Source organism: Epinephelus fuscoguttatus, linkage group LG14 (genome assembly GCF_011397635.1).
Source record: "Epinephelus fuscoguttatus linkage group LG14, E.fuscoguttatus.final_Chr_v1".
Lineage (NCBI taxonomy): Eukaryota > Metazoa > Chordata > Actinopteri > Perciformes > Serranidae > Epinephelus > Epinephelus fuscoguttatus.
In genome coordinates this window covers 11657633-11917424 of record NC_064765.1, presented here as the reverse complement: position 1 = coordinate 11917424, position 259792 = coordinate 11657633, and the positions used below count along the sequence as shown (strand labels likewise).

The 259792-nt window shown below is 40.6% G+C and overlaps 7 protein-coding genes across 14 annotated transcripts; 4 read left to right on the top strand and 3 right to left on the bottom strand.

Moving 5' to 3' along the window:
- The first annotated feature begins 438 nt into the window (after positions 1 to 438).
- Positions 439 to 16924, top strand: tmem62 (transmembrane protein 62). The gene is made up of 13 exons (XM_049597195.1): positions 439 to 1054; positions 1479 to 1590; positions 4248 to 4385; positions 4841 to 4886; positions 5358 to 5499; positions 7240 to 7364; positions 7700 to 7822; positions 8501 to 8656; positions 9258 to 9417; positions 9618 to 9816; positions 10272 to 10367; positions 10478 to 10596; positions 11379 to 16924. Exons 1-13 carry the CDS (start codon positions 854 to 856, stop codon positions 11697 to 11699), a joined length of 1938 nt encoding a protein of 645 aa, XP_049453152.1. The 5' UTR covers positions 439 to 853; the 3' UTR covers positions 11700 to 16924.
- Positions 16925 to 17276: 352 nt separating this feature from the next.
- LOC125901460 (prostaglandin reductase 2-like) lies at positions 17277 to 25814 on the bottom strand. 3 transcript variants are annotated; one of them, XM_049597203.1, is made up of 10 exons: positions 25727 to 25814; positions 25506 to 25638; positions 25278 to 25396; positions 24929 to 25120; positions 24646 to 24816; positions 24155 to 24335; positions 19410 to 19438; positions 19117 to 19326; positions 18949 to 18988; positions 17277 to 18853 (listed from the first exon to the last, which is right to left on the bottom strand). In XM_049597203.1, the coding sequence occupies exons 2-10, from the start codon at positions 25540 to 25542 to the stop codon at positions 18789 to 18791; spliced, it is 1044 nt and encodes a 347-aa protein (XP_049453160.1). In that variant the 5' UTR covers positions 25543 to 25638; positions 25727 to 25814; the 3' UTR covers positions 17277 to 18788. The 3 variants fall into 3 exon arrangements, with proteins under 3 accessions (XP_049453160.1, XP_049453159.1, XP_049453161.1); XM_049597202.1 differs by lacking the exons at positions 24155 to 24335; positions 24646 to 24816; positions 24929 to 25120; ... (1 more) ...; positions 25506 to 25638; positions 25727 to 25814 and adding exons at positions 20867 to 21037; positions 21121 to 21312; positions 21578 to 21696; positions 21806 to 22103 and having other exon boundaries at positions 19410 to 19619; XM_049597204.1 differs by lacking the exons at positions 17277 to 18853; positions 18949 to 18988; positions 19117 to 19326; positions 19410 to 19438 and adding exons at positions 23166 to 23479; positions 23575 to 23614; positions 23746 to 23955 and having other exon boundaries at positions 24126 to 24335; positions 25506 to 25804.
- Positions 25815 to 27885: 2071 nt separating this feature from the next.
- On the top strand, positions 27886 to 30015 carry ptgr2 (prostaglandin reductase 2). Its single transcript, XM_049597205.1, has 8 exons — positions 27886 to 27976; positions 28086 to 28204; positions 28362 to 28553; positions 28666 to 28836; positions 29139 to 29348; positions 29432 to 29641; positions 29767 to 29806; positions 29901 to 30015. The coding sequence occupies exons 1-8, from the start codon at positions 27940 to 27942 to the stop codon at positions 29963 to 29965; spliced, it is 1044 nt and encodes a 347-aa protein (XP_049453162.1). The 5' UTR covers positions 27886 to 27939; the 3' UTR covers positions 29966 to 30015.
- A 4753-nt stretch (positions 30016 to 34768) lies between these two features.
- Positions 34769 to 70968, top strand: mideasb (mitotic deacetylase associated SANT domain protein b). Of its 3 annotated transcripts, none has more exons than XM_049597185.1 (13): positions 34769 to 35125; positions 42355 to 44118; positions 45854 to 46126; positions 47485 to 47824; positions 48029 to 48095; positions 51627 to 51769; positions 52986 to 53089; positions 58226 to 58301; positions 60746 to 60834; positions 61634 to 61777; positions 62856 to 62975; positions 65556 to 65755; positions 68450 to 70968. In XM_049597185.1, the coding sequence occupies exons 2-13, from the start codon at positions 42595 to 42597 to the stop codon at positions 68685 to 68687; spliced, it is 3318 nt and encodes a 1105-aa protein (XP_049453142.1). In that variant the 5' UTR covers positions 34769 to 35125; positions 42355 to 42594; the 3' UTR covers positions 68688 to 70968. The 3 variants fall into 3 exon arrangements, with proteins under 3 accessions (XP_049453142.1, XP_049453143.1, XP_049453141.1); XM_049597186.1 differs by lacking the exon at positions 34769 to 35125 and adding an exon at positions 39960 to 40057; XM_049597184.1 differs by lacking the exon at positions 34769 to 35125 and adding an exon at positions 40087 to 40413.
- Positions 70969 to 85353: 14385 nt separating this feature from the next.
- crip1 (cysteine-rich protein 1) lies at positions 85354 to 92472 on the bottom strand. The gene is made up of 5 exons (XM_049596392.1): positions 92284 to 92472; positions 87641 to 87735; positions 86018 to 86075; positions 85711 to 85755; positions 85354 to 85539 (listed from the first exon to the last, which is right to left on the bottom strand). The coding sequence occupies exons 1-4, from the start codon at positions 92321 to 92323 to the stop codon at positions 85718 to 85720; spliced, it is 231 nt and encodes a 76-aa protein (XP_049452349.1). The 5' UTR covers positions 92324 to 92472; the 3' UTR covers positions 85354 to 85539; positions 85711 to 85717.
- Positions 92473 to 132949: 40477 nt separating this feature from the next.
- Positions 132950 to 164909, bottom strand: crip2 (cysteine-rich protein 2). The gene is made up of 8 exons (XM_049596531.1): positions 164736 to 164909; positions 144947 to 145041; positions 138651 to 138708; positions 137341 to 137472; positions 136362 to 136430; positions 136143 to 136237; positions 134598 to 134655; positions 132950 to 134336 (listed from the first exon to the last, which is right to left on the bottom strand). Exons 1-8 carry the CDS (start codon positions 164776 to 164778, stop codon positions 134269 to 134271), a joined length of 618 nt encoding a protein of 205 aa, XP_049452488.1. The 5' UTR covers positions 164779 to 164909; the 3' UTR covers positions 132950 to 134268.
- Positions 164910 to 182165: 17256 nt separating this feature from the next.
- On the top strand, positions 182166 to 259452 carry mta1 (metastasis associated 1). Of its 4 annotated transcripts, none has more exons than XM_049596520.1 (18): positions 182166 to 182284; positions 200589 to 200656; positions 208906 to 208999; positions 230893 to 231019; positions 233943 to 234006; positions 234361 to 234478; positions 237598 to 237700; positions 239779 to 239878; positions 240426 to 240614; positions 243746 to 243820; positions 244642 to 244700; positions 247945 to 248165; positions 250516 to 250667; positions 251948 to 252137; positions 252248 to 252337; positions 254104 to 254259; positions 258283 to 258427; positions 258599 to 259452. In XM_049596520.1, the coding sequence occupies exons 1-17, from the start codon at positions 182257 to 182259 to the stop codon at positions 258390 to 258392; spliced, it is 1944 nt and encodes a 647-aa protein (XP_049452477.1). In that variant the 5' UTR covers positions 182166 to 182256; the 3' UTR covers positions 258393 to 258427; positions 258599 to 259452. The 4 variants fall into 4 exon arrangements, with proteins under 4 accessions (XP_049452477.1, XP_049452476.1, XP_049452475.1 ...); XM_049596519.1 differs by having other exon boundaries at positions 258283 to 258432; XM_049596518.1 differs by having other exon boundaries at positions 258596 to 259451.
- Positions 259453 to 259792: the final 340 nt, after the last annotated feature.

Sequence of the window (259792 nt, the reverse complement as noted above, 5' to 3'; positions counted from 1 at the left end):
TGTATTGAAGTTGTGGGCTGCATCTCCATATTATACACAATGATAGTGCCACAATAATACACAAAATAAAATAAACCAACTCTACACGGAATATACATACATACATACATACATACATACATATATATATATATATATATATATATATATATATATAGGCTATGTGATGTTATGTTATGTTCTGCTGAACAACGAGATAAACAGTACACTACTTAAACATGTTTATAGATCTTTGTGAAAAAATGAATATCTAATAATATATTTTTAAAATAATGTTTCTTAAAAAATCTATAATATAATATATAATATATTTAAAAAACGTTTTCTAAAAAATATAACGATTAATTCAAAAATATAATTCCCCTTATTAAAAAAATTAAAATAATAAATTACTTTAAATTCCATGTCCTCCCTGTACTTCGTTATTCCCGTGCCTTCTCGCGATGACAGGTGCAGTAGTATTGCGGTCGATTGCGGTACCCGGAAAACGGTGTGAGAGTGGGAGCTCTTCCTGCACACACAATCCCGGTGACGTCCTCACATCCAACCGGTCTGTGTGCTGTGTTGGTAGCTGGTAGGTAGCTAGCTGCTAGCTAACCTGCCGAGCTACCTCCTCCTCCGCCTCCGAAGGCAGCTGAGCGGAGATCCGTGAATGAACCCAATGCATCTCCCGTGGCCGCGATGGCAGCGACAGAAACGGTCTGACATCTTAGCTATGTAGCCAAATGGTTGACAATATCTGTAGTTAATGTTAGTGTGATTCGTGCCCTTAGCTATTTCCACCAGTAGCTTAGCTATTTTCTGTCCGGGACAGACGGCGGCAGCTAGCCCCCTCTCTCGCCACTACAGGAGGATGCTGAGGCTGTTCGGTGCGCTGGTTATCCTCGGACTGGCCCTGGCGTGCATCACCTCCTGGGTGCTGGACAGCTATGACACGGCTTGGCACCCGAAACGGAGCGTCCAGCACCAGACTGTCGGTGATGGAGATGAAGCCAAGGGGAGCTCTCCACCATTTCCCGGCGGCGAGTTGAGCAATATATTCTGGTTTATACAGGTGGGCTTTATTCTCTCTTGCTAGCTAGCTGTGTTTGGTCTCGATACAAACGGAATGATGCTGCCTAAATTCAACCAATATCCCCACTTATAATATCCCAGTCATACATTTAACATGAATGTAGAGTAGACTATCCATCTTTGGTTTGCAGTGTTGTCGTATGAAGCTAGCTGTGGTAGTTCACCCACTGAACTCCCTCTCAATGATTGACAGAAAGAGGTCAGTGACCACAGAAGTGTGTCATTGTCAGGTAAAAATGACGTTCAGCAACACAGTAAGTTGTAGTCAGACTTTGTACCCTTTGTGTTTTACAACTCTCACACTAATGTGTTAAAAAGGCTACACTAAAGCCACATTTACAGCCCATTTAATATATATTTATGACTAATTAATCCCTGATTCACGCTTTTATGTTTGGTTCAAGGTGTCTGATATTCACATAAGCCGATTTCATGACCCAAGACGCATTCCTGATTTTGAGAAGTTCTGCACGGACACAATTGAAGTGATCAAGCCAGCTCTGGTGCTTGCAACAGGTACAGTATCCCCCATGTCTTGCTCTAGTTACTATCATGTACACTGTTATGATGACTGCAGGTGTGCAGTTGGTGCATGTACACCTAAGTGGTGTATGCTGCATTCACGTGCCCCTCGTTTGATCCCATTTCCTGAGTTGGACTGCAGTGGAAAAAACATGGACACTACAGAGGAGATGTTTTGTGTTATTGCTCAGAGCATTCAGAGTCCCAGTGAGGATTCATGTTGCTATCCAAGTCTGGTGAAACAGTTTGAAGCTGTAGAGAGAATATACTACAATACAGTATCTCTTTATTGTCCACCAGGGGTTGAAATGTGTCTTCGGCTCACCAGACACAGACGAAGACGCTGTCAATGCAATCAAATAGAAGTCAGTAAAACAAACAAAGTCATTACAAAATACTTCACACATTAAAACAGCAAAGTCATTTTGTCCCAGAGTTGTTCTGCACCAGTACATTCCCTAAAACCACTAAACATAGCTTTATCTTTGTTATCAGGGTTAATGCTAATAAATAACTTCTGGCTTATTGAGGTCACTCTACGTTTAGGATTACAAATACCATGTTACTTAAATTAATATGCAATATATGAATTAATAAAACATTTCTTAATGGAGCAATGTGTAAATTTAGTGCAGGGATGTCAAACTCATTTTAGTTCAAAGGTCAGATACAGCCCAATTTCAACAATATCTCTCAGTTTGAAGCTGCTGACAATATTTTGCACATTGTTCAATATCTTTAAACATGGTCACAGTAAGTATTCATTGTTATATCAGAGAGCTGTATTCTGGTCAGGGTGGAAAAGCCCCTGAAGCAGAATTTTACATGAAGTCGGCATTGTTTAACTAGCTCCTGAAACCTGGCACCTCTTAGCGCAGTCATCTAGTTGGCCAGATTGGACCCTTTTTTGGCTCACAGGCCATATGTTTGACACCCCTGATTTAGTGGCATCTAGCGGTGAAGACTGCAGATTGCATCCAGCTGAATTTTCTCCCATTTGCCAAGTGTAAACTCCTAGTTAGGATTCGTTCAGTGTCCATTGTTCAGGAGGTTTTAATGGTCAAATCAGTCAAATTTTATTTATATTATTTATAATCTCAATGCGCTTTTAGATACAACATGTGTGAATAAAAACAAATTAAATCCTGAGGGTAATTCATCCCTAGCCCACCCACCTGCACAGACATACCCAATCACACATCCCCAGAAGAAACACCAGAGAGGGGAAGAAGAGACAGAGAGACAGAGGCACTAACTATTCATAGGCCTGGGAAAACAGGTAGGTCTTAAGCTTGACTTTAAAGGATGACACAGTTGCAGAGAATCTCAGATCATCAAGCAGTTTGTTCCAGAGAGTCGGGCCATAATGACTAAATGCACCTCCAACGAATTTATTTTGCATCATGGGCACAGTTAGGAGACCAGTGTCTGATGATCTGAGGGTTCTGGGGGGTATGTAGGCTGTGAGCAGGTCAGAGATGTATTAAGGAGCCAGACCACGAAGTGCTTTGGAAACGGTGTGGAGTATTTTGAAATCAATTCTGTATTTTACTGGAAGCCAGTGAAGTGTTTTGTGTATGGGAGTAATACTTTCTGTTTTTCTAATTATGCAAAATTATGCACAGAGGTCTCCTTCTTTTCAAAACAAACAGACCCGGTGATTTAAACCTGAAAAAAAAAAAGCAGTTTCATGTCACAGTTCAGTGTTTTCTCCTCTCCAACACCTTTTGGCTCGTCAGAAATGGGCTGCGAGCCCAGCACCTGCTAACGTGTGCTCACCGTTTTTCTGATCCAGACTTTTAAGAGGTTTTTACTGGGAGCCAAATTTTTGTCTCTTCCATGGTCTCCTCCTCTCCAAATCCAAAACAAACAGACTTGCTGATTTAAATCACTAAAACCACCTAAAAAAAAGCAGTTAAACGTTAAAAAATCAGTGTTTCTCTAATGTTCCTTGCCGTGGAGTGGCTACTAAAAAAAAAGGTCCCTCTGGTGTCAGTGTTTGGTTTGTCTGTTTTGGGCAACTGTAGAAACATGGCAGTGCAATACGGCAATCTCCGTAGACGAGGACCTGCTCCCTATGTAGATATAAACGGCTTATTCTAAGGTAACAAGAACACAATGATTCTTATTTTCAGGTGATTATACACTTAAAAAAACATGCTTAAAATATTATATTCCATTTCTGCTAATATATCCCCTTAAATCCTACACACTGGACCTTTAATGTGAGCTAAAATGTATATGCAGTATGTAGACTAATAAGTGTCTTAACATCAACCAAACATTTACTTTCGCTCGCTATGTTTCCACGTAATACGATGTCAACTCAGCAAGTTGAGTACCAAAATTTTCACCTGTAGTTCTCACTTGAGGGGGGCGTTCATGACCTCTTATTTTCGATTATTCCGACAACACATGCATGCAGGGTGTGTTTGTGTGTGTGTGTGTGCATGTGGACTGGTGACAGTCTGTCGTTATGCTGCATGTATGCACAGTGTTAATTAGTATTTTCCTAACAGCTGATACTGTATTTGTATAAGTCACATTTCCTCCGGGACAATACAGCCTTATCGTACTTGTTAAGCTGTAACAAGCCTGACTGGGTGTGGCCATGTTGTGTCCTCAGATGTGTCTCCTCTCTCCCTCCACAGGGGATCTGACAGACGCCAAAACAGAGAGCAAGGTGGGCTCCCTCCAGCACGAGGTGGAGTGGCAGGCCTACCACAACATCCTGAAAAGGTCACGTGTGATGGAGCGCACGAGGTGGATAGACATCCGTGGAAATCATGGTGATTAACCGCAGCACTTTGTTATCTTAATGTCCTCTCCAAACTCTCTGGCTCGATGGAAACGGCCCAGAGAACAATTAAGATTTTCCGAAGAATCCATTAACCGAGGGTGCTCGTCCTGCCCCCTCCTTTTCACCGCTGCTCTTCCCTCTGTTATTGGATCGCAAGCTATTAGATGTGAAAGACGATATCCTTACTTTTTAACTGTCAAAAAAAAAGAGAAAGCTAGTTATTGGATCTGGAGTTTCTCTGACAGCTATTCTGCTCTTATTGATCGCAGTCATTGATGTGTGTCCAGTCAGTTTATGGGCCCTATGGTAACAACGGATTTTGTTCGATATCTTCCTGTAACATGAGGAAATCTGATTCTGATTAAATAGTGTTGTTCCATTGGAATTACTTCATCAAACATAATATTCTGCTATATCTCACCCTTGTTTCATTTCTTCCAACAGATGCCTTCAATATTATGTCACTGGACAGCATCAACAATTATTACCGGTCAGTATGAAATGGTTCAAGCCTCCTTTACACCCAGTCAGAGTCTACTCCTGCGTATCTTAAAGCAGCAAGCTGATCACGAGGCCGATCAGAGCTCATCGTAAATTCGATGCCTCTGAAACATGAGTAGTTGCAGACCTATTTATTGACAATAATCCAAGCTGTCTGTGCTTCCCGAGGACGAAAATAGAGGCAGAATCTGCATGAACAGCCTCTTGTCTTGTGACACAAATTATGTTTTATGTGACACTGCTGCTTCTGTTAATGCTGATTGATCTTTTATCTCCTTAATATTCTTAATGTTGTGGCCATCCTCTGCCAGACAAAGACTGTCTCCTATGCAAGCTTAATTTATTTATTTAAAATGCATCAAATTATCTCAGGACTGGAGCTGCTGGCTGGCTCCATCCCAGACCGTTGTATCTTGTTGCTCACGCTGACTCTTTTTTTTTTTTCTTCAATTTTCTGTAGGAAATACTCGGCTAATCAGAAAGTAGGCTCTTTCCATTATGTTCATAAAACTCCTTTTGGCAACTACTCCTTTGTCTGTGCCGATGCCACTCTGACTCCAGGACCCAAGAGGCCGTACAATTTCTTCGGTATTCTCAACCAGGTACAACTTTCTGCACCTTCTCTTGACAGAACATAAACAGACACTGAGTTTGTGACAAATTTCAGACAGTAGAGAAACGATGAATACTGCAATCACTTATGCTTTTGTTACACTTGAAGATGAGAAGATTAATTTGATTTAAAGGTATACTATGCAAAGCAGTGCACTGTGCCACACAGTTGTCATTTCGCAGTCAGCGTCCATGTTGTGTTTGTAGCAAATGTACTTGTGCCCATCTGTGCAGCCACAGGTATGTAGGTTTCCAATGACCAGCACATTTCTGGTTGAAAGTCAGAATAGCGCAGTATTTTCCCGCTATGTAGAGAGTAGAGCTGCCCCCGACTGAGAATTTTCCTAGTCGACCAATAGTCATCATTTAGGGCCATTAGTCGACTAGTCGCCCCCATGTTTCTGATATTAAATTAATTATTAAATGACATGTTTTGGGCGGGGCAACACAATGGTTTGAGTTGAAGGTGTGAGAAAGAATAGTATCAGTAACATTGTTAACACTGTGCTACATTACAGAGAAATACAAAAGCGTACTAATGAACCTTCATTAATATAGGCCTATATTTTATCTACAAGTGCATGTCACACACTGAGCGAGCCGCCTGTTAATGACGCTGTGGGCTAATGGGCATGTAGCTACTTCCATGTTTCAGATGATACGCAATGTTTGTAGTCGACCAATGAAGATGAGTTTACATATCACCTTGGGTTCGTCCTTCACCTTCTCAAAATGATCCCACACTTTGGATTTCCTGCCCGACATGTTATTAACTAGCCTGTGGAATAACCGCAGGTACCAGCCCTGGAAATTAACCTGACTCCTGTCTGACTGTATTACTCTCAGCAGAAAACCACTCGCCTTTTCAGTTTGCCGAATCCATCATGTAAATACCAGTGCGCAAGGTGCAGGTGTAACCTGGCTTTTAAAGGAAATGGGAGATGACTCTCTGATTGTTAATTAGGCACTAAATACACCCCATTGCTCCTTACACTTTATTTTGTACCCACATTATGTGCCCTTTAACTAGCAAAAGTGGAGTTGGACATGCCCTTAATGCACTTGTGCCATCCACTATCCACCATCTGCCATGTAGATGGTTTAATTAAGGCCCTATATGTCAATATTTTGTACTCATACAAAAGTAATTCCCTTTCAGTTATCACTTATGACCCATTAGAAATGTGAGGCGGTGTATGCATCTACAGAGACTCCTTTTTTTGGCTATGGTCGGGATGTTCGTGGGCACAGTGTTCAAGTAAGGTTAGGACTTCATGAAAAGGTAGCGACGAGGTGCCAGACTGTAAACAGCATGCATCTAGGAGGGAGCCACAAAAATCGTGGACACAGCACCAAAAAAACCCCACAAATACAGCAAGGCCAAATGCCAAGCGGAGTGAGTCTGGGGTTGGCTTTCATTTTCAACAGCGATACTGTTTACAAACAGTATCTGACAATTCCTGCAAAGTAAACCTTAAAGATCGTCCTCTTCTATAAGGAAATGTGGCCATTACGTAGTAAACAGAAGATGGAAAAATGTTTGTTTAAGAAACAGACAAATAGAAGGGAGCACTAACACATAACGGCACAAAGTGTACAGTATCCTCATACTTAAATGATACACAGTGCTGTAAATGTGACTGAATACAGCACTTACACAATGTAGATAATGACTTTAATGGGACATGTAGTTATTATAATGGTTTTTTTTTCTTCTCGATGTGTGTCAGACTCAAATGGACTTGCTGGACACGTTCAGAGTTGAGAGTCTGAAAAGCAACCAGTCGATCTGGTTTGGCCACTACACCACCTCCACCGTCGTCTCCCCGTCTCCTGGAGTTCGGGACATGATGAGGTGAGAAAATGCTGGAAGTCAGAAGCTGAACCAGTTTTTTCTTTAAAAGCAGGGTGTGGAAATATCTATTGTCCCAGTAAGTCACTCTGCAAACATTCAACAGCCCTCTCTTTTGACATGCATGCTAGATTTTATCACACATTCTTAGAATGACGATGTCCAAGGTCAGCAGTGTTTATTTTCATCCTGTTGATTATATTAAAACCAAAGTGACATTTCTTCTTTCAGAATCCTTTATTTTGCATTTTCAGGAATATTCATAATATTATCAAGCAGTCGTCGGCATATTATGAGAATGTTATTACAGCTCTCACATCTGGACTCCTTGTGTTTAGATCTGCTGTTGCATATCTGTGTGGCCACCTGCACACACTGGGCGGCCTGATGCCCGTCCTCCACAGCCGACACCCCCAAGGCACCCTAGAGCTGGAGCTAGGCGACTGGATGGATAACCGCAGGTATGAAAAACAACAGGAATGCAAAATATTTACACTTGAAACACTGACCAGTTGGGAGCCCACTCCTCCTACACACACACAGCTGTTCATCTCACCTGCAGAACTAAAGTCTTAAAAAGCAGTTCAGTAAATTCAGTTTCCTCAGAGAGAGCCTTTAATTTATTTAGGGTTATGGTGTTTAATTTAATTTAGTCTAAGATATTATCTCTTGACTATCTTAGGAAGTAGTAGTGAAATGTTTTTGTATCCCGCTGTGGGCGTTATACACCTGTAAATGACTACTGCTAGCTACAGTGGCTCTGGAGCTTCTGGCAAAACTTCAATTTAGGGTGTTTTCACACTTGGTCCTTTTCAGCAGAAGTTGACCAGAAAGAGAACTGAGTCCTCTTTCAAATGAACTGACAATGTGAAAACACACACACAAAAAAAACTCTAACTGTAAGTAGTATTTTTCTTTTTCAAACACAGCTGTTTGCAGTGTGCATAGTGATGAGGTCATGTATTCGTGGCTATCTAAGATTAATAACTGTACCATGATGATGGTGAAACACGTAAACTTTGCTTTAGCCACCAACTTAAATTCATACACTCATGTGTAACAGGTATTAAAATGCACTCTGTGGTATTAAAAAGTTTAACTTGAACCCTGCAGAAACCCTGTCTCACGTCTGTCTCCAGGTACAGAGTTCTGGCCTTCGACCACGACATGCTGAGTTTCACTGACCTGAGGTTTGAGCAGTGGCCCGCGGTGCTCATCACCAACCCCAAGGACGCACAGTACCTGCACCCCGGAGTGGAGCCACTGGGTCGAATACGGAGATCGACACACATCAGGTGTTTGTTCTGTGTGTGTGTTAAGTGTTTGTTGGACCAAAAACGCCTCACTGGCTCTAGCGCACACATTTTTACAGAGCACCTGTCCTTTCTATTCCCAGCTCACTATGTGGGTTATTACATCACTGCTAACTAAACTGTAGTTACCTCTGTCTAGGGGGATACGTTTTTGGTTTTGTTGTGTGTTTGATCGCTACTGGCAGTGCTGTATATCACAAACTTCGTAGGTTTTTGATGCCATTTGTTAGAAAGTTATGTCAAGGTCCAGAAGTTGTTCATTTTATTAAGGATTTTTAAATTTTATTTTCTGTCTTTTTGCCTTTATTTGATGGAGGACAGTGTAGAAATGGGGGAAAGAGCGAGAGGTATGACATGCAGCAAAGATCCCAAGGCTGGAATCAAACCCAGGACGCTGCGGTTATATGGCATACGCTGTAATGACTCGTTGTCATGAACTCGTACTCTCTTACTTTAATGAAAATAACAAGCATTTATACCCTTTAATTAAGGTTCGTCATAGCTTTTTTTTTAGTAGGCAACAATAACACAGTCTTTGTCTGATGTTCAATATGAAAACATCCATGTTCTTGGTTCTCAACAGAATCTTGGCCTTCTCCGAGGCCCCAATCACAGCGGTGCATGTGAGCGTAGACGGGGAACCTCTGGGGAAAGGCCACTCCGCCGGAGGTCCTCTGTACGTTCTACTGTGGGATCCGTCTCTCTACCTCACAGGACTGCACACCATCAGAGTTAAAGTGGAGGTCAGCGCAGCGTTCATTTATCTCCCACATAAAGTGTTCTGAGACTTTTAAATATTTCATAGCTCTTGATTGAATTTGTTTGCTTCGGTTCGATTAACATTCAGCTGATGTAGATCTGCCGTCTGGGGCACTGTAATGTGATTTTCTCATACTTACAGAATTACTGAGTTACTCCTTTCTGGTTTTTGTCTGTGAGTCAGGACTCGGCAGGCCGGTCGTCAGTGCGGGAGCAGCACTTTACTCTGGAGGATGACCTGACTCCCAGCTTTGGGTTCGTGCAGTCCTTCATCCTCCTCACAGACCACTACATCCTGGGCCGAGTGGCCTTCATATTTATGATGCTGCTGAATGTCGGGGTGCTGCTGGCCTTTAGGTTCCTGCGTGTTCCTGCTGGGAGAGGTGAGCTGTCACTGAACGCCCTTCAGATAAATACACGGTCATAATTTAGTTTTGACGCTAAATTAATGATTATCTAAATGGAGTCTGGTGAGTTTGGTGATAGCGATTTTAGGGCTGTTTCTGGTTAAAGAAAATGATCTTACTATATAATATAAAGGTCTATCTTTGTCAAAATCCTTTCCACAATGCTGTCAGACACTGAGAATAACAAATTGAGCCTGTCAGCAGCAAAAACAAGCACTCACAGTGGACCATAAATGATGGTGCAAATTGCCCCAAGCTGCTGCTGGCTGCAGCCCATTCACTCAAAACTGGACGAGTTTCAAAATTTGTTGTTCCTTTAGTCACTTGGACACAAAAATATATGAAAATAAAGTCCAAGTTACTCTTATAAGTATTTATTTAAATACTGATAATTGTTCTGTCTTTATACATTGCTGTTCTATCATCTGCAGGACTGACCTCTCAAGCGTGTATGTCGCTTCGTATGGTCAGCACAACGGACACCTTCTACTACGCTCTGCTGCTGTTCAACCTGTGCACAGCCTTAGGTGGGTCGAATGCTGTCAAAACTTAGGTTTGTTTTAGGAGATTTCATTGTAATCGTGCACCTGTGTCTGTCTCAATAAGTCCTGTGTTGTCTCTGCCTCTCATCCATCAGGCCCGTGGTTCATAGGAGAGCTGATAGATGGCCATAGTGGTGCCTGCTTCGCCTTCGGGGTGTTCATTGACGGACACTTCCTGGAGGGCAGTCTCACTTATGTTGTTGGAGTCGTTCAAGTAAGAAAGTCAATTTTATTCCATGCATAAACATCTCAGTGATGTCTGTACAGGAGCAAGATCCTCCTCCTCTGCAGATATGCTTTGTGTGTGTAAAAGATTGTGAATATGGGCTATGACTGATATACTAATAGATACTGAAGTGGTGACACGAATCTTGGGTGTCCACCTTAAAACTGTGGTGATTGTATAGATCTTCTGTGCTGGCGGGGGGCGATGTGTGAAGCGGCCAGGTTTCCACAGACATGGATGTAAATTGTATAAGTGCAACTTAACTGGTTCACAGAGGCATACAACTGCGAGGTAGTGATCCTAGTTTTGGCATATTGTCATATTAATCATAGTTGTAATTACATTTTTAGTTTAATAAGTTCCACTGACCTACTAGTGTGCCCTCAAGGGACCCCAACGGATCCCAAAATAAAATAAGGGGGTCGAAAGATAATTAAGGTAAGGAAAAATTTGTTAGAAAAGGGGTTTTTTCTCATTTTAGACCCTTTTTTTTGTTCTTGTGAGAGGCTGAAAACTTTAAACTTTATTAAAATACTTCAGATTTAAACTATATAACAAGGAAGCTGCTCATGAGTCATGTTCACTCTAACTTGTGACGAGAGGTACATATTTCTTTATTTTAAGGGGTCACAAGCCAACTGCCTAAAAACTCCAATCATTCCTTTTAACCACACGTTCATATGCTGTTGGCTGTGTTAGTATTTTCTTGTAAAAATTTGTGATAATCAAAGGCTAATCATTTTTATCTGGACCCATTTCCTCTCTGCCAGCTGCTGTTCTTCAACATGCCCCTCACCTGCTATCTCTGCTGGAGCCTCCACCACCGTTGCCGCGGCAACACCTTCCGTTCCCACTTCCTGCGGCCGGGCTGCCGCTGGCGGACTCTGGCGGTTCACTTCTTCATGCTGCTGCTGCTCACTTGGCAGGCCCACTCCTGCTACTTTCTGCTGGAGACCTACGGCCCCATGGCCTTTTTCCTGTCTCCGGTCCGCACGTGGGCACTAGGGCTCAGTCTGCTATTGGTCTACCGCGCCTGGACAGGCCCCGCCCCTCTCTTACGTGACAACAGCAAGAGCGTCTCTCCCTCTTGACAGTAATTGCACTGTGCCACCACGATTTCCCCCTTGAGCCTGACTCACAGATATATTTTGCTGTCTCTATCCACCCTGAAAGCCTCAATTTTCCCCACACAGCAGCAGCAGCCCTCCCTCCCCCTCCACCCTCCTTTCTTTCTCTCCTCCTTCCAAAAGCCACTTCACAGTACATCACTCACTATCCTGTTTATCAATAGTATTGTTTACTCAATATGCATGTTATTGTAAAGCACCGGTGAGCACATTCCTGGCCATATTCATAGCAATGTGTACAGTGTAAAAAAAAACAAAACACTTCGGATACATTGGGAGTAAAATAGCTTATTTAAGCTATTTATTTAAGCTGTATGAGGACTCGTCCAATGTATGCCGCAGTTAAAGGGATAATTCAGATTTTTTAAAATGAGGTTGTATAAGGAGATAATCCATAGTCAGTGTGTTATGTATAGTAGATGGTGGTCAGCATGCTCAAAGTTTGGAGAAGCCAGGAGTGCTGCAACTGAGGCTAAGCAATGTACTGCTGTGAACAGGGGCAGCAGCGAAACATATTTTAGCTACCTTAAAAAATCATTATCCGTTCAAATGTGTGCTATATTTAGAATATTTATATCAGACAGCCCTTTCTGACAGCAAACTGAAGCAGTTATCTGTTGCTGTCTTGAGCCCTGTTTCCACCATACACTTTCAGTATGGTACCTTTGGAACCAAAAGTAACCCTTCACACATGGTACCTAGACCCTAGCGTTTCCACCCCAAACAATACTCTTAGGTTGTTGTCACTCACTGCTCCGTCCAGCACTCACTGTATTTCCTCATTACTGGAAGTCTACACCTCGTTTATCGTCCAGAGAATGAGGCTGCACACCGACATTTACAGAACAAAATAAAGGCAGCAAAACATCCTTTCATTTTATAGTTACAGTTTACTAATAAAACTCTCCACGGTATGAACAGTGGTTACATGAGCCTCTAAACCAGCCACAACTCAGCCCTGAGCAGAGTGACTGTCCTCTATCGACCAATCAGCAGACTGCAGTGTTCACAGCTCCACCTTTTAGTACCAGATCTGTGTGATAGGTACCCCAACAGAGGGGGGGCCAAATATGGGGATGGTACGGAATGGTTCCATTGGTACCATCCACAACTTTTCACAGTGGAAACAGAAAAAAAGCGAACCGAACTGAACTGAACTGAACTCTGCTGCTCGGTGGAAATGGGACCATGAGAAGCAAGTAATTTTACCTCGCTGAACATGGGAGTTGTTGGACTACCGCTGCTTTAATCACTTAGTTTGTTTGTGTTATTCTGTGACTTTTCTGTGGTTCACAGTTTAGGCTCTTATTTACCAAAGTCACACAATAACACAAACTAACCAACTGAGGCAGAGGTTGACCAGCAACTCCGGTGTTCTGCGAGGTAAAATTACTGTTTTTATCAATGGAGTCTGGCTAAGAAGAGGGCGTAGCTTCAGCTTCCAGTCCCCTTTAGAAAAGGCTGTCTGACAGCATGTTAAATCAGTGACAGTATTATAAATATAGCTTACACCTAAACTGAGGTTGATTGTTTTTGGTGGTTAAATATGTTTTGCTGCCGACCCCGTCCACAGTATTCTGTTGCTTTGCTTCTGTTGTGGTTCTCCTGCCTGCCTCTCCAAACTGGGACAACCACCATCTGCTGTTGAAAAACACTGACTATAGATCAGTACCCCACACGACCCCACTTAAAAAGACTCAAACTGTCCCTCTCACAGTATATTCTGCTGTGGTTTAAGCTGACTCATTTACTTGAGCTTTAGCACTTTTTGGAAGTGTTGCCTTGGCCGAACGCCACTTCACCACTGCCAAAGGATGAATAAGAAAGATTTCACCTTTTATTCTTCCCTCTGAAAATCATTTTCATTCACTAATGAAGGCTGGACGTGCCAAACCGATCCTCGTGTTTACCTTCCGACACTCAAATTATGCGGATGAGAAAGCCTTGTTTGCTGTTCTGTGAGCTTTCCTGACTCCCCGTGGCTGACAGAGCGCGGCCGTTACAGTATCTCCGGTGAAGATGACACAGGTAATGCAACCCAGACGATCATATGTTCACGTTTATTCTCCAGGAAATCACAAGAAGGAGATTTCAAATCAGTCAAATACTGTAGTTGATCTGTGTACAAGTAGTTAACGATTGAAAGTGTTTTTAAATAAAATTCCATTGCACACGACTGCCACTTAAAAACGTCTCAATAGTCGCATTGAATAGTCATATCAGAAACTTCAATGTCGGTTCTCACCGAAACACAAAAACAAGCCGGCCTGACTCTTCGTGCTCCTACAAACGTGAATACAGAAAGCAGCTGTTTGTTTCTCAGGAATGTGAGCACTTGAACAATAGGCAGTAGTATTTCAGGACAATGTTTTATACTCCATAGTAGCTCAGTGAACTAAGACACCATGTTAAACAATCGAGATGTGTGGTGGCTAGAAAAAAACAAAAACAAAATGAATGTGTTATAGATGTGGTGAAATGAGATGAGCCAGTACTATGCTGTTATTTTCATTTATTCCTTCTGATTGTATTGAGTGATTTCTCTTTTTTTCCCCCCTTCATGTTATATATCTGCACTGGAAATGGGGCATTCCCTGCGTTGGAAGTTATTTTGATGGTTTTGTGTGTGAAAACGATGTTCGTCTGTATTGTTCCAAATTCCTTTTATGTGAAGGTGTGAGAGCAGTAAATTGTGTCCGTTGCACTCTAGTTCAATCTTTCCTCGTCAGTAGTAGAAGGTGCCTAAATTCCACAAGAGCAAACTGATCCAAGAGAAAAAGACAAATCGTATGGAAGCCCATTTATGTCACTATGATAAGTCATTTTAATTAGAAACTTTTTTGAGCATTGTGAGCATTTATACTTGTGCAGTGGTGTGTCTGTTTCACTCTGCAGTTACACCTCCAAAACACTTGTCAGTGACGGGGTTTCTGTGAAGTGCTGTAAAGTTTAGTTGATTCAAAACACACATTAAACACAGATTAAACATGGCTTAATAGTGACAATTTCAAACACAAATACACAAATCAGCTTCACTATAACTCACAGCATCCACAGACAAACACTTGTCTTTATCTGGACACATTTTCCCCACAAATACAACATGCTAATGTTTTTAGCACAAGCCTATGGCATTTTACATTGTAAAAACTAACTAAGCAGCTAGCAGACTTTTCCTCTTCTCATATAAAACCAGGGATAACAGCAACATTTAACAAAGGTAACGTTACAAAATTCAGCTCCATTACAACTCACAAGGTTCCCTGACAAAACAACTGTCTTATACTAAACATGTTTTCCAAACAAATACAACATGCTAATGTTATTAGCACAAGCCTATGGCATTTTACATTGTATAAATTAGCCCAGCAACAAGGGGAGATTTCGTCTGCCTGTCTAAAGCCAGGATAAATCACACACAGGATTTAAAATGCTATTTTTGTGGAGGCTTTATTGGCTTCACAATTTATTGTTTCTAATCTGTGAAATGAAAGTAAATAAAAGCTTTGTTTCCACTGAGGGAAATGGTTTCAGCTTACAAAATATAGGCTACTGGAGGTCTGCGTCACCGCAACGGGTAGTTACATTTCCGGGGAGCTGCAAGTCAGGCTTAGTACCTAAAAATAACGACTAAGTATCTCAAAAAAAAAGTGAAGCTTTCTCAAAATAATGACTTATTTTAAAAAATTGTGATGTAAAGTATCTCAGTATACTGACTTACTTAAAAAAGTGAGTTAGGGTCTCAAAATAATGGGAGATTTTCTCAAAATTACGTAGTATCTAAAAATAAAGACTTATTAAAAAAGTGACCCAGTATCCCAAAATAACACCTTAGTTTGCCAAAAGTACTAGATGTAGTATCTCAAAAAGATTTTGAAGCTTACTGAAAGTAATAACTTATTTTAAAATAATGACTTAGTATCTCAAAACACTGAGAAATTTTCTCAAAAGGAGTTAGTATCTCAAAAAATGGCTTAGTATCTCCAAAAAATATGAAGCTTTAGTATCTCAAAACTATTAGAAGCTCACACAAAAGATGACCTAGTATCTCAAAATAACGACTTAGAACGCCAAAAGTAGTATATATAGAATATAAAAAAAATAGAAGCTTACTGAAGATATTTTTATTTTAAAAAATGAGTTACTATCCTGAAATACTGACTCTCTAAAAAAATGAGTTAATATCTCAAAATAATGAAAACTCTTCTCTAAATGAGATAGTATCTAAAAAAAAAGACTTCATAATGCAAAAAAATGTGAAGCTTTTCTCTAAATAATGAGGCAGCATTTCAAAATAGTGATTTAGTGTCTAGAAATTTGGACTTAATAATGAGAAACGCTACTAAGTCACTTTTTTTTATTAAGTCATTATTTTTGAGATACCCATTTTAGAAGATTTTGAGTCATTATTTTGAAAAAGTATGTTATTATTTAGAGGTAAGTTATTATTTTGAGAAAGTTTCTCATCATAAGGACTTACACAATCTTTTTGTTTCATCACATTGGCACAAATGGGCTTCCATCGTATACTGTGTCTAATTTCGTCCTTTCCACTCAGTAACAGCAGGTACCTGGATTCCACAAGAACAAACTGATCTAAATAAAATAAAAATAGGGTGAAGACCACATTTATCAAGTCTTTTAATAGCAGCAATGTTCTAACAGAGATCCCAGTATGTTTTTAAACCATTCCCAGTGTGAGTGCAGATCAGTTCTCAGTGCTGTGATAAGACAGTTTAATATTAGAGCAGCTGCGAGACACTGAGGAAACTGAATTATGTGCTCTCCTGCTGACAGTGGTTTAATAAGCTCTTCTCTCCTCTCTGCATAGACAAGTCTTTTTGTACCACCAAATGTATAATTCCTGCATACAGACAGATATTAAACATTTATAGACTTTTGTTATTGGAGAGTTATTCTCCAATGATGCTCAGTACCTCTTATAAGATCTGTAATCTGTCCACAAGGAGGCGCTGTTGTGTTGCGTTTTACTTCCATCCTCCAAATTATGCATGGAGCTGTTTTTTATTACTTTTGCAGAAGAAGCACCAAAACCATACCATGATGAGACATTTTTGATAGGTTATTAATGCTCAATGATTATGTTCTATATGAATCTGGTTGTGATTGTTCTGTACTGTAACACTGATTTGACTGTTGACACGACAAACAGACCTGGACTCCACCACCATGACGTCTCTGAGAGGAAATATACTGTAAGTGATGTACTGCTGTTCACTTATTGACTTATTCTGCATCCCCTCCTGCGTTCAAACACTACGAGTATATGAATGAAAAGATGATGATTTTACACCTGCCACATATTTTTCTCGTGACAACTGAAATTAGAGCCAACCACAATTTTATTTTATTAATGGTTTATAGTGCTGTGGAATAAAATGTTCATTACAGTAAGTCATGGATTCTGTGTTTGTGTTCACATCATTGTCAAAGGAAGTTACAGAAGGGAGTGAACAAGAATATGGAGCACAAGAGAGGAAAAACTGCCCCGTTTTTCTGAATTAACAAAATTAGTATCCTAGAATTCTAAGAAAAGTTTATATGAAAAAAAGAACCTGCTCGTTTTTACGAATTAACAAGATTATTACCTCTGTATTATGAGAAAGTTTTTCATGGAAAAAATTTATTTCAGTTTTCTGAAAACTTTTCAGAAAGACTTCTTCATTTTTCTCAATAAATGACCATCTCAATTCTGAGAAAAATTTAAAATGGAAAAAAATTCTGCTTGTTTTTCTGAATTAACAAGATTGTTATCTCCGGATTATGAGAAAAGTTATAATGGAAAACAACACTGTCTACTGTTTTATTTCAGATTTCTGAAAAGTTTTCATGAAGACAGAATGCTCAGTTTTTCTAAATTAATGACAAAATGTCAGAATTCTGAGAATAAAGTAAAATTTGTCTTAAGACTGTTTTTGTGGAAAAATTATAATCTTTTTAATTCTGAAATAAATAATCTCTGAATTCTAAGATTTTTTTCAAGAAAAAAACCTACTTGTTTTTCTGACATAATGAGATTATCAAAGTATGAGAGCCATTTTTTATAGAGAAAATATAAATAGTTTTTCTGAATTAACAAGAATTTTGAAAGTTTTCATGAAAATGTCTGCTCTTGTTTTTCCTGAATTAAGGCGATCAGTAGCCTTTCTTAGAATAATGAGAACTGTTTTCAAAAAAAAAAATCAGCTGGTTTTCCTGAATTAACAAGATTATTATCTTTGAATTATGAGAAATTTCCATGAAAAAAAAGAATTTCAGCCTTTCTTAAAAGTTTTCAGAAACAATTCAGATAAAAATTTGAATGGAAAAAATTCTGCTCCTGTTTTTCTGAACTAAAAAGAGTATTAGCTCAGAGTTATGAGAAATACTATCATGGAAAAAAATCTACTGTTTTATTTCGTTGTTAGTTTCTGAAATGTTTTCATGACAAGAGATTGCTTTTCTGAATTATTAACATAATGTTAGAATTCTGAGAAAAAAATAAAAAATTCTGTCTAAACAAGATTGTTATGGAGGAATTGTGAGTTTTCATGAATCAAATTTTTCAGAATTAAAAAGCCTTATCTCAGAATTTTAAAAATTTTTTCCATGAAAAAATCTGCTTTTTTCCCTGAATCAAGTAGATAATAATCTTAATTCAGAAAAACAGAGCATTTTTTTTCTCTCAAGTGAATTCATTACACTGACACATGGTACTGGTATGGTACAAGGAGTTATAATTCTACACCTACTCACTTCCTCCATTACCCAGGGCCAGCTGGTGCATAAGGCAGCAACACAGTCCCTCCACTTCTTTCTGTCCTTGGCCAATTTCTCTTCAGTCCGACAGCTCTGTTAGTGGTGTTGATTTTACAATTTTAAAGAACACAATGTGATTTTTCACTCATGGTTCATAATTATAATCAACTGGCATCAGCTAATCGATGCAGTATTATTCTAGAGTTCATTAAGTTAGTGTTGATGACAGTGACACAAAAGGCAGCTGTAGGTAACAAGGCCTCTGTCTGGTGAGAGCAGCTCCAGTGATTCTCCTCACTCTGATATCTTTATAATTTGCTTGCCGACATTTCCGCCTTTCATCATAGAGCAAAATGCATCTGCAAGAAAATGAAAAGAATCACTCAACTTCCGCCAAGTTAATAGAAAAGTCACACAATAAAAGAACAAAATGGAGGAATTAACACCCACATACCTCCCATCTTTTCAATGCCGTTCACTACAGTTTCCAGCACCTGCAGAGTGAAAGCATAATTACAACTAAATGATGTTAAGAGACAGACGGAGGAGAGGCGTTCATTCTGCAAACAAACAAGGACACACACACACAGTCGACCACACGTCGTCACCATTTCCTCCTTACCTTGACGTGGCCTGATTTAACTCCCTGGCTGAGTTCATACAGGGAAGCGTCCGCTTTGTGCATGTAGTTAAGCACCGTGAATCGCTCCCGGGTGATGTTCTTCTTCTGCAGGGTTTCCTGTATCTCCTCGCTCAGGGGCGGAGGATAAGGCACGTCCTTGTTGTACTGTGAGATCTGCCCACACAGGATCACATGGCTGTCCTTGTTCATCTGGAGGTAAGAGGAAGGTCAGAAGTCAGTGTGTGAGAAAAGACTCATGACACTCACTGTTGAAAACACAACTCAGGCAGTACCTGTGTGATGACAGCATCGCTGATGTCACCTCCTACATTGTCAAAGTAAACATCTATCCCATCAGGGCAGCACTCCTTCAGCTTTGCAGAGACGTCCTCTGTGCGGTAGTTGATGGCTGCAGAGAAGCCCAGGTCGTCCACTAAAGCTTTGCACTTCTCATCAGAACCACAAATCCCAACCACTCTCACACAACCGTCCATCCGGCCAATCTGGAAACACAGAAGCAGTTTGACATGATATACTCAGGATGCTACTTTCTTCTCTTTGTAATCTGATCTCTGTTTATGTTAGCATCTGTGGTCGGCTAGATTAGATCTGATACTCTGAGTGTGGGTTTTGAAATGTGGCAGATATAGTTCCCACCAACCATCTTGCCTTTGTCTTGCTTAAATTTAAAGGTCCAGTGTGCAGGACTGAGGGGGATATATTGTCAGAAATGCAATATGATAAAATAAGTATGTTTTTTTTAGTGTATGATAACCTGAAAATAAGAATTTGTGTGTTTTTGTTACCTTAGAATGAGCTGTTTTAATCAACATAGGGAGCAGGTCCTCGTATACAAAGATTGCCATAATTTCTACAGTAGCCCAGAACAAACACACCAAACACTGGCTCTAGATAAGGCCATTCGTGTTTTTGCATCGACCACCATAGTTAGCAGCCCCTCTGCGACAAGCAGTGTCAGAAAAACACTAATTTTTAACCTTTCATCCTACCGGTCCAACTATGTCCCAAACCTCACCCATGGTCATGAGCTTTGGGTAGTGACTGAATGGTTGAGATCACGGATAAAAGCATCCGAAATGAGTTTCCTCTGGAGGGTGGTCGGGCTCAGCCTTAAAGATATGGTGAGGAGCTCGAGGTAGAGCCATTGTTCCTTCTCACTGAAAGGGGCCGGTTGAGGTGGTTTGGACATCGCATTAGGATGCCTCCTGGGCGCCTCATGTTGGAGGTTTTCTGGGCATGTCCAACTGGTAGGAGGTCCGGGGCAGACCCAGAACTTGTTAGAGGGCTTATATATCACATTTGGCCTGGGACGCTTTGGAGTCCCCCAGTAGGAGCTGGAAACCGCTGCTGGGCAGAGGGACGTCAGGAGTACCTTGCTCGAATGGATGGATAGATAGTTTATTTAGTGTTTTTACCGGTTTAAATCAAAAAGTTTGTTTTACAGAGGAGGAGGACCAATCAGCTCTCAGTAAAAACCTCCTGAACAATCAGCACTGAAGGAATTCTAACTGGGTGTTTGCGCTTGGCACATAGTTGGTTTCAGCTGGTTACAGTCAGCAGTCCTTACCACTAGATGCCACTAAAACCTACGCACTGCTCCTTTAAACCTAATAAAATCACAAATATTTTAACTCGCTCCAACTGCTTTTTGCCAGTATATCAGAAGCTACAGCTGTATATATGACATTGAAACCAAATTGGACTCAAATCTGAAATGTGCAGTATTTACCTGTCCAGCTATAGATCCACAGGCCCCAGCAGCGCCGCTCACCACCATGGTCTGATTGGCCCCTTTGGTCACATGACCCTTCTCCCTGATGCCCAACAGTGCAGTGAGACCTGTCAGACCAACTGCACCCAAAAAGTAGGACAAGTGTCCGTCAACCAACCGTGAATCAACCTGCAACAGACAGAAAGTAACATCACATTTAGTATTAACTGATGTCAAAGAAATTTTAGTGCATGCCCAACAATATACCTCACCTTCTGTAGGACACTTCCTTTCATAACAGCATGCGTCTGCCAAGGCCAGTTGAATGAAGTGACCACATCTCCCTCACTGTAAGTGCTGCAGCGACTGGACTGAACCACGCCGACACCTCCACCGTCCACACTCTCAGACAGCTGCCATGGGGCTGCATAATCAACACCAGTGTCTTCATTCATTCTGCACCGCTGAGAAGCAAAAACAGACAGATGAGTAGGAGGAATGGAGATGGGGAAGCTTGGCATGTAGTTTTATACCTGACTTTTGCCTATAGTAACATCTAGACTAGGTGAATGTGACATAACAGCACGAAGAGGAAGCTTGAGTCCTTGTTTCTTCACTGAAAAAACCTTTTCTTTTCTTACATTGAAATACACCAGACACTCTAGAATCTTAATATGCATATGTATATACAGTAACTTAACGTGGGTGTCCACTCTGACTGTATCCTACCATGTAAGGGTCGACTGAGAGGTAAAGTGTCCGAACAAGGACCTCTCCATCTTTCAGGTCAGGTGTCAAAGTTGTTTCTTCCACACGGAAATTTTCAGGAACTGGCACTCCGTTTGTACCTTTATGTACAAATACATAGTTTGAGTAACGTTAGCCACACAGGAACAGTGCTGTTGTAACACTGGACACAGGAATATACGTTATCATTTGTTGTTAAGAGTTTCGCACCTGGTCTTGAGTTGAGAACGACTCTCTGCACCTGCATCCTTGAAAAGTAACGTTCGCCTTGATATCTGAGCTAAGACGTACCTGAATAAATAACCAGACCTGGCAACGAGCGTCAGCTTTTAGGTCACAGTGCTAGAAGTCTTCAAAGGTGAGCGCAACACGAGAAAATGTCCGACTCACGACAAAACCTGCTCTAAATGTTGTCTTTACATTACCACAGATAGGTTACTTTTATTGACTGTAAGCTAGCAAAGAAAATCAACAGACCACAGTGCCACTTAGCGCAGCTCGAGAGGGTTATCTGTCACCAACTTCCGCCTTCGCTTAAATCCCGTCAGGCAGCTCTGAGTCACTTAGCATCTCATATTTAATTCCGTATCTAATTTTTAAAGACATATTTAATGAAAGAGGTAGATAGAGACAGCCTAGTGTAACACCTAAGGACGAATATGTCTTTAATTATTATGTTTTTAAACGTTTAGCAGGCAGCCGTTACATTTGGCGCATGCGCACTATGACATCTGTCAAACTAATGTTAGCTAACCGTTAGCCAATGATCTGACACTTGCTAATGAGATGTATTTATTCATTTATATTAGTTTATTTAATTTTTTTTATTTTCCAAGTATTTTTGTAAGTATTTATGTCTTGCTGTAAGACAAATATTATTGGTAATTATTTTAATATATTAGAATAGGTCTAAGAGAATTAATTATTGTACAGCTTTATAGCGATGTGGGGCTACATAATTGACTATTATTAATATATAGAGAAGAGGGGTGAGAATAAATAAGTTTGTACTTCCTCCCACTCCTTTCTGGACATGTAAATCAAATCATTATATGTTGTTTTCAGTATTCATGCTTCTTTTAGAATCCTGTTTTTTAATGTCTGTTTACCACTGTATGACTATATTATTTGCTACTTTCATGTTTGAAAAAACTGTGACTATTTTATTTTATTTTATTGTAAGAAACAAAGATACATTAACATTATGTACACAAGAACTGTTCATGCGAGGGGTAAAATTAAAGGGGAAAGGTGTCATTGAGTCCTTCAGGCAGCTACAGTAAGTCAGTTATGCAGTTTATTGATGTTGATGAGCATGACTTTGGTTTTACTGCTGCTAATCACCAGTCCTACTTGTTGTCCATAGAACTGGAGTGTGTTTGTCTTTCTTGCAGGTGAAAAAGTGAGAGGTCATCAGGAAGTCAAGGTGTCCAAAGGTGGAATAGAGGGTCCATCAAATTCCTCTTTTCTACACTGGAAGACTTTAAAACCACGACACTCTTTTACAATTAAGAAGTCAGTAAATATCATGAGGCAGAATTGCAATTTTCTACTTTTATTAAACTGCTGCACCAATTTCCAAAGTCTTTTAAAAAGTATGAAAATTTTACATTTCATTTTATTCTTCTAAAGAACACAGTTTCACAGGACATTGCGTGACTTTCCACTAATGGTTCATCAACAGGCATCAGCTAACTGATGCAATATTTTCCCCAGAGCTTAATAAGTTACATATAGTGACGGAGCTCGTATACAGCCAGGCAGCTGTAGGTTAATTCCCCGAGGCCTCTGTCTGGTGAGACAGCTCCAGTGATTCTCCTCACTCTGATATCTTTACAACTTGCTTGCCAACGTTGCCGCCTTTCATCATAGAGCAAAATGCATCTGCAAGAAAATGAAAAGAATCATTCAACTTCCGCCAAGTTAATAGAAAAGTCACACAATAAAAGAACAAAATGGAGGAATTAACACCCACATACCTCCCATCTTTTCAATGCCGTTCACTACAGTTTCCAGCACCTGCAGAGTGAAAGCAAAATCAACTATGTGAACAGACAGACGGAGGAGAGGCGTTCATTCTGCAAACAAACAAGGACACACACACACACACACACACAGTTGACCACACGTCGTCACCATTTCCTCCTTACCTTGACGTGGCCTGATCTAACTCCCTGGCTGAGCTCATACAGGGAAGGGTCTATTTTGTCCATGTAGGTAAGTGCTGTGAATTCCTCGCGGGTGATGTTCTTCTTCTGCAGGGTTTCCTGTGTCTTCTCGCTCAGGGGCGGAGGATACGTCACGTCCTTGTTGTACTGTGAGATCTGCCCACACAGGATCACATGGCTGTCCTTGTTCATCTGGAGGTAAGAAGAAGGTCAGAGGTCAGTGTGTGAGACAAGACGCAAAACACTCACTGATGAAGATCAGGAGGAAACACTTCAGAATCCACAGCCACCACTTCTACTTCTGTAAATGTCTGCGGTACAATTTGAGAACGAAAAACCACAAGACACAACTCAGGCAGTACCTGTGTGATGACAGCATCACTGATGTCACCTCCCACATTGTCAAAGTAAACATCTATCCCATCAGGGCAGCACTCCTTCAGCTTTGCAGAGACGTCCTCTGTGCGGTAGTTGATGGCTGCAGAGAAGCCCAGGTCGTCCACTAAAGCTTTGCACTTCTCATCAGAGCCACAAATCCCAACCACTCTCACACAACCTTCCAGCCGGGCAATCTGGAAACACAGAGGTGACATGATACAATCAGGATGCAATCTGATCTCTGTTTATGTTAGCATCTGTGGTCGGCTGGATTACATCTGCTACTCTGAGTGTGGTTTCTGAAATATAATTCCCATCAATCATCTTGCCTAAATCTTTCTTACATTTAAATCCACTAAAAATCACAAATATTCTAACTCAGGATACAAGAGAGTAAACATGTCGACAATTTTACAGCTGTTTCTGTGTTTTTCACCAGTATCTCAGACAGCTATATGACACTGAAGCCCAAGGGGACCTGAATCTGAACTGTGCTGTATTTACCTGTCCAGCCATGGATCCACAGGCCCCAGCTGCGCCGCTCACCACCATGGTCTGATTGGCCCCTTCGCTCACATGACCCTTCTCCCTGATGCCCAACAGTGCAGCGATGCCTGTCATACCAACTGCACCCAAATAGTAGGACAAGTGTCCGTCAACCAACTCTGCTTCAACCTGCAACAGACAGAAAATAACATCACATTTAGTATTAACCGATGCCAGAGAACTTTAAGTACATTTTAAAGGCATCAAATGAACTATGATGACACACAGAAATATAACTCACCTTCTGTAAGTCACTTTCTTTTAAAACAGCATAGGTCTGCCAAGGACAGTTGAATGCAACCACCACATCTCCCTCACTGTAAGTGCTGCAGCGGCTGGACTGAACCACACCGACGGCCCCACCATCCGCACACTCAGACAGCTGCCATGGGCTTATTTCCTTAAAACCAGTCTCTTCATTCATTCTGCACCGCTGAGAAGCAAAAACAGGGAGATGAATAGCTGACAGTAACAAGAAGAAGCTTGAGTCCTTGTTTCTTCCCTGAAAACCTTTTGTTTGTATCATTTAAATACACCAGACAGTCCTGAACTTTAATATGCATGCACAAATATAATAACTTGTTTCCTACCATGTAAGGGTCGACTGAGAGGTAAAGTGTCCGGACAAGGACCTCTCCATCCTTCAGGTCAGTTGCCAAAGTCGCTTCCTCCACACGGAAATTTTCAGGAACTGGCACCCCAGCTTTACCTTAATGTAAAAATAAGTGTTTGAGTAACGTTAGCCACATGGAGAGAATAATGCTGTAAAACACGACACAAGAAAATTAATATATTTTACATTATGAAAGGTTTCCTACCTGGTCTTGAGTTGAGGACGACTCTCTTCACCTGCATCCTTGAAAAATAACGTTAGCTCTGATAACTAAGCGAAGACGTACCTGAATGAATGACCACACCTGGCAACGAGCGTCAGCTACCTGTTAAATCAGGCTTTACAGTCACAGTGTTAAAAAGAGTCAGCAACAGGTGAAAACCTGCTCTAAATCAAACATAAGTTGATAACGGACAGGTTCCTTACGTTGTTTGTAGGCAGCAAAAAGCGAGAGGTGTACCTGTCTCTAACTCGGTCGATTAACATCTACTGTATCTTAACAGTTACCAGGCAGCCGTTACATTTAGCGCATGCGCGGTATGTCATCTGTCAAAATAATGTATAGCTAATCATTAGCTAATTATCTGCTAATGAGAGGGATTTATTTATTTATCTAGCTAGATTTTGATTACATTAATATTATGTGAATGTTTAACTGCCCATACCAGGGGTACAAGAGAGAAAACAGAATTATTAAAAAAAAACAACAAAACAAAACAACAACAGTAGCCTAATACAAATCTTGAGTAATAGCCTATATCATTAGTTCATGTTTTTTAAACACATATTTAGTTTTAATTGCCTTTTTTTATTCTTAATGCCTCTCATTGTGCCATATTGTTATAGTTCTTGATAGAAAAGTCCAAAATCCAATTTAAAGCATGCCCATCTTATTTTGTGAAAATGGATTTTTCCCATTTACTAAATAACTTGTTCAAAAAAATAATGATATATATGAAAATCTGATCAGGATGCCTCATGAGCATGGGCATGGCCCACTGGTAGGAGGCCCCAGGGCAGACCCAGAGCACACTGGAGGGATTACATATCTCATCTGGCCTGGGAAAGCCTCGGGGTCTTCCAGGAGGAGCTGAAGAGTGTTGCTGGGGAGAGGGGCGTCTGGGGTGCTTTGCTTAGCACCGGATAAGCGGATAAAAATGGATGGATGGATGGACAAAAATACATTTAAAAAAAAAGTTTTCCCACCTCATTACTTTCAAAACACAGGTGCCATTTAGCCCTCAAGGCAGCTACAGCAGACAGATCTTCTTTTTATTGATAACTGGCAACCTGTTTTTTTACTAAACAAAAATTTTGCCTCAATAATTGCATATTTAACATGTACTGGATTCACTTAGTAATGAAAGCCGTAAAAACAATGCACCACAATGGTAATAGCTCCATCAGATTGAAAAATGGTACATCCCTGAGGTTTGATTTAAAACAGGGCCTTCTCATATTTATTCATTCTTTGTACTCAACTTCTTACCAGTCATACTAAAAATAGCACATTGAAATAAGTATTCATTGCAAACAAAGGTTACTTATTTGGGGATTACAATCATGAGAAATTAAGAAGCAAGATTCTCCAAAAACTTGGGCCTTATTGATTAATCAAGAAAAAAGCATAACCAGTGGTAACAAAGAGACTCGTCCTAAAAAGACTGTGTCACTAAAGCGGGATTATGTGGACTCACATATGCAGCAGTTTCTCCGTTTGTCAATATGTAACAGAATTTACAGAATTTTCTCTAACAGAAAAACAAAACTCATTATGTGAAAAAGTCTGTTATAAATACTCATGACTCTGGTGGATTCAACTTTCTTAATTTTACCACTCTTGAAAAATTGTTTGAAAAGATATCTAGAGAGAGATATAGACTAACTGACTGCAGAAGCTGCTCTAAATCCAATATGCGTTGATAACAATCAGGTTCCTGTTGTTGTTTGCAGGCCAACAGAAAGTCAACAGACAACTGCTACATTCAGCCCCAACAAAACGTAGCTAAGCGTTTATTTAAACAGATAACAGGGGTGGGGTGAACACCCGCAGGCACACTTCCTTTTAACACGGTGGGGTTTGATTCAGTTCAGTTCAAAGGGGCTTTACTGGTATTGGAAACATACATTGACATTGCAATATTAATGCTGTAGCTGATTGGGTACACCTCTGACACACCCACCAAACAACAGAAAATGCACCCAATTTCAAGGAAACGTTGTTTGACCTTGAAATTGTAGCAAAGATTGAACTTGACCCACAGTCTTATTTTGCCCAAACTGAGAAGTTTCCCTGTTACCAACTCCTGTTTTAGCTTAAATCCTGTTAGATAGTTTGACCACAGGCTGCATAAATAAGTTGTACCAATCTTCTTAAGCTGGGGGTCTGTTATCATCTCATATCTGACGTTATCTGCTGACTTCTTGTTAGCCTACAAACAACATCAGCAACCTGTCAGTTATCAACACATATTTGATTTAGGGCTGGTTTTGTTGTCAGCTGGCCGTTTTCTCGTGGTGCTCGCATATTTTAACACTGTGACTGTAGCAGGTATAAAAGCGGATGCTCATTGCCAGGTGTGGTCATTCATTCAGGTACGTCTTCGCTCAGATATCAAGGCTAACACTACTTTACAAGGATGCAGGTGAAGAGAGTCGTTCTCAACTCAAGACCAGGTAGGAAACCTTTCATAATATATAATATATTAATTTTCTTGTGTCGTGTTTTACAGCATTATTCTCTCCATGTGGCAAACGTTACTCAAACACTTATTTGTACATTAAGGTAAAGCTGGGGTGCCAGTTCCTGAAAATTTCTGTGTGGAGGAGGTGACTTTGGCAACTGACCTGAAGGATGGAGAGGTCCTTGTCCGGACACTTTACCTCTCAGTCGACCCTTACATGGTAGGAAACAAGTTATTATATTTGTGCATGCATATTAAAGTTCAGGACTGTCTGGTGTATTTAAATGATACAAACAAAAGGTTTTCAGGGAAGAAACAAGGACTCAAGCTTCTTCTTGTTACTGTCAGCTATTCATCTCCCCATTTTCAATTCTCAGCGGTGCAGAATGAATGAAGAGACTGGTTTTGAGGAAATGACTCCATGGCAGCTGTCTGAGTGTGCGGATGGTGGAGGTGTCGGTGTGGTTCAGTCCAGCCGCTGCAGCACTTACAGTGAGGGAGATGTGGTGGTTGCATTCAACTGTCCTTGGCAGACCCATGCTGTTTTAAAAGAAAGTGACTTACAGAAGGTAAGATATATTTCTGTGTGTCATCATAGTTCATTTAATGATTTTAAAATGCACTAAAAGTTCTCTGGCATCAGTTAATACTAAATGTGATGTTATTTTCTGTCTGTTGCAGGTTGAAGCAGAGTTGGTTGACGGACACTTGTCCTACTATTTGGGTGCAGTTGGTATGACAGGGCTCGCTGCACTGTTGGGCATCAGGGAGAAGGGTCATGTGAGCGAAGGGGCCAATCAGACCATGGTGGTGAGCGGCGCAGCTGGGGCCTGTGGATCCATGGCTGGACAGGTAAATACAGCACAGTCCAGATTCAGGTCCCCTTGGGCTTCAGTGTCATATATACAGCTGTCACTGTCTGAGATCGTGGTGAAAAACACGGACACACCTGTAAAGTTTTCTTGATTGAGTTAGAATATTTGTGATTTTTAGTGGATTTAAATGTAAGAAAGATTTAGGTAAGATGATTGATGGGAATTATATTTCAGAAACCACACTCAGAGTAGCAGATGTAATCCAGCCGACCACAGATGCTAACATAAACAGAGATCAGATTGCATCCTGATTGTATCATGTCACCTCTGTGTTTCCAGATTGGCCGGCTGGAAGGTTGTGTGAGAGTGGTTGGGATTTGTGGCTCTGATGAGAAGTGCAAAGCTTTAGTGGACGACCTGGGCTTCTCTGCAGCCATCAACTACCGCACAGAGGACGTCTCTGCAAAGCTGAAGGAGTGCTGCCCTGATGGGATAGATGTTTACTTTGACAATGTGGGAGGTGACATCAGTGATGCTGTCATCACACAGGTACTGCCTGAGTTGTGTCTTCATCAGTGAGTGTTTTGTGTCTTGTCTCACACACTGACCTCTGACCTTCTTCTTACCTCCAGATGAACAAGGACAGCCATGTGATCCTGTGTGGGCAGATCTCACAGTACAACAAGGACGTGACGTATCCTCCGCCCCTGAGCGAGAAGACACAGGAAACCCTGCAGAAGAAGAACATCACCCGCGAGGAATTCATGGCACTTAGCTACATGGACAAAATAGACCCTTCCCTGTATGAGCTCAGCCAGGGAGTTAGATCAGGCCACGTCAAGGTAAGGAGGAAATAATGACGACGTGTGGTCGACTGTGTGTGTGTGTGTGTCCTTGTTTGTTTGCAGAATGAACGCCTCTCCTCCGTCTGTCTGTTCACATAGTTGATTTTGCTTTCACTCTGCAGGTGCTGGAAACTGTAGTGAACGGCATTGAAAAGATGGGAGGTATGTGGGTGTTAATTCCTCCATTTTGTTCGTTATTGTGTGACTTTTCTATTAACTTGGCAGAAGTTGAATGATTCTTTTCATTTTCTTGCAGATGCATTTTGCTCTATGATGAAAGGCGGCAACGTTGGCAAGCAAGTTGTAAAGATATCAGAGTGAGGAGAATCACTGGAGCTGCTCTCACCAGACAGAGGCCTCGGGGAATTAACCTACAGCTGCCTGCCTGTGTACGAGCTCCGTCACTGTTATGTACACTAACTTATTGAACTCTGGGGAAAATATTGCATCAGTTAGCTGATGCCTGTTGATGAACCATGAGTGGAAAGTCACACGATGTTCTGTGAAACTGTGTTCTTTAGAAGAATAAAATGAAATGTAAAATGTGTTTGAAAGTCCAATAAGTCTTGAATTTTAATTCTTTTGGAGATTTCTGAAAATTGGTGCAGCAGTTTAATAAACATAGAATATTACAGTTCTGCCTCATGATATTAACTGACTTATAAACTGTAACAGAGCGTCATGGTTTTAAAGTCTTTCAGTGTAGAAAAGAGGAATTTGATGGACCCTCTATTTCACTATTAAATGATAATGATTAATATTACCAATAAAATATCAAACACTTGGTAGTGCAACAATGGTTGAACCAGGTGAGAGAACTCAAACATGACTCTGGAGACAGTTTAGGTAAAGTAACAGCCTTTACTGGTCAAAAGGTAGGTTTGGTACACAGAAGCGCAATCAATAAGGGCAAACAAGTCCAATGGGGATGAAGCAGAGGTTGAGTCAATCAACAGGCTGACTTCAAAACACCAAGAAAAGGACACTGGGAAACAAAAGGCTGTAAGACTAGACACACAAGGAGCTGAGACAAACTGGCACTGAGAGAAAACAAGACACACTAAATACTGTGGTGAGGGGAAGGATAACGAGACACAGGTGAGGCTAATCAGGGCGGGACAGACAATCAGACACAGGTGAGGAGGGAAAACACGCAGGGGCAGGAAGTGAAGTGTGAGTTTCAAAGTAAATCAGAAAACAACATCAATTAATTAAATAAAAAACATAACCTACGAAACTTCTACTTCAGGTAGCCCATTAGAATAATACCATCAGTTGTCTTTCCAGTCCACTAGATACATACTGCTGCAGTAAAAATGACTGAGTGATGAACAGACGGAAACTTTATCTTATTAGACACAACAGATGCTGACATAGTTTTCCTTTGGGGGACATAATTTTGAAGTCCAAAAAAAAATGTTAATCAATCGCAGTATATATTGTAATATATACTACCGCAATACACAGCACATCACAACACCTTGAAAACCTCAATAATATTGTATAATGGCTGAGATAATCATCTCATTATGTACAAAAAACAAAAGAAAAAGCAGAATTTTTTAAATAAAAAAATTTCTTAGAATTCTGGGATAATGATCTTGTTGATTCTGAAAATCAAAAGCAGATTTTTTTTTTCCATTAAAACTTTTTTTCAGAATACTGAGATAATCTTGTCATTTTTAATTTTATTTAATTTTATTCAATTCAATTTAATCTAATTTGATTTAAGGGCGGCACGGTGGTGTGGTGGTTAGCACTCTCGCCTCACAGCAAGAGGGTTGCCGGTTCGATCCCGGGCGTGGGAGCACTTCTGTGCGGAGTTTGCATGTTCTCCCCGTGTCAGTGTGGGTTCTCTCCGGGCACTCCGGCTTCCTCCCACAGTCCAAAGACATGGTTAATTGGTAACTCTAAATTGTCCGTAGGTGTGAATGTGAGCGTGAATGGTTGTTTGTCTCTATGTGTCAGCCCTGCGATAGTCTGGCGACCTGTCCAGGGTGTACCCTGCCTCTCGCCCGATGTCAGCTGGGATAGGCTCCAGCCCCCCCGCGACCCTCAAGAGGATGAAGCGGTTAGAAGATGAATGAATGAATGAATTTGATTTAATTAATTTTTAACTTAATTTAATTTAGTCTAATTTAATTTAAATTTATTTTATTATTATTTATTTTTGCATAAAATCTTTTAGAGTTCTGAGATAATAATCTCGTTAATTCAGAAAAACAGTAGCGTCATTTTTTGTCATGAAAACTTCACAGAATTTTTATATCACAAGTTTTCCCATAATTTTTTAGAGATAATTTTTTTAATTCATAAAAACAGGGCCATTTTTTTCTGCTCTTGTGCTCCATATTCTTGTTCACTCCCTTCTGTAACCTCCTGTGACAATGATGTGAACACAAACTCAAACATACATGACTTACTGTAATGAACATTTTATTCCACAGCACTATAAACCATTAATAAAATAAAATTATGGTTGGCTCTAATTTCAGTTGTCACAAGAAAAATATGTGGCTGGTGTAAAATCATCATCTTTTCATTCATATACTCGCAGGGGGGGATGCAGAGACAGTGAGCATTAAAAACCTATTAAAACTATCTCATCAAAGTATGGTTTTGGTGCTTTTTCTGCAAATATAATAATAATAATTTAAAAAAAGAAACAGCTCCATGCATAATTTGGAGGATGGTTTAAAAACATACTGGGATCTCTGTTAGAACATTGCTGCTATTAAAAGACTTGATAAATGTGCTCTTCACCCTATTTTTATTTTATTTAGATCAGTTTGTTCTTGTGGAATCCAGGTACCTGCTGTTACTGAGTGGAAAGGACTGAATTAGACACAGTATACGATGGAAGGTTCTTGAAATCATAACTTAGTAATTGAAAATGATGAGAAATTTCTTAAAAATAATGACTCAGCATTTCCAGATGATGACTTAGTACCTCAGAATCAAGAAAATGACTTACAGTATAAAAAAAAGGCTTAGTAGACTATCTTTTCTTGTTATGAAGTCAATATTTCGAGAAAGCTTCTCATTATTTTGAGATATCAAGTCGGTTTTTTTATGTTGATGGATGAGCTGGATTAATAAAATAGGTTTCTGATTTGCTGTAGCTGCCCAGTGGATCAACAGACATGACAGTAAACCCCAGAACACTGGGAAGATACTGTTGAACTTTCAAACTTAAATTTAAAACTGGACAACCAGTTCACTTAAAGGATGGAAAAGATATATATATGTATTTTTTTTGTTTTGTTTTGTTTTGTTTTTTTTTACAATTAATCCTGTAATTGGAAAAAATCCATATTCACAAAAAGAGATGGGCACAATTCAAACCTGATTTTGGACTTTTCTATCAAGAACCACAACAACATAGCACCACAATAAGAGACATTTTTAAGACTGAATTTCATATGAACCATTTCATATGAACCATGTATGATGGCAATAACGATGTACCTTTGTTTTGTTTTTTTAATAAATGAAAAAATACCTGAAGTAACTGAGAGTAACTGAATAAATACCTCACATTAGCATTTAGGGCTTTTTTTTTTTTTAAAAGAGTCAGATTATTATCTAACGTTGAAGTATGTTGTCTCCAGCTGTTTCATTAGTGATGTTGTGTGTTCAGCGCAGAGCGAGAGGGTTCCCTGTCACCAACTTCCGTCTTCGCTTGAATCCCGTTAGACAGTTGGAACGATCTTCTTTAGCTCTGAGTCAGTTAGCGTCACATATTTGATTCTGTAACTATTTTATACACATATTTGATAAAACAGTTCGCAAGAGACAGTGCCGTGTAGCACTCACGGTCGACATATCTTTAAATTATTTTTTAACATTTAGCAGGGACCTGTTGCATTTAGCGCATGCGCAATATAACATCTGTCAAGTTAATGTGTTATTGTTAGCTAATAATCTGACACTTTCTAAAAACGGATGCGAGGTATTGATATATATTTATTTATTAGGCTGTTTGTATATTATTACAATTTTTTTTATTTTACTTTTTTCTTAATTTAAGAAAGAAAGGTACATTAACATATTGTACACACAAAACTGTCCATACAAGAGGTACTTATATATACATACAGGGAGAAAACTACATTAATGAATAAAAAATTGATTTATTTAAATAAATAAAAAACAAAAAAGCAGTTTGGAGTACACCCATCTCTTTTAGTGAATATGGAATTTGCCCAATAAAATAATTAATAGTACAAAAAATAGTAAGATTCTTTCCCCACCTCATCACTTACAAAACACATAGAAATGTCTTTATCAATCATTGCTAATTGTTTGCCCAAGTTTAGAATGAGGTATTTATATGACAGTGCGAAATTAGGGATTGTTCTTTTCTTATCAGAGGAGGGGAGGGGGTGGCTGGGATGTGACTTTTTTTGTTTATTTGTTTGTTTGTTTTTAAATTGAAATTAAAAGGCAGAAGTGCCCCAAAAAATATCTTTTAAAAAATAAAAATTTTGACCTGCTCTGGAGCTCCAAATATTTTTCCGTGAGCCTCAATGAGTGACTGGCAGAAAATGCATGACCCTCCCTCCACCATAAATGAATTATTAGATTTTTTTTAAACCTATCCTTTACCGTTTGAAAGTTGAAAGTTAAAGGTTTTATGCAAGGAATTTACTTTTGGCCAAATTTGAATTGAGACACAGAATAAAGTGATTTTGATGAGATGGATCAGATATATATATATTTTTTGATAGAGGCGTTCGTCATACACGATGTCCAGGGACCGATGGAAATTTGAAAATCCAACTATAATTTCTGTTTTCACAGTTTCTAACTATAATAAATGCTGTAATTTTGTCGCTTTTTTTTTTTTAAGGAAAATGCACACCTTTTTTAAAAAAATGCAGTAAAATGAATACAAAATGCAACTATTTAAATTTCTATGTTCTTCCCATAAAGCCAAAATTATAAAAACAAAAACATAAACAGTCCCTACCCAGTGCTTAAAAAGTTACTTGACATTCCTCTCCTAATAAGTAACCAACAGTCCCTTGTCTCTCCAGTGTTCCGGTGTAGCGGAGGATTAATATCTTGTCTGATAGTTGGTCTTTTCAGAGGTGCCGTTGAGCCGTTAAGGCAGCTACAACAAATCAGAAACGGTACGCGCCCTCCAAAGCTGCTTTATTAGTCCAGCTCATCAACACTGCAGCATTTAAACTACATTTATCAGTTAATTTAATACATTTGTATCGATGCTGTTAATGCAGTCCGCCCGTCTCTCCTCAGACTAACCGCGGGTAGGTCCCACAGACAGGCTGCTAGCTTAAAGTGCTGTCAAACTGGGAAGTGACGCTGTGTGGAGGAATCTGAAAAAATAAAAAGTTTGCGGTGTTTCCATAGTGAGTCGCTGCCGTTACATTAGCTCACCGTCAACTGTAGCTGCAGCAGGACATCGACAGGACAGGGACATGAAGGCGTGCGTGACATGGAGGGACAGAGTTTAATGTAAGTACTGAGAGGCTTTATGCATGTAGCGCTATGCTAGGTGTTTATGGTGGTTTACATTGATGTGTGGGCGGAGGACAGTTAGCTCCTGCTAGCTTCACCTGACCTGATGGACCTGATTCACCCCCATCCATCTCTCTCTCACACACACACACACACACACACACACACACACACACACACACACACACACACAGGGAGAAAGTTCCAGAGGACAGACATTATTTATATTTCATCACCTGAACTAAAGTTTGTGTTATGGGTCCCTGTTTTTTGCTGAGTCATCAACACCATCAGCACAGTTTACAGTGATATGCTAAGACTGATTATATCAGTTCTAAAAACCATTATCAGTGTAGGTCAAGGGTTATTTTACTGCTAGTCAATAGGAACTCAAACTTTTTGTGGGGGCATATTCAAAAACTGACAAAAACAATTGGGGAGATAAATCTGTGGCTGCAGCTATTGGCTCATCATCAGTTAATTTGCCAATTCATTTATTAATCAAAAGTTTGGATTAGAGCTGAAATGGAGAAAATCAAATATCACGATTTTTTGTTTTAACCAAAAACCTCGATATCTGACGATTTTGTTTACTAAAGGTGCTTTTTCAACATATTTAAACTGAATTTTTTTGATAAATCACCATATTGTGGACACAACGACAACCTGGGTGAAAACAGCTAGCTAAGTTTAAAAAAATTGCTAGGGCTGTTAAATAATAAATGTTTTCATTGCGATTAATCGCTGACTCCAGTTCAGTTCAGTTTATTTTCATTCACACGTTAAAAAATGAGGGAACAGAATTCGTTACCCAGGTCCAACAGCGTACAGAAATAACGTTTGAAATAGACTTATAATAAATATTTAAATAACCTAAAAATCTATAATAAATACAACACATGTTAAAAAAACAAGAAGCATGTTAAAGTGTGTAATAATGCATCAACTGCACACAGTTGCAGCAATATAAATAGTTAATAGCGATTAATCACAATTTAATCGCATATTAAAAATTCCATTATGTTGCATTTTAAAATAGTTTTAAGTCCATATTAACAAGGTTAAGAAATTCTTACCAATGTCCCCAACTGGTGGGTTGCAGCCCAAAACTGGGTCACGGGTCCATTCTGAATGGACCGCAGTTGGCGCTCAAATGTGTCAAGTTTGTAAAAAACACACTTTATTTTGAAGTACAGTGAATTTCCAGCACAGAGCTTTTATTATTTCTAAAGTGCAGTTTCCTGCTGTAGAGTGAGTGACTAATGGACAACTACTTAACAGAGACAGCAAACTAGCTCAATGACATGGCCAAACATATGCATGATGCTGAATATATTACACTGTGTGGACCTTGAATTAATGACTGAGGAGTAATCTGGACCCCGTGGCTGGACCAGTTGGGAACCACTGATCTAATGAATGCAAGGAAATTCACTTTGCACATTGCAGAAGTTCCAGTTTTCTCTGATTCATACAGGTCCCTCAATACGTCACACACTGTTTCCTGTGATGTAAGACGTATGACTGGTCACAACATGACAACCTGAAGATGTCCCTTTGACCTGAGTTTTCTGCAATGTTGACTGGTCTGCAGTCATTGCCGCCCCTTTAGCAAGCGCTGTAGTTAACTTCTTCGATTTAGTTTCATCCACAGGTCTGTGGCGATTCAAACACTGCAAAATAATTCTTTCCTTGCTTTGTTGATGTGATCGGCGCTAAAATCAGTCTGAGTAGATGCTTAGCTCACAGGTGCTAGCTTAAACTCAAAGTGCTTTGGTGACATTTAATTTTGTTTGACATAAGGTGCGTATTACTTTTGACTTGTCAGCTGAGCCTTATGGGATATTTTTAAAGTAAAATGGGCCATTCAAAAGTGCAGTGGTGTTGTTATTTTCTATCACTGCAACAACAGGAAGTAGGAAGCCACTGTGACAGATTGACTACAAGAAAGGGTGCGTTGAAGGCACATAACAGCAGCATGCAAATTAATGCAATTTTTTTTAAAAAGTGTTATGTTCAGACCTTAATCACGTTGCGATTAATGCGTTAACGCTGACAGCCTTAAAAATGACACCACTTAACTGTAATGCAGCTTTTAAAACCAGGACAAGACAACACTTAGGATATTACAAAATCCAAACACTAAGGCTGTATCTAGACACATATGACAATATCCGTATAATACAGATATATTACCCAGCCCCAGTTTGGACTGTAAAATGTCAGAAAATAAAGAAAAATATACCTCACATTATCCTGCAAATTGCTTGTTTGTGTGACCAACAGTTGAAAAGAAACAAATAAATCTACTTTACAATAAAATAAAAAAGAGGAAAGCAGCAAATCTTTGCTTTTGGAGCTTCACCCATCTAATATTTAGCATCTGTGCTTGAAAAATATGAATTAGTTGATTACTATCCATTGTTAAATAGACGTGTCAGTTGACTAAACGATCAATCAGTTTTAGCACAGCTGGTATCAGCTTCAAAAATACCATGCAGCCAAGACAAAAGGTTGTTTACAAACTCACACACACACACACTCACACACTCACTCACACCACAATTCCCAGTGCAATGACAGTGTCATCGGCGTCAGACATGTCAGTCTGACTCGACCGCTCGTCAGCTGCATCTGTGAATGTTTTCAGGCTTTGCACGTTATTTTAAGGGTCAGAGAGAGGAGAGAGCCAGACTGCAGCCGTGTACAGTCTGACTGCCACATGCCTGGTCATGTCCAGTCAGTGTAGTGATACTGCAACAACTCCCGACGTCTTCCACTGTAGTAGCTCTGTTTTCACAGCAGATATTTTGCCTCGTCATTGTAGGAAAGGCACAAGCATCACTGATTACAGTAACAATGGTCTGGTTTCAGTCAGGTGTCCCGGTAAGCCGTGGCAGAGTGACAATACCCTGACACTGAAACAGCTAAATGGAACTCAGCCATTGCTCATTAAATAAATTAACAATATTCATTATTTTTCGTTTGATTGACGACTTAATTAATCAGCACATTGTGTCAGAGCACGCTTCATACACATGGTTGTTTGCCTCGTGGTGATCTGGGTCACTTATTTTATTTGTTTGACATTACATCACTGAGTAGTCTACAGATCGCCTTGCAACATTCGGAGCCTGGTTAATATTCACCAGGTATTATTTCATCCTGAGACTCATATAAACTCAAGCCGAGGCCCGCTGAGCACTAAGATAGCTTGTAACTAGCATAAGTGAGACTTTACGAATTTGTAATTTAACTATATTTTGTATTTTGATAATCTAAACAGCATTTTTCAAGCAAAAATGTGAGATGGTACCTGGTTTAATGTGAGGATTTGTTGGTTTTCTCAGTTTTGATTATTTTAAGTTGAATATTGTTGAATTATAAGGGTATTGGTTGAAAAATTAGACATTTTGATGGACATTTTTTCCTGTTTTCTGAGACTTTAGAGACCAAATGAAAAATTGAGAAAATGATAAGGCAAGAAATTAACTGATAATGAAAATAAATGTTTGTTGCAGCCGCAGTTTATTATTTGTGTTTTCTTGCCCCACTTGCCTAGCATTTTTCAAACATATCAGATTCAAACTCTATTCATTCATTCATTCAATCATAACCGCTTATCCTGTTAGGGGTCACGGGGGGCTGGAGCCTATCCCAGCTGCCATTGTGTGAGAGGCGGGGTACACCCTGGACAGGTCACCAGACTATCACAGGGCTGACACATAGAGACAGACAACCATTCACACTCACATTCACACCTACGGACAATTTAGAGTCACCAATTAACCTGCATGTCTTTGGACTGTGGGAGGAAGCTGGAGTACCCAGCAGTTGCCAGTAGCAGCAATAGCAGCACAGTGGTACAGTGGTTGGCATTGTTCCTCACAGCAAGAGGGCCTGGTTTGGACCCGGGTGGGGGAGCCCTTCTGTGTGGAGTTTGCATGTTCTCCTCGTGTCAGCGTAGGTTTTCTCGGGGTACTCCAGCTTCCTCCCACAGTCCAAAGACATGCAGGTAAATTGGTGACTCTAAATTGTCTGTAGGTGTGAATGTGAGTGTGAATGGTTGTCTGTCTCTATGTGTCAGCCCTGTGATAGTCTGGTGACCTGTCCAGGGTGTACCCTGCCTCTAGCCCAGTGTCAGCTGGGATAGGCTCCAGCCCCCCAGCGACCCCCATTACATGCATTAGAGCCCGTCGTATCTATTGCAACATATTGCGTATCGTCGCAATATGTTACATTACTTGGAAAGTTATCCACTAAAGATTACGTCACAATTTTATTTTACAAAACATAATTCCACGACTTTTACAAAACTTTACATTACACATCACATTAATTTGAAATTCAGTGACTCCTATAGGTTTTCCATGACCGTGGGAACCCTAATACTTTCATATATTTTGGCTGCTAAGACTAAATAAGTAAACATTTCAGGATCTGCTAATGTGTGAAGAACATGTAGATATATTTCCTCTCTATATTTATTTGGAAAAACAGAAAAAAATCTCCAGCAGCTTTGGTATAAACAAACATGTGTTTTCATAGTTTGTCTCCCACACACTCTGGGGCCTTTCTGCAGCTTGCTGTGTCATGTGCACAAACCACACACACACATTTCCATTGAAATTTCATTAGCAGAAATAAGTGTTTGAGTTGGAAAGAAAAAGTGAATGTGTAACCGAGTGTCCTTTCCCCCCTCCATCCCCGCGGTCCTCCCATGTGCGTTGGAATTTCCCGCATGGACTGAGAAGGATCTTGCTCCGTAAATTACAGCGCCTTGCATGTCAGAGGAAAGCCTTATATGGGCATGGAAGTGGGTGTGGCCAGCGAGCTGGTGGTGGCGGTGGACGGTGGAGGGGGGGGATCACAAGACAAGCAGAGACACGGAGAGAGTCGATGTACAGCAAAAAAGGCCGCATTGCCACTGTGAGTTTTATTTGTGCAATCCTCGTGCAATAATGTGCAACAGACAGCGGCGGGAGTGCGCCCGCGTTTCTGCACAGTAGAGCTGCGCTTCCGACTCTGTTTACGCATCGACCCCCGTTTCCTCTTGACTTTAGGAGGAGGAGGAGGAGGAGGAAGGGGGGTTAGGGGAAAAAGTACCAGTGAGTGAGGTCAGCAGCATAGCATGAGTCAACCTTGGGGATGTATGCAGTCATCATCGCAGGTCTGTATTGTGCGGGCCCTGCTGCTGCCGCCGCCGCTGCTGGACGCACAGAGCTGCCAGTGTGCGATCCTGCGGGGCTGAGCTGCGTCTAGTAGCAGCTTTCATGACAAACACAGTAAGTATCGGGGACAGACAGGGCTGGAGCCGCGGTGTCGATGACTGTGGCGTTGTTGTTGTGGTCGCCTGTGCGTGTTGTTGTCGCCACAGCTCGCCTGACAAAGTTTTGTTTACGTCGACGGAGCGTCCGCGCGGGGCTCATGGAGGATGTTTTTCCATCATGTCTCAATCAAAGCGGATTGACTGCGCGGACATGTGACGTATCAACGTGGTTGACAAGTTCGATCCGCCGTGTTTGTTTGGCCGCCACACTTTTATCATGCAGGCTGCATTGTTGGCTCGGGTGGTTGCAGCGAGACACGGCATTAGTGACTGGATAATCCGTGTTCTGCAACAAAGGGTTTCTCGTAAATAGCGCTGAGCTGGCTGGCCACAGAAAGTGATGTGGAGAGGGAGGGGGGGGGGCATGAGGAAGAGTCATCTCGTGGAAGGACTCAGCATGTTTTTCCTCTTATATTCTGCTTTATTTGTCGTCTCTTGCACGCTTGCAGGCCCGGCCAGGCATGCTGCGAGCTGTGCCACACGATCTGATTTAAATTAGGCAACAGCGATGGATTAGGGCGGCTAACGGTGCTTGACATGTATTTTAAGCCAATTTAACGTGTTACTTTGTTTATTGGGCTCACGGGCTTGTGTAAGGTTGCACTTGGCCATGCGTCACGATGATCCCTCACCTCGGATGGTTTAACGCACAGCACGGTGGCTCAGTTTTTGCGCATCCTGCAAAAGGACATTTTTATTTATTTATGTGCAACCTTTTTTTCCACACAGGATGTTTCATAGAATTTGACAACATTGCAAAGCGCATGTGGCATTTGTTGGTGCACACACACACTAGCATTCAGCTTCCTCTGTCAGTGGTGCCCCAGAGCCAGTGCAAGATCTGAACAGCTGCAGCCGGCTATTTTAAGAAGCATGCGTTTTACTAGGCCACCAGAGTAAAGGGTGACAATTATCAGTCACTTCCTAGGTTGTCAGAGATGCATGGTGGGAAGATTCTGGTATTAATCTGTAATCAGCACTTGCAATTTGCAGATTGAAGATATTTTTTCCTGTTTATGTGTTGCACAAGAGTGACACCATTTTTTATCTCACCCAGATGGAGCAAGGATTGAATTTTTTTTAACAGAAACAGTCGGGATCTGTGTGCATCTCAAAACTTGGCAGGCTGCACCGTGTCAAAAATCTGCTCCAAAACCTTGCCATCAGATAATATTTTATTTGATTATCACCACGGGTTACCATGGCAATTGTCAAGATCCCCCCTACAAGCTATCGAAGCCTGCGAGGCCGTTTTGACTTTATCCCCTCACCCGGAGATGGTTTCGTTGTGACTCATGCATGCTCACTTTCAGTTGCCCTTCCTTTTTGAGTGTGCAGCCACGGTTCAAAGGGCACGGGTTCCCTTTTTTTTTCACCTCTGATGAGTCAGTCGGTTGTAAAAAGAGGTTTCTATCACATTCAACACGCCGGCTGTTCTGTAGTTTGGCGGGAAAGGGTGCCTCTGTTTCAGGTCACTTGAGCCAAGAGGGGTTTTTATGTCAAGTTGTGGGCTTAATTTTTTTTTTTGCATGTCCTCCTGCGGTGATGTCGTGGCTCGTTATTAAACATGGCGCAGTAATATCTTGTAATGACATTTCCAGGAACTATTGATTTAGAGAACCTTCCAATAATATATGCAGGTCTGGTATACGTGTCCGCCTGCATGCAGGACCTTATCCCTGTGTCATGTGAGCTTAGCGAATAATGACACAGTTTAGACCCATTCCTCCCCTCCTCTATTCTCACACCCGATACCTTTCAGTGGAGGGCTATTGTTGAAAAAGCAAACAGCAGGTTTTTACATCGCTGAGGCGGGGATGATAATGAGACCCCCCTGTGGGGACCCCTTTAGTCTGATGGCTCAATGCTTGACCTCTCTGTCATTTTCTCTATACAGGGTGTTGCCCATGAATGAAAAAACCACACAGACTTCTTCAGATCTGCTCACCCCAGGCTGGCGACCTCTGAGGGGGTCACGAAGGACTTCAGAGGAGAAGAGGAGATCATCTTGCTTGACCTTTCTGCAGCTCAGGCTGAAGTCAGTGTAGTTTTGCAGCTTTATTTCACTGATTATTGGATTCCAGTGGAGCATCGATAGCTTGTCTGGTTGAGAATACCCACCTGGCTCGGCTTATTCATGCCCGTCATGAGTGTACCAGCCCAGCAAAAAGCCAGCGCCAAAAGAACAGGCAAACGCATCACTTTTTTCAACGAACAAAGCATAGCAATGAAAGAGGGTTCTCAGCACCCTGAGGGGTCCTACTACGTCCCCGGTGGCAACGCCTCAGACCCCGGACAGAGCGAGGCTGCAAGTACCGTGACCTCCAATCCGGAGGCCCCTCACATGTACCTCAACTCTGTCATCTTCAGCCCAGATAAAGGTGACCAGAGCAGAGGTCACTATCAGCAGACTGTGCCTATGAAATGGGCTCACCAGGAGCCCAGTCAGCAGCAGCCATCTCTGTCCCAGCAGCAGAGAGCTGCCACGTGGAATACCATGGCTAACTGGGGACAAAACTTTGCTAATTACATTGGTGGAGTAACAGACTCAAGGACTCAGAATGCATTTGTGAAGATGCATGAGGCTGCAGGCTTACAGCCACATCAGCAGCCCCCTAACAGAGGTGCAGACAAGCAGCCAATGGGGCCTGCTGTGGAAGCGTACAGGGATGCTGTTAAGGCTCGGGGGCTGGATTGGGACCAGCAGCAGCAGTCCCAGTCCTTCCAGGAGACCTTGAAACCTGGGGCGTTGAACACCCAGCAGCACAGCACTTCCCACCCAGGAGGGAGCTCCGTCTTGCAGCCGTTCCAGTTGGCCTTTGGTCAGCCAAAGCAGCACCTGCCAGCGTACTACCAGGCCTTTCAAGGCAACAGAACAACCCTACCCAACCCGCCCAACTACTCGACACAAGCGAAACCCCCACACCAGTTGCAGCAGCTGCAGAAACAAGAGCAAATACAACGGCAGCAGCAACAGCAACATCACATAATCCAGCAGCAAATTCAGCAGCAGCACCATCAACAAATGCAGCAGCAACAAATCATTCAGCATCAACAGCACGTACAGCAACAGCTTCAGCAGCAGCAACAAATACAGCACGAGCAGCAGCAACAAAAGATACAGCAGCAGCAGCTCCAAATTCAGCAGCAAATGCAACATCAGCAGTTGCAACAACAAAACCCTCATGTGCTTGACTATTACCCCGGTGCACAAAATGCACACCCTCACCCACATCCACAGCCTGTGGTGGTACACTCCCAGGAGTCCTCTGCTCCAGCTCCCCCAAAGATCCAGGAACCAATTATCCAAGACATCACCCCAGAACCCCAGCAGCCTTCAGATCCGCTGCCACCCACTCTCCAGGCCGAGCCCCTGTCCCAGTCACAACCCCAGTCGCAATCCCAGACACAGCTCCGCAGATCACGACGGCTCTCGAAGGAAGGCGGGGCGCCGTCCGACAACCCGTTTCTCACCGTGTCTTCGGAGCAGGCTGCCCCGGGGCCGCAGGGCTCCCAGAACGGGGCCCGTGACATCCAGGCAGCCCCGACAGGCGTCATCCAGAGTACGCGGAGGAAACGCAGGGTGTCCCAGGAGGTCAACCTGGAGACTCTTGCTCAGAAGGCCTCGGAAATGGAGTCTCTGCCATCACATGTTGTAAAGGTAAGTGACCAGTTTGAATCTCAGACTGGTAAAATGTTCGATCATTCTTTCTTTGTACTATTTTGTATCCTCTTCTGCCTTCCTCGTTCTTTTGTTCACTCATGTGTTCCTCAGCTGTTTCCTCTCCAGCTAAATAACCTTTAGCAGAGAAGGACTGAGTGTTCCTCTGTATCAGTTTATATCTAAACTCGTTGCTGCAAGCTGAAAGCCTTAAATTGTGAATATCTCAGTGAGAGCTAAAAATCTATTTCTCCAGTGTTATCTCAGGGTATAATTGCAGTGGGACTGCAGCTCCCTGAACAAGAGCAGGAACTGGAACAAACGGCCTAAAGTAACTGCCAGGAAAACTGTGCCAAAACTTGTGTTGTTTGTGATTAACGTGTTGCTGGAAGAGATGCTGAGTGTAATCAACGCCCAGCGAAGTTTACACCACAGAACTGGGCTGCTCAGCTCTGCCTTGTGCGGAGAATCTGTAGCTAAAACAAAGACGTCGCATTGTGAATAGTGTCATAAGGTAAATATATACTTCACAAATATGTGCTTTTCAGCTCTGAGTGGTCGAATCAATGAACAGATCTGATGAAATACCTTGGCTGTACCATGTGAAGTCATACACTTATCTGTGTTTTTGCGCTGAAAGTCTCGATTGTGCAACAAGTTCTTGTTGCCAAACAGCACTGAGTCAGTATGTCTGTAGTTCAGCATGGCTGTGCCCTGGATTCGCCTCACGGCTCACTGATCATACAGACAGTGTGTTTGGTTACATGCCTGCACACCTCCCCCCATCCCATCAAAGGAGAGAAACTCCAGCCTGGCCTGGAGTGCCCTCCCCCCATCCATACAGGGAGGGGTGCAGGGTTGCCCTGCCTGCAATGCTCAGCAGAATATCTCTCCACCGCTCTGGTGTAGGGGCTGGAGTTTTCCACCAGCAACAACGAGCACAGATTCAGCGCAGCCACACTGCTGCATGCCTCCCTGCCCACGAGGATGCAGTGTGCAGTGACAGCATGCATCTGTCTTCGATGATGTGGTGGTTTAGAGGGCTTTGAAGTTGCTCCAGAAGTTGCTCTAAAGCACACAGGCTGCTCATGCCCACTCATTATGGTTTCTCAAAGAATAAAATGAGGAGAATGCTTCGAGGACGGTTCCTTTGACCTGTATCTATGGTCTGTCACTGAAGTGCTGCACCTAACAGTAGTACATCAAGGTGCTTGTTTCGTAAAGCTTTCACTGAAACATCCATTTAAATGCTTATTTGTATAGTGATTGTTTTACTTTGGAGTACACCTCATGCTTGTTTAATGCTGCATTGATCTGTGTGTTAACGCTCCATTTGAGTATTGATATAATTTTCTCTTAGATTTGTGTTTTTGTGTGAGGTGAGGAACAAGGTTTCAGGGCTCCCCATTTACTGTATCGATTATAATTTGGCAGCGTGCCCGGGTGAATTAACAGCCACCCAACCACCTGAGTAAAACTGGTTTAAGATTTAGCGATTTGTGGTGTGCTAAAATGAAGCTACAATTACTTTCTTAAAGGGACAGTTCACCCGAAAGTTTAAAATACATATTTTTCCTCTTACTTGTAGTTCCATTTGTCAATCTAAATTGTTTAGGAGTGAGTTGCCGAGTGTTGAGATGGCAGTGTCTCTTTCCAGAAGTCACGACCCACTTACTACGACCACAACTACTACCAAGTTTAAGTATTGTAACACCTTGTCTTCCGTCTTCGTCAGGAGCCCCACAGGCCATGGAGTCCCACTGATTCAGAGGGTCTAAATGCTAAGCGGCATCGAGACGACAGCCTCCTTCCACTCGTCATCCCCGTGTCTGTCCCCGTGCGAAGGCAGGAGCCCTCCTCTCCCGACAGAGATGATGCCGCCCTGGCTTCCACCTGGCCCCCCAGGCCCTCAAACCCCCAGGACCTCGGCAGGGCCGACCACAAGCCCTCGGTCATCGTCACCCGGAGACGCTCACTCAGGAACTCTTTGTCAGAGAGCTCAGAGCAAGTGAGTACTTTTTTTTTTTTTTTTTTTAAATTTCTTGCTGCTTTTGTTTTCTTGTTCTTGCAGGAAGTGTACTTTGATGCCATTTTTTGATTTGTAAATCTTTATATTTTTGCATTCATCATTTGTTTAACTGTCAGAATTGATTTGGGGAGGTAGTAGGGTGGTGCTTCACTGTCTTCCTCAATCTGTCAAAACTCCCTTCCCCCCACCGTGCTCCATGTGTCCCCCGACCCCATTTCAGTCCTCCACACTTTCCTCCCTTTCCCTGTTTCATTTGGGGGTGGATTTAGATTCAGTAAACTGTTTGCCCTGTCCCAGATCAGGCAGATTATCAGGGTTTAACACTGCCATACTGTACATTATGTACCATACAGCTGAGGGTCGGGGTGCCGTGTTCTCTGTTATTCTCAGGATAAATGCAGATGAAGCCAACTGTATGAACATGCATATCTATAAGGGGTGTCAACAGTTAACCATTAATCAGTTAACCACTGAGGATATTTTTGACTGGTTATGCATGTTGGTTGGTTAATTTTGCTACTCTTCAGTTCACTGAACTGCACAACAGTGGGGTAATCGATTTGTTGACCAAAGTATGTCAGGCTCTTTAGCTTGTTAGTGTTGGACCTTTTTCCAGTTGACCTGTTACGTCACAGACCAAACAAATGAGCGTTGTCCAGCTGTACCACCACTTTCTTGAACAGGTCGCGCCATTCCATGTTTTCCTCCTATCCGTGTATTTTAAAATAGTCAACTCTTTCAGCTGACACAGCATGAACTGTGTTTCCCCGTCTTTTCAAAAATACACGGCTCTGGATGTAGCTCTATTAACACTGTTAACAGTGTCAGCATGGCTTATGGTGCTAACATAGTTAACAGTGCTAAAGGGGTTTTGCTGCTTAACATGAAGCTGCTTACTCTAGTGGTGCACAGTGCAGAGAGGGTCCAGGCTAACCATAGCTAACCAGTGGAGACTTGAGGGTGGGCAGTGAGCTCTAGGTTTCCACGTTAATGCAGCAGCTGGCTGTCAGTCAGCAAAGCCAACAGAAAATAGAATAAAAGGCAGAACATTTGCATCACAAACATTAAAATTTCACCACCTTTAAATGGATGGTGCTCTGAAATGCAGCGCTGAAGCTCATTGAGTCAATGGAGCACCAGACTAAAAGCAAAATTAACCAGTTAGTTACCAGTTAATGGGTGTCTGCTATTGAAAGCAAAATTAACCAGACAGACATCCCTAATGTCTGATTTTGAGTATTTTATTGTGTGTGTGTCTTTCATAAAATTAAAAATGATGAATCATTGAGCTGCACACTGTAATAAATCCACCTCTTACAATTATTCTTCCTCACCAGAATGGAGGAACCGAAGGAGAGAAGGACGATGACGGCAAAAAGTCTAAACGACGTCCCCGGCCCGAGCCTCTTTTCATCCCGCCACCTAAACCTGGCTTATTCATTGCCCCTCCTGTCTACTCCAGCATCACGCCCTACCAGAGCCACCTACGCTCCCCTGTTCGCCTCGCCGAAAACCCCCTCACCATTCCCCCCTACACGCCTCCGCCAATCCTCAGCCCCGTCCGCGAGGGCTCCGGCCTGTACTTCTCCACTTTCCTGTCCTCGGCTGCGGCCAGTGGCCAGGGCCTGCCGCCTCCTGCGACACCCAAGTCTGCAACACGCAGCCTGTTGCGCTCCAGTAAGTAAAAAGACTCCCTGAATTATCCACAGGACGCCTAAGCTGCTCTGAACCCTCGGATAATTTCCTATAAACAATCTGATATCAGACTATATGTATGATTTTTACCCACTCTTGAACTGTGTATTAAATTATAACTCTTATAATGAAAGCAAGAACTTTTTTGATAACGTCACTGATTGGCTTTTGTCGCTGCTCTTTTAGACAGCTGCGACATCACACCTCCTGTTCTGTCTGCTATGAGCGAGGCCACTCCAGTCAGCATAGAGCCGTGAGTATTTCCCAAATCATCTTCTCTTCTTCCACTGTGGAAAGGTTTTGGGGTTTGGGGCGGGGTTGTGTATGTAGAGCAGGCATTGCCATAGCTGGAGTAGCAGCTCTGCAATCAATTATTCAAACCATAATAACATCGGGCTGAATCATGATTTGTCCTGAAAGAGAGCACACACTTCTTGAAATACTAAACCCCATCCTTTAAGGCAGATCTCCTCTCGGCCACTGTTACCACTGGAATCTTTTGCCCTGTCATCCAACGCTAGCATTATCACCAGCAATCGCCCTCTGATCTAACTTAGCAGGCTAATGTCTCTCTCTCTCAATTAAAGTGCATCCTGTCATAACAGCTCTGTAATAACTGTCAAATGAAAGCCTTTTGAGAACTAATGGCTCTGTGCTCTTCAAAGCACACGCACTGAGAATATAGTTTTGGTCATATATATATAAGTTTCAATAGTTTAAGAGTGTATATATTATGTGCAGCTTTAGTTGACATAAATGCTTCAGATTGAAGTCCTAGCTGATATAGGGACACCCGTGGTTACCATGGTAACAGCAAGTGGAGTTTAATACGACAGCAAATATTCAGTGAGCAGTTACTTTGTCAGAAATACAACAGAAGAGCGACTGTTTCTGTTTACAGCCGCACAGACTCCCATTGTGTCAATAAAGAAGTCAGCCAGTAATAACTGCAGCTCCAGTCTGATACCTCACTGAGGCGAAAATGAAGAATCATCCACTGTTTAAAAATGCCCAAAATGCTTGTTGTCTTTGTTTTGTAGATGCTTTTTTGATAATCCCAGGTTTCCTGTGGCTGCTTCATAATAATTAAATAACAAATTTAATGTGAAGCAGTGAATTAATCCATCTTATTATACTGTATAAAAAAAGTTAATAGTGAACTTGATAGCAGTGAGATAGAGTTAAATAAAATAAAAACGACTACACAGAAAGGTAATTACTGAAAATAAATTGATAAAATAGCTTTTGCATAAAATACTGACCAAAAATGTTGGGTTGGGGAAAAATCAATACAGCATGGTATTGCAATATTTTTGTGTGGCAATATCGTATCGTCACAAAGTGCCAAGTGTAGATTTTTTTAATTATAAAAAATTATTAATATTACAAATTCAAATTTAATTTAGTTAAGTAGCCTACTTTCAGGTGTGTTTTTGGATCTCAATTTTTAGAGAACCAAATAGTGTTGCCTGTCTGATGCCTGTTTGCTTCGTTTTTTTTTTTGTTTTTTTTTGGATTTGCACTTGTTTGAAGTTCCATCGTCATTGCTGTTTTCGCTGTTTTTTCAAATCGAGTCAGTTTGGCCTTAGTAACCGTTTACCCGCAATGCTAGCACAGACTGGTAAAAAAGGTATATCGCTTCACACAGAACTGAGTTGAAGTCTTAATGCCAATACACCCCTTGCCCCTACCACTAAACCCTACTCCATTTTGCACATTCACACTTATGGGTATGGCATCTTGATTCTTGTTGGGATAGAGGGGTAGGGTGAAGTGTACAGGCGACATGGCCCTTTTCAGAGGCACACTCCAAACCAAGTTTTAGGAGAAATCATCAGTAAGATGGCTGTAAGAGCAACAAAAGAAACCCACAAATGTATTTTCCTTGTTAAAAACGATTAAAAAATTAAAAAAATACAATAACCATTGCATGATGTTAGTTTAATGTCCTTTCTGTGTTTATGGTAACTTTCTTAACCTAACAAAAAAAATTGCTAAAATGCTGATGTCTCGATAGCTAACTAGCTAGCTTGCTTACGTTATATTGTTATTTCTGGTTTGTGCATGACAGTCCCGCATTTCCATGTGGCATCCCTCCATTTTGAGATGGCTTTTGATACCTGAAATTTACCACCAAGTCCAGCAGTGAAGTTGCTGCACTTGTTAGCACTCCTCCAATATCAGGGCAGACTGGCAGGGTAGGAACACAGGTTGCTAACGTTAGCTCTCAGTGCACCGCTAGCGGCCTGGTAATAAAGCAGTGTTCTTTTTATTTGATGGATTGATAGCTTGAAACTGAATGAATTGCAAGTGTCCATGCTTCTCTATCTCTATCAGATGAAGGGCAAATGTCAGTGTGATAATACCATTATTGGCATAGTCACGTCTGCTTACGTAAATGCCATCAATGACCACTGATGACATAAGGAAAGATTTTAACCACTACCCTTTGCAACTGTGATCTGAGGGGCAAATGGGCACTTGAAAATAAGGGGTAGGAGGCAAAATAAGAAATGGGATTGAGTCTGTTGCGTTAGCTCCCCGAAAACAGGTTTGCCACAGACACTGGGTTTGTTATACTGCAAATGCAAGGGTTTTGTCAGTGGACCATAGGTTCAGTCACCATTGTGTTACCTCATTCAGCGATACATAGTCACCTAACATTTATTAAAATCAGAATCTTCTAGATTATCACTTAAAGGATTAGAATTTAAACTTAACACAGGTCATCATGTAAACAACTGGAACCAAAGAAGACCTTCAGTAGAACATGGGCCACAGCCAAGTTGCTCCATAAATGTAAACACTGCTTCTGTTAGCTTGGATGTTTATGAAAATTAGCACAACAGAGAAAGAGGAGCTTGACAGCGAGACTCCATTTAGTGTAACCCTTCAGCTATTAGTCAAGGATTCTTTTTGGAGTTGCATCAACAGCGAGGTGAAGTTTATGGGGGCGCATTGTGCAAGCCGTTCCCCCTCCGACTGGTGCCAGCTACTCAGCAGTTAGTCAGGGACGAGCTCAGGAAGCTTTCCATAAATCATGCCTTCAGCTGGGCTGGTGTACTCCCAAACACATGAGAGCCTTTGCAGTTCAACTTGTAGCAGCCCACCTTCCCTGGGGGAGGCTGCCAGAATACACACACACACACACACACACACACACATATACACACTCAGCTGGAAATACTGCAGGCCTACTGGAAATGCAGGGGAGGGAGGGTGCATGCTGGAACAGGATTGTCTATGTTGTAGCACAGCATGATTTTTACAACTATAGCACTGAGGTATCTGGTTTCAGTTGTAAGCTTATAGAGATGCATCTGTTGGATTATGAGCCTTTCTTCCTACTTGAACTCAACCTTCACCCCACATCAGAATGAGGATCCGTTTACTTGAGGTTCAGGGAATTCAAGAAGTGCACTCTGTTTAAAATACAAATTTCAGAAGGAATCTGCATTTTATTCATTATGCTGAGAGGACAAAAGGGAGCTGTGTAACAAGCTGGAAATCAAAACAGTGCAAGAATGGTGGTGCTCAGAGCCTGAATGCCTCACCAGTCGTCCTGCTACTATTTAAAGATCACGGCAGGAAGAAGAGCCAAGAAATCAAAATGTGATCTCAGAAATAAAACAAGAGCTTCACTCTTAAGAGGAACCTGATATTGTTACATGATGACTGAAATATTTAAGAGTGAATAAATACCTCTTAACTGCAGAGGCACTTGATGAATTTTGCATGGATCAAATTCAGAGCCTCGCTGCTCACACTGATGTTCCATTCCCAGACGGATAAATATTGGGTCGCGATACCAGGCGGAGGTGCCAGAGCTGAGGCAGCGGTCAGCTGTCGAGCTGGATCATCATCGAGCGGAGCTGGTCTGGGTTCCACTTAATGAACTGGAGGAAAAGCCTGACTTTCAGCAGAAAGGTAAGAAAAGTACCAGTGTTTCACAGTCGTTACATCACCTGAAACTCCAAGTATGAATACTTGTGCAGGATTGTTTGGCCTGCATTAAAGGGGCAAACCAGCAGATGCCAGTTATTTTACTGTGAGGCTGACCAGTTCTTAGAATTTATTTATTTATTTCACAAGGAAACAACTGACTTTCCTTCTTTTTCTTAAAACTTTGAGACCCTAAACTAAGATGCCAGCTTACTTTTTCACACAGAACCAAACAACAGCGGCATCATGCTGCCCCTGTGTGTGATTTTAGACAGCATGCCGGCGTGACGTGTTACACAACAGCATCGGCCTTTATCTAGTGTGACATATAACATACACGTCAGCAGTGCTTTATAAACAATAACAATGACATAACATGGCAATAATAATCATTTAGCGCCCTTGTTATATGGCAGCTTATCTCATCCTTGGAGGATAAGGAGCTCTCAGACCTCAATGGCTCCTCACTTGTTGACATTTTCGGCCACTGTCCTTCTTTCATTTAGCTGCTAGCTGCTTTTTAAATCTTCGAGTGGTGGGTCACACACATAACATGTTATCAAAACATCACATTTTGTCCCATCCGTGGTCTAGTCCTGTTGGCTGCATCCACTGCGGCCTTAAAGGTGAGACCTGTCCCCCCATTCCATGATTGTACCTTTGATAAAGAATGGCGAGGTGGAATAACTGCACGACATTCCCATCTTGAACAGGCAGTATAAAATGGGCATTTACCTCGTTTTGTTAAGTGTCAGACAGAAGTCTGTCACCACATTGTGATTCTCTTGTTCGTGAAATACAGAAATAACTTCCTGTCATCACTATGAATTGAGTATGTAGAGTCTGTGTTCAATGATTCATTGTCAAGCTGTTGCCAATTAGGATGTGTCAAGCTTCATTTAGATACTTGTATATTCAGTGAGAAGACTCAGGCAGTTTTATCTCCTCAGGTATATGATGCAATTTAGTGTGGTAAAATAGATTTAATTGTCACTGTAGGGAGGTTTGTTTTGGATTTGATGCATCGCTGATCCTTCATAATTTTAAAAAAAAAAACTACACACACAGTACTGTTTCATATTTGAATCAGTTATCTTTTAATTGCAGGCTTGATGTTCATTCTCTCCCGTGCTAGGACAAAATAATGTCAGCAAAATATTATCAATAAAGATGAGTGTTGTTTTTTTTCTGTGTCTTTCAGTGGAAGACCTCATGCACCTGGCCTGCTCCAGTGTTTTGTGTGGAGGAGGCACCAACCAGGAGTTGGCCCACCATTGTCTGTACGAGTGCAAAGGGGACATATTGGTGAGCACAACAGAACAATTCATCTGTCGGATTGTAACACACACATTCACACCAACCTGTTTCCCTTTTAAAGACTGCATTGAACATCTAAAACCACTTTTAAAAAATGTTTTAAAGGCCCTGAAAACTTTCTGTAAGTGATGGGATGTTGCAGCATTTTCTACCAAAGTCAACTATGCTCTTCTCACTTGGGAAAAAAGGTGATGTCATGTACTTCAGTGCACCAATCAGGATTTAGCAACATGCATCATTTGGTCAAATCTTTTTTATTTTAAAGATTTATTTTTGGGAATTTTTGCAGCCTTGAAAAAGAATTTGAGGGATCTTTGATTTGAAGACGTAGCCTCCTTCAAATGTAGGATTTATTTAAGGATCCTTGCTTGACTTTGAGAAGCACCATTGGATGCCAGTGTTGTTTTTGTTTCTTAGCTCTTCAGGAGGAGGGTTTAAAAGAGCCAGGGTCTAAAATGGAATGTCTCAGACACAGGGTTAACACAGGCGTTACAGCACAAACAGTATGAGGAAAATTAAGTGCTTTTTTAACATTAAAGCATATAAACATCTTTAAGTAGAAACCTAAAATCCAAGTATGAGCCAGGAAATGAGAATAATTGGTCCCCTTTGATGTTATAGAGAAACACTAGTTTTCAGGGGCTTTAAAGAAGATTAAAAGAATAAAATTACAGTGGATGATAGTACTATTCAGCAGCAGTGGGTTTATTTCAGTCATAAATCATTTTTAGATTGAATATGAATCATTCTTTTAAAAGCACTGAGTTTCCTGTCTTGATTTAAAGATATTGTAAAGCCTTATGCACACTCCGCACATGATTAGATTCATGGTTTATATGGTTTCCATGGTCGTATTAATAGGAACCATGCACAGTCTTTGTTAGTGCACAGATGCACAACAAATAGAACGTTTATATGCACTTAAGTAACTGTAGGTTATTAATAACCTGATTTTTATCAGGTTTCTTGGCGCATAAACAAGAGGACTGGTTTCCTTACTCGGTGTATGGGGTTAATTAAAGCTGACACTGCTTTATTCTTCTGGTGAATCCTAATTTCTTGTGTTTTAAAGTCTTAACCTTGCTCTAACAGGACTTACACATAAAAGCAGATGCTCTAAGATAGTGGTGTTGTGATCCAAAATAACTAAATGCAAAGCTCAACTAGGACAAAAATGCATCTAAGTGTAGCTCCACATCTCACTAATACACTGAGCGTGTGTCAGGCTTGGTTTAATAAATGCAACGGGGAGGAGAGTAAAAGTCTGTTTACTGACGAGCTGCATGTAAACAAGAAGTTTACAGTACTCTGGTTGTTGCACGTACGTGTGTCACCTAACTTCCTGCTTTAACCTGCTATCTTCGACTAACCTTGTTTCTCGTGTGCATGTAAATGTAGTGACTGAATGCCTTCATGTGAACTGTCAATGATTACTGAGGAGAAGTGACTGATCTGTCCACTTTAAGTTTGCTCCGAAAGTGTTGCGGTGGCCTGAGATGACTGAGATAGTGAAATAGGTTGGTTATTTCGTCGGGGGCATGGTGTGGTGCCACTGTGTCGAGCAGAGGAGCTGCACACGCTGTCAGCGAGGTGTCACAAACCACAGGGTTGACTGAAGAGCTGAGATGATTCTGCCGCCTTTCCACTGCATGATATGACACGACAATACTCAACTCACTTTCTTTGGTTTTCCTGTAGAGAAAGTTGTGAATAGTACCTAGTTGTTTTTTTGGGTTGCACCTCAGTTGAGGTAAAGCGAGCTAACTAGAAACTAGAAGGTGGAGTTAAAGCACAGCAGACCACTAATTGGTCAGACAGAATCCTCAATAGCGTGACATGGGACGTTAAGCACAAACCCCAAACCTGATATTTATAACTAGCTACACTACAGCAATTAATTAATTAATTAACTTGACCCAGATTTTAAAAAAATGTCAGCCCACAAAACCTCACTGTGGTCAACTGACGATGTGCAGATGAAAACTTTGTCGATCAGCTCAGACTCCCGCCTTTACTGAGGTGGTACTTTCTGCAGGGGAAAGTGAAATAGAGAGAAGGACCTGGTACTAAAAGTGAGTCGAGTCGAGCTGAATCATGCAGTGGAAATGAGACATTCGTCAAGAAATGAACAGACATTAAATTAAACATCAACTTTTTTGATAATCGATCATTAGTTTAAGTAATTTTTCAAGCAAAAGTGCCAAAAAATTCTCGAGTTCCAGCTTCTCAAATCCTCTTTAATTTGTGTTATGTGTTAAATAACAGGATATCTTTGGGTTTGGGGCTGATTGTCAGACAAAACAAGACCTTGGGAGTTGTCACCCCAGGCTTTAGGAAACTGTGATGAGTATTTCTATTTCCTGACATTCTTAGACCAAAATTTCAATTGATTAAATCTGAAAAATAACCAGCAGATCAGTCAATGAAATGACACAAACAAATTACCAGATTATGGCAGCAATAGACCAGCAACTCCCATGTTTTGCAAGGTAAAGTTACTGTTTTTTTAAAGGAGTATGGTGGCTTTGAAGGGAGTGATATGTCTTCAGTTCCCCATTAGAAAGGGCTGTATGACGGCGAGATAAAGCTGTGAAAATATTGCACTCATTGTTGATAAGTACCTCATACAACCCAACATCAAAAAATTTGAAGTAACCATTTCATTTATTACTATTATTATTATTATCTGTGCTTGCTGCTCTAACCTATGTCACTGCCTTTGCTAACAGCTGAGAGGAAGTTCACATAAAAAAAAAAAACCTGGAAAAGAGCACATTATCATATTATGTATGATATACTCATTTCCCAGCTGTACTTGAAAGCATCTTGAGCAACCAGACAAAACATCTGTGTCATGAATATACCCGAAGAAAGTCAGAAAAAGTCAGAAATGTTCACAAGCTTGCAGTCACTCATAGCATCAGATGAAGTCATTGGTCAGATATGTGCTCCACCTATTCTGCAGCAGTGATGCATCCTGTGTCTCACAATGATTGCATCACAGTCAGACCACTAATTATATCAGGGCGAGTGCATCGTGCAGCGCAGATATCCTCTGTCCATCCCTGACCTTTGTATTAAACAGCCAACTCAAGCCATGCTCAAATAAAACACAGCATACTGTAATAAATCCTAGCTACTCAGTATGTTTAACAACAAAAGGAACAAGGTGCTCTGCACTGTTTGTGGTAATAAAGTTAAATAGTGGTCACTGTTGAATGCTATGAGGCAGCATCTGGAGTGGCTCTTTCCTGGTCATGTCACTCCCATTGAAATACAAACTGTAGAGGATACAGTCATGTTATTATTTAAGAGAAGCAGAGGGATGCTGGGAAATAAAAAGGAAAATGAAAGCTTATCTCATAAAAGCTTTGCTGCATAATTTATATGATCAGAATGATTATAATTAAGGCTGCAACCTACAATTATTTTCATAATTGATTATCATATAGTTCATACTTGGTCTGTCAGTTATTTTCTTGATTAATCAACCATTTCTAAATGAAAAAGATTCAGAGAAATTGATTCACGCCGTCATTTCAAGCCGCCTCGACTACTTTAACACACTTTTTACTGGTCTCCCAACAAACACCACTGAGAGACTTCAGCTCATTCAAAACTAAGCAGCTCTGCTATTAACCAGAACCAAGAGGAGAGAGCACATCAGGCCAGTATTACCTGCTCTGCACTGACTTCCTGTTACATTTAGATTCGATTTTAAGCTCCTCCTCCTTGTATACAAAGCCCTACATTGGCTGGGACCGTGCTACATTGCTAACTCCCTTGCTAACTATTTGCCTCCAAGAATACTGCGATCATCTGCTGCTGGTTTATTGGAGGTTCCAGCAAAAGCTGGAAGAAGATCAGGGATGCAGCCTTTGATAATTACGCCCCAAAGATATGGAGCACACTACCTATAGATATTAGGGAAGCTAGCTCCTTAAATATTTTTAATATTCACATTCTTCACTCTGCTGGCGTCCTGCTTCAGCGTTGTGGCTACCTGAATTATGAAATGATACTGTGCGCCTGTGAAATTGCACTCTGCTGTAAGCATCATAATTGCTGCTGTGCACTTCTGGATTGGCTAAAGTTACTTTCTGTTTGTTGTGGAAGATTTCAAGAATTGATAATTGCTTCTATATATTTTCACTTCTTTTCTTGCTGACCACTTCTGCCCTGTTCCTCTCTCTTGTTGCAGATGTGTGTGTCCTGCAGCTTACGCCGCACTTTCTCTTTACTGCTTCTTGGTCAAACATTTCTGTTGACCAATGCAAGAAATGCAGAAATCGAACCTGTTCTGAAAACTTAAATCATGGACAATGTGATTAACACAACATTAGGTTGTATTTATTCTTAAACGTGCGACAATATCAGACGAAAAATACAGACTTGGTGTGCAAAGGCCTCAAGTCACGTTGTTAACCCACAGACTATTTTTGTTTTTGTGTAAAGAAGAGTTCATTTATAACAGTAACTTACAGTGAATCTAGTAGATGAATTGTTGGACACAGGCCGAGAAAGACTCTTTAATTTCACAGAGAAAGCAGAAGCACATCACTTTGTCTTTACAGTGACTTTGACTGTGATCCTAAATCAATACTTCCATTATTAAAGATGCACAGGCTGGAGTTGCCTCGCAGAGCTGTCAGAGAGCTTTGTAGTAGTACTGGTGGAGATTTCAGGCCCTAGCGACCAACACTGGTCCAACGTTGTCAAGGAAACTACCGGGGGGGGGGGGTCGAAGCGCCCACTCTCTGCAGCAGCAGTCCGGCTCAAACGGCCGTCTTTCAACACTCAAACACAGTCAAGACTTTTTTTTTTTCTTCTCAAAGAGCACAGAGTTAATTCTTATTTTGACAATGCCACAGAGAGTCACACACTCAGGTTCCTGATACAGGCAGGAAAAATGAGAGCGATGGTTATCTCGCTCTGTGGTTACCTGCAAATGACTGGCTCATTGTTTGGCTAGGTGTGTTTTTATGGGTTTATAAAGCACAATTGGAGCCAAGAGTCGGCTCGCTGGCAGGAGTGACCTGTTGTATAAAGGCTCGTAACAACCACAGCTGTGCAGCTAATGTTGGTTCACTTTCAATCATTGGTAAAATGTTGTTTGTTTCTCAGGCTGCTCTGTCCCTGCTGATGCTGAGGAATCCAGTTTTCCCCAAATCTCATCATCTGGCAAACTATCACTACTCAGGTTAGTCATGTACAAAGAGCATTTATTCTGTATTTGTAATGAATTTAAACTGTTTTTAACTTGCCATGATAAATGGATCTGATAAATTTAGGCCTGTTATGAGTAGTTGATTAGCTGATTGACAGAAAGTGATAAACAGTCAATCCTTGCAGTCACAAGTGGATTATCAGTCACATAAAGCTGACTGAATTCTTAAACCAAGTTCAGACCAAAGATTCGCAACGAGAGGAGTTAAAGCAGACAACTACTTGCAACACTTTGCTCTGCAGCGTTCTAAAAACCAACACCAACGCAACTAGATGAGATGGTGTATCGTCTCTATGCAACAACTCTCTGTACGTCTGTTCTGATTTCCAGCTTTTCAGGCTTATTTTGTGGCTGAATATAATTTGTAGCTTCTTAAAATATAAATGAGGATAGTGATAGTGAGATACTGGCTACAGCTGCATTTGTAGTTTTGATGAAACAGCAAAAAAATATAAACAAAACGAGCATCAGATGGACTATTTTCATAATAAATACGCCACAATTATATAAGTAAACAGTGCTGGATAATCCGTCAATGAGAATGTGTGTGTCGGGGGGGGGGGGGGCTTGAGGTGACATCAGACGGCCAGTTCACACCGTTGCAACTTTTCTCTGCAGTGTTATGAAACAATTTGGTCTTGTTGCAAATCTGTGGTCTGAACTGGGCTTTATGTCATAATTTTTGGCGTCCAGCTGATATTCACACGCTCAAAACAAATGCTCACAATTAGTTGAAAATCCTGTTTTTTAGCTGAGGTGAATTTTAAATTGTGTGTGTGTTTTTTGGTTCATAATTATGAGTGTGTCAACAACCAGTGGTGGAAGAAGTATTCAGATCCTTTACTGAATTAAAGGTACTAAAAGACTTTGAATACTCCACTACAGGTAAAAGGGCTGCATTCAAAACCTTACTTAAGTAAGAGTATATAAGTAAATTTATCAGCAAAATGTACTTAAACTATGAAAAGTAAAGTACTCATTGTGGAGTAAAATGTTCCCTGTTAGTGTTTTACTATTATATATGATGATGCTTTGGGATTAATATTACTGCTGTAGGTGTTTAAGGTTGTGATAATCTTATCTCCTTTACATACAGTTGGGTAGTTTAATCAACGGCAATACATCATATTCTATGAGATCATCATATGTTTGTTGTATAGCTCTCTTATAAAGATGTCATATATCTAAAGAGTTAACTTTTCATGGTCTCAGTAAAACAGCCCTGTTCTCAGCTTTGTGATGATGCATCTTCCATCTGATGAAAGAGGGTTTTAAAGCGTTTATTTAGGTTAAAGAGGCAGCTCAACCCAAAATCAAACCTGTAGTGCTACTTATCAGTTTAGATTGCTTTCACCGAGTGTTGGACATATCAGCTGTAGAGATGTCTGCCTTCTCTCTGATATAATGGAACTAGATGGCACTCAGCTTGTGGTGCTGAAAGTGCCAAAAAATACATTTGAAAAACTCAACAGCAATGTCTCTTTTCAGAAATCATGACCCAGTTACTCAAGATAATCCACAGACCTTGTGAGCAGTTTGATATCCACACTCGCCAACAGTATCACCATGCAGAAGGAAGCACGCATGTACTCAGAGACGAGAGCCTGAGCTGTAATATTAGCTAGCTCAGTGGTGCTAGGTGAGCTAGCAGTAGATGCACACTTCCTTCTGCGCAGTGATTCAGTTGGCAGTTGTAGCTCAGTAGAGAGAAAATTGTTCCTACATAAAACTGCTCACAACAAGGTCTGTAGATTATCTTGGGTAAGTGGGTCACGACTTCTGGAAAGAGACAATGCTGTTGAGTTCTTCAAACCACAAGAGAGGAGACAGAGCAGACAACTCTTCAGCTGACATTTGCAACACTCAGCAGCTCACACCATAACAACCTAGACTGATAAACAGCACTACAGGTAAGAGGAAAAATATGTTTTTATGATCTCGGGGTGAACTGTTTCTTTAGGTACAGTTTTTGAGTAAAATGAACTTAGTTAAATGAGTTAAATTCCACCGCTGTCAACAACCTTCTTTCTTTAAACCATCTAACATTGACTTTCTAAGGCCTTGACTCAGAGCAGTGGCAGCTGCACTAGTGAGAGTGTGAGGGTTGTTGTGGGTGGGGGTAGTGGGTGACTGTGGAGGATTGTCAGGGTCAACACGATGAGGGAAGGAGGGGAGTAGGGGGGTTTACAGCATGTGGTTAATCCCAAGCAGAAGACAGGAGAGCCATTGTTTATCGAGCGATTTGAGTGTGTGTGTGTGTGTGTGTGTGTGTGTGTGTGTGTGTGTGTGTGTGTGTGTGTGTGTCGTGTGGTTTTAGGGTGGGGGGTGGGATTGAACTTGTCAGGATCTGCACACATTCAGTGTGTAGTCTGGAAGGAGATAGTTGTTGAGTGTTTTTAAATGTCTCTGTCTCTCAGGATCAGACAGCTGGTCCACAGCTGAGAGACGCCAGTTCAACAAAGGCATCGCTGCGTATAAGAAGGACTTCTTCATGGTGCAGAAGCAGGTATGTTGTGGTTTAAGGCACAAGAGCAGGAAAATAAAAAGTCTCCACTCTGGTCTCCAGGCCTCACAGTAGCTGTGGGCTGATAAACCTTCTGAAAGACAATATAATGTGTGCACACAATATTTTCCCTGACAATGGGTGGGCGAGGGAAAGGAAGTACAGTCATTGTGAAACAATGTTTCCTCCTTGTTTAATTATTTACAGTGTCGCAGTCAATTATGGCTTTTCCTCAAGACTGGAAACTATTTGATTTTCTTGTCTAAACCGATTCAAGCGCGAGGCCAAATTATGTCAGTTTGAGATTTTTACAGTTTTCATTGGCCACACCATCAGACTGAAGGCTTTTAAATTTGATTCAGGCTTTTGTTGTGTTGTCTTTGCTGCAGTGAAGCTTCTCAAAACAATTGCATTATCTAAAGAAGGAGATTTTTGTCAGGGGTAAAAAGGAAACAAAAAGAGCAGAAGCTGAGGTTTCTCTTTCCTGTCATGACTGTGTTTTTTTTCTGCTTAGCAGCTCCAAAATGCATTCAGAAATTACCTTCTTGGGCACCCCATAGGTCACGTGGGAGAGCGTGTGCCCGTGTAAAAAAGGCTGAGTCCTTATTGCAGAACCCCAGGTTTGAATCTGACCCACGGTCCTTGGCTGCACGTTGCCCCCTTCTCTGTCTGCCTTATGATCAAATAAAGGCCAAAAAAGTCCTTAAAAAAGAGCTTATGTGCTTAATAACATGCGATGACATTTAAAAATGAGAAGGAAGTTAAACGTCCATTAAAAAGAGTGTGTGTGTTTGGGTCACAGGTGACTACAAAGTCAGTGGCGCAGTGTGTGGAGTTTTACTACACCTACAAGAAACACGTCAAGATCGGCCGCAACGGGACGCTGATCTACGGCGAGACGGAACCTCTGGAGAACAAGACTGTTGAGGAGGAGACAGACCACAAGGTTAGTGACACGCCATGTTTGAAGGTAGACTCTGCGGGAATTGTTGGTCAGTGTTTGTAGACTGTGTCAATAGCAAAAGTGAAAGTGAAAGCCAACCGCAGATTGGTGTTTTAGCTTGTTAAATTTCCATTTTTTGGCACTGTGTCTGCAATTCTTGTAGCTTTCTCTTGGATGCATGCTGCTAACAGTCTGGCACCTGGTAGCTGCATTTTTATAAAGCTCTGCTGCATGAAGGGTTGCAGCGATATGCCAGTTTCAAGGTATACCTGTACCTATAAATCCAGGCAGAGGGCAGAGTCTCTGCAGATAAATACACCACCACACACTTATGCATAGTATATCTTAAATATCTCTACTTCAGTAACAGATATGTGTTGTTATTGATGTATAGACAAAAGCTAAAACATAACAAACCAAGACTCTGATATGAAGTAAAACAAACTTGTAAAACACAGCTGCACCCCAGAAAGAACCATAGGACATTTTGAGTATTGGTTTTAAATGATTTTACTAAGAACAGTTTCTAAGTTTCTGCAGAAGTGTTTCAGAAGCATTGTCTCAACTAAGCAGCAACTGTCACACTGATCTGGTTAAAATGACGGTTGGACCGCAGGGTGATCTGATTAAACATGAAACAGCAGAGTTTTATTTAGATGTGAAACTGCAGAGGGTTAGTTCAGAAATAAACACAGCTCAGAATATCTTCATTGACCACTTGGGTCTTAAAATGAAGTGTGTGAGCGGCTGCAGCTCAGAGCGTTAATAGTAGATGCAGAGATTAATTTTATCTACCGAAACATTCCATGTGCAGCTTTGGTGGTTGTGATAGTGACCGTGCAAAGCTACATGCATGTATAGTCAGTGTATATCCACAACAGAGCGTTATGGCAAGGCAAGGCAAGTTTATTTGTAGAGCACAAATCGTACACAAAGTAATTCAAAGTGCTTTACAGAACAAGAAAATGCATTAAAATCACAATACAAAATAAAAACATAAATAATCATTATAAAATGAACTTTAAAAGAGAAGTCACACCTTGCTGTTTATGTCTCACACTTTTCTTCCTCTGGCCCACAGGGCTCTCACAGGTTAGAGCCACAGAGGGAGGAGGACAGTAGGAAGTGGGAAGGGTCAGCTGACAGGAAACCGGATGTCGGCCCCACCAGGGTGACACACACGTTGCAGTCCTCTGAGAATGTAAGTGTGAAATTAATTCTCAGTTGTGCATGGGAAAAGGAAGAGAAATGATAGAAGTAGATAAGAGGATGAATGGATATCCTCCTTGGAGAGACTTTTCCCGTAAAGATGGCATCAAAGGATATGATTTCATTCAATAACCCAAAACATTGCTGTTTGGTACTTTCCAAAATTAACCAACTCCCAGTGTCATTTATCATTCCCATAATGTGATTCATATTGCTATTGAATTATGTGTCAAAATAATCGCAATATGATTTTGCATATTGTGCAGCCCTAGTTTTTTTAGACAGTGTCTTCTAAATTTTTTTAAAAATATTTCTATTGCAATAAAATGTCCTTTTCTCCATGTTTGCTTGTTAACTGTGTTGGCCCAAAATATAAGATTATTCCCCATTTCCAGCACCTATATTGGGAAAAACTCTTAAGACTGGTCCAGTTGGGAAAGTTTCCCCAAGATACTGATAGTTAAAAAGATCATCCTCATCCTTGAAGCCTTTTCTCTCATAAAAGTGAAACATAAATACTTTAGCTGTGTTCGAAATCACACACTAACATACGGTTCATACTAACTATGAAATTAAATTGAGAACATGGTGTATGAAACTACAAACATCCTGGATCAGGTTTATTCTGACGCTTGAGAGAGTTTTAGGTTACAAGATCCCAAGGCACCCACAGATTGTGTTTGTGGGATTAATACCTAAGGACATTATTCATAAGAAGGACACTTAACTGTGGCCATCTTTAGGAACTAGCTGAAAGGTGACCCTCTGAATCCAGGACAGTAGCTGGACATTGTAGAGGAACTATAGTCCATGGAAAAACTGACCTTTCACCTGACGACTCAAGCAAGGACATGTGTAACGCCGTAATGAATGAAGTCATTCATCCTTTTATTTCATTAATTTTCTGTAACTACTTATCCTGTTGGGAGTCTCAGAGGGAGCTGGAGCCTATCCCAGCTGACACTGGGTGAGAGGCGGGGTACACCCTGGACAGGTCACCAGACTATCACAGGGCTGACACATAGAGACAGACAACCATTCACACTCACATTCACACCTACGGACAATTTAGAGTCACCAGTTAACCTGCATGTCTTTGGACTGTGGGAGGAAGCGGGAGTACCTGGAGAAAACCCACGCTGACACAGGGAGAACACTACTCCGCACAGAAGGCGCTTGCTGGGTCAGACCAGCCGTCAGTCATGTGATACAGTCATGTTGCTCGAGTATACTCCAGTAGGAACAGTCAGTTGGTAATAGCTTCCTCACCATTCGTTTAGTGGGCAGTATGCAGAACATACAGTTTGAACATGTAGTTGGCAGAACGTTGGTATGTGCTTCCAAACACAGCTTGTGTGTTTGTCATGTGCAGCTAACACTTCATCCTTTTTATGAGTCACATTCTCACACACACGCTCCTATCAGGTTGTTAAAGTGATCAAAATGATTTTCACTCTCTGCTCACATGTTTCTACTTCGCTTTTTTCACACTCCTCATCATGACAGTCAGTGGCAGCTTGACAAATCATTTGGTTGCTAGTCTGTTTATGTGGCAGCAAAACCCATCACTCTGACCAGCACAAAGCTTTAACTTTGCTTCCTGAGCACTTTTAAAACATGCTAGCCGAGCTCCTTTATGCCAACAAACTGCCCATAATGCAACACTCCTAGAGCCAGTGCACTGTGTTTGAAAAATAATTCGTTTTAGTGAAAAGATAAATGTCCTTGAATGTAGTACAACCACTACTTTTTTCAAGTGTAAACATACAATGATGATAAACACAGAAGTAGGTCAGTACTCCAGAGGGATTACTGTTATTGTTGTAAGTGTTGCATTAATTAGTACGGTGTTGGTTAGATAATTACCATTTTGTATATTGTTGCTTATTAATGCAGAAGTGTAATTTCTCAAATTATTGAAAGTACTGTGATCAGTTTTTCCCCCCAATATTCTGTACTATTATTATTTGTTTGCACATGAACTATGATGAGGGATTTGATAGTTACACACAGAGATTCACACACATACCTACACACTCACACCTATACGTACTCAGATGTACATGGGTTTAAACAAAAGCCTGTTCAGGTGATACACTGTAAGCTAATACAGGAACATCCTCTGCATGTTCCTGCTTAGAAACCTCAGTTGGCCTCGTCAGACTTCGACACATTTGTCCTTTTGAACTCTTCCTGTCTTCTGCTATGTGACCTGATGTTGCATTTGCTGCCCCCTGCTGGATATTTGAGAGGCGACAACCTGGCTGATGTCCATCTCTCTGGATTGTGTAACCCCATTATGTCTGTCTGCAAACAATGACTCGACAAGAAATCTTTATCTGCGTTATTTATGTTGCATTTCAGCGTTTAGGGCACGTAATGAGCTGTAGGGAAAAGTGCCGTGTGTGTTTTTGTGTGTCAGTGTGTGTGTGTTAGCTGGCGCACTGTAATATTATCCCACTTTAAAGGAGCTCATAAAGCAGCTTCAAGCTCATTATTTTTTCCGAATTGCTCAAAGTGACTGTGTCTTTGATGTTAACGACACCTCTCACATGTTACTGTGTGTGTGCAGCCCGGGACCGTCCTGATCATGAAAGGCCAGGAGGACGTGGCGAGGGACCAGCCGCTGTCTCGAGTCATCCACCCCCCTCACCCACCCCCTCCCAGCTCCAAATCCCGCTACGACGGCAATGCACGCCGGACCAGCCCTTCAACGGGCAACAAAGGCACAGCTGGTCAGGAGGGAGAGTTCCCCTGCAAGAAATGCGGCAGGTGAGTGATCAGAAATACCCCATCAGTCACTGCTGCTGCTGAGATGGAGACGTTGGCACGGCTCTGTTTACTTATGCAAAGCCGGACAGCAGCAGTTACATAAGTGGTCTCACTGTGAACCAGCTCGATCTGAAATGCTACATTTCTGCAGGAAATATTGCCGCTGCTATTGCCCACTTGGATTCCCTGTTGGTAAATAGAGGCAAGTGTCTGGTGGTGTTTGAAAGAATCAAACCATCCTGTCATGCTCTGATTAAATAACAGCCCGTCCTCTGGCAACACCGGGCCTGTTATTGCCAACTGTGTCCTAGCAACTGAAACACAGAGTAGATTCTGCACATCGCGCCTCTCGTCAATGCAACTCTACTTGGTGACTTGACAAGAGCTTCACTCAGCCTTTAAATACTCACCCCACTCAATGTGCGCCTGTTATAGATAATTCACCACTCCAGAGTCGGATGATTTATGTTTACAGGGAATTCAGCCGGGCTTATTAGACAATTACACTCATGGTATCATGTGGCTGCACTTTTCATGCAGCCAAAGATAAGGGCTGCAACTAAAGATGATTTACGTTGTTGATTAATCTGAAGATTATTTTCTCGATTAATCAATTGGCTGTTTCGTCTATAAAATGTTGATCAGAGCTCAAGATGACGTCCTCAAATGTCTTGTTTTGTCCACACCCCAAAGATATTCTATTTACTGTCATACAGGAGTAGAGAAACCAGATAATATTGTTACTTAAGAAGCTAAAATCTGAGAAATTTGACCTATATTCTTTCTCAAAAAATTACCCCAAGTGAATATTTGATTTTCAAATTCATTGGTGATTAATTTAACAGTTCCCAAGTAATCGACTAACGTTGCAGCTCTACTAAAGACCACTGCTGTGTCACATGCTGTGATATTCATCGTTCTGACATGGCCATTTATTACTTCATTTTTCATATATTGTACCAGACTTTTTGAAGAAAGACCAAGGGAGTGAGTCAAAGATTCAACTCATTAGTCGAAGACCACTCAGCCAACTGAGATTCTTCAAGTTTAGCAGTGAAAATAAAATGCAAAAATTACCATCTTAGTAAAATTGCAACTCATAGCATGTCAAAACAATTGCAATATGATTTTTTATTTGTTGTTTTTCTGACGGTCAGTGTATTTCTCAGGATGTTTTCGGCCCCCAGATTTAGCTGCAAAGTGAACACTCCTCGCTTTCATGCTGCTCTCTGGTACAGCGGTGTGAGTCTGAGGCACCTGCATTTGCCCACTCAGGCTCCAAGATAACGTTATATTCTGCCAGCTTAGAAGTGGTTAATTTACAGCTCGCAGTAGCTTAATATACAGCAATCAGCATGTATTAGAGGGCTAACTTGGCTTGTTTACTAAAATACGTGAATGTCCCATTGAACCCTGTTCAAGAGTCTTAAACTTAATGAAATAAAAAAAGGAATGAATAGTCAAATATTGATACTGATTGACTGATATAATTCTGAGTTGGATACAGCCCTACCTTCAGAAACACACATACTGTTTTGCTCATCTTGGCACCTAATTAAGACCTGAATATCATTGTGACATTTCATAATGAAGGAGGCGCTTAGTTTCTTCAGGTCATATATTTTGTGCTTTTTATCCACCTTTTGGAATACTAAATTACCTGATTTTTGACTTCTGAAATTAGTCACCCAGTCAAGCCTCCTTTTTTTGTACTCACTACAGCTATTTTATAGTCTTTGTACCTTTGCTTTTTAATTTTTTAAAAAATTTTTTTACCACCAGCGCTGCTCTTTTTTCCTTTCAGATATGAATCTCATAACATAAATGTCTGACCAAGTAGTGTAAAATTGACTCTTCCAACATGGCACAAGTCTGAATGTTGTCAGATTAACATCCACAGCAGCACGAAGGTTAAATATACAAGAACAGATAAAATGTATGCCCTCTCTTTAAGAGCTTTGTAATAGTTACATCCTTCAATTGTCAGAAAATACTTCAACAAACTGACTGTGGAGAACCACATGTATGTAAAAAATGTTATTCTTTTTTGGCCTTGTTGTGCAGGGCACCAAAAAAACAACCTGATATAACCCCAGTAATTATCAGACCTGCCGTCTCCTTCCTGATATATTAAATTTTCTTCCATGCCAACTGCCTAGAGTAAACTGCTATCCAATAAAATGCTTTAGATACATCTGGTGAGCAGTTAAGAATGATGTGAGAGTCCCAGTGGAACATCTTGTCATTTTATGCCTGTGCATTGTTGGACATAAAATAAGCAGTAAAATTCCCCATCTAAAAATCTTTAAACTGATGAAAAGAGTGAGAAGCGTGAAAAGCTTCCTGTGCGCCCACTGTGGTCATAAATTAATTATTAATTCTCCAACAGTTTAAAAGTTTTCAGTCATTGAAGCAGCCTGTGAAAGAACAGAGAAGTTTTCATTAGGGCTGCACGATATAAAGAAAACATGTGATTGTCTTCAACTATAACTCAAACAATTGAACAAAATTAAAGGCGTGTCCCAAATATAGGCCTGTTGATTTCAGTGATTTAAGCAAATAATAGCCCGGGCTATTAATTGAATGTTTAGGGTATGTCTGAATGACAAAATCCTACAACTTCACCAGCCTGATGAAGCCAGCAGTGTCACATACACCTTTTCAAGCAATAAGCTCCTTCTTCTCTTCCTGCAGGATTTTCTACAAGGTGAAGAGCCGCAGCGCCCACATGAAGAGCCACGCCGAGCAGGAGAAGAAGGCCGCAGCTCTGCGACAGAAGGAGGCCGAGGAACGGGCGGCAGCAAAAGCAGCCGCTGAGGCCGCCGCTGTTCTTGCTGCTCGGCAGCAGAACGGGACGCGGCAGGTAGGCGGGGACAGCACCAATGACGACTCGTCGGACGGTGAGGACGAGGACGATGAGGACTGGCAGTAAAAAAAAAAGGCCGCACACACTGACTGCAGCGCGCAGCGTGGCTTCACTCTCTGAGACGGGAGATTCAAAAATTCAACAAAAAAAGAAAGAAAGAGGAATCCCTCCTGTGAACTTTGTGTACATTTTGTGGAACAAAACTTCCGTTGCTTGGCACATTCAGGGACAGATTTACTCCCGTGTATGTGTTTGTGAATGTGTGGACTGAGTGTGTGTGTGTGTGTCGATGATGAGTGCGTATGTGCTTTCCAGAGCTCACCACGCCCCCTTTACTCTGCTTGAAAAGCTTTTCAAGAGTTACCTCTCTTGGTCACAGGGCTCGATCAAATCAAAGCCATGCCGCCTCTCTTGGCGCCCTCCTGCTCTCCACGCCAGGCCGCGGCCTTCCTCAGCACTTCGAGATTCGCCTTGTTTCGTTCGACTGGGCGAGGAACTCGTTGGACCCTCTTTTTTTCTCCTGATGAGCCGCAGCACGTGCTTGCTTCAGCTGCATCCCAACTGGATGAAGTTTTGGCGATGTGGACACTGAAATCTGACAGCTGGGAGATTGCAGCAAACGAACGCAGGGTAGTGCTGTTCTGTTGGTTCCACCACTCTACGACGGACAGACTGATGGATGGCATGTGCAAACTGTTGCCTTTGTTTTCGCCGCTCTTCTGCACTCAAGGCTGCCAAAAGCTTTCTCAGACGCATGATGTGCTCCAAGTGGGTTCCCTCTCTTTCTGTGAGCGTTGTTCATTTGGGCTTTAGTTCTGTGAATCCCCCCCTTCAGCCCTCGTCACTTTTTATAGTTCCCAGTTCGTTCCTCACTGTCGATGCCTTGGATGTTTTGATGCTTTTTATCTTGAAATGACAATCAATTTTACACTGTTGTTGTTTTTGTTTTTTATAAATATATATATACAGGTAAACGTTACTTTTTCTGCCTGTGTCGCTATCTATGGTTGTTGTTTCTGTGAATATTCTTGTTGATGATTATTAATATTATTATTATATCTTGGTTTTGGCTGCAATTTCCGTACTTGTCCATAGCTTTCTTTTTCTTCCTTTTTTTTATTTAAACAAAAACAAAAATAATGCTACTTGCTGCCTGTTTATAACTGTGAGATTTTTTTTTTTTTTTTTTTGGAAGCCAGAAATGAAGAAAAGGCAGAAACGTATGTGCAATAGAACAAGTTGAAACCACCCCAACCCCCACCCCTTGTTACCAGAGCATCCGAGCCCCTCCTCCCCTGTTATGCTTACAACTGGCTGCTCTGGATGCCTCGCTGTCAACCCTGTAACTGATAGGAGGTACTGACTCAGACTGTTGAAACCCGCAGGTCTCCATAGATACACATAACTAAGTGGGAAAGACAACAAACAGTACAAACAAACTGGAGACACATTTTGGAATCAGATACCGATGTTTACGACGTGTTTACTACCAAGAAATTTTAGCCAAAGTGAATAATTTGCTGATACAAACAAACATCAAGTTTACTGTAAACCAAGCTTCACCCAGATTATTCAGGTTTTAACAGGAAGTTTTGAACATCGACATGAGACACAGATATCAAAATCAATAACATATCCCCTTCTTACTGAGACGTTTCAGCTAGAAGTTATGTTTTACACTTTCCACAGACTTGTTTTTAAATTATTTTCAGTAAGTCATTTACAGGTGCATTATTTACTGTAGACTTAACTAAACCCAGATTATTCAGGTTTAAACAGGAGATTTTGAATGCGGATATAAAAACTTTACATTGTCCTCCCTCTTTAGAACCAGATAACTGTAAAATGTCATTTAATTATTTACTGTCATCAAAAAACAGGTGTTAGGAGAAGCAGAGGCATACGTTACTGTAAACCAAATTTAATGCAGTTCTTGAGGGTTTAACTGGAGATTTTGAAAGTTGACATAAGACACATTTTCCCTTTTTTTTCCAGAATCAAATAACACCTATAACATATCCCCTTTACTCAGACATTTCAGCTAGAGCTTTTGTTTTACACTCTCCACAGACTAGTTGATTTTAACTTACTTTCTGTGAGTTATTTACAAACAGGTATAAAGAGAATTAGGTGCATTATTTACTGTAAACTAAACTTAACCCAGATTAATTAGGTTTTAACGGGAGATAATTGAATGCCGACATAAGAACCACATATCACGGTTAAATATCGAATTATTAATATATCAAATTATTTACTACCGTCAACTGCTGCCTTTCTTTTATGAACCAGACATCATCCTTTCCAATATATGCTGTCTCCAGACATTTCTTTCTTTTTTTTTTTTACACTTTCCACAGACTATAAATAGTTGCTAAGTTATTTACTGTCATCAACATGCATGCATTAACACAAGTATATGATTTTTTTTTTTTACTGTAAAGGAACTTTATTGAAGGGTATTTTAAATTAAACACAAGACATACACTTAATTTATTTTTAGAACCAGACATTTCAGCTTGATGTTTTTGTCCTCCTGTAGACCGTAAATATGTCAGTAAATAATTTACTGCCATAAAAAACAGGTATTAAGAGAGGTAGAAGCATACGTTACGGTAAACTAAACTCAATGCAGTTTTTCAGACATTTCAGCTTTTGTTTTACACTTTCCGCAGAATATAAATATGTTGCTAAGTTATTTACTGTCATCAACATGTGTGCATTAACAGAGATAGGCATTTTTTTTTTTTTTTGCGTAAATTCAACACAAGACATGCACTTTATTTTTAGAATCAGACATCACTTTCTACTTAGACATTTCAGCTTGATATTTTTGTCCTCCTGTAGACAGCAAATATATATCAGTAAATAATGTAGCATCAGCAACAAACATGCATTACGAGATGTAGAAGCATTCTTTACTGTGAACCAAACCTAACCCGGATTTTTAGGGTTTTAATGAGAGATTTTAAATGCTGACATGATACATACTTTTCCTTTTTAGAACCCGATATCAGCAGCTGTAATATATCCTCTCTCCTTGGACATTTAAATTTGATTTTGACGTCCTGTAAACTGTAAATATGTCAGCAAACTATTTGCTGTTATCACCAAACATGCATTACAAGTAGAAGCATTCTTTACTGTGAGCCAAACTTAACAGATTTTTTAGGGATTTAACTGAATTTGAATGCTGACATGATGCATACTTTTCCTGTTTAGAACCCCCTATCAACATTTCAGTTTGACTTTTTTTTTTTAACACTTCCTGTAGACTATAAATATGGCAATAAATTACTGTAAATTATTAATTTATTGTCATCAACAAACATGCATTAAAAAGACAGGAGCATTCTTTTATACAAACCATACTCATCTCAGATTTTACAGGTTTTTCTACAGGATTCTAAATGTTGTTATGACGCTTATATTTTCACACTTAAGTCCCTGTTTGCTGATATTTGGTGGCTCTAAATTGAAACTTGTAATGCCAGAAACATCAGGGGAATTGATTCCTTCATGTGTCTCAAACTGTGTTTTAGATCATTGTGACACTTGCACGCTCTGTTAAAACTGTGACCACGTGGATCAGCAGTTTACTTAAGGGCAGCGTGACACAGCTCACAAATGCATTAGGAAAACTTTAATAATTTAATTGGAAAAAATATGCAAATGTAGTAAAATTTCAAATGCAGATAGTGGTGGTTAGGAAAGAATTCAGAGCTCAGTATTTCCCTGTGTCTGACTCTAACATGTGTATCTATGGCTGACTTTATTTCTGTTTACCTTGTTGCTGATAGCAGGCACTGAATTGGACTATGGAAACGGCATGTTTTGATCTGTCTATCTCTACATATCTCGACGTTAAGCCCTTCGGCCCGGAGCCAGCTTCTGTTGCTGTAGCAACAAATGGGTTAAAGGGTTATTTTCCTTTAAAGGACAAACCACAGTGGGGAAGTTGGGGGAGAAATGGCTCCAATTACCAGTTACTCCACAAGTTAAACCTGGGTCTATGCACAGACTGAGTGTGAGTGTGTGTGTGTGTGTGTGCGCGCGTGTGTGTACATACTGTTAAAAGTGTGTGTGAGAGGTCAAATGTTAAACTGTACGCCAGTCAATGAAAAAAAAAAGGTTTTGCAGACTGTTCACATGTTTGGTATGTTAATTTATATTTCCTTTTTATTTAGGCTTGTCTTGAGGTTCTCGCAGGGGGAAGGTTGTCGTCACGAAAATGGTTTTCAAAGTTTTTTTAAAGCAGAATTATGGATGAAATGGAGGCCGTCGACACAAACACACAGCTGTAAACTCTCCTCGTTTCATCCAGTCGGTTAAGGGAATTTTAAGGGGACAAAAGGTTTATTTAGCTAAAGATTAGAAAAATATATATGAATGAAATTCTATGTTTGCATACTTTCTATGCTATTTTCATATATGGGGTTCACACTAATGATGAAAAACAGAAAGGAATCTCAAGTGCTTTTTACTACAGTGTAACTTATTTGTTTCGATTTGATTTTTACCACCTGTGTTTTTAGTAATGATTTATGAAGCACTGTATATTAAAGTTTTAAAATATTCATGAAGCCTTTGAGTGTGTCGTTTTTTTTATTTGTTCCATTATCTAACAGAAAACCAAGACTCTTTACAAAAATCAAAGTAATGGTGGTGTTGATGGTGCTCTCAGTGAAGAAGCTGCACATGGGGGCAGCATTGTTCCAGAAGTTCAGACACTCAAATACCAGCAAATAGCAGAAGAGGGCGCTGTTGTGACACTAGCTGAGAGTCAAAGCTGTGTTGTATCACTGTCTGATGGCTATTGTTTGATATATCACATGTAGTGAAGTCCAATTAATTTAATCCCTACCGTTTTTTAAGCAAATTCATGAGGCCATTTAGGGATATAACTGCAGTGAAGTGCATCTTAAGTGGTTTTATCTGGTGTCCACATACCTTTCAGTGATTTGATTCATACAGTCTTACAATGGCTATGCACCCATTTTATTACATTTCTAAATCAAAATATGATGTTGCCAGACAGAAAAGCATCCCAATAATAGACCCTATAAATGTTCTCTTTTTTCATTTAATTCAATTTCATTTATAAAGCCCAATATCACAAATCACAATTTACAGCATACAACATCCCTCTGTCCTTTGGACCCTCACAGCAGATTAGGAAAAACTCCCCTAACAAAATCCCTTTAATGGGGGAAAATGGTAGAAACCTCAGGAAGAGCAACTGAGGAGCGACCCCTCCTCCAGGACAGACAGATGTGCAATAGATGTCCAACAGAACAGATCAACATAATTAATTTACCGTAATCCATGTAACAACATGATACATAAAATGGTGATCCAAAAGAATACCTGGCATTTAGTGCGTATAGAGCCAAGCAGTCATTCAATGTTCTTATTTTGTCATGTTATCATTTAACAATATTATGTTGCCAGAATTTTAGTTAATATTCGGATAAGTCCTAATTTTACATGCTGGGTTTTGCCTTATTAAATGTGGGTCATTATTCTCAAGGTTAAGTTGATTATTATATTTTATATGTTTCAATATCAAATATTATTTTATCATTCTTATTATATTTTGTTAATTTATTGTAGTATTATAAGAGATTTTGCTCTCTTTTTTGCCACACTGTGCTGTTTATAAATGTTGGAAATATTATTTTTATTATTTTATTTTGTTGTTTTTATATAAAGTTTTATTGATAATATTTTTTTTAGACAAACAATATTTAAAAAAAAGAGCTTTTAGAAACGTGTGGAATAAAAGTATTGCTCTTCCTTAAAATGTATAAATAAATAAATGATTATTATTAATAATTATTATTATTGTTTTGTCGTTGTCTTCTAACGAGGTTTGTGAGCCAATAGGATGACGACCTGGTATCACGTGGTATCTCGGTGTCATCAGGTCAAGTTTAGTGGCGTCAGCTAGTGTGGAAAAAATGGAAAATGGCCGAATTTAACGCCGGTTTCACTCCAGTACCGATCCCAGGTTTTTGGTGACAAAATAAGGAGCAAGACCGGAATGACTATGGACCAGCTTTTACTGGTCGCAGTCAGCTGAAGGACTTTTTAAGGCCTGAAAACAAACTCAGAGGTGTCCACTTTTCTTCTTGCTAGGTAAGCTAAAGCTAATGTTGCTAACGTTCTTAGCTAAGGCTCAGCGGCAGGAGTCTGATCCCGGACCATCCAGATTCCCCATTAGATAAGCTAAGTTTGTGTTGCTGCTGTCATTAACACAGATTAGACTTAAGGTAGCTCAAACGGTCAGTTTAACATCTGTACTTTTAGCAGGAGCTAAAGCAGTAGCGGCTAATGTCCGACACAGGACCGTTCAACGGTCCAAACTAACTCACACACTGACGCCGACTGTTAATAACCGTTGATAACCGTTAGTGACATTAGCCTCATCATGCTAACAGTTAGCCATGTTACTGACGCCCAACAAGGAAACGGGTGAAAACATAAAAGGACTAGCCAATTGATATAAAACAGCCTTTTCTTTCCTCGCCTGTAGTTTAAGTCAGTGGCCTTTCTACCTTCCAAATATGATAAGATAAAATAAAACAACAAACAAGTAGGGTGATGGCATGGTGTTAACTGAAGCAGTGGTTCCCTACTGGTGGGTGGCGGTCCAGTAAGTCCAGAAAACTTACGGCTCAGAGCTGTTATTCTGAAGTGCCATTTTCTGCAGTAAAGTAAGTAAATAATGGACAGCTGCCTGGCAGAGGCACTGTTAATGTGTGTGTGTGACTGGCATAATAACATAAATTAAGCTCAGGCTTTAGCAAATTGACTACAGCATATTATTTTCCGTGTGTTCCTGTTTTCCCTTGCGAAACTTGGCAAATAAGCATGATACATCGGCAGGTAACATTAGCCACCGCATTGATTTCTGTTGTTAATCAGCCATTATAAAGCCATAATACATGTCCGTTCTTTACATGCATTATGAATCTCAGCTAGTAATCACTGATTAAGGTTAAAGGCAATTAAACGTGACATTGACCTTACCTTGTTGTGGCGGGTCCACTCGGCAAACTCAGTGCATACACTGGGTGTTTTCTACTTAGTCCACCTCACTCCACCTAAACATGAAATATGCAAATTGGAAACTATTTATGCTTTGAGCAACAAAGGTGTTGTGACTTGAATGCAATAGAGTGCAGCAGGCATTGCGGTTATTTGTAGGCCAGCACAGAGGTTAACCACTTGTTAGCAAGTGTCTTTTTTTTAGACACGTAAAGGCTTAAAAATTTACGAGTGGGGTATTTACCGATTTATTTTATGGTGTAGAACAAAATGTTTAAGTCCCTTAAGCTTGTGTTAAATACAGACTCGGTTTCACTAATCTAACCTGAAACCCAATGACCTCGATATGAGGGAACCGGAAGTGCTAAAATGAGAACTCATTTCTGGGGTTCAGGACCCACTCCTGCAGCATTCTGTGGAAGGTGGAGTGCAACATTAAGCGGCTAATGTTATTATAAGCACCTTTAATGGTGGTAATGATTTCAACCATATTACACACAGAAAGGGAAATATCTAAACTTCAGAGCAAAATTTTTGTCTTTTAAAGCCACATATTTCTGTTCTTTAAACCAGTGGTTCTCAAATGGTGTGCCGTGATGCCAAACCAGGTGTGCAGTCGTATTTTGTGATAGCCACACATTATTATCGCAATATTCAATTGGGCCTATACAAAAAGTTATGAATTACTTTTTAATTGACTATTAGTGTGTTGTGTGCACCCCATTTCCAACTAGAGGCAAAGACTGGCTAAAAAAAATCTAATTTAATTTGATTTAATTAAAAAAAAAACCTTCTAGGGGAACCTGTTTGTCACTGTTCGCATGAGGAAATTATAAGTGTGTGACAGTTCAAAAGCCCTGATTGGCAGCCAGTGTGACAGGTGATAACAAAGCTGTGAGTGGGACAATGGATCGCTTTACTGTACGGAGCGACCAAAAAGAACTGTCAGTAGACAGTATCAGAGAAGCAACCTGTCTTATTTTTTGTCTTGTGTGTTTATTGTCTTGTGTCATGATAAGAGTGATAACACACGTTAGTTATAAATACAGGTGTGCCTTGAGATTTTGGCTTGCCCTTAAGTGTGCCTTGGGCACGAAAAGTTTGAAAACCACTGCTTTAAACTGTAAAGCAGTCATAACATATCTGGCTCAGTCGAGATACATATTTTGCATTTATACTATGGGTATGTTCAGTCTATTGCCTCTGTTCTCTTTTTATTTAGACCTGTCTCCATATTTTGCACTGCCTGGTGTGTCTTTACCTCTTTGATGAAGCAGTTACAGTGTGCAAATTGTAAAATAGCTGCCATGTCTGTGTGTATATGACTGACCATGTAGGATGGTTAAGAGATAACTGTAGTGCAGTAGGATCTGACAGTTGAGATAAAATGATGAGGGGAGCTGCCAACTCCCACTAGCACCAGGGCGAGCAGCAGGGCAATCTGGGAAAGGCAAACAAGAACAGCATGCAGCTCAGATGTGTCCTTGCGTAGTCTTTTTGCTTGTTCCAAACTGGGGGAGGAAGAGGAGGAGGTGGAAGACAAATAGAAGGGATGGGAGTCGAGGAAGGGAGGAGAGGAATCTTGAGTGCAAGAATACAACTTTATCTGACTATCGTACAGCTGGAGAGAATTAAACAACAGAGTGATGTCTTAGCAGATCTCAGTGGGAAACACTGAATCACAGAATTGCACAAAAGCTCGTTCACATCCGTCTCTCAGTGTTGCTTGAGTTTGAAAAATTGCACTTGTCCTTCAGATTTAGAAACACACTTCTGAGAAATTCTGAAAAATTTGCACTGGTATTGCAAAGCATCCATCACATGGACACAGAGAGACGACCACAAGTTATTTATCCCAGCCGTAGTACAATTAAACTGTCCACACATCCCTCGAGGTTTAGACAATTGTGTCAAGAGAAAAAAACGACGATCCTGGCCAGGTGCTGTGAGAATAAGAGTGTGTGTAGGAGGTAAAGAGAGGAAATGAATGTGGGGATTTTTTTATAGGCTAGTTTACACATGCAAAAACACTCATCAACTCGTCATTATGCTCAGCCTTGATATGATACCGGATATGCCTGGACATCAGAGCTGAGCCCAACAGGAGGTGTGATGTGAGAACTCTCAGCCTGGGGCCAAGATACTGCCAAATCTGGAGGTGGTATCTGCCACAGAGGAGTTTGCTATATAGTAAGTCAGAAGAAAGTTAAACTCTGTTTGACAATTTCCCAGACTCCTAGGTCGTCAAATTACCGAAAGGTATTCCATTTAAGATGATAAGAAACAGAGAAAAGCAGCAAATCCTCACATTTGAGAAGCCGAAAAAAAACTGTTGTATTGATTGCAATGAATTTTGATACATATATTCATTTTCCCCAGAGGATGAATTGTAACAACTGATCACGCCACCTTTCATATAGTGCCATCATCAGGTCAAAGTTTTAATTTGTCCATCAGCCTTAACTGTAATTTGTGCCAAGTCAAGAGCTAATCAGCAAATGTTAGCAAGCTAACTGGCTGAACTAAGATGGTGATCCAATTTTGGACCGCAACCCACCAGTTGGAAACCAGAGTCTGTCATAGAGCATGGGTTAAAACTACAAATGTCATGCTAAAGGAAAAGACAGGGGATCAGCAAAGTCAGTAGGATTAACCGTCTGGGAACCATGAATGTCTATACACAATTTCATTGCAATCAGTGTGGTAGCTGTTGAGATATTAGAGTCTGGACAGAAGTCAACTGACAGGCATCTCTAGATGCTGGTAGCACAGTTCAAAATGAGTCATGAAGTCAGGGGAGAACAAGCTCAAGCTGCAACCTCTGGGGCAGAGAAAGGCCAATGCGAAAAGTGCCAAAACTCGCAGTTCCTCTGATGGCCACTTGAGGCTGCTTCTATAAGTGAGTTAATCCCTGTAGACCCACATGTTAAACTGCCTAACTTTACAGCAGAAATAAACATGTTTACATGTACCACAGCCTGGTACAAAAATGGTTTTTGTCTCCATAGCTAAATACACCTGTCGCAACAACTGCACAGGGGGTGAATTTTTATATAACGCTCCCGTTTACATTTTTATTAAGGCTTAAAGATATACATAATTAATTAAGGGTGGGGTCACATTGAGTGGCGGGCTGTCTGCAGATAGTGTACTCGGGCTTTCAGTCAGACCTACCCTTTGCTCCTCCACAGCTCCACCCTCTTGTCTAAATATGGTCACACTTGGCTCCAAAAAAACAAGATGGTGACGGCTTCAAAACGTCCACAAACCAATGGGTGACATCACAGCTCCGTCCATTATTTTTCACAATCTATGCTTGCATGCACCCCCACAATATTTGATCTTAATCATAGACTATAAAAACTACTATAAAATAAGTAGACATAGCCACCATGACAGTTTTAGGACTCCCGTTTTGAGGCCTGTAGTTTGGCATTGTTGCTGTTGCCATCTTGTTTTTTTGGAGCGAGAAGTGACCATGTTTGGACGAGAGGGTGGAGCTGTGAAGGAGCGAGGGGTTTGGATCTAACTGAGAACCCGAGGACACTCTTTAAATTAGCTATTAACTGCTAACCACTACTATTTAAATCTGCCGCTGTGGGTTGCATGCGTAACACATCATCAAAATGTCACACCCGTGCCGCCTATGATCTTGTTCTGTCAGCTTTCCTGTTTATATAGACATTGTTTTGGTGCTGTTACTACCTCTTGTAGTGGCTTAAAGGTGAGACCGCTCTGTCCCCCTATTCTGTGATTGTATCTTATATTCAGCACAACAGAGTGATATTCCAGCCTTGAACAGACAGTGTAAAAGGGGCTACATAGACTCAGTGAGAGGAGAGTTCAGTATGTTCACAACAGCCTGAACTGATGTTGGTGAGTATTAGCACAAATGTGGGAGGCCCTTGTTATTTAAGCTGCTGGAAGCCTAATTGGAGGACTCTTAACCTTTTGGCTAAAACAGGGTAAAAAAACATGATTGATGCTCCAAGATGTTTGTCGGTGATCCAGGCCCAGACTCGGAGGCCTGCCTGCCTCATTATCTTCCCCAGCGCAGAGGTTTCCTCCTGGGCTTGGGAGTCGCTGATGAATCCCCTCTCTGGCTGCCACACAAATGTTTATGGCAGCAGCTCTTCTTTTTTCCTGCACACACACACTGGATCCTTATTAGCAATTACAACGCCAGAGGGCCTATTTATACACATGTGCTGAGACATGGTGCTACAGTGGAAACAGATACTAATCAACTGCAGCCTTGTAATGGGGAAGGAGATGGGAGGGAGGATGGAAGGACGGGGAGGTGGGAATACAAAACCATGAAGTGGAGTGATGGAGGGGGATAGGAAGGATAAGAAGGAGGGAATCAAGGAGTGATAGAGGGAGGGATTATGAACAGAGGGAGTATCTGAGACAGCCATGCATAGTCAATTACAGAAATGAGGACCAGATTCTGCTCAGTAACCGCCACAGTGCCTGACTGGTCAGCTGCCACAAATGAACCTCTGCTGGAGCCTCTGGATTAATATGTTCAGCCAGACTCCAGCAGGACTCTGGGGGATGCTTCACACGACTGAAGGCACTCCCCAAGTTACCATTTCTCAAAACAAGAATTTGTTTGGGGCATGTTTCCGAATTTCACACTGGATTTAATTTGAGCTAGGCCGGTGATGACTGTGTTGCAACAGAGTCAGGAGAAAACATGAGGGTTTTGTCTTCAATATCAGCTGATACCACTTCAACGAGTTGGACCTTTAAAGGAAAAAATTGATCGTACTTTCATGTCTGTACGCTAAATATGAAGCTGCAGCCAGTTAGCTTAGCTTACACAGTTAGCCAGACCCAGTTCAATAATAACAGAATCCACCTACAACCTCGTAAGATCACAAATTGACATGTTATACCAAATTAGATATTACCTGTTAATAAGTGAACTTTAAAGGTTTAAGGTGAAGACATTCTTTTATTGGAATGATTAGAGAAAAGCCTGAAAAAACAGCAACATAATACTATGGAGAAAAAATGTTTTTGGTTCTGTCTTTTTTCATTAATCATCTTGTGACCCTTAAAATTTATACTATTACCATTATAGATTATAGAGTGATCACTTGTCTTTTCTGTGTTTTATCAATGAGTTAAATAGTAAGAACTTCTTAGTTTGAGCCGTCATCAGTATCCCACTCAAACAGGGAAGCAATCATGTATTATGTTTTAACAACAACCTTGTTGAAAATTATAAACCTTGGCTGAATTACTGCCATGAAAGCAAAAAAAATCCTCCATACTAATGGAAGAAGAACTGTGACATTTGCATTAACAGTTAGTAACAATTATTTCTTAGTTATTTTTAAGGAGAGTGTTTTAAGTGAGGGAAAAATATATGGTGTATTTCCTGTTCATGCCTTTTTTAAACTCTCCAAAATTCATGAACAAGTTTATGGAAGTGGAAACTCTTAAAGTGGACCACATGTTCACAGACTGGTGAATGTAAAGATTATTTTCACAATTAAACTTTATTAATTTAAGTGGTCTACTTAAAAAGTTAACTCTTGTAGAAAAGACAGATGTTAAGAACAATAATAGCCTTTTGGCAGAGGCAGCGTGTGTTCGTATTAAAACTGGCAGGCCTGATTTTATGACTTCCACAGTTTCACACATGTGATACAGTTTAAAGTCCTCACTGTTAGGCTCGAGGATATGAAGTATTCTTCCCCTTCTTCAGTCTCACTTATTGTCTGTCATAAAAGCAGGAAGAGCGGACATGCTGTGGTAATCTCTTAAAGGGCCTATAGATCCTCTTTTACAAGACTTAGAGTTGTTGCTCCTTAGTCTCTCAGCCTCTTAAAAAAAAGAAAGAAAAATGTCCATTAACTTTGACATGCAGACTTGAACATATATTTCCTGATGTGAATGCAAACGTGCAGAATTAGCATCAACATAGGTATTGGATCCTTAAATTCTGCGGCACATTTTGTTTCTGTGATGCCAGAAATTAGAAAGTTGTATTTGCATGTCAACAGCATGTCATCCTCGGTCCCTGTCATTGTAACACTACTGTATCATATACCGAATTATCTGATTATTATTACTATAAGATTACTGTTAATGTTGTAGCCAGCTGAATTAGAGCTAATTTTAATAACCGTACTTTATATATGTTACTTTTTGGTAGTTCCGCCATTAACAATATATTATTTTAGAAACTCACGCATAGTTTTCTTTTTAAACATTTCATCTAAGTAAGTAATTACTGCTGTGAGATAGATATAGAGGAGTAAAAAGTAAAATATTTCCCTACAAAATGCCATGGAGTAAAAATATAAAGGAGCATAAATGGAAATACATAAGCACACTACAAGTCTATCAAAATGTTTTAAGAACAGCACTTGAGTTAATGTGCTCCGTTACTTTTTTAACACTGAAACGAAAAAAAAAGTGTCCATAACAAGAACACTACTAGTTTCAGCAAACAATACCATAATGCAGTGCTTTTTATAGACCATATCTATCAGTGATTACACAAAATGATTTGATTAATACATGTCTGAAATCACTTTATTGCTCATAAACTACTGAGTGTCTATTAAGGAGCATATAATGAGGTGGTTCAGTGTAGCTGTCTTTAAAACTACCACAAGGGGTCGCCAAATTCATAATTTTAAATTCCCCTTTAAAAAGAAGGTCATATGTTGTTTATGTTGTTGTTATGGAATTGTTATTGTTTGGAAGTTTGAGCCTGTAATTCTCCTTGTAATTAGTTTTATTTATTTTTGTATGTCTGACGTGGTGTTTTTTTCTCATATAATAAATAGATTATTATTTTATTGGTGTGTCAACAACAAAAATTGATCTTTGAATGAATGGTATCTGTAACATTTGTAGATGTGCAATATTTTACTCTTCCCACTCATAAAAGAACAGTCAAGTGAACTAAACCACACACTTGCTGTCTTTTTAATTAATGTATTTCTTAATCTTGAGCTGAGGATTTAAGGCCACCCATGTCTGCATGAGTTATAATAGCCGTGAGACACTTCTCCCCTTATTTTCCAGCCCCTAATAAGTTTATGAGTCTAATTTTACAGCTTCATGACTGAGGACCTCTGATTCACGCTGACACAGCAGGTCCTTGGCTTCCCTCTCCTCCTGCTCGAAAGATAAAAAAACTGACTTCACTTTAAGTGCAGCGTAAGTCACTGTAAGTGCTTTATAGATGTGCTTACTGCCTGCCCCATGCTTCCATTATGATTATGTCAGGAAATTAACCTCGTTAGGCCTCGACATCATGATCAAAGTATGTGCTGTGAGACTGTCAGGAGCCAGAAATATATCTTGAGGTGCCTACTGTACAGCCTATATGTCTACACCATCAAACTGTGAGCTTAATTAACGCTGCGGGTTTCACACAAACATCTGGATGCGTCACCATGACGACCGAAATGTGGTATTTCCTGTGATTAAAAAAGGCGATAAAGAGCGAGGGGGAGATGATTTGCATTCTGAAAATGAGAACTATTATTGTCACAGGAGGAATCTAAACACCATGTCAAAACAGCGAAACACTACGCTGAAGACAGGAAGCATAAACCTCGTAACTTTGATCCAGACCCACTGATTAAAATGATCACGAATTTTTAATAGCAGTTAATCTCTGAACATACAATTGACTTGCCCATTTTTTTGTTTTAACCATGCATGTGTGTTTTGTCCCTGTATTTTAATTAAATTGAATGGCTCTGCTGAGGAAGGGTAATTGAAAGCTCCAGAACAGCTACTAAATAGACCTTGTGGTTTTGGGCTGTTTCTGAAGGTCAGAAATAAACCTTCAGTCTCAGCAGCAGCCGTGTTTAACTTCACCGATGCATGCTCAAAACATCTTACAGTGTCTCCTAGCAATGGATAGGTTTAACATTGAAGGAATCCCAAACCCAGCCCTGCTCACGCTGGTGCATTGTGGGTACCTGGAGCAGCTGAGGCCGGCCTGAGTCTTTGCAGATCCACCAGATGCTTCCTCTTTGGTTCTTTTGGGCTCCGTTGCCAAACTTTTGCTCTGCACGGCCACCCTCGCTGCCCATGAATCACGTAGCAGCCGCCACCCTCCAACTATGCCTCTACCATCCTGGCCTGCCAGTTGCTATGGCAACAGACACAAACAAGACCCAACAGACAGCCAGTGTGCCCGTCTGTCCGTCTGGCTGTCACCCTGTTTTTTTTTGTTTTTGTTTTTTTTCCTCTCTCTTCAACAAAGACGTTCACTGTCACAGGAAAATCATGATGAAGGCCAAAGACACTGAGGCAACTGATGAAAACTTGCAGAGGATGTTTGGCAACGAAGCATTTTTCAGCTTCTTCTTGTAATCGGCTGTAAAATGAAACACAAATGTCGCTTGTTCGTGCATTTTGTGTATTTTGTGTTGTGTTAGAGACACAGCCTACACCTGTTTTTAGTCAATGCCATTAGCTGCTCTTGGCATTTACTCATTTGTGGCTGTTTGGGAACTTGGGTTACAGAAATAAATATCATCCAGTTGTCATGGAGTTGTAGATGTTAAAATTTCCATTTTTCTGAACAACTGTTTCCAAGGTCAAGGATAAACTTTCTCCATACTCAGCATGGTAATAACACCAGGGCCTCTGTGTGTTTATGTTTTAAGTTTTGTTCATACTGGTGCCCTCAAATGGTTTAGGTGTATTCCTGTGGCTATTTATGTGTTTGATTTAGGTAACACTGATTTAGTTTTAGTTTTAGATTCTGTCTTTCTTGCATGTTTTATGTGTTTTAACATGTTGGTTACAAAATATTCTCACTTGTTATGTTATGCTGCTGATTTGTGTGATGTTTGTAGATTCTTAAACAAATAAAAATCTAAAAAATATATCAGAAATATTAGGGTTTTCCTGGTGGTTGAGTGGTTTAAGATGCATACCATAAACACAACTCCCCAGTTGTATATAATTATATTTTCGGGTGTTTTTACTCCTTTATTGATGGCAGACATTGATGAGACAACAGGAAATGAGGGAGGAGACATGCAATTAAAGGCACCAGCTGGACTCACACCTAAGACATTGCTGTTTGTGGTTGCAATCAGGGCACTCCTTACATCTCTTACAGCCACATCATACTTGTTCATGATGGCCATGTTTTGCTCTTTACGAGTAAAACCACTAGAAAATGAAAATTTAATCAAATTCCTTGCTGAGGAATATCATGTGATTTGACTAAATGCTCCAGGACATTGACCATGGGGTGAGATTATTGTGCCACTTCGTACTACTCCATGATGACTTTTATTTTTTTTTAAAAAAGCTTGATGGTTATTGAATTCAAAATCACTGCAAAATATATATATTTAATATGATATATTATGAAGAATTATGTAACCAGTCAACATAAAGCTTGATGGTTTAAAGGCTCTAAAAACTTGAGGTCATGGGGCGTTGGTAGCATAGTGGATAGTACCGGCATTGCCTCACTGCAGTGGTCGCAGGTTCGAGTCTGGCCTGCGACCATTTGCTGCGTGTCAGTCCCCATTCTCTCTCTCTTTCACACACTGTCCTGTCAATTAAAGGCAAAAAGCCCAGAAAAATAATCTTTAAAAAAAAAAATTGAGGTCATTTTCATGTCAGTGTGTTTAAAACAGGGACTGCTGAGAAAGTAAAAATACAATAAAAGGAGAAATGACAAATTTTAACAGTTTAATCAGACTATTTCATTGCTACATCACGAGAATATGCAATCATGTTTAGAAACCAGAAATCAAAAACAAAATGAGAATGAATGAATGAGAACACAGTTTGTTTGCTGGTTTTTATTGGGACTCGTGAGCAATGCTGGCTTCTTCAGTATAGTTTCCAGGCAACGTAGAGCCTGATGATGGAGCAGAGAAAACACACATCAGGCAGTGCAAAGTACAAGCATGGATTTGCTTAGAGTCAAGGTCCGATGGTTAAACAAATGGCATGAAAATGTTGGACATACACAAATATTATAATGACATAACCAAATAATGTGGTGAGTGCATGAAGAGTATGTAGTTACCTTTCATTTAATATTTGTGGCTCTCGGCTCCACCACGTCCAAAACCTGGGAGGACAAAGACAGGAAGGAATCGGTGAACTAACATTTGAGACTTTTAAACTCTGAGAGATAATGTCTTCTTTCACGCAAGATGAGAGTTTAACGATATGTTACGAATTATGTAACGGCTAGTTTATTGAGTGTTTGACCACAGCAGGTGACTGTGTGTACTTCACAGCCTCGACACAGATACAAAACATCATCCTCACACAGGGCGTTCCTGGCTGAGAGTCTCAAGACCAAAGGTTACTGAGCGTAACATGCTTACCTCCAGGTCCAAACAATGCACTGTAGCAGGGGTTGTGACAGTATGGCTTGCCACCATGCTGTAAGAGGCAGTGTTTTATCAGTAATGGTGTATTGGAAATATCACAACATCTAAAATATAAACAAAGTGTTGGTGTATAAAAAGGAGTCTGTTTTAGTTTTTTGGAGCTTATTTGCTTCTTATCTGTACACTTTATTCTCCATGTGAATATTGCCTTCTGTCCTCATCAACTCTACAACCTTTGTGTATCATTTAAATATTTTAATGATTTAAGTATGAATGTTTATTATTTGTCAAAACTACAGATAAAAACCCATGTATTTTGAAATTAAAAAAAACGTCTCCAAGTTCTAATGCTGTTTGTCAATTGTTCATTTATCTCGTTATATGCTAAATATTTGTGATTTTAAAAAGTGTTTCATGTCAAAATCCCTCTTTCTCATCTTGTAAAGATTTTTGATGAGTCATGCTTGGGTGTGTATACATACATTTATCCATATGATTTGGGGTTACTAGCTAACCTCATCCATCATCTTACACTGTCCTTGGCCATTTTTGAATTGTAGTACCTAGCTAGGGATGTCAATTTTGATTGATTTTGCTTTTGATAGTCTGACACCTATTAACTGGTAACAAACCTGTTAATTTTTAAGGGGAGAAAAAAGATGTGAAATAAAAGAGGCTGTCCGCTTAGAGATGGTGAAATTTAATTTTTTTGTGAAGTAAACATCTTGCTTTTTGTTCTATTTTCCCTTGGCTTGGTTGACAGACAGCAGGCAGCTAGCCACATTACCATAGTCACTGGTAAGCTAACATTAGCTTTGGCATACCACCAGGTTAAGGTAGGAACTGCTAGCGGCGCTGCTCATTTGGCCATAGAGGCTTTTAGTGTTGCCCTGACCCAACAACATTGCTGAGGAAACCACCGTATAGACTCTCCTCAGGTAGACCCATTGAGTAAGTGGCTCTATTTTGAACTGCAAACCCTTTTAGCATTTTTAACTATTGTTAGCCCTGCTAGTGCTGTTAGCAGTGCCAACACAGCTAGTGGTGCTAACACATTTAACAGGGATTCTGTGGCCCCAAATGAAGCTGCTTGCTTGCATCCCAGTGGCGGGATAGCGTTGCTGCGGACACTTAGTGGCTACTCTCTGGTCTACCCTCAGGTAACTCCAGTAAGCTAATGGTTTTAGTTCCAGCCGCAAAACCCCTTTAGCACTGTTAGCTATGTTAGCACCACTAGCCGTGCTGCCGCTGCTAATGGCACTAACAGCAGTTAACAATGCTAACGTTAACTACCATCAGACCTGGGTGGTGCACAGAAGAAAACTGAAGAGTGGCACAATTAACCTACATGCCAACATTCGTAAACGGTCAAAAATATTCTCGGCAGATACATACTGAAATATATGCTGATACCTTAGTCTAGTAAATCTTTTGTAAAGCAAGTGCAAGTTTTTTAAATAAAAATAAAACTAATATTGAAGGCTTATCTTTTAAATTTTAACATTTATTTTAACTATTGTTGCTTTCAAGTGTTAAATTTTAAACCTAAATACTGTAAAAACAACAAGAGAGTGGAGATTCAGATTTGTATTCATCTATGTATTTCAGGTGTCTCACCTCTGCGTGGGAGCCTGATGACAGCGTCTTGTTGCACTTCTCACACTTCAGACAGGGCCTGTGCCAGTCCTTGCCCAGTGATGTCACCTTCTCGGCTGCCAAACACACAGTAAAAGACAAGATTACTCTGTGGAGGAGATGCAAGTGTCACAGGGTCACATTATCAGTTTTGGACTAACATGATCAGGTCTTGCAGATAACTTGGAGAACATTGTTTGGGTGTGGTGCCGGGGGGAAAGGAGGACTGAGTGTCCCTGAGGAATCTGTCCTTCTGCTCATAAACTGATAAAGACTGTCTGTCTGCAGGGCTGATCTGCACAAACACTCATCAGGAGGATTGTAAAACTTGGGAGGAACCCGACAGTCTTCAGTTTCAGGTCTTTAATGCACGAGTTTAGATGACTTTTGAGACTCGTCACATGATCATGACCGAGAATCTGGCCAAGAATCTACATGCAAAGATGGAAAAAACTTGCCCAGTAGATTCATAAAGTCAGAGAGGGCAAGTACAGGAAATGCTAAAAAATGGAGGAAGTGTTATCTTGATCTGATGTTGTTGCTACCAAACATGTTGCAACAGAGGAGCACAGAACTTGATTGATATCTGCAGAGTTTCTAAAAACATAAAAGAGACATGGCAGTGGATGAATGAACAAATGGAAACAAGCGGTTTCAGGTGGCCTCTAAACCTTCCCACAATATTAGTATATGATGTATTTCCTTCCTAAAAATAGCCTGATGTGGCATGAGATTACACAACAGGCAGCGGAAACAGGGAAAGTGCCCAGGGTGAGGTCAGCCTCTCAGGCCAGTGGCATGAAAACAATTCAGCAAAATGTGGAGGAGCTTGTTTGACCCTAAATAATTACTGTACTTAACTTCAAATAATAAATTAGTTGACTGAGCAAACAAGTCTGTCCGGTCTGGAGGGGAGTCTCACAGCTAAAGTGGTGCTCAGAGTCCATTCTTATCTGCTGCAATGATGCCCATGTAATGTGGTTTTACACTTGATTGCATATGAATCTGGTAAAGCATGTTTTTTTTGTGTGTGTGTGCATGGGCTATTTATTTTACCCGATGATATTGGAGGAAATGGTGTGTGAAAGACATGAAGAATAATCATGTGCTCTCTGCATCAACTAACTGCTGACTGGAGCATTATGGAGACTGTCCAGTGTACACAAACAGACACAAATCTGAATGGAAAAACACACAGTTAGGGAGGCAGCTTAACTATTCATCTCATTCCATCCCAAAAAAGATTCATGGTGAGGTTGTATAACAGATTGTCAAGCTAAAAAAAAGGCCAAGAATGCAGTCCGAAGCATTTAGAGTTAAGTGAATGACCTTAAATACAGCAGTTAACATTTTGACTTTTTAAAGGCGTTAAAAACAACTGTGATGGTGAAAAGACGTTCAGAATAGGTTCAGAAGTTTTTCCTCTTTGAGAATGTTGATTGAATGGTTATATGTAGACCACTGATTTCTTTGTTAGACTCCGAAGTGATGATAGACTATTTTTTGCACACTGTTGAGGATTTAAAAAATCTAACTATTGCAGATATGGTCAAGATGTGAGCGTTCAATCAATGTCTTGAAATAGTCCATGAAACATATCTTTTCACCGGTAGTCATTTTTTTAAAATGTCTTTGCACTGGATGTGCAATGTTTATTGGAAATGTTTGCATGGCGATGAACTAAATATTAATGTTTTAAAGTAATAGGCATCTCTGGCTGTTAGAGTTAGATCAGGACACTGATACCAGTATTATGTCTGTGCGCCAAATATAAAGCCACAAGCAGCAGCTGCTTAGCGTAGCTTAGCATAGCATAAAGACTGGAAACGGGGGAAACAGCTAGCCTGGCTCTGTCTGAAGGCAATAAAAGTTTGACTACTTAAACCTCAAAACACTTATTAATTATTCTTAGTCAAACACTGTGACTTGTGGCGGGTAGGTGGATTTCGTTAACCTTGGACAGGGTAGCTAGGACTAACCAGGCTAGCTGTTTCCTTCTGTTTTCCATTTTTGTGCCAAGCTAAGCCAACCAGCTGCTGGCTGTACCCTTACATTTATAGTAACTGTTTAACATTTTGTCTTGCATCTATTGGTAAGTATATAAATATGAAGCAACCAAAAGCTTTGCCTAGCATAAACAAAAGGAAACAGCTAGCCTGGCTCTGTCTGCTGAACACCTTTAAATCTCATCAATTTAATGAGTAGTTTGACATTCTGGGAAATAAGCCACTTATTTGCTTTCTTGGGAAGACTAAGTTGAGAAGACTGATACCATTCTCATGTCTTAATGGTAAATATGAAGCTGAAGCCAGGCTAACCGGGCTCTGTGCAAAGCTGAGAAACTCTGCTTATCACCTGTAAATCTAACTAATGAAAATAATAGTTTGACATATTGGAACAAGCTCCTTACTCCGTTTCTTGGGAAGAGTTGGATGAGAAGTTTAGTACCACTATGTCTGTATGGTAAATATAAAGCTAAAGCCAGCAGCTGGTTAGCATAGCTAAGCAAAAAGACTGGAAACAGGCAAGCCGGGCTCTGTCTGAAGGTAACAAAACTTGCCTGTTAACATACATATCAACTATTGTATAGACCATTGTTGCCTGTGTGATCACATGATAGAACCTGTTTGTGGTTTACAGGTTTTGTTGAAAACATTTTTTCCGTTGATGTCCTCAAGAACAATCTGTACATTAGGAAATATGTACTCTACCCTGCAATTTAGTTTACATTAGTTTCCTTGCTTCCAACATTAATTTTAAGTCCTGCAGTGGAAAGCAAGAGCGGAGTATTTAATTTTTTATTTTTTTTTTTTTGTGGTCTTGTGCTCGTTTTGTATCTGGACCTGGACCAAGTTCCCCCCTCATCATTCAGTGAGGCAGCAGTAGCCTGACTGTTTCCATCTGAGAGCTTAGAGACATTAAGACAGATGAGCTGCAAAAAAGACGGAGAGCGAGAGGGCAGTGGAGCTGTGAGGTGTGATGGAGGTGATCGCAGTGAAGGAGTGAGACATGGAGCAAGTTTATAGAGGTGGTTTGGGTGGGAAATTGATGCAGACTGTTAAGAATAATGATGAAACAGTGCTCCCACATAAAGGAGCTTTGTTTCAGGCTACTTTTCCTCTCAGCCATATTTTAGAAAAGAACATATTTTCTTTGGTTGACTCGTTCTGACCGAAACAAATTGGTTTGCTTGTTTTGGCCAGATGGGGGAAGTTTATCCATGAAAGGGAAGAATGAGAAGCATGGCTCCCCCGGCCGCACGGCCAGTTCATCTGACTGACAGTCCAAAGACTTGGCTTTGTATTCCGTATTGGCCCTCAGCCTCTGCGCTTCTCCCCCGGAGAAGATTTACTCTGTTGCACTACTGAGCTGCAGACACTGTGGTAAATGGATTAAGACATGAATAAAATGGAGCTGTCCCTTTGCTCCCCGGATGCAGTAATTGCTCCCTGCTTTGATGGTATCCCCATGAGGCAGACCTAAGAGGACGTTTCAGGACAGAGGAAACCTGCTTCCTCTGCTGCATAGAGTCATTATTCATGTAGCTCATCAGTCATCGGGAAAGACAATTCAGTTTCTGCTAGGAGCAGAGATAACCCCAATGTAACTCAATAACAAGAAAGCTTACAGAGTGCAGTGACCTTTTGAGACTACTGTACATTAATCTGCAAAAATCTATACAAATAGGCTAGATAAATATAAAGTACTGTACCATTTTCTGCTGCTTTCTACTTCTTCAGAGCAACATATTGCACTTTTTAGTTACTCTTCAAAGTAAGATTTAACAATCCAAAGTCTCAGTTTCTAAAATAGGATGCAATGTAGACTATACTAGTACCCAAAAGCACATAAAGTAGTTTAAAGTGGTCAAAATTAGCTTCAATTCAGCCAACTTTAAACATTAAAATACTGTTTACATGTTAATTAATCAATGTTGGAAGAAGCAATTAGATCATTTACAAAATCCTGCATCAAAAAATTTGTATTTAAGTAAAAGTATAGAGGTATAAGCAAGAAAAAATACTTCTCAGTGGTGGAAAGTAACTACATCTACTCAAGTACTGTACTTAAGCACAGTTTTGAGGTATTTTACTCAAATATCTCAAATTTCTACTTTCTACTTATACTACACTAAATTTCCAAGGAAATGATTGCAAATGATGATTGTACATACAAAAGTTGAACATATGTGCATACTATAATACAATGCATTATTTATTAAACTACCCAAAAGTACTTAAAACAGTTAAAACTTCAACCACCTACAAAATAAAAGTACTGGTTACTTGTTACTGCATCAATAAAAATGGTCCTATAATGTAAAAGTGGCAGGAGGAGCACTTTAAAATACTTATGTACATCATTTTGAATGCAGCACCGTTGCTCAAATAAATGAAATATTCAGTGTTAATTTTCAAAAGTTCTGAACGGATTATTTAATATTTTATTCGGATAATATATAAATTAAAAATCCCTGCTGACTGTCATGTGCTCGTCAGTCTGTTTCCTCATCCGAGCAGAAAAGGCTCTAACTTCTTTAAACCAGGAAATGTTAATGCCGAAACACGATGTTCTCTGCATGTAAAATCAAAACAAAAGTCAGAAAATTAAATAAATAATCTTACCGAAGTAAACTTCCTTATTGCACTTTGGACACTTTGGCATCTTGTCGCAGCTGTATGTGTGAGTTTAGCGGAGAGAAAACACGGTAGGGTATCCTGTGGATGAAGTGTGACTGCAGCTGTACCGACCGGCCCACCTGTTTGCTCTGAGAGACCACGCCTCGCTCTGAGGTGCAGATGTGCGCTGCGTCCTGTATTTATAGCACCGAGGAAATAGTTCAACTGAAACTTTGTTTTTTGTTTTTTTTTCTCAACAGTGGGAGAGGCTTGTGTTGAGTCTGTGTGAGTGTATGTGCAGAAAACAACACATTAGGGCACTGAAATTTAAGTATTAAAGTAAACTTCCTCGTTTTTTTGCAGTTAAATAATTTTGTGACAAGAAATCCCATATGACCCATAATGTTTGTTTTATTAAAGTGCCCATTTTTTCCTCAGTATTTCATTTATTTATTTATTTATTTTTACTGTCACAGCTGATGAATGGAGTTCAGCAGGAGTGGAAAGTAACTAAGTACTTTTACTCAAGTAAAACTTTGAGGTTCTTGATAACTTCCATTTTATTTCCACTTAACACTACTTTATACTTCTCCTCTCCAATTAATGGGCAAGATTTGTACTTGTTACCCCACTACATTATTTGGTAACTTCAGTTACTTTGAGATAGTGCAAAGAGCTCGGATATTCGGAGTTAGCTCGGAGTAGAGCTGCTGGTCCTGGGCACCTCCCGTTTGAGGTGTTTCGGGCACGTCCCACTGGTAGGAGGCCCCGGGGCAGACCCAGAACACACTGGAGGGATTACATATCTCATCTGGCCTGGGAACACCTTGGGGTCCTCTAGGAGGAGCTTGAAAGTGTTGCTGGGGAGAGGGACGCTCAGCCTGCTGACTCCGCAACCCGGCCCCGGATAAGCGGATGAAAATGGATGGATGGATGGATGGATGGGTAGTTACTTTGCAGATTTATATTACAAAGTATAATTATCAAAAGAATGTATTATCATAGATTAGGAAGACTTTACTGAGGAATCTTGGGATTTTATTATATTTCAATGATAACAGTTTTGTACTTTTACTCAAGTAAACTTTTTCATGCGGGACTTTTACTTGTAACTGAGTATTTCTGTGCTGTGGTATTGCTACTTTTACTTTGTAAAAGATTAGAGTGCTTCTGTGAGTAGTGTATTGACCTTTTTGCTTAAAGAAAACCCATCTGTTTTTTATTCAAAGAAATTTAATAAATCTTAATATATATCTCAAGTGGATGTTACATAATAAAATAAAAATACAATAATGTTATATATAAATCATGATGGATCGCTGTGACTTAAGTGCAGAGTCTACATGTCAACAGCTGGACCTAATGAGTAATCAGGTCATTACTGGGATGCATTCACTGCTCTTATAGTTTACTAATTAATCCTCACAACGTCTGCAGAACGCCTCTGTGGAATAAACACTGAATTATTGATACCCCATATAAAGCCTTTTTGTTCTTCTATTGAGGCCCTCTTTTTTGTTTTGGCAACTTAACTTGATAATGTCCCAGAGTTCAACAGAGAGAGCTACTGCAGAGCTGTGTTAATAATCAGCCTATTGTATATGATTAAGCATATGGTACCATCATAAATGATCATGGGGTGAAAAGACATCATCAGTGTGTGGCTCTTATCTCAGAATTATGCAATGTAGATGACAGAGGAATGTTTAATGGTGGTCATACTTTTGCAATATAGATGGTTGCACATGGTAAATGTGCAAAGTTTTATGTCCATTAGTTCAAATGTTATAGTTCATTTAATTAATTATTTAAATTACTTAAGTTACAGTGTCAAGTTAGTAAGCTGCCAAGTTCAGATCTTTAATTGTTTACTCAGTGTGTGTATGGCATGGGTAAATGGACCTCCCTGCTCTGTCATAATTGACTCGATATGTGACTCCACCAATCTATTCATTGCTGAATGGCATGATAACCCACCTGATTAATAATCTAAGTCAAGGTGAACCAACAGAGCTGGCAGTGACTGAAGACAAACAGACACACCTTTGCTTTGCTGTGCAAGACTTATTTGTATGTGGCTGTAATTCAATATGTGTGTATTTATAGTAGCCTTCTTTGTAGCAAAAGTGATTGATGCCCAACCTGCTAGCCTTATTGAACCTCTGCAGTTACCACGGGGTAAGAGGAAAGACTGTAGAGTAGGTCAACTGTTTTAAAAGCATTTTGCATTTTGATTTTAATATCCATGCTTATAGTAGGCTTTATCACTCAAACACCACGTGTTGAAATTTAGAGTGCATGAAAAGTATCCAACAAGAGAACATAAGTTTACATTAGCCAAAAGTTATGGATAAATGTAGATATCTACAAGTGGTTTATTAACAGTTTAAATAGTAAACGTTAGCCTAACGTAATGGGTAAAAAGTCGAAAAGTTAGCTAGCTAAGCTAAAAATAACCTAACAGAGAAATTGCTTAAATATGTAGCTAACAGTAGGCTAATAAATGATTGAAATAGATATCTACAAGTTGTGAATTAGCAGCTCAAATACTAAACATTAGCTTAAAGTAATGGATAAACGGTGGAAGAGTTAGCCAGCTAAGCTAAAAATAACCTAATAGATACATTGTTTAAATATTTAGCTAAGAGTAGGCTAATAAATGGTTGAAATGGATATCTAAGCAATGTATTAACAGTTCAAATATTTAGCAAAATGTAACAGATGAACACTTGAGATTTGGATAAACCAAAACAGGCTAACTTAAAGGTGAAATGGCTGGCTAAAGAAGGATAAACATTGAACAAGCTAAAAGTAGTGGATAAATGGTTGAAAGCATTAGCCAAGTAAGGGAATATATTTTTGAATTATCTAAAAGTAATGGATAAATAGTCAAAATAGTTAGCTGGCTTAAAGGTGAAATATCTAACGTTGGCAAAAATAGGATCAGTGGTGGAAAAGCTAAAATTTTTGGATAAATAATTGAAGTAAGCTAATGAAATTTTGAGTAAGCTCACAGTCGAAACAATTAGCTAGCTTAGGAGAAAAGGTGATGGATGAATGGTTTAAATATTTAGCTAAATGTAGGGTTGGAAGTAACAAATTATATTTACGCCAATTGCTTTAACAAAGTAACGTTAGCTTATTTATGTTATGTCTAAAAACAGTGGATAAACTGTTGAAATAGGCTTGTTAGCTGGCTTAAAGGTAAAATAGCTTACAATAGCTAAAGTAGGATAAATGGTTAAAAAGCTAAAAGTAGTGGATAAATGGTTGACATGGTTAGCTAAGTAGACTAATGAAGTTTTTAAGTTAGCTAAATGTAATGGATAAACAGTCAAAAATAGTAAGCTTAGAAGAAAAGTTAATAGATGAATGGTTCAGTTATTTAGCCAAAAGCAGAGGCGGACACGACAAATTATATTTACTGCATCTACTGTAACAAAGTTGTTCATTTGTGTAAATTACCTGTACTTTTTAAAGTATTTTTGAAAATTATATTTTTACTTTTGCATAAGAACTCCTCATAAGTATTGTTCTTCTCTACATTTCATGTCCATTTCAGAGTAAAAACAAAAGTCACATGAAAAAGTCCTGGATATGTGTGAAAGGAACAATGAAGAAATGTTCTGTCTGCAGCCACAGGAGGGCACATCACTGAAGATTGTCCCTCTGCACCATCCTGGGGTACGCTAAGTGACACAAGACAAACACACCCCAAAATTACGTGACCAAGTGCACTGGATTTAGCTAACAGGCTAAATGCTAATATGCTAATAGTGGGTCCTTCAGCAATGCATTTACTAAGGAACTTCTACCTCCAGGTGTGTGAGGTCTGCTCTTTGTGACAAATGCATGCCAATGTGACTGCAGAGCCTTTTTCAACTCAAAACGTCTTGAATCTGTGGAGTGCAGTGGGACACATAGGCTGAGTGGACTGGTTGGATATGTTGGATTTACAGCAGACTGTGGAAGACCGCGTGAGTACATCAACAAACTGAACTCACTCGCCATCTTTTTACTTTAATGTCTGTGGATGCAGCCACTGTGAAGTTGATACAGCCAATGTTGTCTGCCTTGGTGATGTTGTATGCTGCTTTTATTTTTACACATTATTTAATTTATGCAGCTGATTAAGGCTTGTTGCACCTGTGTGGTAACCAGAGGCTGTAGCCTACAAAGGACAGTGGCTGTTTCAGTGGTATGCTCAGGCTGCAAATGTGCATCTAGAAATTGAATTTATTGTTGGGTTGGACATGTTGCTGATGTTGTTCTACTAGTGTACACATAGACTTTTTGTGGCCTAGAGGTCATGTTTAATTCAACAGTTGTGTTATACTAGCAGACCAGGAATGTTCTCAGCCACAGAGCTGCTCGCCTGTTGTGTTTTTTGGTGACACAGTGTAGCAGGTTGGCTTATGATTGCACCATAATCATGATGATGATGATGATGTCAGGCGTCTCTCTGTCTTGGACTCTATTTTGACTTTGAGATGATACTGAGTTCTGGGCGTGTAATGATTACAACAAAAACTGATCACACACCCAACTCCAGGGCGACCTTTGGATTGATCTGTGGGGATGATCTGTGTCACTATGTGAGTGTGTGTGTGTTTGCGCACTTGTGTGGGTTGTCATGTAGTTGCACTCACTTTCATGTGGTGTCTATGCCTGCTACACATACAAAGACACACCTGCAGAGTGAAGCATGTTTGTGTCTGTTTTCACAGTCCAGTGAAAAGATAACAAACCCTCTGAGGATATCGCAAATGAGGTCACCATGGCAACCAAACAAAATGCTGATCTTGTCAGATGACATCTCTGTCTCTGACATCTCTGTTGGGTCATTCTCAGGTTGCCTAATTGAGCTAATCAAGATGACAATTTATGGAGCTAAATTTTGGCCGCCCTAGCAGTGTGACAGATGGTAATGCCTCTTGGTTGGTTTTTGGCTGAAAACTTGTGGGAAAAATTAACAGCAATGACTGACTAAAATAACAAGGATTCGGCACATCCTAAAGTCTTTTAAGATCTGCTCTACAGTGACAGATTTACCTGCAGGTTATGCTGATTGTGGAGAATCTCCACAGTCCTTGGGAAAAGTGGACCACCCTGTAATTTTCTTCATGGGATGGTTTCCATGAAATTAAGGATGCCAGGCAGAGGCTCGGCTCTCTGCAGATTAATCAGAGAGCTAATCTCTCCCAACCACCCAGGTAGCCGAGGGTCGCGCCTCACCAGCCTGCACCCTGCTCCTCGGTCGGCTGGGCTCTTGTCCAACCAGTGATGTTGGTCCCTGATGTGTCTCTTACTGCCTTGTAATTATGTATCACAGGGATCATCCGCCCTCCCTTAAATTAGACGAGATTAACATGGAGGTTTCATGTTCTACATCACTTATCACGAATAATGGATACACACAAACTGCTACCACATGAAGACAGTAATGTCCACAGTCACAGGGAGACGTGCATAGTCCTAGCAAGCTACTGCACAGTTGTTGAGCCGTACAGGCAGATAAGAGCATTATTCAAGATTGTGCACAGATAGAGCTGCTTACGGTGGTAAACACTGTTTGTAGTTTGTAGTTGCTGTTAAGTTTGCTGTTTTCTGCTCCATAATGCACGTCATTTTTTGTTATTGTCTATGGTGTGTCTGCTCAGTACATGATGGTTCATGCTAGTTATTGTCATTTGTGTGTTCATTTATAATTTGCACCAGTACTGAGTTGGCTATCCCAGCTGCATTTTCCCACTGAACCATGACGCCGATGTTTATCTGTTACATGTTAAAAAAGGTTTATAGAGATCAGATCTATAACGTGTCCAATGTGAAACAGAAGATGTCACAGTGTATTTAAATGACAGTATTTCTGTCCAAGACATAATTGCCTAGTGACAACTAAAGTAATCTTAAATGTTCAGTCTTAACCCAGGCCACCAGATACCAGTGAGGGCACAGGTCATGTCCAACCTGTTCTCATCCCAGCTCGTCCAAAACCAACGCTTTCTCGTGCCCCTCACATGTGAAACACCAAAGGCACCCTTTAACATGTCTATGAATCACATCCTGTTAATGTCTGTATGTGATGCACAGTTGTCTCCTGGATGAAACTCTTAACGTGGTTAAAGTTGTCAAATGGTCGCAGTTAGGTTTAGGCAACAAAACGACTTGGTTAGGTTAAGAAAAACAAAAAAACATGTTTTGGGTTAAAATAAGCTTCTGACATATAATAAATACCTCACATGGGTGGCTAAGTATGTTATGGATGGAAGTAAGTCATGTGATGTCACGTTAAAGCAGCATTGACCTTTGGCTTCACACAGGACCAAACAGCAGCCTCCTGGCTAAAAGTGTGTTTGTTTGACCCAGCCACCACCCCTCCCGCCCACACACAGACTTTCTCTCTGTCTTTATACTGTGTTAGCTGATCTGAGCGTCAAATATTGCCATATGGGTTTACAGTGGAATTACTTGAAAGCCTGGCGCATTTTTGTTTTTTGGGGATTTTTTTTTTGCACTTTTTCTGGGAATGTTGGAGTGTTATTGACTTAAGATCTAACATTTTACATATGGTAATTCATTTTGAAAGCTTTTTTAACATTTTTTAGAATCAGGATAGGTAAATTGCCAATTTTTGGTGAATGAATAAAGGATTCAGTCATTCATTTGACTGGATTTATTCCAGGCAGTGTGGAAGTCCCCCTCGACATTTTTACAGAGCGTAAAATTAAACAATTTAAGATGCTGAAGGCAACATTCAGAACAGATTAATATAGCGGCGAACCCCTTTTTGCTATGTTAAGATGGAGTAATTGCGCCCTGAGCAAAGAATGAAGTCATGCTACTGTGTGTGTTGTAATCCAAGCTTCAAGGCAAGGCAAGGCAAGGCAAGGCAAGGCAAGTTTATTTGTAGAGCACAATTCGTACACAAAGTAATTCAAAGTGCTTTACAAAACAAGAAAATGCATTAAAATCACAATACAAAATAAAAACATAAATAATCATTATAAAATGAACTTTAAAAGAGAAGAGTGCAGATAAGATCCTTTCAGTCATATGCACATTAAAATAGAGCTGTTTTGAGCCTAGATTTGAACATTGTCAGAGTAGAGGCCTGTCTCACATCTTCAGAAAGACTGTTCCAGATTTTAGCTGCATAAAACTGGAATCCTGATTCCCCATGTTTAGTCCTGGCTCTGGGCACCAGCAGGAGGCCGGTCCATGAGGTCCTCAGAGTCCGAGATGGTTCATATGGCACTAACATGTCAGAGATGTACTTTGGTGCTAGGCCATGGAGAGACTTGTACACAAGCAGAGCTGCTTTAAAGTCTATTCTCTGAGCCACAGGAAGCCAGTGTAGAGACCTGAGCACAGGACTAATGCGCTCGTACTTCCTGGTTCTGGTCAGGACCCGAGCAGCAGCATTCTGGATGTACTGCAGCTGTCTTATGGCCCGTTTGGAGAGGCCAGTGAGCAGGCCGTTAAAGTAGTCTAACCTACTAGAGACAAATGCATGGGTAAGTCTCTCCAAGTCAGGTTTAGACACTATACCTTTGATTTTGGCAATGTTTTTTAGATGATAAAAAGCTGCTGATGTTATTGATTTGATGTAGCTGTTAAAGTTCAAGTCTGAGTCCATTATTACCCTGAGATTTCTAACCTGATTTGTAGGTTTTAGAGAGAGAGACTGGAGGTGACTGCTGACACTTCGTCTTTGTTTCTGTGGACCAAATACGATGACTTCAGTCTTGTCTGAATTTAGCTGGAGAAAGTTGTTTTGCATCCACACACTGACCTGTTGGATGCAGTGACAGAGTGAATCCACTGGTCCATATTCACCTGCTGTCAGTGAGACATAGATCTGAGTGTCGTCTGCATAATTGTGGTAGGACACATTATTACTTTGTATTAACTGGCCTAAAGGCAGCATGTAGAGATTGAACAGAAGGGGTCCCAGGATTGACCCTTGGGGCACCCCACAGGTCAAGGCCATGTGGTCTGAGACACAGTTATCAATTTCAACAAAGTACTTCCTGTCTTCTAGATAGGACTTCAACCAATCTAGGGCAGTGCCAGAGATGCCCACCCAGTCCTCTAGTCTCTGTGAAAGGATCTCATGATCGACAGTGTCAAAAGCAGCACTCAGATCTAGCAGGACTAAAACTGAGACTTTGCCTGTGTCAGTGTTCAGGCGGATGTCATTTGTCACCTTAATAAGAGCGGTCTCAGTGCTGTGATGGGGTCTAAAACCTGACTGGAAAACATCAAAGGAGTTGTTCATTAGGAGAAAGTCAGTAAGCTGTTGGTAAACAACTTTCTCAAGGAAAAACGGCAGATTTGAAATGGGCCAGTAGTTGTTCAGTACTGTGGCATCAAGACTGCTCTTCTTTAGGAGAGGCTTTATGACCACAGTTTTCAAGGCCTTTGGGAATGTTCCAGATTGTAGTGACATGTTCACTATGTGAGTGAGTGGTGGTAACAAACTGCTCAGCACAGACTTTAGAAATCTAGTGGGTAACACATCGAGGCAGCATGTAGATGAACTCAGACTGGTGATGATCTCTTGGACAGTTTTGTCAGTTACAGGTGCAAAATGAGTCAGCTCTAAGTGTCTAGGTGGCTGCAGGGTTGTTAAACTCATTACACTTAGATGTGGAGATCAGTTCCAACGGCAGTTGAGCTGGAGGGTTTGTTAATCTGTTCACTGTTGCAAATAAGATACGCGAGTTGTTACTGCAGTTTCCAATAATTTCAGAAAAGTACCTCTCCCTTGTTCTACGTAGGATCTGATTGAACACGTACAACTTTTCTTTATAAATTTCATAATGAACATGAAGCTTTGACTTGCGCCATTTCCACTCGGCCCTCCGGCACTCCCTTTTCTGTGCCCTGACTGAGTCATCATTCCTCCATGGCGCCTTCTGCTTATTTTTAATAATTTTAACCTTCACAGGGGCAATGGTGTCCAGAACAGAGTTCAACAAATCATCAACATTAGAACATGAGGCATTTTCAAAGTTTATCATTTCCATGAACAGAGCACCTGTGCTGTTATTTATGTGTCTCCTCCGAACAACTACAGGACTAGCCAGTGGTTTGGGAGAAACAGACAGGTCAAAGAAGACACAGAAATGATCAGGCAGAGCAACATCAACCACACTGACATTTGAAATATTAACCTCCTTTGTAATGAGCAGGTCCAGAGTGTGCTGCGCTCTGCTGTGGGTGGGCTCACACACATGCTGAGTCAGGCCAAAGGTTTCAATGACAGCACTGAGCTCTTTAGCATTTCTGTCACAGACAGAATGTACATTGTACATTAAAATCACTGTCTGATGTTGTGGTGGACAGTCCAGCCATTCATGCATGTTAGTGCATGTGAGTCTATGTGTGTGTGTATCCTACTGGCTAGCTAATTACTACCCTCTTGCATTGTGCTTATACTGTGGTTAAGCTGATACAGGGACGGCATCGACGCAGAATAGCGGCACCCACCCTTCAGTTCCCTCCACGCTAACACCATTAGCTCTGTCAGCACTTACCCAGGGGCCAAGCAGTTAGTTTTTGAGTAGAAAAGTGTGTGTTTATCTCAAAATGTCTGCAAGCTAAGCTAAGAAGGCTTTTGTCTATGTTTTTGTTTTGCAGTGCTTTGCAATGCATTTCACATCTCTCAGAATCAGCCCAAAGAGCTGCACATTGAAACCTTATAAAACAGTCTTTTTATTGCTTTAGATGTTTTACGACTGAAAACAGAGAGCTGTATCTAGCGCCCAATACTGGGGCTGAAAAATTATGTCATGTTTTCCTCTAAGAGGATATTCACACTACTTTTTTGTACTCCATTTAGCTACATCATTCAAACACATGCTATGACCTCTGACCTGTGAATTCATATGATCCAAAAAAGCCTGACCTGAGTTACTCAGTGGCTCAAATTTAACACAGAGGAGCTACTGTAAGAGCGGCCATTGTGAGCTACTGTGATAAAGTATATTTTACTTCTGGGAGCCATAAATTTTGTAGCATGACATCACAGCCTGCTATGTCCTTATTTGGTGGGAGAAAATCATCTCTTTGTGAAAGCAGTTCATCATTTGAGAATCCAGAAAAAACATCTAATTTGACGTTTAAATTACACGAGCATCAGACAGGAAATTAAGAGAAAATTAGAGAGGCCTCTCAATTTGAAGATTAATGGAAGAAAGTCTGAAAATTACTTGCAGAGCAGCAAAATGCGCCCAGTGAATTTTTTTTTTTGTCCTGGATCTCAAAATAACCCCTGCTCCGCTTGTTCTAATTGTACCAATATTTTATGGGCTGTGTTTTTGAATTTACGTGAGCAGCGCTGTAATTATATGCAGTGATGGATTAGGGTCCATGCAGAGCAACAACACAAGCAAACATTATCAGGGAGTGAAGTGAAACAAGCCGCGGCTGGGTGTCGGCCATCACTCTTACAGATGGACACCCAGAGGAGGGAGACCAGGCTGGGAAGAACATGAAGCCACCACAGACTGTTGGATTAGAACACTGTGTCCATTCAGTGAAGCACATACTGTCAGAGTGGCTGAGTCATACAGGGAAGTGCTTCACTTTCACACACCCAGAAACATGACATTCTTGCACACAGATATATTTATTAAGTCAATTTATCTGTCACATGAGAAACTGCAGTATGTATTCAGTTTCACATTTTATACTGTGCATGCCTGCATGTACCTGCATTTAGATATATTAGCATGGACACAAGAAACAGATGAGAAAGTACATTTAATCACACACAGCACATGAAGCAGCAATAATCAATATTTTCACACTTACAATGGCTCACATGATTACTGGTATGCAAAAAGGAATCACTTGTAATGACAAACCCATAGATAATCATCATCTGACTCGAGAGCATATTAGCATCTTTCAGCTAATAGTTTTGGGGTTTTATTCTAGCTTGTGTCTGCGGCCCTCAAGAAGCCTGCTTCCATTTTTCTTTTTTCTCTTGATTGTTATTTCCCATCTTCTTTTCACCCCTTCTTCCTTATCTTATTTATTTTGCGCGCTGTAATTGAAAGCATGAAAATCACCAAAAGAGCACTTTCACCTAACAGTGAAACTAAACTCTACTTCTCTTCACAATGGTTTGTTCGACTTTGGTCGGCAGAAACAAAATGAAAATCACAAAAGCTGTCCTCGTTTGCCTCTCCACAGTGTCAACAATCACCAACTCTTGTTTGGTTGAAATAAACCACTAATTCTATTCAATTCTACACACACTAAAATTACTGTTTATTCAAATGGAATCTGATGGGTTGGCAACAGCGTTTTCCGGGCTGTTTCTCGTTAAACAAAAAGCATCTTACTTTTAAACAAAAAGGTCTATCTCTACAACAATCTCAGCCTGTCAGTAGCAAAAACAAGCACTTTTAATGGACATAAATTGACGTTGCACACATGCCTCCAGTGGTTCTGCTGTAGTCTGTTTCGCCACTGCTGGCTACAGCACTTTCAGTCAATACTGGACCAGTTTCAAACATTGTCATTCCCAGTCTAGTTTGGAAAATACCAAAGTTACCCTTTAGAGTACTTCTCCAACCAGTGTCACAGATTCTCACACTATTTATCTCTCAGACAGACTCCAGGTTTCTTCAGGGTCACTGTCTGCGCTCTTATCTCCGCTTGCCTTTGATCCTCTCATTACCTCATGCTCCACATACGCTTCCTGTGATTTGAGTCGCACTGGGAAACACTGGAGCATCTGCACTTTGTTGTGGTCGCTGGGACGATTAGTCATCTCTGGATTGATTACTTATCTCCACATCAGAGGTAAAAGACTTGATTGGTCCCGTGCTGTAGGCAACTGTTGTCGCTAAGGATTAATGATACAGTTATAATCAAAGGAAGAAAACTCTCTTCCAGGAAGCCTTGATAATCCATCTCTGGATAAATACTGTACGTGTTGTATGTTCACCTTAAATCAGATATTGCAAAGATGACGTATAACTTGAAATAGCTTGCTTTCCCTTGTGATTCCATTTTTAGAAGGTATGACAGATGCATTATAAACTGCATGTGTAACATATATAATGTCCATACCACAACACTGTACGCTTTCATAAAGATTTTCCTCAACGACCGCCTTGATGTCACCATTACTCAACTCACTGACATGTTTGTGGAGTCATTTGTCTTGCATCACATCATCTTGGAGGCATTCTGTCTCTTTCATCATGTCGTTCGCACTGTGCCAAGTTATTATTACCTTGTTTCAACATGCTAACTGCTGCTGTAGGGTTTGCCAACAGATCTCCTTAGCGTCTTGCAGGATACTAATTAGATGAGATGAGTGAGTGCTGTAGGTTAAGTGTTGTAATAGTGAGTGAATCCTGAAGTCATGATGATCTTGCAGGCCTGTTGACGCTGTAAAAATGCTTCAATGTGTGGCCAAAGTCTCCTGCTGATTAGCTCTGTTGGAATAGTGAGTTGAAATGCTTTATTGGTGCCTTTACAAGTCAGTTTATTTGGAAAGCTGCAAGAAAGTGTATCACATCAGTCCAGTCGTCAAGTCTTTGCACTGATGCCCATTGTGTCAAATAACTTAATTTTCAATACCAGTGTTGGTTTATAAACTACTAAAGAGCTAAATTAATGTGGATGTGGAAACATTACTCAGATCTTTTACTGTAGTGACAGTAACAGTAACAATACCACAGAGTAGAACTACTGTTACAAGTTTAGGTCCTGCATTTAAAATCTTATTTAAGTAAAAGTACGTAAGGGAGCACAGGGTGGGGTAAACTGTGACATGGACTTTGTAAGTGGTTACACAGGGTTGTTCCTGTTGTGCTTCTGGCCAGTTGACCACAATACCATCAAACAGTGACCCGCAAATTCAACAGCGATTGAACATGTTTTAGCTGAGTTCGTTAACTTGTATTCGATTACTGAGCTGTCTATGTAAGTCACCGAATCCATCTTGCCCCTGACACCGCCAGTCGCCGTTAAACTACAGTGGCAACCGGCCACGTATCATGCAGACGTTTAAGTCACTGCTCAAATGCTGGATTTCGACGACTTAGGAGTGAGACCGGGCTCCTAAAACATAGCACCATTTTGAGCTAATGTAACTAACTCCCAGCAAGTGTTAGTGAGGCAAGATAAAAATTTTGCATACAGCGAGGTTAGTTTTAACACAGTGTAAAACTCCTTCCTCCTATAGTGCATTTTCTCTTTTTTTGCACTTCAAACTTATTTTCAGTTTGAACTAATGTCCTTAATTTAAATGAGATATACTTCCTAGTTTTAATTTGTCAGGTATCGTATTGACACAGTTTCACAGTCTTGTCAATATTCATACATTCAACATTCATATTTTGACATGTGGATCTATGTTACCCATTCCGTGTACATTTATGGGTCCAACCACTGAATATCACTGACAGACTAACGGATGGATGGGTACCTGTACAGATACCTATCCTTCCCCTGATGTGGATGCAGACCTGTAGTATATAGACAGGACTTTTCCAGCAAGTGTTACAGCTAACCCTTTGCCTATTACAATTAACCCCACCCATGGGGTGCGTTGATAGTTTCAATTCCACCACTTCTCAGTGCAATTGTAGAAGAAACGTAAGTTCCAGAAAAAAACAACTGTTCATTTGTAGCAGAGACGTACATGTTGTTAGAATGAAACAAAAACAGTTTTAATATCATTCAGCCAATACAAAACGTTTAAGGTTGTACCCTGCTCTTAGAATCAAAATATCCTTAAAGCACCAAAAACATAAAAGTACTTATTATTAAAGAATGGCCAGTTTTACAGTCATGTATATTACATTATGGTTTTATGATTGTTCATGTATTAATGTGTTTATTACTTTAACGTTGCAGCTGATAAAGGTGGGGCTAACTTTAATTACTTTATTTACTGCTGGGTAGCTTAGTCATTTCCTCCCAGGTATCAATAAAATCTAATCTGAATGAAGAAATGCCAGCTTTAAATACTTTCAAAAACAGATTTTGATTTAATCCCTTGTCTTATGTAGGGCATTATGAGTTGCCTTGTTGTTGAAAAGTGGCATACAAATAAACTTGCCTGTATTTAGAGTGGAGAGCATGTCCTAGATTTGAACCATGTTGTGCCAACGTTGTCTGTACTTAGTGTTTTATCCTTTTCTTCCCCTGGTTGCAAAGTGTCACCAAAATAAGTTAGAGCCTCTGTGCAAGAAGTCAGAGCTGGCAGACGAGTTTAAGCAGTGTTTGACTTGGATGCGTTTCAGTTGTGGCCTCTCAATCAAAACAGATACTCTTATGTACACACACACTTACACAGATTCATGTACAAACACTGGTGGCTGGATAAGACCAGGTCAAGCATTTGGATCTTCATGGGAACTGTCAGGGAAGGACAGCCCAAACTGGGCACCATTAGGAGGAGAACATTAGTACAGACGTTTTTGATAATATAAAAAAAAAAAAGTTCGCAGCAGCAGTTGAAACCCATTGTGCTACGGTAAACCATTTTCATTAAGGCTCATTTAATACTGGGACCTGGCATGAGCTCAACTATTTAGAGGGAAAAGAAAGGTCAAACAAATAAACACTGTGGTGAGCTGTAATTTCCTTGGCAACAGGGTAATTGTTTGTCATGGAGGTTGTGTCCGCTGCTATAGCAACCGTGAGTTCCTCAATAACAGGAAATGAAGAGGCTGCATGTTTCTGAGGACGTGTGTGATCATTTCCTTTTAAAGATAAAACAGAAAAGTCCCCTTTGAGTCACTTCAAGTCAAAGGTAATTCTAAACAAAAAACGTGACATAACGAACATCAGATCTTTGTTCTGAGCAACCAGAACCTCCCCTTCCATGTATCAGTGTATATCAGTGTATATTAATGAGGACAACATGAGGTTTTAAAATTGCAATTTTCAAGAATACAATGAATATAATGTAATGATTTTTCAAATGTGAACTTTTAATTATCCCCTCTCTCAAAAATTGATTACCAAATCATAGTTTAGCAACTGTAACAAGGGACAGCACCAGGAATATAACATCTAAATTGTAAGGGAAAAGTGTGTCTGCTCTAATGTAAGCTGAAAATGTTAGCATGTCTGCTTAACTAGCTCTACGTTGCCACCTATAGTGACCCTAACCCAGTGTTACTTCCAAGGCCAAGGAGCATTTCATACTGCATTATTTTGTGGGGATGCGGGTTAAAAGAATCCCTGTCTTCCCATAGTAGAATACTCACCTTTCTGCCTGCGTCCTATAGGCAAATGCTTTACCCTACCACATACTACAGGAAAATGCTTTACTGTACTGCATCCTGCTAGAGAAAACTTCATCGCAACCTGTACTGCAGGAGAATGCTTCACCAAACCGCATTTGCAGGCAAATGCTTCACCTCACTGCGTACTACAGGAAAAATCTTCACCGTACCGCATGCTTTTTCACCGTACTACAGAAGAGTGCTTCACTGTACCACTTAGTACAGGAGAATGCTATATAGAACCACATACTACAGGAGAATGCATCACCATACTGCCTACCACAGGAAAATGCTTCAGCGTACTGCATAGTAAGGCAAGGCAAGGCAAGGCAAGGCAAGTTTATTTGTAGAGCACAATTCATACACAAAGTAATTCAAAGTGCTTTACAGAACAAGAAAATGCATTAAAATCACAATACAAAATAAAAACATAAATAATCATTATAAAATGAACTTTAAAAGAGAAGAGTGCAGATAAGATCCTTTCAGTCATATGCACAGTGAAATAGAGCTGTTTTGAGCCTAGATTTGAACGTTGTCAGAGTAGAGGCCTGTCTCACATCTTCAGAAAGACTGTTCCAGATTTTAGCTGCATAAAACTGGAATCCTGATTCCCCATGTTTAGTCCTGACTCTGGGCACCAGCAGGAGGCCGGTCCATGAGGTCCTCAGAGTCCGAGATGGTTCATATGGCACTAACATGTCAGAGATGTACTTTGGTGCTAGGCCGTGGAGAGACTTGTACACAAGCAGAGCTGCTTTAAAGTCTATTCTCTGAGCCACAGGAAGCCAGTGTAGAGACCTGAGCACAGGACTAATGTGCTCGTACTTCCTGGTTCTGGTCAGGACCCAAGCAGCAGCAGGCCGTTACAGTAGTCTAACCTACTAGAGACAAATGCATGGATCAGTCTCTCCAAGTCAGGTTTAGACACTATACCTTTGATTTTGGCAATGTTTTTTAGATGATAAAAAGCTGCTGATGTTATTGATTTGATGTGGCTGTTAAAGTTCAAGTCTGAGTCCATTATTACCCCAAGATTTCTAACCTGATTTGTAGGTTTTAGAGAGAGAGACTGGAGGTGATTGCTGACACTTTGTCTTTGTTTCTGTGGACCAAATACGATGACTTCAGTCTTGTCTGAATTTAGCTGGAGAAAGTTGTTTTGCATCCACACACTGACCTGTTGGATGCAGTGACAGAGTGAATCCACTGGTCCATATTCACCTGCTGTCAGTGAGACATAGATCTGAGTGTCGTCTGCATAATTGTGGTAGGACACATTATTACTTTGTATTAACTGGCCTAAAGGCAGCATGTAGAGACTGAACAGAAGGGGTCCCAGGATTGACCCTTGGGGCACCCCACAGGTCAAGGCCATGTGGTCTGAGACACAGTTATCAATTTCAACAAAGTACTTCCTGTCTTCTAGATAGGACTTCAACCAATTTAGGGCAGTGCCAGAGATGCCCGCCCAGTCCTCTAGTCTCTGTGAAAGGATCTCATGATCGACAGTGTCAAAAGCAGCACTCAGATCTAGCAGGACTAAAACTGAGACTTTGCCTGCGTCAGTGTTCAGGCGGATGTCATTTGTCACCTTAATAAGAGCGGTCTCAGTGCTGTGATGGGGTCTAAAACCTGATTGGAAAACATCAAAGGAGTTGTTCATCAGGAGAAAGTCAGTAAGCTGTTGGTAAACAACTTTCTCAAGGACTTTGTCTAAAAACGGCAGATTTGAAATGGGCCGGTAGTTGTTTGGTACTGTGGCATCAAGACTGCTCTTCTTTAGGAGAGGCTTTATGACCGCAGTTTTCAAGGCCTTTGGGAATGTTCCAGATTGTAGTGACATGTTCACTATGTGAGTGAGTGGTGGTAACAAACTGCTCAGCACAGACTTTAGAAATCTAGTGGGTAACACATCGAGGCAGCATGTAGTGCAGGAGAATGCTTTATTGTACCACGTACTATAGGAGAATGCTTCACCATACTCACACTAACGAAGAATGCTTCACCATACTGTGTATGAAAGCTTCACTGTAGTTCTACAGGAGAATGCTTCACCATACTGTGTACTACAGGAGAATGCTCCACTGTACCACTAATTATAGGAGAATGCTTCACCATACTTTGCACTACAGGAGAATGCTTCACCATACTGTGTACTACAGGAGAATGCTCCACTGTACCACTAATTATAGGAGAATGCTTCACCATACTTTGTACTACAGGAGAATGCTTCACCATACTGTGTACTACAGGAGAATGCTCCACTGTACCACTAATTATAGGAGAATGCTTCACCATACTTTGTACTACAGGAGAATGCTTCACCATACTGTGTACTACAGGAGAATGCTTCACCATACCGTGTTCTAAAGAAGAACATTTCACTGTACCACATCTTACAGTAGAAAACTTTACAGTGTCCTTCAGTTGAATAGGCTAGTTACAGTTAAGAATTATTATTCCCTTTAAATCTGGAAATTAAAAATTGGATGTGTTCTCAAATAAAACAAGTGGCCTGCTGCTTGGATGCTTCAGATAATATATTTTACCCAAGGGTGCCTGTATATCATCAACATCTGGTTTTGTCACTGCAGTATTTAGTCTTACAGTTTTCCCCTGAGCCCTGTTTTGTCCATCAAGATTTGTTGCACATACTTGTCTATTCCTTGCACTGCAACCTGCTTCACATAATTTGTTTTCTGACCCTCAACTCTGTTTGCAAGTCTGTTTTCTGGATTGCAGCAGCAGCTCCACATTCCTTTACTTAATGATAGAAAGTGCCAGTTGATAAGTTGCATTCACACTGTTTCTTTGCTCATTTTAGAGCTACAGTTTTACAATATCACCTAAAAATATACCGTCAAAGCCGCCTTTGCTGGAACTCATTAGCTCAATAGTAACCATGCATGCTGGATGAAATTTAAGGGTGTTTTTTTTATATGGAGAGCATGACTCCAATTTTCCACAATGAGACATTTTGCTTTATATTAAATGGCTGTGGGACTGAGGGTGGCAAATTATTTTGAATTTAAGAACAGCAGAGATGAGTTAAAGCTGAGTAAGATTGTGGAACTATACCACATGTTTTAATGGCTTTTAGTGGTAATCTTGTTTTTGCAGCCCTGAATCAAAGTGTTTCCTGCTGAGTTCTGCAAATTAGCCTCTTATCAAGCCTTTCTGCTCTGTATGTTATGTTCTGTTATTTCTCTTTTCTTTCCTGTGTCCTCGTTTTATCAATCCAGATGTATTTGGCTTGTACTGTTGCACCAGAAGAATTATTTACACTCGCACCAGTGCTCCCAATTATATTTTGAGGTCGCACACTTGAAATTTTGGTCACATATTCGACCAAAACGGTCGCAATTTCGAGCCCTGCTATAACTCACAGCATTCACAGACAAAGCACTTGTCTTTATCTGGACACATTTTCACCACAAATACAACATGTTAATGTTTTTAGCACAAGTCTATGGCATTTTATATTGTATAAATTAGCCTAGCAGCTAGCAGACCTTTCCTCTTCTCATATTAAAGCTAATCTTACCTTTCTTGCATTTCACACAGCACTTAAAAAAATTTTGAACATCCACAACTCCCGCCTCCCTCCAAAATCCCATCCCCCTCCTCCTGCAACTCCACCTCCCTCCAAAGGCCGACTCCCCCCTCCTCCATTACATCCTCATTACGTCTATGATAGATGTAGGCGTTGGCAAGGTAACATTAGATACACGGAAGAGATTACGTCAGTCAGAGGCCTCCACGTGGGTTCGGTCCGAATAGTAGATAAATATTTGACTTGCATTTATCAGACGGACAGATGACTGATAATGTTGCTCCGTAACTACAGTAAATAGGCAACTGTTTGCTAACAAATTCACCTTTACAACTTTACAAGGCGATAATATCTCAGTGATGTGTTATTAACTTAACACAGCTTAATGTAGATTACTTGCCTGCTTAAACAGCTTTTTATGCAGCTTTTTCTTCTGCCTACTTTTCTGATTGCAGTTCAGTCTAATGGCTTTCCACTTGCATTAACAAGTGAGAAAACAGACAGTAGAAAATTTGTCCAACACTGTTGGTCAAATATTTACACTTTGTTTGGCTTGGAGTGGTTTTCTTCCTTGACCTCAACAAGTGATCATAACACACAGTCCCTTCTTTGTTCACTCGCCTCCACACTTCGACATGCAGTCAGTAAATCAAGTTTGTCCATCCACCCTGACGGCAACTCCCACTACTGAAATCAGCAGAGCAGCCTTCTACTTCTATAAACCTTCATGCTCAGTGTAGATCAAGCAACTTCTCACTGAAAGGCGTCAATTATCTTTGACCATGTCCCTATAATTTAGCACGTGTTGACAGTCTCCTATGACTTCCAAAACTCCGAATGTGTTAAGATTTCTGCTCATTAGAGCCCAATTTTGGCTGTGATACCAACTCATGCTGCTTTATTTCATCACCATCGGGCCTATTAGAGGTAATAAAAATGTCCATAGAGAGATTTTAATTTTTTTGGGAGAATAAATGCCAGCACATTAATGCAAACATGGGATTTGCAGTTGCTAGATCAAGACTCATTTGTCACTTTTTAGGAACTCAGTGGGTCTCGTATCACCTCATTGTAGACTTGGCACCCAGTCAAAACAGTCACATGTCTGTAAGTATTTCCAACTGAACAGCTACAAGCCTGCTTTCTTTTCTAATTCTTGGCCTTTTTAAAGTTTACAGTAGGCGGACACATGCTGGACTGCATCACCAGGCTTTGACTTGGACAAAAGATAGCTCATAAATCTGTCTTGTGCAACACTTGGCAACAATTTCTGTGTCTAAGGTCTGTTCTGGTGCCAAGTTGGGTTTTTAGGCTGGACTTCAGGACCAGACTCTGTGGAGAATACTCTGAATTTTTGTATGCTTCTGCCATGGTGACCAAAACATTTCAGTACTATTGAAAGAGGACAGCAGTTCTGTTTAATTGGCAGATACTTTTCTAGTATTTTCTTTTTTGTTGTAAGCTTGAGTAAACATTGTTTTTATGCCAGCTGTGGTTGGATGAGAATTTTGCTTTCAAAAGAAAAGCTTGCCATTTCTGGAAGATTATTTGCTACGTTTTTCTTGCTTTTTTGCAGAGAATCAAAGGAGAAGATTGATACCACATTCATGTCTGTTCTGTTAACTATTGGAGCTGGAACTACCAGGCAGTTAGCTTAGCTTAGCATAGCAAAGACTATAAGCAAAAGAAAACAGCTGGCCTGGTTCAGATCTTTTTAAAGCTCATAAATGAAAATGTTGTGCCTTTATTGTAGGGATGCATGATGATATTGGTCATTAGTAACAGCCAATATGCTTTTTCATAATTTGCTCAATGAATGAATATTACATACATTGAAAAGTATTGTATTTCATGTCTCCATCTGCTGGTGTGCCATCATGATAAGAGTACGTATGCATAATATCATGGTAATTCCACTGCAGAAGAGACTTGATGATTATCAAAATTAGGTAGGGAAAAAAGTTGATGTATCAATATTGATTGAGTTTTTTCATATCTGCATATCAGATATTGGCAAAAAATCCGATATGTGCATCCCTACTTTGTTGTTTAATCACTAAACACACAAAAAACAACAACCCAATCCCCAGGAAAAATGCATGCGTTGAATGTTTCTGCCAACCGTGGATACTTTACATTTGTACATTGTTTTGTAGCATATATGCTGAAACTTAACTTTTCTCAACAATGCTGTGGTAAGAGTACAGTTAGATTTAGGCACAAAAACAGGAAAAGATCATGTTTTGGCTTTAAACACCCATGTTTAGTGGCACAAATGCTGGTAGAAAAGAAGGGACATGTCGGTGAAATAAACCCAGGTTTGGTGGCTCAAATGCAGCTGGGAAACGCCGCAGTGTGTCTGTAAAAAACACCCAGGTTCAGTGGCACAAACACTGGTGGAGACGCTGCAAATGGTCGCCAAAGGACAACTGGTGTTACTCGTAAACGAAACGTCATCCTCCATACCGTCCAGTTCCCGATGACAAAGTCAGCTCATGTACTACGTCACTTCATTTCTGTCTTAATTGAAATGCATGATGGTTGTGTGAAAGTCCCCTGGATGGAAAGGAGGCTGTCACTGTTGCTAGGCGGAATACAACACAGCCCCTGCAGTCCAGTCAGTACTAACAAAGTGACAATTATAGTCAGTTTCTCATTTCTTTTCCTTATCTCCGTGGATGGTGGCTGTTCAGCAGTGTTGCCGTACGTGAAAGCCTACCTGACCACTGGTAACGCTTTTCATCAGTTAAAAAACGTTAACTGTATCAGACCCCTCGAGCTCAGTAATTTCCCTCAACATAGGTACTTTAAGTCTCCACCATACTCTCCAACCATACTGATATCTTTAGGGTTACTCAGCCAGCCAGAGTAATATCCTAAACCTTCCCTCCGTTATAATGGTTCTTTGTTTGCTTATTGATTGTTTTAATGTCTCTGTTCATGCTCGGCATCATTGAAAATGAGGGTCTCCCTCAACTGATTTCCCAAGTCTTAAATGAAGGTTTGAATGAATGAATGAATGAATGAATGAATGACTTTAGAAATGTTGACATGAAACATGCAAATGTAACAGATTCGTGATTTGTAGAAATATACAATGCCAACATTGCTGGCAACTGGTCTGTAAAACACAAAAACAAGTTGTGGATTTATGGGAAGTTACGGTGACAATAAAACCCATGAGGTCACAGCGATTGACGGTAATCCAAGTCAATTTTTACATTTCTGTATGATATATTACATATTGTGCTTTTATGCTAAGCTAAGCTAATTGCCTCTTGGCTCCATTTCCATATTACAGTTATTCAAAGTTTTGATAGGTTCATCTAACTCTCAGCAAGAAAGTAAGTGTGATGAACTATTTTAAGAACTTGAGTCTTCAAAGGCAGGTGGCAACTTGGGAAAATAATAACTAATAGAGAATCAAAGCTGCTTCATCAGTGGTTTTCTCCTCTGCAGGGAGGGGTGACTGCGCACACTCACAAGGTTAGCAGGTCTGGAAATTGCTCCTGCAGAGACCCACCAATTCAAGCAGCTCTCCTTATACACTGCTCCTTACAGGCAATTTTAATCACACAGCGGTTTTCTTTTGATTCTTTTAAAAGCTTCATGGTTGGTTTCCATCTCAGCCTAAGTGCACTTAAATCCTGAACACTGTGAGCAATCACCGACCAAAAAAAAGCTTTGGTTAGTTACGTTTTTATCCTGTAAATGCCACATAAATCCCACTTCAGATTGATTACGGGACTAATGATTCTGAAAGTGCACGAAATTACATGCTTGTGCTCTCCTTCTCCTCGTAAGTCAAGCTAAGGAGAGGCAGCAGGAACAGTGACCACTGACGGACTGTAAAATTTACTCAAGCTGACTTCACGGTCATGCAATAACTGAGATAGTTTACTAGGATGGTAGAAAAACAGTGTTATGCTTTGTTAAGTTCATGATGTTGCAGACATACAGTTTATATCACAGAGACTGGAGAACAGTCAGCAGGATGGATGTATTTATAATCATTTACATAAACACATGAGGTCATTAATTGTTTTGTTTTGACTCTGATAATCAGTGAGCAAAATTAAAGCAGCATGGAGTATTCACATCTTAATAAACCAGCTGCGTGTGAAGTAACACCCATAATTGAAACCATTAATGGTACTTAAATCACATGTCACCCAGAAGGAATGCTTATATCTACAAAGTCATCTGAATTCTCTCGTTTGACGTATCTAACAGTTTTATTATCCGCTCTGTCAATCTTTCCCACATGCCATATTTAGAATATTAGTGGGCTAGAATGACTGAATGCTGGTATTTGGGAAATAACCACTATGCAGTATGTTCTGTGGAACTGGAGAGTGCACGGAGTGAAAGGAAAGAATAAACCTCATGTTACTCAAATCTTCATGCTGAATAAGGATGATAAGGAAGCTTCTGACAGCTCATTGCAGGGTTTATAATTTAAAAGACAGCTATAGTCAATCAGAGGTTTTAACCCGCACTTTGATTTTGATGAATGAATATGACAGTTATTTATTTGGCTGCAGCAAGTTACACCATGGATACATGAAAATATATATAAATAAATAAATGAAATTAGAAATACGTTTTTAAAATGTGTGAGTAGACGAATAAGTAAATAAATTAATTAATATACAAATAAATAAATAAATAAATACAAATATGTATATATAAATGCATAAATAAATTTAAAATTTGTATATGTAAAGTCTCATTTAATTTGTGATTTATGTTTTGTTGAGTTAAGCATTTAATTACATAAACATTTATTTATTCATTTATTTAAGAATTTTATTATACAGTTAAATATTTATTAATCATTAACTCAGAATTATTTATTCATTTATTTGAGCATTTAATTCTATATTCACGTAGTTATTTATTTATTTATTTATTTGAGCACTCAATTATACAATTATTTATGTAGTCTAAGGGTAAGAGTTGCTCACCTCTGAGGCTTGTCTACTTGCTGGTCAGCATCATAACTAGGCTAACGTTAGCATTTAGTGGACATGTATAACCCAACCTTTGACTTTTGATAGATGAATTTGACAGATTTTTTTCGCTGCAGAAAGTTACACTATGGATAAATGAATATATTTCCAAGCAAATTTTAAAAAAATTCTAAATAGATTGTGAGTAAACAAATAAGTGAGTAAATCATTTAATATACAAATGGATAAATAAATATACAAATATGTGAGTTAAGCATTATGTTACATAATTATTCATTATTCAATCATTTTATTATACATTTAAATATTTCATAATCATTCATTAATCATTACATATTTATTTATTTATTTGAGCACTTAATTATGTACTTATTTCTGAATTTATATGTTAAGTTACGGCCCCTAAGACCCTCCATATCCCACAGGCCATATTTAGAATATTAGTGGGCTAAAATGACTGAATGCTGGTATTTGGAAAATAACCTCTGTGCAACTGGAGAGTGCATTAAGTGAATGGAAAAAGAATAGATCTCATGTTATTTATACCTTAACGCTGCTGGAAAACTAATCGGCCTCCCCCTCGGATAGAATCTGCAAATGCCACTGAACTTCAAGTCACAGTTAGAGGGCCATTAATCATTAAGTGCTGCATTTCCATAAAGCCACATAAAGCCGGTTCAACAACTGAGAAATATTTTACTGCAGAGCTGGCCAGAACCAGAGGTGTGCAACTGCTCAAATGTAAGGGAAAGGTTGCATTACATAAAGATATAAAATAATGGAGACATTGGGAATTTTATCTTGACAGTCTCAGCTCAAATCCATAAACAATGAGCAGTTTTATATAAGTGCAATTCTAATGAAATACACACAGTTTCAAATATTTCATGGAAACATTACTCTGTTTTTCATTGGCTGTTGCTGCTTCCAGATTTATTTACACAAGTATGGCGGGTGGCCACTGTTTGTGGTCGTCTGTTTACGATTGTTGTTGCTCTCATCTACCCATTAAAGATGGCGGCCAAGACCAGTAAATCAAAGGGAGGGTATGAAGTGTGTGATTTATTGCAGAAATTTAAAATGCACCCATGAGGAGGATCATAGTTTTACATTAAAAATTCTCCCATCTGTGAGTCCCAGTGTGTTTACTTTGTTGTCGAGGCTCAAGCTGACAGTACGCAGACCACTAAGGCTCACCTCCAGAGAATCATTCCCCCGCCTCATCTGGATAAAGATAGCCCCGTTCCCAAATCGGTGCAGTAGATTTTGTAATTGCCGCGTGTGATGTGGTCCACTTCTGGCAGCTCGGCTCAGCCCTTATGCGAGCTGCATCTCAGCGAGGGATCTGGATGTTGCATTGAACACCAGACACCGAGATGTGTTTTGAAGTGGGGAGTAGATGTAAATGGATTCTGACAAAGCCTAACGTGCAGATTGGATCCATCCTTGTGTGTTTTGGGGGTCTTTAATTGTCCAGGAAAGTTTGACTGTGCATGTCTGCTCTTTTTCATTGATGACAGAATCATACATATTTACATCTGGGAGCTCTTTTTATTTTTTGAACCACTGTTTTCTATATCAGCTGCTGCACTGGAGGAATTGGTGCCCAAGGTTTCCACTGTTGTAAATGGCAGGTTTTGTCCCTGTTACAACAAACAGTAAAACAACTTGTTAAAAAAATTCTTGCACGGTACATGTGCAGTTTACAATTACAATGGTGGCAGATTTTCCACTCAAAATTATCAGTAATTTCTGAAACATTGTCTCCTTCATTTCAAATAGAGGAAAACAAAAGCAGGCCTTTCATTTCTAGCTGGCAACCATAATTTTTTCAGATAGAAAGACAGCTGTCACTGGCAGATTCTATCTGCTATGGCTAACTAGCAAATTAAGCTAACGTTAGCTTCATTAGTTAGTTAAAAAGGCTGTCTCCATGTTACCTTTTGTTTCCAGCTAACATTTTTTCATACTGAGAAGCCTGTAAAAATATGAGCTATGAAGTATGATAAAGTAAAATGTACAATAAGTTATTTTATTCTAATAAAACCCTGTTTGGCTGCTGTTACGCTTTAAAAGAAACACTACAATTTTACTTTCAAAGTTAGAAGAGAAAAGGCTGAGAATCAGGATGTGAGTTGCAATGATTAATCGGTTTGTTGTCAACTATTATATGAATTGCCAACAAATTTGATAATCGATTTATCAGATTGAGTCATTTTTTTAAAGAAAGAAAGTAAAAATTCTCTGATTCCCGTTTCATAAATCTGACTATTTCCTGGTTTCTTTACTCCTCTATGACAGTAAACTCAATATCTTTGGGTTGTGGACAAAACCAGATATTGAAGGATGTCATCTGAGGCTTAGGGAAACACTGATTGACGTTTTTCATTCTTGACATTTCATAGACCAAACAGCTAATCGATTAATCAAGAAAATTATCAACAGATAAATCAACAATGAAAACAATTTCTTTGTTGCAGTCCTAATTTTGGGTGTTGTTTATGGGGTGTGGACTTTGCTACCAGCAGCATATTTCACAAAACACATCATTACATCATAATCTGAATAATTTATATAAAATATATTAATTAGTGCAACTTTAATTGAAACATATCCTCATATCTAACAAAAATAACCCCCCCATGAAAGGCATCCGTACGTTACGTACTAAACATTTAGGGTTTAGGCATGTAAAGTTACTAGGTTAGTTTAAGGAAAAGACGCATTGTTGAACGTTATCATGTTACATACTTTATGTAACATCCCTAAATCCAATAAAGAGCAGAACAGAGCTGCTAACGATAGCTTAACTATGATACCATCTAGGTTTGGCTTCCACACAGTGGGGAAATACTACGAATTAGATGTTCATAGTATGCATAGTACAAGATGAATAGAAGACAAGACATACAACACTTGGTTTGTCTCTGTTGTGGTGCAAGGACTTCAATGTAGTAATTAATGTAATGATGTATTTTATGAAAAGCTTCTTGCATTTGGAAGTCTTCTATGTAGTGTGCTCACATAAAAACTATATCTTGTTCAGCCAGAGCTGGACACTGTCTTTTATGTCATTGTTCTCTGCAGGGTCTTTGGATTTGCATGGCTGTTTCAGCAGCGGGCAGCATAGTCAGTGGTCCATTGTTCAGAGTTTTGTACAACATTTACAAGTCACATCTGTGCTCTCCAGGTGACCCAGTTTTTGCAGCGTTAACCCTTAGTGTCCGGAATGAATGTTTTGACTTACTAGCCAAGAGGGCTGGTAGATGACATCAAACAGAAAATCTACCTGCATTAAGCACTTGGCGGGTGTGAATTTAGGACCCTGGTTACCTTGTATTGCCTGGTTCCAGAACGCTATCAGTTCAGGCATTTCCAGTCCACCCACCTTGAGTCTTCGTCTTTTGTTTTCTCAGTATGTGTTTTGAATGAGAAACATCAGTCTAGGGTGATGCCAGGGTAAGTGTCACAATGTTCCAAGTTTGTTCCAGACTCTGTTACTAACAACTTGCGTGTCGCTTTCCAGTTGGTTCCTGGGTTTTTGATGGGTTTACACAAATAATTTTTGTAGTGTGGTGTTAGCTTGTTCAGAGCATTGGAGAGTCTTTCCTTGACAGCAGTGAAGTCAGCTTCTTGTGCGGCCACGCCTAGATCATTTGCATAAATGAAGCAGCTGGTTCCCTCACGTCTTTGTTGGTTGCTGGTGTAGATGTTGAATAAGACACTACCCTGTGGTAGACCATTCTTGAGCAAAGCCAAAGCCCTGTAAAAGACATTTTTCTAAACACTGAGAAGTGTAATTTTTTAGGGAAAACCACTTTCTTTCCTGTCGGAGGGAACCATAAAAATCTTGTGGTTTCCTTGATCAATTTCTGCTTGGACCAAATCAAATAAAGGTTTTTGTGGCAGGGGGATTTTCGAACCACATTTCTTGGCAATGCCTCCGTGCCTGTCCAACCACAGACCAGTGAATAATCAAGCACTAATAACATGTTCTACCTATATTATATGAATCTTCAGACATGTTTGCATCTGAAGTGGGATACATTTTTGTCTGATCTCCCCGTCCTGCACTTCCTCCAGCACTGAGAATATAATGGAGTAATTTCCGCTTTTTACAGCAAAGCTCTCCAAATCATACAAAAAGTGGGAGATGTTCGAAATAACTTGGAATGCCGCTCGTCTGAGAAACGCAGGTCTCCATGGCAACTGCCTCCCCCATAACACAAACAGGCTTCGATTCCCTGGCCAGGCAAATAAAAGACGAACGCAGAGAAAATGTTTTCCCAAGCGATAGGCTCTGGAGAGTCCCTGTGGTGGGCTTTCACTATGTGGGAACGGTCTGTGACCACTGAAGAAGTCTGTGAAATAGTATCAGAGTAACAGCTGGGGTCTTTGCAGGCTGAAGTGTTTAGAATTGAGATCCTGTTAAGATTTGCTCTGGTTTATGATCCATCTGATGTCCCACACTTAGATTGGCATGACGTTTTAAACAGCAGACTCCTAAATTAAACTACACCAGGAACTTAACTGAAACTTTAGAACTGTTGTTAATATTCTCCATTTTTCTATAAGTGGATGAAACCCTTTTTTTCTTTACATATTTGCAGAAAACCGTGATAAAGCTTTATGCCCCTGGCTGGGTGATTCCCATACAGTGTTTGAGTGGCTGAAACTGAAAGAAAGAAAATTCATAGTACAGTAGGCTACTTACTCTTCAGGAAGGAAGTGCTATCCACAGAGACACACTGTGTTTAGGACACAGATCGTATAAAATAATAGATGTAGCCACAGTGACGTCACCCGCTGGTTTGTGGACTCCTGTTTTAAAACCTCCAATTTGGATTTTTCGAGCCAGAGGTGACCATATTTAAATGAGAGGGTAGAGCTGACCCTAATGCTAGCTGCTAGCTTGGTTAGCACTAGGCATTTACAGCTGTAGTTAACTGTGATAATACCGGTGCTAATGCTTATTTTCAGTAGTGTAAAACAAGCTTAAAAACATTAAAACAAAATGTACTTGGAAAAAAAAACTGAATATCCAACTCCTTAAGGGGTCTTTTAGTACAATCAAGACTTACTAGTCGACCAAACATTACAACGAACTTTCATAAACTGAAACACACTAAAATGGCAACAGCTATGCCTTTACTCTATTTTATATTACAATGTATTCTTGTAGAATGGTTCGTATGATATCTACAAAAAAAATGTATATGCAATAGGGCTGCGACGATTAGTCGACTAATCGATGACTAATCGACTATTAAAATAATCGGTGACTATTTTAGTAGTCGACTAATCGGTTTGAGTAATTTTTCATAGAAAAGTACTATAAAAGTACCCCAAAATACTCTTACTGCAGCTTCTTACATCCAGATATTGGCAGCTTTACACACTCTCCTGTGACAGTGAACTAAATCCCTTTGGCATGAGTATGAAACAAGACATTAGATGACGTAATTTTGGGGTTTGGGCGAGACAGACCGACATTTTTCAACATTTTAACACATTTTTCGATGAAATGATTAGTCGACTAATCGAAGAAATAATCGACAGATTAGTCGACAGTGAAAATAATTGTTAGTGGCAGCCCTAATATGCAACAGTTTTATGATATCCTATAAATTTTCGCCTCACGAATGATGTTGCATCCCTAATTAATGTAAAGTTACCAACGTTAGGTTTAGGCAATAAAAATGGCTGTGTTTGGAAGGAAAAGTAAGGAAAAGAAACATTGTTGGGTGTCTTTAGATTTAGGCAAGTAAAGTTACTGAGGCTACATTAAGGAAAAGAAACATGACGAGGATGTACCTTAAAATGACTTAAAGTTCACACCAATCTGAACACTCCAGGGGAAAGTCCTGGGTGAAGATCTATTTTTTTGTGACCCATCCACCAGCCTAAGTGCTCGGGACTGCTTCCTTGTTTACTTACGTCACTGCTCTGGTCACGTGATCGCAGGCTCGCAGCCTTTCAAAATACGTGTCAACCCTGAGGCTGCTTTGTCATTTGACAGAAATTTTTATAAACACAAATGCTGGTTCAACCAGTTTTTGAAAATACCAAGCAGGTTTTTTGTTTTTTTTTTAAAGATATTTTTTAAGGCATTTTGCCTTTAATAGACAGGACAGGTAAGTTTGAAGGGGGGACAGAGAGAGGGGGGTGACATGCAGCAAATGGCCGCAGGCTGGACTCGAACCCGGGCCGCTGCGGCAACAGCCATGTACATAGGGCGCCTGCTCTACCACTAGGCCACTAACGTGCCACCAAGCAGGTTTAAGCTTGTAAACTGGACAGGACTGGCAAAACCATTAACTGCGCCAACTCTAATTGTCATCGCTTATCCTCCTCCATGAGTGGCTACAATCTGCTTGCAGTACTTTCAGCTCAGCGCCCCTCCTCACTTGTTTTCCATCTCAGTCTGCCTGCACACTGTGCACACGGGGTCTATTGTACACAAAGAGGCTTTGCCCTTTTACCGGATACTAGACAATGAGTGAAGTGGCTGGGATGACAGCGGGTGTGGCCTTGGATGCAGACAGATTCTATTTATGTAGGAAATTAACTGAGAATATAAGAATGTACAGCATAGTTCGAAGCTCCCTAGAATAATCAGAAGAAAATCTAACAAATTAGCAGCTTAACGTTTGCCTTCTTGTCCCTAACTAAAGATGTTTTCTTAGTATACTTGTGTGCACAGTGGCTCCAGGCACGTTGATTAGATCATTGTTTTTATATCTGAGCTCAATTATAGATAAGAATACTTGGAGTTACTCATGACAGCTGCTGCATTCACAGACATTCAATCATACAAACATCTGGATTACTTAATAAGATAATGGGCCACTTTCTCGCTCAATAGTGTTTTGTGAATCAAGGGTCAAACTGTTTATTTCATCACATCATATTCACATCAAGTTCGTGCACAGATTCATGCATTGGCTACTTGAATCAACCTGATTAGACCTTAACACACTATAAACACAACATTGACATATTAGCACAATATTACGTTGATATTGCAAACTTGCAAACAGTTGCCTATTAACACATCCAGCAGACACAAAGGAACATTAACTTCAGTTTGGACCCATCCACCACCCCAACCTGTGTCCTTACACGGACTTTCACTCTTTACGTGACTTCCTTTTTTACTCATGTCAGCGCATTGTCATGTGATTGCACAACACATTCACTCCGACCATGTCACATATTGACGTTTGGTCATGGACTTTTCACATCCACATACGAAGTGCAAGGTACCCCGGGTGTGTTGGTCATTGACGTTCTGGGACACCATGTCTCAAGTTCTCCTCTTTCAAGATTCACTTCCCTCTTCACAGGAAATTTAACATTTACATAGTCTCTTTCAAAATAAACGCACTACGTTGGTACAACACTGCGAATTAACTTTTTTTCCCTTCAACAACAAACACATGGTTGGGCTAAGGCAAAAAAAAAGATGTGGTTAGGTTGAGGAAAAACAAGGAGGGTTTGGCTTAAGAATCTTATGGGATGCGAACACGGAAAGTTGGTGTTTGTTGGACCAATCCACCATCACTCCCACCTGTCTCATTTGGACTTTCGCCACCTTAACTTTTGTCCTTGTGTGACAACCCTCCCTGCCCTGCCTGCCTTGTTGTGTTCTCCCTTGCAGGTAGCAGTGGGTGTGGCTGCGGGTAATCAGGGAAGTGGCAGCACCTGAGTTCAGTGAGCTTTTAAAAGCTCTGGCTGCTCACTGCTCGTTCTCTTCTCCTTACTGAGGCAGCATCTGGTTTTGGGTTTGGTTTTATCTTAGTTTCTGCACTCTACACCATCATACACATACATTGTTTCACTCATGCCCTCACCTACACCACTGATTTTACTGATTGCAAACACCATGTTTAGTTAGGTTCTTTTTCCTATGTTTATTCTTTAGCAAATAAAAATCCTTTAATTGGCTTTCCTTGTGTATGTGTCTCCCTTTTTGTCATGGCCGTGCGGCCCAGTTCGTGACACCTTGTTCCTCTGCATTTCCCCCTGATGCCGCCGGGCGTCGTTAAACTATATCGGCAACCGGCCACATATCATGGCGATGTCAAAGGACACAAACTTTATGTTATCCAACTTAGTGAGAATCTGGTTTGGGATTGTATTGAGGGACTGTGAATCACAAAAAGAGTCTAAAACATAAATGGTCTTCTGACTCTATAGACGATTACAAAAGAAAAAAACATTTTACTTGTCTCAGACATATTTCCTGCCTGTTGATCAATGTTGACCGTATTCTCAATGAACATCAGATGTGAGTGCAGCAGCCCACCTACAACCCTGGGATTGGGTCCCGCCAGAACTTTGTGTGCTGTCTCTTCCCTGCCTTAGCACCATCTCAGTATTCCAACTGGCCTAACAGAATTACACAAAATACTGAAAAAGATGAATGAACTGCCAACTTTCCTTTTCTAAAATCATGGCAACCAAGGCTGCTACTTTTTTCCAAATGAATGTCTTTTTATTCTTCCAGTCATTCACCTCTGACCTTGGCACTCTATAACCCTCCTGTAGATCCTGTAGGTATACATACTGAATTAAATATGCACAGTGGAAACCTGCAGGAAAGAGCAGAAAAACAGGAAAAGGTGACAAAAGAGGGAAAGACTTAGAGCAGACGTGATGATGAGGAACCCACTGTTTCACGCGATCAGTTTAACAGCTACTTCCTGCCTGTCTGGCGGGTGTGGCTGAACATTATGTAACTGATCTGACATCAGTAAAGCACATTTTTAGAGGTGAGACTTGACAGTGTGTCTGACTTCAGTGCTTGTATTTGTCTCAGATACAGAGACGCAAAGATGTTTCAGGAAAACATAAGTTCAGCCAGAGCTTCAAAAGAATTCTCGGACTAATTAAATCTTGTGTTTTGATAATCTCACTTTTAGTTTATCTCCTCTCTTTTTCCGGACCTGTTCCACTTCAGCAGCCCAGATAAATGACAGCACAAAGCTCTGCTGTTGCTCTTGGATTTGCAATCAAAAGAGCCGTCTTTGTGTACCTTGTTAACAAATCTATGATATGTTTTGGCTGCCACAACCAGGGGTGAGCCAAAACAAATCTTATCCCCACTGTCACCGTCCCCCATTCACCCCTGCCATGTAGTATCACAGCTCAAAGACAGATACTGCAAGTGTGAGATTACCTGGAAAGGCTGCTGGTCTCTTTGAGTTACCAATATCTGTGCAAAAGAGAGCTTGCTTTACTGAGAACATGATAAAAACCCCTTCATCGTGGGCTGGGCAGACCCGAGGGACCAGTGGGAGAGAGGGATCCAGAGGATTCAGAGCGTAGGAGACAACAGGGAGGGGAAGTCTTGGCTTCATGCCTGGACGGTGGCAGCTTGCCATGGTTTCATGTCTCTTCGCTGCTGCTCTCATCAGTGTGGAACAGCAGACGGCCCACCTGTGCTGAGCGATTGTTCATGTGGGGTAGACTTTTAGAGTTTAAGTTTGGGCTGTCAGGGTAGCAAGGAGGTTCTGGGGTTCAGCTTATTTGCAACATGAACCATTTTAAATTCAACTGGAATTACCGCCTCCTGGTTGTACGCCTTTGCAGACCAGCCAAGTTGTATTTGCAGTTTACATCTTAGTCTGTGAAAACATAGATACTGCACTATACTATATACACACATCTTGTCTCTGGCAGCACAGAAAATCTATACAGTCAGCACAGTTTCAAGGTGGACACCCAAGATAAGTGTCACCATTTTAGTATTTGACCAAATGTAACCCCTTCTGCTCCTGAGTTATGACGTTGAGTAATGTACAGAAAAGTGAAGGTGACATTTGACCTTATTGTTATAAAATGTCATCACTTAATCATTTTTTCTACTAGATATTTGTGTGAAAATTTGTTATAATTAGTGCATGATCTGTTGGGTTACTGCCAAAAGCATGTGACCTTGATTTTAACATTTGAACGCCAAATTCTAGGAGTCCAAGTGGAGGTTTGAGCCAAATTTAGAAAATTTCCGTGGGCCTTCTTGAGATGTCACATTAACGACAATGAGGTGGGTGCAAGGTCACAGTCATCTTGAGCTTTGACCCCTAAATTCTGATCCGTTCATCATTGACTCAAAGTGCACATTTGTGCCAAATTTGAAGAAATTCCCCCAAGGCCTTCTTGGGATATCGCGTTCATGAGAATGATCTAGATACAAGGCCACGGTGACCTTGACCTTTGACCAACAAAATCTAATCAGTTCATTCTTGAGTCTAAATGTTTGTACCAAATTTGAAGAAATTCCCTGAAGGTGCTCTTGAGAAATCACGTTGACAAGAATGTGACAGACCTCTAGCTTACTTAGTAGAGGGTGCACCCCATACAGGTTGAGTCCTTTGCTGTGATGCGGGTTCCTTTCCTGTCACTTTACTAGCCTGGTAGGACCATCCAGATGACGTAAACTCAATGTTCTGTTTTGCTCACTCTATCAGTCTGGACTCGCTGCAACCCCAAACACTTTAAATGGGCGGGAGTACTCGCTTTGACTGACAAACTCCTTCAGCCAATCAGCGTAACAAAACACTGGGCAACATCTTCTTCATCACTAATGGAGCCAATTGATGAATTAAGTTTTGCCAAATCCATTCGGAAGAACGTCGAGAAACTCCACAAGTGCAAGTGTTATACCTGTAGACTCTGTTTCTGCAATAACTTCATTTATTGCTGTGTTTACAAACATTAGAGTTTGTGCTTATTGTTCTGGGAGTTGCCATTACTGTTCTGCATTCCACGGCCTGCATTTAACGTCAACTACAATGCAGTTGCTGATTGGCTGCTTACTTTGTCAACTAAGGTACAGATCCCTGATTGGCCCAGACTGGATATGAGGTGGGACAGCACTAAGTGAAACAGAATGTTGAGCTCACTTCGTCAGGATGGTCTCACCAGGCTATCACTCTACAGCTGTCCTATCAGTAAAGGCAAACGCACCCCAAAAAACAGTTAAAAAACAAAACAAGAATGAGACATGAGATCACAGTGACCTTTGACCACCAAAATCTAATCAGTACATACTGAAGTCCAAGTGCAAGAGGACGCTTATGCCAGTATTGAAGAAATTCCCTTAAGGCATTCTTGAGAGCATATGATGGACGTACATATGTATGTTTGTGTTGTGTTTGTACATACATGCGAACAAACAGACAGACAAAATGCAGGGTCCATCTGGCTGTGTTCAGGCAAGCCTGAGGTGTCGCGGCTGCAGGGAGGATATTATGAGCAGAAGGAGGGAGAGGCTGTTCTGTGACTGAACTCTCGCATCTGCTTCTCACTGACTCTGGATGCAGATAACTGCCGCATAAGACATGTAAAAAGTTTTTTTAAAAAAAGGAGTGTGCTGGAGTTTTTGAGGTGTGACAGCATCTGGTTTGGAAAAAACCATCAGGGCCAGTGAAAGGATGTGGATACAGATGGCATTGTCTCTGTGATGAGGAGGACAATGCCTATAAAGCCCCTGACGCCTTTTACTAAGACTCAGGATCTGATGTAACTGTACTGTTAAACCAGACTGAGTCCGTATGCAAAAACCAGGCCTGTGACGGCACATGTGTATTTATGTTATTAAGCAGGCACCTCCCATCAGATGTTTTTCGGAATTAACTCTCGTCTAGAGCAGTCGCTATTGGAAAAAATCATAACTGCAATGTAAATTTCTAATGATCAGCTAGTCCCAGTAAGCGTTCCAAAATGTGTGATTTAATTATCAGGAGGCGCCTCAATAATTCATTCAGCCTGGTTATTGAATAGGAAACAAAACAGTGTTTCCCTGGCAGTCTGTCACCCACCTGACTGGGGCCGAAGTTAAGCTAACATGGGTTAGATCCAGAGTACAGAGAGCTCTGCACAGCTGCTTTACAGCGTCAGAGTTGGACTGACACCTGACCTCTTAGCACAGGTCGCAGAGTTTATAGAAATGAGCTGAAAACATAGGAGAGAGATGAGATCCTACATGAAGACAATATTTTTTGCCAAATTTCAAACAGTGTATTTCCGTGAAGAAAATTTTGAACTCCCTTTGACTGGTTTAAAGTGCAGGACTCATTTGGACAAAAAGGTGATGTCAGGTATGTCTCTGCACTAATCAGAATTCAGGATGTTTGCTCATGTTGCCAGGCTAACTCAACTTGCTAATTCAATTCAACCCAAGGATATATAAAGAATACTGGATACAGCGTCTGAGGCAGGGCCCTGATCATGAAAGCTGCTCAGTGGAGCATGAAGCCAAAAAAAAAAAAAAGGCTTCTCTGATATAAAATTACCCGGATCTTTCGCATCACTGGGCCAATAGAGCAGGTGCACCAGAGACTTCTGCCAGCTGAGCAATGAACTTTCAGTTTAGCCCTCTACTAACTTGAATTAAGTGATTAAATTATTTAATAGTGTGGCTCTTCTAGACTTTAGAAATGTTATTGGAGTGAATGGATCAAATTCTGATCGTAAAACGGGTTTGTGAAGCTCCACTGATTTACAGATGTCTCCTTCACATTATGCATCTATGGAAAATGCCTTTTTGGCCCCAATGACATCACATGACAGACCCGGATGTTGTAATTCCACATATTCGCCACTTTGAAAATTGGCCATAAAGCCCATTGCTCTTCCTGAGGGCCTCGATCAAACCACACAGTTCTGAGTTTTTGTGTGTAATGCTGCGTTCATGCTGTATTGCAGTTATTGTAATTAGGAATTTCAGACTTGTAAATAACGTTCAAATCAACATTCAAGTTACGCCTGAAAACAAAGCAAATATGGACGCCTTGCTCAAAAACCTTTGTTCAATATATGAACCTAGAATTCATGGATATGGCTTTACAGTGTTAATGCACAGTGTTAATCCTCACTTGTCCAACTCCTTAATTAATTCTACCGTCTTAATGATGATAACATCTGCCAGTTGTTCTAACATTTATCCCATATAACTTGAATGCAGCATAACTGAATCATTCTGAGGAAGTTCTTCCCCACAAACTCTCTCATTGTTGCATTTTTAGTTGTTGAATATTTTTCTATATTTAATATAGAGATATATTAAAGAGCGGAAAAGGGCTTTAAGGTAGCACCTGAACTCTGACAGATGAACTCATAAAGGTTCCACAGCATTATATATCTTTGCAACAAAGGCCAAACTTTAAAGTAAAAACACTCTTGGTCATGTGAAGTCACTGCTTTATGTTTGACCTACCAGGGAGACAGTGACATAGAGGTCCCCAGAGTCCCCGTTCTATTACAGTGACCTCTGCACTCCCCTCCCTTCCAGTACGACAGCTTTGGTCACTCCGCTGAAGTTTTTTGACATCTGGTGGATGGGTTGAGTCCGTGGAACGTTCACAGCCCCAGTATGCAAGTTTCTATTTAGGGAATAACTGTAGATGGTGGAAATATTGTTTTATGATGTGAGACAAAGTCTCTCTCCCCTCAATGAAGAGGAAATGGTCCAAAGGAAAAGAAAGACACAGGGAGGAATTGATATCCCCTTATTGGAAAAGCAGTTATGAAAGACGTTACATAAAGAGCAGATATTTCCACAACTGACACCTCCAGTGCAGAATCATTGCTGAGTTAAGGTTATAGAGTTTCTTTTATTGGTCTTCCTGAGAATCCAAAACATGTTCTTTGCAGTGTTCTTTAGTCCCTAATGAAGCAATGTGGACTTGTGATGTCTCTTAGTTTGGATGTGTGGATGAGAGTAGGTCTATCAAACAACAAAACAAGACTGAGAGTTTGCAGTTTCCAGCGTCTCTGTTGTACCGAGGCAAAATGCTAACATCACCATGCTAACATGGTCACATGGTTGTGTCCGAAATCACTACTCACTGTACAGTCCACTATATAGTCAGTTTGCCATTTTGTCGTGCTGTCCGAATGTATAGCGGGAATTATTATACCCTATATAGCGGTATTCCAAAATGCACCATGAAAAGTAGTGTACAACCAGTGGTCACTCACCAAGCAATATATCCCATCATGCATTGTGCCAAAAGAACAGACGGACCCGAGACGGACGAGAGGAGAGAGCAGGTCGATTGACCAACACACCCAAACCTTTCATGTTTAATCTGGATGTGAAAGGTTCATGACCAAACGCTTATATGTGAAGAGGTCCGAGTGAGAATGTTTTGACCAACAGTGGACGGAAACAGTTATCTTAATGGCACTAGTCTGAAACTGTGTATGAAGAATACAATGCATTCAAAACTGGCAGAGGAGAGAACTAGATATACAGTGTAGGAGGCAATCTTTCCACATTCAGTATAGAAACTTACTGTAGCTGTTGCTCTTAATTCCTGGGGCTAACACTTCCTACAGGTGGTGACAACTGTATTCTCTATTAATCCTGTGTGTCTAATTTAGTCTGCAACAGATGGTTTCATTTGACACTCTCCATCACACCATTATAGTCAGTCCAAGGTGTGTGTGTGTGTGTGTGTGTGTGTGTGTGTGTGTGTGTGTGTGTGTCTGATTTGAAAACAATAAAGAGTTCACTCGTAGGCGGACGCCTCTATATACTGACATCTGTTTGGTATCCAGGCAACCACTCTGTTTCCCTGGGTGCGACCCGGTACAAAGATGTTTCCACAGTGAAATTGAATGTGAGCAAATGTGGGAAAAATGGTGGTTCATATTTAGATTTTAATGACTAAATGATGACATAGGGTGCAACCGTGAAGCCTGCGTGTGCATGAGCAAAGCTACCATACCTGTGTTACACCTACATTTTTTTAAAGTGATATAAGGCTGAAACTGTGCTGCAGAGTGACGGCATTCTTCCTGCTGTCAGGCATTATGTTTTGATATGTGTTTATTATTCTAAACACAGTTATTGTTCCTGTAGGTTTCTGAAGAATGTGTCAGAGTATCACTTTTAAGCTCAAACAAAGCAAGCTAATCCAGTTTAAAAACTTGTTATTGTTGTTTGCTGCTTGTTTCACCCTCCGTGAAGTGCATGAGGCAATAACAGGTGGACAAAATAAAAACAAAATAATAATAACGCAGTACCAAAAATGAAACTACAGCCTCAGAAGTGTCCATAGAGTTCACACGCTATTACGTGTTCATAATGCTTTTACATTAAAGTATTACAAACAACAGCACACTCAGCACAACTACGTAATATACTTTCCTGCTTTTCTTTAAAACTCAAAATAATTGAGTTGATATTAACTACTGCATTTGTACTGTAAATCTTACAAAAAAACCCCACATTGTTTAATGAAGTGTCAGAGGAAATCATCACTAAATCATGGGACCTGTAAAACATTGTGCAGTTCACACTTGACTAAAAGATTCAGAAACACCTCATGTAACTTTAAAGCTTTCCCACACGTAGTGCAGATCATATCAGAGTGCTTTAATGCCTCATAAAACACGCTGCATTACTGTTATGACAGTCAAGACCATTTTGAGATGAATGAACCCAATGATTCATTCAGGAAGAGCATGCTAACGGTTCTAGTTTTGTAATGACATTTCACAAGAGCAAAAGACTAGACTTTTCTTGTCACTGGAGTGTGACACACGAGTTTCTCTCTCAATCACAAGACAGTAAACTAGAGAAGTTTATAGTATTCACAGGTCAGACAGGGTGTGAAATACAAAACCAGTACGTGTAAAGAAAGATGCATGATATTCAGTGTAGCTCTGTCAATGTGTCTTTTTAGTTTTTGCTTTAATCAGACAAGAAATCCACAAACTCACAAGTTGTGCACCTAGTATTTATCATATATCTTAAAAATGTGAAAATGAATGTGTATGTGGCCGTGAGAATTATGTGATGAGTTTATGCCAGTGTGTGTGTTGGTGAATATGTGAGTGTGTGTTGGTGCATTTGTACTTATTTATATGCTGCTAACAGGTTTGTTTCTTTGCATAACACAATCAAGGATCTATCTGTCTATCTTAAAAATAAATGTACTAACTACAACCATATAGGGTTCTTCAGCTTGTCCTTGTAGGAGAAACCTATTTGGTTCCTGGTACAAGGAAACCTTTCAGAGGGATCTACCAAGAAACCAACATAAAGGGTTTTATCTAGAACCATCTGTGATAGGTTCGACCCAGAACCCCCTATGAGACGTTTTACAGAGAACCCTTCTATGGTGTAATGGTCCCACCCAGAAATATCTCCAGGGGTTCTATCTAGTACCTTTTAAGGGTGCTACCCAGGGGGTTCTACCAAAAACCCTGTTATATTTCTACGGTTTCATCTAGAACCCACCCAGAGATCTGGGTTTATACCCAGAACCTTGGGTTTATATACCCAGAACCATGTTACATTTTAAGGGTTCCATCAAAAATGGAGGAGAGATTCTACTCTGACCCTGATTAAGTCCAATGGTTTCATATAGACCCCATCCGGGCGATTCTACCCTGAACCCTGATATAGTCCAAGGGTTTCATCTAGATTCCATCCAGGAGATTCAGCTCTGAGCCCTGATATTGTTCAAGGGTTTCACGGAGACCCCATCAGGGAGATTCTACCCTGAACCCTGATTTGGCAGAATGGACATAATCTCCGCCCAATTAACCTCTGTTCAATACAGGTGTGCAATTAACTATTGGATGGCATGAAATGATGGTAAAGATATAAATTATTGCAGAACACAAGAATTTCAGATTCAGATTCCAGGTACATCTAAATTTAAAAAGATAAAAAAAAAAACAAAAAACATATGAAACATGAGTAAACACATCAGTATTTGAGGGTGAGGATCTTTTAATACTTACTCTTTCAACAGTCCTTGAAGATCTCACTGATGAACCCTTTTGAAACCTGTATTTCTAAGAGTGTGTTTATTAATTCATGAACTTGTCAGACAATAACTGAAGCAACACAGACGAAGAGTTTCTGAAATATTTATTCGAGGGATTAAAAAGACAAATGCAGCAGGGCTGAAGTGCAGCGTTTCAGTTCTACAAACAAGTGAGCCCTGCAGTGTCTATGAAGCCCTACGATGTACAACAGGTATTAAACAAACACAGTAACAGTCGTACAGTAATACTAAGGATGCACATTCTTACAGAATGACTTGTCTGCAGTGTCTCTACAAGCTAAGCTACTGTTTCTGCTAATGGCAAAAAATACTTCAAATAGCGCGTCATCTCTCGGAAAATTACAGCAGGGTTATTTATTTGAAATTAACAATAAAAATCTTCGTCAGAGATTTATACAGCTTACATTGCCTTGTTTGACCTCCTTTATAATCAGTCCCATAAAAGGGTAGTAGTATAAAGGCTAATTAAATTTAAAGGACGTGGTTTAAAGCAATAAATACATGTTTTAAATCTGGCAAATCATAGCCCTCCCTTCACAAAACTTCACCCACATTCTGCCTCGTTTTAAAAATAGACATTTCTCATATTTATTAGTACATTATCCAGATTTGACTTTAAACAGGTTATTAACATATGCTCAAAAAGTACAATAAATGCATGTTGACTCAGTACAGCCTCGTGGATGTGGTAAAAATTGGTAACAGTTGCCTGAGGGATCCACTTTCCCATCTTTTTACAATATGTTGGGAGTTTTGTTTTTTTTTTGTTTTTTTTACTTTTCTTTTTACCTAAGGAATGTTGTCAGGCAGCCAAAATGCAAATATGGCATTTGTAAAATACAGATTTATTGGCAACGCGCTCCTGAGCACCACCTGTGCGTGCAGCAGCCTCTGAGTTGAAATTCCTCTGGCTGTCAACACGACCCACAATGCACTTTTTTCCCCCCACACCTGAGAATCACTCACCATCACATTTTTTTTTCTAAACATCTCAAAACAGACATCATCAATCACACTGTTTCCAGGGTACAAAATTGAAATATAAGACGGTCATATTTGACTGTGGTGACATTTAATGTGTTCTCATACATTTATAAATGTGCAAAAATGATTGAAATTATTTGTATTATTCTGTGGGAATGCTGGATGTGGCTCTCCAGGAGCAAATACACAGATAAACACACATCTAGGCAATTTGTAATCATTCCTCATGGTGCTAAATACGTCAGAGCCGGGTCAGAATAAAGGACAAAAGGATCAGAAGGCTGGTTGTCTCAGGTATGAACGCACAGGTGGGAGGAAGAGAAAACAAAAAAAGGCTACAAATAATACTGTGGTTGATGGTCAGTGTAGAGAAGAGGGATGAAGCTGAGGGGACAAAAGGTTCAAGGCTGGGTCACTGCACTGGGCTCCTTGTCATAGATGTAGCTGCCAACACCACCAGTGTTCACGCCTGGAAAAACCACAGGGACAGGAAGTGGGTGTCAGGAGGTTAACAGAGAGGGCGAGAGAAGGTGCAACAAGAGCAGGAGAGGTTGCAAAACACTTCCTGAAGAAGCTGCTGCTGTGCTGTAGACAATGCTGTGTTGAAATGACTCTTGAGTAACAACTTGTGTGCAACGTGTGCAGCGCGGATCAAGTGCTCAGACTTATTGACATTCTGTTTCAAGTGTAGCTGATAATTGGTGGGTGGACAGCACCCCCTAGCGGTTACCTTTGGGCCCGAAGAGAACAGCATAGCATGGTTTGTGGCAGTAGGGCTGGCCATCATGCTGGAAGATAAAAAATACAGACATTGACACAATAAAAGTATTATTTTTGTATCCTAAAGTCAAGCAGACGAGTTGAAATGACTATTACAAAGAGAAACTTTTGTTTGTCCTGGTCTCAATGATAATTAAAAATTATGACTTTTAATATGACATGAACTAAGTGTTGATTTCCCATTTTTCATCTGTCATTTTCTTTATTTCATTTAACCTTTTTTCTTTTTCCTATTTTTTTTCCTGATAATTAATAATATTAAGGGCTGAAATATTGCCCCCTTTATGTAGACTTTGGTTGCCTTGCGCTGGTTTTGTGTCACATTCAAAAAGTGCTTGCTCATTTTTTTTTCTTTTTAAATGAGTACCGCACGCTTAGTTGTCACTTTATTATGTGCACCAGTACACTCCAATGCAAGCCAATACAGCTGCCCTGCCATAACGTCCATCTTTACAAAACTCATAATGTTCAGTTTTTAGTGACATTGCTGTAAATCTGTAAATTAAATTATAAGTTAATTGTAGAGGTCAAAGTTAAAGGTGGTGTCGTAGCAGACTACATTATATTGAGAGATGTTTCTGTGGTATTGGGCTTCCCATTTACAGACACGAGATGGAGGCAGAATATTAGAAACACCTATGAATATATATAGTCCAACAAAAACATATAATTGAATTAAAGGAATACTACACCTACCAAATGACCATTAGTATATCAATGAATCAATCTGCATTACATTGAATTTGTAAAGAAGACTTTGGTTTTCTTGCTTGCCTCTGCAGTGAATGAAGAATCCAAAAGCAAAGAAAATGTGTGTGTGTGTGTGTGTGTGTGTGTGTGTGTGTGTGTGTGTGTGTGTGTATATATATATATATATATATATATCCAGTCTTATGCTCAGTACCTCCCAAACTGACAGCCCTTTACAACAGGGACCTGATAGCAAAGTGAATTTAGTCTACACTCTCTTCAAAGCCAGACTCCATTTACAAAAACAGTAATTAAACATCGTTGAATACAGGAGCGGCTGGTCTACCTCTGCCCTGATCAGTCAGTTTGTGTTATTGTGTGATTTGGGAGTTTTAAAGGTTCGGTTTAGATTCACCAGGACCCATCCCATCCAGGACACCATGTGTTTGAACTGCTGCCCTCGAGCAGGAGCTACAGGACTGTTAAAACAAGGACAAACGGGTTACACTTTTGCTCTTGTGACACACAGACCCCCATGATTTCAATTCATCAACCATTTTCTCAGTTTTGGGACTCTTCGTTCACTGGAGGCAAGCATGAAAAACAAAGTTTCTTAACAAACTCACCATAACACAGGGTGAGTAACTGATATATAAATGGTCATCTGGAGAGTGAAGTACTCCTTTAACACCTCTACTGCTGAACATTATAGGAATCGTAAAACTAGACTTTATTAGTCTGTCGTTCTATTTATTTCTACTGGTCTTTTCTTCTTCCCACCATTTTTCCACCTCCTTTTTCTCACCTCTGCGTGGCTGCCAGGAGCCAGAGTCTTGCTGCACCTCTCACAGCGCAGACAGGGTCGATGCCAGTCCTTACCCAGTGATGTCACCTTCTCGGCTATTGTGACAAACACAGACACACACCTGTGAGACACCATGGCAACCACTTTGCAGGCTCACACCTTTCACTCTAACCATTAGCCCCCCTTCACCTCGTTTCCTGGAAGTGTAAAACCACTCACCAAAATACACCTTCTTGTTGCATCGGGGACACAGGTTGGCCTCTCCGGAAAAGGTGGTGATGCTGCCAGCTGGAGAAACATTACACACACATTATAATACTGGAAAGGCAAGTGAAAATATAAAATAAATAACCACTAATCTTTCTAGCTTGGTGTGAAATCCAGTGCACTAATAATGTAGGGGTGTAAAACTAAAATTGAGCCAAGTACTAAACAGTTTTTGTGTGTTTCAAAGGGAAATTCTTGACTAAAGAGGCTAATTTTCCAATTTAAAATATTTTGGGTGCCAAGTCACTTCACTCCCTCTTTCAACACCCAGTTTATAGGAGTGGATGGATGTTTAGTGGACATGTAGTGTTGTTATGGAAACTGCAGGTGGAGCCAAAACATGAAAAACTTTAATTACAGTATATAGCCACATAGTTAGGCATTATATTACTCGTACAAAAATAGTTGATGTTGACACATCTCTCCTCTTTCCATTTGACTAAATAAAAAGTTTTAACGCCTACTTTTTAAAAACTGATTCACATTCATAAGATCTCACATCATCTGGTAATCTATTCCAAATTTTAACCCTGACACATTTAAAGGTTTCGATCCAGAAAGGTTACAACATCCTACATCACTGCTCAGTTTTCTGGCTTCAGCAATGAAGTGGGTGGAAAACAGCCGCTAACTGAAAACTGCACAGTGGAGATAAATCGACAGAAAACATCCGTTAAAATGATTTTGTTCCTGCTGACAGTGATTTCCCAGAACACACACACCCTATCTGACACGTCTGAGAAAATCCTCCTCCAGTCCCAGAAGACTGCGTGTATCAGTGTTGTTATCATTGAGTCAGCAGCAGCTTTCCCTCTGACCTCACACACCAATATCTTAAGAGACAAACGCCCCTATTGACTGGCTTTTCCTCCCCCAGTCAACACATGCTGATTTACAGTACATGCAGTTTAAATACACGCTTCTCATTTACCTTTGGATGGTGGCTTGGGGGCAAACACTCGCTTCTCCTCAGCTTTGGGTGCTGAATCCACACCAGTGGGAGATGGGTTGTTGTTGGCTGGAGTATCGTACACGTAAGAGCCGGCTCCACCGATGTTAACACCTGAGAAGATACAGGAGAGGATGTTAAAAAAACATTAAGTAAAACAAGTAAATAGAAAAATAGAGGAGGACATGTTAGCTAAAAATAATACATGTGAGCTAAAAAATATTATAATTAGCTGTGCCTAAAACTTTATGGAATAAAATAAATATAATTCATAAATAAAATAAAAATTATATTATAAATGTTATAATACAGATACATACTAATTAAGAAATATGTCTCCATACATAATTAAGTAAATAAATAAATACAGAAATACATACAGAAATAACTACATTTGGATTAATAAAAAACATTGAAAAGATTAAATTAATACAAAATAAATGATTATATATATATATATATAAAATGATAAAATATAAAAAATAATAAAATAAATTATAAAATATATATAAAATGAAAAGGATAAAATTAAAACAGAAATAAATATGTACCTACACAACTATATTAATAGATAAAAACAGAAATAAATGTATAAATAAATAAAATTAAGTGAATAAATAAAATATTAAAAAAGATGAAATAGATACAGAAATAAACACAATATATAAAGTAAATTAATAAGTAAATAAATATTTTACTGATATGATAAAAAAATTTTTAAATTAATACAGAAATAAATATCTACATAAATAAACAAATGAATAAATAAATAAATATTGGTAATTAATCCCAAAATATAAATATTGCAGCTAGCTTACATCAGTCGCAAGTGAACCAGTCAATTAACATATAGACACCTAAATACATATAAATAAAAGTAATTTTGTGTTAAGATAAACTATTCACATGTATTTATTATAATTGTTCTTCTTCTTCTTCTTCTTCTTCTTCTTCTTCTTATTATTATTAATAATGATACGTTCTTTTATTTATTAATCAAATATTGATCTATTTATTTATGAATCAGTAAATTTTAGGCCTCCAAACTAAAAATATTATTTTGTCTTTATATAATCAGGTAAAAGTCTCAATGAGATTAAAATCTATTTTCTAAGCAAAGCATTGTTACAACAATAAATAATACATACACTAACTCACACACTACAAAACAACAAATCTAATTAAGATGCAATAGAGCATACAAAAAGAGAGTTTACACAAAGTTTAGTTAAGATGCATAAAAAATGTCTATGTGAGGTAGTTTATGTTGAATAAATGTACATGTACTTCACCTTTTGGCCCAAAGAGGGCAGCATAGCACGGTTTGTGGCAGTAGGGCCGTCCATCGTGCTGTGGGAGAGACAGAAAAAGACATTCAGATAAAACACAACGACTTAATTGGCATGTTAAGGATATGAGAGAAAAAACCTGATGACGCAAATGGGAAAATAAACCATGACATTAATGTGAAGTCATATTTTCACGCTTTTCTCTGACATCATATATTTTGGTTTTGGAGACGAGATGGAGAGATTGTGTCCTAAAACGGAAATGAGCCTTTTTTTCCATCTCAACACAAAATAATGATGCTGCTGTCTCCAAGAAACAGGACTCAGCTGGTGGATCCAGCACCACACTTCAGTGTCTGTGCCCCCGTGAGCGTCTGCCACTTGAGGGGTCAGACTTAAGACATAGATGGCCTGGTGCTGATGCATGCTGGGAATGTAGCGGTCATTGCAGGAGCATGTGATCAGCTCCGGTAGGGGATCAGGGCTGAGGGCCAGGGTGGCCACTGGTCCAGAGCCTAATGCCCATAGAAGAGAAGAACCAAGAGAATGGCACGGGCAAGACGCCAGGCCCGGGGTGGTAAGGGGAAAAACTGGTGTTAAATAAGGGCCATACTACCCACAATCCCTTCTGCTCTGGCCACATGAGCTCCTTTCCCTCAGAAGATGGTGTGGCAGGAAAAAAGGATTGTTCTCCCGCCTTTAATAATGAATTAACCATGACGGGATCAGCTACTGTTAAAGCAGCCGCACACTCCTCTCACACTTCCTGTTTGACATTTATGAGATCCGTGAAGGTCTGGGCACTGCTGTAGAGCTGTGACTAAGCACTGATGACTTTCTCAGGACAGGACACACTGGGCTTCATTGTCAAGTGAAGTGAGTGGCTGTCGGGTGTACAGTATCACTGTGGCTCTGGCTGTGAGGCAAAGGGACCCTAAAAATGGATTAACCATCACTGCACAGCCCACTCTCTTCCCAGCAGCTCACTTCCCACTTCCTGACATTTAAGTCTGTTTTCTCCATCTTCTCCTCCCTGACCTCATCCTCATCTTAATCTACATGCCCTACTGCTTCAACCTCTACTCACTCACACTGCCGGACTTCAGTCCCTGTGCGAGAGACCAGAATAGAGGTGACTAACTTTGACCCCTTTGGCTGTTTTTGCTCCATTTTTACTTCCTTTATTTACAGGCTTACCGTAAAGTCACTACTTGTCTCAGCGGGCAGCTATTTCAGAAAAGGTTAGGCTTTTAAAAGATGCTATCAAGTTGTGGCATTAGGCTGGACAGTTCAACCTAAGAGTGTTTTTTCCCTTCCAGATTGCATCATTCAAAGGATTTTTAAGAGCCTGAAGCAGTAAAACCATCCAGTATATTTCACAAGAAAATCTTTTTTTTTTTCCCTAAAGGGGAACTCTGCCAATTTTACACATTAAAAGGCAATTTACATCACTTAAAGGCCAGGCACACCAAAGCCACATCAAAGAACTAGTGGCGACAAAGGCCGACTGTTGCATCACCTCAAGTTGCCTGTGCTTTAGCCAAAAAGTTGTGCTTGAACACACCACAAAGACCACAGCCAACAACAAAGTAGCACATAAATTCTGCGCCTGTGTGAGAGGAAATAACTCTTCACACCAGCAGATGGCGGTAGTCTGTATCCGTTAAATAAAAAGGGAAACCAGAAGACTGACAGGACAGATTCAAAATGCTAGTTAGCTAGGTAGCATATTAACAGCACAACCTGATGTTGAAAGGACAAAGATATTTTCGCACAGTGACACAAAAAAGTATGAACCATTTCTGCAAAAGAGCTCAATGGCTAAAAAAAAAAAAATCTTACCAAACATAACTTAATTTCACGCTCTCTTGACTTAAGTAGTTTGATTGATCTCCCCGCTTCCATTTCTCTTCTTGTGCACTGAGCTGAACTGCCAATCAGAGTGATTTTTCTCATTGACAGCCTACGCTGGGTCCTACGCCAATAACATGCTAACTTGGCCTAAAAACAGCTAACAGGAGCTGACTAGTGCCAACGGTGCGGCATACACTGCAAAAACTAGTGCAACAGATGCCCACCCATGGCCCGACGTTAACCCAAGGCTAACTGTCAGCTTGTTGGGGAGTACTTCTGTACATGTGTAAATGTGGGGACTGGACATAGAAAAATGTGAGGTTACCAGACCTCTGTAACCCACTCTTCATCTCTGCTTGAGGCTAGCAGCTCAAGGCTATTAGCTGCTACTAGCATAACACACCCGAACCTCCAATCAAACTGTTTGTGGTTGAGTTGCATTGCGGGTAATGTAGGTGCCAATTTATTGACATAAGGAATTTAAAAAGACAAATGATGTCTCCAGTTCTGCTGCATCGATTTTGATCCTTTTCCCTAAAACTGCAGATCATGAGTCCGGCAATGTTATTACACCTGTGTCCTCATCTCCTGACCCCTCAGATTTAACTGTTCTAAAACGCACTGAAATGTAAACTTAGGGGCCGTACACATGTTGCGTCTTTAACTGCATGGAAAATGTGAGGGCAGGCGCTGGACGCTACTTATGTACCTTTTTCTGTGCAAGCTTTCAAGCGTGGCGGCAGGTTACATCTGAGGTTGCAAAGAAACCTTAACAAGCAGCAAGCGCTGTTTATAAGTGTGTGGGCCTATCGTCCGTGGGACAGATATAACGCTCTTTCAGCCCTGCACCAAAATGACCTTTTCAATATTTACCCCAGACTAATATTTACGGAAGACGGAAAAGGTATCTGTCGACTGTGATTGGTTGGTCCTCGTCACAACATGCGGTGCATGCTGCTGCGTTCCAGAGGTTGAACTCTGTTTATCTCAGTGTCCAGCCCTGAAAAATAGGCGCTCGGAATTGTGCACGCAGCTCTGGCGTTGCTCTGGTGTTTGAGTGCGCCTGCCGCATGTCTCCATCGAACAACCAATATCTGTTAGAAAATACCCACTTTTGTCACTGGAACACAGCTGGACATTTCCTGATGGTCTGCAGTTACATACAATCCCGATGTTTCAGGGTCAACACTTGTCACCGTGTCTTTGAAAGCCTGGCTCTCTGCCACCAGCAGGAAGCTGCTGCCCTCACTCGGCCCTCAGACGGCAGGCCACGGTGGCCTCAGACTCCTTTTAAAGAAGCAGTCAGTGTTGCTTTGAGGGTCATAACCTTTTGCATACCAGGACTGAAATGACATCAAACACCCTCCCCAACAAAACCAGTCCCTTTACGTGCTCTCAATTTTTTTTATATGTCTCTCAGCCTCACTCTGTTTCCATGACGATGATCGAGTATTGAGTTTTTGCCTACTAAAGTCAGGCTCGTGGCACGGTGCTGCAGCCTGGGGCGGGATTTGGATACTGTCCATAGAGAGAGAGACAGAGAGGATGGTGGGCCGGGAGAGAGCGCAGGGCTTCAGAGAGATTGTGTGACTACATTACTGTAATCATGCAGAGATTAAACAGCAGAGCAGCATCCTTTGGGGTCTGCAGGGAAATTGCTTTATGTACAAAGACTCTGAGATCACATCCTCTTTGTGTTGAGAAAGGAGCGGGAGACTCACCCATGCACACAGAGACAGAGGGTGAGAACTGATATGTTGGCTGGGTCATGAAAGGTAAAAGCAAAGGGGCATGATAAGAAAATCTCTGTTTATGTTGAGACGTGATACTGCAGTGTGATTATGCAACATGGAGGAAAAAGGCAACTCATTCTGTAACGTTAAGGGGGTTAACGTCTACTCATATTGACAGATCCTGCCAGACACATGAAAAGGCAGGAAAAAAGCAGGCACTCAGCAACTTCCTGTACAAAAATACACAAGTTAAATGAAGTGAAATGAGATAAATTCATATCTTTATAAAAAACACACTTGCCCTCTTCCAGTCTGAAGGCCCAGTCACACTAGCTTTTAAGAAAGGGCAACTTTGTTGAAGTTTGACACATTGATTGCCACCACTGGCCAATAGCAAACCGTCTAAATTGACTCTTCCTAAGTCCCGCCCCTTTTTGCTCTGTGCTCCTTACTGTTACACTTAGATATGCCGTGTGCGAGGCTCATCTATGTTTAAAAGAAAACCAAATTCCGACTTGTAAAAGTGACACTCTAACCCTGACCGTGTAGAGCAGTGGTTCCCAACTGGTGGGTCACAAAATAAAGTGGGTTTTTTTGTGTGGTCCATTCAGGATGGACCAAACAAAAAAAACCACTTTATTTTGAAGTACAGTGAATCTTTATTTGGATATACACAATGTCAAGCATTCCATTGTGACTTTATTCATCCTTGCTGTCGGCTTCTTGAGCTATATTGCCTGATGTATTGAAATTATTTGATATAATACACACTGCAGCATCCAGCTAAATTGAACCGCTGTCGCTGTGTTTCTAGAAACAGTAACTAAGGGAAGGCGGGAGTTTGAATCAGTTAATTGTGTCCATTAGTCCAAAATGGAAGAAGCTATTGTCGATTTTAAGTGAAGCCTCTGTTGGAGTAAAACATTTTCCCCAAAACAGGATCAATTTACAGACATTAATGAAACAGTAGTCGATGGTGCACAAACATTTCCCTCTTACATAAAGGTCTCCTTATTTAAATGACGTCATGCACAGTCCTGAGACCAAACATCGGGCAGTAAACGACACAGTAAAGTAAAAATAGCAAGAGGCTACAAACATCTATTGTGACTGACTAACGTTAAAATCTTCATGGGTGGCCTGTGTGTTAGTGGTTAGCTTGCAGTTGCTGTATATCACAGACTGGCCCTGCATGTAGTCCCAACATCACTGAGAGATTTTCAATAAAAACAGACATACTGTTCTTGTGTACGGAACTATAATTTCTCCTAGTTTTAACCACTGAAACAAGTCAATGTTCAATGATTCACCCAAACCATGAACATATTCATACTATTCTGTTAGCACTTTCCACTGAGGATCCCCTGTAGAGTCAGTTAGTCAATAAGTCCATTCATGACCAGGCAGGACTGGCTTTCCCTTGTTACATTTCACCACAACAGTCAATAAACTGTAAAGAATCAATGGCATGTTGTTTGTAGGATTGACCCAGTATTTTATACAGAAAAAACAACATACAACCTAAAATAGAAGTTGTATTACTAGAGGAAAGGCCATAAAGTAAATTCAGAAGAGCCATTTGTGGACACTTTTAGCCACAGTGCTTCACAGCATCACTGAGTGCATATAATGTTGGCATGAATGGCCTCAGTGGGCAGTGAACTCCGTCCCCAGGCGATGTTAGTGACGTGGTCTGTGAGCACAGCTACTATACAGGCTACAATGAGTCCCTATCTGTCACTGCCCCAGTTACAGATATGAAACCCACATCTCTCTCTACTCCTGTTTTTCCTTTAACATTTCACCATTCAGTCAGGAACTAATTTTGTTACAAAGTTGTATAATTGCCAAGAATTGGTTTGTGTTCTCAGAGCAGCATTTACAAGCGGACTAGATAAAATGCCTTGTGTGAGAAAGCTGCTCTTGATTGGTCAGAATTTTCATGTAATTACTGAATAAGACGTTGAAGAAGAGTACACTTGCAAGATAAATGTGACACTCTAATGTCACAATGGAGGGACAACTGCGCAGGTTGATTTTAGCGCTGCTCATCGTGGACTATATACAGGAGGAGGTGCACATTAATAATCCTCCAGGACTGTAACATGCTCACGTTTAACCCAAACACTGTCATGTGACTGCAGTTAGTTCAGATTGAGGTTGGAACATGTTCTCACCACAAACGAACCACACCAGAGTTCTTTTTTAACCGGACTGAGACCACCTCTTCAAGAGGGTCTCGGTCTGGTTGTTTGGGTGCGCACCTGAGTGTGATTGCTGAGTTCACACCTGCCCAAACGAAATGCACTTAGGGGGCAAATGAACTTGAGTTTGATTGAACCGAACCAAACAGAGCAGGTGTGAAACCAGGTGTGAGGTTTTGGTAGTTTAATATAACAATTAACAATGGATGCTATTTCACAAACTGATCATACATGTTAAAATTTTAATCTAATAAGTAACTAGTAACTAAAACTTTGACATAAATGAACAGTGGTGGAGTAGAAAATGCAACATTTCCCTCTGAGATGTGTTGGAGTAGAAGTATAAAGGCATAAAATGGAAGTAAAGTGCCTCAGAACAGAACTTCAATAGATGTACTTTCCTCTACAGTTAGTTACAGCACTAGAGAAGATTGATTTGTATCAGATGCCTTAGATTTCAGCCGTGAGAGGGACAGTGTTGTACTGTTACTGGTGGTGTCTTACTGACCTCAGCGTGGCCTCCAGCGTTGAGGAGCTTGTTGCAGCGGTCACACTTGAGACACAACTTGTGCCAGTCCTTTCCCAGCGATGACACCTTTTCAGCTGCACATGAAAGACAAAAGAGATGGGGGTGTGAGTGCAAGCAGTAACATAAAGCTGCACTTATATACATTACTATGAACAACAGCCATCGATTGTGTCAGGCATTGTACGTGTTATAATGCCGCGTTCAAATCATTCATCGCAGAGAGGAATGACGTCCCCTAATTGCTTCACCGTCCAGAACAATAAATGGTTGTACTGTATCTCTGGGCTGTTGTGTCCTCCTGAGGGGGAAATCCTGTCATCATGCCATCTGAGTGACCGGGGGTGGGGATACTGGGAATGCCTGTGTACCACCACAGGATGCAGCGATGATGTCATAGCGGGATAGACAGACAGTGGCGTGAGTCCCAGTCCAGCTGGAACAGTGGGGGGTGCCCACATATAACCCAGATCCTTTGTGTTACCCCTCCAAACATACACACACCCCTCCCCCAGTTTACAGTATACCCATCTTGCTGTACACAGCCCTTCAACCCCATTTCCGTCCCCTTTCTCTCCCAGACCGCCTCCAGACAAGCCAGGGACCCTAATTATACCCTTTCCAATAATAAATCCCTGCTGCTTCCACACAATGGGCCCTAAGGAGTCGTGCAGGCAGCAGAGGAAACACCTTCTCTTATCAAGGCAGGGCACAAATAGCCGGATACTGGAGTCTGTTTCCTACATACCCTCAGTCAGAAACACACACACAAACATATACAGCATGTATGCAGACATACAGAAGATTACTTCCTCCTGGACTTCCTCTCTCTAGCTGCTTTCCCATATGTACAATAAGCTTTAAAAAATGCTGTCACATTCCTGCGTCTGCGTCAATTCAGGAAGCAAATTAAATCAGACATCAGAGATTTTGGAGGGAACAGCATGAGAAGAACTAATTTGTCCCAAAAAACATGCAAGGGGAAAAAAAATAAATCACAAAAAAATTGAAAGCTTCTTGCATTTAAAAATGTTTCATTTCATTAAAAAATTGGCTAACGTTCAAGCAGGAAAGTAATTTTCTGACTTCAGAGAGAAAGTAGCAGCATTTCCTTTGTTCCTTGTATGGACTGTGTGTGTTCTTGTAATGCATCCCTGTATTCCTTTCACCCTTTGACCAAATGAACTCCCTTCTTTCTGCTATAAGTTTAATTTGATTTGATGTGAAAATGACGTTATGGGTATCAAGTGCTAGAAATGCTTCTCGGGATCACTTTAGGAGATCCGACTACTCCCTGCAGAGGTTTCTGTTTACTCTCCAATCAGTTCTTCCAGTCAGTTACAAAAACACTGAGACAAATGGCCAACAAAGCCCTGGAGGACAGATGGAGATGGGGTGCGTGACCTCACATCAACACTTGAAAGCATAGGAATGCTGACTTGGACATATAGCAAACTGCAGGAAATGTTTAATCACTCAAAGACACTGTTATTCAGAGTAAAAAGCCAATAATAAATCAGTCTTTAAAATCAATAATCTGCTCTCAAATCAGGAGATGGACAGAAAACCTTCAGGCAAGACCACTTCAGTTAAAGGGACACTATCACTGGTGCTTCAACCTCTGACTGATATTTTAACTTTTTTTTTTTTTTTCACTTAAATCTTTATTATAACAGCTTTTGTGAAATTGACATTTTTGCAGCTTTTAGGATTGGTGTATCTGCTGATTATTATTCCAGTGCAGTGTTGACTTTTTGACTCTTGTATAGAGTCCATTTCTCCCACTTTCTTTCTAGTTCCGTTTCTTGCAGTCTCAGTATGTGGCAGTTTCTCCATTAAGAAGATTTCTTCCACAGGTGTTAGCCAGTGGTCCTTTGTTGGTGGTGTTTCTTTACCCCAGGTCCTAGCAATAGCGTTCTTGCTTGCTACTAGCAATATTTTGATCAAATATCTATCACGAGCAAAGACATCTTCTTCAGAAAATTTACAAAGATAAAGCACCAAACGACTGTGAGGAACCTCATATCCTAGTATGTGTTTAAGCTCTTTACATACCATTTCCCAAAATACAGTTATTTTCTGATGTTTCCAAAAAACATGAGAGTGGTCTACATCTAAAGATTTGCACTCTCGCCCACATCTGTAGCAACAGTGGAGATGCTTGTATTTCAGTTTTGGTGTAAGAAAGAGACCAATCAGATTCTACCATGAGAATTCCCTCCAGGTTCTCAAATTAGTGGTCAAATGGTGTATCTTCCAAATATTATGTCAGTCTTGGGTTCTTTCTTACATTTTACCTTGATATAGGCCTACTTAGGTGAATGTTTCTCATTTGTGTTCAGTCCTTGATATAATGCTGAAATTATTCGATATTTCAACTATTAAGGGTTGGAGTATGCTCGAACAGAACTCGTTTGTACAATGTGATGTCTGACCACTTCTGAAATCAAATGTGTGTATAGCTGTTTAGAAACACCACGCTGGAAGGGAAATTGACAAGCTGGCCGACATTGAGAGGAGGGACGTATAATATTATATGCCGAATTTGATACGGGTCATGTCAACGGCATATTCTGTTTGGATATTCAGAATTAAGCCTTATTCCCAATGTAGCGTTTTCCTATTAACACGTGATATGTCGATATTATTCTGGTTTTAGGAGCATTCTTTGGACATGAATACAACACATTTGGAATATGCGTCTCAACTGGGGTTTTTTACCACAGTTTGCGACACACGGCCTCTTTGTCTGTTTATGCCTAGGTTTGTACACTGTCATGGATACATTGTACACAAACCAACTAGTCAACAGTTTGCAAGGCTGTAGGGTAGAGATGCATGCCAAAAAGAAAAGCCCACATTTCTGGTCTGAAGTAGAAACACAACTACTTTTAAACATTATGAGAGACTTTGCTATTAACAGGTTGAAGGAGTGAAAGAGGGAGACTGTATTTGCACAGCTGAGCAAGTCTGCCAGCAGTAGCAAAGAAACAAAATGACACAAGCACCTCAAGATATTCTTCTTTTCCATATTTTGACGTGATAAATGACACATTAGGGCATCGATTTGTCAAACACAGTCATGAATTACATGTAAACAGGAATATTAGCGGCTCCTTTCTCACCTCCACACAGCTGGCCAATCACAGCGTGAAGTGGACGTGAATGTCGGATTGCCCGTCTCTTATAGATTAAGAGAACAATCCTTTAAAACACCTTGAGACAGTGTTTAAAGACGGAGTATAAATGGAACCAGCAGGAGCTTAACCTGTCTGCTCTTGAGTATGAGTGCATGTGATTTATTTCCTCCTAAATCTGAGGATACCCATATACCTCCTGACACCTCTGCAGCGTTAAAAATACTGCCGGTGTGTCCTCAGTGTGTCGTTTTCAGTGTGTGTATGTGCTCGTATCATTGAAACTAAAACACAGACATACCTCCAGACAGGTTTGAAGTCAGTGTATGAATGGGAGCAGACGTCAGAGCCTAACAAGTGTGTCCTCATTCCTGTGAGTGTGTGTGTGTGTAGTCACAAAGTCCACTGTTTAACAGCTCCCTGTTTTAAAGGGCAGTTGTTATTATAAGAGTGGAGAGCCTGTCTGTCTGTATTATGTGTTGTGGGAGTTATAGAGTGGGGGGAGGTGGAGGGGATCTGCCTCAGGCCCAGATGTTTATACCCCCCAGCTCCAATCAGCCTCTATCCTAATTATCCTTCACACTGTGTAGCCTCCACCACTGGAATAAGGCCAGAAAATATATGTTTAGACTGACATATTACATGTATGTAAAGGTGGATTGCACCAAAGGACCAACAGACAGCTCTTCTTCTCCCAAAATAGTAAACATGTGGGCACAAATGAGGCAACTGAAATGCCACCAAGTCTTCCTCCACCTCATTACGGCAACAACCTGAGGGTAAATGCACCCACTTGTGTAAACAAACAGGCCCCTGTTCACAGGGAAGTCTCTGCGGATGTTCACATTTACATTGTCAACATCGATGAGAATGTGCCAAATCCCTTTATAGCCAATCTGTTTTCTCTCTCACAACGGCCTCACTCAAAAGCACACAACAAAGGATTCCCCTGTGGTTCAATGTAAACAGCAGGACAGCTTGGGGAAATCCCTGTTAAACAGTTGGAGTACATCTCACCTGACATTGTCTTTTTTGTTGTAAACTAACTACAATAGATATCTCCAATTAGTAATTCCAATAAGCCGAGACACTTTTTCACACACAGTCGATGCTTTATAATTTATTTATTTTTTTAGATTATTTTTGGGGCTTTTTCGCCTTTAATGACAGGACAGTTTTAAAGCATGAAGGGGGAGAGACAGAGGGGACAACATGCAGCCGCTGCTGCAAGGACATTGCATTTGTGCATGAGGTGGCGGTCCTACCTACTAAGCTGCTGGGCGCCCCAAATGCTAACGTGAGCCTAACTGCTGTTTAGAATGTAATCTCCAATCTAAATGGATCACAAGATGCAATATGTGTGAATCTGGGTGGCTTACCACCCAGATTCACACATATTGCATCGTGTGATATGTGTGAATCTGGGTGGCTTACCACCTCGGCTAAACCATTTCCTGGGGGAAAAGCTGTAAGAGCAATTGACTTTGTGAATGACTGAACGTAACATACCAAAATATGGAGGTACTGAAGAATTGATAATCCCTTCTGAGAAAGATCCATGGGATTGGACCTGATTGGTTTGTATTGGTCCGAGGGACTGTGTTACGGTTTTATCATTTAACAGAGAAATATTCACTGTGTTTTAAGAGAGCATGGACTTCTTTGAATAGATTTAAATAGATTTTTTTCAGTCTGGTACGAGCTTTTAAAGGTGGGACAGCGTAAATCAGACATATTGGTGTCATTTGTGGTGGTTGCATGTGGGAGATGTTGCACATATAACATGTTTAAAGGGGCAGTCCACCCCAAAAATCAAAAATATATCCGTTATTCCTCTTAGATGTAGTGCTGTTTATTAATCTAGATTGTTTTGGTGTGAGTTGCTGAGTGTTGGACATATCGGTCGTAGAGATTTCTGCATTCTCTCGAATATAAAGGAACTAGATGGCACTCAATATGTGGTGCAAATAAAGCAGCAAATAACGACATTTGTTGTGAGCAGTTTCATGTAGAAACTATTTTACTTCTACCAAAATACACCCACCAACCGTATCACTGCACAGAAGCAAGCGTGCATCTACTGCTAGCTCACTGAACCCACTCAAACGCCTACAGAAAAAGTATCATGTCCAGTGTCTTTTCCCAGAGCACTCTGGCTTTTTTGTGTGACTGCTCCGAGCACTTCTAGTTGAAAATCTCTGAGCTTTTCAGAAAGGCGCTGGTGGTGTCACTACCACTCCATTAGCTACTGTCTGTCCGGAGCTTTGTGAAACTATAACAAAGACAAAAAAGCCCATTTGTGGGTACAGATCGTGGGATACTGAATGTTGCTGTTGAGTGTTGGGCTTTTATCACTGTACGCTTCTTATGCTTGTTGTTAACTGTGTAAACAACCCTCTGTTAACGTAGCATCACGTTAGCTAGGAGGCTAACGTAATGTCGAGATACTGTTGTCACTGAGATGAAGCACTCCCCAGTGCCCGTGTCACCGCTTTTTAATGCTGTCACAAGCACAAGCCTCCATGAGTCCCAATATATTTAATTGATTCAGACTGATAAATAGTCCTACAGGAGAGGAGAAAATCTGTATTTTTGATTTTGGGGTGAACTGTGTTCCCAGGCCAGATGAGATATGTAATCCCTCCAGTGTGTTCTGGGTCTGCCCTGGGACCTCCTACCAGTGGGACTCAGAAAAATATTAAATATCATAAAGGATGCACTGGAATGGAGCTTTAATTTACTTTATTTTATGTTAACATACCCTGGCATGTGTTGGATTTGAATTTGCTTGTAACAGAGATCCAGAAACCTCTGAATTTGTGGGACTTTTAACATTGTTGTCATTTAAATCACACTGTGTCTCTTGAATATATGTCATTATTCATATAAAGTACTGACTGACAGACAATGATACTGTAAGAACACTGAGCTCCAGGTGAAAGGATGAAGAAAAATTGAAAACAGAGTGCTGGTCAGAGGTCAGAGGTCACCACCATAACCATATGATACCTGCTCTGCTGTAAGCTGCTTAACTTCGTTTGTAAATTCCTGGTCTAAGCTCTTCAGTCTGCGCTCGGCTTCTCTGATTGCATTGTCAATATGGTTTAAATCACAGAGACAGCCTGCTGCTGACTCCTCTTGTCTCTGATTCAGCCTCAGTGTTTACAAATGCTCCTTTCACTGATGTTACTGAACATTAATCAAAGGAGGGGAGGCTTGGAAGTGTTTTTGTGATTATGAAGAGGTCTGCGTGCGCACGTCAGTCAACTTAAGCCACAAAAACTGCTGTTAGAGCTTGTGTTTGTGATGTGAAACATAAGCACATTTTCATGTAGAAAGTGAGAGCAGAGACTGCACCACCTGATGTGCGTTAACACAACCCCAACTGTGGCACTCCACCCACCTCAGCACAGTTAAGTTGATTTGGAGCCAGGAAATTACCAAACAGGCTCAAATGCAACACAAAAATTGACTTGACGCCCAACAGAAGTGGCATTACGACAGTGTTAGCACTGCTGCTGGCTTTATACTGGCAGGAAATTAAGGGGCAGCATCTCATCTAAACACAGTCATTTGTGCCGTTCAAAACTCAAGGCATGAGTAAGTGATTTAGGTGCTTTTACGTAAATGGAAAAAGCATTTAAATTGGGAATGGCTGGTGTTTTCTGATTTAATAAGGTTAGACATATTCATACTGTGTACTGCACTGGGTTCAGCCCTACAAAGACCTACTTTGGACATCTGTGAAAGACCATAAGTAATGAGACAGTCGTTTTACCTCGGTCATAGTTTATTTTGAAACCTTCAGCTTTTTCTACTGTTCTGATGACTTATTGTCAATGATATTAGTACCAAGGACATCATCAAGAGCCAACTATTGATTGATTGTATAAAAATAACTGACGCGACGATTGTGATGTCACTATTGGTTTGTTGACTCCCATTTTGAAGCCTCAAATTTGGCATTTTGGCCATCACCATCTTGGATTTTCAGGCCAGAAGCGAGGAAATTTGGACAAGAGGGTGGAGCTGTGGAGGGGCAAGAGGTGCATCTGACTCATATGCTCTATTTACACAGAGATCCTGCGATAGGGCTGCAATGAAGTCCCCTCATTACACTGGCTTTTTTATACAGACCCAACAGAGGCAGCATAATGTCGCCCCAATTTGTTATTTTAGATAGCATGGCGGTATTCTGGAAACAAAAGAAACGCGACAGCCGAGACGTGTAACACAACAGTGTCGGCCTCTAGTGTGACATATACACATCAGGCAGCACTTTGTAAGCAGTAATAATGGCAAAACATGGTGATAACAATCATTTACCATACGTGTTATATTGGGAGCTCCCAGATCTCATAGTCTTCCCAATTTGCGGGTATTTTTGGTTTGTGTTCTTCCTTCTTGAGTTAGCTGCTAACTGCTTCTAGCTACTTAAATCTCTCGGTATTGTGTCACACACATAACCCATCCTGCCTGCTGTTTCCTTGAGATAGAAATCGTTGTGGAGCTGTTACCTTCTTTGCTGCCAGTTTATAAGCAAGACAACTTTGTCTCCCATTTTGTGATCGTGCCTTTTATACAGAATGGCGAGACAAAAATAATGGCACAACATTCCCACTTTCAACAGGCGTTTACATGCACAGTTAAGTGGAGCTACAGGAGACCTATTACCTACTACATTGCAGACCAAACGGTTGACAAAGTTAGCTACGGTTAGCTAGCAGCAAATTGGTACCATGGTGGACAACTTTAGAGCTCTGTACATTTCGTCTGTCCAAAAATGCACGGCTCTGGATGTAGATTTCACCATGTTGTTACCGACTTCTTCTTCTATTACGCATTTAATGCTATTTGACTTCCGGGTCAAAGCCCTAGGCGGACACAGGGGAGCATGCCCCAAGTGCCAGTTTGGTTCTGATTTACTGTATACATCCAGGAGTAATTTGACTTCCAATTCGCATTATCTGGGTGTGTGTAAGTCCAACTTTGAGAAATTAGATTTAATACAATTTCAATTTGAAGATTTACGCATGTATTTTTGTGTATTTCACATGTATTGTTATTTTTGTGTTTATTTTACATGTAACTGCAGTTTGTGGCATTTCCACGTTGGCTTCATTTTTCAGTCCCAGAAGTTGCCACTTGGAGCCAGGCAAAGTTATACAAGGGCAGTCGTCTTTCTTCTGGGAAAGTGGAGTCATGAGACATCAAATGCACAGGATAAAAACATCAAATAGTTTCTATGAAAACCAATGACTCGTGATATTTCAAAGAGGACATGTTATCAGTTCTGCTCACAAAGACTAAAGTACATCAGACAACTTCAAGCTGGTTATAATTTGATTCATTTTATTTCTGTGACATGATTCACTTACACTTCAGATCATATTAAGAGTGAAACCAATTATGCTCCACGTACAGAGAGCCTGTAAGAGGAGCAGCATGGGATCAGCAAATGGCCTACAGAGAACACTGTAATTGGACAGAACATTAAGCAACAGAACTTTAACAAGGGGTCTTCAGAGGGAAAACATTAACGGCCAATTTCTCCAAAAAGACTTAATTATGGTGGCTTAATTGTCAACAGTGACGGGGCAGCTGCACCCAAACACCACAGCTGATGATGGACTGATTCACCCTTTCAGGGGTCAGGAGGAATTTCATCCTTTCTGTGCTACTTTAAAAAGCTTAAAGCACTAGTACAAGTACTGAACAACATTTATACAGCTGAACTCCCAGCATGCAATGCAGCAGGAATGTCCATCAGGGGGGCTGGGCTCTGAAATCTCATATGGGTGCTCTTTTATCGCTCAATAATTCGATCAGGGTGCGACGGGGGGAAATCTAATGCGTGCAGGAGGGGATAAAATCAGCAACAACTGCAACAGCTTCTGTTTCTAGTCGTTTAACGGTTTTAAGTGTAAATAGTGAAGCATCAAAGACCTTATAGTTTATAAAAATACACAGTTATGAACTCAGTTTGTCACAGATGATAACTCATGAACGTATGGGCATTTTTGCACCAAATTAAGCTCAAGTTTCCTCGTAACGTTCATGATGTAACCAGTGTTATTGTAAATATCTCTAAATCACGCTTAGCTGGGTTCTGTTCTGTTGCACCCTCTGGTAACATGGACCCATCTGTTCAGCTCTTCCTACATTAAACCCATCCAAAGCACAGTCATAAACCGAAACACACACACATATACACACCACCCTCTGCCCCGTACTCTCTGTCTCATTCTCCTCTTCCATCAGTGACAGCTGAGTCCACGCGGGTGTTTTTCTGCTTTTGGCTTTTGTCACTGCAGTGTGATAACTGCACGTCCTGATAAACACCACACACCTGACTGACTGCATAGAAGCCTGGAAGGCAGCATGGGACTCGAACATGGGAGGTACATTTAGTTAAAAAATGTCTCATATCTCAGGAGCCGTGTAAGAAAGGAAAAAACAAGCAGCCTGTGTTTCCTTCTTCTGCATCCCCTTTCTATTCTGCTCTCTGGAGTACAAACACCCTCAAGGATTTGCGACCTTTTACTCAACTTAAAGACAATCGCCATTCACTCGGGGCACACAAGGGCATTCAACCGAGCCAAGGGAAGTGACTTTGAGGGAAGTTTTCAGCTAAGGCATTAAACAAACTCCTCAACCTACAACAGTGACTTTTATTGAGTGAGGGGACAAACTGTGCTCAATATTGAAAACTTTATTTAACATATTCTATGATATTTGAGTAACAGGTTTACAGAATTTCACTTTAAATAAGAATAATCTCATTATTTTCCTAGATATGGATCTTAGAATTAATCCTGTTTTTTGGGGTGCATTTCTACTTTAGTTTCTAAAATAAAAGTCTACGTGACATCATCATAGAAATAAGGTGTTTACAGCCACTGTGCCAAAATTGCAGAGCTAAAATCAGACTAATCTGGAAACAAATGTTTGATTTCATTATTTATTTTTCTGTTGATTATTTCTTTGCATAGTTCGCAAAATGCTTACGCAGGTGCAGAATGTACATGCTAGTTGGTCAATCGCTGTAGACTTTGCAGTGTGTTCAAGTGCAACTGTAAGCCACTAACTCAAAATTTTATTCTGAATGCTTGGGTCGTTTTTTCATTGGCATTCTGGTTTACAAAGCTATTCTCGGCCTACTTCCAGCATATTTATGTATGTACATTATGAAAAAAAATGAAAATGGCTCTGCCCTCCATTCTCAGAACATGTTTTTATGTCTGTACTGAGGGGACGTACAGAGTTTGGCAAGCGAGCATTTATGTATGCAGCTGTTTATAGGTGGAATCTCCTGCAGAAGGACTTAAAGTTCCACTCATTGGTTGTTCTCGGCTGTTTCAAAGCAGTGTTGGAGGAGTTCTGTACACAATCTTCTATATGCCAATGTCACAGTGTGTCTTAGCTTGTCTTTGTAATCGTGTAGTTGCATTTATAGTTCACTTCTATACATTAACATACTTTTAGCCTTTTGTAATCTTATTTTGTGTTTTATACTGCTTGTTTTAGAGCTTTACATTTTTATTCTGTATTTTTGTTCTGTGTTGTCTGTCTGTAACTTATATTGCTGCCTGTCTTGGCCAGGACACTCTTGAAAAGGAGATTTTTAATTTCAAGAGGTTTTTCTGGTTAAATAAAGGTGAAATAAATAAAATTAAAAACTTTTTGGCAGACACAAGGGCAACATTAGGCGATGCAAAGGTTGCCACTAGTTTTCTGATGTCGGTTTTATAAGTCTGGCCCTTAAATACCATAAAATAACGACAAATGCTGGAGGCAAGCTCACAGAGCACAAAATTTACTCTTCCAGTATATTATATTGTACGAACAACGGCAAACCCCCAAAAGATTTTGTTTATAATAATGTATGAAGGGTATGAAAAGAAGCAAATTTTTGCATGACAGAAACCCTGATTAATCTGCTGTTTACTTTCTTGACCCATCATCTATTCTGAATATTTGAAACTATTTCAATACTCATTTTCTGAAGTATCAGTACACTGGTACCAGCTGCGCTCCGTTTACTACAGTCATTCTGCTGTTCTCTGCTACAAACCAAGACAAGAAAAGTTGCCACACCCCAGTTGAAACCTTGTTATATTCATCTTATCCTTCAATGTCAATTTTTCCTTGTGGTACTGAAAATGGTATCGAATAGTTATTTTCAGGGTTTGTAAAAAGTTATAAAAACTATAAAATCTCTATTATAAATGTCCCAGAGCCCAAGGTGACTGAGTCCAAAACTCAAATATACTGTATTTGTGACAGCAAAATAGAAAAAAAGAGGAAATCCTCACATTGGAAAATCTAGAAACAGACAGTGTTTGTGATATTTTTGTCAACTGTCAAGCTAAATCAGTTTTATTTCAACAGTCCAATGTCACAAATCACAGCTTGCCTCAGGGGGGCTTTTATAATATGTACAGCGTACAAATCCCTCCCTTCAGATAAGGCAAAAGTCCCCCAAAAAAAAACCTTAATGGGAAAAATGGGAGAAACATCCGGAGGAGCAACTGTGGAGGGACACTACTGTGCATTTGTTGTGTGAATTGGAACATTCATTACAACTACAGATGATAAATAATTCACCTGCACTTTATTATTTAGTTTTAAAGTTCATCCTCGGCTAGTTGAGAGAGAACTGAAAGTGAGTTGACCCTGGCAGTGGTGTGTTAAACATTGGAATAGATTTATTCAGGGTCAGTGTGTGTGCTGTGGTGCTCTACAGTGCAGGGTGGGGATGCTACAGAGCCACTAGGAAACATGTATTTGGATCTGTCTCTGTCCTGTGGCTTACAACCCCCCCAATGGCAAAACTTAGCTCTGGAGGTCGTCTGTCGCCTCAGCCAAGGCGAGGTTTCCTCCCCAGGCTTTCTCCCTTTCCCACCCCCCCACCCCCCTCTCTCCCTCTGCGAATAAAATCGGCCGACCTCGTGAATCCTGCTGGGTGACGTAAATGGGCTGCAGTTAACTCGCATCCTGTCTGCGCTGGTCAGAGGAGCCGCGGGCGAAGCAGCCTCTCCACAGTCCCTCCCTGAACCCCTAGGCCTGCTTCGCCCCACGCTCATCTCATCTCTAACCGGTCAGGACACTGTGTCCCGGCTGCAGATCCAGTCTGCATGACTAGCCTACAGAGTAGTGGACCATGTCTTCAAAAGAGAAAGCAGGACTGTTTCACTTAGAATGGCACCTTCAGATGTAGCCTATGTAATTGGATGATCAGCTGTTGAGGGGAAGACATCACATGACAGAGGCGTAAAATGCTTCGACAACTTTGAGTGAAATCATCTGAGTCTTGTAAAGGCATAATAAAATCGACCGTGTCTATAAGAGCACATGGTACAAGTGGAGTAGTTCCCTTTGAAAGTGTCAAGCTTCAGAGATGAAGAGTTAAAGTTATAATTCACAAGATTCCAGTCGACGTCTGTGGTTACTGGTGGTACTGGCAAGCGCTTTTTAATAACACAGGTCCCAGAGTAACCTCCAAAATGAAGCCTGTATTGACCACCTCAGCTACTCTGTCAGAAACACCATAGAGGAAGAGAAATTTGTGTATGTGTTTTCAGGAGAGGATTCATCATGCCACATTGTTTTAATAAAAACCAGGACTAAAGATGACCCAGTCTGACATGCTGTGACTGAACAGTGATACAGAACTAATGAAATCTAATGTTGTCTGACACATCACATGAAATGAATGCATGTGCCGGCTTTTGTCTCCCCCATCGTGTCCACTACAAGCATGCATTGTTATCAGCAGTGCGTGGGCAAGAGCTGTCACTGCTTATTCAAAATTTGCGCTACGGACCGTTCATAATAAAATACTCAATCTGTAATTATCTGTAAAAGTTCAGAAATCTAGGCTATTGTTCTCTGTTCTTTTTCACTTCGCTCACAGACTATGGAGAAAACTAGAGAGCATCCCTGAATGAAAAATTATGAAACCAATCTATCTGACTATGTGCGGACACATTTTGGATAAAGTTAAGACTGTTGGCTGACTTTGTAATACATATGATGATTAATTGAAGTAAACGGGGACAGCATTAAACAACAGCAAAACATCTGTTTACAAACCCTCACACAACTCGTGCAGTTTAATCCACTTCTCATTTATCCAGTCACATGCTCAGTAGCTCCCACACAGACACATTTTTTGCTAAAATCTTCAAGTAGTAAATCAAGTAGCTCGCCTTGGCAAGTGCTGGCATTTGATCTCTGCCCATGCATTCCACTGAGTTGCCGAGGCGCTCCTCTAATCCGTGTGAGACTATTTAAATATGGAAGTGTTTTAAACAGTCAGATTTTAGCAAAAATGCATGTGTTTGGGAAGTACTGAGCAAATGACTGGATAAATGAGATGGTCTTTGGATTGTCATTTACTCCAGTTCATCATGAATGTTTGCTGTTTTTGGATTCTTCATTCACAATGGAGGCAAGTGAGAAAAACATTTGATTTCATAAATTCAAGGTAACATGTTGCAAGTAATTGATTTACAAATGGTAATTTTGTGGGTGAAGTATTCCTATAAAAGAGGCAGTGGACGCACTGAATGAACATGAACGACTGTTTACAATCCCACCTAGTTACAATATATGATAATGTGCTGTTCTTCAGTCTACATTTTTTTCATTTTTACAAAAGCTCTGTCCTAATTCCATCTCATCCTTTTTCTGATCTGTATTTTATCATTGAATTGACTGTGTTTTGCCAAATATGCATTCAGTATAAACTTTAAAGGCCAGTCTGCGCCCTACATAGGCACTTAGACATGCACAAGGACAAAGGACTATTATATAGAGAGAAGGAACCAATGACCGTATATAAAGATGGATTTCATGCGGCTCCCCAAAAGTGAAGCCAAAACATTTTGATTGCCCCCTGGTGGTTGGCTGCAGTATAGGTCATAAACCCTGCCCCCTCAATGTTAGTGAAATGGGCATGGGCCAAACTAAGGAATCAAAGCACACATTAAATAAATTCTTCCCTAAGACGGCTTTTGTCATTTTAAGTAGTTCTTATCAGACTGAAACTGCGGCTCCACTTCTGCATCACTACTGCGCAGATTCTGGCTATAGATGATCTAACCAGCGTAAAATGGCAGCATCTGTATCTGGGATAGTTTGGCTTCATTTTGTAAATTGGGAGGAAGTGGAGATCCATCATCCATCTTTATATTGTCTATCAGTTAAACAGACTAAAAAAGTATAAATAATGTCAAAAATTAATTTCGATAGAATGAAAATCTTAAAGGATTTTATCTTTAAAGTGTGAGGCATTTCAGTGAACCAAAGACAACTTTGGTCCTCTTTGCCTCTGCTGTTATGTAACAGGTCATTCTGCTGCAAGGTGGAATAGTTTCACCTGTGTTGGGGGGGCCGCCTGACATTCAGCACCGAGCTTAATGCTGTCTCCATTAGGGGGATCATATTTGTGCCTCAAAAAGGCAGAGAAAAAGGACCCTCATTGACTGGCGCACAGTAGCTGGCAGGTTATGCAATGGCAGTGAGCGGGAGGCAACGACTCAAGAAATGATGTTACATAACTGACAAGGCACATTCACACAGCCCACCAGGCAGCCAAGTGGAAAACAGGGTACTCTGGTGCTGACAGAGGAGAGGGGAAGGAAAAAAAGGTATTGTGTGGATGTTTGGGGTAAAAGTGGGATAAAAAAAGAGGTGTGGGAAACGTATCATCAGGCTGAGAGGACGAAGGTATTCCGCCTCGCTGGAAGCAACAAACGTGCGCGGAGACAGAAAGAGCTTTGTGTGAATAGAGATGTCGTTTCTCATTATAATGCATGAAGCACTTTGAGAGTCTCCCGTTTAAATAAAGGCGAGCCATCTCACCCCATTTCCCCCAGTCCTTCTAGTTTTGGAAGAGGAATTTAGGGCCCGAGGCACAGAGCAAGTGGCTGAAGAGGAGGAAAGAGAGCCAGACCGAGAGGGACTGGTGAATGAAAGAGAGAAAGAGAAACTCCGAGTGGAGCACCATTAGTTTCTCGTTTATTCACTTAGCTGCACAAAGATGCATTGCTCCAATTTGTCATGCACAAGAGCTGTGGCTGGATCGCTCAGCTGAATTTGGGTCTGGAGCGGAGAGAGATTTAGTGAGCCATGCTGTGTTGTGTCCCGCATGGACTCTATCACACGCTAACAATGTATTTCTACTGGGGCTTGTCACATGTCAGCCAATAGTCCCTGGTGTATTCTAAGCATCTCTGTACCACAGGAACTAACAGATGTGAGGACGCAATGTGGACACTGGGAATCTGAAGTCAGCCAACCCTACAATTAAAAAAAGACATTTACATTCTTTTAACACCAGCAACAACCTGTGGTTTCCTTAAAGTGTGCACTTAAAGTCCCTCTTCAGACACATTTTACATTATGTATACTAATGGTAATATTTTTTTAACATGGTTTCCCAAATAGCAGTGAAAATCACTATGAAAAAGGGCGGGAAACAGAACTTCTCTTTCGCCTTCTTTGAGAGATTTGCTTGCATTAAGTTTTTTTGCTTTTTCCAGCACTGCATGACAGTTAAAACAGCAGTGTGCAGTATGATGGAAATCAATAACATTAGATTTTTATAACAGAAAGAGCCATAATTGACCATGTTTGCAGTTCAAGGTGTTTTTTAACAGTTCTACAGACGTCTCTTACAATGGTGGTCTATGCGGAAAAGACTTTTTGGGCTGCAGGAGGATTTTTGTCGCTGCAATACTGCGAGTGGCCACTGGGAAAAATTGGAACCTGCTCTGCGCTGGAGGTTTCAGGTTTCTTAGCCTGTCATGTGTCGAAGTCTGTTTCCCCATCGATATGTGTTTCCGAATTAGACAGTGATTGGCTTTTGTATTAGTGACGTACCTAATCTAGCTTGTCCTGCGTACGTTTTAGGAAAATTGCACAGATACAAGTCAGTATAGTCAAGGTCAGACATTTTGGGGGGACTTTTAAGGTCCAGTGTGTAGGATTTAAGGGGATATACTGGCAGAAATGGAATATAATATAATAAGTATGTTTTCTTTAGTGTATAATCACCTGAAAATAATAATTGTGGTGTTTTCATTGCCTTAGAATGAGCTGTTTACATCTACATAGTGAGCAGGTCTTTTGCTGAGATCGCCATGATGCACAGCACCGCCATGTTTCCACAGTAGCCCAGAATGGACAAACCAAACACTGGCTCTTGACAGGGCCATTCACGTTTTCATGTTGGCCATGGTAGTTAGCAGCCCCTCTGCGATGGCCTTTTATTACACAAAACTGCTTTATTCAGTATTTTTACTGGTTTAAAATCACCTGGTTGGTTTTTTTTTTGGAGAGGAAGAGACCTCTGTAGATAGTTTGGCTCCTGGTATAAACTTCCTGATCAATGAACACTGAAGGAGTTCTAACCAGGAGAACTTTCAGCTGGTTTAAATCTGAAAATCCTCACCACTAGACGCCACTAAATCTCCCTTAATCTTACACACTGTATAATCACCTGAAAATAAGTATTGTGGTGTTTTCGTTGTCTTAGAATGAAACTTTTTTATCTACATAGGGAGCAGGTCTTCTTTTGTTGAGATCGCCATGTTGCACCCACATGTTTCTACAGTAGCCCGGAACGGACAAACCAAACACTTGCTATAGATAGGCCTTTTCACATTTTTGTGTTGGCCACGGTATTTAGCAGGCCTTCTGCGATGATTAGCATCGGAAAAACCCAGATTTTATTTTACACAAAACTGCTTTATTCAGTGTTTTTACCGGTTTAAAATCACCTCAGGTCTCATTTATGAACACTGCATATGCATAAAATGGGGCCTGAAAGAGACGTACACCACTTCCCATGCAAAAGATTTGATCTGTAAAAACAGACTTGATGGGAGAAACTTTGACCCATGCTTCTGAACATTTTGGAGACAGGAAACTGGCGATGCAGATGGTGAGGTGGAAGCCTGATTGAAGAAACTGTAGAAAAGTTTTGCGGCATGCCATTTTTAGCTTTTGTCCATATGTACATTTTTAGTATGGATCCTATGCATTGAGAGACCCCTCATCTGTTTGTTTTGGAGAGGAAGAGATGTCTGCGGATAATCCTGCTCTTGGTATAAACTTCCAGAACAATGAACACTGACGGAATTCTAACTGGGAGAACTTTCAGCTAGTTTCAATCTGCCATCCTCAACACTACATGCCACTGTTCCTTTAAGGTTTTAGAAACTTCACAAGCAAAGAGAACAGCAGCAAAAGTCAACACGTGCCTTTTATGGTGATAAAATTGCACCATCACCACCATAAAACAGCTGTTCATTAAAATAACAAACGGAAAAAGACAATAAAAAACAAAACCAAAAGACTTTCCATCCCAGCCTGTGGCTCACCACCATCACCACGTGAAACGACCTTTTTTCTGCAGAAGTAAAGAAAAGGAGAGTGAAGTGTTGAAAACCTTTGCCTGTTAAATCCAATATTGGGCAGCACCAGCTGGAGGACCAGGTGGGTTAACTGCAGGGTGGGCCCATCAGTGCTCTATATTGCTTCACCACAAACCACCAACACAAGAAGGGATAAAGGGGAGGGAAATGGGGACGGGAAATAGACAATTTTCTCTATCAATAACACATGTCCTGGTGTAGATCAGAAGCAAGGGTTGTTTTTTCTTCTCTTTTATTCGTTAACTGTTCTACAGACCTGAAAATCCACCTCAACACAGGATTTCTGGCGTCTCTGGGGAACCAAGTATCTGAGAGGAGGATGTATGTAGGTGGAGCTGCTGAGCTCATTCTACAGTATCCATCACTGACATCATGTTGATGCTTCAGGCTGTGGGCTGCAGCAGAACTTTTCTCCCACCCTGACCTCTCCCATGCCTTGACACAGGTTCCCAGCCTCCCTTGCAATGACTTTAATAATGTCATCAACAACCTCCCCTCATTTTCTCCATCCTCCCCTGGTTTGACGTGTGCAGCTAATTCCACCCGTCCTGCTTCCTAGTAGCTGTTCATCATCCTTAAAGTAGACTCTCCACCCAATAAGACACACCCCAGCCAAAAATAACTCCACCAGGATGGATTTCAGCACATTACATAAAAAATAACATACATCACCGAGAGGCTGTGACTCACTCGCTGCAGCGTATTGAGGCTGCGGTGCAAACGAATACTCAGACATGCGTGAAATCTGTATTGGAGGAAATTAAACCTTATTTTGCACAGATATTTATTCCATGCCACTGACTCCAGGGACCCATAGGATGAGCAGCAGCTGTGGTGTTTTGCTGCCACTCCTGTTACGTAAGAGGACTGCCATCCACTCACATAATTGATTTTGACCCCCGTGACAGCTCTGATTTGTGCTGTGAAGTGTAGAAAAGATCAGCGGCAAAGAACACATTTTTTTTGTTCCCAGCATGCGGCCAAACATAAACACAGGATTACTCAACAGTACAGCAGCATGTTCCCCTAAAAATACACAGAGCAGTGTGCACATGCACAGCCTTCAGATTCAAAAGCAGAGACGTAAATTTTTGTTTATCTTCATGACCTGAGCTCCTGTAATCCTCCGCTTTGCTCTTATCTGTGTGCGTTTCTATAACTGTAAACATCTGTTATAGTAAATACATGGTGCCATCGCTGTGACTAAGTGTGACTCTGTGCCCAAGTGGGTGTTTTGTTGTCACATCTTTGTTTACAAGGATGCAAAAGATGCATGTTTACATGTTTTCATCTCACTGACGCAGCATGATGTTGCCGTGCTCCTCCGTGAGTGGGCAATCTCAGCATATGGCATTTTTGCACTGTTGGCAAGGGCCTCCGTCAGCAGCCCTCTGAAGCCAACTGCCAGGCTTTGGATGTTTACCAAACACAACAAATTGAAAATGGCACAGATCAGTGTCAAAATAACATTAATCATTTATGCAGTTTTGTGAATTTAGTGCTGAACCAGCATGTTTGCTCTCACGCATCTTATACATTATAAAAAGAAAACATATTTTGAATTATTTGCTGTCAGGTCTTTTGTTTACATTGACCCATTTGCTTGTCCAGCTTTCCCAAAGTTTGCCTCTGTGAATCATTTACATTGACAGCAACCCTTTCCCCTTCAAAAATGCCTAATCTAAGGAATGCTATGAATTTCACTACTGTAAGGAATTCCTTTGGGAAATGTAGGAAGGCTTCACATTTTTCCCACCAGTGAACATAAAAGCCCAAAACAATATTGAGCTTAATAGATCCAATATTAGGCTACTGTCAAATTTACTTCACAAAAACAATTTTAAATATACTACTATATGTTGAGATTTAAACACAGAAGTAGTCTAAATGTTTGCACACATTCAAAAGTCCATTTAAAAAGTAGGCATTTTTAGTACATGTAAATTCAGTAACTCAATACAGTTTAATTCTACTTGAGTGAAACGCATGTTTTTTCAATGAATGGAAATAAACTCCTTTATATCTTAAAATGCACCCTACTCATTAAATTTGTAAATGAAGCAGGTCTTTCATTACAAAAACTGTGAGACACGTTGTCCCCAAACACACACAGGCTACCAGTCGGGATTCACCATCATGACCCAAAACTAATTTGAAAAGCAGAGATGAATAAAAGCAGGCAGCACTCACCGAAATACACCGTCTTGTCACACTTTGGGCACTTTGAAGCCATGTTGCGGTGTCGTGGGTCGGGTGAAAGTGATGTGTCGTGTCTCTGTGAGCGGTGTCCACTCTCTTTGAGCTCCTGTGTCCACAGCAAGTGTCCCTGCTCCGCTTACAGCAGCCCGGAGCTTCTATTCACTCAACGGCTGCCTCATTTGCATCGCCCCGCCCCCTCCGCCACGATGCCCGTCCTCGTGCCTCCTTCACGTGTTGTGGGAAATATAACAACTCACAGCTAATACAAGGGTTTTTGTTCATTTTTGTCGTTTAAAAACAGTTTAAACTTCAGTTAAATGCTTTTTTCTTTCAGTGTTTTCTCTTCATTGTGTTTCCTCAGCAGATATTAAAGTGTTCCTCACACTGCTACCGATCAAACAACATCTAGCAACCATTGAAGGTACTTTAGCTCTTTAGTAAAGTAGCTAACAGTTTAGCTAGTTACAGTTTTACTGATGTCAAGCAGAAGGCTACAACTGATGAACAGAGGAGGTTTCTCAAAGTAAAGGACAGATCATTCAGAGAATTTTCATGCATGTGTGTATTCTCTGCAGGTATAAAGTACCCACAATTCTTTGCACACAATTTGCTAGATGAATATATCATTTTTGGATTAATATCTGTAGGAGTTTTTATCATACAAGGATAAGAAATTACTTACAATGCACTTACAAAAACCTCATAATTTATGCTTTCCATTTTGTCCACTGCTAAATTGGACTGAATTAGTTGTGTTATTATGGATTTTTTTATTTTACATATGTTGTGTTTGTTGCGTTTTAAATATGTTTTGATTGGCTGCTACCTTGGCCAGGTCTCTCTTGTAAAAGAGATTTTCAATCTCAATGGGACCTCCTGGTTAAGTAAAGGTTAAATAAAAAATTAAAAAAAAAAAAAATTATGTGATTTTAAGAATACTGTGATTTAGATAAAACATAAACGTTTTTAATTATTCATAGCAGTGATGGAGCGCTAAGTTCCACAAAAGTTTTATCTCGCCTACCTGTTTGTTTAGTACAATCCAGAAATATAATCTCCCTAAAAAGTCACGTGGCTTTGAATACAGTGCTCATATATGTTCAAATTGAACAACAACATTAGAGAGCACCAAAATTGTCACATTAGTCTGAAACCCCCTCTGTCCGCTGAGGGTTAATGACGCCCATCTGGAGACATCTGGGACATCTGTTCACCAAATGCTAGGAAGGACTCTTGCCTTGCCTCTGTAGGATCCTTCCTTGGTAGGACAAATCCTTTCAAATTTGACTTTAAGAAACACCACGAATTTCTAAAATTTGATGGCGTAAGTGACATTGGCTATGGTCTGATAATGATATCACTTCTGGGGGTTCCAGTTTAAGACCTAAAAGAGGCTCATGCACACCTTAATAAACTTGTAGACGGGAACGTAAGAGGAAAGTGTCTATAAGAGAAGAAAAGGAATTCCTGCACACTGACGTGCTACTTGCAATAAACTTTATTAGATAAACAGCATTTTGGTTGTCAGACCTTCATCAGGTTAGGTAAAAGAACAAAGGAAATTTAAAAAAAAATGTATAGAAAATGCCTACTGAGATGGACCAATCAGAGGCCATGAGCTGCATAATCAGTCTCACAGTCTGTATGTATTTAGTCTATCATTAGCAATGCATAAATATATACATTGAATAATACAATTTTAAAAGCAATACATACAAAACCAGTCATCAAGTACGTCTACTGGTAAATCTCAGGACAAACCATAATGACTCATTGGCCTCTGACTGGCCAATAAGTGAGTGCTATTATCACTCTTTGTAAAATTCATCATCCTGTCTCTGTGCCCTTCAGTGTGGTTATTTAAAGAAGCTGTAAACACTTTAGCTTTAGAAGTAGTTGGCTAACATATTGTACATGTCTTAAGCATACCCCAGGCCTTTAGAATTGTCATGCCTGTATTTAAAGTTGTGAGTTTTACGAGCAGCACTTGAAGACAGCATTTCTCTCTATGGGCCAGCCTGTGGTCTTGTTGGCCTACTGTAGGTCAGGCGGGAAAGCTTTTTGAGCAAGTGGCGGGGCAGTCTTCCAGGGACACATGCACTCCCACTTCCCTTTCCACCAGTGAAGTATGTTTGGTTGAATCACAATGCTTTCTTTCAGAGTGAGTGACTCGTAGGAATTTGTTAGGCAAAGGAAGACGCTGAAACGTGGCTCGGGTGGATCGGCTTTCCCTTAAGGAGCTTGCTGGCTTTGTGACAAATTAGGGCCTGCTGAAGGGAGACAGGCGGAGCTGAAAAACAGCATCTGAATTTCTCACAACTCAGAATGACATATTGGTGTTGCATTTACTTCTGATGACTAATTAAAAGACATTATCAGGTCCGACAGCAGCGCGTCTGCCTCTTTCCATTTCTTCAGTGTGTGACTGAGGTCATCTCTTTCACACATGGGTGCTGTCTGGTCTGTCTGCTGTGTGACACAGAGCAGGTCCTGGTCCAGGAACAGACAGTCTGATATTTCCCACATCTGTGTCCTGGCTGATTAGCACCCATCAGCATGCCGGCAACCAGTTCCTCCTTATCTCTGAGCTCACTGTTTTAAAAAAGGCAGTCAACTGCCTCTTAACGACAGCAAAACTGTACACTGGGTGACTTTTTGGGGCAGTCCTGATTTGCAGCAGCACCCATGGAGATGTTTCACAGCATTTCCGACCCAGCATACAGCTGGAGTAGAGAGCCTTCCTGCCTCAGCGCTCACGGTGTGTGTTTCACAGAGGACATGAGTTCATTACCGTTCACCTCCAGTTGTTTGCTGTGGTTGCAGGTTTGCTGCCAGTTCAGCTGCGGCGCACAATCAGACTCAAACCTGCTGAGAGGAGGAGGAGGAGGTCAAAAACACTACAGAGCGAAACGCAGACAAAGAGGATGTAGGAGATTAAAAGTGAGAGGACAATGTTCTCTAAAATACTCGGCTCACTGAACACATGCGATAAAGATGAAAGAAAGGGTATATTATTCCCACTATCTGTAATATAAAACATTTATGTGAGGCTGAAAAATAGAGTTTAAACTCTTAATTTGAATCATTTAAAGTTGGGGATATTGGGACAGAAATGAATGATAGGTGAGGGAACAGATGCCCCTGACAGGCTTGTACTCTGAGACAGTGTGACTTGACACGTTTGAGGAGTGTGAGTAACACCAGGGAGACTGGAGTGGACGTATCCAGGCCACTAGTTTTACTTTTAACTTGTTTCTGATCCGGTGCTTGGTTCAGACTCTCGCTGATTCTCCAGAGCAGATCAAGCATCCAGCCCCACGAGGGAGAGACAGGAATAGAAAGAGAAGGGTGGAAAGAAGGGTGAGGTGGTCCTGAGGGGTTAAAGGCATGTTAGTACACTTAGACTTATAATGGGGGCAAACAAGGGTGGAAGAGTACGGAAAACGTGACACATCCCGATCTTCTCTTTATCAAAATGTGTTCTTGGGGAAGTTTTACACAAGAAGATCAAGTTTACTCATCACGAGGATGACTACTGTGTCTTCTGCAGCTCTGGAGGACTTTTATAAAGTCTGAGAAAAGTATCCTGATGATACCGTCAGGGTCAAACCAGCTTGAGGCTTCAAATTTAAAACAGAAAGCTTACAGGTTGTGGGCATTTACAAGGCAGGAGGGAGAGTCGAACTAAACTGCTATTAAAATGCATAATGTGACTTTATAAGATTTAGTGTTTTCAGGGTTGACCTGCAACTCGGGGCCTCAGCCTCTGTTACATCAATTTTGAACATTCTCATTCTTTTTTTATCCTTGTCCCACCGCGTTTCCCCCTGACGCTGCTGGGCACCGTACAACTATAATGGCAACTGGCCACGTATCATGCCGACATTAAAGGACACCTTTTTCCGTTGGTTTCTGACGCCGCAAGTCACCGCCCAAGTGCCAGATTTTGCCGATTTTGGAGTGAGACCGGGCTTACTACTAATGCTGGGATGTCAACAAGAACACGTGGGCAGGTTTAGGCAACAAAAGCATGTAGTTAGGTTTAGAACAAAACATCATTCCAACCTGGCGCTGTCCAGCCGTGTATACTGCTGCAAAAGGGGACATCTGGCCAACCGGCGGCAAATCATAACATCATGAAAGGTTCTGCTCGGCTGTCTTACTAACTGACGCCACCTGGCAGCGTATCATAGCTGTGCAAAAGGCAACTTTTGGCATCAGGTGTCTGACGCAGAAAACACAGACAAACTGCTTTATTTGAGGACTTTGAGCCTACATATATGTAATATCCACTTGATTTTCTTAAGATAGCATACATGTCTCGCCATTTCAGAAGCAGCTGAATACTGTTCTTATAAAAATCCACATGAGAGCAGAAACCTTTGGGTTGGTAGTCGGACTGAATCACTAACCCAAAGCATAAGTATTTGACAACCTGAAAATGAGACTCAGCAATAAGCTGTCTGTCTCCAGAGTTACATACAACACCTTTAATTGCAGACATGACAACTACCCTGAACAAAACGTCCTTATACTTAAACAACAGGTCGTTTGTATCTGGAACCATCACTCACATACCCATTTTCCACCAAAATTAGAACGTATATGCAGTTTTTGTTTTTTTTAAATGTGGGAACACCTGCTTACGTACCGTACAGCCTCTGTTTCAAACTCGGTGCCTGTGAATTTTAAACAACGTTTAATGGCTGCTTGGATGAAAACAGTATTTTGTGGTGGCGCATGATTGCGACTGAAAGGGGGCGAAAACTTGCTCATCCACCTAGTTGTTGTATTTTCATTACTGTCAATCTAAGACAATCACAGCTGAAGCCATTATAGATTTCCAAGTCATTTGTCGTGGGAATGAATGCCAATTGTAATCTTTCCCATTAAATACAAAAGCCAGATGTTACTATTGTTTCTTTTGTCCAGTGGAAAAGGAGCTATAGTAACTGACTTAAAAAAATAGGTTTAAAGGGTCTTTAATAAGTCTTATTTTTGACTGGTGTATATGGTAAACATCCGAGCCCTTTCAGTGTTAGTGCTCGACCATTTGCCCACCAGGCTTATGAATTCCAGCTGCACACTTGTCCTCAACACCACTCACCCCCTCACATTATATAAGCACCGTACCCCAGGGCCAAACAGGTGCCAGATCTGCATTTAACCCCAGACAGTGACAATCCCTCAGTTCCTTCCTTTTTCCTTCCTGCTCACTCTCTCACACAAACTCACACATTCAGGCTCCACAGATGCAAATTCAGGCATGATCCACATGCGCCACGTGACATGTCGTTTGCTCAGAGGAGCCCAGAGAGCGGCCGGCGTGAGCTCAGCCCAGCCCAACACCACAGAAGGAGCAGGCTGCTTCTTTGAGCCAGTGGGCACAAGTGCTGCAGAGAGGCAAGCAGATGATTTAGGCCAGATTGAGGGGTTCTGAGGCCTCTATTTAAAAGTGGACAAGCGCGTCATTTAAAAGACCTCAGACAGCTGTGGTAGTTCTGAAAATGTAAGGACGTAGTGTTTGTATGGCCAACACGTGATCTGCTGGGTGTGCATGTGCGTGTCTTTGAGTAAGAGGGAGAAAAAAGAGCCTGCATTAATTATTGAAATGTTCCCATAGCACACGCTCTAGAGTGGCGATTATTTTAGAAACAGTAGCCTATGTTTAGCTCTGCCAGGAGACGGGTAAGATTAAACAGTCTCAGCAGATGATAAGCTATATGTTGAGTGTTCACTCAGAGTTTAATAGACAGCAGATACTCTATCTGTTTGTGATAAGGTCGAGACAACAATGGGGCCAGTTTTATCTGCTCTCTTTCTCTGGGTCTCAAAATGTAGTGGATGTTGTCTCCTCTCGTTGAGACATGATACAATCAGGTGAATAAAGTGCACAAATAATATACTATATAATCAGTGTAAGCCACACAGCTATTAAAATAAGCTTGTGAATCTCTTATGTTTTGGTAATTAATCAATATAAACCAGCAGTCCTGCCGACTGCTGCTCACTGTTACTGTATTTAATCACAGTGTTTCAGCTGGTAGACCTTCATCAAGTAAGATTCAGGTGTTAGACAGCACCATATAGACTACATACTACATGTGAACACCACTAATAAGCCTTTTCAGTTTTAAATGAAGTTCTTTTGAATAAAAATAACATAGGGAGAATCTACATCCAAGCAAAATTCAAATATACTGCTTTAATTTGTGAATAATGTTTTGTGTAATATATTTTAGTGTATTCTTCTTTTTATATATATTTTTAATAACAACATTTTATTATTTTTTCACAATTATAACATTAACATTTTGTAACAGGCCTGAGCTTGGTATGTTAATACACACAGATGAACATTACTGTAAGTAAATTAGTGAAATAATGAATAATGAACCCCACTTGCTGTGGGGCATCAGTGCTAACCGCTGCATCGCCATGCCACCCTGGTGCAAATCATCTCACTTTCAATTTCAATTTTCGATTAGTTAAATTCCCAATACTGATTGAGTGCACTTGTGACTTTCTGGGCCCCTTTGGTCTGCAGGAGTTGCCCATTTTACCAGGTTAGTGATCCAGCCTTTATGGTAGAACTTCTCTGAGTAACATTTCCATGGCCTTGCAGCCACACCAGTTGGAGCCTATTCATTATGAATAACAGTTAGTTTTGAAATGATTTATCATGATATCATCAGCTGTCTGACTAATGGGTGCTCCTGTTTGTAGAAGGCCCCCCTCCAGTTTACATTACATTACAGTATGTCTGAGTGCAGATGGGAGAGTGCTTCTGTGTTTTCTTTAGTCATGGACAGTAAATTTAAGTAAGTATTTTACTCCCGCTCGGACTGTGAGGGGTTTAGATTCCTCTGAAGGCCATTTTTAGTGATGTGGGTGTATTGTTTTGCTTGGCAGATATTCACTGGTCACTGTTGGTCGAGGTTCCTCTGTATGCACTCTCACTGCTCCCATGTCTAATCTAAAACCTCCTATTTTTAGCTGCTGCCGTTTCAGTATTCCTGTCATTTTAATTTTCTGCCCCGTGTTTGTTTACAACATGAAGGGAAGATTTTGGGGGGCACATGTTCTGCGCTGTGGCCCTGAGGCGTGTTGAGGGAGGGCGTGGTAGACACAGCTGGCAGAAGATTTTTGGAGGTTTTGATCTCTCTATCTACACGTCCTGTGATCCTCCCTCTCACAGTGCTCCCTATCATTTCCGAGGGAATCTCTGTAGTGATGGCACATGGGAGTTAGACTTTAAACACAGACAACCTGCGCGTCCTCATGAGATTTTAATTAAAATGTTATGATTAGGAGTATAATTAACACATCAAATACTTGTTTGAAGGTGATTTGAAGGTGACTGAGACACTTTTATTAAGCCATTTAAACCAAGAATTAAGATACCCCTACATATTGCTTTCTGCATTTCTGCCCTTTGTTTAATCACACTTAAGACCCCAGCGGAGCACTCAGTTGAATGTCTGACTAATCAAGGTTTTTCTGTTTATGTGGCAGCATGTTGTTAAAGTGAAACTGATTAATGATCAATACGTCTTGAAGACTCCATCTTACTCAGCGGATGTATTAGTGGTGATTGTGCTGTGTGAGATTTACTCATCAAGCATCAATCAGCCACACTGACGACTGGTCAGCTGTATCAATCATGTAATTTGGATGTAGAAAGTGTGACAGTTTGACACAAACATAACAGTTTGATATTTGGAGAAATACACTACGAGCTAGGGATATTGTTAAGCGGCGGAGGAGCACCTTGACGAACTCCTGAACCTGGCTGCCACGTCCTCTGTGGAGGAGGTAGAGCCTGAAGACTCAGGGGAACTCTCAGCCATATCCCTGGCAGAGGTTGCTGAGGTAGTGAAAAAGCTCCCCGCGGCAAGGGGCTGGGTGTGGATAGGATTCGCCCTGAGCTGCTGAAGACTCTGGACATTGTTGGGCTGTCTTGGCTGACTCACCTTTTCAGTGTCGCATGGAGGTTGGGTACAGTGCCTGCGGAGTGGCAGACCGGGGTGGTGGTTCCCATTTACAAAAAAGGTGTGCTCCTTTTATCAGGGTATCACACTGCTCAGCCTCTTGGGAAAAATTTACTCCAGGGTGCTGGAAAGGAGGCCCCGACTGATTGTCGACCGATTTTTGAACCCCCGTAGTCTTGTGGGGGGGTACTGCAGGACTACGGGGTTCCAAGCTCACTGCTATGAGCCATTTGTTTTTATTCCCCAACCCTCACTTATGGTCATGAACTCTGGGTAGTGATCGAAAGAATGAGATCGCAGATACAAGCGGCCGAAATGAGTTTCCTCCGTGGGGTGGCTGGGCTCAGCTTTAGAGATAGGATAAGGAGCTCGGACATCTGGAGGGAGCTCCTTCGCGTTGAAAGGGGTCAGTTGAGGTGGTTCAGGCATCTGATCAGGCGTCCTGGGTGCCTCCTGTTAGAGAAGTTTCGGGCACGTCCCACCGCTGAGCGGATGAAAATGGATGGAAAGACTAATTTCTTGGGGAGAGTTTGATGAAACGATTAATAGCACTCTCATGTCTGTATGCTAAATTTGAAGCTACCGCCAGCAGACTGTTTATTCTTGGCAAGAAAGCATATTTTAAAAATGCAGTGTTTCTGGAAATGCTCTGCCATAGAGATTGAGATGTGTAGTTTCAAAAGTTGGTACAGTGTTAGCATTTGGCATCTAAGCATACAAAATAGTTGTTTTGGCACCAACCTCTAACATATTCTGGTAGTTTTAAATAATTAGATTTTGATTGTTGGTAATGACAACAATTTAAGTATAATTTTTTGTTCCAACATCCAAAGTCATACCAACAGCTGAGGTCAAAAGTACTTGAAATTATGCTGGAAATCCCCGAGAGGCACTGCCTACTCTTTCACATGTCCTCAAACTGACAGGCGATCCCTCGCTGTCTGTCCACAAACAATATCACTCACTGTCACAAGGTCTTGCCTGCTCAGCTCTGTCTCTCTCTATTGCCCCGATTTCATAATAAAAAAAATCAGCACTGGAAATTTTTTCTTTACCTTTTAAACATTAAACAAAGCCTGTCTGTTTCTTCCACACGAGCAGGGACATTTCACACGTGGGCTACTGCAGCCGCCCTCCGCAGTAAAACTAACTGGTCACATTCAGTACATAAAACATTTTGTTCCATTTGATGTAAAGAAACATGCTGTGCTCAGCGAGCTGAGCTCTGTGTTGTATAATTAGACCCTCTGAACATGGGTGGTGCTCTAATGGAAAACAAAACAGATCCCATCCTGTTTTAGGTGCTTTTAGAGGCTTTGAGAGACGAACCCTCCACCTATTCTCTGCAGGCTTAAAAGAGTTGGAGACACCTCTGTCTCCCTCCTGGCATCACATTAGTGTGGAGCATAGGGCATCTTGGTGTCATGAAAGGCACACCAAACATATCCACTGTGTTAAATGAATTTTCACATCAATCAGTCACACTGTGCGGTGGTTATAATGACCTCTGGGTCATCATGGAGCTCATTGAAGAAAGGCTTTTGTGTAGAAATGAATAATATTTCACAACCTGGCAGGACAAAGAAAGAATGATCCTGTTGTTAGACGTTTTTAGCAAGATGACTAACTATAAAAGCAAACTAATTAAGCAAACTAATTAAGCAAAAGCATGAGTACTAAATACATACCCGTAATCTACTTACTGTGAAATCAGACGTCTCAAAAGACAAAACACTAATAGTAAACAGCCCTAGTTAAACAGCCAACAAGCAAATTACCAAGCCATTATTTACACATGTCTGTCCAGCATTGTTCAGACTGTCATGACAACTAGAAGTGCAAACAAAAAGTGCACCCAGTTAATCCAATATAACTGCCTGAAGGGCCGGAAGCTCAAGTGAGATCAGTTTCCATCCAAAGAAGGAGCCTAACAAGGTGAAATATCTAATTAGCAGGCGAGAATGAAATCAGCAGGTTTTGTGTTTGATTGGACAAAAAAACCCCAAAAAACCCCAAAACTTTTCTCGGCAGGCGCCGGAGACTCACACATGATTTAAAATCCAGTGATACATCACTTTTTAATTAGGGGCCAGACAACTCTGCTGCTGGTCCCTCTTGCTCAGCCCAGTCTTCTTCTTCCTACTTTGAAATCTGCCTTCCCATGTATGAAAATAAACAAAACTTTGCACATATGTCCATGCTCATTCGTGTCCATGGATGTGAGGAGGAGTGGGTTTTTGATGAGCTTGTCCTGGGCTCTGGATAAGGTGACTGGAGGTGAATGGAGTGGAGGAGGGTGCAACGATTGAGCCTAAAATGACAGCTGACAGGAGCAGAGAGGAGAGCAGATTTAAAGTTTGGCAGCAGCAACATGAATGACTGAAGGAGATCGTGACAAAGTCTGTTTGGAAGTTGAAGTAGTGGGAGTGGGATAGAGAGAGAAATGTGAATGCATACAGCATAAAGAAAGTCTTCCTGATTAAACTTAAGGTTGAACTTAATTTTAAAACTTTTAAAAATGAAGAACAAATCAGTCTTACATGCTAGGAATATGCCGCTCGCATGAAATTTTCTCACACTTGGACCTGGCAGGAATTACAGTGTCCATCAATCTGTTTTTCTCAAAAACTGTAAAACTGTGAACCTGTCTCCTCCAACATTTTTCACTCAGTCCACATCAAACTCGCTACACGGCATCTTCAGACTGTCCTTCACAAATGAGCCTGCCAGAATTTTGAAATTGAGCCCACAGTGCATCAAAATGTTTTAGTGTAAACAGCCACTGTGAATTCTCACAAAGTAAATATCCAATGTTCATGCCAAAGAACAAAATTTTCACGTCATGATAGAAGTAGTGTGGTAAATTTAAGAATTGTATTTGGAATAACTTTTCACAATATTGTGAATTCTATCCTTATGTACACTGTTGCAGTCAATGGAAAATAAGAGCATAATTAAACATCAGTTTCTCACTCATGGAGTAATCAGTCTTTGTGGAAATTTATTACAGACGTCTCTATTTGTCAAGATTAAGTACATTTTTTTTGTGATTAAACATTTTATTGCTTTTTCACCATTTGATGTCCACTAAATTATTGACATTCAACAAAATGTCACCCAGTGATTGCCAAAGTCATGCTGCAAGGCCAATCTAGAGTTTCTCACTTGGTAGGTAACTCAAAAAGATCATGATTTGGCCTTGGTGTCTAAGATCAGGGTTCCCAAGGATTCTTATAAAGTCTTAAAAGGCACTGAATTCATTAATCTTTACTTTTTTTCTTGCATTGAATTGTATAATCTTAAAATCATTGGTAACAACCAGCACCTGGTTACATTTTGAATTATTTTTTACTTAAAGTAGCATCTTTATCTGCAATACTGATAATTCAGTGATCTGATGGGTTGTATTTAACTGCATGTATAAATGTGTACATGTGAGTTTATGCTGGTGTGTACTTTTGCTGGTCAGAGATAAAAGATACGCATCACAAGTTGCTGAATCTTTACTCTTTAGGCATCTTGACATCAGCTGGTGCAGCTCCAACACTCCCGACCAATAAGATGACAGGCATTCTTGCTGGAAAGAAATTCAAGACGTGACTTTCTGATGCCATTTGCCATTCCAGTGATTCCTTTTTTTTATGTCTGAGTGTCTTGTGGGTTTTCCCCACATGGCACAGACCTCTCTCACCAACTGCCAGTGCCTCTCCTCTGCCTCTCTGAAGATGGAGACACATTTGGCGGCACACCAGCTGTTTCACTGAAAAATGTGTTGCTCTCGTCTGGCGGCTCCTGGCATTCTGGCACATGATCTTGCGGTGGAGGGTGGACACTTGGCGGCGGGATTCCCTTGCAAGGTGGGGCCAGGGAGCTACAAAAAGGAGGCGTCTTTTCGGGTGCCACATATTCAACTGTCTGCATCCATATCTGACACTGTTCTTTCTTCTCAGTGTGATGGTAAAACTGCTTTCATTCTGTGAAGGTCACGGTATCAATAACCCACAAGTGCAGTGTGGTTAATCCCTTTGGATTAGGGCCAAGATTTCATGTGAGGCTTTCAAAGTATGTCTGAGTGCTTTCAGCCAAGCCATGTCTGCAGTAACACATGACCTCCAAAAGCCACTGTGAACTAGCTTTCTTGCACTTTAGAGCAGAGACAGCAATGATGATTTAATTTGTTATCCTTGAGGTTTTGTGAGTCAGCTTTGATGCTACTCGCTGGCGTCATCACAGAATTCATATTAACTCACTGAAGTGTCATATTCTCCTTTAGGGATGGACCTTTTCTCCCCTTCTACTTCAATGCTTTGTTAGGGAGCAACTGAGGACAAAGAAAATGCTATGTGAGTGATGACCCCTGCTGGTAGGATGAGGTAAGTGCAACTCATTGTCATGTTTTTCCCAGCAAGACATTACAACTAAGTAATTTTGATGGTTTCTTGCTTTTCTTGGTGTTTAAACATATTTGACATGATCTACATATTATAGAAAACACTATATCCAGCTATACACGGCCTTAAAGCAGCCACCCCTTTGTCTCAAATGCCCCTGTCATCAAAAGCAATACAATAGCTCCCCCTGTAATCTGATATTGATAAATACAAGCTACATGTCCCATGCGAGACCCCTTCTGAGGTTCTGTATCTGTTCAGTAGCTGATATTTTTAGCTGTGAAATCTGTCTGACAGATCCCCTACAGCAGAGATTCCCAATTAAAAGAGTCGGCGCTGCCTCGTGCCAACGCTTTCAGAGCAGTGAAAACATGGCGAGTCACTAATGAAGTCTGCAACAGAGAGCTGTCACGTTCAGGACTTGTGCAGACGCAAGACAGACAGTCAGAAATTACACTGATAGACTGCACGTTTGATGAGTGCTTTCTTTGTGGTGGTGGAGATGCTTGTTCAGCTGCAGACGAGCAGTTTTGTGCATACATTTGAGATTGCTGAGAGCATGAGTAACGTTTATTTCACAGTCACTATACCTTATAGTTGTAGTTGCCTAACAAAGACTTTGGTGTGACTTGAAAGATAACTGTCGCCAACCTGGCTGACTGACTCTGTGGGGTGTAGGGAGCACTGTTCCACAATGAAAATGACTGGGTAATACAGTGTTTTTCCAAATCCACCTATGCACAGTTAGGCATAGAGGAAAGAACACTAACAATAGTCCCTTTATTGCTGTACCTCCCATAGTGTCTCTGGATCCAAGCACAACCCCCAGTGAGAGAACAAACGAGGAAGCACAATCAAAGATATGGAACGGTTTCTGCCAGGAAACAGTCCTAATTGATTTGTGTCTTTGTCCCTCCTGTGCATTTATCCTCAACGCAGAGCAGCGGAGGACAGAAAGAGGACAAGAGAGAAAAGTAGGAGAAAGAAAGCAAGAGAGGCCATCAGAGGTCACCCTCCGGGACCGCAACCAAACCGAGGGGAGTTTCCGCAGACGCTCTGTGTCTCGAGCCAATCCATCTCCACAGACTGAGATTCATCGGGGAGAACACCTGCACCACTCCGCGCTGTGTGCTGCTTTGCCTGCCTGTCTTCCTGACTGCAGCAACATCTGGCAGAGGAGCAAGTGGATTCAAAAGGAACATCTGCAAAGCAGCAAGCAGCCAAGTAAACAAACACTCCTAATGAAAGTAGTCACAGTTCCCAAACACAAGGCTACATTGTTGACCACCTATTTTCCTTAATTAAGACCATATCAAGTATTGGCACTGTTTTCTCCCTCCCAGTTTATTGGGGAATATTACAACAGCTCAGAAGACAACTCACATGTGTCAGTCGTTGTTTGATATATCACACACGCACACTGTACAGGGATGTGCTGTGATATACTGCAATACTTTTTTATTGCTCTATTAGCAAGGTAAGCAATAAAGTGCAACACAGGGAGCAATGTTCTAAACAGCATGCAGCAATGTGGAGTCAGATAAGGGCTGTTTTTTGGGGGGGAAATGCACTATATGTTGCACATAGCAGTAAGCGCCATGCTGTATATTGGGCAATAAATATATAGGAGGCAAAAATATCCTTGGGGTAATAGTGCTCTTTAACTCCTTTAATGCAGTAAAGTTACTTTTGTTCCCGTTTTGCATATTGTTATCGAAAAAAAATCTTAAATTCACTACATTTTCTCTCGTTCTTCTTCACAAAAGAGCCCCGAGACACAATACAAGATCCCTCCAATGCAGCACAGTTCCAACATTGAGACTGCACACTTGAGCAGGAGTGCATACTGTAACCACAGACGATTGGCTCACGGCGGTCATGTGACTGCAGACTGTAGTCCCCTGTGTTAGGAAACAGTAATTGAGGCTTCCATATGGTATAGATCAGATGTAGCCTTCACCACAGCATTCCTCCAGCACAGAGGCTCCACGCTTGTATCCACAATGAAAACTGAGCTAATCAAACAACTATCTGCAAAACACTGTACTATATATTCTCTCTTTTGTTATACCATATCTCACTTATTAGACTACACACTCTTTTTACTGGAAACAAAAGCTGCACTCTTATGTTTTGTTGTATAAGCAAATATTTTTATGCTATACTGCAGCATCATCTTATAACATCCAAGAAGAACGTATGTGTTTGTCGTGGGTGTTAAACAGGAAACAGTGCAGCTGGCCTTTGCAATACAAAACATCCTTTTTGTTTTTCTTTCTATGCCATACTATAAATTCCTGCCCACTTTCTATTTGCCCACATGCATTCAGGTCCACACATTTAACAAGGTGGTTGTAATAAGCCTGATAGTCCTACAGCTCCCTATGATGCTGCCAGAATCCTGTTTATCCCATAATACCATATCATCAGTCACCGTGCTGCCCTCATTGCACACTGTGTACATAATGTGGTGCAACTATTTGCTTTACAGTTATACTCTGACAAAATATGAGCTAAAATATGTGAGAATATGAGCCGTGCAGGACGCTGTTGTAATGTATAAACCTGCATTGCAGTATGCAAATGATTTCCCAGCTTGATTCATGATGCCAAACTGGTGCATGTGGACAAAAGGGGATGATTATTATGGGAAAATACGCATTAACAACAGAATTTGATTCGACTATATCACTGAGCTAATGTAAAGACTCTAAAACTACATTTAAGAGTAATTGTAACAGTGTGACAGGAGTATCCTACGTTAAATCTCATCCAGACTGCCTAAAAGCAAATTATATGAAATGCAAAATACCTACAATACCTATAACTACATAAAGATTTAAATAAAAATTTGCTACCCTAACAATTAGGCCAGGTATCATACACTTTCTGTGATGTAATCTTTATTTTCAATCTTCATTTACACAATTACTGTGACAGTGGTAAACCCGTGGGTTAAAAAAAACCCTCTTACATATTAATTAAATATACCTAAGCCTGTTCCTCTTAACCCCATGGGGCCCTCCCCTGGTGGTTCAGGGACCTCACTTGACACCACTAAGCTATGGGATTTGGGATTGGTTTTAGGGATGCTTAATTTGTTGTGCACCAACATCCAGGCATGTTTGTGTTTTATTAGCAAACTCATCAAATGCGTGTAACTGAGGTTTTACCTTCGAAATATACTGCATTTTTTTTGTTGTCATATCTGCTAAGTAAGAAAACTGTTTTTTCACCCTTTCAGCGACATGAGTAACAAACTAATGAATATGCATGTAAACCAGGGCTTATTTTCTTTTTTTAACATCTGGGGATACATCATTATAAGTGAAGGGTTTGGGGATCCTCCCCCAAGTAATTTCAAGCATCGAACATTTATTTCCTGCATTCTAGTCACTTTTTGCACCAATTTGTGCCTTTTCTACACCAGTTTGTGCTGTAAATGTCACGGTACTTCCTGCTTCAATCCAAGGATGTTAAAAAGAGAAGTCAGGGCATCACATTGCATCATATCATTAAGGTGCAACACCTGCGCAGTAAAAGTCTGATCTGCACTTGCCATACAGCTCAATATCTGGTGCACTGTAATAGAACATGGGGTTTGGGGATCCTCTGACAGAAAAATGTCAGCATCAAACACCTAATTTCCTGCATTTGGGTGAATTTTATGCATCAATTTTTAGTGGAAGTGTCACGGAACTTTTTCTTTCAACCATGCATCATTGTGTGCCATACATGACAAATTGAAACCATTGCTTCTGAGGTTGCATGCTGCCATCACCTGCTTTACCGAAGGCATTATTGTTGCCTCTCTGAGTCACACTCTAGCAGTTTGTTGTTGTTTGTTGTTGTCTTAAGTGTGGATTTTGTTTCATCATTCTGGGGGGGTACACATCTGAAACACCAAAAAATTTTGAGTGTCAACTTGATTTCCTGTAGTTTGGTGATTTTTTTTTCTGTACAAATTTGTGCCTTTTCTGCATCAATTTAAGTTAGGAGTCTTCAACGTTTTTTTAGGCCAAGACCCTCTTGGCTGCAGCTTTCCAGCAAGTGGACGTGGCCTCACTGCATTCAGTGTCCCCCAGTGTCTCAGAGAAGGGACTACTGACTATTTTTGTCATGATTTTGAAACAGAATTTTATATACCTGGCAACTTTTTCTATCATTTCAATTGGGCTTGATGCTTACTAACACATTCCACATTTTTCTGTGGAGTGACATATTTTAATTGTTGAAAAACAAACGAACAAAAAAATTAAATGATCAAACTGTGACTTTTAGCCCTGACCAAAAGATCCTGGACATAGCAGTGGTACAAAACAGTTGAATGAACAGCTCTGAATGGTCACAAATCAGTACTGTATAGTTCATAGTCTTTTCACGTTTTCAACTAATGTTTTCCAACATGTATAATGTATTTAGATGTAAACATGAATTCAACATTATTAGCAAAAATAATTCAGCCTATTCATAGAAAACACACATTTAATTTACAGCACACAACATTAACGGTAAGCTAATGTTCACCCATGTATCCTTGTGCAATCATGTGAGCTAGCTAATGCTACATCACCTTGCTTCAGCTGGAGGACTGCTTTAGGGGCCTCGGGACCCAGGCTTTAAAAGTATAACTGTATTTAATTTTGTCCAAAAAAAAGTCCTCAGTTACTTTAATATTTTTATTAGAAGGAACAAATGCAAGTTCTCAATATTGAGGGGGGCATGTGCCCTGTCTCCCCCACCATAAGCTACCTCTATGCTAATGTTAACTAAATGAATGGGCTAACCATTGGTTGATGAGTCTGTGACATCACTAGTGGGACAACAATGTCTGTGGCGCAGCTATGTTTAAAAAATGCTAACAGCTAATAGTGACAGCTGTAAACTAGTAAATAAAATATTAATGTGTTACAGTAGTTGTCCTGAAATGTAACCGGTGAACTTTAGGTTTGGTGAAAATAAAAATAGTGCACTGTCTCTTTAAGGTTTCTGAGCTCGTCTGTTTCGTATTGATCAATCCTCCATTTTCCAACACACAGCGGCGGCAGTGCTAACACAGCTCCGGCAGGCAGCGAGAGAGAAGAGAGCCACCCCTCTACCTGGAGAGGAAGCCAGGGACCGGGGGCAGTCATGGCAGCGAACATGTACCGGGTTGGAGGTAAGGTGGAGGGGGGGAACATTTTAAAACCTTCACGGTGTGTTTTTATGGCGGACTCGCCATGAACCGCCGCGGGTCTTTTATGGTATTTACAGAGGGAGCGTGGTCCGTCTTTCCTTCCCTTCTTTTATTTCCCTAAAGCTAAAGAGCCTTGTGCTTCACAGATGATGATGGTGAAGAGGAGGATGGTGATGAAGAGTAGCGCTCGGCTTACTGCTGGATTCCCTCGTTTCTTTTGTGTTTGTTGTAACTTGCGATGAGCCCCAACTTCGATATGCTGATGCACCTAAAGTACCATGCATTGTGTTTCTATATATTTAAGGTAACATGGCGAACGTATTGTAAAAGTTTTGCGTGCCATTCAACTACTGCCCGGCCACTCTTTCATAATTATAACTGACATTAATAGTGATACACTAACCTGCACAAGCCTTGTTAGATTTACATTGAAGCAGCAAGTAGATGCTTTTATAGAGAAAGTGCAAAGAAAGGAACTAGGAAGAAATAAAAAGTTAAAGCTAAGATGGGAAAATGGAACATCATTGCATGCTTAAAGGTGCATTTTGACATTTTTACATTTTTAACCGAGGTTATTTTTTTCTTATTTTGTACAGGCATCTCCTGTTAATACCTAATTAAGATTCCTGTTTTCCCCTCCCACTCATTTTCTGCCTATGTTGCTCTGATTCATATCCTGTTGGTACAGTGTAAAAATAGGCACATGAAAGTTGCTGCAGCTATAAAATAGTTTAAATAAAGCAGTGGTTGCTTTTTTGGGGGGGGGGGCTGGATCACTGGGTATGAGACAGGATGAACCAGCACTGAAGAAATGAAAGGATAGGATACGACAATAATCAGATGCTTTACACACACAAAGACGTATTGCAGAATTTTGACTCAGTATGCCTTTTTTATTTTTTATTTTTTGCAAAATGTTCTCTTTAAATTTGACTGTCAAAAAGTGTCTGATCAACCAGGCAACCAGGTATACTGTGGATGGCAGGTGTAACAATTCAGAGGATGGGTCTTTGATCCGTTGGGAGCTGGTCAATCTCTACTTCCATCAAGCAGATATTTTCATTCATGTGTTTGATTGCAGTCGTAGTCAAAATGCATACTTCTCTTCAGCTGTGTGCAAACATGTATGTCAAAGGCAGCTGGAAGGAAAGCGAAAGTGATTGTTTAGATACGATCACTGATTATAATTTAGGGAAACACGTATGCTGTGGCTCTCCTTGGCATGTCACCTGCATCAAAAATAGCCTGTAGTGAACGTCATAGCCCGCTTATTTAGTCAAATGAAACAAGGCCTACCTGAGTGAGAACAGGATTATGTCCAGAGCAGGGCAGAAAGTTAACACTTCATCAGCCAAATGTTGCTGAGTTTAGTATGTGTCTTCACTCTTCATGCCAGCTGAACATGTGTGTCTTATCTGCAGAGCTTGCAAAACAGTAGACATTTGTGATTTACCTAATTTCCTTGCCTGTCTGCCTTCTTTGTAGCTTTAAGATGGTATATTTTGGCCTCATAGTGTAGTACTCAGCAGTTATAAGTGAAATGCAGTAAACTGTTCACATTAATACCTCAACAACTATCAATCCATATTCAGGTTGTCCTGCCTGACCAAAATCTTAGAGTCACAAATCAGCTCACAATTTTGTGGCCTGCTGGAGAATCGCAACTTCCCTCAGCCACAGCAGATAGATTTTAAGGCCCAGACACACCAAACGGACATAAAAAAAATTGGTGGATGAAGGTTGACTGTTGTGTTGCATCGCCTCACCTGTGTCTCGGCCAAAACGTTGCACTGTACACACCACGAAGACGAGCCCACAGCCAACAAGCATGTATGGTCTGTGCCTGCTTAAGTGATATAACTCTCTATAGCAGCAGGCAGTGGTAGTCTGTGTTTGGCATTCAAAAAGGGAATCAGAAGACCGTCATGATGGATTCAAGTTGCTAGTGAGCCAGTTAGCACATTAACAACACAACCCAATGTTGAAAGAACAGCAAATATTAACCTCGTGCTAGCCCAATAACACAGTTACAAACTGTTTTTGCTAATGAGGTCAATGGCTAAGAAAAATCTTCCCTCATATAACAAGTCTTGTGCACTGAACTGCCAGTCATAATGATTTCATTCACAAATGTCTACAACACCGACTGTTGTTTTAGATGACATCGTTAAGTGACTTGATTGAAATGCAACGTTGTGCTGCTCTCTTTGTAGATCTGTCCAAGACTTCATGCTGTTGATCACAACAGTTTGTTGAAAGAGAAGCTGATTTTTCTGTGGGCTTTGAGTTTAAACTGTTGTTGTCGAAGGTTTAATCAAGTCCCTGTGTGGCTGATGAAGGTGTCCCTCAAGGACTGATATTCGGCCCATTGCAATTTACTCTGTACACACATTAATATTAATTTTCTAACTAAGCAGTGTAATGCAGATTTTTATGGGCACCGTACTGCTGAAATGAGCTGCAACAGAGCTTGAAGTTAGAAACGCTCATTCCACTGAGAGACTTTAAAGCTTTACTAGCTTATATTTTTTAAAAACAGTGGTGATTGTTGTAATTAGTGTGGAATGTGTATGTGTGTGTGAGTGAATTTTCTGTGTATGCGCAATATGGTTTTAGGTCTCTTGCAAAAGAGATTGTGATCTCAGTGAGATTTCCTGAATAACTAAACCTGGACTATTTTTTTTGAATTGATCCCATGTTTAACCAGATACATCCCATTGAGATCAATGATGTCCTTTTCCAGGGAGACCTGGCCAAGACAACTAACTAATACCATGAAGTTGTTCTCTTCTATCATATTAACCTTTCAAATTATTTTTCACCCTTGGGAAGGCAAAATCAAAACATTACAAATAGGCCTAATTGTGTAATAACCCAAACTAATCTGAAGCCACAAAGCATAAAAATCACATTACTGAATAAACATACCATTAAATTATTTTTCCACAGTGAAAATAATAATGCAGATCAAAAAGAAGCACAAAAATAAGAATAAAAACAAAAATAAGCCTAATAATTGACTGAAGCTTCTCCTGAGACCAATTCAACCCAATATCAGAACAAAGAACCCTTGGAAAGATGGCCACCACTTTGCAAGACAATGCAGGATCATCTTAGAAAAGCAATGACTTCCCTTGTGATTGAACCGTGAACAAAAGCTGCCTCCGAAGGCCCTGATGTCTTTGTTTTTATCGTACAGGCCACACGCCACTCTTCCTGTGCCTGCAAGTGCTCCCCCCTAGCGCTTTCCCTCCAGACACAGGAAAGTGTTGGTGGCTAAGTTAAGACTATATCGTAAGTCTTATGATGTTAATGGTGGGAAGGGAAGAGAGGATAGCCCAGAGTTTATGTGCACTGGCCACAGAAGTTTTGAAAGTCTCGACCTTGAAAACAAGAATCACTGAGACTGGCTGCAGACATGTATGAGACAATGAGAAAAGATACAGCTTTGTTGAGATCTTGATTTGAACACTTTAAAGAAGAGGTTCATTCCCAAGTCTGTCTAAAAACAATATTCAGGTGCCCAGATGTTCATTAAAACAGTTTTTGCTTGCTGTAATTATTCCTCCTATTCATACTGGCCATTAAAATATCCTTTCTGACTTTCCAATGTAAGGGAAGGGGGAAAATCCACAGTCCTCCTCCTGTGCAAAAATACTTACATTTATCTGAAGCAACCAGGGCCCGGATCCGATTACACTTGTTCCCAAAGTCCAGTTTGTTTAATTGTAGTGAATATTGTATACCGCACCCGGGCACGGTACACCAAACTGTACTCAAGTCTATTTGAAAGGGTGGTCTAGAGCAGTGGTTCTCAACTGGTGGGTCCTGGTCCAAAAATTGGTTGCAGGTCCATTCTAAATGGACCCCAAGGGATTTGCAAATGTGTCAAGTTTAAAAAAAACAAACAAAACCCAACACTTTATTTTGAAGTACAGTGAATTTCGGGCACCGGGCTTTTATTTTGAAGTGCTGTTTTCCTGCTGTATCGTGACTAACGGACAGCTACTTGAGAGAGACACCAAACTCGATGACATGGCCAAAGTATGTGCTGAATATATTAAACTAGTCTAGAACTGGTCTAGAGTACGGTTCGTGTGTCCTCCATACGGTATGCATCAGGTTTGAACAGCAACTAAACCAAAACAAGGAAGTGGTCTGCTATTTAATGTTCCTACAAGGAGTTTTTTAATTGGTCATGAAACAGACTCAATTTAATATTGATACCTCTATAGATAGCTCAGGAGCAGAGCTTCGCCTCCCTGCTCTGCTGTTCCCCACTGATGACGGTCCCTGGTACAGTAGTATCCTTCTCTACACTGTAGCACAACAAAAATGTCACATAGTTGATGATACTTGGGTAGGGGACACAATTACTAGTGTTAAAGCTGGGGAGGGGGATCATGCTCGGCCATGGTACAGATCAGTTGAACCTAATATGAAGACGCCTTTTATCTTTCGTCATGATGACAGCATGGTAACCAGTGAAAACAGGTGATTGGCCAAAGCAGTGCCTCCCATAGCCTTCTGCGCAGGCACCTCTGCTTCACCACCAGACTGCTCCCATTCAAATGAATAAGGGGGCTGCGCTTTCTCGCAGAGCTAATGTCAGTCTGAATGTGGCCTTACTTTGACAAATCAAGTGTGTGTCTTCCATGGTTAAACTTTTGAGGACAAACCCACTTCAGTGTTTCCTCAAACAGTGTTTCTCAGCTGAGCTGCAGTGAAGGAACATAAAGAGGGGATTTTGTATTAAAATGACTGGAACGTAAGAAGATAGACATTTGATTTGTACAGATAAGGCCTGATATTAGCCTCAGATAAACTATGTCTTTTTGCACAGAGCAAGGACTGTAGATTAGGAGGGGATCTGTTAATGGCCAGTATGAATAGAAGGAGTGATTTCAGCAGACAAAACCAGTTTCAGTATTCATAGACAGACCTGAAAATTAGTGAAGCCATCCTCTAAATAAATACTTGTTCTGCGGCTGTTGGACTGCGACAACTCTTGTACAGAATGTGCTAAATGTGTTGCAGTGTTTACTAACTTAAAAAGTGACAAACTTTGTTGTTGGTGCCCACATTTCTTTTTGGCTGTTGGCTGGTGAGGATTTTCTCTGTGCTGCCAGTTATGATTCAGACCCTGCTTAAAGGTGTTGTAATGTTTACTAATCTACAAACTGACTAACTTACAAACTTTGACAGTGCCCACACTTTGTTTGGCTGGTGGCTGGTGTTAATTTCCCACGCTGGCAGTTGCTTCTCTCGCAGGTCTGGTGGGTGTATTTGCAGAGTTATGTTTCGAGGCTTGCTCGCCACTGTCCTGCCAGATTCAGGATGATCAGTTAGTCAGACAGATGCGTGACAAGTAGCCCGTTCGTCACGTTTCTCTAGAGGCCAAACCGCACATACATCCATCACAATAAATTGTACTTGCTACAAGCTGCCGTGTAGCGTCTTGGCGGCACCTCTTATTTGCATCTTGAAATCTGGCCATCTAAACTTCCTAGAAATAGTTGTTTGAGAGAGAAGCTTTGTGTAAAGTCCACACACTTTTGCTGATTAATCACATTTGAATAGGAACAAGCTGCAGTGGTGGCTGCAGCACAAGTGCAAGACACATGCATGATGGGAGTGAAGTTTCTGCCACAGTTTATGAGATATAAAAAAATCCCTCATTTCTTAAACATCTCTAAATAGATTAAATCTGACATTTATGAAGAAGTCATATTTTATGTTTTACATAAAAATGATGTTCAGTGTGGATTATCTCCAAGGTCAGTGGAGAGGTGCGGAACAGTATGTAAAACACCTTTTATCTGTTATCTGAGAGTAGACATTCACCCTGCTGATGGGTCGATCTCGCCAGTTAGAGCGATATCAAAGTGTGAAAACGATGAGTGAGTTTGATTCACAAGATTAGACTACCTGCCATTACTACAGAAACCTCCATCCACACTATGACAGACTGAATCATAAGCTCCTCCACGGCTGCTGCTCACAACGACAAACGTGTGTGTGTGTGTGTGTGTGTGTGTGTGTGTGTGTGTGTGTGTGTGTGTGTGTGTGTGTGTGTGTGTGTATGTATGTGAGAGAGAGAGAGTGAGTAAGCATTGGGTGGGGCGTGGGGGTATGTGCGCATGGACAAGCGTGGGCGGATGTTCACGTTCCCCGCTTCCTGCTTCTCCATCTCCTTGCCTGGCTCCTTCTCAGCCCTTTTCATCACTATCATATACTGTATAGTACACTGTACTGTATAAATACACCACTACTGTATTATAACTGGAGGCCTTTAAATCCTAAATCAAGCACATACATTTAGCTCTAGATGCTTGATGTAATTTTTTCTGTGTTCACATTCAGCTGATTTAAATTTTGTAATTTAATACAATATATTTATTTAGGCAAAGTTCCAAGATTATTTCAAAAGGAAAATTTGCCCCCTTTTATGTCAGTGATTCCCAACCTTTTTTCCTTAACGGACCCTTCTCTATCACTGAGTTTACTGACGACCCCTTTAAGTGACATTTCTATGGATACTTTATAATGCATAACAATAACAGTACAGAACAGCTGATAAACTGTACAATAAATCCAAATAGTGAGAACAATAACTGCTGGAAGTTTATATAAAACAAGCGATTTAGATGGGTTTGGGTGGACCATTTTTCAATATTTTTCCTGATATATTTAGTAAATTTTCATACAGTTCTCCATGTGTATTGTGTATTTTTAAACTTGTAACAGTCATACAGACTTAATAGGCTTTTTTTTTTTTTTTTTTTTTTTTTGGACAAATTCAGTGTTATCTTCCCCCTGACCCTTGGCCATCGATTTATTAGCACTTGAATCAGTTTAATTGTGTACTTTTCTAATGCAGGACGAGGCTGTCAAGCACAGAGTAAAGGCTCTGTGAATTTACGTTGTTTGGACTTCAAAAATAACAGTTTTATTTATTTTTTCATTTAACTTTAATGAGTAAAACGCTAAGATAAAAGCCTATTGTATATTTTTAAAAAAAGAAACTTTTTCACACCCCTTACAATCAAGAAAGCCTTGTGACCACTGTGAAGCTTTGGTGACAGCTAGTGGGGGTCAGAACCCCCCGATTGGAAATCAGTGTTTGATGTGGAGGTCAAGTCAGCATTGATGGTAAATGTAGTCAACTGAAGCAATAAATTCATTCCTACCTTTATTTAAGACTTGGGAAATCAATTTAGGGAGACCCTCATTTTCAGTGATCCTGACCATGAACAAAGGCATTAAAAACAATCAATAAGCAAACAAAGAACCATCATGCATATCAATTAAAACAGATGTTAAATCATACAAAATAACAACAGCAATCAATGATCTCTAAAAGTAGAAATACAGCATGATAAATATGCTAAGGTGTCGATGTACCATTAAAAGCATTTACATTCAATTAAAACAAGATTTAAGATAAGGCATTTAAACAGCCATGAAGGTGGCAAGTTTAAGGACTTGTGCTGTTTATTCCATGTATGAGGAGCACTGTCAGAGAATTACATTTTTCTTAGTTCAGTTCTGATTAAGGAAGTGTGAAGCTGCTGCATGCTGTATTAACTAAGACAGCGGAGTTCTCTGCTCGCGGAGCTGTACCTGCAGTGCCTACATGTACCAGGATGCACTGCAGGTGGGTTACTGAGGCCCAGCCAAAACAAAGTGTAACATGCTTATGCAGGTAATAAAATTAAAATATGTAGGCACCGTAGTGTGAAGCAGCGTAAACCATGATAACAACAACTCTTTATTATTATCCATATTGTCAGCAGCAGCACATTACAGCTTCACACCTGTTTTTACTTTTCATAATAAGACCACAACTTAGATTAAGATGAAAAGGCTTATAGTTCTTCTTACCTCACACCATCACTTTCACATCACTTTATGCACAAAGAAGGACAGATTTTGCAGCTGCGACTCTGATTTCTTGGTCAGTATTGTCCTGCACCAATTCATTTATTGCTTTAATCAAAAATTTACCATCAACACTGAAAGGAAATCCCCATAAAAAGTGGCAAATTTCCCCTTTATACAGTGATGCATCTGAGAAGTTTCCTTTAATTTGTTGATGTTTTGTTGCGAGTGTCACCAAAACAAGGCATCCTGAAAAGTTTTTCTATCAATAACAAAACATACGTATTGTATTACCGTTTTTGGAAAAATACACATTTTCATGTACTTTGTGAGTTGGTCTGAGTGCTTGTGATGCTTCCAGTTTGTGTCTGGCTTTGCTGCTGGTGCACTGTATATTCCTTGCTTACATGGAGTGCTGGGGCAGAAACTGCCTTGATGTTTTATCAGGCGATTACATAGTGTGGTTGATGCAGCTTCCGTAGGATATCTACTGTAAGATATAATACACCAAAGCAGTGGTACCCAATGTTTTTGGCTTGTAGAGCAGAGATTTCAAGATTAAGTCAGAAGGTAATATAATTTTGTGTTGCAGAACTGTTTTGTTAATCATCTCGTGAAACCCGCAGTTTTATCTTGCGACCCTCGGGGGTGTTGCTGACCATTACATGCAAGGTGTAGGAGAAAAATAAGGTAAGATAAGAAACTTCATTACTCCCACACCGGGGAAATTCACCTGTTAGAGCAGCTCAGGACACAAAAGCAAAGGAAATACAGCTAAAGTATCAGTTTTATAACCTTTTTAAACTGTTAAACAATCATCTTACAGTCTGTTGAATGATCGCTCAGACCGTCAAACTTCAACTTGCCAATCAGATACCTAATCATCAAAAGTTGTTTTCTTACATCCTTTGCTGTCCATCATACATTTCCTATCCTTTCTTTTCTCAGGTAGGCACAGATGGCTTATACTGGAATAATAATAGTGGTTCTCAACCCCTAAATTGAAACACATTTGGTCATGGACCCCTGTTTGATGAGATTCCACCTCATGGACGTCCATCTGAAAAGATTTTGGTTGTTAGACATCATTAAGATCAGAGTTTTATAGACATCAACTACAGATGGGGAGATAAAGTTGGAGGAAGTGAAACTTAAAATCAGTATCACTCTATGTCACTCCTATGACTCTTCAGGCCATTGCACACCAAGACGTATTTTTCGTCTGAAACCATCACAAGGTCAGAATTGAATATGACCTCACGTTGCGTCAGTCACAGCTCTCACTCCGAACTTCCATCAGTCATTAAAGGTTCAAGTCAAAACCTTTAAAGCGTTATTTGACTGAGAAGCAGTGAATGAAATGTGATGTAACCTGTGGGACACATATATCTGCAACATGAGAGAGAGATGGCGTACACATAATCAGCTCAGCGCCTTTGGGTAGTTGCGGGGTCAAAAGAAAATGACATCATATTCTAAATTTTCACAACAAATAGAGCAATAAAATGAATCAGACTCAGTGTGCAAGATATCTGTGCTTAACGATTTTTATGGGATGATGGTTTAAAAAAAATACAAGGAAAAATACTGACCTGGTGTGCAAAGGCTTTTACTCACATTGGGGTCACTTCTATAGATGGGATGGCATGGCATTTTAAAGGGATACTTTCCTGTTTTTTAGCCAGTTTTTCATCACTACAGTGTGGGTAGTACGTGTTGATGAACTGTGGTAAACTAACCTCTGTTTAACCAGTGCCTGAATCTCCCTCCTAGCCACCCGATGTGAGTTTTGCTGGCTTTCGGGCTTTTGTTTGAACTACAGGCTTTACTTTAACATTTTTGTATTGCCTGCCACCTATGCTACCACTGCAGATACAAAGAGTATAGAGGCAGATCAAGGAACAGACGTGACCCTCCCTCTCTTGATCTTCAACTTGGACTGAAATCCGATCAAACCGTAAAACTAGGCTGACTGAATAGAAATCAAAATTTTATCACTGCATTGCCTATTTCTCACCTACAGTGTTTTTTGAAACACATTTTAGTGTCATGTTTAGCTGTAGTAGCAAGAGTTTGTGAATAGGAAGTCGGTGCCGTACTGTCTCCCGCACAGTGAAAACAGAGTCTGAAAAAACTAACATCAAACGGTGAAACTAGGCAGCGCTGATTAAATATACACCAAGATTCTGTTACTGAGTTGCCTTATTCTCACTTCAAATGTGACATTGCGTCACCCACCAGCAGGAGCCTTTATTGGTCTGGTACAGCACACTGCATTCTGGTAGTTGTAGGTTTTGTTCTTCTTAAGCAAAAGTATCGTTTTTTTCTGTTTTCTATGGTTTTGTAGCATCAGTTTCAAAAGTATTTGCATATACATTGTAGTTTTATTAAAAGGCCATCTTTCCAGCAGTAAAATACTTCTTTATGTAACTTCCATATTCGAGTATGCGCCTTATATTATAGAGTACTCAAATACTCGAAAAAAAAAATCTAATGTTAGACTAGAAAGGTTAATTTGCCAATAAAGGAAAATAACTGCAATTTGAAAGTCATTTATTGAACGAGGCTTCAGTCAGTCTATTATACCATAAAATTCAGAGTTAACATGAGAAAAATCAGCAGACTTTGTTTTCGCTGTCCTTAACATTACACAGGTTAGATACAGCACTGATGGGCCGTCTCTCACCCGCTGTCCTCCCGCTCAGGGCAACATCGGCCTGGTTAGCATGAGTTAACAACAGCAGCAGTGGCTAACATCCGTCACCAAGCTGTTTAACGGTCCCAACAAATTCACACCAACACCAAACCGGTTCGACTCTGTCTTTATATCAGTTAATAAACAGCAGGTAACATTGGCCATGTGATGCCAGCTTGCTCTATCACTGTGTGTGCGTGCGTGCGTGCGTGCGTGCGTGCGTGCGTGCGTGTGTGTGTAGGACTCTCACCAAACTGTTCCCTGGTGTGGAGCTCTCATGCAACTCATGATAAACAGCGAAAGAAAGAAGGGCAGCGGGGTGAGGAGGTGCTGAGCAAAGCAATATGCTACCTGCAGCTCTACACTGACATAAGACTTTACCCATTTGATATATAAAATACATATAAAAGTCATGTTTAGATGTGGGAGGGGTGGCAGCAAGTACTGTGTAGTATGAATGAATACTGTCGTCCACAAGAGTACTCGAGTACTCATGCCTTTTCCTATTCTATAGTGAATTAAATAGTGAAAATAGACTGTTACCCATTTTTCTGGGAATGCCTTTGATCTCCCTTAAGGGCCCCTGATTGAGAACCACTGCTCTATAATGTTAAAAATTCACTCCAGTATTCTCCAGAGTCTTTACAACTCTTATCAACACAAAAAATCAAATGCCAGTCTTTTTTTATATGTATATAGTCGTGTGTTTTTCCAGTCAGTCGTCCACCTTAGTGTCCATTGATAAACCTTTTTTAATTGTGAGAGTTTTGCTGTTATTTGAACTGTTTTACTGACTCAGTCGCCCACTAAACATTTCCGTTAGGCTGTGTACTTCTCTCTGTCCATCTCTTCCTCTCTCTGACTCCATCAGTTATCTCATGTTTTCCCTCTCTCATCATTGCGTCTCTCTGACTGCCTGTCTCTCTCTGGCCTGGTTTGAATCAGCCCAGCAGACTCTCTCTTTTGGGGCTCAGTAACATGCCTTGATTGGCTTGCACAAAATTCGACTGCACTGTGACATCACAGGCGCCGGAGCCTGAGGATTGGCTGACGCTAGGAGCGGGGGATGGAGAGTGGTGGAGGTGGAGGGGGGGTTATACGCGGGTTGAGGCGGCAGGAGGGCTGATGGGAAAACGGAGAGACTGAGTGACGCTGCTCAGTGCCTACAGGCCCTCTCCCTCTCTGTTGCTCTCATTTTGAGTTCCTCTCCAGCTCGCTCTCTACCAGGCTTCAGCTCCTCACATGGTGGAAACTCCAACACTCAAACAGCCCACTCTTGACTGTCACTTAACCGTTTTCTTCCCATAGTTTTTTTTTTTTTTTTTTTTTTTTAGCTGGAGGTGGCGAGGAGGGGACACGGGTTGAACTTAAATGTGATTCCATTTTTGGTAACTTAAGTTTCCAAGCCAGGAAAAAGGAAGACGGCGAGCTGTGCCCAATAACCCACCTTCACAGTGATGCTAAATGAACAGGGAGACATATTCCCGTCACCAACCCCCCCCCCGAAAAACGTACTGTGTGGCGGCGAATCACACCCAACGCCACACCAACACTGGATGTTTGACATGTGGTTTTGCTTCAGTTTAAAATGGTCATGACGCATTTTGGCTCTAGATTAATTGGTCCCAAGGAGCTGGCGGATGTTGAAGGCCGCAAAAAAACCCTCGTCAACATTTTCTCACCGGTTTGTCATGAGACGCGTCCCTGTTTTTGAGTGTGAATCTACTTTTTGATCACGGTCCTTTTGAACATTGACAGTTTTGTTTACCTTTTATGTGTCCTGGAAATGTTTCCTCTTTACACAAGGTGTACTTCAGTTATTAACAGTGTGTCCAGTTACAGTATGCACATATCAGTGATTGAATCCTCTGATCATTTAAGCAATTTACCAAGTGAAAATGCCAAACGTAAATGGTTGCAGCTTCTCAAATGTGACGATATGCAGCTTTTTTCTGTTTTATATCTTTGTAAGTTGAACTTGTTTCAATTTAAGGCTATTTGTTGGACCAAAAAAAGCATCTCAAAGACTTTTTCTCATTTTTTATAGACTAAACAATGACTCATATTTAAAGACACCAGCTTAAACTTGCTTAAACTAAATGACCAATTAATTATGCAATAATGTAGACCTTATCTAAAATAATTGACAGATGAATTGTTAAAGGAAATGATAGCTGCTGTCCTAATTTACATGTAGGAAGCGCAGTGTAGTATCTTCAACTGTTAGCCAGTGGGAATTCAGTTCAGGGCTTATTGATTTTTATCTACCCATTCTTTACTAGATTATTTGATATTTATTTTTTGATCTATAAAATAGTGAGATAGCCCAAGGTGATGTCTACTAGTTGCTATTTTAAGTCCAACACTCCAAAACCCAAAGATACTCTGGTTCCTTGGATTAAAGATGAAAAATGCTGCAAATTCTCACATATGAGGAGCTGGAAGCATCATGTCCCTGGTATTTTTTGGGCAGGACCTTGATATTTGAATATTCAGATATTTGTTTGTTGGTTAGGTTTTCAGTTTTCAAATTTAGGATTTGAATATTAAATGATTTTATTTGTCCTTGAGTAGCAATGTCTCGGATTTGGAGCCTATTATGATGAGCATTTATGTAGGTCAATAATTTATGATAAGAAATGTTAAGATAAGAAATATTACAAGCTGTTACTGTGACAAAAAAAAGTGCATAAACCTCATTCAACCAAACCCTGCAGGTTTACAGTACAAACACGCATAAACACACCACACCTTTTGGAAAATGCCTTTTATTAAGAAATAACATACCAGACTAGAAAGGTGCCCTCGGTACGGTGCAGATCTTCTATAGGATACAGCATGACAAAAAGGAACCATCAAACTTCATAGTCTCTTTACTTACTCATGGTAGAAGCACACATATCAAGGAATTAAGGCCCAACTAAGAATTTTCCTAGTCGACCAATAGTCATTTAGGGCCATTAGTCGAGTAGTCACCCGCATGTTTATGATATTAATTTGATTATTAAATGATATATTTTGGGCGGGGCAACACAATGGTTTGAGTTGAAGGTGTGAGAAAGAATAGTATCAGTAACATTGTTAACACTGTGCTACATTACAGCACGTCACACACTGAGCGAGCCGCCTGTTAATGACGCTGTGGGCTAATGGGCATGTAGCTACTTCCATGTTTCAGATGATACGTCATGTTTGTAGTCGACCAATGAAGATGAGTTTACATATCACCTTGGGTTCGTCCTTCACCTTCTCAAAATGATCCCACACTTTGGATTTCCTGCCCGACATGTTATTAACTAGCCTGTGGAATAACCACAGGTACCAGCCCTGGAAATTAACTCCTGTCTGACTGCTGAGCGTGGACACTTCCTGTGTCTGTCCTTTCAAATTAAATTCCCATGTGGTCCAGTCATACAGGTTTTGATTTATTTTGACAAGGCACAGCTCCTAATAGAGTTTCACGTTGCTGTTTTTTCTGCGACTAAGCGACCAATGAAGTCTTGCAGACTAATGACCTTTCTAGTTGAGTCAAGTTTGGTAGACTATTAGGGGGCAGTCCTACAAGGAATAATGACAAATTAAAAACATCTCAATTCTTCAGAATCCGTTCCTGGTCTGGTATGACGTTGTGTTAAGACGGAACAAAATGGAAAATGCTGAGTCCTTCCTGAGCCTTGTCCTCCCCGTATCGAAGCTTTGAATAATCGTTAATTACTACAGAAGCTCCAGAGCCCATAATATGGTATTTAGGACAGCCCTAGGCATTACTGCTTGAAAATAAACAACTGATTATCAACATTATCAACGCTGTAGTCACATTTTCCAGTGATAGACTAATCGATTAATTAAAAAATAGCTTTTGCTCTAATCTAGTTTGCTGCTCAGGGACACCTCGGCCGTGGTTTCTCACTAATGGGATAGAGTCTGTCTCTCACTTTCCCCAGTCCACTGTTTCACAGCCGGTCTCATGATCACAAGCCTGCCTCTCTAACCTCTGACCTCCAGGCCCGCTGCCTCCTCTCCCCTGTGTGTTTGGAGAACGAGCAAGTCCGATATCTTGTCTTCATTTTCTGTCTCAGCGCCGCTCAATTTCAAGTTGGCCTATTTGATATTCAGCAGCAGGACGAAGATGTCACAGTGGCAGCGGAGTCTAGTAACAAGCTGTTTCAGGGTGAAGAGTAGACAGGCGTGATGTGACGATCTCTCCTCGTCTCGTAGCGATGTTGAGTAGCGAGTATGTGGTTTGACAGAAGAAGCTGTTATAGAAATTACACTCTACATGCTTTCTGAACTGCTGCTGCTGCTTTGGTTAACCCTCAAGAGGAAGTGTTGGGTCCTTACATCGTCATACAACGATCGTATTAGGAATTATTGTATTGAATTTACTTAATGCTACCTACTCTCAGCTTTTAGCCACTTTTATTAGAGATCATTTACATTTCCTTCCAAAGACGGGGTGTGAATCTGTTCTGTTCAGTTGTGTAAGTGTGGGTGGAGAGAGGAATACCAATAGGGAGAGTGGAGCTAAAGGTTTCCAAGTCAAAGGTGTGTGTACTCAGAATCAGTGGCTGCTTTTTTATTGTTGTCTGTTGGAGATAAGTGTGGGTGGAGAGATTAGTCTATCTGCCTCCTCTGTTTCTGAGATTGTAGATTTCTCGTTGTTTGACAGCTAAACTCAGGAGTTTAATGTTGATGTCACCTGACATAATGTTCACTATTTGTAGTTCAGATGTGAAAATGATTCTTTGTTCCATAAATTGTCAGGAAGTAGTAAGAAAAATGCCCATCACAGTTTCGCAGAGCCCGAGGTGATGTCTCGAAATTGGTTGTTTTGTCTGACTAACAATTCAAAATCAGAGTTGTTGACTTGAAATGAGTGCGAGCAGTTTTGCAATTGAATCAAGACCAAGTCCAGAGTGAGTTGAGACTAAAAAAAAATGTATTCTTCATACTGCTGTCCTACTATTGGAACTGAAAATGTGGTAGGTAGAGCTGCAAAGATTCATCGATTTAATTGATGAGTGGTCAACTATTTAATTCATCACCAACTAATCTGATATGCCATCAGTCGGTTTGAGTACTTTTTTAAAGAAAAGAAAAAAAGTCCAAACTTTCTGTTTCCACTTTAAATATGAGTATTGTCTGAATATTTCTAGGTTGTAGACAAAACAAGATAATTGAGAACCTCAACTTAGGCGTTGGGAAACACTGATTGACATTTTTACCCTTCTTTTTTTTTATAGACCTCAACTAATTGTTTAATGAAGAAAATAATTGACAGATTAATTGGCAATAAACATAATCAGTAATTGCTTCCCTAGTTATAGGAACAGGAAATAATATAAATTAGCTTTTTGTGTTTCATAATCAGTCAAAATGGTGGTTGAAAAGAAAAGAAACTTTCACGTAATGTTACGATCCAAAAGTATTATTTTTCATACATTTGTGCATAAAAGGTGAAAAACAAAAAATTGGACTTGGTAAAATGGAGGAGAATGGTGATAATATGAAAGATGGAGGTGCCCCAGTATCTCACCTGGTAGAGCATGTGCCTCATGTAACAAGGCTGAGTCTTTACTGCAGCAGCACAGCAGGTCCGTCTCCAACCTGGGGCCTTTTGCTCCCCCTGTTGCTTCTCCACCCTTTCCTGTTACTCTGCACTTATACTATACAATACTGCCAAATAAAACTCCAGTGTAAAACCTACAACTTTAGACAAGAGCTGAACAATTAGACAATTACTCAGTCTATCAACAGAAAATTAACTAACTAAATTAATTGATTAATTGGTTAGTCATATTCTGTGACCAACTTCATCAGTGCAAGGATTTATTGTTATTTTCTGTGTTATATATCTGTAAATTGAATGTCTGTGGGTTTTGGACTGTTGGTCAGACGAAACTAAACTGAGACCAAGTCACGACCAAGATCACAGTGTATCGAGACTGATGCAAGACTAAGACTTTGAGGGGATGAGCTCAATTCAAGACTAGACCAGTGTGAGTCCCGCGCTGTGTGACGATAAAAAAGAGGAACGTGCAAACCACAGACACTCTTTAAATTGATTTGAAAGATCAGCATTCCCATAAAAACAATGAAATCAAACGAAGATTCCTCTTCATTCACCTTTTTGAGTGCCACACTGTATATGTGTGAGCACATGTAAGTATACCATGAGAAATTATCTGCAGAGGTGAATTTTATGTGTGGGAAGTTTGCTTTGTTTTCTACGAGCAAACAACACAAAGGAGCTGAAATCAACTGAACCCTTTTTATTTAACACTCCTTTTTTTAAATTTAGGGATATTCCTAGAGTTTTGGTCTTGAACAGTCTTGAAATTAAATCCTGAGACCAAGACAAAGCCGACCAAGATGTTCAAGACCAATCTCAAGTACTAAAACACAGACTCTGGGGAATTATAATGGGCTTTTTCTGGCATTTTACAATCAAAACATTTAGCTGATCAACCAAGAAAAAAATCTGTAGATTGCTCGATAATGAAAATAATTGTTAGATGCAACCCTACTTGACAATGATACCAGACTCTTGAGTATTGCCAGCAAAGATGTTCAATTTATAATCATGTAAATCAAGAAAATCGAGCACATTTTTTCATTTGAGAAGCAAAAAAAAAAAACTTGTGTTCTTATTCAAGCATGTTACAATGTCTAGCTACAGTATATTCTGAAGCTGTCTGTTGCCAAAGAGAAAAGACGTTGTTCAAAAATAAAAGATGCACTACAGATTACAGGTGTTTCTAACCGTATTTAAGTGTTTGTACTTGGATGTTTCCTCGTGCGAGATAGATCTAGATGTCAGTGCAGATCCTGGGTGTGCGAACATGATGAGTGCATGCCTAAACCAGTTAGTGTTGGACGCAGGAGGTGCAGGAAATAAAAGCAGGAGTCAGTGTGTATCGCGGTTATGCTGGTGGAATTTCGGGCGATCTTTGGCCTAGTCGGTCAAGAAGACGGGGGCCCCGGGGAGGAGGGAACGTAGGGGGATGGGTGGGAGGGGAGGTTCAGGGTGAAGGGAGGATAGCTCCAGCTCCAGGCAGCCAACCAAGTGTGGGGTATAATCTGACAGCACTCAGCCAAGACACATGCAGGGCTAAGACCAGGCACCCTACCAAGACTGGGGCCTGTGGGGACATCCTGGTGAGAGCTAAGCCTCCAATGGGCCTGGAGCAGTGCCAGGAGCCCCACACACACACACACACACACACACATGAATGCATAGTAAAGTCACACATGCGTGGTAAAGCTTGTGCAGTCTCTCACACACACCCACACAAACGCAGACACACCGTGCATGCAAACAACAACACACATGGGGGGGGAATGAACGGAGCAATAAGACAAAGGAAGCATGTGGAAATACAAGGCTGCAGCCTGAATGGAAAGCTTTGGAGGGCCAGATTTGTTGTGTGTCAACGTCTCATTCAGTCAGACCTCCCAAATACAACTGGATCTTCTGTGTATGAAAATAACCTAATTGAGTTAAACCCCACACATTTGGTGGATGTCTGTGTCGCACTTTCCTGTTGACTAATTAAGCTGTCATACTGTGGTCCAACTGGAAATCACCCTGAACGTTTGGATGACCTCGAAATGCTGACTGACATTTCTCCTTGCTCTTTCCCTTTCTCTTTCAATTCCCCACTCCCTCCTTCTCCCTTCTTCTTCCTCCTTCTCGCTGTTCCTCTGCAGATTATGTTTATTTTGAGAACTCGTCCAGTAACCCACTGCTGATCAGGAGGATAGAGGAGCTGAACAAGGTGAGTGTGCTCGAATCACATGTCATGCCTCTGTCTTAACCCCACAAACCCCACTTGTCTTATATCTGATTTTTAGGGCTGACACTTTCTGATTGGTCGATCAAATTCTCAATGGTTGGCTGTGTGTCCACCAAAGTATTTTTTTCCCAGCTGAAAGCACCAGGCGCTCTTTTAAAAACACCCAGCTGTGAATGTGAGAGCACTTTTGAGGTGCAGCGTTTTTCCAGCTGAGACAATTTAGTTACGTCCGGTTGCTATGATACAGAATATCCTCTGGAGTAAGAATGTCGGCACAAGGTAGAGTTCTCACTCTGAATGAAAGGAGAGACGACAGACCTGCCAGTCCATGTGAGCAGCAGTATTAATTTCTAATCCATTGTTGTGACTTCTTGGTCTTTGTGGCATTTGTCCAGCCCCTCCCTCCACTGTGATTGGACAGCTGGGTAAAATGTGACAGTGATGAGTGCAGCATTTTACCAGAGTTGACCACACTTTTAAACTCCTGGCAACTATTTAAAAAAAAAAAAAAAAAAAAGGCCAAACTGCTGTGCTCAGCGCCTCGTCACGCTGCTAGCATTTGTAGCACACGTTGGTTTTCCATCCAAATACAGCGCAACATTTAATCTAATTTTATAGAAAATTGGCAAAAGAAAATGCAAATTTATGCACTTTTCCATCAGTTACTCTTATGCAAATTTTGGGAGGTGGTTCAAGATAAGCAGTAGGTGGCGCTAATTCTCCAGTCAGGTGCCACTGCTGACGAGGGCACAACAAGATAACCTCAAACCTCAAATGAAGGAAAACAATGGGTGTATATGTATAGAAACTGAGAGTTTTGAACAACCAGTATTGCACCTATGTGGTCCTGCAAAAGTTCTGGTAACAGTGCAGTGTGTGAATATAAGCGTGTTAAAAGTCACCCAGAGACGATGAAGAGAGCTTGCAGTGGCTTATTCAATAACAGTATGTCATAATTTATTTGCTGAATCTGTTTCCACTGCACTAAGTCGCATTTTCTTGTTATCGATACACCAACTTTTTCACCTCCCCCTTGTGTAAAAACATTTTTTCTTTCTCAATTTTTATAGATTGTTTCTTGAAAATGTGCATAAAAACAGGTAAATAGAAATGCTGTGCTCCCATTGCAAAGAATTCACATTGGCCTCCGGAAAAAACACTTTTGTGGAAATACAGCGTTACCACATAGAGTGCAGTCAGTGGGGTACCTGTTAGTTCATCTGGTAGAGTGGGTGCCCCATGTACAAAGGCCTTGTCCCTGCCGGTTCAGGTTCAGTTCAGTTCTAACCTATGGCCTTTTGCTGCATGTCATTCCCCCCTGTCTCTCCCCCCTTCACGGTAAAACAACTGTCCTATCAATTAAAGGCAAAAAATGCCATAAAGAAAATGTTTAATCTAGAGATAACATGCCTTTTTTGTTTCGTTAATCAAGCCACTGGTAAAAAAGTAGGTAAGATTCCAGTGCTTTGTTTTTGCTCAGGTGTTTCCAACATGGTACAAAGTACAAAAGTAAAATGCCCGTTTGAATTCTCATAAAGCTCAATTTTGTGATAAATTTTGTGATAATAGGAGACTTCGTTATGCTATACACCCTGACCTGTTAAATAAAAAAGGCACTTTTTATTGGATTGGTAAAGAAACATATCAATACTGCCTAAAACTCTCAGTCGTCTCCAGTTGTTTTAAGTGTTATGATGCTCAGGATCTGTACATGTGTCAAGTTACAACACTCCTTTAAAAAATATTATAATAGGAATTGAATCTTTTGGTTAAAATGAAAATGGTGTTTTTTGAATGTTTAATATTTTAAGATTCTTTAATAACTTTTAAAGCTCAACTGGGTTTAGCCCAGTTATATAGCTGAGCTTCGGACTACCTATGCTCCAAGTTCGCGACCTGAGATCCTCAAGCCTACCCTCACTAGTCATCTCTAGATCAAGGCTGGTAACTAAAGGTGACAGGACTTTTACTATCAAGGCCCTGGAGCTCTGGAATTCTCTGCCTGAGGAGATTAGGCTCGCTAGGGCATTACCTGTTTGAAAATCATTGCTTAGAATATATTTTTATAGGAAAGCTTTCCCTGTTAATTTTCATGGACTTTGTGAAGCACTTTGTAACCTTTTTTAGATAAAAAAAAAAGTGCTATACAAATAAAATTTAGTCTTATATAGACCTGAAATGATTAATCAATATGTTGATCACGGTTATGCAAGCAACTGCGTTGATAATTGATTCATCCTTTAATAATTTTTTAAGCAAAAATACCAAACATTTCTGTGTTTCAGCTTCTGAAATGTGAGGATTTGTATATTTTTTTTTAATCGTATATGACAGTTAACAGGACATCACTAGTTTTTAGACAGTTGGTCTGAGGAAACAAGCATGTTTAAGATGCCAACTTGGTCATATTTTAAATTGTAAGACTCATTTCTTAAAGTATTCACTGACATTTTGACCCAATGATTTGTGGAATAATGAGGAAAATAATCAGCTCATTAATTGACACTGAAAACAGTCATTAGTTGCAGCTCTAGTTCAGTAACAGCCTTTTAATTAATGGTTAAAATGAAAATTTTGATTATTATATAGTGTGTCCGCAGGTCCTTAAAGGTCCTTAAATGGCCTTAAAAGTTAGTAAATAGTCGTAAATTTGTGAAGTCTGTAAGGTCTTAATTGCCACAAACATCTTATAAGGCGCTTCTGTGTGTTAACATTTCTAATGTTACAAATCTTTAAGCCGACCACTGAACCTCATGATGTCTCTTTACTTAATACTTGCACTTACCTGTTGGCAAAATGTAGATGAACCTAACTCAATCTAATAACCGTACTCCTATATAAGACTTGCCTCTGCTTATATATACATATATATGACATATGACTTTTATAAATACCCGCAATGCTTGAATAGAAAATTATGATCTGTCCAAATTATTCTTAAATGTGGTTAAAAAATTATCTTAAAAACATCTTAAAAAGCATTAAATTGAAGTAACTGATACCTGTAGACACCCTGGTATATGAAAAGTGGGTTATTTGTGGGACACTGGCACCATGAATGCTCAAGTCATAATATTAGTTATTATTGTGGGCTTTAAAACTGCAACACGCCATTTTAAATAGAGGAAGCATGTGGTTTCAAACAGTGCACATCGTCACTGCAGTAAAAACAGTGTTATATTGATGATAATGCTGTTTCGGATGCTGTCTGGTAAATCCCAGCCGGCCATCTCTCACATTGTTCAGCCAAAGAAGCAGAAAAAGAGGCCTGTCTCTGCGGACTAGTTACAGGTGCCCACTGTCTGTCCCCTGTCCCAGGCCTGCGCTGGATAATATGGAGGCTGTTTAATGTGATTGACACAGAGCTCAGAGTGAGCCCTCTATTCTGCCTGTCACTGTCAGTCTCTCTGCTCCTCAGGGATCTCTGGCTTTCTCTTCCATAAGGTTTCAGATACATGCTTAGAAAGTATACAACAGTGCGGGGAAAAGTCTCCTGACAACCGCCAGCTGCTCAAAACTGTTCAGAAACACATGAAATTAGGAATGTGTGTCTGTTTTTCTCAGAGCAAAAAAATGTCCGATTTTTAAACCAACAAAAATACGCACAAAGGATTTTATTTTAAAAATTAATTAAAAAATCCAGGGCTGCAATTACTTTAATCATTGATTATTTCCTTTGGTCCATAAAGTGGAAGAAGATAATTATTATTATTTATTTGTTCCCACCATATTTGCAGAAATTACAGAGAAGCAGTGGCTGGCAGCAGTGGAATGTAACTAAATACATTTAATCGATTACTGTACTTAAGAACAAATTTAAGTTATTTTTAAGTATTTACGTATTTTAATCTCATGCTGCGTTCTACTTTAACTTCATGACACTTCAGAGAGGAATAATGTACTTTTTACTCCACTGCAATTATTTGATAACTTTACTAATTCAGATTTTTGCACACAGACGAGACGAAAACAGCTGTGCAGCTAAAACAATTAGTTGTACTTAAGTCATATATAATTATTACTAAGTTTTACTTATTACAAACTATTTTGATAATTGATTTGATTTAATATTAATTATTTTTATTTAATTATTTTGATATTAATAGATTAGTTAATTTAGTATTTTTGATAATTGCTAGTTTTCATGCAAAAATAATTTCATTGTTCCAGCTTCTCAATTGTGAAGATTTGGTGCCTTTTCTTTGAATTATTTGAATTATTTTTGTTTTATTAAATTGATTAAACATTTTCTGTATAAGTAAAACATTTTCTGTACACGTAAAAATGTATAAGAACCTTTATTTTCCAATACTTCAATACATTTTCCTGATTGTACTTACATAGTTTTACCTAAGTAACAGTTTTAATGTAGGATTCAGTATTTTTACAGTGTTGTATTAGTACTTTTACTTCAGTAAATGATCTGAATACTTCCTCCACCACTGGTTGTTGGTAATGAAAATCTTCGGCGTCAGGATCCCTCCAACATTGCTCATTAAATATTTATACAAAAGAAAATCACACAAGTGAAAACAAAAATCTGGATGTAAGACATAAAATAGAGCATGTTAGAATATAGAGCTGAAATATAGACACAGATAAGATATAAATACAGTCATAAACAGTGTTGCAAATTAATAAACTGAATATAAACAGGAATGTGCCTAATGAGAGTAATAAATATAAACATGGTGGTGTAAATAGTTTGTAAAACACTAAGTATAGTATATAAAGGTGAAGTGATGGTCTAATGGTGAAGTGGCATTGTGATGAAGTCAGGAGTTCAAGTTATGTGTCCTGCAGGATGAAGCTGTCTCTGAGCCCAGTGGTGCAGGACCGGATGCTGCGGTAGTGTCTGCCAGACGGCAGCAGGCAGAACAGTTTGTGACTTGGGGTGATGGGGGTCTCTAATTATCCTGTTGGCCTTCTTCAGGATGGTCAGTGTGAAGATAATGTGTCAGATTACTTGTTTTTGTCCGACCAACTCTTAAAGACTAAGGATATTAAGTTTATTATCAAATAACAGATGGAGAAAACCAGAAAATCCTCACAACGGAGAAGGTGGAACAAGAAAATGTTTATAATTTTTGCTGAAAAGAACTGACTTAAACAGTTAATAGGTTATCAGAATAGTCTGATAATTTTTCCGACAATTTACAGATCACCTAATCATGCAAAAAGTGTGACATTAAATTGTTAAATCAGCCAGGGAAATGTTGGTAACACATTCATTAACTTTACTGCTCAACTGTTTAAACAACACCTTGATGGATCCCTGTGATCACACCAGATATGTTGTTACCTTCTCTTTGTTTCTTACACACACACTTCATCTGCCTGCCTGCACCTCTGCACTTCCTCTCTAATCGTCTTCTGTTATTTTTTTTCTTTAATTAGCCTAAAGTTATATTTACAGTTTTTACCGGCATGCACATATAAATATTTATGAATTTATAATGGAAATGCAGAAGGGAATCATACCTGTAATTATGCTGTACTTTGTCAGTGTCATAATGACATTAACTTACTGAACATGTAATCACATCAGCCGAGACACTGTAGTGCTTTACGAAGATTTAAATTGCTTGGCTGTCACATGTTTAAATTGTATCTTGATGCATCCGTATGATCATAGATTTGCTTTTTCTTCTGAAACCCAGACTTAAGTTGTCGTGCTGACTGTAAATCTGTCTACCTTTTTAGTTAGTCTGTTTGTTATTATCCTCCTCCGTATCATCCTGCTTTACTTGGCCTGTAGTCCGCAGTTAATCGTATATTAATCTTGATCATGATTTTTCACTTCCCACAACTAAATGAACATGTTCTACTGCAATACTGACTTTAAAAATGCATGCCCCACCCACATAGAATGCTGCATATCAAATTGAGCACTTCCTAAACCAACAGCCAGGGTAGCTGTCTGCAGCAGCAGCCTGTGAAAAACTTTCCTATGTGTTGCATCTGCAGTTCAGAAGAGTAATATACAACAAAGAGCAGATGGGCAAAACAAAAATCAAATGCCTGGAGCAGAAGGCGAAGAGCTAGTCCCGCCTATATGCATCATCAACTGTGTTTGGAAGTATTGTGGATTTAGAGTGCATGAGACTGGTGTCTGGGCCGTCAAAGACAGACAGCTAACTTTGGAGAACGAGGTAGTAGTGTGCTCGAGGACTTGCTTTATCATATGAGACTCAACTTGAAGACACGTATGGCTCTCATACGTGGAGCAGGAACAAATGCATTTGAAGTTAAAAAAGCCTTTATTCCAAAAACATGGCTGCTCACATTAAAACACCGACTGGTTTCGACCCTAACATCTTCATCATGGTGCAAAAGGGTGGGGAGGAGTCAAGCAAAGCATTTCATAAGCTTGATAGGGGTGTCACCCAAGCCTGATTAACAAGTGAATGCAGGTGAATGCAATGTTGTGTTGCGAAACCTTTGGTTCTGACATACCATACCACAAATACTGCTCAGCAATGACCTGAGGAACGTGACCCGAGCTCAAGGTGTCAACCTGGTCGCCAAAATCCCTGTATCCCAGTCTGATCAAACATCTGTGGGATGTGCTGTCACCCCACCTCGCAACCCACAGGACTCAAAAGATCTGATTGTAATGCCCCAATGCCAGGCACCAAAGGACACCCTCCAGAGATCCTGTGTCCATGCCTTGACAGGTCAGAGCCAAGTCCGGTCCAAGAAGGACCCATCGTGGATCGGGGGTACCTCTAGGGTACCAGCACGCCCCTCAAATGTTCGATCAGATTGGGATCTAGGGTATTTGGAGGCCAGGTCAACACCTTGAGCTCTTTGTCCCATTTCTCGGGTCATGCCTGAGCAGTATTTGTGGTGTGGCATGGTGCATTGTCTTGCTGGGGGGCCACTGCCATCGACAAGTGCTATTGTCATGGGGGGGGGGGGGGTACTTGGTCTGCAGTGGTATTCGGTGGGTGGAGCACGTCAAGTAGCATCCACATGAATGCTAGGACCAAACGTTTCTCAGCAGAACATTGCACTGTAACAAGATGATTAATGTTATTGACTTTCCAGCACTATAGAGCTGTAACTGAATTCATCCACTAAAGTAATAAATGCAAGATGTGTATCCAATAAATACTCTTACATATATTTTGCTTCTTGGAGATGCTCAATGCAAAGATTTATTAATTAGCAGGAATGTAGCACAGCATAAAAAGTGAAAGTAGGACTGTGCTGATTTAGTTTTGGGTAAAAAGTATTTATTTTATAAGGTGTTTCCAGGAGATGCACTGTGAATAAGGACCACTCATACTCTAATTATTGATCAAGATCACCATGATCGTCATTTCGGTCATAATCACGCAGCCTTACTACAGTTGCATCTACTCAGCTAAGAACGTCCATATGTGTCGTGCAACCAAAGAGCAGAATCTAGACCAAAAAAATCACTTCTATGTTTCATTAAAAAACTTCATTTATAAAGAGAAAAGTGCTTCAGTTTACTATCAGAAAAATCATAACTGAGGAAATTATGTTTTTCTTGTTGCTGCGGTGTTTGTCAAACACGGAAATGTGCGAAATTGGATTTTAATTATTTTCTGATTGGGAAAAGTGGAAAGTGTGCAGAATGCAGAAAAATATGACATGTTGACCGTGTTTGCTTTTTCGTGCATCCATCTCTCCATCCATCTTCCTCTCACATTACATTTCACTGGAAGGATTCACGAGAGAGATCCTAAATCCAATATGCTCGGCCTATAACAAGATACAAATATGATATGTAACACTTCAGAGACTCACAGTTTATCAATACTGTAATTTATACTCTATTATTCCTTTTTATGTTATGTACAGGAAGCAGAAAGCAACAGATGTATTTGTAGATGAGTCTTTTTGCTTTTACTCAGTTTCTTTTTTCAGTTATCTTTCAATAAAACATCGTCATGCAGGTCCTAATTTAAAAACACATTTCATATCAGCATACCAGTGTAGTATTATAAGGCAGAAACAGATCTCAGTGCTGCACAGACAACCCCCAACACACCACGCTGTCCTGATAACTGCAACACTTATTGTGATTTTGGAGAATTGCTCACACTGTGTTTTCTGCCATAGTTAAGAACTAGCTTCATCTATTGGGTTTTTTTTTTTTTTTTTTTATTTAATGTGTGTGTGTGTGTGTGTGTGTGTGGGTGCTCTGTGTGCGGCACCACTTGTTGCCGTGGTAACGCCGATTGTCTCTTGGTTTGCAGACAGCCAATGGGAACGTGGAGGCCAAAGTGGTGTGTTTTTACCGGCGCAGGGACATCTCCAGCACACTCATCGCCCTGGCAGACAAACATGCAAGTGAGTGACCGACTGAAAACCCCGGCCAAGCATCCAAAAAAAAAAGAAAGAAAGAAAGAAGAAAAATCATGCCAACCAGGATTTAAAACAGTTGTTTTTGGGCAACCCCTCTTCAGTTATTTTCCACTGCAAAGTTATGAAGCCTTCAGTCAAACTGAACAAGATTTCCCTGAGCTGGAAAATACAACTGTGTTTGTTATTTGGCTGGATTGTGAGGTGTGTTTGCACGACAGGGGCGATACAAAATTGAATTGAGCACTGTTACCGAGCTGAGAGAAACAGTCCAGACTGCAGCAGCCCCTCCTCTGACAGGCCTGATTGCAGACAGCATTCGATCTGTTGGGTGTATCAATATGACGACACCTGTGTATATGTGTGTGTGTGCGCATATGTGCTCTTAAGCGTGGGTGTGTAGCGTGTACTTGAATGTGGTGCTGTTCTCCAGAGCATATACTGCAGTATTATCTGGAACAGCTGGCAGACTTGGACTGGGCTTTACCTCAAGCAGCTTTTTTAATGTTATAGGTACCAGAGTGTTTTTCAGAGAGAAAGACATTAAAACATGAGCAAAGACAGAATGGGGAAACACAGACGCCCAGATGAACTGAGATGGTCAGTGTAAAGGAACAGTTAAACCCCATATTTTTCTTCTTACCTGTAGTGCTGTTTATCAGTCTAGGTAGTTTTGGTGTGAGTTGCCATGTGTTGGAGATATTGGCTGTAGAGATGTCTGCCTTCTCTCCAATATAATGGAACTAGATGGCATCAGCCAGGGTGCATCTACTCATGGTCAAGAGGCTTGTGCTTGTGAATAACAAATGGCAATAATTAGGGCTTCCCCCTAAAAGTTGAAGATTTGAACAATCAGTCGGAGACCCCTCAGCCTGTGATTCTTCAAGTCAAGCAGTCTTTTTCTACTTCTTCTGTTTTTGTCAGCTAGTGTGCAGTACAGGCTAGTCCTAGGGAAGTTTCAGTCCTTAGTTTTAAATGCAGAGTCAGCGCTTCTTGCTTTCATATTGCTCTTCGGCATAGGCAGCTGCGGACCCAGACCAAGGGTGAGACGGAGGCAGCTGCTCAGAGGGCTTTGGCTGTTCAGGCTCAGAGATAACATTATCTTCAGGCTTTTGCATAGAAGTGATGAATTTACAGCACTCAGGACTAGGGTTGTCACGATACTAAAATTTCGATATCGATACCCAGGAAAATATTCAATACTCGATACCATTTTCGATACAGCAGCAAAAAATTAAGAGGCATGTCATTTTTTAAATAAAGATCAGAACAGTAACATCAATGATAAAAACAAAAAAATCCCCCCAAAATAAATAACAACCACCAACAAGATCTGTCCATACAAATGTATTTATCTACAGCCCCGTTTATTTTCTGTGCTTCTGGTGAATTGGCACCATATTTTCATTACTGATCAAATAGAGTCGGTAGTTCAGGCTCAGGATGCTCCTGTTTCTACCTCACTATGTGATCAGAGAACCAGGGGTTACGGGAGAAACCAAACGTTTTTTCAGCTTCAATCTGTGACTTTACAGTTAACATAACTTTTCAGACACACATAATTGTGTTGTCCTGTTAAACTAATATTATCTATTAATGTTACAGACGGGCATGACTGATAAAGTTTTCTGCTTAGCTCCCACATTAACATTAGAAGTTATATTTTAGTTTGATGCTGGCGACACCAGCTGCTCAGCTGCTAGTGCCGTCTGCAGCGTGCTGTGTTCACTTCACTAAATATTTCCAAAGAGCGCTTTTTTCTTTATCATTTTTGACCAAAACTGGCTGCTCTGATCCTCCTGCAGCTGCGCTGGCCATATTACAGCAAAAGAAATGTGTGCATGCATGCACAGCGACGACAACAAGCCGGGTTGCAGCGAGGGCTCTGTGCCTGCCAGATGCTGCCTGCACAGCACGTGTCCGTCGGACCTGTCGGGTGCACGCGACAGGTGAGGTGGCGTGCACTGTTAGTATCGATACTTTTGTAAATTAGTATTGTATCTGGATACAGCGTTTGAGTATCGATACTTTTCTGAGTATTGATACTTTTGACAACCCTACTCAGGACCTTAGTATACAGTCTCTGGCATTTATTTAACTAGTGTCAGCAAAAGCTGTTGTTACATATGTCTGATCTGTCGGACTTCGGGCAGCAGTAGCTCAGTCTTGGGTTGGGAAGCTTAGGGTTGCCGGTCCAAACCGTCCAGACCAAATATGGAATGTGGACTGGTAGATGGAGAGGTGCCAGTTCACCTACTGAGTAAAAAAAAAAAAATGTTTCCCCTCAGGGATTAATAAACTACATCTTCATCTTGCTCTAACTTGGCTTGTTAACTATAATACTTGAACCTCACTGTCACCCTGAACAGCAATAATATTCAGACTAATAGCTTATGTTACAGCTCAGCTGAGGAGGGCGCCATTAATGGGTATATCTTGCGCTGTCACAAGCACGAGCCTCTCGTCCATGAGTAGATGCGTGTTTCCTTCTGTGAGGTGATACAGTTGGTGGGTGTAGTTCGGTAGAAAAAAAATAGTTCCTACATTAAACTGCTCATAACAAGGTCTGTGGATTATCTTGAGTGGACATTGCTGTTGAGTTTTTCAAATGTATTTTTCTGGCACTTTGAGCACCACAAGCCGAGAGCCATTTAGTTTCATTATATTCGAGAGAAGGAAGACATGTTTATGGCTGATATCTCCAACACTCAGCAACTCACACCGAAACGAACCAGACTGATAAACAGCACTACAGGTAAGAGAGAAAATATGTATTTTTGATTTTGGGGTGAACTGTCCCTTTTAAGATGGTTAGCGGTAGAACAGAGTGTAGAAGATGTCGCCTGTAACAGAAGTGTGTCTCTTAAAGGCCACAGTCATTCCTGAATGTACGGGTCACCTCCCCAGTGGTCAGTGGGTAATGATGCCTTCAAGGCACCGCTTCAGAGTCCCTGAATTCAAAGAGGAAAGAAGTAGAGGGGGAATGAAGGATTTATCCCCGCTGCAAGATTTTTTAATTTTAATTTTTACATGACATATTTGTACCTAACATGTTATGATGGTTTGTTTGGTGGTTTGTTTACAAGCCTACCTTGTTGCAGAAGCGAAGAGGATATAAATCGTAAAATGTAAATGCATTGAACTGGATTTATAAAACCTACAGCTGTCATTTGAAATAGACCTGACTGTGTGCAGCATCTGTTCTCTTTGATAACTGATGGTTATCCATCTTCAGTATAATCTTAGAGGGAAAATACCATCACCAGCCACCCACATGCTGGCAGGTTTTGGCTGTAATTGTTCAGTTGGTCATCCTTACCAGCCACATTTAAAAAATAAACTATCTTGCAATGTTAGGAAGTAAGAGGAGAGCAAAGATTGAAGAGTGAATCCAGTCTGAGTCTGCTGTGATGCTCCATGATTTTCACCCTCATGTGTGAACATATAAGACTGAAAATCCTGTATGATCCTGTATGTATTTAGGTGTTATTTAGATTGTTAAGGGGGATTCTTATGCAGTAGAAGCTTTGATTGTGTATTTAGGCGGTTCTGTTCATATCTGATGAAACGTAAAATTACCTTTTGTAGACTTACATGCTAACACTGAAATCATGTGTTTATTAGGCCAGGTTATGCTTTACATAAAGTAGTTTATACGAAGTCTTGTCTCACCACGTCTAATGGCAAAAGTGTTTATAGCTGTTCTGAATGGGCACACTTAGGTGGAGAATAGACATGCCTGCATAGGGAAGGGCGAGACGCGATGAATCTTACAAATGAGGATAATGGCGCTCGCTGTGGGACAGTCTCTTGTCTTTATGGTGTTAGTCGTTGACACAAAAAGGGGACCGAATAGTTGTGTACAAAATGAAAAAGAGAAACTCTGCATTACTTTACTGGCCACATGATCCAGAAAGAATATACTGTACAATGCAGTGACTTTTGTATGTCGTTAGGCCGTGAGTTCTAAGAGACCAGAGGTACAAAATAAAAAAGTCAAGGCTGTCATGTAAAATGATATTGATATGGGAACACAGTGAAGTAGCTGATTAGACTGTGTACATTTCACTTCTGGGCTGAGATGACAGGTTGTGGCTCAAGTGTGTTGGCTAAAAAGACACTCTTTTTGGTGTCCGGTGTGTGCGCACACTCTTGCATCATGGGCCTTGTTCAGACTGCCAGCCTATATCCATTTTTTTGGCATATCCAGATTGATCTTCGAAACTCTGGACAGCAACAAAACACATAAAATGAAATTTGGAGGTGGTTTGAAATGTGATTCCAATCGGCTCTCTACAGATGCGTTTCAGTCCGGCCTCTCAAATCAGATTTCAAAGTGTCTTCTGTTTCACTTGAAATATGACACGATGGTGATGTCACATCCAGAGTGTCAGAAATGCTTAGCAGAATCCATGCTGCTAGCAGAGTGTTAAAGAATACAACATGAGAAACAACTGTCTGTGGACAGACGCTGAAATAAAGTCCCTGTGTAGTTACTGAAGTCTATGTTGTTACCACAGCAACCTAAACAGATAGGTTGGTGATGTCAGGATACGTAAGTCTGATTCGCTAACTTGCTAATGACAGTGTGGACAGTCAGTCTTAAAGATCTGATTTAACAAACAAATCTGATTTGCAGGCAGTCTGAATGTAGCCTCCCACTCTGACTTAAATACATTTACATTAACCCCTCCCCCCCTCCCCGTACCAGACATAGAAAGAAAAATGAATTACACTTATAAACTGAAATGACAGAAAAATTGGTTTTATTGTCATGCTGTCAGCTTTTATATCCTCAACAGGAGTTAGAAAAAGGAAAGGCTGCTAAATAGTACGTTTCCAAGTGCACCCTCTGACAGTTTATCTAATCTCCTCCAGTTTAAGATGCTGCTCGACTTCCCCTGATCCAATGATTTTATGTTATGCCATTTTTTCATATGAACTCTGGACAGTGTCTGCAGAATCAGGTCCAGACATTGTCGAGAGCTTCCCTGTCATACATGCAGCACACAACAGGAGAGTGTCCAGGTCAGAAGCATTTCACCTACTGAGATAGGTGAAGTTTAGGTCAGGGGTGGAGCACGGAAGAGGTAGGATGTGATGCAGACAACAGAGTTTCTTCCATTTGCTTGAATTTGTTGGATGATTTTGGCTTCGACCCTTACCAACAGAAGTTACTGAATCTCATTCTCTCTCTTGTCAGACATTTTTTTGCCGTCTTCCCTTCTTCTTCAACTCCAGATTTTTGTTTTCTACTGGTTTCATGTGAGCTGCATGATAGGACCATCATCAATACACCCACTCGCTTGCTGTGAATTCTCCAAAGATACTTGCTCTGTTCACACATGGGCTCCACTGAACATTAAACAGACTTTATACTAGGTAGCTGACAGGTTAAAGTCCTTTTAATGTTTGATCCAACTGATTCGGACATTAGCGTTCTCACCTACAGCTCCTCTGGGTAATGTCTTGACCAGTGGTTCCCAACTGGTCCAGCTACAGGTCCAGATTCTCCTCAGTAATTAGTTCAAGGTCCAGTTTAATATATTGAACGTCATACTTGCGTTTGGCCATGTTGTCGAGGTAGTCTGCTGTCTCTGTCAAGTGGCTGTCCGTTCGTCACTCACTCTACAGCAGGAAACAGCACTTCAAAGTAAAAGCTCTGTGCCGAGAAGAGATGGTTTCAGAGATGGTTTGCCAAAATGTGTTAAATATTTGGCATGTCCAGAACATGTGCAGCAGAGAAGAGATGATTTAACGGCACAGTTTGATTGAACTCACTGCACCATTCACATACCAGTAGTGTTGTTGTCATACTAACCGTAGAAACACTGTCATCCTGTACTTCAGACTAGCAACACCAACCACTAGACTTTGACTGGGTGTGGCAGGCTAAGTGTTGGCTCTGGGGGTGTTAAAGAGTGTATGTGTGTGTGTGTGTGTGTGTGTGTGTGTGTGTGTGTGTGTGTGTGTGCCCATGAGAGAGAGAGAAAGCTTACCAAGTGTCCTATTTGAAAGAGGCTGAAAGAGAAAGCGAGTGCACGTGTGTTGTGTAAGTGTGTGGCCTCGGGTGTGTATCCATGGTAGGAGGGGGATTGTTTGTTCTGCTGGACCACACAGCATCTGTGTGTGTGTGTGTGTGTGTGTGTGTGTGTGTGTGTGTGTGTGTGTGTGTGTGTGTGTGTGTGTGTGTGTACCTTTTAAGAAAGTCTGTGATTATTTTTGAGCTGCGTTTGTTCATACATATGCTGCTTTATCTGCGCAGCACTTTTTTTTTTTTTTTTTTTTTTTTTGCAGGGTTTTTGTTTATTCAGCTTGAGATTTCAATAGAAAACATTTTTTATATTTTAGGTGTATGGGTTTTTTTATTGTTTCATGTTGAATGTCAAATAAACATGAATATTTAACTTAAAATCAATGTTTTTTAGCCTCTACCACTGGTTTTATTGCATTTTTGGTTAAATTCATGCGGATAAAACAAACCCAGCATCATCTGATGTAATTAACACACTGATGAGACGTAGCAGTAGTGGAGCAATGTTTCTATAGGCTCTTTCTATACAGGCCTCTCGGTTTTTGGCTGTGCTCTGCCAGCTGCAGTTTGGTGAAGGGGCTTCCAGACATTTGCAATATGTAAAAAATGCATGGCAGGAATGGCTGTGCACCGCATGGGTGTGGGCTGTATCCTGTCTGCGTTTCTGTAGCTGCAGCCTCACTGTATGTGTGCGTGTGTGTATGCATGCCCCTGTGTGTGTGTGTGCGCTGGTGTCTTTCTTATATATGCATGATGCACTTGAGTTTTTTGCTCTGGGCGCTGTCACAGGAGCCGCTGAAAGGGGTACATTTAATTCAGTTATGGATCAGTGGAGAATGGCGTTTGAGCCCGTGTGTCTTTATGTGTGTCTGCTGTGAGTCATTGATCAAATATTTTGCTTGCAGAGATTCAGAGCACTCCCTCAATGGGGCCTCCGACTCCGGCATTAGCCCCTCCCCTGTGAGCCGAGCAGCCTCCTGAGTGGTCAGCTTCTGTGGCGGACTTGGCATTTTACCTCCCTGGCCCCTCCCTTCAGACGTTTGAATTTTGCCATGACTCAAAACCTTTTTCTATTTTTGAGATGTGGCTCCTAGCTCCCATAAACAATAGACAACGATGCTGCCAGTGAAGTGATGCACAGGAGTGGAACCAGTGAAGTCAGGCTGGTTGTGGGATAAGTGCAGGATATTATAGCCACTGGTTTCTTTTTGCTGGGGCTTTGTCACCTCTTTTTTCCTGGATGCTTTTATTACTAAGTGAATCCATTCACCAGTTGTAGTTGCTGTCCCACTTGATCTCCACATCCACTCTGTATACGACATGAGATGATGATATGTTGTAATGAATCCACATCTTACAGTGAGAGGATGAATTTCTCATTTGCATCCGCAGCTGCAGAGCTTTATGGACTGTGTCCTTATCAGCTGTAATGATTCCTAAATGAAGGCAGCATCCTCGCCTGTGTCCGCACAGTTTCTGAGGTGCACATGGAGGTTTTATGTTGTTGTTGCAGCTTATTAGTCTTATTTGTTTTAATATTATAAAAATGTAATTACTTGCTCTATTTGTCTGGTTAGAAAGAAGGAAATTATGCTAAAAATACCTTGTTTGCAAACAAAGAGAAATGCAGCTAAAAATATTCTTGCTGGCTACAGAATTTTTGTGTCATATGCAGCTACATAGTTTTGGGGATGTGTTTATCTTTCTGCTTTTGAACTAAACTTTTGTTTTAATGACCAGGTGACCAGAATTACCAGCTTTCAGATGTATGCACTCCAGTAACTGGCTTACTGAGAGATATTAGGTTCAGTCAGGAAATCAGAGAGCACGCTTACATGCACAGCAATCTGTTTACTGTTAAACTCATGTTTGCATTCACGTACACTGCCTACCACCTCACTCCAGTTACAGACTTTTGGTTTCCTGTTTGCATGACATTTAAGAAATGTGACTCTGGGTACTTAAAGGGATAGTTTGGATTTTTTTAAGTGGGGCTGTTTGAGGTACTTATCTATAGTCAGTGTATTACATATGGTAGATGTCTGTTGGCATGCCCCAGTTTGGAGAAGCAAGCTGGAGTGCTGACAAGGAAGCTTAGCAATGTACTGCTGTGGACAGGGGGCAGCAGCAAGGTTAAAAGAATCAACATCATTTTAATTAGATGCTATGCTAAGAATATTTTTATTGCTTTACCTTTCCATCGAACAGCCCGTTCCGATGTGTGAGTTGTTCCCCATCTAGGCTCTCGTCAAAGCCACCAGACTCCATTGACAAAGACAGTAATTTTAGCTTACCGAAAACAGGAGCTGCTGGTCTACAGCTGCCTCGATCAATTAGTTGGTTAAGTGTTATTGTGTGACTTTGGTGAATCCAAACTAACCTTTTTAAACACCAAAGTCACACAATAACACAAACAAACTAACTGATCAAGGCAGCTGTAGACCAGCTGCTCCTGTGTTCGGCAATGTTACATCACTGTTTTTCTCAATGAAGTCTGGCTCTAAAGAGAGCAATATAAGGGCTTACTTTTCCCATCTGAAATCACTGTCTGACAGCAAGGTAAATCAGTGAAAACATTTAAATATAGTGTACACTTAAACTGATATTGATTTTTTTTTTTCGGTGCCTAAAATGTTTTTTGCTGCTGGCCTCATCCACAGCAGTACATGCACAGCTTCTTCTTCAGACTTCAGCCTGCTTTCTTAAACGGGGGGCGTGCTGACCGCCATTTAATGTAGGTAATACACTGACTATGGGTAGGTACCTCTTACAACCCCACTTCTAAAGATCCAAACTATCCCTTTACATGGAAATCCCAGTGATTTTATGCACCAGAATCAGTTCTCAAGAAGAATTATTCAGTCTATGAAAACAGCTGTGTAAGGTCCTCTGTTTCTCTGGAGGAGGCTTTGTTGTGTCTGGGGGGAATGTCCCTTGTGATGTCAATAAAGTTATCTCGGCTTGTCATTGGAGACCATAAATTTTGAATTTTGGAAAGCCTGTAGAGTTTGAAAGACAGTGGTGTGTACCAGCCAGGGAGGGTCTGATGAAAGACACTTGCATGTTGCAACATGAGACATCGAGATGATTCAAATAGTACATCATGTGAGCCTCTTCAGCTCACATGAACCTCATAATCAGTAACAGTGTGACAATGCAGTAAATCTGGTGTTTAAATGTCGAGATCTGTTCACTCGATAACGACCGCTTTGCTTACTGTCACACTATCTTGTTGTCATAAAGAGATAAAGCTCCAGGGATTAAATGTGTCCTATTCACCAAACTGATAACTGAACCACATACAGGGGGTTTCTGCAGTCCCAGCTCAGTGAATGCAGACTAGACTCCAAGTCCATTTGTCACACGAGAAATGATCAGCACTGAACTGTCTTGTACTGTTTTCTACTGACTGCTGCTGTTGTTCGTACTTTTGTTTGGAATGTGCAGTGGATGGAGGAAAATGTCCACAATGCATTTGTATAATGTGGAGATACTTTCTTTTTAAAATGTGTCCTTGACAAGGCAAACATGTCGTAGCCTACAGATGTGAAGACACCATCTGAATCAGAGCTGCAGTGCTGATTAAATGAATAGATGCTCGATAGAAAATTAATTGGCAAGTATTTTGATAAAAGAATAATAATTTCAGTATTTTTTTAAAGCAAAAAAAGCCATATATTTGCTGGGTTAATGCTCCTTTAATGTAAGAATTTGCTGTTTTTTCTTTATCATACATGATAATTAACTGAACAATTTTGGATTTTTACCTTTGACTGGATAATATATACCATCTGAAGATGTCACCATGGGCTCTTCGCTGTTTTCTAACAATTTATAAACAAATCAATAAATAGAGAAAATAATGGGCAAATGAATCGATAATGAAAATAATTGCTCGTTACAGCTCTAAACTTAATCACCTTACTTAATTTGGTAGCTAGAGATGGGCGATATTGACAAAACTGTTATCTCAGTATTGATTATGTGATGATGTTTTAGGTAAGACGATTGGTATTTTCATGCATTTCAGGGTTTCTCACACAGTCATTTATTTGTGGCGGCCCGCCACATATCAGATTTTGCTGCCACATATTGACGTTTTTATTTTTGAACCTGGACCTTTTATTCAAAGTGCTGTTGGAATATATATATATCAGTTATTTACAGTACCTCCCTCAGAAGCGCAGAGTAGGTACAAGTGGAGCAGCAGTGTACCAGGCACAGTGAAACTTAACCCTTCATTAATTCATTAAAAAAAACCCAAAATGCTCTGTTTTTTTTTTTTTTTTTATAGAACTGCGTTCTCATTTTAGAGTTGTCCATCATTTTTCTGCGCACCCTGTGGTCCAGCGCTGGGTCTAATGTTGTGTTCACACAGAATGCCATGCAAATTTTTGCGTCGCCTTACTCGCACGAGTTTGAACACTAGAATATTTTGTGTTCACTCAAATAAGTTGCGTCATATGCATTTGAAATTGCTGAATCAGTTACTGAACTTCTGCTGGTACGTCCTCCACGTCATATGTCCCTGAAGGATCTCAATGCTGACTGGCTATCACAGTGCGAATTGGTCACTGAAATTTAGATTTTCCATCTTTAGTGAATAAGCATATCACGTATGCTTAATTCACGTAGTTCACGTCAGTTGTTGATGCAGCCATCACATCCATTGTGCTGCTGCCTGACGGGAATTCGCGTCTAATCGCTGGATTACATTGACTTAACATGTATTTCAGTCACCTGAATTATTTTATCCACGCCCAGTGTGAACACAACATAAAAGTTTGCTTAAACTTGCCTCTGCAGCAGCTACTCCTCAAAACCATCAACCTGATGTGTTCAGCTCTGATCAATCTGACCACAAACTGATCGACTAATTATACACCCGGCAACTCAAAGAGTTTTGCATGTTGTCATGGACCTCCAAAAACCACTGTCCAATTTCAGAGAGGGGCTGGAAAATAGCAGCTGGAAAACAGCATCACTGTAATTAATCCTTGAAAACCAGGTTAAAAAGACAGTTCACCCTAAAATCAAAAATAAATATTTTTCCTCTTACCTGTCGTACTATTTATTAATCTAGATTGTTTGGGTGTGAGTTTCAGTGTTGGAGATATCAGCTGTAGAGATGTCTACCTTCTCTTGAATGCAATGGAACTAGATGGCACACAGTGACAGTGCGAGATGTAAACAATAATGGCGTCTAATGGCGGAGGGAAAATATGTATCTTTGATTTTGGGGCGAACAGTCCCTGTAGTACAGTATTTAACTGATGTCACAGTTTTACCACAACCACTCTGAAAATTTCTCCTCACGTCACAGTATTGATTTGATATTGATAGATCTCCCTGTTGTCGTAGGAATTGTGAGTAAACAGTTATTTTCCCTTTGACAGATGATTTTTGAGCAAAAGCATGTAGCTGTCTGCGTCTGTCTCGCGTCCTTCCACCAGCACACAACAAATATGCACTGTATCATAGAGGTGCAGTCAGTTTGTTAAGGTAATAACAGTCTGCTGTGCTCTCCTCACCTCCTCCTCTCGCCCTCAGGCCTGCTCTTTCCTCCTCTTTCTCCTCCCCTCGTCGTCTCTCAGCCCTGTAAGGCGACCCATTCATCAATAATTGATAATTGGCTGGGACAGGTGAGATGGAGAGGCAATTTGTAGAGAGTGTGGTGTGGGTGCACTGCCAGGAGATTGGCTCGGAGGAGGAAAGGAGAAGGACTGAGGTTGGGGAGTTGAGTTGCTACTCAAGGACACTCAGCTAGGGGCCAGTCGGAGGAGCCAGCCAGCTGATGTACCACTTCATAACCTGGATACGGTGTGCGTATGTGTGTGTAAATTTATGGATTTGTGCATAAGCATGCAGAGAAACACACATTCAAGCAAGCATACCCACACACTGAGACTGAGTTTTATTTGTAAAACCCAAAATCACATTTTGCCTGTAAGAACTTTACAATCTGTACAAACACGACACCCTCTATACTTCGACCCTCAGTTCAGATAAAGAAAAACTCAACAACAAAAAAATCCTTTACAAGGAGAATAAAGGGAGAAACCTTTTGAAGAGCAGCAAAGAAGGACTTTTTCTTCCAGGATGAACACATGCAGTAGACTTTATACAAACACAGTAGAAAGAACTGAAAATATTTAAATTTTACGCCTTCAAAAGAACATTTCTTCTTCATTTTTATGGAGCCTGAAAACTAAATTCTCCAAGAAAGCTATCACGGCACCAAGTACACCCCCTCCTTGCTTTAATAAGGTGTTTTCTTTAAGTGAAAATAATATGCTATCATGTCTGCATTTATTTGATTTCACGCAAGAGCGCTTCCTCTGATAATATATGGTCATTCAGAGGTTCGTGTGTATTTTCTGCAGCTCCGAGTGCTGCACAAATGAAGTGTTTCCTACAGCGTTTTACAGTAAAGTTACTCTGCATTGCCTAAGAAGTGTACACCTTATTACCTTTTTATGAAATTCAATGTTAGGGTTAATAAGCTTCAGGTGTTAATGAGCAGCGGCGCAACCTCACACCGCAAACACCACATATTAAGGGAGGTTGAGACGCCAACCATGAGTTGCTACACACCCCAGTTTACCTCTGTTTTAAGACATTTGCTACTGGTTCCTACTCAGTATCAGGGATGTAAATCACTGGTTTCATCACGATATGATATCATATTGATTCTTCTTCTTCTTAAATTGACTCCACTAACACAGATTACACAGCACATCAAATCAATAAGCCTCTAGGGCTTTCTGCCAGAAAGTCCCCACTGGAATATTTTCGTTTCAACCCAAACTATTATCTTTTTCATAAAACTTCTCTTAACAGCCATAAATAATTGATTAACAGCAAGATCATTTGATAACGGTATCAAATTTAGCTCAATAATAACTGTTAAGATTCATGGACGAAACAATTGTTTGTTGCTTGTGACCCATTATTAGCGTAAGCATGTCTACATTGCATAAATCAGCCTAGCAGCTAACGGACTTTCCTCCGTTCATAACTTGACAAATGACATGTATTATTTATACATTTTTTCTTACTCACCGTTGGTTTAAGTCACTAAATCTTCTGACAGAAAAGCATGTTTGAATTTGAGCCTGCAGGCACATTTATTCAGCTGAACATTGTTAAAAAAACAGAGCAGCTAATGTTGCTATAGTGAGAAGTTAGCAGAGTGAGACGCCCAACCAGGCAGGTAGGTTGTGTTTTATCTGATAATGGCATTGTTACGTATGGCCTGTACTCTGTCTTTTGATCCTTCTGCTGATTTATTCCAGAGTAAATAGTGTCATCCTCATTGTCTTTCTCTCCGTTGCTTGCCATCTGTCTGCCGCTGTTTGACAATGACACAGACTTTAAAAATAAAATCGTAACCTAAAGATGACTATGTAGATCGATGTTTTCACTTTGCATCGATGACACTGGGTCATTGATCACTGAATCGATATACCGATCCAGATTGATAGATTGTTACACCCCTACTCAGTATGGAAAAGTTTGGAATTTGATTTTTGTACTTTGCATTCAGAAATTTTAAAAATAAATTGATTATACAAGCAGTTTTTTTTTTTTTTTCATGGAGCTTGGAGCAGACCAACAGGGCATCTGTGAAAGACACTGAAAGAAAATGTAGATTTTATATATAAAAGCATCACTAATAACCAAACACTAAGCTTGTGTGAACGTTTACAAGCTATACAGTGATGCAGTTATCAGAAAAGCTAACGGACTACCTTTTCTGAGTAAGGAATCCTAATAAAGGGTGTCTGCAGGTCATAAAATGTAAATATTAGCCCTTAAAAGTCATTAAATAGTCTTATATTTTAATTTGTAAGGTCTTAAATGCCTCAAACATTTTATCTTATTTTATTTATCCATCTTTTAATTTACTTATGTTAAAATGAGTCAAGCTGTTCTGGTCAAAGTCCACAGTTTTTTGACGTCTTTTTACTTCATACTTGCACTTACCTGTAAAATGTAGATAACCGAACTCACCTTAATAGCTATATCCAACAATAAACCTACGTCTGCACAGGACCACATTTACTCACTTACCTGCAATGCTTGAACAAGAAAAAGATGAATTGCCAAAAAAATCTTAGTCAATTTAGTTAAAAAATCTATTGAAAAGGTTTTAAAAAGTACTACATATTAGCGTCTGATACCTGAAGACCCCCTGTAACAGCTCCAGTCATCGTTTCCATGGACACAGTGAAGGAACAAGGCTGCACAGACGCCATAAAAATAGAATTATTTGACTAATTTAAAGTTATTTTCAGTTCCTAATAAACGAGATGGAACGATGCGGGTGGAACAGTAATATAGGCCTAATAATATTTGATTTACTGAGGGAAAATAAAACAAGTGTAGGTAGCAGCGTTAAGTTTACTTCCTCTTGGGGCAGAGATGAGTTTGTCTGGGTTTGGAGTTAATTGATTTGGATGAGCTACAGTACCTTGCTAAAAACTTCTGGCAATTATTTGGCAGCATAATTACATGGATAGTCAGAATGTAACATACATGTCAATAGCTGGATTTTTTGTATTTATTTGAGAGTATTTATGTACCAATTTTTGCCTTTATAAAGGCATAATCAAGCCCTTTCCTACTTCTCTGAACTCCTTCATGTCTACACACCCTCCTGTACTCTGAGATCCTCTTCCGCGATCCAACTCACATCACCATCTGCCCACTTGACTACCATGGGTCCTAGAGCCTTCAGCCGTTCTGCCCCCCGCCTCTGGAACTCTCTCCGCCGTGACATTCGCAATATTGACTCCCTTTCCATCTTCAAATCCTATCTGAAAACGCACTGTTTAAAGTTGGCATATTTGCAAAGTGACAGGAAAGGGGAGAGAGAATGGGGATGACATGCAGCACAGGGCTACAGATTTGGGCACACGTTCTACCTGTTGAGCTGGAGGCCGCCCCAACAGCAGGGTTTAAAACAGGATTTTAAATGTATTCATTTACATAAAAACATCTAGTGATTTGTACTCAAATGTCAAATACAGTATAGTCTGAAAAGTTTACCAAGAAGTGTTGAAATTTGAGTCTTGAAAAGTATGAAATTTCTAAATGGAAAATGTGTAGGAACACTGTTTTTGCCCCCTCATTTCCTTTAATATCACTTCCATTGGTTGCCTAATAAACAGATAAAATGCCCCCACAAATAATAACAATAATGATAAAAAAAAAACAAACCTAGTCTTGCTCCATAGATAATAACGTGTCAGGGTCTGTCTGATTTGTCTCAGCAGTAGTTAATCAAAGTAGCAGCACATTGCAATGATGGAAAAAAATTGGGGGGAAAAAGTGGAGACAAACAACCCAATCTGTCATAGTCAGGTGGGCCGCGCTCGCTACCTCTGCTCACCAGTGTCCTCGGGGAAACCCCAGACGACTGTTGGTTATCTATGAATTAAAAGTGTTTGCTCTACAATAATGTACATGTGCCTGGCTGCCATCAGGCCCTCAGTTTTTCTTGGGGAGCTTTTGTGCAGCTCTATTAAAAAAAATAAACATGCGTCTGTGCCACGATGCCGTTATTATTATTCTAACGCAGTTCCTGCATAACTTAAGAGTCGCTGTCACTCGTTTTTCTTGAAGTTTCGTTTCAACTGATGTGCTGTCAAAAAAAGTGCTCAGTAATATACACATCTTATTTTCTGCCTCTTTCCCCCTCACATTAAAAGCCATTTTTTGCTGATAATTAATACACTCCTTTTTGCAATTTGATTTTGCAGTGTTATAGATTTTCATGCTAATGCAGCGCCTCATCAGGGGAAACGCCACCAGCAACACCAGTTTGGAGTTCATTATGAGCCGCCTGGTCGGATAACAACTGAAACATCAAGCTTAAAATGTAAAACACATGTACATACACGCGATGCAGGAATTAGGTACCCGCAAAACATGTGTTTAAGTCATGTCACGCACTCGTAGACGTCTCTCTAACACACATAGATTGTGTTTGTCTCCCCGCTCACTTTACAACAACTTCCCACCTTTTTAATCTTGTGTTTTTCTTCTGTTATTAATAATCTGGGTCTGTATTTTGTTGCTTTTACATGGCAGAAGATGGAGTGAGGCCCATGCTGTGTGTGTGTGCTTTGCCTGGACGCTGATGGTGTGTCTGCCGGGTGCTGAGTGCTGGGCAGAGTGAGTGAGGGAGTGAAGGAGTACTTATCGATTTTGGCCACACATCTCTTCTCCTGAAAATCCCTTGATTGCTTTTGTTCTGCTCCCCGTCTCCCTCTCTCTGTCTCGCTTCCTCTAATGAAACTCCAAATGAATTGGAGCACGTACTGACTGCTCTTCTTTCTCTCCGTTGCACTCACTCTCTCCGGCTTTCTCTCTTCTTTCTGTCTTCGTCTCTCTCTCTCTCCCTGCTGATTTCTCTATTGCTCCCCTTCGTCCTCCTCCTCTTCTCTCTCTCTTCCTCGCCGTCTTTATGTCTCTCTGTCTCTCCGTCTTCATCTCATGCTCCCTTGCTCCTCATCTGTTTTGTCACACTTTTCCTCCCTCTGTGCTCGTCTATTTGTCTCTCTGTTTATCTATTTTCCTGTCAGTCTCACCTTCTCTTATCTCCTCTTTCCTCTTCTCCCACCTTCATTTCCTCCGCTCTTCCTCATCCATGTACGAGGAAGCGAATGTGGTGGAGATGTTGCCTACCAGCAGCAGTTAAATCTTTTCTTACAGGATGACTCAGACACATGACCAACTCAAATGGGCTGATAGCTTCTCAGCAGTCGCTCTGTCGTGGACCGATTCTCGAGAACTGTTTTTCACATTTGATTATTTTAAAGGGACAGTTCATCCCAAAATCAAAAGCACATATTTTTCCTCTTACCTGTAGTGCTGTTAATTACTCAAGATTGTTTTGGTGGGAGTTGCAGAGTGTTCGAGATATCAGCCGTAGAGATGTCTGCCTTCTCTCAAGTACAATTTAACTAGATGGCACTTGGCTTGTGGTGCTCATAGTGCCTAAAATGTATTTGAAAACTCGTGGCAACGTCTCTTCCCTGAAATGACCTGGTTCCTCAAGATAATCCACAGACCTTGCTGTGAGCAGTTTCATGTAGGAACTATTTTCTTTCTTCCAAACTACAGTTGCCAACTGTATCACAGCGCAGAAGGAGTTTGGTGAAAGAACAGGGTTCCCGTAGATCATTAAAAAAGGTCTTAATAGGCATTTAAACCATTCATCTAAAAATAACGCCTCAGTGGTCAGTGAAGATTCTCAGTCATCCAGGTCATGGTACTCTTAAGTGCTTAATCGTAGGCAACTGGAGTTTCTTGGAGACATTTCACCTCTCAAGAGGCTTCTTCAGCTTTCGTCTTCAACATCCTCAAAAACGCCTTCAAAAAACTCAAGCAAGTCCAGTTGTCTATGATATAGCACTTGAGAACACCTCAATTGGTATTAAAATGTCTTTATTTTTTTTTTTTAAGTATTTTATGAAACATTTTTTATGATGTTGCATTGTAAAATTGGTAACATCTACTTTTTAAAAATAACCCACAGAGTGCCTCTCGCATTAACGTTGCACAGATCAGGATAGCAGAACCAACAGTACTCTTATTTTTTTCTAGCTTGGATCCTCAGAACAGAATCAATCGTTTGCCAGCTAGCTGTCACGTTGCCCTGGACGACACGGGGAAGTGTATATTAAACTGAAACTGGCTGTTTATTGTAGATTAACACGGCATGGCTGAAACCAGTACTGGGCAATGCACACAAGGCTCTTTGCATTTTTTATACAAAGTTTTTCAAACTCGGCACAATGAGAATTCCATGTGCAGAGTGAGAAACACAAAATTGCTCTGTAAACTCACTAACAAATGCCAAGTTCTGTTTTACCCTCTGATCTGCCACGTAACAAAAAAAGGCACACATTACCTTACAATAAACATTTGAGCAAAATTGTCCCTAACTCAAAGTAATTGATGTCGGTAATGTTTTTTTTTTCTTTGATTTTGGTTGTCGTAAAATTGGTCTTAAATTTCATTTTGAAGGCATCAGAAAAGTCTTGAAGTCTCAGATTTAAATTGCCTTAAGCTTGAGAGCCCCGAATAAAATGTTTTCTGTGGCTCTGAAGGAGCTTCGTCAAGACTTGAGAAAACAACCCTTATGATTCAATCATTAGACAGTACCACCATACTCTGTTACAGTAATTTCCCTGTTGACCAATCAGAGCAGTCTGAGCTTTCTCAGGAGTGGGTCTTAAAGAGACAGGCAATAAACAGAGTGTCGTGGACATAGGTTGAATTCAGGTGTTGCAGCACAGACAGTATGAGGAAAATAAAGTTGTTTTTTGACCATAAAAGCATGTAAATGTGTTCTAGTAGAAACCCCAAATACAAGTAAGAGCCTGAAAATTAACAGAGTAGGTCCCTTTAGGTTTCTCTTGTGAGTTCTTCAACTCTCTCCCTTTTACATAAACACACATCCTTTTCTGTTCTTTGTGGGACCTGTCTCTCCCAAACCCACTCTAATCTTAACCTAATCCTAATGCTAATGTTAAGGGTCAGTTCACCCAAATTACACACACATTTGCCCACTTACCCATTCTTCCTTTTAATCGCCCACATTTTAAGATGTCTTTAGATTTCTGCCTCTGCCCCACTTCTCTGGGGGTAAATTGATTTTTTTTTTTTGTGCTCACAGCAAAAACTACATAAAGAGATTTAGCAAGGACATCTCTCTCCGGAAACAGTGTCCTTGTTACTCTGGATAATCCACTGGACAGGTAGACAGTTGTTCCAATAAAAACTTTTGGGAGTGTCTGGGAGTGTTTGGGAGTGGATTATCCAGAATAACTGTGACATTGTTTCTGCTGTTGCTGCTGAGTTTAAGGTTTTTTTCTGACCTCTGTGTTCAGCACTGGAAATGAAATTCCTCTCAGCTCCATTGTTTTAGGGGAGGAATCTCAGAAACTGATATCTCCAAACCTGAGGAAATAAAACTGAAGCTGTCTGCAATCAATTAACTTTGTTTGTTTTTTGGGAGGGTTGAACAAATCTTTTAATTCTAAAATGAAGTCATAATATTAAAATGGGCTTTCGTAGAAGGTAAACACCTTACCATCTAAAACTTAAATTGGTTCCCAACAGTGTTATTTTCATTGAGAAAAGTATGACTCAATATATTCCTCAAAACAACCTTTATTACCATGACTAAGATGAGAAGGTGACGAGCCATTACCAACGTTATTCAACACAAACTGTGACTATATCAGCTTGCAGTATTATTGACGAGTCTAAAATGTAGTTTAAAAGATAAAAACCTTGCCAAAGTCTCTGTATTTTTTTTCAGTGCAGCCATTTCGTGTCACATGCTGCACGTTGCACCATATCAGGACTACAGTAGCAGCACACAGTGAGCATAGTCAGGAGGACTCTGAGTGAGTTAAAGTTAACTGTGACAACAACAGGGCTTGGGAGAAAGAAACAAGGTGACACTGAGTCGGAGAAAAAAAATGAATCCATTGCTTTATCAGAAGGGAAGCAGTGTGGCCAAAAAACAGTCAGTTAGATAAATATGCAAATCAGAACATTTTTCATGGTTGGATGAATTTCTTAAATTGATATAATCAGAACACCGGACCAGACGCTTTCTGAAAATCTTCATTCTTAATAATTCACCTTGTGTTTTTCCACAGATAATAAAGATAAAATTTTAGGTGGAGTAAGTTTGACTAAAATGACAACATTACTGATTTTGGCTTGAGTAGATAGACTGAAATGTTCCAAATAATCTCTTGGCTAAAAAAGCCAAATGTCAGAAGTTTTCATTGACTATAACTATACTAAAATAGTTACCTTTTTTCAAAAATAGGATCAGAATAAAATGGCCAGACATTTAGTAAAGTAAACACGCAACGTAACGTAACGTTTTTGTGTCGTCCATCGTAACATCGAAAAAAACACTGATTTTTAACGTGAGACTGATTTATTGAGCGTTTTTAACGGTTTAAATCACCGGGTCTGTTTGTTTTGGCGAGGAGGAGACCTCTGTAGAAAATTTGGCTGCTGTATAAACCTCCTGAATGTCTGGATCTTAAGTTATCAGAGAAAGCCAGGTGCTTGGCTAGCGGCCTGTCTAGGACATGCCAAACTGCGTCGAAAAAAAATACAGATTTGTACCGTGAAACTGCTTTATTCAGTGTTTATACTGGTTTTAATCACCAGGTCCGTTAGTTTTGGAGAGGAAGAGACCTCAACGGATAATTTGTCTCACAGTAAAAAGCTCTGAACAGTGAACACTGAAGGAATTCAAAATTTGGGGGTAGTGCTATATCGTAGGCACCTGGACTTGCTTGAGTCTCTTGAAGACATTTCACCTCTCATCTAAGAGGCTTCTTTAGTTCTTATGGACTGGTGTGGAGTCGCTGGCTTTAAACTCTGTGTAGGTGTGAACCCTTACAGAGTTGTTAAGGTCACATGTGAGTCGTTTAAAGCCTTCGACTCTGCACCAGTCCATTAGGACTGAAGAAGCCTCTTGGATGAGAGGTGAAACGTCTTCAAGACACTCAAGCAAGTCCTGTTGCCTACAATATAGCACTTAAGATCACCATGACCTGGATGACTGAGAATCTTCACCGACAACTTTGGGAGAAGTTTCAGCTGGATGCAGTCTGCAGTTCTCACCGCTAGATGCCACTAAATCCTTTCAATCCTACACACTGCTCGTTTAAATATGACACAAACTAACAAGGACATTTCAGAATCAGAATCAGAAATACTTTATTGATCCCCGAGGGGAAATTATTTATGTTACAGGTGCTCCTTGCAAGAGAGGAAAGATACGAGAAAATATAAGAAATTTGACACAGGCCAAAGACTTAACAAAAATAGCCAACAAAATGAACGCTGCTTCTAATAAAGAGACAAGTTCAGACCTCAGACACTGTGTTGACAGACCAAGACAGATCAACCAGCCCCAAGATTTCTGTTAAAATGCTTATTTGGTTATTTTTCCATTTGTTATTTGTTCATCTGCTTTATTTTGCCCCCAAGGTAGTTCACATGATAAAATATTAAAGCTGATTTCTGTGGGTTTTCTCTGCTCCGCTGGGAATACGTTCTGCTGGGAAATCTGTTAAATTGTTGTCTTTATTAATTTATCTATATCTTCAAATTTCAACACACCAAGTCTTGTAAAGTGTCTGCATCCACCCTTTGAAAAACCAACCATGTGTAACTCTAAACTATAAAACATCAGCTGCATTTCAGATCCTCAAATTCCCAGAAACAAACAATGAGGTTGTGACCTCCTGTTTCTCAATGGAAGCTGCAGAATTTGCTGTTTTATATGGATATAACACAGAGGAGTAGAGTCTGGCTGTTTTTAAACATCCCATTCAGATTCTTTTTGTAGTTTCCACGCTTGGAATACAAGAGATTACCCAAATAACAGTGTAATGAAAACACAGTTGGAGGGCATTAAAATGATGGAGCATCCTGAGCGGTGTGAAACATGGCGTCACTTGTGTAATAGGGGTTGAAATGCAGAGTTGGGAGAGAAAACCGGAGCCAGATGTTGTTTGATTCATATTGCAAGTCTCATGTGGACATAATCAGTGAGGTTTTATGTAAAATATCTGTATGTGTACACGAGTTGCCGTCTCCCTGAGGACTTTATTGTTTCGGCTCATCAAGTGAGCGTTCTAGTGCTTTATATACGCTTGTTGTTCAGGTCCTGAGACTGTTTGTAGCTGCAGCTGATACATTTGCAGCCCCCTCCTCCCCTGTTTTCCCTGTGGACATCATTGTTACACCTCATTCGATGGGTATATGTTTGACCTTTGACCCCTTTGCTTCCCAGGGGAGCTGGAGGAGGAGATGGAGAATCCAGAGATGGCGGACCTCCCTGAGAAACAGAAACACCAGCTCAGACACAGAGAGCTCTTCCTGTCCCGCCAGCTGGAGTCTTTACCTGCCACGCACATCAGGTACACCACCCTGGTTTTAACACCACTGAGTTATCTGTTTTAGTTTCAGTTTTTCTTTCTTTATCTTTATTCCCTGAAGAGTTTTGGACTCACACGGTGCAGTGTTTTCACAGCACATACCCCAGGCTGTGAGTAAGGCCTCCATACAATGCCTGTGAGCTACTGTTGAGTCCAAAAAAGCTAAATCTCAATATTAAAATACAAATTTCAAAACAAAAAACCTGCCCAAGTCAAAATGAATCAGATAACTGCACTGAAAAAATAACAATTCATTGAAAATAAGCACAGTTATATTTCTTTATTGTAACAATTATTTTACTTGTCTTGACTGTTGTCCTGAACACGTGGTTACAGAAAGCATGGCTTAAGGCCTTGTCCACATGCACATGGGTACTATTGAAGACATAGTTTTTTCCATGTGTTTTGGCCTTTCATCCACATGCAAACTATGTTTAAGGTCAGTAAAAACAAACCTTTTGTAAAATGCCTTACAGGGAGTAGATTTTTAGCAACTGCGTTTTCAGTGCTGACAGACAGTGAAGACAAGTTTATTGGCTTGAGACGTCAGAGTGTGCATGGTTATCTCCTTTTGTGAGGCGTTACAAATGAGGTGACATTTTGTGCGATGGCAGATGTGACCAGAATAGTCCTGGTTCTAACCCTTAGTAATAGGATTTTTTACATGTTTACACATAAATGCACCGTCACTCTTCCACTGTATTGAGCAACAGAGGTGTCAGAATGAGCTATAGAGGTCACAGCTCCAGGTCGTTCTCGGCTAACAGCTTTTTTAAAAGTTACTACAATGTAAGATTGAAAAGCAGCATATTCTCATTTAAGAAGCTGTAGCAATCTAATGATAAAACAATCAATTACCAAAATAGTTACAGATTTTTTCCCCCATTACTAATCGTTGCAGCTCTATTATGATAGGTATTCAAGGTAGCATAAATTATTGAGTAGCAAATGGCACATTATCTCTGATGGGACTGTTTTTTAACGAACTTGAAGATTTAATTGAACACTTTGACTACTTAACAAATTGTTTCTATTTTCATGACAGTAGAAACATATTGTCATATTGACATCAGATCAGCAAAATTTCACCCCTCACTATGGTTTCAGGTTCTGTATGTGTAGAATATATCAGTCATAAACAAATACAGATATTATTTAGATTCAGCCTTTCTGCTTACATTTCAAATTAAAAGCTCTCCAGTGTTTCTGTGGACAGAATCCCTTCATTTGTTTAAACAAGGCTTTTATTTTGAAATATTTGCAGGACAGGGATGTGGAGAATGCAGTGACTTGTGGCTCCATAAATTAGTCTTAAACGTTTCTTTGTTAAATAAAAATAAATGACATTTATCATGAAATTCAATCACTGATGGCAGTAATCAAAGGCAAACCCTGTGTAAAAAAAGTCACTGCAGTAACACTGTCTGTGTGCGACACAGCAGTTCAGCGAGGTAGCTGTCACGCACAGTTAGTAGTAGGCGGTGTGGCCTGGTAGGTCTGTCTTGCTGACATTTTTCCGGTTCTGGTAAGAGGTGCAGAAGAAGTAGAAGAACATATACTTTATTAATCCCTAAGGGGAAATTCAATTTTTTTACTCTGTTGTCATATACACACAGACCGGAATTACACACACATGCACAAACAGGACCTATACGTGCATTAAGTGGAGAGGTGTCAAAGTGAGGGGGCTGCCCAAGGACAGGTGCCCTGAGGAGTTGGGGGTCAAGGGCACCTCGGCAGTGCCCAATAGGCGAACTAGCACCTCTCCAGCTACCAGTCCACTCTCCATATTTGGTCTGGACGGGGACTTGAGCTGGCTACCCTCAGATTCCCAACCCAGGTTCCCTATGGACTGAGCCGCTGCTGCCCCCACAATGCATCATAATGCATTTTGCCTTCCCTACATGTGTTTATTTCCAGCAAATCACGATGCATTTTATCGCTTACGTGTCTTTAAAACAATGACGTCTTCTTTAACGGGCTCACAGCACAACTTGCCCTGCATTTACTCTTTCTGGCCACCCGCCATTGGGCCATCGTTTATGTCGAATCCTGAAACAACCCTTTGGATCGTGTGTGACTGTAAAAACTGCAGCTCTCTGACTCATTTGGATGATGATGATGATGATGTGATTATTTATTGATTCCTTTACTCACATTATCCGGCACACATCAGGTTTTATGGCGGCTGAAAGATGGTCGGGAGCTTCAGTCGAGTCTTAGAAACTCCGACACAGAATAATCCCCTCATACAAAATGTGTGCACGTTGATCACTAAATGTCAACAGAGAGCTGTTTCTACATATAGACCTGCCTCTTCTCGTCAGTAAGCTCCAGGCAAACCCACCTAATCATTACCACCTTATTACTTGACATTTCTGAAGAGTGGCAGGGAAGAGCAAACTGACATCTGCTCGAATAAAAATACTCTGACGAGCCGTTTTTGTTTAGCGAGGATTCAAACTTGATTAGGCTTCCCAACTTAACACCTGTGCGCCGCCGCCGCCGCAGCAGCAGCGAGGTTACACAAGGTGTGCTGAGTTTATCGCCCTGCTGAGTCGTGTTTGCTCCGGGCTAGAAAGGTATGACTACTTAGCTGGTAAATAATTTGGATTCAGACAGTAGCAGTTAAGGGACGAAGATGAGTGCTGTCAGTGTCGACACACTCAAACAACAGGCGGTGCCAGCTGGAGCCAAATCAATATCCCTGTTGCAGTTTCTGAAATGCATCCTACATCAAAGTATCCTCTTAGACGGTTTGCAGAGGGGAGTTTGGACCAGGCCTTCATCTTGCACGTATGTAACGTGTTATCCCCTTTGAGTCTTGTCTGTTAACTATTCGTTCTTCTTCCCTCTCCCTTTGTCCTCCCTCTCTTCCTTTCCTTACATCCTTTCTGGACTCCAGGGGGAAGTGCTGTGTGACTTTGCTGAACGAGACAGAAGCCCTGAAGTCTTACCTGGATAGAGAGGTACGTGCCGTCTCCCCGTGTCCGTGCTAATATAATACGACGGGGTCTTCTTAACTGTGATTAGGTGTGTTAGATTTCAGGATTATCTAAGAGAGAGTGTGTGTGTGTGTTAGACTTATGAGTTAGAGATTCTTGTTTCCAGATGAATTATTCAACGTGTTGACCCAGAATGTTCTTTTCACATACAGTAATGAGGAGACGAGAGACTAGCAGAGGGGAAGATGTACACACACACACACATACACATGAATACAGAGACCGATAGACTCCTCTCTTTCGCCTCTCCATTTGCCGTCTCGCTTCCTGTTCCTTTCATACTCATCCTCATGCCTTCCTGCCATCTGTATTTCCCAGGATGCCTTCTTCTACTCGCTGGTGTATGACCCTCAGCAAAAGACCCTGCTGGCTGATAAGGGGGAGATCCGCGTTGGGAACAAGTATCAGGCCGACATCACCGACCTCCTGAAAGAAGGTACATCATACTTAAATCTCAGGCGTTTTTTAATTGACACAGTTTTTCCAGTGAAGCTTATTCACAGAGTTGCACATTAATGTTTTCCTGCAGGGGTCTTTTTTACCCTCCTGTGTACTGATTTCCTTCTTTCTTTCTTTTTTTCTTTCTTTTTTTTAATCGCAATTGTTTTTTCAATTTTTCAGCATTAATAAGGCAGTCGGAGGCATAATGAACTGCTCCACTTTTCATGTTTTATAACCGCTCAATTCTCAGGAAACATTTCATGAACTTTAAGCGACCTTTTCTGCCCCAAGCCACCGTTTATTTATATATCTATTTTCAAAGTTAAGTTGTAAAGAAAGTCAACTAACCTGGGTTTCCATAGCGATCACAGTGTGGCAGCATGATTATACATAATCAAAGTGTTTAGAGTAACAGATTATTGTTTACGTGCTTCACAAGTGATGATTTTACAGTCACCCAGAGAGTATGGAAAGAATGGGGTACATGTTCTACTTTTAAAGGTACTAGACAACTGTTTTATTGTTGATGTTCACATCCAGCTTTCTGACAATAAAAGCTCCCATTTCCTCCTAATAAAGGATAATGTGTGCAGCATATGTGGGTATGAATGCACATTAATACCTGGATCTTAACACATAACAGTTGTTTAGTTTCTGGCCAAACTGTAATGATGCTTTCACACAGCGAGCAAATGTCGGTGTCCTCTGTTTTAAATCACTGGCAGCAGGGTGTAACGCTGCAGCCAGCTATCTCCACAGTTAAATGGAGTTGTAGCCTAAGATGGTGGAAATAATTAACAATATCACACCAATAATATAACAGATTTTGCCAAGTAGTGTCGTAAATGTTGTTTACTGCCTAGACTTGGTAATCAGACTTCAAAGGAGTAGTTCAGATTTTTTGAAGTGGGCTATATGAGGTACCTATCCATAGTCAGTGTATTACCTACAATAGATGTTGGTTGGCACGCCCCCAATTTGGAGAAGCAGGCTGAAGTACCACCACAGAAGCTAAGCAATGTACTGCTTTGGATGGGGGCAGCAGCAAAACATATTTTAGCCACCTAAAAAGATCAATATAGATTAGGTGTATGCTATATTGTTTGTTTGGTGAATCTGAATAAAAATACCAAGGTCACACAGTAACACTAACAAAGTAACCGATTGAGGCAGCCTTGAACCAGCAGCTCCTGTTTTCTGCAACGTAAAATTACTGTTTCTGACAAAGGACTCTGTTGGCTTTGAGATAAGTACTTCAGTTCTCCTTTGGAAGGGCTGTCTCACAGCAGAGTAAAATGGAAAAAATACTCTAAATATAGTATACCCTTAACCGATATTGATTTTTTTTTTTTTAGGTGGCTACAGCGCTGTTCACACATATACAGATATTTTAGGAACAGATATTTTTCCACTCTGTTTAAACAAAAAAAATCTGTCAACGCTACCTTCATTTAACAAAATACCTTTGTCGACACCAGAACGTTTGAACAACTCCAAACTCTTGTCCAGCCATGTACCATAGTCTCCGCTTGTTACAAAGGTCGTAAAGCGTACAGGCTACATAAGACCTACTGAAGATCTCATCAGCGATAATTCTCACAGTTGATTCCCTCTCAATATAAGGACAAAGGAGCTCATTCAAAGATTTGAGTGACAACAATCTCACTCTAGAAATTTTCCCACAATCCGCTGCTTTAACCAGGTTTGATCCAAAACCGGACACTGAATTGGACCAAGTAATGTTGGGTGCAGCAAGCACTTCCGTTCATCCATGAAGTGGTGTAAAGTAGTAATTAGACGAAGCAGTGGTCAAACGTAGACAAATTGTAAACAAGCCAGTAGTCCACCATTGTTGTTGTCGTGGAGATTACATCATAGTTTCCCAAACACTCTGTTCTACATGTCCACAAGGACAAAATGTAACAGGAGTTTTGAAAAATTTGCATCTTAGAAGGCGCTGTAAAAACTTGCTTTTAATGACCTAAAACTGTTTGCGTATAAAAATACAGATTTTCAAAAATATCTGTATTCATGTTGACAGGGCCTAAATTACATTTTGCTGCTGTCCCCGTCCACAGCACTACCTTGCTTAGCTTCTGTGGCAGTACTCCTACCTGCGTCTCCAAACTGGGGGCATGCCGACTGCCAACCACTGAAATACACAGATTTTGGATAAGTACCTCGTACAACCTTACTTCAGAAAACCTGAATCATCCCTTTAAAGCCGAAATCATTTCTCTTCATTAATCTCTCTGCTCCCTGCAGATGAAGACGTGAATGAATCAGGGAACTCAGAAACAGTAAAATCAGCTCCTGTATTGTTTCTTCATCATAGTTTCTGTGGTTGCCATGGTTACAAGGCAGAAAGCTGAAAAAGTTGAACCATCATAAACTGTATCATATGTAGCTGTAAAGAGCCGTGTGCATTCACAAGCCACTGCTGCTGACCTCGGTTTACGTTGAAAACAATGAAGACGATAACGACTACTCGCTGTCTGAAAAGCACCTCAAATACAAACATGCAACCTTATGTTAAACTCTAATAATGTCAGTGTGGACATTTTACCTCACACATGCAAAGAGTTTCCATCTTTGCATTTTGTCCATAATATTAAACTCCATAATTACTTTCATTCAAGCAAGACTGAGAGATATTTTCCAGGCATTTTTGTGCCAGTATTGTGTGCAGATATTCAGCATTTTTAAATGTGACTATTTTTCTGCCAGATTTAGTTTCACTGTTTTGCCAGAATTTTATTCTTAGCAGGTGGGAAATCTCTGAAATTGCAATTAGGCACCATGGGGACATCGAGCTCTCTAATTAAACCCATGTTAATGAAATTCTGTTACATGTGTTCGGAGCTCAGACAGGTTGGCTGGTTTGTTTGCAGCTTGGCAGCCTGACAGACCCCACCTATTCAACTGTGGGATTCATTAAAGCTTTGCACGAGGTAGTGATTTTAAAAAGAGGCAAAACCAGGAGAAAATCAGATTTGATTGTTGAATTCACTGACTCTTTTTGTACCTGTGTGGTCAATGAGGAGCCACAGTGGCCTCGGAAAGCTCAGAAGAATTAACTATGTGTGTGTCTGTGTGTCTTCTGGGTCTGTGTAGGCGAAGAAGATGGCAGAGACTTGGAGAAACTAGAGGAAAAGGTCTGGGACCCCAACAGCTCACTGACAGAGAAACAGATTGACCAGTTCTTAGTTGTAGCTCGGTAAGTCAACACAGAAGTGCAGAAGCATACAGAAAATGAAAAAGTAAAAACTATACATACAGCATGGTTTTTGCTGGGTGTTAGCTGAGAAAATAAACTCTCATACCTGGAGGCTAAATATGAAGCCTCAGCCAAGAGATGGGGGACGACAAGACTGCAGGAGGTTACTGTGTCTGGCCAAGAAGTTGTCAGGAGTGTAAGAACTTATCAATATACTTGAGTATTGCAGTGTTATGTGATACTCTCAAAAACACTATCATTTTTTTATTGTTTACATTTTCTGTATTTGTTAACCTAAAGAATCCTGCATGCACTTTTATTTTATTTTTACTGATATAGGCAAATTAATTTGCTCAGATAGCACATAAAGTAGTGCTATGATGTTGGCTGTTACAGGGACTGTTGCAAATACTAATGCAGCTCTCACTGTTCCGATTGTGTAAAATAAGTAAAACAGATTATGCATATGGTGGTGTGTTCTTTATTCTGTGACATAGGGCTGGGCAATATGGCTTTAAAATGAATGTGATATTTTTAGGCTATATTGCAATACACAATCTATATCTTGATATTTTGAAATCTACTACTGTAGACTACTAAAATACATTATAACATGACCTACAGTTACAATAAAGTTAAATAAAGCACTGTTAATGAAGCTTTGCATTAGTTCATGCAGGACACGGAAGTCATATGCCCCAGCTGACAGCCAGCTGATTGGATCATTGTTTCTTAACAGTCACACACCAATCACAGCCTATTCCCACACAAGGTGGTCCATTTAAATATGGCGTCCTACTCACTGATACCTGCTGCACCAATGCTGCCACACTCTGCTACCACTGGCAAAGCTTTGCCTCCACCTTTCTAAGTCAGAGTCCTAACATGACTCAAAGGTCAAAATGGTATTTAATGTCTTGCTTTAAGCCCACTCCTGTATACCCGGGGGGATTTCTGCATTGCACTCCCTGTTTTGGTTTAGCATGCTACTTGTCTAATCTAGGGAGCACCTTACGAGTGGATCCCTTAGCGTCAGACATAACTGTATTTCCATTTGTGGCAATAAATGGTTAAATCCATGACGAGAGCTTAGAACTACTGGTGCTTTTATTTTGAAGCACCTGGCTCGCCTTAGGCTGAAGCTCCATGGTCGCAAAATGTGACTCAGTGGTCGCTGTCAAAGGCCCTGCAGATACAAAACCACACGGCTCACCTGCTCACACATTATCACCCAGGAGAGAGTGGTGTGGATGGGCAGAGGAGCCTGTGTGTGACAACTCATGTTTGTGAGTCTTTCTTTTTGTGTTTGTGTCTCCAAGAGGGAGAGAGTGAGAACAGAGATGCCACAGCCAGTCTCACGCTGGTGTCTTAAAAAGATGGATGTGACAATGTACACTTCATGTGTTTGATATAGTCATTTTATACATCCCACGTGGAACAAGCTGCAGTACATCCAGCAAATTCAACATATTGCCCATCCCCTACTATGACAGCTTTCCTAAAATCAGATTTATGTATTAAATCATAACCCCTGTATTGTGATACATATGGTATTGCCAGATTCTTGCCAGCACACAGCCCTAGAAACCTTGTGTAAAGCCTCAACATGTCATTTTTACACTTTTTTTGGTATGGTCTAATCAAAGACATCGGCTGTTTTAGGGCTAGTTTTTGTGGTGTGTCCCGCACTCCCGATTCAGCATGTTGAACATGTTCATTCTCTCCATTAAAGCTAATAAGCATAATCCTCAAAATGTCTAACTTTCTTTTCAAGTACCTCAAATATTTCTGAACATTTGGTGATCTGCATTTCTCCTTTTTTAGAGATAGATTCTGTTGCTTAGCAGTTTTATCCCATGCAGTGTGAATTGGCTGGAGTTGTATCATTTACAACACTGAATATTTTATCAGGAAGCACTGTTTTTTGGTGTGCTTATAAAAGGTTCAGGAAAAAAGAACATCACATGGAAATATATCAATCACCAGATCTAGATGGTGAAAGAAAAACTCAGTTTATTTCTTGTCTCTCTCTTTATGCACTTTTTATTTATCCTTTGCATCATATCTGTGTCCCGTAGGTCAGTAGGTACGTTCGCCAGAGCCTTGGACTGCAGTAGTTCTGTCCGGCAGCCCAGCCTGCACATGAGCGCTGCTGCAGCCTCCAGAGACATCACGTTGGTGAGATCCTCATACATACACACACATGAAAGCAGCCTTGGGTTAAATCAGCATCACACCATAGGTGAAAAGTGTAGCAGTTGTGTTAATCAAAGCAAATGCTCGCAGCACACATGTCTGATAATGTGTGTGTGTGTGTGTGTGTGTGTGTGTGTGTGTGTGTGATTATGTGTGTGTTGGTGATTGTTGAGGCCTGTGTCTGGTTATCTGTAAGAAGCACTTGGCCCCAGAAGCATGGTGTGGGTCTATTCTGCCCTAGATCTTATCCTCATATATAAAACATAGATGAGAGGCCTTCTAGCTACCACATGGTGCACACACACACACACACACACACACACACACACACACACACACACACACACACACACACACACACACACAGCCCAAAGCCTTAGACAAGGGGCTGCATATAAACTCCATGGACTGAACAACTCGTACAATTTATCCTCCTCTCAACAAGTCCGCAGAATAATCATCACATAAATGGCTCAAACAACAACAGGAACAGTCTTGAGACGAGCATGTGTTTCTATCTTGTGTTTAGTTTCATGCTATGGACACCCTCCACGCCACGGGCTATGACATGACCCGAGCCATCGCAGCGCTGGTGCCTCAGGGCGGGCCTGTCCTCTGCAGGGATGAAATGGAGGAGTGGAGCGCCTCCGAGGCCAACCTGTTCGAGGAGGCACTAGAGAAATACGGCAAAGACTTCACCGACATCCAGCAGGATTTTGTGAGTAGCAAAGCAATAAAAAGCATCTCTAAAGGAATAGTTTGATATTTTGGGAAATAAAATATGAAACTGCATCAAGTGGATGGTTTGTGTAGCTCAGCGTGAAGACTGACAAAAGGGAGGATCAGCTAATCCTTAAAAAAATCTCGACAGGCATGGAAATCCTTAATAATAAATGAGCCATTTAAAAGTCTTAAAAACGCTGAGACATGGGAAGTAGGATTTTATAATTGTTTTTTCTGACATTAAGAATGAGAAACACAAAATCACCAAACAAATGTGCCAGCAAACGCCAAATATTTTCCAAAAAAGTCAGGTTTTCTTTGTTACAATTGTTTGTTTGTTTTATGTAAAATTTGTCTTAAATTTAATTACAAGTGGCATTAAAAATATCTTAAATCGAACTTAAAGCTGCAGGAACCTTGTTAAAGGTACCAAAAAATGGGCCTGCGGACTCGACTGGTTGCCTAGTAACCTTACGGTAACAACAAGAGTCCAGGAAGTCACAAGATAACGTCCGACACATGACAACCATGTGTCGTTTGCACAGTTTAGTTTTGTACTGATTAAACAAACAAGGTATGACGTATTAATTAGTGAGCTTTAGAGATGCTGGATGGTGTCCAAAACTACGTCCTACAGCGGGAGCTAATTAAAGGACTTTATAAAAATCTCAGAAATCATTAAAAATCTCATGTCAGTACCACCCATTGAGAAGTTGGCTGCTAGATAAGATGATCATGATCATGAGACTCGATGTTTTGAGGAAAATCTGGAGGGGAAAAGTATTCAAATGCAATTTCTTACATCTTATAAAATGCTTATTTTTGACGAGGGCTGTGATGACAACAGCAAGATCGTTTACCACTGCAGTGTGATGCCTGCCAGGAACTTGAGCTCATCACTGTCATCACCACAATTACTTATCCCCCCCCCCTTTTTTTTTTGTGTTTGTTTGTTTTTGCTGGTGAAAGTTACTGGAGAGCATATAGTGTGTTATGAAATATAATAAACACAATGCTCATCATAAGGAGCATTTACATGGACCCTGATACTCTACTATTAATCAGAATAAAACCACCTGAATTGGAAGAGAGGCCCCGATCAGAGGGAGTTTTCAGTTGGGTAAAGCTTTGATAATTTTGGAAAATATTAGCACCTAATAAGCATGTTAACGCTTAATCAGATCGTTTCTCTCTGGTTAGAATAAATCTATTTTTTCTGTATGTGTTTGCCAACAGTTTTTCTAAGCACCTCCCTCTGCTGACAGGATATTTGTTCATAAATAATAAAAACATATATTTATATTCCTCTGCTGGTGCTACGTTTCTGTGCGAGTGCCTTGATTAATATATATATTCTTTAATTTTGAAACTATAGCTTTATGCACTGTTAAGAGTCACTGGACATAACAACTTGCTATCGCTACCAGCAGCAGAAGCCTGCATATGAGACGTTTAGGGAATGTCTGTAAATTGTAACTACCTGCATGTGAGGTGTTTAGGGGACATCTGTAATTTGTAGCTACCTGAGTTACCTATTACTAAATTGTATTAACAGGTGGAAACACATCTTCTCCTTCTGTACTTTATTTATTTATTTATTTTTTTCCTGTTATAAAGTGTAAAGGCACTTTAAGCAAGACAAAAAAAGTTATATTCTGATTAAATGTTCAAAGGAATATATATCCTATCATGTTATTTATGTCATTTAGTGTCCATATAAATAGTTCAGTTGGTATCTCTAATCAGAATTATGTCTCTAATCTTAAATCAGAATTATTTCTGGAGAATTATTTAGCATTTTATCATCTGATTAGAGAAATATTGTCCATGTAACCACAGCTAATGACTATCTGCCATCCAACAGAATGTTCAAGGGCTTCTGGGGAAAAACAACAACTTTTTAGTTGCTTGTCCTGTGTCAAGACTGCAAACCTTTTCAAAGCGGTTTTCACTCACACCTTTCAAGCAAGCGATACGCTCTCATTTTAATATATGTAGCTGTCTGTCATTGATGTTAAACTGTCAAACCGTAGGCATACGTTGCTCTCTGACCGCTAAAGAAAAAATCCATACTGTCACAACCCTGTTTTTGACTACAAGAGAATTTTTAAATTAATGAAATGTTAGTAAGCATTGGTAAGAAAACGTGGAAAAAGACATTTGAGAAGTGTAGACCTTAGCAACAAAGTGAAGATGTCAGATTATTCTCACAATCTCTGTGTGGTCGAGGTCTTTTTTTTTTTTTTTTTTTTTGAGATTGTTGATAAGCATTTAAGATCCATGAGAAAGACATATTCAGCGCTTGGTGTGCTGCTCATCAGCCAGTATGTGGGATACCCAATAATCTAATTTAGATATGTGTACAGTAGGTATTCAGTGTGCCCGTAACCACTGCTACTGAGTGCAGAGACAACAGAATCAGAGCTGAACTTCTTCTGGACTTCATTTAGTTATTTAGCTGACGTTAAACAGAACAACTCTCCGGCACAATAGTCGTCTTGTTAGCTCAGATTGCAGCCAGCCCATAGTAAAGAGTGAAGATGCTGCAGCTAAACACAATGACTGTTTATCCAGAGAAACATTCCACAGATATATCTTTGAGAAGTGCAAGTGTTTGGTCGAAAGCTCGGAGAAAGCTGCCTTTCAGCCTGAGAAGAATGGTGCTGTGGACCTCACTTAACACACACACTGTGCTGAGCTCTCACTGTGTGCATCACTCCACCACCTGGTGGCTGGCTGCCGTCAGTGCTGCTCACTCAGGTTTCCACCCAAGGCCTCCTCTTGAACAACAGGGCTACACCACCATGATGGGTGGGGCCTTGACTTGACAGCTCATTTTCCTCTCAAACTTCTCAGAGGGAACTTTACAATGCAACTTCAGTGGCTTCAGACAGATTCTGCTGGTCGTTTATTTGAAGAATTTCTCTGTATTTAAGGGTGTTCTGCGACAGATGAGTAAAATACTGTGGGATAAAGACATTTGTGTATTCATGTGGGAGTGCTAAATCCACTGCTGAAAGGCGTTTGTGTGTGTAGACAATATTACACGTTTTTTGTCACTCTGCTCGCACCATTTTTATAACAACTACACTGAAATAATTTTTTGTCCCCTCTCTTTTTCTCCAGCTGCCGTGGAAGTCCCTGACAAGTATTATTGAGTATTACTACATGTGGAAGACCACAGACAGATATGTACAGCAGGTAAAAACATTCAGCATTATTATTTTTATAATTTTTTACAAAAAGAAAACAGCAGACAAAACCAGTAACAACAGGGACCTTCTTGACGAGGTGGTCTCGGTCCGGTACTCTGGTGTGGTTCATTTGTGGTGAGAACGTGTTCCGACCTGGATCTGAACCAACTGCAGTCACATGACACATTGTTTGGGTTAAACATGAGCATGTTACAGTCCTGGAGGATTATTAATGTGCGCCTCCTCCTGTACTGCCTTAATATGCACATTCAGCACATCCAATGCATCAAAACATTGTTTTCTAGTTGGAGCCGTGCCTCGTTTTCAAACTGTATGGTTTGACTAAAATGAACAATGACAGCAATATAGTCCACGATGAGCGGCGCTAAAATCAACCTGCGTAGTTGTCCCTCCATTGTGACATTAGAAAGTGTCACATTTATCTTGCAAGTGTACTCTTCTTCAATGTTTTGTTTACTTCCTGGATTTTTCCTGCATGGAAATTCTGACCAATCAAGAGCAGCTTTCTCACACAAGGCATTTGATCTGAGTCTGATTGTAAATGCTGCCGTGAGAACACGAACCAACTTTAGGTAATTATACAACTTTGGAACAAAATGAATCCCGGATTCAGACCAAAGCAAGACAACTCTAGGTCTGAAAGCACCCTTAAAATCACTTGAATCCATATGTAGTTCTGAACTAAAGGTTGACAGTTTTACCCATAAATGCTTTGCTTTCCTGGTATTGTTGAAGCTGACCTCTCTAATCATACTGTTCTTTCTCTGCTTCCTCCCTCCTCTTCCTCAACCTCCCTCTGTGCTCCAGAAACGGTTAAAAGCAGCCGAGGCAGAGAGCAAGTTGAAGCAGGTCTACATCCCTAACTAGTGAGTACCTCAGTGCAAGTTTCATCAAGGGGTGTGACTGTACACAGAAGTCATGGTCTGGTTTGAGTTTGGTAAAGTTGGAAAAAACCCAAATGCATAAGGATCCATTTCTTGTCATTTACTTTGAACAGACATTAGTGCACGTGTCAAAGACAGACACAATCATTCTCCTGGGAACAAAGAACATTTCACTTTGGCAAACAGTTTTCACTATAGCAATAAGGAACATTTGGGTGTAAGTTAGTTTGGTGGGTGGAGCAGGCACTGTCTTTGCCACAGTGGCTGTAGGTTGGATTCCAGCACCCCATTTATCAACCCAGTGATCAGGGTCTGAAATCAACACCCACCAAGCACCAAATGAGAGTAGATTTTCTGTTGGGTGAGTAATAGGGCTGTACCCAAATATTCGGATATTCGAATATTCGTTTCTGTGGGTAGGTATTCGTTATGAAAATTTGGTATTCGATATTCGTTTTTTTTTTTTTTTTTAATTTACTTTTCTTTCTTTTTTTTCTTTTTTTTTTACATATGTTTTTTGGTGCTAAATGTAGTCTTTTTGTTGTTGGTAAATGTAGGTTATCAGTAAAAATCAAAACTTTTAAATTGCATTGTTAAAAATGTGAAAATATAGTATCGCCTACCAACGGAGCTTGTGCACGGCACACGCATCCGTCTGAGGCTGTGGATCAATGCCAAGTTTTACCACTTTATCACTATTCCCTCTAACTTGTAGCTGTTTTTTCGTTATCTTTTAAATTTAATATGAATTATGGAACCGTTTTTGTCAACGTTTGTTTCCCCTGTTTTGTACAATAAATTATTGTTTAAAGTTTCAACAAGTTTCTTATGGCGTGCGTGACACAAGTGTGTTTTGAAAACGGCTGCGGACTGTCACCTGCTCAACGCATCAGTACCTTCGGATGCCATGACAGTAATAGTCAATATTGTCAAAATATCATCTACAGACCGATTTAACAGATGATCACTGCTGCCCGACCCACAGGTCCATTTGCGGGTCCCGCTGGTCCTGCGGGTTACGGGTTGATCCGCGCATCACTACTCAGCTCAGTCTATAAATGCTGTACACAACAGTAGACAATAGACAAATTCTATTCAGGCCGGCAGAACCAGCAGCGCATCGGCTCTACAGTACACGGCACTGCTGATTAACCATTTTATTGCAGTGTCTGCCAGCAACCAATTACTTGCAGAGGCTTGCTACAACTTGTTTCAACGGTTCCGATTTAATCAGAGGGCAAATTAAACAGGATGACTAGCCAATGTGAAAATCAAAAGAAAGCATAGAATAATGTACTGAAGGATACTGTTGTGCCATCGCATTTTTTTGTGGTTTGAGAGCAAAGATCCGGTCGCCACTGTGCAAAACTCCGCAATACAATTAGGTCTGAAAAACCCCGGAGGAGTGCTTCGCAAGGAGTCTTTGAAAGCAGCCGAGCCTGGCGTAAAACTGGAGAGAGCAGGCAGCACGGCCGCAGCACCCACCCCCCGCCCACCCGCCGTGAATGAATATTCAGATATTCGTTATAAATTCTGCCGAAGGTCCGAATGTTAAAAAATGGCATTCGGGACAGCCCTAGTGAGTAAGTCTCTGAGGACTATCTGCCACACTGGCGGGTAAATGTTGTACCGAAGGTAGTCATTTAATAAAAAAACTAAGCTGAGTCTCGACTGCTCCTCTATCAGTGTTGGAGGTTGACACGCACACACGTGTTTTTACTTGCATCATGCCTCAGAAATGACTGTCTCAAGCGCTTGTAGCTCGTAGGCAACCTTAGCTGATCCGCTAAACTGTCTCTTTTCACCCATGCGATCGTTAGGCTAATGTTTAGCTGAGGGTTATGAGTTGCGCCCATACTTATGTAGTTAATAAAATGATAACACGGAGCTGCTGTAGTCTAATCCAAGATTGCAAAATCTTTATTGCCTCCCACTCTGTCAACGGTGGAACATTACAGCTTCACTCTTCTGTTCTTAACTTTCACAATCAAAGCCCGAGACACATACCCTGTATCACTGTTGAACACAGGGAACTAAACTCTCCACGGTATGAACAGTGGTTACATGAGCCTCAAAACCAGCCGCAACTCAGCCCTGAGCAGAGTGACCGTCCTCTATTGACCAATCAGACTGCAGTGTTCACAGCTCCACCTTTTAGTACCAGATCTGTGTGATAGGTACCCCAACAGAGGGGGGACCAAACATGGGGACGGTACGGAACGGTTCCATTGGTACCATCCACAACTTTTCACAGTGGAAACGGAAAAAATGTTAACAGATCTGAGCTGAACCGCACCGCACTGTACTGCTTTGTGGAAACGGGGCTTTAATCACATGCTATAATGAGTTGTTTGATATGTTCAGATCAAGTTTGGTGAAAATTTTCAACGTACCTTTTAACATAACACCTTATTATCACAATAAAATGTACTGAAACAAACATATATTTGACACAAAAAACAATTTAATATTATGGCTTGTAATAAAAATATGCTTGGGTTTTTTATCCACCAGTCCCCTTCGCCAGTGAGTGAAACAGTTAATTTCAGACACTGCTGGTGATCAGCACATCTGGGTGATGCCTTCAAATGTGTGTTAGCATGTTGGATATGTTTCAGTTGACATACACTAAAACAGTGGAGCAACACCGACACACCATCCTCATCTTATACACAACTCTCTCTGTTACTCAGGGGAACCATCATGCAGGTCTTTCAGCTCTGCAGTTTCATTTGGGCTCACCACAGAGTGATTGACATGCACACCAATCAGGTGTTGTGCTGACATCAGCATATGTTGCCATCAGCGTACAGCTCAAAGTTTTCAGACAGAACTCATGCTTGTGAACTTTACGTACATCAGTCTACAAACCGTGCATTCTCTGTGACCCCCCTCCTGTGATGGTTCGGTACAAACACACAACCCGTTACAGTCCCATAAACATCAGAGATTATTTGCGCAGCACTCTTTCATCTAAATACACATAGATGTCAAGAAATTTGGAGTTGTTCTGACCCTCTACAGCAACATCTGTGGTATTTTAATATCCGCTGCTGTTGTTGGAGCACAAACCCCTCTTTCAGTTCATTAGTATTCATGACAGCTCTCAGTACAGTTTGAGTGTGACTGCTGTCTCTGGCAGCAGGCTGATGAATGCTATCTGTTCTCTGTGGCCTGTATTATCTCTGCTGGTCTGACCCTCTGCCTGTTCTTGTGCCCCCTCTAGCAACAAGCCAAACCCCAACCAGCTGAGCAACAATGTAAAACCAGCTCTGGTGAATGGAGCAGCAGTCGCAGGTGTCCCAGGGGTCCCAGGGGTCCCAGGGGTTCCAGGGGTCCCAGGGGTCCCAGGGGTTCCAGGGGTCCCAGGGGTCCCAGGGGTCCCAGGACCTCCAGGCTCGGTGCAGCAGACTCCCGGCCTCGGCAGAGCCTGTGAAAGCTGCTACAGTAAGTCATGCACAGTGCAAGTAACACTGCTGTCATGTAACTGCTGTTTCTTTGCTTATTGAATAAAATAATTACAATTATCAGCCTGATTTTAGATGAATCCAGTCTTGTTGAACTGTAGTTGATGAACTTTGGATAATTGCTTTGGCATTCACAGGTGCAATCTTATTTAAAAGAGGCTGTTGCATTCTGAGTTCCTTCACCTTGAGCGGAAAAACAACCTTAAAAAGTTATTATGTAAGAGTCTGTTTACTGATAGATGTGTTCATTCACAATCTTTTTCTTTACACTCAAGGCGCAGTTTGACAACTGAGGTTTTTAAAATGTCAGAGAAAGTTAAAGGAAACGAGAGGTTGTCATCTTAAATTTACCAATACTCTAAATCACTAAGCCGCAGTTTATAAATGTAACCACAGTGGAAATTTTTTTATGAGCAAATTGCTGGTTTAGTGTGCACACAGGGACAAAACAAAGAGAAAAAGTTTTTATTTCTTAATTTAACCAGCCTATGGATGAACTCCAAAGTCTCTGCTGTTAATGTGACGATGCTGTGCTGTTTAAAGCCTGTTTACATCTTAACTTGCAAACACAAGAGCTAAACATCCTTAATGTCATTTGTATTTGGAATTTAGTATACATGCAGTATCTGTTTCTATGGCTTTCATTCTTCTTAATTTTGAAACTTAAAGGGACACTTCACCCCAAAATCAAAAAACATGTTTTCCCTCTTACTTGCAGTGCTATTTACCAATCTAGATTGTTTTGGTGTGAGTTGGAGTGTTGGAGATATTGGCCATAGAGATGTCTGACAGCTGACAATCAGCTGTTGCTGCTGTTAGACTCAGCACTGAAGAACTGTTAGCATGAGCTAACATAGCAGCAGTGGCTAAAATCCAACCCTGAGCCATTTAAGCAGTCACAACAATATCCCGCCAACACCGAAATGGCACGACTGTCATTACATTACTGTTGGGTAAAGCTAACCGTGTAAAGGCACGAACATACTCGGGCGGAACGTACACGGAACGGACTCCGCGGAGGTCCGCACGGACTCAAAGCGGACATCCGCAAGCCCTGTGCACACAAAGCTCAGATTTTACGACCGCGCGGACTCCGCTCCATGCACCAGTGACTGCTCGGCATGTATTTTTCACATCGCGGGGATTTTTCACAGACATTTTTACAGAAAACTACAACACGGAAGTGCGCTCGACTATGAAAGCCCGAATGACTGCGGACATTCCTCGCGGAGTCCGTTCCGCCCGAGTATGTGCGGGCCTTAAGGGGCCGTACACATGCCGCATCTTTAACCATCTGGAAAATGCCAGGTTGTCAGGCACAGAGCACTACTTTTGTACCAGCTTTCAAAATCGCAGTGGTAGGTTGTGTCTGTTGTTGCTAAGCAACCTTAACAAGCATCGTGTAGCCCACTTACCTGAAACCCTGAGTGCGTGCTGCTGGGTTTTCAAAAGTTGAACTTGGGAATGCATGCATGTATGCTGCTCTGGCTGCTCTGGCGTTTGAGCGCGCCTGTAACGCGGCTACATTGAAAACAATGAATTTGAGGGTGCAAAAAAATGCAGCATGTGTATGGCCCCTAAAGCTAACAGTTAGCCCTGTCACTGTGTGTGTGTGTGTCTCTGTCAAGGAGGAGGGCCTGACCATGCAACATGATGCATGCAGCTTTACAATGGAATGAGATTTTATACGATTAAATTAGTAAAATTAGCCGTACAGCTGAAATTGCAACATCCTGGAGGAGCTGGTAATCTTAAGTAACTAGGTCAGGATTTCTGGAAAGAGACATTATTGTTGAGTCTTCCATCTGAAACAATCTACTGATAAATAGCACTACAGGTAGGAGGGTGAATATGTGTGTATAAGAGTTTGGGGTGAACTGTCCTGTTAACATCTAACAAAATATTCCAACAACCAAATACTGAACTGCTCATACAACTTGTAAACCTCCCTCTTGTGTTTTGTTTTCATTAACACACTGTTGCAAATGACCGCTTATTTAAACCAAACATTCATTTAAGAGGATACATCTTCATTTTAAAACCAATAAATTAATGAGCACATACTGTTTGTGAGCAGCACACATTTGATATTGGATTCACAAATTGCAGAGGAGAGACAGAACAGCTTTACGTGCCCCGCAGCACAGAATTATTTGAGTTATTTTAGTGGTTGTAGTTAATTCAGTGATGAATGATTAAAGGTTGTGCTCTCGCTTGAATGCACATGAGCACGTGTTCATGATTATGTGTGGATTATGAGCCATTGTGGGCACGTTTGATATACGCGTGTGTGTGTGTGTGTGTGTGTGTGTGTGTGTGTGTGTGTGTAGCCAGCAGCTCCTACCAGTGGTACTCGTGGGGACCTCCCAACATGCAGTGTCGCCTGTGTGCTTCATGCTGGACCTACTGGAAGAAGTACGGAGGGCTGAAGATGCCAACAAGACTGGATGGAGAGAGGCCTGGACCCAACCGCAACAACATGGTACACATGCACACACGCTTCACTGGACATTTAGTTTATTTATTCTGCAAATAGCAGCCTTAATGTTTGCCTTAAAGCCTTATCGTACCCCTAACGGATGAGTTCATCCTCCAGAGAAAACCTTTTTCTTCTCATCCTCATGTAAGCTGAACCAACATAATTACGAATAATTTTATCAAGTAATGATTTTGGCTTGAAAATCTTAAGAAAAATTGACTTCAGATTGCTTATTATTTATCCACCAACACCCCAAACACAAAGATATTCAGTTTACTGTCATATATGACAAAGAAAAGCATCAAATCCTCACATCTAAGAAGCTGAAACCAGCAAGTGTTTAATTTTTTTTTGTTGAATAACAAATTTAGCCTGTCAGTGGCAAAACCAAATACTTTAAGTGGAAGTAATTGCACTTGGGTCATGTGAACATGACCCAAGTGGTTACGTTGCAGTCAATACTGGACCAATCTCAAGAAGTGTTGTTCCCATTCATTCATGTCATTTAGACATAAAACACAGAAAAATAGGGTCCACATTGAAAAATTCCACACTTACCCCTTAAATAATCGTCTGAGCTCTGTGCATATCTGAAACAGTTTGTTAGCTTGCATGGATTCATTTTAACGTTCCTCAAAAACAACATGACAATTCAGAACTTTTCTGTAATAGTAATTGCAAAAAGGTACCATAATAATAATAAAAATAATAATAATCTAAATGTTCCTTAGACAAACACCTGTTCTTTGGGTCTATAACTACAGTAATTTATGGAGGTTGAACTGAATTCACTCTGTAACTCTCGACTAACTGTTTCACCTTAAATGTGTTTCTACATTCAACAGTTCTTACAGACTCTCAGATCACAACACTGTCCTCACACGAAGCCATAAAGCATGTTAATGTATAAATACTGTAAATGTGTGCATGCCATTTGTGTGTACTATGTCAACAAGCCAGATTAAGCACCACACACACTCTGAATATTTGCCAGCCTGATGAAGGGTGTATATATTCTTCAGCAGTAAATTATTAGCTCCTAAATGACTGTGGCTGTCTACATTAGCCGAGCCAGTGTGTTAAATGGACGATGCATTTTGGGACACATTCCAGTCAGCTCCTTTTTGCCAACCAGTATCGATAAATTCAAGTAATTAAATCCATTTTAGATGGCAGTATACTCCAAATGTTTTCTTTAGCACCAGGTGATGATTTGACCCGTCCCCAGTCCATCAGTGTTCATTGGCATCGCTCTACATTTCTCTAACTGTTCGTACCTCCAGAGCCCCCACGGCCTGCCTCTGAGGCACAGTGGCAGCCCCAAGTTCGCCGTGAAGACGCGACAGGCTTTCTACCTGCAGACCACCGGCCTGACGCGGATGGCTCGTCGCATCTGCCAGGACATCATCAGGCCGCGATTCCTGGCCAGGCACCCCTACCTCCCTGTCAACACAGCAGCCATCAAGGCAGAGTGTAAGAACCTCACACTGCACAAAGAGACCAGCTTTTCTTTGCCCTCACACGTAGACTGTGTTATCTATTCAAGTAATTATTTACTGTATTTGTGCTATAAATGTCTGCAGGTGCCCTGAGGTTGCCAGATGGGCCAAAAAAGCCTTTGCCACTGAAACCTGTGGAACGTAAACCTCTGGAGTCTGTGGTTCGGTATTTAGGTAAGAAGAAGCCGGTCGCCTGCTGCATCTCTCACTTTTGAGTTTGTCACTCTGTCAGTCCTCCACTTGGTTCAGACTGAAATATCTCTACAGTGATTTGATGGATTACCATGAGATTTTGTAAACTTTGTATAGACACCCTGCTCTCAGAGGATGAAGCCTGCTGATTTTGGTGATCCCCAGACATTTCCTCTCGCGCCACCATAACGTTGACATTTGTGGTTTTGAGATGTGAGATGATGTGAGATGTCTCATCAACTGTTGGAAGGATAAGTTTGTGAATTTGCTGTACACATTCATGTTCTCCTCAGGATGGATGATGATCCCTTAGTGTTTCCTCCAGTGTCATCATGGGTTCAAAATATTGATTTGTTCTTTGGTTTATGACCAAACTGGCAAAACTAGTCATTAGCTCATGTTAGCACGCTAAAATATTGTAAGATGGTGAGTTTGGTGAACCTTACCTGCTCACAGAGTCACTAAAATGACTGTAGACTGTTAGTCTTGTTGAACTTTGGTTGATTTGATATTGTTTAAGGATAACTTTGTAACAGTCTTTTAAAAAACTGCCTGATTAGTCATCAAAACGTTGCAGCATTAAAATCATTATTTTTGCAAGTTAGACAGTGTGCAGGAGTTGTGTTCTGCTCGTCCCTCTCCTACGCACCTTTGTTCAAAGGGATACTTTGCCAATTTTCAACCAGGTCTGTGTCACTGCAGTGTAGGACGTGTGTGCAGATGATCCGTGCCATGAGCAAAAATCCGCTGGTTGATGTGGCATTTGGTGTCTTGTGTCATCCAGTGGATTTCAGCTATTGGAGGGGCAGGGAGCTCGGGGAGCTGGTGGCACGTGAGATGCTGTAACACCATTTATCTGCACACACTCACAACACCACAGCGACACAGACCTGGCTATTAATCAGGAAAGTATCCTTTTAACACGTTGTCCTCCTGTAATAAACACACATTGATCGTGAGACAATAGTAAGTGTGCTCTTTTTGAAGGATCAAAGCTACCATGGTCGTCTTACTGTACCTTCTGAAAGTACCTTTGTAAATATGTATGAAAGAACAAATATCTTGTTATTCTGAATACTGTGAGAACTCTGAGCTCTTAAAGAAATTTTTGGTACCTTGAAATCAATACCAACCAAGTATCTTAGCTGTTTCTTGTCTAGTTCTGGTTCAACAGTTCGCTTGTGATAACTTAATTTCTTCTTGTCTTGTAATCCTTCGTTGCTTCTTGTTGCTCTCTGCTTATCCAATGCTCCACTACATGGTTCGGCTTATTTGGTTATTTTGTCTGTCACCACAGATGGAGCCCCCTCAGTGTAGGTAGGAAGTTCTCAGCTGATCACAGTAACAGTACTACGTTAAACTGCCATGACATCAACTTCAACACGACATTTGCTGAATCTTTTCACAGGCAACCAAATATAGTGACGTCTGTGCTTGGTCAGCTGTACAGAGTAGTATACGGCATATATTTTTCATGGCTGCAATTTTTTTTAAAAATCTGTGTCGAGTGAGTAATAATAATGTGGTCATTTAAAAATGGCAGGTTTGTGCGCATCAGTGGTCTCATAAGTGGCCTGTAGTGTTTTTCACTTCACCTTCTAGTATTGATTCAGCTCACTTGGAGCTGACCATGGCCATACCATAAAAAGCACCAGTTACTGTCCGTAACTTTTTTGCGAGTCGAGTCTTGTAGTACTTTTCTCCCTCCACCCCGCTTCATGTTTCTTCTCTCACCTTTTCACCTACAGAAGCACATCCCCGTCCAGCCAAACCCGAGCCCATGATTCGTGGAGCGTCCATCTCTACAGGCAGCCTGAAGCCCATAAAGTCCTCCCCCATCCTCAACAATGGCTCACCCACGATCCTGGGCAAACGCACCTACGAACAGCACAACGGACTGGATGGTGAGTGAGAGGAGGAAGACAGTGTGCGTGAGTGTGTTTGTGTGTGTTTGCTTACTCAGCTTCAAAGTTTTCCACTTTCCCTGAACTTTATATGTTGCACCACAGGTACTTTTGCATCATGATAACAGAGCTTTTACATCTTGTACATCTTGAATGTCATCCTCAATTTATATTTGGATTTTAGCTTCCGAAATTAATTATTATAGAATATTGACACACTAGTTCGATTAAAACCCTGCTATATTAAAAATAAACATCACATAAGATGTAAAAAATGTATTTTTCCTTCAAATGGGATCACCTAATCTAAATGAGACTTCTTAATTTAATGTTTTTGTTGTTTTTGGTGCAAATGTGACTCTAAATGCAGTTGTTCATATGTATGAATTGTTAGAGTGGAATAGTGCTCTGCTTTTAAACTAATTTTAATGTTTTTTTTACAGTCTAATTTTAAATATTTTACCTTTATTAACACAAACAAAAAGTATTACTTTACACATAAATGTTTAAGATTTTAATATCTTCTGCTATACATTTATTAATGGATGTTTTAGAAGAGCATGAAGGCACATCTGAGCTCTGCAGCTCACTTTGACGGCTACAACACACCACTGAGATCCATCGCCGAAGGGTTAAGAGTTTGTGTGGGGCTCTTATTTTTTTGGGTTATGTCCCACTTTCCCCTCTCCCTTGTGAAATGCGAGAGGGGAAGAGACAGACTGAGAGATCAAGAGAGTGAGAGTATGCCAGAGAAAGACAGAGAGAGAGAGAGGATCGCATCGGCCTTGCTGCTTTAGCTGGAGGCTACAGTCTATGTTGTCATGGTAACAGCGGAGAGGAGGAGGAGGTGGAGGAGGAGGAGGGCTTGGTAAGTGTATCCTGAGGGAGAGCATCTCCACTGGTCTGTGAGCCCACCTCAGGCCCAGGCTGAGATAATACACCAGGGGCAGAGTTAGGCTGGAAAGCTGCCAGGATCAAGAATCAGGGATTAGCTTTTTTTTTTTAAACCATCAATTTATCAACTTAGTCATTCATATCAGGTGTAATTGTCAGGAGACAGGGAGGGTTCCGACAAGTATTTTCATAGTATTATTTTTTAATTGGTTGTTGCAGTATTTCTTCTGTTTCAGTCCATAAGTCGAGACTTTGTTGTTTCCATCGAATTCAAACGGATCTTTTTATGCATCTGTGCCAGCGACAGCCGTGGCCAGAGGCGTTATTTTTTCGGGTTGTCCAACCGTCTCATTCTTGTGAACTCAGTATCTCAGGAATGCCGTGAGGGGATTTCTTCAAGCTTGGCACAAACGTCCACCTGAACTCAGAATTAGAATTTAGTGATCAAAGGTCAACATGATCTCACAAAACATGTTTTTAGACATAGCTCAAGAACTCATGCGCTAATTGTAATAAAGTTTCACACAAATGTCTCAATAGGATGTAGTGATGACATTTTATATCCAAAAGGTCAAAGGTCAGCTTCTCTTTGACATCACAGTGTTCTGCAGAAACACTTTCTGCCCATTATTCAACATAACCCAGGAACAGAAGGGGAGACATTTGGGCGGATACTGAACTGATGACACTGACAATCATTACGCACAGAAACTTTGCACACTAATTACCATGCGTACAACGCAGCTGCATGTGGGGACGGAGCTGTCCTCCCTCTCTGTCTCCACATCCTCCGCCTCTTCATCATCCACCTGAATATTACTACCTGACCTGTTGAAAGTGAGATATCTGGGTCATGAAATGATTCTTGGCAGCCTGTTCCTCTGTCTTGTCTCAGCTGTGTCCCGCTGCCACATTTTCTTCACTGATTCTTGGTCAAACATCTCCATAGGCTCTGACGGATGCGAAAAACGCAGAAAATTGAACCTGTTCAGAAAGTTTTAATGATGGATGAAAGTTTCGCACTCATGAGACAATTTTGGAAGAAAAAAACAGACCTTTAATTTTGGGTGTCCACCTTGAAACTGTGGTGTAGATTTTCTGTGCTGCTGGGTTGAAGATGTGTGCGAAGCATCCATGTTTTAGCATATGTAGCTTCTTTGCAGCAACGTTCATATTTGAAGAATTGTCTGCAGTTGTGGCTACATATGAGTCTGGACAGGTGTGGGTGTAACTGCATCCTGACTGGTTGGCGGAGGCAAACAACAGCAAGGCAGTAATTCTAGTTTAAACTAACTCTTCTGTACAGGGGCTGGAACTTAAAGGAATAGTTTGGGTAATCTGTTTATTTGCTGGCTGAGAGTAGGTGGAAACCACTTTTGTGTCTGTGCTGTAAAGTGGAAACAGACAACTTTCCAGCTTTCCTGCCCCAAGCTTTTCCAAACGGTATTATTGTTGGCGCTGCTCTTGCAAAGATAACCGGATTGTTTTCCTCAGAGCTGAGCAGCTACCAGCAACACAGGACACACTGCATTTTGTTTATACTTCAGTTGTTTCAACATCTGCCATTTCTGTTACTGGGTATAGTGACTGCAAACAACTTACCTTGATACTCTCTGGTAACTGGGGGTGGCGGTGCTTCCCATTTGTACTTGAAGTGAACCTCACCAACCCTGACCTCAAAATCCAAGATGGCTGCTCCGCACATCAACAGTAGTTAAAGTTGTAGTATTATACTGTTTAATAGCACTTGTGTCATACACACAATGTCCAACTTCTATCTGTGGATGTGTTTACCATGTTAATATGTGCAAAATACCGTTTAATGCAGTGTTATCAGCTGGTTGTGTTGACAGTGGCTAACCTGGATTGATCTCGTATTGCTTACAACATCCTGGTTTTCCAACTGGTTGTTCTGGAATGACATCAGCTTTTGTGTGATGTCATTCCCAGCTCTGACCTCAGACTTTTAAGGGAAATGGAGTTCAGCATCGCTACTAATAGCTACCGGGGAAAACAGAAGCTGTCCTCTTCCTCTTCTGGCTGCTCATTGGTTGACGTACTTCCTTTGTGCACCTTGACTTTCTCGGGAGGTCGTTCCCAGTGGCAGACAGAATTGCATTGTGAAAGCAAGGCTTATCGGGAGCCAGTCTAAACACTAATGGTATCATTATTCTGTACCTATTACGTAGTGCAATGCACAATCACATCATAAAGATAATTGAAAGCGAAAAATTTGTGTATTTCCTCTTTATGTAGGGAGCAAGAAACAGGAAGTGATTAGCTTAGCTTAGCATGAAGACTGAAATCGGGGGGAAACGGCTGCCTGGCCCTGTACAGAGTTCAGAAATCTCCTTTCTGGTACTAGTAACGTTTACTGATAAGCATGTTGTATTTTGTTTGTTTAATCTTTAAACTAAAATTAATTCCAAAACAACATATTGTGGCTATAACTTTGTTTTCTTCTCTTTATTTGCGTTGTCAGACCCCACATGTGTATTGGAGCACATGGTACATTACTTACAATAGATGTTGTCAAGCAAGCGCGCTTTTTTTTTGGCCATATTTTTAAAAAAATGAAGCTTTTGTCCGAGTCAGATTGTCAACAACATAATAATAAATATTTATAAAGATAATCTTACTGTTAATTGGTATGTGGCAGATACAGGCTGCTGATTGTTTCCGTACAAAACAATTGAAGAGGAGAGTGTGTTAACTGTCAATAAAGGGGTTGATTCAAAACTGTCCTTTACATTACACAATTGTTTACTCAATGCTGTTTATTAGATCTTTCTCAATAAAAAAGAAAGATGTGATTAGTGGACATTGATTACCTGGAGTGCTGTAAACATTCATGAGCTCTGACTGGAAACACAGAGGAGGCAGTGAAACCAGAAACCTGAGAATTGTGGGAAGATTTTGTGGGTGTATTTTTCCCCACAATGAGCAGGTGAAAACAATCAAACATTAAGGCAAAAACAGTGACATGAATAAAAAGGTTTAATCATGAGAAATTAGTACTCTATGGAGCCACCAGGGGGCAGAAGATTTGATCCTTTAGTAAACCTGTGCCAGTGTCAGTGGTCTGATGTGTGTGTGACCAACATCTCTGGTCCTCTTCCTCCTCTGCAGGCTCTAAATCCAAAGTCCTGGCTCCACAGTGGGACATCATGGCCAAACGTCTGAGTGAGGCCGGGCGGCCCTCGGTCTCCCTGCAGGACGAGGTACATGAACTGGACTGAACACTCTGTGGGAACGACCTCTACTACAAACCCTGGTGAGGTGAGACACACTGAAGATGAGCTCTGTCTGTTTGAATTAATCAAACATTATTAGAGACCTTATAATGAGGTGCGGAATACTTCTATATGATTTATGTTCTATTAGAAGCGAACATGATTTCTTTCACTGCTCATAAACGCTCTCCTTTGTGTCTCTTCTGCAGCAGAGGGTGACATGAGATGGAAAGGCATTTTCCAATGAACCATAGCCGAGGGCAGCTGAGGAGACGACAGCATTGGCCACCTTCCTTCAGTCAGTACGGGTCTGTCACACTGCTGAAGACCAATCGATTATTGATCAGTTTGGCTGTGGTCAATCAGAAGATGAGCCTGACTGTACAGGACTGTGTTTATTACTTACATTTCTTGTTATTACTGTTATTGTAATTATTGTTATTGTTATTATAATTTTTTTTACCAACTATAACTCCGCTTATTGTTTGTCGATCAAACGATGGAACTTCTGAAGTTTCATGAAAAATGCTTGCAGAGCCCTGTGGAAAAGGGTGGAAGGACTGTAACATAAGCCACTTGCATCTTCTCTGTTTTTTTGTTTTTGTTTTTTAACAAGTTAAATTCAACAAGGAGACGCACTTTTATTTCAGCGACACGAGTTAACTCCTTGTCTTTTGTTTCAACGAATTTGAATGCTTTACGGGAAATCTTATGTTTTGTGAGCCGGCCCCGCTCTTCGGCCAGAGAGGTTTAACTTATTGAGAAAGACTTGCTGTTTTTTCTACCTTTTTCACAAGTAATGCATCTATGCTTAGATAATGTAATTAAAAAAGATAATTGATTTTCCCTCTTCTGTTGGTGTCTGTGCACAGAGGTGAAAGGTGCTTTCCTCCTCACACAGGTATGCAAACAGGGTATATGCAAAACTCATTCCAAACTGCTTTATATGTTTTTAAAAAATATCAGTGTTATAAAAGATTAAATGCACAAACACAGCCATGTTTTGTAAACAAACATCAAAAAAAACAACTAAAAAAAGCAGGAATGTGTTCTGCTTTCATGTCCCATCATTTTGTCTTGAATGTGTTTATCCTGATGTTCATTAGTAGCCTATTTTATTGATTACAACTCCTCACTTGCATATAAACATCAGTCAAAGTGGTTCATAGAAATGGTAGAAATCAGAAACTATACCAATATCCAACACATCATTTTAACTCCAGCTTGCGAAGGGCTCGTCACATGGGTAAAGTGTACTCTAAAATGTAAAATGCAAGTCTCCCCTTAAAATACAACCCAGACATACTGTAGGGTTTGTGCAAAGCATAAAATGCCTTTATTTTACATGGCAATATAGATCAAAAATTCTCTCTTTTTTTTTTTTTTTTTTTTTAATTTTACATGGC

What these genes read in the sequence shown, in the direction of transcription:
- tmem62 (XM_049597195.1), top strand. Translation starts at nt 854, where the DNA reads ATGCTGAGGCTGTTCGGTGCGCTGGTTATCCTCGGACTGGCCCTGGCG. An exon ending in GGAGTTCGGGACATGATGAG is followed by an intron (nt 7,365 to 7,699) that starts GTGAGAAAATGC and finishes CCTTGTGTTTAG; the next exon opens with ATCTGCTGTTGCATATCTGT. An exon ending in GACTGGATGGATAACCGCAG is followed by an intron (nt 7,823 to 8,500) that starts GTATGAAAAACA and finishes GTCTGTCTCCAG; the next exon opens with GTACAGAGTTCTGGCCTTCG.
- crip2 (XM_049596531.1), bottom strand. Translation starts at nt 164,778, where the DNA reads ATGGCTTCAAAGTGCCCAAAGTGTGACAAGACGGTGTATTTCG. An exon ending in TGCCCTCTTTGGGCCAAAAG is followed by an intron (nt 137,473 to 138,650) that starts GTGAAGTACATG and finishes GTATCTTCTCAG; the next exon opens with GTGTTAACATCGGTGGAGCC. An exon ending in CTCCTGGCAGCCACGCAGAG is followed by an intron (nt 134,656 to 136,142) that starts GTGAGAAAAAGG and finishes TTTATCTTCCAG; the next exon opens with CATGATGGCCAGCCCTACTG.
- LOC125901460 (XM_049597203.1), bottom strand. Translation starts at nt 25,542, where the DNA reads ATGCAGGTGAAGAGAGTCGTCCTCAACTCAAGACCAG. An exon ending in AAGAAAGTGACTTACAGAAG is followed by an intron (nt 24,817 to 24,928) that starts GTGAGTTATATT and finishes TGTCTGTTGCAG; the next exon opens with GTTGAAGCAGAGTTGGTTGA. An exon ending in GTGGATCCATGGCTGGACAG is followed by an intron (nt 24,336 to 24,645) that starts GTAAATACAGCA and finishes CTGTGTTTCCAG; the next exon opens with ATTGCCCGGCTGGAAGGTTG.
- ptgr2 (XM_049597205.1), top strand. Translation starts at nt 27,940, where the DNA reads ATGCAGGTGAAGAGAGTCGTTCTCAACTCAAGACCAG. An exon ending in GTGATGCTGTCATCACACAG is followed by an intron (nt 29,349 to 29,431) that starts GTACTGCCTGAG and finishes TCTTACCTCCAG; the next exon opens with ATGAACAAGGACAGCCATGT. An exon ending in CGGCATTGAAAAGATGGGAG is followed by an intron (nt 29,807 to 29,900) that starts GTATGTGGGTGT and finishes ATTTTCTTGCAG; the next exon opens with ATGCATTTTGCTCTATGATG.
- mta1 (XM_049596520.1), top strand. Translation starts at nt 182,257, where the DNA reads ATGGCAGCGAACATGTACCGGGTTGGAG. An exon ending in CCTCCAGAGACATCACGTTG is followed by an intron (nt 239,879 to 240,425) that starts GTGAGATCCTCA and finishes TCTTGTGTTTAG; the next exon opens with TTTCATGCTATGGACACCCT. An exon ending in CAGGTCTACATCCCTAACTA is followed by an intron (nt 244,701 to 247,944) that starts GTGAGTACCTCA and finishes TGCCCCCTCTAG; the next exon opens with CAACAAGCCAAACCCCAACC.
- mideasb (XM_049597185.1), top strand. Translation starts at nt 42,595, where the DNA reads ATGCCCGTCATGAGTGTACCAGCCCAGCAAAAAGCCAGCGCCAAAAGA. An exon ending in ACTCCAGTCAGCATAGAGCC is followed by an intron (nt 48,096 to 51,626) that starts GTGAGTATTTCC and finishes TTCCATTCCCAG; the next exon opens with ACGGATAAATATTGGGTCGC. An exon ending in AGGAGGAGACAGACCACAAG is followed by an intron (nt 61,778 to 62,855) that starts GTTAGTGACACG and finishes TCTGGCCCACAG; the next exon opens with GGCTCTCACAGGTTAGAGCC.
- crip1 (XM_049596392.1), bottom strand. Translation starts at nt 92,323, where the DNA reads ATGCCAAAGTGTCCAAAGTGCAATAAGGAAGTTTACTTCG. An exon ending in CATCAGGCTCCCACGCAGAG is followed by an intron (nt 86,076 to 87,640) that starts GTGAGACACCTG and finishes TGCCTCTTACAG; the next exon opens with CATGGTGGCAAGCCATACTG. An exon ending in TGCATTGTTTGGACCTGGAG is followed by an intron (nt 85,756 to 86,017) that starts GTAAGCATGTTA and finishes TTGTCCTCCCAG; the next exon opens with GTTTTGGACGTGGTGGAGCC.